Raw genomic sequence first — 288,358 nt, forward strand, 5'->3', positions numbered from 1 at the left:
TCCTGCTCTGGCTAAACCAGAAGCAGGAAACCTGAATATTTTGGGGTTGCACACCCCTAGTCCTTAACATGAGCCCCTGCTGGACACAATTTTAATCTAAATGCTAAATATTCAGCTATAGAAATTCTAACATTTGTACTGCTGAAACCTGGCCTAATTATTCCAGCCACCTAAAGCTTATCTTGAAGCTGGTTTCTGGCTATGAAGAAAGATGAACCATACAAAGACTGTTTTTCCTATTTAGAAAATTGAGATTTAACATCCTGCCAGATGACTGAGTAGGCGATCTGCCTGCTTAATTGATACAAGAAGCAATATATTCATACAATTAAGCCTGTAGAAGAAGGAAAGATGAGAGAACAAACAATTGAGGGGTGTGTGTGATAGTTTAAAATGAGCATTTGAAATATTATTTAAAATTTTATCTTAATGAAAATGTCTAATGTGTTGTGGTTGTGAAATAGCACAAAGCTTTAAGAGAATGCTGCCCTGTTATTTAAATTATTTTAACAGATTGGCATTAATTAATGAATTTGTCATGTTTCTATAGAGGAAGGTAGATTGTTGTTGAACACTAAAAAACTTCCTAATGGTAAGAGTAGTTGGGGGGGGGGGCACTCCCACAATGGTGGACTTCAGGTTTGAAAATCTGCTTGTAGGGGATACTCTGAGATGAGATTTGGCCTAGGCAGAATATTAGGTTCCTTCTAACTCTGGGTTACACAAATCAATATCAGATGTGCTCTAAAGGGTGCTATTGTGCATGTGCATTAGTTCTTGTGGGGATGGAAGTGTAATCTTAAGCAAAGTTACATCCTTCTAAGTCCATTAGTTTCAATGGCACTTAGGATGGCATCTTATCAGATGATCCACACTTTGAAAGCAATAGCTGCCTGCTTTGGGGTGGGAAGACTGAATTTATAGTTTTAAAATACTTTCACTCTAAAATGCTCTTTATTTTTGTTGTGTGATGAATTCCTGAGATTTATTTAAAAATCTGTGAGTTGCATTCGTAGAATCATAGGGTTGGGAGGGATCTCCAGGGTCATCTAGTCTGATTCCCTGCACAATGCAGGAAATTCACAACTACCTTCCCCCCACCACACCTCCAGTGACCAGAAGATAGAAAAACACCATCAGGATCCCTAGTCAAACTGGCCTGGGGAAAATTGCTTCCTGCCCCCAAAGTGGCAATTGGCATTACCCTGGACTATTAAGAAGGGGCCATGAGAACTAAGCACTGATGTAACCCTTCCTGCCCTCCGTCTCATGATCTGCCTAGGTTCATGGAATTAGCATTGCTGTCAGATGGCCATCTAGCCTCTGCTTAAAAACCTCCGAAGAAGGAGAGCCCACCACCTCCCGAGGAAGCCTGTTCCACTGAGAGACTACTCTGTCAAGAAGTTCTTCCTAATGTTTAGCCCAAAATTCTTGATTTAATTTCAGCCCATTGATTCTGGTTTGACCTTCTTGGGCAATGGAAAACAGCTCTGCGCCATCCTCTATATGACAGCCCTTCAAGTACTTGAAGATGGTTATCATATCACCTCTCAGTCATCTCCTCTCCAGGCTAAACATACCGAGCTCCTTCAACCTTTCCTCATAGAACTTTGTCTCTAGACCCCTCACCATCTTTGCTGCCCTCCCCTGGACATGTTCTGGTTTCTCTATATCCTTCATAAATTGTGGTGCCCAAAACTGAATATAATACTCTAGGAGAGGTCTAACTAGAGCTGAGTAGAGTGAGACCATCACTTTGTGTGATCTGGACACTATACTTCTGTAGATACAGCCCACGATAGCATTTGCCTTTTTAGCTACCTCATCACATTACTGACTCATGTTCAGTGTATGGTCTACTAAGATCCCTAGAGCCTTTTTGCACATACTACTACCAAGACAAGTCTCCCCCATCATATAAGTATGCATTTGATTTTTCCTGCCTAAATGCAGAACTTTATCTCTGTTGAAATTCATTTTATTTGTTTTATCCCAGCTTTCCAGCCTGTCAAGATCATTCTGTATCCTCACTCTGTCTTCTAATGTATTTGCTACCCCTCCCAATTTAGTATCATCTGTAAATTAGATAAGCATTCGCTCTATTCCTTCCTTCATACAAATCATTTATAAAAATGTTGAACAGAAAAGTCCCAGGACCAATCCCTGAGGCACTCCCTTGTGACCCTTTGAGTGCAATCTGTCAACCAGTTACAGATCCACCTAACAGAAATAGGATCCATACCACATTTTACCAACTTGTCAACAAGGATATTATGTGGAACATTATCAAAAGCCTTACTGAAATCAAGATAAACTATGTCTACAGTATTCCCCTGATCCATCAAGGTAGTAACTTTCTCAAAAAAAGAGATAGGGTTAGTCTGACATAACTTGTTCTTGAGAAACCCATGCTGGCTCTTAGTAATCACAGTCATCCTTTCTAAATGTTCAAGGACTGACTGATGATTTGTTCCAAAACTTTTCCAGGTATAGACATCAAACTGACGGGTTGGTAGTAACCCGGATCCTCCTTTTTCCCTATCTTGAAGATGGGGATAACATTTGCCCACCTCCAATCTTCTGGCACCTCACCCATTCTCCAAGAATTCTCAAAAATAATGGAAAGAGGCTCAGAAATTACACCCACAAGTTCTTTTAGTACCCTTGGGTGCAATTCATCTGGGCCTGAGGACTTAGTTCTATTTAAAGAAACTAGGTGTTTACATACTACTCCTATGCTGATCCTAGGCTGTCACTCCCTTTTCTCATCATGTGTTCTGTTGTTGCCATGTTGAGCACCATTTCCCTCACAGGAGAAGACTGAGGGAAAGTAGGAATTGAGCAGTTCTGCCTTCTCTTCATTGTCGGTTACATTTTTACTTTCCTGAACCTGCAATGGGCCTACCATGACAGCATAGAACAATGACACCATAATTTACAACAATTTGCTATTAAAATGTCTAAAAACTTTATCATTTCTATTTTGTAAATTTCAGAATTTACAGAATACAGAAATTTCAGAATTTCAGAACACCAGAATTTAGCATTAAATATTATTTCTTATTTTCCATTCTTATCTTATCTTCACTTTTTTACCCTTCAACACAATCCTTGCTATTTCAAATCACCATAATAATGCTTCCTAATTCAAAACCAACAATATTATAAAGGAATTCATATCCTCTTTAAAAAGCCTCTTGATATAACTCAGTGGAAAAACTCAGTGGCTCAATCATTTAGACTAGGAGAAGAACTAATGTTTGATGCTGTTTTTGGTTAAGAGCAAAATCAGCTGCCCCAGAGCCTTACTTGTCTCCCCACCCACACCCCCAAAAAGAACAGCATGCATTTGCTGATGTGTTGCCAACATGCGTGCAATGGACCAAAACAAAAAACACCACATGGATCAGTTCTGAGCTGGGATGAGCCAACCTAGAACAAACAAGTGATGAAACAGGATTATTCTGGAACCCCCAGAATCAAAACTGCACATTCCTAATAGCATATCTTTTTCTGATGCCTAAAAGAAATACAGAAAATCCCTTATACAGGAATAAAAGATATCATAATATTTCCCTTAACTTTCAATGATACTCCCCCAGTATCAATTTTTTGGAGATGGGAGGAATGATTAGTAAGTTTCAGCTCCTTGTAAGCTTATTCACGCCCCCCCCCCAACACACATATACACAAATGATTTACAGGTCCATAACTTATCTGTTCTTGGCAGTTTATTCAAAGTAGTCCAAGCCTTTAAATTTGCAAAGATAAAATCAACCACGTTCAATCTTACTTTTCAATATTTCATGGGTTACTACAATCCTAAAATGTCTGAAGTTTTCCAACCTTGAAATTAAACAAAGTATTGATTTTGCTCATTATTTTGACCGATAATGAATCTGCAATTCATCAAACTGAGACTTAAGTTAAAAAGGGGAAAAAATCAATGTTAATATTCCAGTGGCCTGAACACTTTACAGATCACAACTGGTTGCAGAGTTGCATGGCTGGTTTCACATTATACTGATTCTGAGCAGAATTTTATGAGCTAGTGTTGGGGCAGTCTGGGAGCTATTTTTATTTTGTCCTTCAGATTTACACTATTCTCATTAACCATCATGACAGAAAATAAAAAGGCAGAATATGATTAACTTCCAGGGCTGTCATCTTCACAAACTCCAGATTTAGTTCTCTAATGACTTATCAATACCGTGCTGTCTAATAGCTGGATCCAGCTACTCAGCCAAAAAATGGTGCTTGGTTAACATTTAGGTGCAAACATTAAGGTACGAGGAAAAAAAGACTGAAGTTTTTTTTTGGCAGGGGGGGATACTTTTACCTCCCCCACCTTTCAGTGATTTTTTTCATAGTGATGAAATTGAAAATATTTTCCTGCTTAGAAAGAAAGCTTTGCTCTTACCTTCAGCTGGCTTTATATGACCTTGATGATGTCATGTAGCCAAATCCAACAGACTATGCAGTAACGTGTGCACTGTTCAAAGGCTTCCCCTCCCCATATGCTAGCAGGGCCAACTCTGAACTGCTCAAACAACAACACAAGCAGTTGTTTGAATGATAACATAGCCAGTGGCAGCCTATGGGAGGAACAGACAGGCCTGTTTTGCCACTCAGACCCCTCTGCTGCCAGGTCTAGGTCCAAGATAGCTGCAAAGTTGTCATGGGAGGAGGCACATTTCCCTTGCACTCTTGCTGCCACTATCTAATAGCACCACTGCAACCCTCTTTGGAGCTGTGAGGCCAACGCAAGAGGAAACAATTCCCCTAGAGTTGCCAGGCACATGTCTGTAACCCCCAGGAGATTTGGGGGGTGGTGAATGGGGAAAAGGATGCTGTTGATGCATCAGTGTCATTCCTGACTAAAACCCAGAAATGACATCACTGGCACTCTAGTATTTTGTCAATCTCTATGTTAAAACTGGCTTTTAGCCAGAAGTGACATTGCCTACTTCCCTCTTCCCATTTTCTACAGCTACTCATTTGAGCACTGGCAGGGAACAGAAGTGCTTCAGCAGGGAGTTATGTGCCCCCTAGTGTCCCCTTTGCACTCATGCCTTCTTGGAGTGGGAAGGAATGGCAAGGAAGGTGAGGATCCTTGGGGCAGCAACATATGTTGAGCTGTCCCACTCTAAGAGCTACTGTTGTTTTAATACAGGTGGTAGGGTACCAGCTGAACAGAGGTGTCTCTTTGTGCTGGTGCTAGGATATGAGATTCTAGTCTTATGTTCCACATCTTCTGCATGCTGTGATATTAGACAGAGTTATTAGAAAGATTTAAATGTGTGTGGGTACAAGATTGATCTAGCCCCCAAAAGTAGTGAAACATTTCCAGAAAGACTACTTTACACTAGATTAGAGCCATGTCCATTCTTCCTCACTAGATGGCACTGCTGCACTCCTAAGTGGGGCTTCAAATGAATTGATGATTTTCTCCATTCTGGATGACTGGGTCAGCAAGCTGAGTCCCAGTCTGTCTCAACATTCTTCCTAGAAATGTCTCCTGGATCAGGATCATGTCTTACAGTCTCTCTGAACTGTCAACACTAAATCAAACGTACAAGCTAAAACAGTTGTTATGCCACATATTTAAAAGACTGCCTCCACAAATTTAGCACTGTAGGTGGAATGGTACTCCAGTGGGTACCTCTCTGGCTATGGGCCTGTGCAGGTATCCTATTTGAATGTGTGAGGATATGTGAATTTTTATGCTTCACACAAGTTCTGAATTTCCAATGTTGTCTGGAGTGTGTTTGTTAAACAGGTCCCAGAGAGGAGATTTACAATGCAATCCTAAACAGTTAGTTCTAAGCCCATTGTCATTAGTGAACATAGAAGGGGGTGACTCTGTTCAGACTGAACATTCTATGAATAAAAAACTGCTTGCACAATCTGTTTCCACTTGTTTTTTTTTTAAAGACTTACTTTGAAATTTGCTTTCTGCCTGGCGAACTTAATGCCATCAAGTGGCTAGCTAGGAAAGCTAGCATAATGTAGTGGTTAGAATGTTGGACAAGGATCTGGGTTCACGTCCCCACTCTGTCATGGAAGCTTGCTCAGTATAAAGAAGTATTTTGATCTGGCACTCAGAAGAGAGCAGGGTAGTGTTAGCGGTCAGAACCACCCCCATAATATTAGAAGGCGTATGGTTATGGATATACCAAGATTACTTTCTCTAAATATGCTTCCAGCATTAAAAATTTTGCTAGGACTCCCTCTTCAACCCTCGGACCTAACTCACCATAGACTCCCAACTCCTACCTCTGAGCCATGTCAGCTGAGGGAGGCAAGGAGACTGGTGCAGTGGAACCAGTTGAGGGAAGCCTTAAAGACCCCATGAAGGAGCATGGGCCCAACATGGGAGCATTGGCTGAAGCTGGAGCTGGCACAAGACCCTGCACAGGTATTTCCTGGCAGTCTATTGACTACAGAGCTTGGGTGGAGGGGACCCTAGTGGAGTGGACCCCCTGAGCGGTGTTGACCAGGAGGGAGCTGGGGATGAGAGATCACCAGAGGGCTCAGCTCCATAGTCCATGCCTGATCCAATGGGATGATTTCCCCAAAGAAGGAGGGGGAAATGATGAGGAATCAGGAGGGAGGGGAATGCTGGAAGCACCCTCCACTGATGAAGTGAAAGAGATCCGAGCCAAGATAGGGGAGATGAGATGTGAACTGTATGCTTTCATGGAAAATATCCAACAAATGATGCGAATGGTCTTCCAACCTAGTCCACCAGGAGGCCAAGGCATCCAGCTGGGTCAAGCTGCTCAAGTGCCACAAGGCCAGCTGCCCATCCTTCTCCCAGACAGGCAAGGGGCCCAAGTGCCGGTTGGCCCACCAGCCCAACCCTTGCACCCAGCAGGAGTCCCAGCTGGGTCAGTTCCTAGACCGCCACTGCAGCTGCCTTGGGGGCTACAGAAACTAGAAGCCCATGTTGAAGGGGACTCAGAAGAGTTGGGGTACTTCCTAGTACAAGTGGCAGAATTCTTGAGAGAATGAGGCCACACCCTCCCTGATGAAGCCAGCTGGGTGAACTACTTGGGCTCCTGGTTGGGGGAAATAGCAGCCAAATGGTATGTGAATCTCTACACAGCTCGGGCTCTGGAACTTCAAAGTGTGAGAGCCTTCAAGCACGCAATGTGGGCACACTATGGAGATCCCCTTGATGAGGAGAAAGCAAGAACTAAACTGAAGTGCATGTGGCAGGGGAAGTGCCTGGTGCACAAGTTTGCAGCCGAGTTCACAGCGTGCGATGCCAAAGTTCAGGATTGGACTGAATCAGTGAAGGTGCAGTTTTTCTGTGCTGGTTTGAATCCAGACTTAGTGGCCAAGGCCATGGCTCAAGATGGCCCAATTGGCATGTGAGATTGAAAACAGGGAGGAGGTTGTAAAGCTACTTCGCTTACAACACCAAGCCAGCCAACTGTGGGAAGCTGCTGAGAGGAGAAGCAGAGATAAGCCTCGTGCAAAAAGATCGAGCCCATCGGGTGAGATGGAGGAGGAATCAAGGTTTGTGCCTAAAATGTGGTGAGGCAGGCCACTTTGCTGCAGAATGCCAGGGGGTGAGAAGAAGTTCTTCCGAGAAAACGTCAAGACCCCAGAGCAGCCTGGCCAGGAGATCAAGGTGGGAAGGAGCAGCAGCTCAAGCTGACCTGAAACAGAGCGGAGCAGGATCCCAAGCATGTGAGAAAGCAGCAGTGGCAGGGAGGGGAGAAGCACCTGAGAGGCCGGGAAAGGGATCTCCTTCTAGCAACGAGGAGGAAAAGCCAAGAGTAAACGGTGCAGACCTGCTGTGGTAGGCACCCATCAGCAGGTCAAAGAAGAGCCAGTGCCAAGCATGGTGAGAGAAAAAGGAACCTTATTTTTCCTCCACATTACAATAATACACCCTAGAAGGGGGACACATATTAGGGTGAGAGCTCTGATCAATTCAGGATGCAGCAGGGACCTAATTGCCCCAGCCATAGTCACCGGTCTGGGACTGAAACTGGTGAAATTAACAGAGCCTATTAGATTTTAGCAAATGGATGGCTCTCTTATGAAAGGGGCTCCCCACACTTATGAGACTGAACTGACCCAAGTTGGAATGGAGAGCCATTGGAAGGAAAGAGCTTTTGTAGTAAGCCCAAAATGTCCAGCAGTTTTAGGGGTCAGATAGCTATATGATCACGACCCATACATACAGTGGAAGATGAGACAATTATGTTTCCCAGCTGAGAATTGCCAGAAACATGCGTGGAATTCCCAATAGTGTGCCACACACACACCCCAATGCCTGAAACTATATGCCTAACAAGAGAAGAAAATGATGTAATCCCCTCTGAGTACCAAGACTTAAGTCAAGTCTTTGAGGAAGAAGAGGCAAATGAATTGCCCCCTCACAGGGCAACAGATTGTACTATTGAACCAATCCCTAGGCAGAACCTTCTAAGGGGACGATGTATTCCATGAGCCCAGCTGAGCGAACTGGGTTTTGCAAGTTCATTGACAAAAACCTGGAAAGGGGTATTATTCATTCCACAAGTTCCCCTCATGCTGCCCCAGTGTTGTTTTGCAAAAAGAAGGATGGGGGCTTACGTTTGTGCATGGATTATCAGGGGACTAATGCAGTGTCAATGTCAAATGCATACCTGCATTTCATTAGAGATCTGCTGGGAGTGGTGGCCAAGGGAAAGATTGTCACCAAACTGGACTTAAGAGATGCTTACTTCAGAGTGCACATCCGGGAGAGGAATGAGTGGAAAATGGCCTTTAATACCCCCCTGGGACAGTTTGAGTACTTGGTTATGCCATTCAGAATTCAAGGAGCACCTGGAGTCTTCATGAATCTGAATGTGTTGCATACATATCTATATAAAGGGGTGGTTGTTTATTTAGATGACATTCTAAATTATTCTAATGATTATGACTCACATGTGAAGCTGGTACGAGAAGTTCTGAGTAGACATGGGCATGAACAGCATTACGAACAGAAAAAACCCACAAACAGCCTAATCTGCTGTTCTCGAACAAGCTGTTCATGAGGCCCCATCCTAAACAAACAGGTGGTCATTAAAAGCCTCGTTCATTGCCTTCAGCAGCCCTTTGGCAAGCCAGATAGTCTGGCACCTGCTGCAATCAATCCCCTTGGCAACTGGAGACAGGGAAGGACTGAACTCTGTCTGAACTCCTTCTGGCTTTCCTTCTGGCTTTAACTCTTCAAAGTACTTCCAGCAGAGAGTCCCGTTTTTGCCACTGTGAAGAGAAAATGACAGCCAACGGGGACACCCGTGGATCATGCCTTTCCCAGCATACAATCTCTCTGAAACTTGGGGGGGTCTTCAGAGGACAGTGAGGACTATGTCCCCTGCAAATTTAGTGGGTATTGGACATTGGGAAGGTCAGTTTGTGGGGTGTTTAAAGGGCCCTGCCCCTCACATGTGGCGGGAAAGGGCCCTTTAAACTATCAGCTGGCAGGCGGCTGAGGGGAATCCCCCCGCCACCTTCCAGCTGATAGTTTAAAGGGATCTTTAAAGGGCCAGGTAAGTGGGTTTGAGGGGAGGGGGGTTCTGGCCCCCATGAACAACGAACATGTCCAGGAACAGTACATGTTTGTCCATATTCATTGTTTGTTGTTCGTGGATGGCACCGAATGACAACAGGGTGTTCAGGAGTTTTTTTATTCATGCCCATGTTTAGTTCTGAGCACCCATTATAAGAACAATGTATGCAAAGTGGTCAAAGTGCGAGTTTCATAAAACTGAGCTATGCTGCAGAATGTCCAAGGAGGGGCTTGGGATGGACTCCACCAAAGTCAGAGATGTGCTGGGATGGAAGGCTCCTAAAACAAGATCCAAGACCCAATATAAGTCACAAGCTTGCAACAGTAGAGTGAGATATTTCAGTAAAGTGCTAACTGCTAATAACAATAAATAACAATAAATAGCAAGAAAGTGACAGTGCCTCAAGTCATAAAATTGTTACAAGAGTACAAATTAGTCATAAATACATAACTCAATAGGAAATGTCCATTTAGTCCAAAAAAGGAGATATTACTCCAAGTATGAAAGGTAACTACTGAGTGTCCAAGAGGGGGCTTGGGATGGATCCCGCCAAAGGTGGAGATGTGCTGGGATGGAAGGCTCCTAAAACGAGACAGCAATTACAATCCTTTCTGGGCTTTGCAAATTTTTACAGACCATTCATTAAAAACGTTGCCCTTTAATGCCCTTTAATGGATTTGTTAAAAACGAAGGGGAAAAGGCTGGGCGGAATAAAACCAAGTGCTAAGCTGGAGTGGACCAATGAATGCCAGCAGGCATTTGAAAGATTAAAAACTTTTACTCATGGAGTGAAGTCTCTTGAGAGTTCCCTGGCATCATTACAATACTGCCATAAAGTCCATTCTCCCAAACAGCCTTTTTATCCATGGAATTGATCTCTGTAGTCTGAATATCAGTTGTAATTCCAGGAGATCTGCAGGCCCCACATGGAAGTTGACAGCCATATGGCCTCCCAGATTAGGATCTGGGACTCCCAGTTTCAAATCCCCACTCTACCCTGGAGGCTTGCTGAATGATCTTCAGCCAGTTGCACATACTCAGCCTAATCTACCTCACAGAGTTGTTGTGAGGATAAAATGGAGGAGAGAAAAATAATATTACTTCTGGTCTCCATTGAGGAGAAAAGTGAGGTATAAATGAAGTAAAACAAAAATAAAATAAAAATTAATGTCTCGTTTCATTATTACAACAGAAATTCTTACAGACTCTTTTCTGTTGTTGCTGCTGATAATGTTTAGTTTAGACAAGTTATTAAGCCAAAATTAGGCCTCGTAAGTCTAAAAATTGAAAGCCTTTAACTCTCAAAGGTTTTGTGGCTTGATAAATTAAATAAGCAGAACAGCATAGAACCGAGAATACTCTTTTTGATAAAAGCACAAACATGAATTTCCTTCCAAAAAAAGTCACATAATTAATATGCTGATGAACAAACTGGATGAACCAGCAGTGGATTTATGCAGATGTCACTATGATTTGCTCATTTCTTTACTGTGAATTTCATCCTTCTGTTTACACACCCCACTCACATGCTTTAGTGCTTCTTTAAATTATCTAGGGCACATCACATTGCACTTAAGTGTAAAGCAAGCATTTTCTTTCCTGCACCATTATTTTCAGTTTAAAAACACTAATTTACAGCAAATGGCATGAGTAAAAAGGATGCTGTTTAGCATCATAAGGTTTCAGCTCAGGCATTTTAATTTGGAAACCAAGTTGAAAATAATGCTTAATGGGTTCACATCATCCAGAGTGCTACTTGGGGCTTTGCAATGAAGAATACTTAAAATGTCTAAATCTGAAAATAATGAGATATGTGTAATCTGTCCAGAGGATGTTTGTTTTTCATGTAGTCCTAATTATTGCAAAGCCACCATTAACCTAAAAGAAATTCTTGTTGATGGTATTCTTCATTTCTTAGCAAATGGGAGAAAATATGCATACAAAATTTTATGAAAATAAATGCCAGGTAGACAGGTGTTTACCTGTAAATAATAACAATAAATGAAAGTGCACCATGACATACACAAAAATAAAAACAAGGCCTAAACATCTGAAGGATATATTACTATGATTTTGTGAAGACTACACAGAGGGAGGCAAAAAAGAGAGGTGAGGGATGGTAGTACATATGTGGTGGGGAGAATACTAAATCACCTCCAGAAATGCAAAAAAGCAAAGGATATCATTATTTGTTTATTTAATAATGGGGAATTCAGGGGACGACACTACAGTGGCTGGTCTCCTTTCTTTACGGTCGGGGACAGAGGGTGGTGCTAGGTGAGAAGTTATCGTCCCATATGTGGTGTGCCGCAAGGGACGATACTCTCCCCATTATTGTTTAACATCTATATGCACCCCCTCGCCCAGTTGGTGCGAAGTTTCGGGCTTGGGTGTCACCAATATGCGGATGACACCCAGCTATACCTGTTGATGGATGGCTAGCCTGGATTGGACCCAGATGTCCTGGAGTGTGCTTTTGAAGCCGTGGCTGGATGGTTGAGGCAAACTCAGCTGAAACTAAACCCTGTGAAGATGGAGATCCTGTACTTGAGTTGCAGAAACATGGATTCAGGACCTCGGCTTCCTATACTCGATGGGGCAGTACTTACACTGGCCCTGAGATCCTGGAGGCCCAGGTCACCATAGTTGCCAGGTCATCTTTTTTCTACCTTCGACAGAGCAGGCAGCTTGCCCCTTATCTTTCATCCCACGACTTGACTACAGTGGTCCAGGCAATGGTCACCTCTAGGTTAGACTACTGTAACACGCTCTATGCTGGGCTTCCCTTAAACCTGATCTGGTGGTTACACCTGGTGCAGAATGCAGCGGCACGGGTCATCACCGGAATGCCAAGGTGTGCACATATAACACCAGTATTGCGTCAGCTGCACTGTTTACCAGTAGAGTACTGAATTAGGTTCAAGATTTTGGTGTTAACCTATAAAGCCCTATGTGGACTGGGACCGGCATATCTGCAGGACCACCTCTCCCCATATGAACCCTGGAAAACTCTTCACTCTAATGGTAAACATCTGTTGAAGGTCCCTGGCCCCAGGGAGGCCCACCTTGCATCGACCAGGGCCGGGGCTTTTTTGTTCCTCATCCCAGTCTGGCGGAATGCTCTGTCTAATGAGACCAGGGCCTGGCAGGACTTATTATCTTTCCACCAGGCCTGTAAGACAGAGCTGTTCTGCCAGGCCTATGGTTGATGCTAGGAAGAGCTCTCCCTGTCTGGTTAAGTACGGGTTGTGCTCTCCCCACTGGTAACATCCTCTATCTGTTGAATATTCCCTAACGCTCTGGTGCTGACTAAAGGGTGTGTGTATATATAATTATTTCATCATGCTGCTGTGTATATATGTGTGTGTGTGTGTATTTTAACCTTTGGATGTTTATAATTTGTAGCTTTAAATTATATGAATTATATGAATTATCTGATGTAATTTAAAATTTGTGTGTAAATTGTGATCCACCCTGAGTCTGCTGGTGTAGGGAGGGCGGAATATAAATGGCGGCACTGCAGGTGCGGGTCTGGAGATCAGGGCCGGGGTTGGATCCCAGACTGATGAGGGTGGTTCCATCAGTACTGTAGGTGGGAGGGGCAGATATGGTGGCGGCAGGGGGCCATATCATGTTTTGGGAGCGCGCGGCCGCTGTCTGCGAGAGGTTGCGCGCTCCGGCCCCCAATGTTTTTCTCGTTCCCTAGGTTGCACAGACTCTTGGCGCCTGGGCCCTCAACTGATGCTATGCAATGCAAGGTCCGTGGTAAATAAAGCTCCCCTCATTCATGATCTTGTTCAGGAGGGGGGAGTGGACCTGGCGGGTATTACGGAGACCTGGCTGGGCCGGGAGGGGGGGGCTCCCCTCATTGAAATGTGCCCGCCAGGCTTCCGTGCATTCCATCAGCCAAGGGCTCCGGGTAGGGGCGGGGGAGTGGCGGTTGTTATAAGGGAAAGTCTTTGTCCAAGGGAGACCGATGTGTCTCAGATAGCCGGATGTGAGTCCCTACTTGTGAAGTGGGGCCGTGGGGTGCAGATGGGCCTGCTAATTGTGTACCTGGCTCCCTGCCGCATAGCGGCGGCCATGCCTGAGCTGCTTGATGTGATAGCCGGGGTGGCGGTTGATACCCCTAGGCTGGTGGTCATGGGGGATTTCAACCTGCCATCTGTTGGCGAAGCGTCGGAGGTGGCTCGGGAGTTCATGGCCTCTATGACAGCCATGGACCTGGCCCAATTAGTTCAGGGCCCTACGCACACTGGGGGGCACACTTTGGATTTGATTTTTGTCTCTGGCCAGTGGTTGAATGACCTAGGAACAGGGGAGTTAGTCATTGAACCCTTGTCACGGTCAGATCATTCACTCCTTCGACTGGACTGCCGTTTAGCTACCCCCCACCGCAGGGAGGCGGAGCCGACCAGGTGGTTCCGCCCCAGGCGCCTAATGGACATCACATTAAAGGCATCATTGGGGTGATCCAGGGTAGAGATGTACAACTGAGTATCATCAGCATATTGATGGTACTTTACCCCGGATAGGTTCCTGACGGAGCTTGAGCCATTACCCGAGGCGCAGTGGGGGGCACTGTGTTGCGATGGTTCTCCTCCTTCCTCTCCGACCGCTCACAGTTTGTGCTGACAGGGGGGCAGAGGTCGACCCAGTGGCACCTCACTTGTGGGGTGCCACAGGGGTCGGTCATCTCGCCCCTTCTATTTAACATCTATGTGAAGCCACTGGGTGAGATCATCCATGGTTTTGGGGTAAAGTACCATCAATATGCTGATGATACTCAGTTGTACATCTCTACCCTGGATCACCCCAATGATGCCTTTAATGTGATGTCCCGGTGCCTGGAGGCTGTGCGGATCTGGATGGGGAGAAGCAGGCTCAGACTCAACCCTTCGAAGACTGAGTGGCTGTGGTTTCCGGCGCCCCGTTATAGCCAGCTGGTTCCATTGCTGTCTATCGGGGGCGAGATTTTGGCCCCCACAGAGAGGGTTCGCAACTTGGGCGTCCTCCTGGATGCACGGCTGTCATTAGAAGATCATGTGTCGGCCGTGGCCAGAAGGGCTTTTATCAGGTTCGCCTGGTTCACCAGTTGTGTGCCTTTCTGGATCGGGACGCCTTGCGCACAGTCACCCATGCCCTCGTTTCCTCCCGTCTGGACTACTGTAACGCTCTCTATATGGGGCTCCCCTTGAGGACCTCCCGGAGGCTGCAATTAGTGCAGAATGCGGCCGCGCGGGTGATTATGGGAGTGACACGGCGCGCCCATGTAACACCTCTCCTGCGTGAGCTACATTGGCTTCCGGTGGTCTTCCGGGTGCGCTTCAAGGTGCTGGTTACCATCTTTAGAGCATTCCATGGCTTAGGGCCTAGGTATTTACAAGACCGCCTGCTGCTACCGATAGTCTCCCACAGGCTGGTACGCTCCTACAGAGAGGGCCTCCTCAGGGTGCCGTCGGTCAAACAATGTCAGCTGGTGACCCCCAGGGGGAGAGCCTTCTCTGTCAGGGCACCTGCCCTCTAGAATGAATTGCCCCCGGAGATCCATATGGTCCCTGACCTACACACCTTTCGCTGTGCCCTTAAGACGTTATTATTCCAACAAGTGTGGCTGGCCTAAATGTGTTTTAATTGAGTTGTCCTGTTTCTGAGTTAAACTATTTAATATGTTTATATTTTATATTCTTATTGTTTTATATTTGTATGTTTTGTGTTTGCTGTACACCGCTCTGGGTCCTTCGGGAGATGGGCGGTATAAAAATTCAATTAAAGTTAAAGTTAAGTTAAATTAATATATTTATGTATCACCTGTAAGGTTACTATTTTAATCTTCTAGTGGGGCCTGCAGGTCTCCAGGAATTACAACTGTTCTTGAGATTACATAGATCAGTTCCCATGGACCAAATGACAGCTTTGCAGGGCAGAGTGTATAGCATCATATCCCTGCTGGGCTTCTTCCCTTCCCCAAACTCCACCCTCCCCCAGCACTGCCCACAAATCTCCAGGAATTTCCCAAGCTAATTGTGTATAAATGGTTTATAAAGTATAAATGTTGTAAAAATGGCCTGGAAACTTCATATATGAAAGAAAGATACAAAATAATCATCAGTGGCAGCAGCAAAAATTAGGCACATTAAAATAAATGGCAAGAACATCACACAAAATTTAAAAACATCAAAAATGTCTGTTTCAGCTTCTCCCTATTTATCAGCCTTTATAGTGACTGTTCAATATAGGATTGCCAGGAACCCACTGGGAGACTAGGGTTGCCAGGTGTCTGGTTTTCACTCTGACAGTCCAGTTTTTTTTTTTTCACTTTCCAGGGCAAACGCAATTAAAAAACCAGACACCTTGCCTGTCCAACCCACCTGCCAGTATGCCTCCTGCTTGTGTGCCACAGCTGGTGGGGGAGTGCATAGCCAGCCAGTCTGCCCAGACTCCTGCGTGCAAGCTTCCCAAGAGTAGCTGGCCAGCCCACCTGCCCTGGAAGTGGGGCAGCACAATGACATCACTTTGGTAGTGATGTCATTGTTCCAAGGGCCAGAAACACACATACACTTCATGTGCATGCAATGAAGAATCCTAAAATGAATGCTGGCCCCCTCTCCCCAGGGTCTGGTATTTTTCCAGACCCTGTCTGGCAACCGTGTGGGAGACTGGGTGGGCTGTGGACATGGGAATGGTCAGACATCAGTGACCACATGAAATTGTGATATCATGACTTTCTAGTAATCAATGAAAACTCTATGGTAAAACCACTTCTTGAAGGGAAATCCAGGATATCTGCCCTCTCTAGGAACAGCCAAAAACTCTATAGTAAAATTATAGTTTCCATTTATTTCTAGAGAGGCACTTCTGAGTTTTCACAGGGGTGTCATCATGCCATCACTGATGGAAGTTTAAAAAATTTATTTCAGCCTCTGGAGTGCCAATGGGCATGTGGCACGTTGGCAACCCTAGTCTATTACCAATGTGGATCTGCATTTGTTTTATATAGACCTTTCCTGCTATAAGCTCTTATGCAATTACTGTGCGTTTTATAATTAGATTTCATCTGGGGTTTGAGATCTGGGTCATATTAGCAACTGTTTCAACAGGCAACATAGAAGGAGCAAGCAGTGGTGTAGCTGCAACATATGGATGAATTAATTCACTGTGAGAAAGCCTGGAATCAATACTATCAGACAAAAACATGTTATGTCCTGCACTTCTTTCATTTTCTCCAAATTGTGCTTTATGGATCCTTGGTGGCAAAATGAGAGGTCTAGTGCAATGCAGGGCAATCATTTTGAGGAGACAAAGAACAGAACAAAGCATTCTTTCAATATCTGTTTCAAAGAGCTGGAAACAGCCTTTTTAAAAATGAATTTTGTTGATATTCATGAAGGAGCCTATCTGGCACTGTAATTAATAGTATATCATCATCTGCTTTGTATGAGATGAAAGAAAAATGTTAGATAAAATCTATTTCTAACCAACCTACAAACCAGTATCACAAACTATCTGCATGTAATGTAACAGTTGCCAGAACGTACCAACTATTTCCCCTTAATCTGTAGGATTGTTTAATTGTTTCCACCCTCGCTGTAAACATTGCTGGTGATTTAAATGCTGTTTAAATGAAAACAGTGGGGGCACTGAGTAACCTGTTGCAGCAGAAAAAGTAGTTTTGTGCCATCTTAAAGACTAACAAATGTATTGAAACATAAGCTTTCATGGGGTAAAGTCTTCTATATCAGATACATAAAACAAAAGTGGCTTTAAAACAACACTCTCAGAAACTCTCTCCTCTACTTGAGATACAATGATGACATTTTTATTATTTAGACTTATGCAAAGAAAGCTCTTAAGAGATTTAATCAGATCAGAACTTCAACAACTTCAACCTTCCTGCTTCTCATCAATTTAAATGGTCCTGAACCAGTCAAAATAGTATTCTCACTTTCTGGACACCATTATACAGTTCTGCAAAAGATACACAAACACCAGTTTATATTGGAAGCCTACTGACCACTATATAGCTTTTCATGCTTCTAGCTACAATGAAGTGAAGAACCAGACTGAAAAGTCCAGACTGGTAAAGAATTAGACTGAAAGACTACTATGGGCCTAATTACGGAATACACATTCTCTGGGTATGTCCTCAGGCTGGGTTGAGAATTGCATTCTGGGATTTCGGTGGTTCCCAAATGCATAGAACTGTGATTTGGACTGGGACCATGACATCCAGGGAGAGGGGGCTTAAGAACCCTCTCATATGACTTTCCCATTCTTAATCAACCTTACGGAACGACTATTTGCCCCATTGGGGAAATTTAATATCTACTAAAGGATGCATGTTGTGCATATAGTGTCTGTTTTGATGTAAACTGCTTTGGGTCTTATGGGGAAGAAAATATATGAAAAAATACATTCCCAACTGCAACCAGTATGAATGGTTATGCATACTTCTGAGTTTTTCATAGAAATGCCACAAGCTGCATTTCATATTTTTATTTTTCTTCATCATCAATATATCTAATTCTCAACCCAGCTAAATCTGAGGATACTTAAAATTAGAGTCATAAACAGACAAGATAGATCTTTCTACAAACCTGAAAACTGTCTTAGGTTTGCAGAAAAATCTGAAATCTTAAAAAAAAAATGGGAGGAGGGCTGTGAAAAAAACCAAAATGATGGAGCACCTGTAGCTTTAAAGAATTGATGCCCCTCAAAGGCAACAAGAAGAGTTTAGTTAGCATTTCAGACTTGGTTTCTGTGAGTAAAAGCAGAGGATATGACCTTTTCCAGAGCTGTTTTGGACTATGAGGGAGAACTCATTGGTGCCAGGCCTGGCAGCACCCACCAGGCAACTTGCTATCACCTGACTTGCATGACTCATCAGGCCTGGCTGCAACAGCAGCCACCCAACAAAAGTCAGTGTGGTGTAGTGGCTAGAGTTTTAGACTAGGATCTAAGACACCCAGGTCTGAATCCCCACTCTGCCATGGAAGCTCATTGTGTGATGTAGGGCTGCCAGACCCCCGGTGGGGGTGGGGGATCCCCTTCCCCCACCCTGCCACCCCCGCCCCTCCCTACCTGGCCGGCGGGGGGCGCGCACCTTCCATGCGACCCCCCCTGCAGTGCTGCGCGCCCCTGCACACAGCAACCACCAGGATCAGACCTGTTTTGGCCTGGATTGGGGCCCCTGTAGAGCGCGGGAGCATTCCTGCGCTCCTCAGGAGCCCACAACAGGCCCGGTCTGTGCCCAAACGGGGCCAATCCGTGCCCATTTTGGCACAGATAGGGTCCGTTTTGGTGCTGAGCACGCCCGTTTCAGCGCGGATCAGGCCCGTTGTGGGCCCCTGCGGAGCGCAGGAATGCTCCTGCGCTCCACAGGGGCCTAAAACGGGCCCAATCCACACCGAAACGGACCCAATCTGAGCCAAAATGGGAGCGGATAGTGCCCATTTGGGCGCGGATCGGGCCCGTTGTGGACCCCTGCGGAGAGCAGGAATGCTCCTGTGCTCCACAAGGGCCCACAACGGGCCTGATCCATGCCCAAACAGGCTGCATGGTGACGTCACTGACGTCATCACGCTTGCAGGAGCGCACGCTCCGCGCGCATGCACCCTCCCCTCTCCAGGTAAGACCCAGGCCCCAATCTCCCACTGGGAGATCAAAGGGGTCTGGCAACCCTAGTGTGATGTTGGGTCACTAACATATTCCCAGCCTAATCTATCTGACAGAGTTGTTGTGAAGATAAAATGGAAGAGAGGAGACTGAGTAAGCTGCTTTAAGTCCCCATTAGGGATGTGCACTTGAAAAAAATGGGAGGGGGGAAGGGAGTGCATTCAGATTCCGTAATGGACTTACATACATTCAGTGGTATTCTGGACCATTGGGATTTTTTCTGGGATTTCAGAATTATTCAGGTTCCATTATTCCCTATGGGGGAGAGGGGGATTATTTCAAGAAGGCTCAAGAGCAGATGCTTTTCAATTAAATGACACCAGATTGCAGGGGAACTAGTGTTACCTGCACTAAATACCCCCAATAAATTCGACCAAGTTTCCAATTTTGTGGGCCCCTGAACAAATTGCTCTGAACCAGCTATGGCGGGGGAGGAAAAAACAGCACTGAAAAAGGGCCCACCCCCACAAATGAGGGAAAGAAGGAGAAACACACTTCCACTATTATTTGGGTGGAGGTGTTAAATAGTTTTGTTATGAGTGTAAGTTTCAAGCACAAGGCATTCCTTTATTATTTTGACCATAAAATAGCTAAATGTGATTTATTTTAGCAATTTGGAAGGGAAACTACAACGAAGTCGACAAAACTAATACAAAGCTGTGACAGACTGAACTTTTTAAAATCTTAGAAGTGCTTTAAAACAGCCGAAGGACTGTGAAGGGTTAAGTCTTCACAAAAACAGAGTCATGAGTGACAGGCTACTCCAAGGAATCTGATTGGGTAGCATGAGTTGAACAGAGAAAGACTTCTGAACTGGATGCTGGGTAGGGGGAGTCTGATTTCAGTCATAGGTGAGAAGAGTTGAGTACTAACAGTTCCAAGATTCAGCTGTAACTGAGAGCTGTTGAAGACAGACAGGAAAACAGGGGGAAAGTTGGCAAAGAAGTTTGGGAAGTAAGCAAAGACTCCTGTTTGGCCCAAAGAAAATGAACAGATCATTTAGTGAGAAGAGAATTTCTCTACCCAGTCAGTTAGCTCTAAAGCGTGAAGAGATCTCTGGTCGGTTTCATTAGAAATTGCCTTTGGAGACCTTAAGGATCAGTTAAAAACTCAAGATGAGTACTAGGGTTTCAAGAGAAGGGGTTTGGGGACTGGAAAGAGAGTACCAGCCTTCTGGAAACTAAAAAGAGTAAGAAAATACTCAAAGAAAGTGTACTAGAGTGTTTGGGAAAACACTGAAACAACAGCCTCCCAATCTAACGATGTAAATAATTGTGAGGAGATTAAGAAATTCTCATTAGTTTGAAACATAAGAACTAAAGTCTGTGCATGTACTGATTTTACCTCAGAGTTATTGATCTTGAGTTACCTCAGAAATATTTTGTTATTTTTGAATTTAAGAATGCCTGTAGTGCCATTTAAGTTAAGTTAAAAGGAGGGGTGTCATAAAATCCCCCCAAACTGTGAAAGAATGCACATGTATGAACAGCTCTCAGTCTAAACAATTTGGCAGCCATGAATGTTTACGGTGTCAGACACACCTCAACCAATAAGAAAAACAGTTATTCCATATCATTTTTATATGACCTTAATAATACTTTAAAATAAAATATCTTATAGTGGCATGTGTGGTATTGGGGGAATATTAATGTGGTTAATGCTTTTCTGTACATGTGTGGACAGGAGAATTAACACGTGGGGATAGGTTTGAGCTGCTTGCTCGTGAGACAAATTGCAAACGTTCGACTCTACTGATTGCAATATATAATCATGACTAGAGATGGGCATGAACAGAAAAAAAATGGACATGATGTTCGTTGTTCATTGCCATCCACAAACATGGACGCATGAACAACCACGAACATGGTCCTGTTCACGAACATGTTTGTGGTTGGCTGTTCGTGGGGGCCAGCAGGCTCTCCTCCAGCCATCATCCAAATCAAGATCCCTACTGCACCACTCCCAGAAACCTGACCTGAGCAGGCACCAGGAAAGGTACCAATAATAAATAATAGCTTGGCCCCAGAACCTAATAGCAATACAAGAGAGGCGGTCCCCAACGATACACGGAACAACAACAAGAACTGTTACTAGCAGGGAAACCAATACAAATCAAGGTGACTCAAATTATGAAAGCTTAAATATATTTCAATGCAATCCTCAATAACACTCTATGAATAACATCAACACTATAAATGACATTTTGTGTAACTGTATCAAAAACACTTCAATATAATACTCTGTTCCAGCGCATTTCATTTCATACACATTTCAGCGCATATACAGGAACGGTCATGAATCATGACTGTTCCTGTATATGCGCTGAAATGTATGCATAAAAGTTTTCTTCGTTGAGAGTCGGAAAAGTTTTTTACAGAGGTGGATTATAAGCCATCCCCTGAGGAAGACTGCTTGAAACAAGCCGAATTACCGGTCGCTTGTAGGAGGGGGGGCCTTCCGGGTCCTCTGTTCTTCTCTGCACTCCACCTGCATTTGAAATTTAAAACATGGGGATTTACACCCTTCGGGGGTGTCGTTACCTCTTCTCTCTCCACCATTTGGACCCTCATCCAGTCCCATTGTGGTGGGGTTTTCAGTGTGGGGGACATACCTACCTTCGAATTATACTTTTTGAAAAAACAGCATTGTACCTGACCTGACCTAAGCAGGCACTAGGAAAGGTACCAATAATAAATAATAGCTTGGCCCCAGAGCCTGGCAGCAGTCCTGGAACTTGAAGGGGTAGATCCCTACTGCACCACTCCCAGAAACCTTACCTGAGCAGGCAGCAGGAAAGGTACCAATAATAAATAATAGTTTGGCCCAGAGCCTGGCAGCAGGCTCTGGAACTTGAAGGGGTAGATCCATATCCCACCACACACAAAGAAAATTCAAGCTCCAATGCACTCTCTCTATCAAAATGCCAACAGCAACTGTCTCTCCACTGTCTGCAAAGTCAGAGCTGGGAGCCCCCCTCCCCGCTGCTCTTTGCTCCCTTGTTGTAACAAATTTGAAGGTCCACACTTGAAAGGAAGACCTGCCTATCAAACTAAATTGGGCTTAGATTGGGGTTTCCAGGGCAACAGCAGGAGTTCAGACAGAGTTCAGACAATCCCTGCCTAAGTTGCCAAGGGAATTGATTGCAGGTGCCAGACTGTCTAGCTTGACGAACAGCAACAAACAGCAATGAATGAGGCTTACAACGACCACTTGTTCGTTTAGAATGGGGCCTCACGAACAGCTTGTTCGCGAACAGCAGATTGCACTGTTCGTGACTTTTTTTTGTTCGTATTTCTGTTCGTGCCCATCTCTAATCATGACATGAGCCGAACAGGTGGGCACTAGATCATAACTAATTGTGACAAAGACTGAAATTTTGAAATGATCATTATAGCACCTGAAGATGGAAGAAAAAAAACAACCATTCCCCAAGTACTATAGATCCGTTGAAAAGTGGATTTGTGCTCCGACAATTTTTGCTGTTATCAGAAATTGTGTTTCTGCCTCTGTATTTTGAAGATTTGTGAATTGTCTTAATTAGTTTTAGCAGCTAAATGTCAGTGAAGCACATCATTCCGGAACTAACTCATGTTTGATTTATTTATTTTATTGTCATTCTTCAACAGCACATGGCAAGAACAAATCAGAAAATTCTGTAATTGAATGACATAGATCATTCTATATTAAGCAAGCCAGTGACCCCATTGTGCTGTCTTCTTTCAGGCAAGCTTGTTCTCCATGTTGTTAGATCGGCGTATGCTCTCTTGTGAGGATAAAAGGTGACAGCTGAAGTCTACATGTGGTATTTAGGAAGAGTGCAATTAGGTTTCAGGAAATGGCTCTCTCTCCTCACCAAAATAGCAGGCCCACATCTTCTACCAGGATAAAACTGATAGATGAGTACCTTTGTGTGGCATTTAGAAAATAAAAAAAATCTTTTCAGGTAAAGAAAAGGGCTTTTTCCTCCACACCAAACAACTAACTTGCTTGTGCTAAATAGAGCACAAACTTCAAATGAAATATTATGAAGGGTATTTCAGGAAATGATGTAGATGAGTTTGCCTGCAGTTGTGGTTGCTTAGTTACATATGCCCATTTCCTACCAACAGTATTTGTTTCTTCTCCTTGGGTGTCAGGTTTTAGATTTATTAATACCTAATCCCATCTTGTTCCCCACAGCCTTGATTGCTCTTATCTCCTCAAGCCAATCTGCAAGGGGCTTTTTTTCTGTCATTGTTATGTTTGCTAGCTCTTCAATTGACAAAGCCTTTCAGATACCTTCTCTGCTGAATTTGTAATCTTGCTGTCTAAACAGTCTTGCAGGATATTAGAACCATTAGACTATTAAATAGTCCATACATGATTTACAGTGCAATCCTAAACCCTGGTCTCTGTCTTAAAATAGCAACTAAATCCTATGCTGGCATATCCTGAATATAAGACAGTATTCTATAGTAGCCAAAGAAAGTGAAAAAGTAACTCTGATCTCCCACCCTACCCCAGCCAATCACAATCCTCTAATAAACACTAAGTCCCAGCCAGGAAACGTGTAATTCAGAAGATTGGTGCAACACATAGGACTATACCTCTCTGAGGTATGTCAAAAACATTTAGAGTATAGATCAGGAAACTTTGTGGTAGCAACCCCAGAAAGAGACCACTTTGCACAACAAGGGGGCACTGAGAACAATCAGCCAAGAGAGAAAACAAGACAGTTGTAGATAATAGTATCTAATAGTGCTCTACTCAGAGAACCATCACAGGTACACCATCTCAGGACACAGACTCCAAAGGGAGACAATTAGGGTGGCAAGGAGCTAATTGATTGATTGATTGATTTGATTTGATTTATACCCCGCCCTCCCCACAAATGGGCTACAATGCCCTGCAGGGGGCGTAATGGAAGAGGTGGTCTCGCAGGTATGCAGGTTCCAGTCCATGAAGGACTTTAAACACCCAAGTCAACACCTTGTACCGGATCCGGAACTCCACTGGGAGCCAGTGCAGCTGGCACAGCACTGGATGAATGTGCACTTGGATTGGCATTCCAGTAAGGACGTGTGCCGCTGCATTCTGGACCAGCTGTAACTTCTGGGTCAGGCCCAAGGGCAGCCCAGCATAGAGTGAGTTGCAGTAGTCTAGCCTGGAGGTGACCATTGCATGGATTACTGTGGCCAGGTCCCGGGGCAAAAGATAGGGCACCAGTTGCCTGGCCTGTCAAAGATGAAAAAAGGCAGACCTGGCAACGGTCACGACCTGGGCCTCCATTGAAAGTGTGGCATCCAAGATCACACCCAGGCTCCTCACCATCGGCGAAGGTTTCAATTGTATCCCATCAAGGGTTGGGAGCCTGGTCCCCAAGTCGATTGCCCCACGACCCAGACACAGAACCTCCATCTTCAGGAGATTCAATTTCAGGCTACTCTGATGTAACCATACCATCACAGCCTCAAGACCCTTGGCCAAGGAATCCAGAGTGAGATCAGACTGGCTGTCCATCTGCAGACTGGCTGGGTGTCATCCGCATACTGGGGATGCATATAGATGTTAAATAGCAGGTGAATGCTGTGGCAGACTGGCCATGTTTCTTTCCTTGTGTGTATACCTAGTAAAAGGGAAGTTGGTTGCAGACAGGGACTTTACCTAACATCTGCAGAGGTCCCTGGAGTATATTAATTTGAGAGTTCCTTCAGTGTTGAATTCCATCTCGTATACGGACTCCCAATATTTGTTTAAATAGCCTACTCCATTTTAATGACTTAAAAAAAATTATTATTGATTTTGTTTTTGTGACTTTTAATGTATTTTTTGAATGTTGTTAGCTGCCCTGAGCTCATCTGTGGGGAGGACGGGGTATAAATCAAATAAAGACTGTGGACTGGACTATAGGACAGTTTGGTGGATAGGGAACTGGTGAGAGGACTGCACCCAAAGAGTGGTGGTCAACGGCATTTCATCAGATTGGAGGGAGGTGTCCAGAGGGGTGCCGCGGGGCTCGGCTTTGGGCCCAGTACTTTTCAATATTTTTATCAATGATCTGGATGAAGGAGTGGAAGGGCTGCTCATTAAATTTGCTGATGATACCAAATTGGGAGGAGTAGCAAACACCCAAGAAGATAGAATTAAAATTCAACAAGACCTGAATACTCTGGAGAAGTGGGCAGCTGTGAATAGAATGCAATTCAACAAAGACAAGTGCATAGTATTACATCTGGGCCACAAAAATGGGAAGCACAAATACTGGATGGGGGATACACTTCTGGGTAGTAGTATATATGAAAGAGATCTTGGGGTAAGAGTGGACTGTAAACTAAATATGAGCAGTCAGTGTGATGCAGTGGCAAAAAAGGCCAATTCAGTCCTGGGTTGTATCAAAGGGGCCATAGCGTCGAAATCGCAAGAGGTCATAGCCCCTCTCTATACTGCCTTGGTCAGGCTGCACCTGGAGTATTGTGTGCAGTTCTGGAGGCCTCACTTCAAAAAGGATGTGGACAAAATCGAGAGGGTGCAGAGGAGAGCAATGAGGATGATCAGGGGTCTGGAGACTGAGCCCTACAAGGAAAGGCTGGGGGCTTTGGGAATGTTTAGTTTGGAGAAGAGGAGATTGAGGGGGGACATGATTGCTCTCTTTAAGTATTTGAAAGGCTGTCATTGGGAGGAGGGCAGGGAGCTGTTCCAGTTGGCAGCAGACGGTAGGACCCAAAACAATGGGCTTAAATTACATGCACAAAGGTACCGGCTAGATATTAGGAAGAACTTTTTCACAAGTAGTTCAAAAGTGGAATCAGCTGCCTAGGGAGGTGGTGAGCTCCCCTTCACTGGCAGTTTTCAAGAAGAGGCTGGATGAATATTTGTCATATGTTTTAGGCTGATCCTGCACTGGGCAGGGGGTTGGACTAGATAGTCTGTATGGCCCCTTCCAACTCTATGATTCTATGAAATCAAATAAATAAATAAATAAAATAAGTCTGTTCCTGCCATTTTTAGTCTCTCTTTGTGTGTTCTGCATAAGGGCAGCAATAACCTGATACCAGTGAGGCATGACCACATCAATATAATGTCTACCTAGCACAGACATGTCACAGCACAGCATTCTGATTGGTGGCTTGAGACTTTTGTGCAATTCCTATGCCCTCTGCAGCTTATTGGGAGCATTTTTGTCACACAGTTCCCCTTTGCAAAGCAGGCTTAGGATACTGACTACCTGAAGTATGCCACTGTTGGCCATGCATTGGGTCTCATAACTGGGCTATACAACTTCAGGACCTGCTACTCAGACTGAGGTGGAAAATAGGTAGATCGTGTTGCCCATGTTCCATAAGGCAACTCTAAGTACACAGTGATTTGATTTGCCTCTAATGGTTATGAAGGACACTAACATCTGAAGAAATTGGAGGGGAAGAAATTCATAATGACACTCGGCCAAGTGTTTGACTGGTGGCTCATTAGGGAGTCTGTTTTCCATGTAGCAATACAGGAAGTTTTAAAGTGATGAGAATGAAAAGATGGGAACTTGCTTCCTCCACCACCCAAACATTTCCTGGGAAAATAGTTACAAACTTTACATCAACATCATTTCTGTGGTATTTGAAGTGTTGAGGCTTTTTATATATTGTATGTTTAAAATTTTGGATGGCTCATTTTATTGCAAGCTGCCTTCAGTCATTTCAGAAAGCAGAAATTAATTAATAAAACTATAAACTAAAGTGTAATGAATTTAATTTAAATGTAAATGCATTGCAAACTCTTAATAAAGTTACCTTTTGAAGGAAGAGGATAGTTTTCATTTATGTATGCAGAAAGTCATGATAGTTTTATCAGCCAGTTATGGAGAGACACTGAAAGAGCTTTCAAGAGCTCCTTCTCAGACCTTTAGTGTTGGCATGCCAACAGGTTAATCACATGGGCAAATTAGTCTGAGATTAAATCTATCTAATTAGCCACCCAAATTAATTGACCAAAATTCGCACTCTTAGTTTCTTTGTTAGTTTGGTGTGTTACTTTAAAGATTAAAATGTAAGCCCTCTTCTTATTGTATTTCACTCTCAGTGAGAGAAATGATTAACATCATTGCCAAACAAATTTGGAAACCATTGTGACAGGAAATTCACTCACTTGTGTCAAATACGTTGACAGTATTACCCTCTCAATGAACAGTGACATGTTTAAATTGAAATGGACAAAAGTGCTTGTGGGGGGAGGGGGCCCTTAGAGTGGCTAAAAGCCCACAGCACAATTGTGCTTGTCTGTATCCTTCAGTCACATCACTCATTCTTAAAGAAAATAGATATTAGTTATTTCTTTATTCATTGCCAGATTTGAGACAATATGTAGAAACTAGAAACTATTGCCATTGATAATCTTGTGCATTTAATCCCTATGCCTTTAAGACAATTCATAAACAATAACTGGAAATCTAATTAAGTTCATGATATTAGAGCTTCATTATCATATGGTACGGCACTCTATGACGCTGTCTTATACCAACGCAGATCATTGGTCCATCTAGCTCAGCATAATCATATTCAGTCCTCCTTAACTACAACATGACTCGCTAACTTCAACATGAAGTATGTTCCATATATGCAAATTATAATTTTACTTGAGGTGTGTTTTTTCTGAAAAGCAGGTGGGCCATACCATCTTGAAGTTCTACACGTGTAGTCTGGTTGTTACAGTTTCATGATGATTTTTTTCCAAGTCATTGCACTCATATTCCTATCCTAAAATTCTTGGAATGCTGTATCCCAACATTAAAGTATATCCATTGCATATTAGTAACATGAATAGTACTAGCATGAGACATTTCAGGTTAGAAAATGAAGTCAAAACTGGCTATTTTTTGCCTGAAAGACTTCCTGTCTTTTGCCCATTTCTTTAAGATCATGAATGTGATCTAAAAGCTGCTTCAGCCCATACACTGAATTTTCTTTTAATTTGAACATCTCTTATACTCAATTGTGGTCTCTTTGCCTTCATCAATCAATCCATTAGCCCAGGCAACTTCCTTTGGCTCCAGAAGATATCCCTGGATTATGTCATGATTCAATTCCCTGCAGTCCTTACTGAGGTAATGTGTTTTCACATGTGAGAAGGATCACTTACACAGAGGAGTGAGAGTTTGTTTGGAAGATATGGCTTCCATCTGCCATACGGCTGACTCCATTTTCAGAAATCAATCTTCTGCTGAATGGTTTTCAAGCCGCAGTGCATGTGATAGCTGGAGCAAAGCAGCATACAGGGATTTTCTGTCAGGATAAAAAGAGAAAACAAATTTCTCCTTGCCCTTAGAAAGTAAAGGTGACTTTTTGATGGTGCATAATCTTTAGGAGTGACAGAGGTAGCATTCAAGGGCTTTATTGCGTATGATAAAGTATATCCTGACAAAGTATATTGATACTGCTACCATGTTCTTGTTGAAACTGAATTCAGAGAAGTCAGAGTTGATACTGAATGGAAAGGCCAAGGTCCTGAAAGGTATTGACCTGTCAGTGCTATATGGTGTATGTGTTTGTCTTTGGTATATCATACAAAGAGATTGAAGGTGCTCCTTCTCTTATGTTTGCCCTTCACTATCAGTCAACATTCCCTTTCCTCAAAAATATTACGTTGGATCCAGTCTTTCTTTGAGCACAGCTTGTGGAAGGGCTCTTTATATTCTATTTATTTATTAAAATGTGTATGCCCTGCCCTTCCTTTATGGTTCATGGTGCATTGCAATTCCAAATTTTAAAACTTAGAAAGTATAATAAAGTCACAAGTAAACTAATCTTCCCCAAAATTCTGCAGCTTACACCCCCTTCAAAGTCCTGGCAAATAAAGTGCCCTTAAAATACCTCTTTAAAACATCTTTAGATTTCCAACCCCCCACCCTTGGAAATAGTTATATTTTTGGTTAGTAGCAGAGTTACTTAGTCAGAACTGTTTTATGCAATATGCAGTAATTAATCCTCAGTAGAAAGCTAGAACTTACAGTTTATTGAGGTAGATTCCATTCATGGAAATATCTTGGAGTAGAAAGAAACAGTCCTAAAGAGACCCTTTATCTATACCCTTTATCTTCTGAAACACTGATACATAGGACTGCCAATCCCTGCTGGGGAAGGGGGATTCCCCACCCTCCGCTGCTGCCCCCCCCCCACACACTTGGGCAGCAGAGGAGAAGGGTATGGAGATAGGCTGCAGGCTCTTGGTGAACTGGGCATGTGTGTGCTTTGCAGTGAGTCCCAATGACATTATTTCCATCAAGAAATTGTGATGTTTTCAGCCTGATGAGGCCCCATTGCTTGCAGTATTTTACAAAAAATCAAAAACAACCCCCAGAACTATTTAAGCAGAACATCCCTTGAATATATACTCCAGCCTCCCTTCAAATTGTACTGTATATCCATTGTTCATTACCAATCATAGAATGATAAAATCATAGGGTTGGAAGGAATCTCCAGAGTCATCTAGTCCAACTCCTTGCACACTACAGGAAATTCACAACGACCTCCCCCTCACACCCCCAGTGACCCCTACTCTGTGCCCAGAAGATGGCAAAACACTTCCAGGATCTCTATCCAAACTGACCTGGGGAAAATTGCTTCCTGACCCCAAAGCGGCAATTGGCATTACCCTGGCCGTGTAAGAAGAGACCACAATAACTAAGCACTGATATAACCCTTCCTGCCCTCCCTCTCATGATCTGCCTAGGTACACAGAATAAGCATTGCTGTCAGATGGCCATCTAGCCTCTGCTTAAAAAACTCCTAAGAAGGAGAACTCACCACCTCCTGAGGAAGCCTGTTCCACTGAGATACCACTTTGTCAGGAAGTTCTTCCTAATATTTAGCTAAAAACTCTTGATTTAATTTCAACCCATTGTTTCTGGTCCAACCTTCTGGAAAACAACTCTGCACCATCCTCTATATGACAGCCCTTTAAATACTTGAAGATGGTTATCATATCACTTCTCAGAGCTAAACTAGACGAGACAAATTACATGAGGCTATGTGAGTGTCTACAATCATGTCTGTTCCTACCTGCCCGTGTCCATTTTACCCTATGTGAAAACATGTCCAGTAGCCCTAGTCCATGCATGTGTCAGGAAACTGGTGTAGTCGTGTTTGCAAGTGGCCATGGTCATAATCAGTGAGTTGCCATTGCACAGCGCCAAATTTAGGTGGTTTCTGCTTTTGTCTCCCCTCTTTTTGCCCTTAGATACAGCTTGCACCAAACTGTTTTGCCTTTAATCTGGCATGTTTTAAATTCCTCCATTTTCTAGTTGATACCACCACTTCCCTGTAAGTGCATTCATGTGTTGTATGCATGTAATTCGTCTTATGTAGTTGGCTCCCAGTCATCTTCTCTCCAGGCTAAACATACCCAGCTCCTTCAACGTTTCCTCATAGGACTTTGTTTCCAGACTTCTCCTCATCTTTGTAGCCCTCCTCTGGACATGCTATTTATTACTTATTTTATTTAATTCAATTTATATTCCACCCTCCCCACATCAGCAGGCTCAGGGCTGATTACAATAGGTGTAGTAATTTAAAATACATATAGCTTTAAAACCAATAAAACCATATAAATATTTAAAACATACAACAGCAGACTTTTCAAAAAACCACCACCCAACCATCTCCAAAAGTATTTAACAGGCTGGGTGGTAGATAGTTCTGGTAGGGAGGAAATATTTTCCTCTAGTCGGCCGGTGGGGAGGCCCAACCAGCGTCAACCATATGCCTGGTAGAACAGCTCCATCTTGCAGGTCCAGTGGAAGGATAACAAATCTGGCAGGGCCCTGGTCTCTTTAGACAGAGTGTTCCACCAGATTGGAGTCAGGACCGAAAAGGCCTTGGCTCTGGTCGATGCTAGGCGGGTCCTCTGGGGCTCATATAGGGAGAGGTGATCCCGCGGATATGCTGGTTCCAGTCGCATAGGTCTTTATAGCTTAATACCAAAACCTTGAATCTGATCCATTACTCCACCAATAACCAGTGCAGCTAGCACAATGCTGGTGTTATGTGTGCATTAGAAGGCCCTCCGGTGATGACACGTGCCGCTGCATTTTGGAGCAGTTCTAACTACCGGATCAAGTTCAAGGGAAGCCCTGCATACAGCAGATTACAGGAGTCTAGCTGAGAGGTGACCATTGCCTGGACCACTGTAGTTAAGTTGCAGGTTGAAAGACAGGGGGTGAGCTATCTGGTTTGTCAGAGATGGAAGAACAATGACCTGGCAACCGCCATGACCTCGGCCTCCATTTTCAAGGAGGCATCCAGGATCCCCCCAGGCTCCTAACTCTCGGAGTCTGTGTAAGCACCACACCATCGAGTGTAGTAAGCCTGGGCCCCAAGTCCATGCTCCCACGACTCAAGTACAGGATCTCCATCTTCAAGGGGTTTAACTTCAGCCGCCTCTGCCTCAACTATCCAGCCACAACTTCAAAAGCATGCTCCAGGACATCTGGGGCTGATCCAGGCCGGCCGTCCATCAACAGATATAGCTTTAAACTTCGCACCAGCTGAGTGAAGGGGTGCATATAGATGTTGAACAATAGCGGAGAGAGTATTGCCCCCTGCAGCACACCACACACTAGTGGATAGCGGGATGACAACTTCTCCCCTAGCGCCACCCTCTGTCCCCAACTGTGGAGAAAGAAGACAAGCCACTGTAATGCCGTCCCTTGAACTCCCATGCTGGTGAGACAGTGGGTCAGAAGATCATAATCGACCATATCGAACGCTACCGAAAGATCTAGTAAAATCAGCAGCACCATTTGATCCAGGTGTCTGTGAAGATCGTCCATGAGGGCAACCAGCAGTGTCTCAGTCCCATGGCCTGGGCGGAAGCTGGACTGGAAGGGATCCAGTCCCGAGGTCTCCTTCAGGAAACTCTGCAGCTGTTTCTCCGCTGCCTGCTCAATCACTTTACCCAGAAATGGGAGGTTCAAGACTGGGCGGTAACTGAGTGGGTCAACGGGATCCAGTGATGGTTTCTTTAACAGGGGCCTCACCACAGCCTCCTTTAGTGCCCCAGGAAAAACACTGGAGCCCAAGGATGTGTTGATAATAGCCTCCAAGGAATCCCATAGTCTACCGACACTGGCTTTCACCAGCCACGATGGACATGGGTCCAGGAGGCAAGTGGTAGGCATCACCATCTGCAGGAGCCTGTCCACCTTCTTCCCCAGAGAGAGGGCTGAAATGATCGAATACTGACCCCAAAGATGGCCAAGGGGCCCCTAGTTCACATACCATGTCAGCTGTGGCCGGCAGATTGGAGAGACAGGATTTTATCAGCAAAAGAGCTCGCAAAAGCCTCACAGCTAATGGCTGAATACAAATTTTGATGGTCTTCACCTGATAAGGAGACCAATGAACATACCACATTAAACAATCTGGCTGTGTGTGAGCTAGCTGATGCAATGGAAGCTGTGTAGAATTCCGTCTTCACAGCTTTCACTGCCACCTCATAGGATTTCATAAACGACTTATAAGATGTTCTTGCCATTTCATCCTGAGATTGCCACCACATGTGCTTAAGCTGTCTTAGCTCCCACTTCCTCTGCCGAAGCTCCTCCGTATACCAGGGAGCTCGGTGACTGTGAAGGTGAAGAGGATGATGGGGGCGATTTCGTCGATGGCTTCAGAGAGCCAGATTTGCCAGTCCTTCACCAGCTCATCCAACGAACCACTACGGAGCATTAGTTCCCGCAGAGCATTCTGGAAACCAGTCGTATACATGAGTCTCCGTGGGTGAGCATAAATTAGCTCCCCACCTAGAGCAGAGTAGAGCAATACCATCACTTTGTGTGATCTGGACACTATTCTTCTGTTGATAAAGCCCAAAATTGCATTTGCCTTTTTAGCTACCACATCACACTGCTGACTCATATTCAGTGTATGGTCCACTAAGACCCGTAGATCTTTTTTGCACATACTACTGCCAAGACAAGTCTCCCCCATCCTATAATTATGCATTTGATTTTTTCCTACCTATATGCAGATTTATCTCTGTTGAAATTCATTTTATTTGTTTTAGCCCAGTTTTCCGGCCTGTCGAGATCATCCTGTATCCTCTGTCTTCTACTTGATTTGATACCCTTCCCAATTTAGTATCATCTGCAAATTAAATAAGCATTCACTCTATCTCTTCATCCAAATCTTTTATGAAAATGTTGAAATGTTGAAAACAAGTCCCAGGACCGATCCCTGAGGCACTCCAGTTGTCACTCTTCTCCAAGAGGATGAGGAACCATTAATGAGAACTCTTTGGGTACGATTGGTCAACCAGTTACAGATCCACCTAATAGTAATAGGCTCCAAACCACATTTTACCGACTTGTCAAGAAGAATATTATGTAGAATCTTATCAAAATTTTCTTAAGACTTTAAGAACCTTATCTTAAGTTACAAATGGATCTATTTAACAACTTAAGATTCTCTGAAAAGACGAATTATTATAGCAAGCATCTTTGGTTGATAACATTTCTTTTATAAAGGTATTTTTTGTTTTTTAAATATGTACATTTTCTGGGGACCGGATCTGAAGTAAGTGAGAATGAAAACCTAAATTGAACTGATAGAACCTAATTAAGAACAACATTACTCAACAAAACCTATCCTGAATCAATTCGTCACAGTGTATCATTACTTTAATTTTCGGATAGTGCTACAATCAAAAGAGCAGCCATTTGCATAGCTCTTTATATTAATAAATGCAAGTACATTTGTTTATAGCTGTTGAAATATATAATTTTAGGCACGTTAATTAAATCTATTCAGTCACTCTTTTCAAACACTAAACAGAAAACTAAAGCTGCCAAAATTGGAAGAGCACAACAACAAAACCAGTTTTGTCTTTTAATCTTTTTAATTCCCTTGGTTTAAAAAAAATGAAGGCAGCAAAGGAAGCAAGACATTGTATACAAGAACAATGTTATTAGCAATAAATATTCATGTTTTGAAATAGAACATAATGCCACATTTTCAGTATAAACCAAATAGTCACTCAACATAAGGTCAAGAGAAAGACACCTGTTGCTAGTGCATCAGCTTCATTCCATTCCTATTCACTGATATCAAAGAAAGAACACTGCTGTGTTCCATGCTGGGACTGGTCTCTGTAGACCAATCAATGCTGTTCCAGCATTAGTCGCGTGCAGAATTACAACAGAGGGTCCACTCCACACATTCAGGGATATTGCACCATAGAAATCATTAATCTCCTGGATTTCTCCATCTGGACAGTGAAGAAAAATCTGTTTTTACCTACTGTTCACTGACATCAGTAGAGGTATCTTGCAAGCCAATTTGTACTATTACTTCATGATATCATAGCATTACTCCCAGGATTACCAAGAGGGTTTAAGTGGCCTGGGCAGATACATGCAGAGGCTGCTCCTACTCTCCCTTCAATGAGCAGAAGTTATACACTTACCATGTTCCAAACTGTATGGACACCAAAATGTTAAAACACAAGATAGTTGCATGTTTCATACAACTATCGGTGCCATTTTGTAAAAACTACATATTGAGAATCAGTGTCATCTTTTACTGTAATCAGGGCTTTTTTTCTGGGAAAAGAGGTGGTGGAACTCAGTGGGTTGCCCTTGGAGAAAATGGTCACATGGCTGGTGGCCCTGCCCCCTGATCTCCAGACAGAGGGGAGTTTAGATTGCCCTCCACACCACATGGCGCGGAGGGCAATCTAAACTCCCCTCTGTCTGGAGATCAGGGGGCGGGGCCACCAGCCATGTGACCATTTTCAAGAGGTTCCGGGACTCCGTTCCACCACGTTCCCGCTGAAAAAAAGACCTGACTGTAATACAGCATTTCCTCTTTTCTTGATGAAAACAAAATACCAACAATTCTGGTGAGCAATGTGGTGGGGCAAAGGCCACTATTGCACACATGAGCTGATGCAGGGAGCCCCTTGCTTTGCGAAAAATGTGGATCCATATGCATGGTTACAGAGAATCAGGATAACCGTATGGTTAGAAATTACAGGGGCAAAGGAAACATGAAAACCCCAGTGTAAACTGCTGTAGTAATAATGAAGTATGGCCATCACAACAAATGAACAAACCACATTTTCAAGAACAAAGCACTATTTCAAGAAGTTATTGTAACAAACAGACTTAAATGATTTTGTAATAGTGAGGTGATTGCCAAATAAATGCTTTGCAACTTAAATAGAAATTTGTTGTCTCAATGACCTAAATGTATCTTGTTCTGAATAGGTGTACTGTGAACTTTTACATGAAAATAATCACAAGGCAAACTTATGTTGTCTGAAGTTCCTCAATTATTTATGAGGAAGGATCTTGATCAGATTGCCTCGGTGTTCTCTGGCAAAGCAGTTATTCAGTATGGCACCATGCCAAGCAGCTTTGGACTTAAGCTGCTGCCAAATGGTGGTTGCAGCTCTCAGCTGTTTTTGACCAGTCTAAGAACTGGCAGTGCAATCCTAAGCAAAGTTACACTGTAGTAAATTCATTCGATCTATTGAAGGCTTAGAAGTGTGCAACTCTACTTAGGATTGCACTGCCAATCATCTCATTTACCAGAGAAGAAGCAGTGTCCCCAGGGTTCATGGTCTTTTGTGTCATTCAGTTAGATGACATATAAAGCATGGACTTCCTTGCAGCTCACCTGCTGTTTGTAGCTGTGCTGTTGGAGTCATCCTTCAAATTACTGACATCAGAGAGACTGCATTGCCTGATTTTTATGCCTCTGTGCAGTCAAAAATACTCAAAAATGATCATAAGAACAGATTACAAGATGAGCTGAGTTCATGGGCAGGCACCCAAAGCATACAGAGACACCTAGGTAGGAAGTCTCAATTAAAACAGGTAAATTCAACTAAAAAAACTATTTTTTTTAAAAAAAATTGCAACGTCTAAAACTGGAGGAGGCAGCAAGTAAGCAAGTTATCTATTTGTTCATGTAATGAGTTTAATTATCCAAGTCAGAGGTATCCAAATTCACTCAAAGATAGGTGGTTGTTGTGGGTTTTCCGGGCTGTATTGCCGTGGTCTTGGCATTGTAGTTCCTGACGTTTCGCCAGCAGCTGTGGCTGGCATCTTCAGAGGTGTAGCACCAAAAGACAGAGATCTCTCAGTGTCCTGAGAGATCCCGGAAAAACCCACAACAACCATTGTTCTCCGGCCGTGAAAGCCTTCGACAATACATCACTCAGATACTTGAGCAGTTCACTGAATCAGCTCATCTCTCAAGACTGGCAAACAGGGTAATGAGTTGATTTGGCAGGTGGTCAAATATAACTAGTTCTTAACGTAGAGTTCTGAACATAGCTACTAAAACACAACTGATTCACTGAATACGTTAAAAAAATGTTTATGGTGCCCACAGACAATGGAGTCAGGGCTCCTGTTTCTTTATTGTGTAGAAGAAAGAAGTTAACAGATGTAGCATTTCTCACTCCTGCATGAATTGGCACCAGCCAAAATTTTCTGAACAAGAACTGAAAGTATGGGAGTTCTAGCCTCTATTGTTGTAGGATAATGGTTAAGTAGTTGGGCTGCAAATCAGCACTCTGCTGATTTGTACCAAGAAAATTTCCAGTTCAGTTTCTGTTTCAAGGTATTCCAAAATAATTACATTACATTACTGTTTGTTCCAAGTGGGCTGGTGCCAACTTGGAACTGCCCCCCCCCATGGAGTTTTGGTCCATTGTACGTATATTTGGACACACATGAGTAGATACACACATGAGTAGATATACACAGATATACACATGAGAAGAATAACAGATCCTGCCAGGCCCTGGTCTTATTGGACAGAAGTTACACTAGGTTGAAGCCAGGACTGAAAAGGCCGGCCTCCCTGGGGCCAGGTACTGTTAGTAGATGTTTGTCACTTGATTGGAGCATCCTCTGAGGCACATATAGGGAGAGGTGGTCCCACAGATATGCTGGTCCCAGTCCACATAGGGATTTATAGGGAAGTAGCAAAACCCTGAATCTGATTCAGTACTCCACTGGCAGCCAATGCAGCTGGCACAATATCGGTGTTATATGTGCACTTCTAGGCACTCCGATGATGACACGTGCCACTGCATTTTGAACCAGCTGCAACCGCCGGATCTGGCTCAAGGGAAGCCCCATGTAGACCATGTTACAGTAGTCTACCCTAGAGGTGACCATTGACTGGATCACTGTCATTAAGCCGCAGGTAGAGAGATAAGGGGCAAGCTGCCTGGCCTGTTGAAGATGGAAAAAAGACCTGGCAACCACTGCAACCTGAGCATCCATTTTCAAGGAGGCATCTAGGATCACCCCCAGGCTCCTGACCCTTGGAACTGGCATGAGCAACACCTCATCAAGGTCTGGGAGCCAGAGCTCAGAATCCACGCACCCACAGCTCAAGTACAGGATCTCTGTCTTCATGGGGTTTAATTTAAGCCGACTTTGCTTCAACCATCCAGTCACTGCTTCACAAGCATGCTCCAGAACATCCAGGACTGAGCCAGGCTGGCCATCTATCAGCAGATATAACTGGGTGTCATCAGCATACTGGTGACATCCAAGTCTAAAACTCCACACCAGCTGGGCGAGGGAACGCATATAGATGTTAAACAATAATTGGGAGAGTATTGCTCCCTGCGGCATACCACATATCAACAGGTGGCAGGATGACAACTTCTCTCCCAGTGCCACCATCTATCCCCAACCATGGAGAAAAGAGACAAGCCTCTGTAGTGCTGTCCCTTGTATTCCCACATCAGCAAGGGGGTGGGTCAAAAGATCATAGTTGACCATGTCGAACGCTGCCGAAAGATCTAATAATATCAGCATTGCCAATCCGCCTCGGTCCAGGCGTCTGTGGAGATCATCTGTGAGGGCGACCAGCAATGTCTTCATCTCATGTCCCAGGTGGAAGCCAGACTGGAAAGGATCCAGGGCCAAGGTATCCTTCAGGAACCTCTGCAGTTGTTTCTCTGCCACCTGCTCAATCACCTTATGCAGAAACTGGAGTTTCGAGACTGCGTGGTAATTGACCGGGTCAGTGGGATCCAATGATGGTTTCTTTAAAGGAGGCCTCATCACAGCCTCCTTTAGCACCCTGGGAAAATCTCCAGAGCCCAAGGAGAAGTTGATAATAGCCTCCAGGAAACCCCATATTCCATCAACACTGGCATGAGTTTTTTTGTCTTGTTTGTCTTGGTTTGTTTTGCTGTGCTACCTGGCACTGGTCTGTCTCCCATCCCCATCAGGGCACTTGGACGCGAGGCAAAATGCCACTGAGGGGACCCTACATTTTCTCTTTAGGCATGAGACCCCTTACTCTTGAAAGACAGCCAAGCAGTCAGTGCAGGCTGTGCTGTCCTTGGTTCCATGATTAGAACATCAGCAAGGTAATGTGTGACATGCAGGCACCCCATGTGTACCTTAACAGCCCACTTTAAGAAGTTACTGAATGTTTTTTTAAATATTTTTTATTGTTTTCCAACACACACATACAAACATGAGACAGTTATCATTTTACTTGTCGATATCTATTATCTATTTCTTTTACCCCTTATATTCCACCTTATTACATCAATTGCGAGCTCTATTATATCATTATACAGTTAATCTTAGTATCATATTTATGTTTACTGGTTATTGTTGTTTGTCATCCATTTGTAGAAGGGTTCCCATGGTACAGAAAAATCTTTTTCCACTTGCCCTTTCATTAACAATGTTAATTTATCCATTTCCGCTGTCTCCATTACCGTCGTTAGTAATTCTTGTTGGGGGACTCTTTGTTGTTTCCAATAGGTTGCTAATAAGATTCTAGCCGCTGTTACTATATGAATTACTAAGTGTTCTTGCTCTCTCTTCATATCCAACATACAGTTTAATAAAAAAATCTCTGGTTTCAAAGGAATTATCTGTAGGATATTTTGTAATAACTTATGTACCATTACCCAATATCTATATACTTCTTTGCAGGACCACCACATATGGAAAAATGTCCCTATACCTCCTTTACATTTCCAACACTTATTTGACATATTTCTATACATTTTTGCCAGTCTAACTGGCGTTAGATGCCATCTATGGAACATCTTATATAAATTCTCTTTAAACACAGCAGATTTAGTTATTTTAACATTTACTTTCCATCTTATCCCACTGTACTTGGTCAATATCATTACCTAAATTCTGTATCCATAGTCTTTTACATTTCTCCACCCCATCATTTTCTTTCATTTCCATTAGGAAGATATATATCTTCTTTATCAACTTTTCATCTGAGTCACGTAACAGTTTTTCAAACTCTTTTTGTTCTAGATAAAAGCCCCTCATTTTTTTATCTTTATTGTATCTGGATTCAATCTGAACTCTTGACCACCAGTCTAAATTAACATCTTGGTTTTGTAGTTCTTCTTTCGTTTTTAGTAGTCCTTTATCATCTAGCAACTCTTTATATCTAATAATTTTACTTGCCGAACATACATTTGGTTGAGTGAATGCTTCTAATGGGTAGAAAGAAGTTACTGAATGTTTTGAAGGCCACACATGCAATAGAGCATCCTATGGGCACAGCCTTGTCAACATATCAGGATTTGTTGAATTTAAAGCTCAGCAAACAAAAATCTAGGAGGTGCACAGGATGGTTTCGCACTCTTTGGGGATTTTTGTGGACACAATCTCGGGCAAGTCCATGATGGATTTAAGATTGCCAGAGACTAGAGACCTGAGGGCCAGTGAAAGGTATGTAGAACTGCTACTAAACCCAGCCCAATGATAACTGGCAGCAGCTGTGTTAGGGTAGTGGACCAGAAGGGGACAAAGCGGCTCCTTCTTGATGTGGGGGTGTGGGCCAACCCCAGCCTCAAGCTAGGGGTTCTACTTTGTTGGGGTGGAGGACTGCATGGGGGCAAAATTGGCCCCTCCCTCCTCATGGAAGTTGTGGGGGGAGGCTGCCTGCCTGAAAGGGCTGCTGGCCACCAAAGTTGTGAGGGCCTGGGGCCTGGGATGGTCAAACTTATTTCCCTTGATCGTATTCCCAACATACACCTCTGCTGGGACCCAGTTTTTTACTCCATTTTCGCACCCTGGAAGGGACAAGCATAAAAATATTAAAAAGAAAATTAAAACACATATAAATATAAACAATTAAAAACAATTAGAACAGAACACAAACAATTAAACACATGTCAATAAGCAGCAGTAAAAGAATGCCAGGCAAAAGAAAAAATTCTTCACATCTTGGTGGAAGACAATGATAGAAGGGGATTAGACAAATCTCCTTTGGAAGAGAATTACATGATTTTGGTACCACAGCCATCTCATAGTTCCTTCAACACAGGTTTTGGTTAAGCTTGCCAGGCCTCCTGCTATGGTTGGAGGCCTCCTACTGGCAGGAGCTGTTGCCTACTGCCCCTCCAAGCAACAGGAAGAGAAAAAATTAAAAACAACATCATCACTGTGTCACTTCTGGGTACAACCCAGAAGTGACAAAGGCTCTTAGAATCACTGGAAACTCTATGGTTTTACCATGTAGTTCCCAGTAATTCCTAAAGCTACCTTTTGTCACTTCCGAGTTATGTCCAGAACTGAAGTAGTGATGTTGTTGATGTTAATGACATCATATTCATGCCCTTCCTCCTCAGCCCTCCCTCTGGTTGCCAGGCTTAGCCTGGTAATCCTATTTTTGGTCATTCTTGAATAACAGAAACCATACAAGGTTTTTAAGATATCTTAATCTTTTGCTACTCATTTCAGTGAGATTTTTGCAGAACATCTTGGTGGGTAGAACCCCTGTCTTTTTATATTGGCTGTGAGAGGACCATGGAGCTAAGGAATCCAAAGTCAAGGAAAGGATTACATTTCAAATATTCATTTGAAATAACAAAGAAGTTGTTTAATTTTGAACTGCATCTTTAGGGAGCTTGGGGAAAGGTATTGTTGGAAATCTATAGTAGCTTCAGCTTCATAAACACACACACAATACAGAAAGAGAGAGTTTTTTTCAGTCTCAGGTAGTCTTCTGATGGGTCAGTGCATATTAAAAGAAAAACAAATAAAGAGGAACTACAGAAAAAAATTCAATGCCACAGCAAACTTTTTTTGCCAAATTATTATTTGTATACAGAAGAAGGTTGCTCCAAAACAGGACAACATATAGATTCCTGCAATACTGAATAAACTCAGAGAGTTTGCTGCAGTGCTGCATTTTTTCTGGGTCAGTGCACATGGCACTTTCTTTGGCAGGTTGCAACTTAAGCTGGGAGGTTAAACCTTATTATTGTTTATCGGCAAAATAATTTACGCAACATGATAATTCATCTTGCTTAGCTTATAAAGCATACATAAAGCATAAATTTACATAAAACATATATTGCTAATCGAGTGCATATATAAATGCAGAATGTTTTCCATTTCAGACAACTGATTAACTGTTTGGCAGTTCCCACAAAATTTATTACAGTTCCCCTGTAATTTTATTTATTTATTTAAATCTTTTATATGTAATGGGGTAAATGTTGTCCTTCATTTGGTCTCTAGTATTAAAATACGGCGATTGACTCATTCCTCACCCCTGAAGACATTGATAAATAGTAACAGCTTCTCTTATTTCTGTGTGTTACATAAGTACAGAAATCAGAGAGTTTCATATTATTTTTAATATAATATTTTTTATTTTATTGCTTGTGGGCAAATAAACATATTATTTGCTTAAGAAGACACAGAACATATGAGAATATATTCTCAGGCATCATCTTTTATAGCCACTTTTCCAAAAGAAAACAGACAATTGCCACTAATATGTATACTTAAAAGGGGATTTGAATTTGTATATCTATGTGCAGCTCTCCAGCTCCTGTGTCAGTTCTCGACCCTGTGACCTCCAGCCTAATTTTGCTTCAGACTGAAACATTTATAGAACCACATGTACTTTTCTGTTTTTGTCTTATGGCAGAGAATCATGGAAGGAATTGCTACTTAAAATATTTTTAGTTGTGGTATGTTGTTCTCTGTAGGACTGCACAGTTTAGAGTGTTTGGAGACTATCCCTCTCATAAAAGGAAAATATAGTATCTTGTTATCTTAAAGTCTATGACAGAGTTCCCATGAGATTTTTAGAGACTGTGCATCAGGAAAGGAACATCAATTAGCAGTAAGTGTGTTATATAGACACACTTCAGACTTTCTGTCTGAATTCCTCCTACGTGATTAGAGAAATGCCCCAATCAATTGGCAAAAGCAGATGGGATGGCCTATTTCCAGAGAACTAGCAGTGGCTCATAGAATAGAAAGACTCATGCAATTTGCCCCTACCCATTTGTGTAATTCCGAGCCAAACTAGAAGTGACAGTGGCTGTTCCACATTTAAACATGGAATTCCCCCTGTCATGTAGAAAGAATAATGTTGTGACTTTCAAAGTAAAATGAGTACATGCATACTATGAAGATAACTAAACCTTCTGTTTTTGCCTGTTGCTTCCCTCCTTAAATCCCACTTCCCATGTACTATTTTCATTCTGTCAGGCTCAATTCCAATGTCAGCACAGAAAAAAAGTACCTATGAATATATAAATTACAGGCAGAGGGAGATTTCTGCTTTCCTAACCTGCATGCATTTCAAATCCAGGGTTACCAGCCTTAGGAGTGGACTTCACATGAAATTACAACAGGATGAAATGACATCTTCATAGGGCAGACTCTATGGCATCATATCCTCACTAAGCTCCCTTCCCAAGGCACTGCCCTCAGATTTCCAGGTCTGGGATTGGCAACCCTATTCAAATCAGATTCCAAGTTCACCTGTTTAAGTTCATGGAACTCCTGCTGTCACACCAAGCTTTGCTCTTAAATATTCATAGAGCTTCAGAGAGGCTGCTCATGGATCAGGCATGCCAACAAGTTTCTAAAAATATCTAAAGGGCATGAAATTAAAAGGGCAATACAAATATACAAATTATAGCTCCCTCAAATCAATCCATGAAGATAGTTTCATATGGATAACCATGTAGGTCTGCTGTAGAAGAGCAAGATTCAAGTCCAGTAGCATCTTACAGAGCAGCAAGATTTCCATGGTATAATCTTTTGAGAATCAAGCTCCCTTCATCAGATACTGCCAAGGGGAGCTTGACACTCAAAAGCCTACAATTCACTTTCAGAAGGTAAATCCAGTTTTAGAAAGGAAGTGCCTTGTCAATGTCTAGCTTTAAAATGTATTCTTAAACAATGGGCAGAGTCATCTTTATAATCTTGGCACCATAGCAATCCACAGATGTCATCATTAACTAGCTATGGCAGGGATAGGTGGGTAGGTGAGGTGGATAGAGCCCCCCCCCACACACACACCTCAGACAGACACCCAAGTAATTCACACTTCTGCCACTCGGACAGGTAAAGGCTGAGAGTCCACCACATGCCACATGCCAGCTGTTTAACCTCCACTACAGCCGGCAGAGAGTCTGACCCAAATCCTCACAGGCCCTTTTCTTCTCCTCTTGCAGAGGCTTCACCAGACAGGCAGCAAGTTCCTTGTATTTGCTTCTCCTCACCCAGCTACAGCCCAGGGCTAATGGGGAAAAAGAGAACTCAGAGGTTATCATTTAATTCCACCATTTAATGCACCACTTAATGCATTAGGTCCTTTCCATGTGACGAGAGCATTTGTGTGTGTCTTAATTCCACTAAGCTAACAACTTTAGTCCAGCCAAGGTTAAACAAAAAAAAAACTTTATTTACACAAAGAAACGTAAAAGTGAACATGTTTTAAGCTAACAACATACTGGGGTTAAACAGAAAAGGATTCAAAATAAAAGAACAGATTAACAGCCAGCTTACTTTCCACTGACTGTCTGAGCAGTGTCTCAAACCCTTCTCTCCCTCAGTCTCTCCCTAAAGCCTTAGTTTCCCTCCAACGGACTCTAACTCTGGCCCAGCATTTCACCCACTCCCTTGGCTGTCTCTCAGGAGAGGCAGAACTGGAGCCAGTCCATCACACTAGCATTATCTGAAGAAAGCTATGGCTCTCAAAAGCTTATACCTTGAAAATCTTATTAGTCTCTAAGGTCCCACTGGACTCAAATTCTGCTGTTCTACTGCAGATCAACATGGCTACACACCTGAAACTAGCATAACTGTGGAGTCACTGATACTACTCTGATGTATATTCAGCATACATGCATGTAGGGCTTTAGTATCCTAAGGCTCTCCAAACAGTGAAACCGGAGCATGGAATTGCATCTTTGAGAAATATATTAATAAACACATTAACTGTCCAGGCATTTTAATGCTTCCAGAAATTCTACACAGAAATACGTCAAAAATTCTGTTAAATAATAGATAGAGGTGCCAAATTGAATGGCTACTGCTTCAAGTGATGAGTTGTCCTGTGTGAAACATTACCAATGTGGACTTGGCTGAGTTCAACCATATGAAGTCAGATGAAAATCAAATGTTTTGCTTATGTAGTTAATCTTTATCTTGCCTAGACAATGTCAGTTTGCTAGAAGAAAAAGCATGGATTGGGTCCCAGCCAAAGAATAAATCGACAGAGTGGCTTATCCCAAAGAAAGTAAGTGAATGTGCCATCCATGTATATTTTTTACTGAATATGCCTCTGTTTGGTATAAATCCCAGTGCAGTTTACAATAAGATCAAATTAAAATTACAACTGTATGATACAAAATGATATAAACCATCCAAACAACCACCAGGGAAAAAAGAGTAAACCAGAAATGCATATAAATTAAATCAGAAAAGCAAATACATATAAATTAAGAGCCTAAATATCAAGAGTAGACATGGGCACAAAACGGAAAAAACCCGAAATGAAAGTTTCTTGTTTTGTCATGATCCACAAATCGCAAATCATGGAACTTCACGAAATTGACACGTTCACTGAAATGAGTTGTTAGTTTCATGATTCGTCAGAACCTGGGACATTTCAACAGCCTCCTTCATACTCAGAGGTGCCAAACTCACAGGTAGACTTCAGCAGACTCTCCTCCAGCCATCCTCCCCGTTTGCAATATGTTGATTGGGAAGGGTAGGAAGTGCAGCCAGAGTGCATGACTGAGATGGGGACCGGGAGTTGCTGGATCAGAGGAGGACGAAGAACCAGCCGTGGTGGAACTGGGCCGGGAAGACAGAGTGAGGGGTGGGGTGGGGTGGAGGAAAAAAGGCACCCTCAACCAAAGACCTTCCCACAGCAAGGCCAAGAGCTGGAAATAAGAGGCTTCTTTCAGTCTCTTTAAAACAGCAGCAGCCAAAAACACAATCCCAAATTCTTCCACATACTCTCCCACTCCAATCACAGCAAAATGCTGACATAGATCAGAACAGGAGGTCTGTGGTTGGCTGACAGACCTGCCTAACAGGGTTTGGAGGAGTGAGATTGGTGTGCCCATGGTTACAGAAGGCCCACCTCCTTGGTTGCCTAGGGGATTGAACCCTCAGCTCCTGGCTGTATAGGGCAGAATGGAAGCTCTCCAGATGGCTAGGAGAGCTGCCAATCAAGGGTAAGTGGGCTATGATTGGGGTTTCCAATGGCATCAAAAGGTATGGGCCCATTGTTGCCTAGGAAATCAATGGATCGATGCCAGTCTGTCTGCAATTATGAATTGTTCACGAAGCTAACAGGCCAAAAAGTCATGAATTTCGTGAAAATTTCATGATAACTGCGGCCCCACAAAATGTTTCGTGACACACAAAAGGGCGTGTTTTGTAGTGAAATTTGCTTCGTATTTCAATTCGTGCCCATGTCTAATCAAGAGAATATATTTATCACCAATCTCTGTGTGGATGACATCCTCCACCCCCACCCCCACCACCCCCCAATTCCAGAAAATTTAATTTGGTGGCCTCTTGTAAATATTGAAGAGCATGGGTGACAAAATATGATAGATTCCAACCCATTCATTCTGCTACTCCAGATGGAAACTCTTTGTTTCAGACAGAAAAGACCAAAAACATTGAAGAGTTACCCTTCCAATACCAACTCCATATTGGAACTGATGTATTAGGAAGGTCAACTGAATCAAAAGCTGCTGATAGGTAATGTAAATCACTGTGCAGGGCAGATATAGACAATTTTGAAGATGGATCACACTTTCAAGTCTGTATCCTGGAGATAGGTCCAGCTGCTACAGCCAGCATAAATACTCCTTGGACTCTCAACAGAACCCTTTGTGGTTGTATCTGGGTATTCACCAGCACTTCTGTCCATATTGTGCTGCTGGTGGACTTACTAGTAAGAAATGTTTGTGTGCATCATTCTGTACGTACACTAGATTTTTTCTTTTAAAAAATCTGCTTTTTGTTCAAATTCCTATTGATGGAAGATATCTCATTCAAATAATTTCAAGAGTAGACTACTTGTGGCGGGAACTACACAAAAAATAAGGATTTTTTAAATTCCACTTTTTAAAACTGCCCTCTTAATTACAATTAATGGACTACTTAAATGTGGAATCAAAAAACTTTTTCTATTGTAACCAAGCCCATTCATTTTTCATTCATATGGAAACATGGCCAAGGTCCATCCAGTAAAATGAAAATGCAGTGATGTGAAATCAGTAGAATCCCTTGCTTGAGCACTCTCCTCTAAGCTGATTGAAGCACCTAGAGAAAGCACAAAGAGAGGCAGGGCATTAGACTGTAATCAAGATATGCAAATACATCCCTAAATGTAATTTGCTTGGAAAGAGAAATTAATCTAGGCATGGTCAAATAACCAGTGTCTAATATGGATAATTAATGACCAAATTAGAAGTTGTAAACTCATGCAAAGCTTATGCAAATTACAAGGTCCCTCATCTACAGGCACAATTCGGCCACCTCGTAGCAAAATTTGAAAAGATACATAACCCTTGGGAAGCATCACAGAAAAACACATGGAGACAATTTTTATGGGTTGTACTCCAAGTTTATCAATAATATGCTTATAGCATACTTGCTGGAGTGCAAGAAAATTGCTCTGTTTGTCTATACTGATCATTGGTTTATTGTATAATATGAAATCCTGGAATGGTACCAGATTTGTTTTTGTGCCAGACTAGCCTAATTAATATTGAAATCCAGCAAATCATGCATCCAACTAACTTAAAAAGGCAGAATAAACTCATCCTAGTGCACATAGCAAGTGACAATACTGTGGAAAGGAATTAAGGCTGAAATCTTAAGTAAACTTCCAAGGTAATGAATGACACTTATTTCTAGGTACAGAGGTTTAAAAATCAGGTGGTAAATTCATGTTGTCACAATTTTTGAAAATAATAAGCCTGTGATATGAATTTCCCCTGCTGGTAATATTCCTTTTTATTATGGAGTGAATCCATTGGCCTCAAAATTATTACTTCATTCACAATTAAAAATGGGATGCAGTTTGATCATATGTGCCTCTGTGATTGGCATGTGTAAAACTAGGTGGCCAAGGCGATGTGGGCAACTTGCTTAGAAGTGAATTATGCTGAACCTCTCTGAATGTAAGTGTCCCAATTGCTGAAGTTCACCTGCGTTTTTTGTAAATGTCCGTGTTGCTGGAGTTCCTGTTGCCTCCTGCTCCACTGTATTTATTATTTACCTGATTTATACCATGTCTTTCTACTCAATGGGGACCCAAAGCAGCTTACATTTTATCCTCACAGCAATCCTGTGAGGTAGATTAGGCTGAGAGTATGCAATTGACCCTAGGTTACACAGCAAACCTCCTTGGTAGAGCAAGGAATTGAACTTAGGTCTCTCAGATCCTAGTCGGAAATACTAACCATGACACCATACTAGAAAAATATATTTTGTGACTGTGGTGTGGAGGGAGGGGAGGTTTAAGCATTCCATTTGTGCCCTCTTTCCAATCTTTTACACCTTGTTATTGCCTTACAGGTCTAACAGTGTGCTAGAACCTTCTTAGCGAGTCAGTCTAGCTGTTTTCAGGAGATCCCTGAGTGATGGCAGCATTTATGTTTCTTTCTAGGGAACCCTGGTTGGGAAACTCCCAATAAGGAAAGGCACCTTTCCCCCTTACACCAATTTACACATTTGCCATTCTTCCTTTGTCCAATAAAAATGCACCAGATTGGTGTCTCTTGTTCTCTGGGAACAACACAACTACACATTCTCTGTGTCATCACAGAGAATCATTATGACATTTCTAAAATTAATAAGTTTTCATGCATATTCATATTTCTAGCTGCTAAAAAGGAATATCTGAGGAAGCCAAGCTACAACTGGGTATCCCAACACAATTTTTTAAATGCTTTATTTGAGAGCCAGAGTGGTGTAGTAGTTTGAGTGTCAGACTATGGTTGCTGTGTGATGTATACCCTGAATACATCTACTGCAATGTTCTTGACATAGGGCTACCCTTGAAAAGTGTTTGGAAATGTCAATTGGTACAGAATGCTGCAGCCAAGGTGTTGACTGGAGTGGGTTGTGGGGAGCATATCACTCCAGTCTTGGCTCATCTACACTGGCACCCAATCTGTCTCCAGGAACAATTCAAGATGCTTCTCTTGACCTTTAAAGCCCTGTATTTAAGTAGTAAGAAGGTCAGGGGTAGGCTTGCCCACCCCCACCCCCACCTAGGGCTGCCGTTCCCCCATCTGGGGTGGGGGATCTCCTGCTCCCACCTCCTCCCCCCTGACCCCACTTACCTGGCCAGTGGGGGGTGCGCCCCCCTGGGGCACCCCTCAGTGGCACAGCACACCCCTGCACCCCACTGGAGCACATTCCTGTGCCCCCGCGCCCCACTGCAGTGCACTCCCATGCCCCCGCGCTCTGTCCTGCCGCAGTACGCTCCCATACCCCTGTGCCCTGCTGAAGCATGCCCCCACGCCCCATAACAGGCCTGTTTCAGGCCAAATGGGGCTTGCGGGGGGGGGGGAAGTTCAGCCCTTGGGTGAGTGCAGGAGTGCACACCGGGCCGCCCTTTGACCTGCATGATGATGTCACTTCTGGGAAGTGACATCATCATGCACACCGGGAACATGCGCACATGCAAAGGGCAGACTAAGAAGACTGCAGAGGGTGAATTCGAGGTTCCCAGTCTCCTGCCGGGGCTACCTGGGTTCTAAGACCTGAAAGAGGGTGCCTGGGAGTGATTGTGTCAGCCACCAGGGTTAACCACAGCATCGATAGGAGCACTGACCATATCAATAAGAAACCCCCTTAGATCCATCAGAAAGCCATTTAGATCCCTCCGGCTCCATCAGGTATTCAGAAGATCCCAGGTTCAGTCCTGGCATTTCCAGTTAAAAGGACCATATAGCAGGTAGTGTGAATTCTTTGGCGTCTTTCCAATGTTGGATCAACCTCTCTCATTTGCTGCTGGCAGTAGCACTAGAAAGCGGGAATGGAGTATTTATATGCTAAGTCTTTCCTTGGGTGCCTTCTCTAGCAAGAAAGCTGGAGAAAATGGAGCGTGATTTTTTCTCCTTTCCAGCACTGGAAACATTAAAGGTAACACAAAAGAGTCATGCTCTGTTCCCTGCTTAAGGAAGGTATGTAAATGTATATCCATGTGAGTGTACATGCACAAAGAGGTAATAAGCTTAGTAGACGGCATCTCAACTAAAGCTCTCCAAAAGCAAGAGCTAGTCATGAAAGTTAGGCAAGAACTGAATCTTAATATGGCAGCCGCTGGATTAAGATTCTTCTGAATCCATAGAAAGAAGAGATTCAAAAAGACCTGGAAGGCATCTGTTATCCAGTCACTGCATCATAGCCTCTCAGCTGCCATAGTCAAAGTGACCATATTTCTATAATGTTAAAACTTACTTACATGCACATTATACAATTCATTCCCAGACTTGAATGCAATAGTCTGTAAATCACTGGGCACATGAGCCATTTGGGAGTAGAAAAGGCTTTGCAAGACTGGGTGTCAGATGAGCAGTTACTTCTGCTTCATCAAGAATGGTTCACAATTATGCATCAAGAGGAGAGATGCAGGCTTGGAGAAGGGGGAGTAGAGAAGAATTGGCATCACTCCGAGAAGGTCATCTAAATAAATCATCACTAATGAGGCATCTGCCATTTAAAATAAAGCATCATTGCCTGTCAGTGTGCAATTTCTCACTAAATTAGTTTCTACATATGGCATCAGGTCCAATCTCTTTTTACTATGAGGGATGCTTTGTGAACTGGGCCACAAAAACACTACAAGCATCACTAATTAGATAAGAGCTCTATTTAATAATAACAATAAATATGCTTTGGAAAAAAAACATTCACCTTTGTGCTTTGTTTCCATCATATCTGACTCTTTTCCATCTAAAGATTCAAACATCTGCACCTTCAGCTCAGCTTCTCTGGGGTGCATTGGGGAACAGAGGGATGCATTAGCTCTTGCTGCCTTGCCCCATTAACAGGATAAAAGAGATGTTCATGTTGATGACAACATTCTAAGTTCCCGTAATTCTCTTTATCTGCTACCCCTTGCTCTTTCAGATGTCATTCTGCATATGTGAGCTACGCAGCTGCTGCACAAGTGTTGCAATAGGAAGGTGGCATTCATTGAAGGTTTGAACCAGATTTTGGGGTGCTCTTGGGTAACATGGCCAAGCTGGAGAGCTCTAATTTTCTTTGGATAGAATAAGCAGAGTCACAATGGTGTAGAAGTGCTAATTGTACTACTCCAGAGATTTTGGCAACATCAGAAGGGACTCAGATGCTCAATGTTGGTCAAGGATCTGGCTAGGTTGCAGAGGGTATGTAGAAAACTAATTTAATTCAACAAGAAAGTTCTCAGTGAAATGCTTTTCTACAAGACTACAAAGAAGTTGAGTTGAACAAAGCAAAGCACCATAGGGGCTGCTCAGCTCTGATCCCAGGGGCAACAGCACAAGAGAAGCATTGGTTCACCTGCCACCTATGCCACAGAGGTTGCTTAGTTTGGGCTGCCTGGTGCCTTTTCTTTCAATGCCCTAACTGGATCTGAACCAGGCAGGCTGCCCTTTGAACAGAGGTGATGGGCACTTAACCTATTGTCTCTGCCACTGGACCAAGCCACAGCCATGGATCCGGCCCCTGGCAATTGCCCAACTATGCCAACCTATGACATTTTTAACCATACCAACATCTGATGCTGTTTTTAAAGGATAAACAATGATTTTTTAAAGTCTTCAAATAGTAAGAAAAATACAGTCTTAAAAAACAATTGTGCAGAAATGTTACAGATGTTCCAAGAAGAAACCAGAAGGGGTGCTGTTGCCCACAAAAATGAATCCCCCAAGAAGGGGAAGTGTAGACGTCCCCTTAAGGGTAAAGGATCCCATCCTATCTCAGAGTTGTGGGAAATGCACAAGTAATACATTTATTTACTTAAAACATTTTAATGCCACCTGTCCAGAAACCTGCCTGAGGTGGATTCAGAAATAAAAATAATAAAAATGAAATATTAAAAGATAGCATTAAAAATCATTGATAAAGCCCCAGCTCAGCATAAAATTATAGCTCATAAAAACAAATCACAGACAGCTTAAAGTAACAGTTTCCAGGCTAAAGTAGTGTTTTTTAAAAAATCAACCACTTAAAACCTGGGTAAAAAATATTCTGGCCGGGTCCCTAAAAGAAAATACCTGGTGAGCCACATGGGGAAGGGCATTTCTCAAGTGAGGTGATACTACTGAAAAACTCCTGCCTCTGATTACCACCGACCTCACCTTTGTGGGCAGAGGGCACAGAGACCACATATTGTGTGACAGATCTTAACTGGTGAGCTAGACAATATGGGAGGAGGTGGAGCTTCAAGCACCATGGCCCCAAGCCATTAAAAGTAAGAACCAGATTGTGCCTGGAAAAAAATGGGCAGTCGTTGCAGACCTTTCACTGGCTGCAGATATGATCCCTGTATTCTGCCCCATCAGTAGGTGACTGCTGCATTTTGGACAAGCTGGATGGCACATTACAGTAATGTAACCTAGATGTAACTAGACCATGTATAACCACAGCCTGACCATGCTTTTTGAGGAGAACCTTAGCTGGCCTATCAGCTGAAACTGATATATGGTGTGATATGCCACAGAGGAGAGCTGGGCCTCCAGTCATATTCCAGAATCTAGCAGCATGCTGGAACTATGACCCTCTCTTCCATTGGGAGTGCAGCCCCCTCCAAAACAGGCTGACTCCTCAATCCTCAAGTAACTTTTTCATTGACCCACAGCACTTCAGTCTTGTCTGGACTGATCTGCAATCCCTCAACCATCCCACCACCACTGTCAGGACTTCTACAGACCCACCTGAATCAGCTCTTAAGGAAGAGTAGAGCTGGGTCTCATCCATATATTGGTGGCACCTTTCTTCACATCACCTGATGATTCCTCCCAGTGGTTTCACGTAGATATTAAAAAGTAACTCCCCCACACCACACACAAAGCAAACTGAAGCTTTAGCCCATGCGAGACACAGGTGGAAAGAGTTCACAGCTTCATCCAATGGCCAAAGGTAGAGGTGGCCACAGTTTGGAAAACAGACCTAACTTTGATAAGGTCCAGTGTGGTTCGTGGTTCACAAACACATGGTTTGTGGGACTCACCTTTTTCATGAACTTTGCCAATTTGGGACAGTCCATTGGTCCATGCTCCATGAGTCCAGACATTCTGGTTCTGATCTATCATTTCCCTAGGCAATGTCCACAGCCCTTGAAATCATGACAGGCAGCTCTAACAGAGAGCACCCATTCTGCTCTATGCGAGCAAGGAGGAAGAATTAATTCCCTAGGCAACAGAGGGGTGGACGGTCTGCAGCCATGGGAACACCAATCTTAGCCCTCAAAACTTTGATAGGCAGCTCTGCCTGCCAACCAGAGAGCTCCCATTCTGTTCTATGCAAGCAAGGAGCAAGAATTAATTTCCTAGGCAACTGATGGGAAGATGTCTGTGTGGTGAGTAAGGGGGCTCTTCCCCCACCCTTTTCTGTTTGATTTTTCTTCATTGCAACTTTTTGGTGCTGCAAGCCAATGCAAGTCAATTTCCTGGGGTGGCCACTTTGGGGGTCTGTAACCCAGACCTCCCAAATGCAATCTTGGCCAAACTTGGAGGGTGGCTGGAGGAGAGCCTGCTGAAGCCTTGCTGCAAGTTTGGCATCTCTGGCTGTGAAGGGAGAAGTCCTACAGCCCCCAGAAGTGACGGACCATGGACCAATGAAAAGTTCGTGGTCCGTGGTCCATGAAAATCAACAGACCACGGGCCAGATGTCTGTGGCATTTTCCTGATCCATGTCCACCTCTAACCAAAAGATTCACAGCTTCCAAGCTTCAAAGCAGCTGGTTGAGGCTGCTAATTCACTTTTAATAAACCATGAATGAATGAATGAATGAATTTATTTGCGGTCAGAGACCATTACAATGGCAATACATCCTTAACAGTCAATAGAATAATTAATTCCAGCATAAAAGTGTAGAAGGACAAAGAAAAATACATTTAGCATTTAAAATTTTAGAAGACACATTAAAATGTATATAGTTCTCTAAGAACAGAAATGACTCTAATATTTAAAATATTGACATTAAAATAGTTAAAATCGTAAAAAGAGCAGGACAGACTATGTATGGCCATACTTCTTATTATGGAATTTAACCAAATGGAGACAGAATTTGGCTATTTGCTTGGAGATAGTTGGATTTTCATCAATTAGGAGTTTCTCTAGGCAGGCCTTATTTGCCTCTGCAATTGGTCTGTCTAAGAGTGGGGAAATGAACTTGTCCCTATAGACCTGATGGAAAGGACAGAGAAAAAACACATGAATAAGTGATTCCTCTTCACCAATGGAACAATGGCAGTGTCTGTCCTCATATGGGATCTTCCTATATTTCCCTTCGATGACCATTGAGGGAATAATTTCACATCGGGACAGCATGAAAGCTCTTCTATAAGATGGGACATCCAAGTGAGTAAGATATCTGGCCGTACCCATAACATACCTAGATTCCCTAGAGGCCATAAAATGAGGAGATTGAGCTAAATCTCGTTGGTGATCTATGTCTCTCACCCTTTGTTTAATAATACCTTTTGCCTGGGCACTGCCCTGAGTCAGTAGGTCATCAAGGTGAGAGTCCCATTCTTTCTAGGTTGCTCTTAACCATCCACATCCACTTAGGCTGGTAAGGATCTTGGTTTATTAAAGGGAGAAGGCCTTTTTGGTTGTTATGTTGAGCCACTGATAAACAAGAGGATAGCAATATTCTGGCTTCAATTCTCATTTGACCTGTTTTTAGCCATAAGAGGGTATTTGGCGCTCCTGGGGGTATCTGTAAGATGGCACAGATAAATTTAGATTGAATCTTCTTGAGAACTCGCAAGTTATCAGCGGAGATGCCCAAATTAATACCATATAGGAGTTGCACGAGGGCTTAAGCTTGATACAGCTTCAGTGCTGCCAGGACGTATAAGACCCCCTTAGATTGAAAAAATCTCAAAATAGCATGCACTTTCAGCTCTCTCTGCCATCAAATTGCAGGGTGCTGTATTAGCCCCAGAATCCTGTATAACCACCCCCAGGCAGATAAACCATGAAAGATCCTGATCACAGATCTTTCCTGTCATGTTTGTTTTGGGCAGCCAGGCTACCATACAGAACATTAAATGCTTCAAATAGGGCCCATAGTGATAAGTTATGAGAAGATAGAAACTGCATTCCCCCTCAGTGAATGGCTGGTCCGATGCATAATCAGCCCTCACAGGAGTAAATGCGCATATTTGAATGTGTTGTTGTTTTTTTACATTTCAGAGACTGGAAATCTCAGCCTCTGTTCTGCAGAGTATGAATGCTGATGAGGTAAAGGGACAGAGTGAATGAAGATGATGCTGTGTGTCAAAAACATAGGCTAATTATCCTGGTTGGCTAGTGTGTCTATCTGTCTGATGAGTCACTGAATCTCCTTTCTGTCCCCACCCTACACTTGCTGATCCCAAAAAACAAACACATAAGGCCAGGAAAAAAAGAGAGTCAAATTTAGTGTACTTAATTTGAGTCTGAAGGTCACAGGAAATTTCATTCAAACTATTTAGTTATTCTTACAAAGTTAATGAATAGGGATAATGGGATCAAATTTGGATTAGCTATGTTTTCAGTGCCCCACTCTAATGACATGTTTACAATGCACAGCTTGAAGTAGCTTCCAGACACATGTTTTAATGTACACTTGTGTGCATGGATTTTCTTACATCTTTCTAAATAGCATCACAGCACAATTGAAGAGATAGCCAGTGACAATTCACCTTGTTTATTGAAGACCTACCAAAGCATTCTTTTTTTAGACCAAAGATAAGATGATCCGAGACTCTCTGAGATAGGGCTTTTTCAGTAGTGGCACATTACATGCGGAATGCCCTCAGGCTAACTTTGCATCTACAGTCATCTATCTATACAGACTCCTTATCTGTATCTTGGCATAATTTGAAGTACATCAACATCTTTAAAGACCTATAAGGCATGGAACCATACCTGAAGGACTACTTACTCACTTATGTGACCACTGTGGTCATCTTCCGAGGCCATGCTTCAGGTGCTCCCACCTGCTCAGATTAGAGAAGTGGCAGCCCAGGAGAGGGCCATCTTGGTAGTGGCGTCAAACTTTAACTCTGTCCTCAAGGAGACTCATCTGTTCTGTTGCCATCTTCTGCCAGAGAGTAAGGACTTTTTTGTTTAATTTGGCATTTCCTCAGTGATCTCTCCTTCCTGCTCAATGTTTTAATTGGTGTTTTGATATTTTTATATGTATATTTTGCCCTGATCTGGATAGCCCAGCCAAGCCTGATCTCATCAGATCTTGGAAGCTAAGTAGGGTCAGCCTCCAAAGAAGACCAGGGTTGCACAGGCAGGCAATGACAAACCACCTCTGTTAATCTCTTGCCTTGAAAACTGTCTCCAACGTGAGACAATAAGCCAGTAAAATATCTCCAGGGTGTAACAAAGGACTTTGATTAAGTCTTCCTAGGTCGAACTAAAGTTATCAACTTATGATTGACAACCTACAAGGTGGATGGGTGAGGCTATCAGTTCTCTGAACTGCTTAAGAGTAGGAAAGTGGTTCATTCATGTTCCAGGCTGACTGAAGAGTCTGGAATGAGCAAGTTGGCTTATATAGTTCTACTACCCCTCTCCATGTGCTGTTCAAGTGCTACCTGGATTTCATAAGTTTGGTGTTTGTGTATGTTGGGGGCGGGGGGAAGAGTCTTTAATGATTAAGTATTTTAAACATACTGAAATAACATTTCTAACTTCCTTGCATCTGTAGAACATAATTCTTCACAATGTGCAGAATAAAAGCAAAAAAAGAGAATTTAACAAAAAAAGAATAGGAAAGTGGTCAAAGTAAGTTCACTGGGCGGGGGTGGTTTGTGTTGATTAATTCAGGAACTTCGGGAAGGCCCTACTGGATCCTTAGTGTGCTTCTGGAGTGAGAGAGGGGGTCGAGCTGGCCTCGCCTGTTTCTCCCCATGTTTGCACATTCCATCTTCTGAGGGAGATCGGGCTTGCCTGCTTGGGCAGCAGCGTCCATGTTTTCTGCCTGCTTGGGAAGTAATTTTCTCTAAGGATGCCAGGCAACTCTCAAGAGACTTTACTTCATGAGTAAAAGTGCCTTATTGATAAGGTGCCAGTATGACACACTTATGCCATCTTTGCTAGGACTGGCAGCTATCGACAAGTATCAAGCAGATATAGGTTCCTCAAGGCTACTCCTAATCCTCCCCTTTCTCTTAACTGTTCTCTAACTTTGCAAGCAGGAAAACAGGCTGCATAATTCATGGACTTCTCAAGGTCAGGCAGGCTCCCAGACCTGGGAGAGATTACAACAGGAGCAAATACCTCCCATTCTCAGTTTCCCACCCCAAGATCAAATAAAGGAACCACTCCAATAGCATCAACTTCAGCTGCAGAGGGTATTGAATGTGATAGGTGATCCTGAGCACCTGACAATTATACCCTGCTGATGTTCCAAGTGAGAAGCAGAGGTAGTTTGCCATTGCATTCCTCTGCAGAATCTTCCTTCGTGGTCCTCTGTCCATGTCCTAAACCTACTTAGCTTCCAAGAACTGACTAGATCAGGCAGGCTATATCACATTCCAGCCAAGCCAGTACCAGGGGTATAAAACATCAGAGCCGTCACATGTATTTATTCATGTGCCTGACCCATTCAGGAATACAGTAGGGTGTGGGGGCTACCTTTGTCATGAGAAGCTTTCTATTGAGGGAGCTGAAACCTTCTCTCCATCACCTAACCTAATAAGCAAATTTCTTCCAGCTCAGCTCACCTTTACTATTGGAGATGTTCTGTGATAAAAATGCTTCAATCAAAGGAGTTCAATGAGATAAAGTGGGAAAGAGAAGAGATTATAGAGGCTCACTACTCCACCTGATATACTGCCATATGTTATTTAAGATTTTCTCTTTTTAAAAACTAGACTTTTAAATTTGTGGCATAAAAGTTTTCATTAGTGAATGAAAGCATATTTTTCCAGTTTGAAAATATCTGATTAAAAAGTAGTGGGAGGTATCAGCTGCTTCCTTGTCCAGCCAAGACTTATTGGTGGATTTTCCAAGGACAGCCTTGTCATTATAAAGGGATCCCAAACATCCCTGTTTAGTTTTATAGCTATGACTTACTTTACAGGCTGCTTAAAGCAGAGAAGGGGTAACAGGGTGACAAACATCAATTATAAGGTTATTAAAGTTCCAAACAGAAAACCCCGTTCTTTTTCATTGCATATATTTCTGCACTAATAATCCACAAAGCCATGAACACTTGCAAAAAATTGCAACTGAAATTTTCTGTTGATTTAGCATATTTATCCCACTTGTCCAAACAAGTTATCTATACCAAAATTATTTTTATAATTGTAAATAACAATCAAACCCCCATCACAATTAAAATTCCAATGTATGGGGAAAATCACAGATTTTAATTCATTCCTTTGAAGCTGCACCTGGTGGTATAAAAATTCCCATAAAGCAGAACTCTTTTTAATGATTCAAAGACTTCCCCCCCTTTCCTAAGCAGACTTGCAAATAAAATGTCTTTTCCCCTGTCAACATGTTTCCTGCAAATGTATTCCACTATCAGTGCTTTCAGCATCTTTGCTCTAAAGTTTTTAAAAGCTGTGTTAATAAGATGTCTTGCAGTCACTGAAGTGTGAGAATGCATTCTGGGGAAAGAATGTATAATCACCTTGAGACTTTAGCTAAGGTCTGAAGCTACCTGGAAAGGAAGAAATTACTAAAGCAGATATTAGGATCTGCTTTATGGTGACAGCAAAGGCTAGGTCAACTAAGTGGTTTATCTGAGTGTATCTGACATCATGTGTCATTCTAGAAAAAATTGTAAATTTTAATGGGTATATTGATTTCAACAACATTTGATTGCTCCAATGTTAAGCAGTATTTTACCTGGTATTGTTATAGAATACAAGATCACCACTGGTAGCTTAATCCTCAGGGTCTGCCACTGGAGAATATCCATGCCCTAGTGCTGCTTGCACACAGGATGGTTTGTGTTCAGTGCTAGGGATGCTTGAACATTCCCTGCCAAACAGTTGTGAACAGGAAACTGACCCTCCATTGGCTGTTTGGTTGCTTGTGAGTGATTCAGTTCTATCTGTTGGTATTCTCTTCTTACACAGTATGGTACAGAGCAGTGCAATATCTCCAACTGGTCTGTAGCTAATCACCTGGCCTGCTCACCTGATGAACCACCAGCCATGAAGTTCACAACATCCCTGCTCACTGCTATGGATAGGTTACAGAGTGTAGAGGTAATGTTACCAAGTAAGGCCTGGAGTTCTCCCAAACTTACAGCTGATTTCCAGACTACAGGGATCAGTTTCTCTGGAGGAAATGGCAGCCTCACACAGCCTGGTAGACTGTGGAATCACACCCTTGCTGAGTTCACTTCCCTTCTCAAACTCTGTCCTCTCCAGGATCCATCCCAAAATCTCTAGGACTTTTCCAGTCCAGAGCTGATAACCCTATGCAGGGCAGCACATCCCCATACTGCAGCCTATCACTGATAGTCTGTGTGACATGTATTCTGAAGTAAGGGTGCAGAAATTAATTTGGTTCCATTTGTTTGTTAATAAACATATTTGTTTCTTTTATTAGAGCTGTAACGTGTCCAGATTCCTTATTCTATTCTTTATTAATTTTCTTTGGAACTATATTTCCAGTTGTAACTTTTTGGTTTTCCACTCCACTATGACTGAACTTTGCTCTGGTCTTCTCACTCACAGGAGCTTCCCTGCCAAATTTCAGGCAGATAGGACAAAGTGTCCCTCCTTCGGATGCCATTAAATGCAGAACACATTTCTGGCTTTGATTGTATATCCCTCTCCAACTGGGATAAGGTTCTCAGAGACTGTATTGCTGATGTAAAGTATTTGCTTTACCACATTTCAGAAAGATGGGAGAATAGATTCCCGTTTTATAGGCATAGACTACATATCTTCAGAAAAATCCGGCGGAATTATTCAAAAGATATAGAGGCTTACGTCTTTCCCCTCATCCTTCAATAAAACTTAGGTACTATCTCACACTCTTATATGCAGTTAAATTAGGAAACGCAAGCAACATTGTAGCTGAGAACCCATTAACACAAGTCTCTCTGTGAGAATTTAAACTGTACAGGTACTCTGGAGGGCTGATTCAGTGCCTAGGAGCCAACATGGCATAGGGGTTAGAGTGTTGAACTAGGATCTGGGAGGCCCAGGTTCAAATTCCCAGCTCTGCCATAAAAGCCCATCACACCCTCTCAGCCTAACCTCCATCACAGGGTTGTTGTGAAGATAAATGGAGGAGAAGAGAATGATGTAAGAAGCTTTGTTTTCCCATTGGGGAGAAAGACAGGGTGTAAACCAAGTAAATAAATATATAGAGTGCCATGGCAAGAGGAGGGCCACCAGGCAGCAGTGCCAACAATAGGGATGCCAAGTCCCCTTATCCTCCTGGTGGGAGGGGGGAACCAGGGCTTACCTTGTTTGCATTCCCTGCTGCTCTTTGCACATGTGCAAAGCACATGCACACTCTCACACCTACATGACGATGTCACTTCTGGAAAGTGACATCATTGAACAGCAGTGGGAACTCACATGCACTTCTCAGTGGGCTGACTTGGGCTACAAACAGGCCCAATTCGGCCCATTTGGGGACAAAATTGGCCCACTGAGAAGCACAGGAGCACTCTCAGTGGTGGCGCAATGACATGACTCCTGGAGGTGACAACGTTGGGCTGCCCTGGGAGCACACGCAGGAACCCCATTCCCCCACTTTTCCTCTCCCACTGACTAGGTGAGTAGAGGTGGGAGGTGGAGGGTGGGAGCTCCCCTGCCCCCAGCAGGGGAATGGCATCTGTAGCCAACTTCTGATTTTCTGATCATCATGCCTGATTCCTGTTCCCCCTCCTCTTATGAAATGCCTATCTGGGCAGTTGGAGAGGACTCCTCTATGACTTAAAATGAAATCAAGAGCCTCAGAAATAAGATAGTTGCCAGTCTGTACATATTCTTCTCCAATTTGAACTCTTCATGATTATATCAGCACGACCTCCTCCCCCCCATATAACTGTTCATCACTTAAGTTATGTGTCAATCCTTGGCAGGTAGAATCCCCAGGTTCTCGACAGCAAACACACAGGTGTATTGGTTGAAGTAACTTTATTAGAGATCCATCAAGTTCAAGGTGCTCAGACAGCTGAACTGGCAGAAGTGACATAAATGGAATTGGTGATGTTAGTTATAGGGGAAGTTCCCACCATCAGGATAAGGACCTTTGAAGTTTTGGGCACGAAAGAGCCAGGGGGGGGTGAAAGACAGAAGCTAGGTATAGGCTAGATAGAACAAAGAATGAAATCATCTCAGTTCCCAAGAAGGATACATTTCGAGCTGGCCACAGCCAGCCTTCAAGGACACTTGCTGGAGGTACTGGGAAAGAGAAAGTAAATACTTGTGAGATAACCTACTGTCTTAACATCAAGAAGAAACTTCTCATGCCCTCAGAGGGCCAGCACACAACACAGAATACATTCATGGCAGATATGCAGACAGGCATATATGACATTATGGAGGTATGCAATGAAACTTGCATGAATTGGTAAGGAGAATAGCTAGTATACAAATATTTTAAATAACTTTTAAAAATATTTTTACATGCATTAGTTGACTTTCCCCCTCTGAACTTTCCTCCTCAAACCATCAAATGAAAATTAGATGTTTTTTCTGGTTTCTACTTCTAAACCTAGTCAATCTCAGCCCAAAAGTCAGCCAAGGGTCTGTAAGGGAAGCTCCTGGGGATAAAAAGGAAAGAGAGAGTTTGGAGTAAGAAAATAGCTTTTTAAAACCCTCTAAACACACTTTAATTTATCAAGAAAACAACAAAACTAACATTTTCCACTGCCAAATACATGCTTTTGTTTTTTATCAAGCTGGCAGTCGTAGTGGAGAAAAAGAATTGTGAGTTGATTTTTTTCCTGAGGGAAAAGCATTTGTGAGCTGACAAATTATTGGAAAATCCTGTTGAAGGCTCTGATGAGAGGAAACCAGCTTATTTATTAATTATGTGGGAAGGCAGAAAACTTCATTTATTCAGTTGTTAGAGGAAAACACTCTGTGTATGATCAGAGGTCCCTTTGCTTTAAGTACTTAGCACTTGGGCTCAGTGCTGTTAAATCTCATATTTAATTAATTCCAGAGCAGTAGCCATATAAAATTTGTTGCAGCAAAACCAAAAGGAATCTGTGCAGTGTTTAAAAATAACAGATTGACTGTAGCACAAGTCTTCATGACTAGAACCTATTTCAGGGATGCAAGAAATATATGGTTGACAGTTACCCAATTCCACCCCCCCCCCCAAGTTTCCTGGACATTGCCAAAGTAGGACTGGAAAAGGTAGGACTACACAAAAGGATGTAGAGGGGATAAATTGTGAACTGTGAGGTTAAAGACTTGTGCAAGATCAAAAGTAAAAGATAAGTATGCACTCTGATCATTCATAAAAGCTGTAACTGTGTGTGAAGAAAAGCTGTGGGCCTCCCCCCCCCCCCCGCCCCGCAATTCGGAATGAAGAGACAGACACAAGGCTTGGGTATAAATCTGGGCCATTTATTGACAAACTTAATAATGGCAAGGGCACCACTAGTGGTACAGGTCAGGACCAAGGGATCACCCCGGACCTCAGGTGCGAGCCATCCTTGCGAATAGTCCCCCCCTTAAAGCTCCATACACCCCAGCCGTGAAGCCTGAGAGAAGGACTTGTACAGGGGGTCCAACAGGCAGTCTGCCCTCTCAGCTGGCAGCCATACAGCCTGCCAGTCAATCCCTGACAGACCTCTATTCCCCACCAATGGGGAGGTGCCACTGGGTGCTCACCGGCCTGCTCTGTCTACCCATATCTATCCTGCCAGGGACCTAGGTTACAGTTCCACCAAATACCACTCCTACAAGACAGTACAAGGTAGGCGAAAAACACCTCTTCCCTGTGCCAATTTGGGAAAAGGAGAAAAAATTCCTATGTGGCCCTGGTAACCAGCAACCAGCTAATCTTGTACTGCCATAGGGCGCGGTGGGTGGGCTGACCTTTCAAAGCTGACTGAGCCCTACAGAGGTGGAGCCTGGATTCCCAGGAATGTAAGGTTGCCTCTCCCTCCATTCAGTGAGGCAAAAAGTGGCCCCCAGCCTAAGCATGTTTCACATGCAGCCAGGTGTGCCATCTTCCTCACACTCATCTTACTCCTTGTTTTCTTAGCAGTCACCAAGCATTGGAGTCGGTTTGGTAATGGCTCTTCTGCATGTCTCCCCTCCCTTTGCATATTTACAGTTGTGGAGTTAGTTTATTTTTTTGCATGTGTCTTCAATAACCAGGATGCCCAAGTAAGGGTGCTATTGTACTTGGTGGTATCATCAGTAAAATCACAGCACACACATCCCATATTGTTTGTGCATGCTTACAATGCTATATTGAAAAAGGTTTGGGTTTTTTTAAAAAAAATATTGAAAATGAACATATGGAGAAGTCTTTGCATGGGGAAGTCTAAAAGAGGAGCAACTTCAACCTCATGCCTAAGCCTTCCCATGGTTCAAACCAGAGAGCTCTCCTTGGACTGACCCAGAGCCAGGAGGCAGAAGCTGGTACCAGTGGAGCAAACCGACCTCTGTTGAAAAGGAGCCCAGAGCAGCAGTGGCTTTTCAAACTATGCTGTTTTTTCTGGTGCCAGATGTGGCCTCCCTCTCTCCCTGGCCCCCAGGGCTTTTGCATTTTTTAAAAAAAAATTATCATTCTTGGAGCGTTATATTGACCAGATGTGTGTTAGAGGTGGATGGGAGTGGATAGGGCAATCAAAACTGAAAGAAACATTATGCTCAAGGAAAAATCAACTCAAAATCGGGTTCTTGAAAAAGATTGTAGCAAAAGTGGTCTCAAAAGGACTGAAATAAAGTGTGTGTGTGTGGGGGGGAACTAAAGGCAAAAAAATACATGTAGAAAACGGAATAAATCAAAGCAATATGGGCTAGAACCAATGGAAAAAAACTGTGAGGAAAACCCAAGTGTCAGTTTAAGCCCTGGTTAGTCCAATTAAATCTAGCAGTGATAACTTCTAATTCAGCCATTATTTATATTACAATGATAGTGTGTTCATAAGCAGTTATGCCCTTCTGTGCTAGGGTTCAAATACCCTGTTCCCAGCCACTTCAGATCGCCACCCATGTTACTGCTTACCTGGCCAGCAAGTGAACCACCCAATTGCTTGCACTGTGACTGAAAGGCACAAGGATGAAATAGATATGCATGCATTGCCAGTAAATTTTGTCATTTTGTCATTCTGGCACAAACCAGAAGTGACAAACCAGAAGTGACAGGTAGTTGTGACAGGGGCTGATTCTCTAAAAATCAATCTGAGCGTAAGCTAAGTTTTTGGGAAATAGATACTGGTTATCCCAGTAACTTATTTATTCATTAAAAACCTTTCTATGCTGCCTTTCCACCCAATTCAGGGCCCCTAAGGGGGCAAACATTAAAATATTTCAAGCATTAAAAAGCATTTAAAACACAAATATATAAAGGTATTTTAAACCTTTAAATAAAACATATGAACACATACAAACACACAGACTGGGAAGAGGGCTATTAAGAGTTAGTGAGCGAATGCCAAACAAAAAAAATAACTTCACCCTCTGACAGAAAACAGCAATAGAAGAGGAAAGATAAATCTCACTTGAGAGGGACTTCCAAAGTTTTGGTGACATGATCGAGAAGGCCCTTTTTATGATTGCCACTTATCCATCCTCAGAGGACATGCAGTGGCTTCAGGTTGTAGCAAATGAATCTGTGACAATTGGTTGCCAAACCATCCCAAAACTACAAAACAAAAATTATCATCTGTATAATCCTTCTGTAAATTCAAGAATAATAGATTTTCATCTTTTTTACTAGGTGTGAGTCAAACAGGCAGACACGCCACAGTTAATTTATTAAAGTAAAATTGCCATATTCAAATGAAAGAATAACACCATATGGAACAATATGCTAATGTGTTTCACACTAATTACTTCTTATATTGCTCACCCTTCAGAATTAAAAAATACAAATACAACCTGCTTACCTTAAAAAGTACTTGAAAAGAGTTTGTTATTTTGAACAATGTATCAATATCTAAAGCATCTAGGAGGAAATGATTTTTTTAAACAGCATTTACAGAGTGCAAATAGATGTGTTAATTTACTAATTCTAAAAGCCTGAAATCTGGATTGGGAGAATTGCTGTTGTTGTATCATCTGATACTAAAGAGAATATAAATATAGTGAGCATTTCAGAAATCTGATAACATGCTGAAAATCAATGGGCATAGAATCACCATCTGACCACCAATAGCAGACCAACTCCCAGCCCTGGCCTTGACCACTCACGTGATTAGTGGAGCAGCAGGAGAAAAAAATTAGTAGATGATATCACAGATGTTCTTATGTCACTTCTGTGTGAGCACCTGGAAGTGCTGTCACAGCAACACTTTAGGAATCTTATATACCAATAGCCAAGCAGCAGGTGATCTGAGGATAATTTAATCTGGAGATTTGATCCATGAATGGACAAGACAGATTTTCCTACACACCTGAAAAATGCCCCAGATTTGCAGACAAATTTGAAATCTAAAAAAAATTACATTGGGGAGTTATTATAAAGGAGCTTCCCTGAACTGAGGTAGAAACACCATATCTGTTACTGGGATTTCTGCATACATAAGACCCCCTCCATTCCTTTACTGTTATTACTCTGCCTCTCCATTACCCTCACTTCTTCTCTCCCGCCTGAACAATACTGGCTCCTGCCTGAGCAATTATTCCCTCCCCTGTGCCTGCTTCTGTAGCATAATTGTCAAATAATGTACTATGATGAGGTAAATACCAATAAAGTCCATTCAAATTAAACATTCACCAAGCCTGCACAATCTGTGATTCACCAAGCTTAACACCACCTGGCTGAAAAATAAAGGCCCACCAGGGATTCAATACACTTCCTCTTTTTCTAACTTTCTGAAAGTGTAACCTCTGAAGATGAACTGTACCTAACTGGCGACAATGCACGACTGGTGGGCTGTGTTCTACTTGGAGTCCTGCAATACTAAAATTGGGGAGATTGTCTTATGAGAGACATTTCATGAGCTTATGGAAACAGCCCCAATTTCGATTAAGCTCTGTATTGAGCTCTCTTATTATATGGCCCAATCCAAATTACTTGGTGTTAAGATGTTATATTATATGGAATTCTATGTTCTCCTGTTCTTAAAAAAATCTATATTGCAGTTACCTAGCAACTAGAGGTGGGATGTACCGAAAAACGGACCAAAAATTTACACAGACCGGGCTGGTTCGGCATTCATGAGCCGGCGGGTTGTGGGACATGCCTTTTTTCATGAATCTGATGAACTTTGGCTGGTTTGTCAGTCCGTTGGTCCATGAAACCAGACATCCTGGCGCCGAGCGATCAATTCCCTGGGCAACGTAGGAGTCATTTGGAGACCTTCTGCTGCTCTTGAAACACACCAATCTCACCCTGAAAACCTTGATAGGCAGCTCTGGCTGCCAACCAGAGAGCTCCCTTTATTCTCTATGTGAGCGTTTAGTATATAAGCCACAGTTTCACATTCCAGCTGGTTACTGGCTCAGCTTGTTGCAGGAGCTTTTTTTAGATTGCGCCAGAGAGAGGCTTGGGGCTTCTGTTGCAGCAAGGCTCTGAGTGGGAGCAAGCTTACAAGGTTTCCTTGGATGAGGGCTCATTCTTGTTTCTCCCTTTTTCCCCTTTCAATTCTTATTTGCTTGTGGGGCGGTGGGCTAACTTAGGGCTGTGCCACATCCCAGTTTCAGAGCTGCAGTCAGGCTCTGGGGGCAAGCTTATTGGGTTTTCTTGGCTGAGGGCTCATTCTTGTTTCTCCTTTTTTCCTTTCAGTTCTCATTTGCTTGTGGGGCGGTGGGGCTAGCCTAGGGCTGTGCCCCAACCCAGTCTCAGAGCTGCAGTCAGGCTCTGGATGAAAGCTAATTGGTCTCCTTGAGGGCTCACTCTTCTGTCTCATTTTTTCCCCTTTCAATTCTGATTTGATTGTGGGGTGTTGGGCTAACCTAGGGCTCTGCCAATTGCTGCAAGCCAATGCACGTCAATTGGTGTTTGCAGTTCCTATTTATATACTGGAAGTTTCCTGAGGTGGCCGTTTTGGGGGGTCTGTAACAGAGATCTGAAATGCAATCTTGACCAAACTTGGAGGGTGGCTGGAGGAGAGTCTGCTGAAGACACTCTGTGAGTTTGATATCTCTGAGTGTAAAGGGAATGGTGCTAGGCTCCCCAGAAACCAGTCTGCAAACTGGGGTGGGTCCATGAATGGTCCATGGTCTGTGGTCCATGAAATGTGACAGACCATGGACCAACAGTTTGTGGCTTTTCCCCATTCTGTTTCCATGTCTACTAGCAACCTTATATTGGAGTGTCCATCTGTACTGGAAAGATAATTATGAATATTCTTCTCACATTCTAATCATGCCCTGTGAGCCAAAACACAAAGTTCAGGTTATTTGCATTTCAAAATGGTTCTCTTGGTATATGGTTCTTCTTGGAACTAGAAGCAAGTGGTATTCTTATCCTACATTGCGAGTTGCTAGCCGCTCTTTGTAGTTAGCTGCTAGCCCTTCTTTGAATACAAGTTTACAAATTACAATACATAATTAAGCACAAAATACAAGAAATGTGTGAATGGTATGGTTTCCGCTAAGTTTATAAACTTACAAAAAGTTTATGTATAAAATAATGGGAGAAATGTGAGGATACCAAGGATTAAGTTCTGCCTTATTTAATTTCAACATTTTTGACACTAACAATTTATATACATAAAATATACATTCTTGGGCTTGGTGACAGAGGTTTAAAATTCATTTTTGTTCTCTTGTGCCTATGTATATTACAGACAGTCTGAATCTGATTTGTAGGGTAGCACTTTTTTTATCAGGCTGTATCATGTGACAAGCTGTTATAAATATGGCAATCTGCACCTGGTCACTGAAATAAAATGTAGTAATTGAGAAGAAAAATACATATTTTAAACAATCTTAGTTAGTGTGCTATGACAGCGATGTCTTTTTTCTCTAAATTAATACTGCATATTTATGTCAAATGTTGAATGTATAAATTTCCTTGGGCTCTGGCAGCAGTTTTTCTCCCAGTCTCAAATAATAATTTAGTTAGTGAAAAGATATGTATTAAATCTTGTTACATTTCTTCATTTGTTTTCCCCATCCTTTTTGACATTTTATTGTGTTTTTGTCATTTATCTATATGTACATGACATTGTATTAAGCAACAGATTCAATCTGGCATTCAAATTTAACTGAGTTGCCTGCATAAATAATATATTATGTATTATGTATATCCATTCTAATAGAAAGGAAGAAAGATATCCAGGTTTCACACAACTTATAATTGTCATAGTTACTAAACCAAGGTTAAAGATACAGTCTTTGCATATCAGAATTTAATTTTTGGATATGCTTTTATATGTATGTATGGGATTATAAATGCAAATTCAAAATTGCCCACAGAATAGTGGTGGTATAGGACCATCGATAAGGCATGTCACCATCTAGTGGGAAAAGGTAAATAAAAAGTTATTTCAGATGAGGGATTTAGCATGGATTAAATGAGGTGAATTGTATCAATCAGAGATGCTCACTAATCTAGTCATTTGGCTTGCATCCTGCTCACCATTCACACAAATTCATATGTGACAATTTGCACAATTACAGACTGCTTTTTTGCTGCCATCTCCAGTTGTTTAAAGACACACAGTTAAGTGAAGAGAAAGATTCAAATCCAGTAGCACCTTAAGGATCAACAAGATTCCCAGGGTATTAGGATTTCAAGAGTCAAACAAGTAGGAATGGAAATCCTTGATTCCATCAGGAGGCAGGAGAGGTGTTCCAAGGAAGGGAGTCAGGATGCAAAGGTAGAATGCAAAATGTAATCAACTGGATTAGAGCAGGGGAGAAATACTTGGGGGTAGGAAATGCAGGTGAAAAGCATCTGTGGTAAGATAAGAATCCTATGTCCCTAGTCAGCCCTGGGGTTCCATTGTTCTGAATTTGTGAATGAAAAGTTAGCAATTTTGCGTTGTAATCTCCCCTTTTTTTAAAAAATAATTTTTTATTTTTCAATATCTAACATACAAAACTACAATGACAGTAACTACAAAAGACTACAATAGCACAAGGGAAGGGAAAGAAGGGAGAAAAAAGAGAAAGGGAAGGGGGGGGTGGAAAAAAAAAAGGAAAGGTAACCTACAAACACTAAACGCTACATTTCAATGCTTTCCCTTCATACTGCCATAGTAAAAAAAATAGCTTAATAAAGTAGTGACAGAGTGGTTGATCATACAAATTACAAATTACAGTTCAAATTAAATCTTTTTCCCTCCCCTGGGCCTCGGACGCAATTCCCTCTGCGCAGCTACCGCCACAGCGCTCATTGCCTCCCCCCTCCCTTCAGGCTTCGGATCCTCTTCTTTTTGCTTGGTGTCTGGTCCAAATTCTGGATTTTTATCCACAAAATCCCTTAGCTGATCTTCCGAATTAATCTTGTGAGCTTGATCTTTATAACTAAATCCGATTCCTTCCGGGAGTAGCCATTTGTACTTTATGTCACGTTCCCTCAAAAGAGCTGCCAACTTCTTGTACTTAAATCTTCGCTTCCGAACTAAAAATGGAACGTCCTTCAATATCTTGACTTTATTTCCCAGAAAGTTCAATTCCGCATTGTATGAATTATATAGGATACTGTCCCGGACCCTCTTAGATGAAAACTCGATAACAATCTCGTGAGGCAGCTGCCGCTTCATTGCATATTTTGAAGATGCCCGACGGACTCCCAAAATGGCGCTTTTCACTTCTTCTTTAGTTGCCCTCGTGGGTGTCGCTAAAAGTTCCGAGGCGAGATCCCACAAATCCTCATTTTCCTCCTCTTTAACATTCTGGAGACGCAAAATGGTTTGTGTTTGCTCCACTTGCAGTCCGATCAGCTGGTTTTCCACCAACTTTAATTCCCTGTTCGTTGCTCTCGTAAGTGACGCACTTTCCTGGGCAGACTTCTCTGCCCCCCCCCGCTGCTTCTTTAATGGCTTTCACATCGCTTTCAATTAAGCCCACCCTTTGATCTGTTTCATTCAGCTTGTCAACAAAGGGTTTTATGGCTTCCATAACCGCTCTTTTAACCAGTTCCTCAAGCGTCTCGCCCCTCTGCAAGGCAGCTGTAACTGACTTGCCAAGAGCAGGACTCTGCTTTTTCGCTGCCATTTTAGGGGGGGGGGGAACCACCAATCTTCCGAGACTCTATGAGGGGGGAGAAATCCGAGTCTTCTAACCTTCAGACCCCCCCCCACTCCTCACATACGCTTGTAGTAACAGAAGGGATTCGCTTACTTGCAGGCTTTCGCCTAATCCTGTTCCTTGCCGTTTTCCATAGCCCGGCAGCACACTAGGTGCCGCGCTCTTCTGCCGGCCTCCATAGGGACAAACGGGCAATTTACCCCCCTGCCTCGATCTGTCAGAGGGCTCTTCCCACCGCGCCCCGGACTCAGACTCCCTGCCTGAGAGTCTGGGGGCTAACCTTTGCAGATCAGCCGCCCGGCCAGGCAGCTCGGCCGCTTCTTCTCGGACCTGCCGAGAGGAGCATCCGACATGGCTGCGAAAACGAAACCGAATCGCGTTGTAATCTCCCCTTGAAGCTTCTCTGTTTGAGGACTGCTGCACTTATGGAATGTCCTGAAAGATTAAAATGTTTCCTCATTTTTTTTCAAGCGTGACAGAACTAGAAGACAACTTTCCAGTGCTGTTTGCTGCAAACATTTTACACAGCTTTTACAGAGATGAGAGCTCTTGTTTACTTTACCCAGAGAAATTTCACCACAAAAGACCCTTTAAAAAAAAGAAAAGAAATGCACAATAGACAGGGCCCAAAACCAAGTGAAGGAAAGGCAGCTATTTGTGTCACTTTAAAAAAAATCAGGTCTAAAGAGATGGGATGTTAAGGGACAATTATGGTCTTTTGAAGGGTTTTAAAGATATTAAGTAAGATAAGATATAGTTAAGATCTTTATCCATAATGAGACAAGAACAACTATAGTATAGAAATAATGTGATAATAATAATGGGGGGTTGGGGTGCTGTTGGAAGTCAACATGGAAAAGGGGGAGGGGAGGGGTGGGGAAATATAGCTGTGGGAAATTAAATGAATTGTACATGTATTTTAATTTGATTGTATTGACCCATCCAATAAAAATTATTAACCAAAAAAAATCATGTCAATAGGCATGGTTTCACTAAACCTTCTAATCAGCAAGGCTAGGTGACTCATTCTTTTGAAATAAGACAAAATTACCGTGGGAAATATGAGTTAAATCCAATGTGTTCATGTGCATGCTCCCAGCATGCATGTGGTGTAATGAGGATGCACATATTATATTATATGCACAGTGGTGGACATGGAAGCAAACCTGGAGTTTAGGTTGGTATGAAAATTCTGAATCTTGCGCTGGATGTAGCGATTCCAGTTTACCTTACTCTGATCAAGGAATATCATCAAATTAGTTTTCCTTCCTTGTTTTTCCAGATGTTGATTGCTGAAATTTGTAACAATGATTTTTTTTAAAATGGTTTGGATCCAGTGATACATAAGCAGAAACATAAATGGACTTAGCACAGTTCTGCTTGTGCAAGATCTTGTACTGCAGCCTAACACTTTCCTCCATACATATTATACTGCTGGGTTGCCATCCTCCATTCAGGGTTTGGAGATCTCCCAGAATTACAACTGATCTCCAGACTATAGAGGTGAGTTCAACTGGAGAAAATAGCAGCTCTGGAGGGTGCATTCTCTGGTATCACATCCCTGTTGAGCTATTTCCCTCTCCAAACTCCGCTCTTCCTAGGCTCAACCTGGGAATTTCCCATTCTGGAGTGTGTGTGTGTGTGTGTGTGTGTGTGAAGTTATAGCCGAACCCGTAGAGGTGGGTATCCAAAAAGGTTAGGACCAAAGACAAAAATTAAATATTGCTCAAAGCATAATACAAATAAAGTATCAGTCCAACAATTTAATTAAATAGCAAATAATACAAAAATAATACAATGCAAATAATAATACAAGTAATACAAAAATGTGGTTAAAAGCAATCACAGTGGGCTTCATTATATTAGTACAGTACTATTGTATATTCATAGGGTTTTTTTACTGGGGACCAAACAGGAAGATTGTCAGAAGGAGTAGTTAAAACTGAAGACCAAAGAGAGCTGAAATAGTTAACCGAAGTAGACGATGAGATACAAAAAGGGATATTGTGATAAAGGTTCATTCCTGAGTTCACAATTAACCAAAATATAGAGGAATTCTTATCTTTAGCAGTAGCAATTGTTTCCAGCCCTTATGGATATAGTTGTGTTTCTGATGTGCCAACAGGGATTTATAATACCTTTTTATAGTTTCCAAATATACAGGTATTACAGTACATTTATCACCATATGTGTAGAATCAGACATGTGTCCCATGCTTAACTTCCGAGATCTAACAAGATCAGGCTAACCAGGGCCATCAAGGATAGGGTGGCTGGCCACGCCATGTAGTACCCAGAAATTAGTTGCATAAGATCTTGTGCAAGCGGAAACACAAATGACTATAAAAGCATAAGAAGAACTGTACTAGATCAGACCAGTGGTTCATCTTGCCCAGCATCCTTGTAAGCTCTCAGAATGGATGTTCCCTTTATTCATCTTGACTAGTTATCATTAATGTACCTATTCTCCATTAATCTTTCTAACTCTCTTTCAGAGCCATCTATGCTTGTGGCTATCACCACCTTCACTGGCAGTGAATTCCACAATTTAATTACTTCCTTTTGTCCATCCAGTAACTATTGCCATTCAGCATCATTGGGTGCCTCTGAGTTTAAGTATTATGTGAGAGGGAGAAAAAGCTCTCTCTATCCACTTTCTCCACCCCATGTATAATTGTGCACTGGATTCAACTCAGTATCTAGTGCAGGACCAAATCATATACAGCACTTCCAGGTGCATATGTTCACTAATATAAACAACATTAGCAGCATTGCTTATATTCTGTTCTTCTAGACAATTATGAAAAGGATAGGATATGCAGTTGTAATGTAAATCTAATCATTGGTCTACTTCTATCCCTGCCATCTCGGCCCTCAAAACACACTGTGACTGCATGTTACATCAACCTCCAGAAAGTTAGGAATTAGAGAAGGGGAGACATTAATACAATTTCCCTTAAGGATGCTGAGAAGTTTTCAACAAACGTGATTGCCATTTTAACTTAGGGCCAAGCTACACATGACGAATGACACTTGAACAGCAAGTGTATTTCTCCCTGTTCACTTGCCCTCCAATCAATCCACTTGCCGTTCAAGTGTCATTCGTCATGTGTAGCTTGGCCCTTAGTGTTCACAAATAATTGACCTCTGGATTTAATCACCTCCCTGTTTCGCTCAGAGTCAAAACTGGATCCTTTTGTGACTGCTCAATAGCTGCTTACAAAGTTTTCTTGCATAGGTTTGTCATGAGCAGGGTAAATATTGGAAAAGAGGCTATGTCTGTATCTTATGAACTGCAGCTTATGATGACTTTTGTACCTATGCTGTCAGCATATAGATAATTTTTGATAGCCAGTTAAGGTGCACACATCATATTTGGGTCATTTTTCAAGCTAGACAATGTGGCACTCCCAGCTAGCTGCTAGGCTGCTTAACGCCGGGGGATGTGTTTTGCCGCTTCGCTGGCAGAAGAGCAGCAGACGCTTCCCTGGATACGGGGAATGAGGCAGGGGCAGAGCCAGAGGGCTTTTAAGGCAGCTCCGCTCATTCAGCCTCTGGCAGATGCTGTTTTGCTCAGAGGGGAAAGGAACGCTTTCTCCCTGAGCGAGGCAGGAGAACTGCTGCTGCTTGCAGTTCTCTGGTTTTCTGCCCTGCTGCAAGGAGCGTGGGAGCGACAAGGCGGGCAGTCAGCGTTGGGGAGGCAGGACTGGTTTGGCAACTGCCTGCTGCATCGGCCGTGCTGCTGCTGCACAGCTGTTTTGGGCGCCAGGCGTGTAGAACAGCCCAATTGTCCTTTTGGGCTGCTGGGTTGTTCCGCGTCAGTGTTGTGTGGGAACAAAGGCTTGTCACCGGGGGGAAGGCCTTTATACGGCCTGGTTAGGGGCATTTTCAAGGCCGTTTCTTGTATATGCCGTTGAAGGCCTTTTCCATGACAGTTTGATTTAGGTGGGAGAGGGGGGGTATTTGACCATTACGTCCCCCCCTGCAGCTTATTTAAAATTGGGCTTTGACTGAGGAATTTATTGTTGGGGCTATTGGGGCAGGGTAATTTCTTGTAAACCTCCCCCCCCCTCTGTTTTTATAGCTGCAGGGGTTGTAGTTATTTGCTGGCTGCACCTGTGGCAGTTGGTTGGTGGCCATTTTACTTGAGGGCAGTACTTGAGGCCTAGGTTGCCCAGGGCAGTTTCTAGCAGGCCCTGTTGGCCATCTTTGTTGTGGGGTGGTGGCCATTTTTTGTTTAAGGCCCGATGGCTATTTTATTATTGGCTCTGACACTACTTTAGCAGGAGACAGGAGGGGTCATTTTTGGGAGAGCATTTGATCAGTGGCTTGAGTTGTGGGCTAATTATCACCCATTTTAATAAAGCTTTAATATTGGAGCCCATTTTCCTTGATTGTATAGTTGTTAGCCATATCACTTTGTGGGCTGTGGAACAATGCCACCCCAAAAAGGAGGAGGTTGTTCCAAGGGCAAGCAGCCAGTTAAACGGTCAGCACCAAAAAGGCTATGTCTGTATCTTATGATCTGCAGCTTATGATGACTTTTGTACCTATGCTGTCAGCATATAGATAATTTTTGATTGCCAGTTAAGGCACACACATCATATTTGGGTCATTCATAGTTCATCCATGCTTTATGTCATAAGAAACAGCTCAGAGAGATGCCTTGGTAGGGATGGGGACTAAACACTGGGTTATTGAGTGCCGTTTGTTGATGTAGATATGTGTCTACTAGGGAGTTTCCACACTGCTAAACAACAACAACAACAACAACATTCAATTTATATACCACCCTTCAGGATGACTTAACACCCACTAAGAGCGGTTTACAAAGTATGCCATTACTATCCCCACAACAAAACACCCTGTGAGGTGGGTGGGACTGAGACAGCTAGAAGCTGTTACTGACCCAAGGTCACCCAGCTGGCTTCAAGAGGAGGAGTGAGGAATCAAACCTGGTTCTCCAGATTAGAGTCCTGCGCTCTTAACTACTACACCAAACTGGCTTTCAAACATGTCATAGAAATTGGGGAAACGCTGGGGAAAGGCCAATTCTGCATCTCTTGCCTCCTTTTCTCATGTGGAACTCTGGAGATCAAAAGAAGCAGAATGAAATCTTAATTGCTATAAATTGACCATGTGGAATGGGGCTTTGTACATTCAACTATTATCTGGGCTGGATTTCCTTGGACTGCAGCAGCAAGGGTTAAAATAAATAGGTATAGCATAAGCTGACACTTTAGCCCCACAAATACCCAAAGTAAGTAGCACTTCATTTCCCATTATAATGCTGAGTTATTCCTGTTTCCACCTCTCTGCCCAAATGAGGGCGGTTCTAGGCAAAGATGTTAAGAACATTTGCTGGTGTGCTTAGAATCTTCCTGGGCACATTGAAAAAGGATGGATAAAGAGTCAATTTCCTTTCCTTTGTAATAAATGTTTATGGCAATACCTGTCTTGAGGTTGGAGGCAAGAGTAAGGAGCAGTTTCAGTGTTAAAGCATGCGGAAAGTCCCAGTGTGAAAGATCTCAACCTGAGACCCCAGGAAGCCACTGCCAGTTAGAGTGGACTATACTGACTTTGATAGACCGATGGTCTGGCTCGGTATAAGGCAGCTTCATGAGCTTAAATGCACATCTTTTGTGTTTCACCTTTCAAGAAAGATGGATGGTCAAGCCACTATGAGCACATGCTAAAAAACTTATTACAATGGTTGTTGTGGGTTTTCCAGGCTGTATTGCCGTGGTCTTGGCATTGTAGTTCCTGACATTTTGCCAGCAGCTGTGGCTGGCATCTTCAGAGGTGTAGCACCAAAAGACAGAGATCTCTCAGTGTCACAGTGTGGAAAAGATGTTGGCAGGTCATTCGTATCTACTCAGGGAGGGGTGGGGTCGAGCTGAGTCATCCTGTAAGAGTTTCCCAGGGTGTGGAATGCTAATGCTAACAAAAACTCCAATCACCACCCCCGACAGAAAAGAGGCATAATGAAAACATTAGTGGATCGTGCAAGACGGATATGTGAGCCGCACTTTCTCAATGAGGAAATTAATCATTAAACCATGCACTTCAGGCAAATGGCTAACAAAACACTCTATACTCAACAATAGCCCTGCAGAGAAGATTAGCACATCAAGCCCCAATCCATATGCAAAAGAACCTCCTCAGGATACAGTGAAGCCTCCCGCCATTCCACACCCTGGGAAACTCTTACAGGATGACTCAGCTCAACCCCACTCCTCCTGAGTAGATACAAATGACCTGCAAACATCTTTTCCACACTGTGACACTGAGAGATCTCTGTCTTTTGGTGCTACACCTCTGAAGATGCCAGCCACAGCTGCTGGCAAAACGTCAGGAACTACAATGCCAAGACCACGGCAATACAGCCCGGAAAACCCACAACAACCATCGTTCTCCGGCCGTGAAAGCCTTCGACAAAACTTATTAAAATATTTTTGTATTTTTAAAATATTTTTATTTTATTAATAGAAATAAAAGCCCATAGAAAGGGCAGAAAACAAGAATAAAGAAAAAGTAAAAAAAATAGTGAAGAAAGTTTACAAGCAAGAGTAGAAAAAAAAGAAGAGAAAAAGAAAACAGAACTTGCAACTTAGAAAAGAAAAAGAACACTAATATATATTTCAATTCTATTCTTCTCTACAACACTTGTCTTATTTTAACAAAGTTACAATCTCTCCAAAATTTTCTTTTCCACTGCTGCCTCCCTTCTGTTTTATATAATTTACCTTGGGTGGCCCGTTCAGGCTTATGGCGGTGTCAACAATCAAGCGAGTGCGAGTAATCCCCAGTTCACTTGGGGGGTCAGTGAGGGACAGTATCCAGGGGCCCAGGCTGCTATTGGACAGTTTCCACCCGGTCCTTCTTGGGGGTTTCCGCCTTACGGCATGTCTCCTTATGGAATGGTGCCGTACCGTGCTCTGCCGTTTGGTGACACGGCACTCCCCCTTGGTGATCATCTGACCCAGGCCACCGGGATAAGATAGTTAGAGGGGAGTACATTGATGTCTTCAGCCTTCTCTTCAGGGAACTGGAGAAGAAGGACAAGGAAGACTTGGACGACCGGGATAAAGAAAAAATTAAGAGGAGGAAAGTGGACCACAACTGGCACAATTGGCTGCCGGGATTTTTAATTTATGCTGGAGTGCTTGGGAGGGCCCAGCCTTTATGGGCGGTTGCCCTTTTCTAGTAACTCAACATAATTTACCGGGGGTATACTGACTTCATTGGTGCTGCATGGTTGCAGTACGACGAAGGATTTAGGATGCGTGCTGCACTTCGTCCTCAGTTGCTGTGGGATCAGATTCACCAGCAGCTTTGGCTGCAAGTCATGTCCCCGGCAAAGCCAAACTCCGGCGATAGGGCGGATAGCGGCCATTTGATTCATCTCCCTCAGGCGACGTCTCTGACCCGCTCCCAGGCGGGGCAGCCGATTCAACCCCGGTTGCTCTGCTGGGACTTTACGTCTAAGGGAGTGTGTAATAGTAGGTCATGCAAGTACAAGCATGAATGTCCCTCGTGCTCAGAGCCTCATCCCTATACAGCCTGCCCCAGAATTAAACCAGGGGGAGGAGGGAGAAGGTCTGGTGGCAGTGGGCCCCAGCATTCTGCTGGAAAAGGGCCCCAGCCCGGTAAGAGTGAGAGTTCTTGAGAGATTATTGAAGGTTTATCCCAAGTGCCAGGATGCCTTGTATTTGTTGAATGGTTTTCAGTATGGTTTTAGGATACCATTTCAAGGAGTTAGGGCCCCTTTCATGTCTGACAAGCTGCATTCTGTTGTTGGCATGGAGGGGATTGTTATGGAAAAAATTGCGTCGCCGTATGCGATGCCGCGACACGGTGCATTATCTTGATGATTTTTTGTTCGTGGGGCCAGCGGGCACTGCCCAGTTCACCAGGCTGTTAGCGGGTTTTCAATCCCTTGCAGTTGAGCTGGGCGTTCCTTTGGCAGGGGAAAAAACTGAGGGCCCTGCCCAGGTTTTAACTTTCTTGGGCATTGAGCTTGACTCAGTTTGTCAGACCTTTTGTCTCCCGCCCGATACGGTTGATAAACTCAAGGAGCGCCTGTCAGAGATCAGGGGCAAAAAGCAGGTCTCCCTGCTGGAAATGCAGCAGCTGGTAGGTCATCTGAACTTTGCGTGCAAGGCTGTTGCTCCAGGTTGCCCCTTCTTGTGCAGGTTATGTGATGCTATGGCATCGCTTCGTGCACCCCATCATCATCTGCAGCTCAATAAGGGCATGCAAGCTAATATTGAGACCTGGCATGAGTTTCAGTGGTCTTTCAATGGAGTTACTTTCTGGAGGGAGGACCTGTTGATGGGGGATGGTTTGCAGGTTTCCTCTGATTCGGCGGGAACCATTGGTTTTGGAGTTTATTTTCGGGGTCATTGGTGTGCCGACCAATGGCTACGTGAATGGAAGGTTATGGGACTATGCAGGGATCTTACGTTCCTTGAGTTTTTCCCCATCTTAGTAGCAGTTTATGTCTGGGATCAGGAGTTGTCCAACCATGTGGTGCACTTTTGGTACGATAACATGGCAGTGGTCCAAGTAGTGAATTCTCTCACCTCTAAATCAGTTCGGGTGATGCAGCTTGTGAGGGCGTTCACTTTGAAGTGCCTCCAGCTGAACATTTTATTTAGGGCCAGACATGTCCCTGGCGTTGACAACGGATTGGCGGATGCTTTGTCTTGCCAACAGATGGACCGCTTCTGGCAGCTAACCCCCGATGCAGACAAGTGTCCTTCCAGGATGCCCCCAGAACTGTGGCAACTTGGGAATCTGAGGTGAACAGAGCTATTCTGTTGGCTATTGCCCCCAGCACTCGAAAGGCATACGAACGTGCGATAGGACAGCTCGGTGAATTTTGTGTTCGTTCCGGGTTGCAGCAACAGTGGCCCATCCCTATCGAGCACTTGTTGCAATTTTGTGTTGCTCAACGGGAACGTGGAATGGCAGTTAAGTCTATTAGGGGGCAACTCGCAGCTTTAGCATTTGTTAGCAAGGGTCGGGGAGTACCTGACTTTACTGGTGACTTCCGGCTGCGTAAAATGCTTGAGGGCTGGGCTAGGGAGTCTTTAGCCCCTAGAGACCCTAGGCAGCCTATTTCCCCTGCAATTCTTAGGGAACTATGCTCAATATGGGGATCGGTTTGCAGCGCTGATTTTGAAATAAGGCCTTTGCACACGGCTGCGCTGACTGCATTTTTGGGGGCCCTCCGAGTAAGTGAGCTGGTTGTCCAATCGCAGGGTGATGATTCTGTCCGGGCTCTGTGGTAGCAGGATGTGAGGTTTCTTGATGAGAAGGTGTCCATCCTGATCAGGCACTCCAAGACAGATCAGAAGCGGGCGGGGTCTGAACTTCTCTTGGGTCCCTGTTCAGAAAAGGGTTTGTGCCCCGTTAAGGCCCTCCGGCATTATGTTGCTGTTAGGGGCAATGGTCCTGGGGCATTCTTCCGTCATGGTGATCTATCCCCGCTGACGCGTTATCAATTCTGGACTGTAACTTGTAGGGCCTTACAGCGCTTAGGCTTGTCGGGGGTCAAATTTGGCACCCATTCTTTTCGAATTGGGGCTGCCTCCACTGCGGCTATAATGGGGTATCCCCGTGATGCTATTCAGAGGGTGGGCAGATGGCGGTCTTCTGCTTATCGGTCTTATGTTCGGCCCTTGCCAGTTTTGGGATTTTCTACTGATTGGTTTTTTCCTTAGGTGCGGCAGGTCGCTCTGAGAGGAAGCAGTTCCTCATTGCAGGACACAGTATGGTGTTCTGGGCGGCCGTCCAAGCCAGGAAGTTCCCGGTTGGATCTCAGCTGGGGCTGAGCGACAGTGCCACTATCGAATGGTGTAGCCAGCGGGGGCTTCGGTGGTCAGGGTTACTGCCTCTTTTATTTAGGGGACGGAAGAGTCCTCCCACGCATGTCGTTGTCATCCATCTGGGTGGCAATTACCTGGGCTTGATGAAGGGCAGGGCCCTATCTCTGCAAGTGATTGCTGATTTTAGGGTGATCAAAGTACGATGGCCAGGGACCTATATATTTTGGTCCGCAATGCTCCCTCGACGGGTGTAGAGGGAGACGCTCAAGCCTAGAGGAATGGCACGGGCCTTGCGCAGGGCCAATAGAGCCACCCAGAAGGCTTTAGCTGGGGGGTTGGGTATTTTTCTTCCACACCCTAGGATTAAGGCCGCTTCTGCCAACCTTTACAGGAATGACGGGGTACACCTGTCTCCGGCAGGTAATGATATCTTTTTAGATGACCTGCAGCAGGGCCTCAGGTTGGCACTAGGCCACCTGTGGGGCACAGGGGCCTAAGCAGAGGCTTGGCCTTCACATTGGCAGGAGAAAGTAGGGGAGTAGGGAGCGGGCCGGTGAGCACCCCTTTGGCAATTCCCCATAGGTGGGGAAAGGGGTCTGTCAGGAAGGAGGGTATGCTTCATGGCTACCACCACCTGTCTAGACCGCCTCCAGGGAACCCCGGGTACAAGTCCTTCCCTCATGCTGTATGGCTGAGGCTTTAGGAGCTTGATGAGGGGGAACCCTTTGCCTGGCTGGCTGGGTCCAGACCATTCTTGGAATGGCTCAAGACCGGGGCAGTGGGGCTCGCCCAGGCAGGTCAAGGCAGAGGTCCTGGTTGGACCCTGTGGCTTGACCTGTACCGCCAGTTGGCCTTGCCACAGTTAACTGTTGTTGTTTGTTTAATAAAGCGGCCTTTAGTTCCAAATATTGTGTCTGTCTCTTCCTTCTGACTGTGAGGGGCAATGCGGCACTTACCCAGCAGCTGCATCGCAGCTTGGCTGGGTGCCGGAATTTGCCCCCACGGATGGAGGAGGAGGCAGACCTTTTCTTCCCAGGCATCCGGGTCTTCAGCTGGGGGCGGGGACAGCGGCCTTAGCAGGCGTCCCTGTCCTCCAGCTTCAGTCTCTCCGCGTGATCAGCCCACCCGCCTCGCCCTGTTTCAGTGCAGGATTAGCCAGCTGCTGTTTTGAGCCAGGTAGGATTTTTTTCCCATTCCCTAATTGGCCAGATGGGTTTGGGTTTTTCGTCTGCCTTGTACTGTAGCAGGGAGAGAGGCCTTTGTGGGGTGGTGCTTAGTAGGTGTCACTGGCAGGAGAAAGTAGGGGAGTAGGGAGCGGGCCGGTGAGCATCCTTTTGGCAATTCCCCATAGGTGGGGAAAGGGGTCTGTCAGGAAGGAGGCTATGCTTCATGGCTACCACCACCTGTCTAGACTGCCTCCAGGGAACCCTGGGTGCAAGTCCTTCCCTCATGCTGTATGGCTGAGGCTTTAGGAGCTTGATGAGGGGGAACCCTTTGCCTGGCTGTCCGGGTCCAGGCCATTCTTGGAATGGCTCAAGCCCGGGGCAGTGGGGCTTGCCCAGGCAGGTCAAGGTGGAGGTCCTGGTTGGACCCCGTGGCTTGACCTGTACCGCCAGTTGGCCTTGCCACAGTTTACTGTTGTTGTTTGTTTAATAAAGCAACCTTTAGTTCCAAATATTGTGTCTGTCTCTTCCTTCTGACTGTGGGGGGCAAATGTTGAAATATCCTTTTTCACCATTTAAATGGTACATCTGAAGTTAACAAAGGTCTTGTCTGGAAGAGGAGTAACATCCTAGGTAAAACATTCATCTTAATAACTGATATTCTTCCCAACAAGGACAACTGCGCTCTTAACATATCTTTTTAAATTTCTTTCCATGTTGTAACATAATTGTTTTGAAATAGCATACAATTCATCCCCGTCAGCATAATATCTATATATTTTACCTTTTTTAACCTTAAAACCTGTAATTTCCCTCAATTCTTCCTGATATTTAATTTCCATATTTTTTGCCAACATTTTTGTTTTTTGATCATTTTTTTTAAAACCTGCCAGAGCACCAAACTCTCTCAGTCTCTCTATCAGTATTTCAGTTCCATCTAATGGGTCCTCCAGAATCAAAACTAGGTCTTCTGCGAAGGCTCTTAATTTATATGACTCTTTTTAATTTTAACACCCTTGATCCTTTCATCCTGTCTAATGTCTCTATTCAAAACCTCCAACACCAAAATAAAAAGGAACAGTGACAACGGACAACCTTGACGTGTTCCTTTCTGAATTTCGTATGGTTTAGTTAATTCTCCATTAACAATAATTTTGACATTCTGTGATGCATAAATTGGTTTCACCCATTTTATAAATGTCTTCCCCAAAATAATCTTTTCTAAGACTTCAAACAGGAAAACCCAGTTCAAATTGTCAAAGGCCTTTTCAGCACCCAAAAAAATAAGAGCCGCTTGTTTTTCATTAAGTTTATCCAAATGTTCCACTATATCCAACACAATTCTGACATTGTCTTTCAACTGTCGTTTGGGTAGAAAGCAGCTTAATCCTTGTGGATAAAGTCTTTAAGAACATACTTAAGTCTTTCTGCTAAGATTGAGGTAAATAATTTATAATCATTATTCAGCAGTGATATAGGTCTATAGTATTTTGCTAATGTCAAATCTTGCCCTTCTTTAGGGCTCAATGTAATATTTGCGTCTTTCCAGGTCTTTGGCATCTTGCCTCCCAATAAAATTGAATTCATTGTATTTTGCAAGGGTATCAAAATCTCATCTTCAAAGCATTTATAATACCGACTTGGCAGTCCATCTGGGGTGTCTTCCCCATTTTCATCTTCTTAATTGGTTCTACCACCTCTTCAAGAAAGGTGGATGGTCAAGCCACTATGAGCACATGCTAAAAAACTGATTTCAATTTAATTCTCAGACTCTAGTGATAATATGCTTATGCTGTCGCAAAAAGTCTACGTTTGGAAACTCATCACATCATAAAAAGAATGTTTGGTTGTCTTCTTAATACATAAACTTCTGGCTTGGTTTTTCCTCCTGGCCCTTTGCTGGACATGGGGAGAAAATCAATAACCATGCCCATGACCTGCATTGGACAATCTCCAAGGAGTCCTTTAGGGTTTGTGAGTTGCTTACATAGGTTAGAGTTTTAGTAAGCAGAACTGTTGTTCTGTTTAGTTCTTATCTTTATTCTGAACCTTAATAAAGCTATCCTTATTTATTAGTATATGGGGCAGGATCCGAAGAACCAGAAGCAGAAGTCTGTCATTTGGAACAGATCTTGCCTACTTTCTTTTTATTGTTGTTGTTGCAGTCCCCTGCTCTTCTCAAAACAACTCCCAAGGATAAGAGGAGTTCTTCACTCTTCAGTGGTGTACAATGGAGCTTGGAGAGCTGAAACTGCAGGATAGAATCCATAAAAGCCACTAGTATGCAAGCAGAACTGTCTTCCTTTTCCATCAGGTGGACCTGAGTACGGCTCCAACATCTCTGTGTTTTGTCAAAGGCTTTCACGGCCGGAGAACGATGATTGTTGTGGGTTTTCCGGGCTGTATTGCTGTGGTCTTGGCATTGTAGTTCTCACTGTGACACTGAGAGATCTCTGTCTTTTGGTGCTACACCTCTGAAGGTGCCAGCCACAGCTGCTGGTGAAACGTCAGGAACTACAATGCCAAGACCACGGCAATACAGCCCGGAAAACCCACAACAACCATCTATGTGTTTACTTTTTTTTTTTTGCCCAGGGTATTAAAATGATTTGAGACTCACTATTTAAGTTCAAGATCAGAAGGAAGGAAGGGCTAGTAAAATGTACCATAAGGCAGCCATGCAATGCTGATAGTTAACTCTGATATGTATATTTTGGCTTTGAGATAAAAAAAACAGCAGTGTTGTATGAATATTACATTTTTCCATTTCTTTAATTTAGCAAGAGAGTATTACCACTAGAATGTTTATCTTGTCTAGTTTCTTATTTCTCTCCCCTGTTTATTTCTTTTATGGCACAGTGCCATTTTTAGAAATGCCATTTTTATGATGTTTTTAACACCTGTGCCATTTTAACATCACTTTTTTTTACTCCATTTCATTATTTTGGTCAGTAAAAATGGCTTTCAAATTTCATCCCAAATGTCAATTAATTGTAAAAATAAACTCAAACTTTGGAATCAAACCAGAATAGTCACAAAATTCAGTAACGTTCCCTCTCCCCAAAATGGGAACCCCATCTTATTTTGCAGGGGTTACACAGGGTACGCCAGATTACAAACAATACCAAATTGGATTTCTAAATGCATTTTTTTTCTTTAGTGCTCAGAATAGTCTGTGTTTTGCTAAATAACTAAACTGAGTATTTCTGATTAACAATGCAATTTGAAAGTTGTGTGGGACTCTAAATTATCTGCTGGAAAGGACTACATCATTAAGCCTAGCAGTCACTGCTAAGGAGGCATCTAGCCTATGTATTATACCAATAAACAATGTCATGTATCTTCACTGACACACATACAAATGGAGCTTATTTTGTTTACTAATGCTATTTCTCTGCTGTTCAAAGTTTCTCTGAGTACTGAAAAATGGAATGTGCTAGGAATGTTTTTTTTAAAATAGAATGGATCCCTGATCTATACTGCTAATGTATAAAAATCTTGAGGTAAATGAAAGTTGGTAGCATTTATACATTTACTGTTGGGGCAAAGCCTTAGTCTCAGGCTGCCCTGCTTTGATGTTGGTAGGTAAGTGGCGGAGATTAAAGCAAACAAGCAGGAATGAGTTAGGTCAGGCATGAGGCAGGCAGGAATCAAGGCACTAAGAGCAAGCCTTATGGAAGCTGTTGAACCCGCAAAGCTTGCAAACTTTTACAGGTTTATATAAGAGGCTGGGATCCCCACCCTTTCTGATGACTTGGCTTAATCACAGCTCCTGTCAGTAACTATGAGGGGTGTCCAGGGAACAAAAGTTTCGGTTTTCCCACTTTGGAATTTCCAAGGTGAGAAAAAGAATAGGAATTAAGCAATTTCTGACGCAGGAAGCTACTTGGGAAACCACTTATTTCCCTGCTTCAGTATGCCCCGTGAAGATTTAGACCACGCTGAAACTTCCTGCCCCACTGCTTATTTCACTTGATGGGAAGGGGAAGAGGGGGTTCCCTCCTCCCCCTCCTATCAGGTGAAATAACTGGGGTGAGGCTTCCCCCAATTCAGATGGCCTGCAAGGGGGGGATTTCTCCTGCCGGCCATCTGAAGTTTAAAGAGCCCTTTCCATGCCACTTGCAAGCAGCATGGAAAGGGCCCTTCCCTCACTTCTGTTGACCCATGGGGGGGATTTCCTCTGCTGGCCCACTGAAGTTTAAAGAGCCCTTTCAGTGACCCTTGAAAGAGGCATGGGAAGGGCCCTTCCCACCTTTCAGCTGGCATGGGAGGATTCCCCCCACCAGTCAGGGGAAGTTCAAAGAAACCTTTCTGTGCCATTTGGCCCTTTAAACTTCAGCTGGCTGGCAGGGAGATCCTCCTGCAGGGCAGCTGGAGCCAGCCATGAGGTTTAAAAATGCCCCAAAGCTTCCTGAATCTCTTCGGGAAGCTTTGATTCAGCATTTCTGAATCGGGGCCAGTATGCTGGGCCCAGTTCAGAAATCCCAAATCTTTACAAATTGGGACCAATGTGGGTATTTATCCTGAATTGGAAACCCAAATTGCACACCCCTAGTAACTACCACACCTCATCTCCTTCATGAGAGAGACTAGAGAGGAAGACCCTGGGCTGCTCAATGTGTCTTCTTTCACTGGGTCTCTGTTTCCACCACGGCCTTCCTTCATTGTGAAGCACGGGTTGGCTCTGTGGAGAACTTGTGAAAGAAGTAACATATAAAGTGATGTAAATCAAGAAAACCCTCTGTAAGCTGCTAGTACAGAAATTGTTGGAGAGTGGACAAATTGCACAGAAACTCCAGTCAAGATGATCCTCTTTGTTAAGAACATGTACTTAAGGAAGACAGGGAGATGGCAGAGAAATTGAAATAATTCTTTGCATCTGTGTTCTGGGGTTGTTAAGTGGAATTCTCTTAATTCCTCTTTGCCAAATTTCTCCCTGCAATCCAGAAATCTGCTAATATCCCTTTTTTTAGGAATTCGAGTCAGTTTTGAATCAGTTTCTCTTTTATGAAGAGGAAAATTTGATTTAGATGTCTAAAAAAGGTTAATATACAAGCATGGTTGAAAATTAAGAATAAAGTGGGCCGTTAAAAACAATTAAACACAAGCCAGGACTTGCCTGAACGTATCTTTGATGCATCAAATTTCTTTTTACTCTTTGTATCATATTATAGTGACTGAACAACAGGCAGGACTCCACAGGTAACAAAATTGAAACTATCACTGGTTTAAAAAGCTCAAATATAAATGAATGAAAAATCAAAGAGAATCCCACTTTTGAAAGAGGAAAAGAGAATAAGAGGAACCAATTGCTATTATCTAAAAAAGAAAATTTTAGAAACAGAAATTCCATCCCCCAGTAACAACCCTACTGTTTTCACTGTGGAAAATATGGGATATGTACTCATGTAAGAGCTGCTGTTTTGGGGAAGGGTTTCTGAAAAAATGAGTCAAATTGAAGTGACAAGATGAAATTCTAGGATTTTTAGGCAAACTGAAGACTAATAAGTCTCTGGGGCCAACAGTGAAATTGTAGCTCTACCAACCTGTATATGTAACTTGTCACTAAAATTAGCCTCCATACTGGAGGACTGGAAAGTAGCAAATGTTAAAGCACTTTTTAAAAAGGGCTCCAGTCCAGAGGAGTTCCAGGCTGCCTAAATCTGTTGTGGGTAAATTAGTAGAAATTGCCATTAAATATAGAATTATTATGTACACAGAGGAACAAAGCGTATTGAGGGGAAATCACCATGGCTTCTGTAAAGGTGTGTCTTGCCTCACCAACTTTTCAGAGTTCTTTGAGAAGCAAGTGGGTAAGTGTAATTTGGGAAGTGTTGTATGCCTAGTCTTCCAAGAGGCTTTTGACAAAGTACTTTACCAATGACTCCAGTGTAAATTTAGGATAAAAGGATGTGTCCTGTTATGGATTAAAATTGGTTAAACAACAGGAAGCACAGAGTAGATATAAATGGACAGTTCTTACAATGAAAGGAAGTGAACTGTACTGTTACTGTGCAGCTGTGGTGAAAAAAAATATGGAAAAGGTTTGAAAAGAAGCTAAACCCCAGCCTCATGTGGAGAATATCATGTACAGTTCAGGTTGCTGTATCTCAAAAAGGATATTGCAGAGCTGCAAAAGTGCAGAAAAGACCAATCAAGATGTTTAAGGGGTTGGAGCACCTTTTCTATAAGGAAAGTCTAAAGAGTCTGGAACTTTTCAGTAAAAAAAAAGGTGCCCGGGGTGTGTGTGTGTGTGTGCGTGCAAGATGAAGGTTTATGAAAGTACACATGGGTTGAAGAAAGTGCAGAGAGTGAAATTTTTCTCCCAGGTGCCCAATTAAGTTGATGAGCAATAGATTCAGTATGGGCAGAAGGAGACACTACTGAGTAATTAAATTGCACAATTCACTGCCAGTAGATGTAGCAATGGCTGAAAGCATAGGTGACCTGGTAGTTCCAAAAGTGGCTACTAGCTGGGTGACCCCATGGAATGTCACCAGAGGCAATGAGTATTTGAATATCAATGCTAGGAGGCAACATCAGAAAGCGTCATTGGCCTCTACACCTTGTTATTGGTTCTCCAGGGCAACTGGTTTGCAGCTGTGTGAAATAGGATTCAGGACTAAATGGACCACTGGTCTGATCCAACAAGGTTCTCCTTATGTTCCAATCTTCTTTTATTTTATAAACTATATCCAATAGTTCATTCGTTCATTCATTTAATTTATAGTCCATTCTCCCTGTAGGCAGGCTTAGAGCAAATTTACATTATTATCTTGGAAGTTTAATTTTTTTCCCAAGTTGCCCCAACTTAAAGATATCTCTATGTAGGCAGAGTGTCTCTTGTTGATTAGTGTTTTCCTGTTTAGTGATTAGGTTAAAGCTCCACAGGGTCTTCTTGTCTTATGTGTGTATCTCAGCTTTTATAATGAGAGATCAGTTTTATTGATGGGCTATAGGAGAAAGTCAGGTCCTCATTTAGCCTTTCATACTAGTCTTTACTTAGAAGTCAAGTGATTACACCTCCTTTGCATGGTTAGGACATCACGACCATTGAATTTTTATCACTGGGCAGGCAAGACCTTTAATACTTATGTCCGGGGACGGGCATCCCCTCCCTCACTCCCGGCACCCCCCGGTGCACCGAAGAGCCCCTGACTCACCTGGAGGCCACATGGGGCCACCGACGAGGCGGCAGCAAGGGGGAAACAGCTGCAGCCAGTGCCGGGCGGCCCGAAGCCTTGACGGCCGCCGCAGCAGCCGGGCCGACGCCGACCGTGCCGCCCGGGGCAGGAGGAGCGCAAGTGGCCCACCAGGTGCTGCCGCTTCGAACACGACGGACCAGCCCGGCAGCCACCCTGCCAGCGAGCCTCATCATAACTTAGTAGGCTAAAAATGATGTTTTGGTAAACAGTTGGGACATGTTAGCCGAGTTCCTTATATGGCTTTTGATTTGTCTTTGGGTACTCATGTGTTGGTGTTACAGTCTGGTTGCTAAAGTAGCCTGTGAAGGTTTATGGTGCTTTGTGGTAGTCTGATTAATTGTCAGTAGTTTATCAATATCTGATGAAAGAATGTGCCAAGAGAAGTTAGTTCTCATTACTAGTTTTAGCCGTTCTTCTTCTATTTGATAGGATGGCTCAGGAGGTTAGTTTGGTGTTTGAGATTTCTTAATTTTGTGTTTTGACATGATTTTTTTGGTGGCTGGTTTATAGCCTACTGGTTAGTTTTGGCAGGTTTGCTCACTAATTTCGGTTGTATCCAATTACAATAAGACTGTACCCTCGTATATCTTCTAGGCTTGTAGGCAGGGTCTTATTGTTTAGTATGGGCTTGTGACCTAGAGTTGAACTTAAATTCATCTAAATGAGCAACCAGCTATTTCCAGACTCGGTTGGCTTTTCACCTCTTACCTCAAGGTCTTCACACCCATTTGACACAGAAGTGGGTTGGCCTATGGAATGTAGGCTGTCCTAAGGTAAATCGACTGGATTCGGGAGTTCAGGTTGTAAATTCATTTAATCTGATGTTACTTGCTAAACCATGATGCAGGAGGTACGGGGACTAATCCTTGCTTCATTTTGATTAATTTTTCTCTTTTCTTTCAGGTTTCCCTTGTGGTACTGTTCCCTATTGTGCCTGTTGAGTTGTTTTCTATCTTATATACTTACGTTAGTAAAATGATTTATTTTAATAAAGTCAGCTTAATTAGAGTGTGTGGGTGAGCTAGCGTTGGCTTGAGGAGATTGTTATAGTGAACATGGTTTAATTGTAAGTTAAAAGCTTTCGGGTGAAGCTACTCCTTGAAGTCCAAGCACACTTTCTAGTACACTTACCATGTTACGACTTGCCTCATCTCGTTGTTTGTTGTTGGTTTATTTAGGTTAATTGGTGTTAGTGTGATGAAGGTCACAGGTGGTGTGTACGTGTCCCAGAGAGTGGTTCAATTAGGCTTTCTTGCTTGATTTTCTTCTAAATCCACCTTGTGGGCAGAATTTCATGTTGCTTGTTGTGGTTCTCTATCCTGGAGAATGTAGCCCATCTCATAATAGTGGTTGTGATTCAATTCAGATCTTGATTAGTTGTAATCTCACTCCACAGTCTTATTGATTTTTACAATGTAGAACACTGTTGTTATTAGAAACTTGTAGCTACCAAAGCAAACAGTCATGGGAGACATAATCTGTCTTTTATCACTATTGTTATCCTTCTGTCTAGGCATTTAGCTTTCTCTGTTTACAGTGCCATTCTTGTGTAATTGTTTTATTTCCCCATGCCAGATTACAGCTCACAAGTTGTGGAAAAGACTCTTTTATTTTACAAAATCAAAAAGAGTCCAGTAGCACCTTTAAGACTAACCAATTTTATTGTAGCGTAAGCTTTCGAGAATCACAGTTCTCTTCGTCAGATGCATGGACGGCCAACAGAAAGTTATAAAACAACATTGATATAATTGCATAAAATATTAGAGACTGTCACCAGAATCCAGAGACTACGCTCCTACAGCATTCAGTGGGCCACTTCAATTTTTTTTAAAAAATGCAGAGGTAGTCTGATCCTTTAATCCTGTGTCCTGTTCAACAGTCCCTGGAGTGGAGCCAACCAGCTTCCAAGGAGCCTTCCTCCAGCCTAAGGTACCTTCCTCTAACTTAAAGGAATCATCCTGCAACAGAAGAGCCACTTAAGCTGGAGGAAGTCTCCTTAGGCTAGAGGAATGCTTCAAACTTTGCTAAGTGGAGTAGTAGGATAGAAGCAGGATCCACCCCACTATGAATAACTTCAGTAAGCATATGCACAAACACAAGAAGAGTGGCTTTCAGTACATCCACAGTGAATGTGTACATAACAGAGGACTGCTTACATTTTGGGGCTGAAGCAGAAAAGAACTGGCCAAGCCAGCTGTATAAGTAGCTCTGAACTTCTTCAACCACGCATTTGTGGATTAACCCTGAATGGCTGATATGTGCCAGGATCTCCAGTCGGTTAAGCCTGTAGACACTGTTAGCATTTTGAGAAAGTGGCTGCCACAGGGGTGCAGCCATTCGCAAAAGGCTGAATGCGCCCGAATACTCTCCCAGGGTCTGCTAGATATCTAGCCTGCCAGTTGTAGTCCTCCCCACATGACCCTGCTATCTGTGCTGTACCTGTAGATGCGATGAGGTTGATGACAGGGTTTTCAGTAATGCAGAATATCCATGGAATACCCTCATACATGAGGCTCACCTAGTGCCTACCCTACTCTCTTTTAGGTGCCATCATTGATCCCCCAGCTACCCACCCCCTGCAAAACAAATGGTTTGATTTTTTAAACTGCTTAATCTGCTTCTAGCTTGTAGATTGTTATGAGGATTATTTTGACTGCCAAATGTTTTATGCTTCTGGGCTTTTATGTGCCTTTATCCTCCTGCACTTTATTTTCTCATTTTTAATTGTTAATTTTAATCATTTTATGTTTTATAATGTTATTTTTTACTTTGTTAGCTACCTCAAAGAAGTCTCTGAAGAGGCAGCATATAAATACTTTACATATCTAGATATACATAAATAAATATAGCAATAAAAGCTATCATATAGTATATTGCTTGGGGGAAAAGATACTGTTTGGTTCCAGTTTCCAAAGAAAGGGAAAGACACAGAGACAGGTATAAGAAAGTCTCTGTCTATGGCCAAATGAGGGAGCAAGGCTGTCATGTAACTTCCTGGGAAGCTCCCAGGGAGTTGTTAATCAGTCAGGTGATAGAGAGTGAGTCAGGACATCCTTTTCCTGTCCCATTCAAAGGCCTTTGGATTTTAAGGAAACATATAGGTGTGCATCATAGCGCCCCTTGGTGCTATGCTGAGGATTACTGGTTTATGTTATTCTAGCCATCCTCAGTGCTGATTCATGAATACAGGAACCCCAGGAGGTACTGCAACCTTCTGTGCCTTGGAATTCCCCATTACCCCATAGGCTAAACTGGCATGGGGCCAACACACAGCTGTAGTATTTTGGTTCTGAAGATCCAATCATGCCCCATGTGAAGACATTTGTAAGAACTGAAAAGCAATGAGCCATTCATCTTGTCCATCTGCATTTAGTTATCCTAATTATAGGACAAGGGAGACATGATGGAGTGGGCTTTGCTGTCTTGTGCTGAGTTTTCTACTCTTCTGTCCGACTCCTAACTCATCTTCTCCACGTGCCATCAAGATTAATGTTTTGAGTTACAAAAAGCACAATCTTCCAATCTCATACAGATGGCAACTACAGATGAAATTTCCCACTATTGATTTTTCCCTTTTCTCTTTCCAACGTCTAAATCATATCTGTTTGAATTATGAGCCAAGGCACTCACTTCTTATTTCTAGAGTTTCTATTAGAACCACACAGTACCCAGCTTTATGTTATTGATCAGTAGCAGTCTGATGCCTGCTCCACCAACTGCATGTTTTTCTCCTTAGAGAGATGTTTCCTAGGGGTGTGAACTGAGAAAAAATTCCATTTCAGTTTTGAAACTGATGTTTCCATTCAAACTATATACCGTTACTGGTTTTTTTTTCCCTGATGGATCATTGCCGGTTAGGATTTAATCCATTTGGGTTTTTTTCATTACCATGAGTTTTAGACCCATTCTTCACAATGAGGTCTTCTAGGCTCTGGGGGCACCTGTTTTTGCACTTAACAGTACGAAACTTGCAAAACACAATCCTTCCTCTAAAACATTGACCCTCTGAGTATGAGCACACACAACAACAGGGTTTTGGTTTGCAGACCCCGAAGAATGCTTTGGAAGGCATCATGGCAAATGTTGCTGGCTGTGCACATTCATACCGTTCTTTTCAAGAAGGGGTTGGGTAAACAAGGCTCTGTGGCAGAAATTTTCACACTTAACCAAAAACTGTATCAACCATTAGTTCCCTTCCTTGCTAAACCATCAGTCCACCAAGTTTTCCCTCAAGCACAAGAGTCTAATCCAAATATTTCCTTTTGATGCTCAGCATTCTGCTGAAAAACAGGGTGTTATTCCATTAATCACCATCAATCTCCATCACTCAAATGCATTTTTTCATAAGTTTCCCTTTTGCTGGGGGCAAGAAGGAAGCTGGAGGGGCTTACAGTAGTTTGGAAACTTGAAAAGTACCCAATTACTTTGATGGGGATGGCAAAGACAGACCAGTGCCTGGTTAGTGCTGCAAAAAATAATGTACTCATGTACATTCCTCCTTCCCTCCAATAGAGTTATGTAAGGGCTCTCTCCCCTTGGATGGAATGCCATTAAGGAAAACAAGATGCTGTCTGCCTGCCTTCTGCCACCACTGCTTGGTAAGAACTGAAACAAAACACACAAACTTTTTGGTGGAAGCATGCCTGTGATGGACTGCACTTTTTAAAAGCTTAGAAGTGCTATAAAAACAACTGAAGTACTGTAAAGGGTTAATTCTTCACAGAAACAGAGAGTCTTGAGTGACAGGCTACTCCAAGGAATGTGATTGGGTAGCATGAGTTGAACAGAGAAAGATTTCTGAACTGGATGCTGGGGAGAAGAGAGTGTGATTTCAGCCCTAGCTGAGAGAAGTTGAATACTGACAGTTTCAAGATTCATCCCTGACTGAGAGCAGTTTAACACAGACAGGAGAACTGGGGGGAAATTGGCAAGGAAGTTTGGGAAGTCAGTGAAGACTCCCAGTTTGTTGAGTGTCAGGACTCTAATCTGGAGAACTGAGTTTGATTCCCCACTCCTCTGTTTGAAGCCAGCTGGGTGACCTTGTGTCAGTCACAGCTCTTCCAGAGCTCTCTCGGCTCCACCCACTTCACAGGGTGATTATTGTGGGGATAATAATAACATACTTTGTAAAACTCTGTGAGTGGGTGTTAAGTTGTCCTGAAGGGCAGTATATAAATCAAATGTTATTATATTATTATTATTTGGGCTAAAGAAAGGGGATCATCTTCTGAGAGCAGAATTTCCCTACCCAGTCAAATAGGGAATTAGCTCTGAAGAGTGAAGAGACCTCTGGTCTAGTGTGGCTAAAAACTGCCTTAAAAACTCAAGACAAGTACTGGGGTTTCAAGAGATGGGGCTTGGGGTACTGGAAAGAGGGTACCAGCCTTCTGGAAACCAAAAAGGGTAAGAGAATACTCAAAGAAAGTATACTAGTTTGGGAAAACACTGGAACAAAAGCCTCTCAACCTAAAGATTTAAGTAACTGTGAAGAGCTCAAGAAACTCTCATTAGTCTGAAACATTAGACCTTAAGTCTGTGCATGTACTGTTTTTACCTCAGAGTTACCTATACTGAATTCAGAAATTTTCAATCCCTAATTTAATATGACCTTCCCCCTCTATGTTAAATAAAATATTTTGTTATTTCTGAATTTAAGAATGCCTGTACTGCCATTTAAGTTGTTTAATTCAAAAGGGGGGATCATAGTGCCATTATAATTTTGTTTCCTGGATTTAGTACAGTGTTCCAGAAGCTGCTTTAATGAAATGAAACGGAGATTTCAGAGTGTGTTTTCTGTTAGTTTGATTCATTTTAAACACCCTTATACTGCCAATCCTGCTTGGGGCCTGCCCCACCTTTAAGCAGGTGGCAGTCATTTGCCCCACTGCTGGGATGGAGGCAGACAACTTAGCCTTATTTGGGGATCTCAGCCTGGGGGCGGAGTTTCGCGGCGTCTTTCTGCCTCTCCGCCCCCGTGGCTTCAGTCTTGCCTCGTGCTCGGTGGAGGCAACACGTTGCTGTTCGCTCCCCGGCACGAGGCCTTGGCCGAAGCAGGACCCGACGTCTATTTCCCGGCTGGGCGAACGGTTTGCTGAGGCGTAGGGGCGGAATTTGTTCTCCCCCTCCGTCTGCGCGGCGGCTAGCCGCGTGGCCTACTGCTGCCCGGTGCGGGGTCGTTGGGGTGGCAGCTTTAGAGGGCTTGTGCAGCCGCTGCCTTTTCTGCGCTTTGGGCCCCGGTGGGCGGTCGCGGCGGGCGGCTTTCCTTCCCCCCGCCCAGGTAGCCGGGGCTGCATTCGCGTTGGCCCGTGTGTCGTTCCCCCCCCCGCCCGCTGTTTAGCCATTAGCGGGGCGAGGGGCCGTGGTGAAGGAGCGCTCTTGCCTGGCGCTCGGCGCGGCCGCGCCCCGACTCCTTTTATGTGAGCGGCGCTTCGCGAGGCGCCCGTTCGGCCTCTCTGGGCAGCCGGGCGCTTCTCCGCCGCGCACCGGGCTTCTCAGAGCGCGGGGGTGGGGTGCACTTCTCCTGCTGCTGCTTCCACTGCGCGCCGTCGCTTGCGAGCCGGTGTGCCGTTTGCTGAGCCCTCCCCCCTCAACCCGGTCTACGGCGGGCGCGCGTTTGGTGGCCAGCCTCCCGGCACGGTATCTGCCGGCTCTAATTTCCCCCGGCTGCGCGGCGGCCATTTTGTTCAGCCGTTGTCGGCCATTTTGGGTGCGGTTCCTCAAACGGACATTCTGGGCCCTTTAGGTGCCATGGGTACTGGGGAGTTCATTGCAGGGCCTGACCTGTGTTATCTCCCCTGAGGCTGTGGGCTGGATTTGGGCTGATTTCCCGGGTCTGGGCCTTGTGGGGCAGTGGGGCATAGTGGTTAAGTGGCTGGCTGCGAACCCGTTTTCTTGGCCAAATCTCACTACAGTGTTGAGGCTTTGAAGGCGGCCTACTGAGCCTCCCTCCCAGCTCCAGCTTTTCAGCTGTTTCTGCAGGGGGTGGGGTCAACCCCCCCTGCTAGAACTGCTGTAGCGCAGTGGTTAAGTGGCTTAGCTGTGAATCAGGGTTATTGTCTTTAACAGCCACTTCTTTTGCTTGATTTAGGATGCCGCCCAAGAAGGGTACAGGCGTGGCTAAGGGAAAACAGCCTGCAAAGCGCCCACCCAAACGCGTGGCTGCTGCCTTATCATCTGACGAGGAGGATGATGTTCCCGCAAGACGCGATATCTTAGCCAGGATTGCTGCTTTAGAGCAAGCACGAGCATCTTCAGCTCCGTCAGCGGAGCCGGCGAGTAAGAGGCCAGTGAGGGTTGCATCTAAGACCGCGTCGCTTAACGATATTCTTTCTCGTTTAGCGGCTTTAGAGGGGGCATCCTCGGGTGTTTCTGCGGCTCCATCGACTTCTACGGCTGGTAATATCGTTGAGGACGAGGTGGCGGAGTCGGCTGCCACGGATGTAGAGGGGAATTGGACCCAGGATGCTGGCCAAGTGGCGCTGGTGGTGCAACCGCCCGAGGCTGACGGTAAGTGTCCTTGGCCACAGCAGCCGGGAGCTTGGCCTTGGGGGCAGGCACAGCAAAATGCACCACATGTGGCGGGTACTCACTCCGGTTCCTCGGGGGGTTCATCTAGTTCCGGTTTGTTTCCGGATTGGGGCAACTGGTGCCAGCCGGCTGTCCCTGGGCAGCCGCCTGGGGCTGCTAGTTGGGCGCCCCCCCCTGCACAGTTTCAAGGCATGGGCATGGTTCCACCATGGGGCTCTTATTATGGAGTTCCCTGGTCCAATTATGGTTCGGTGCCTTATAGGGCCCTCCCAGTTGGGGACACGGCCATGCCGTTAGGAGATCATCTTACCCCGGCTACTAGGGAGAAGATCCTGCTCGGGGATTATGTAGATGTCTTTACCCTTCTCTTCAGAGATCTGGAGAAGAAGGATAAAGAAGACCTTGAGGACCGCGACAAAGAACGCATCAAGAGGCGCAAAATAGATAGGACTTGGCACAATTGGCTCCCCGGTTTTCTCATTTATGCGGGAGTCATAGCCAGGGCACAGCCCTGGAGGGCGGCGCCACTGTTCCAGTACATGGACATTATTTATAGGGCTCATACGGAATTCTTAGGAGCAGCCTGGCTGCAATACGATGAAGAATTCCGGATGCGGGCGGCCTTGAACCCATCGCTGCCTTGGGATCAGGTGCACCAGCACCTGTGGTTGCAGCTGATGACCCCGGCTAAGTCTTCAGTCGGGGATAGGTCAGATAGCGGTCATATAGTGCAGCGTTCTTCACAGGCTTCTGGGGGGTTTGCCCAGGGTTCTTACGGTTCCCGCGCCTCGGCGGGGCAGTCGGTTCAGCCCCGGCTGCTTTGCTTTGAGTTTACCTCAAAAGGGGTCTGCAACCGTAAAAACTGTCGGTTTGGACATGAGTGCCCGACCTGCCGAGGCCCGCACGCTCTCAATGCCTGTAAGAGGCAGCGGCCGTTCGGAAAGAAAGGGGGTGGCCCCTCAGGGCAACAGGGGCCTGGTAAAGGGCCCCAGCCCAGTAAAAGTGAAGGTCCTTGAGGCCATGTTGGCTGACTACCCCAACAAAGTGGATGCCCAGTTTTTGTTGCAAGGTTTTTTGTTTGGTTTCCGTATTCCTTATCAAGGCCCCAGAACCGCCTTCATGTCAGCCAATTTGCGTTCCGTTATTGGCATGGAGGATGTTGTGCGGGCAAAGATCCAGAAGGAATGTGCCGAGGGCAGGGTTTTAGGCCCTTTTCCCTCCCCTCCAGTTCCTTGTCTGCGGGTTTCCCCATTGGGGGTAGTGCCTAAGAAGGCAGTAGGTGAATTCCGGCTGATTCACCACCTGTCTTACCCTAGGGGCGGTTCGGTTAACGACGCAATTCCAGAGCATTTTTGCTCGGTGCGTTACACTTCCTTTGACCAGGCGGTCAAAGTGGTTAGACGTTGCGGTCGGGGTGCAGAGATGGCGAAATGCGACATCAAGTCCGCATTTCGCCTTCTCCCTGTGCACCCAGACAACTTTGAACTGTTGGGGTTTGCCTTTGAGGGCAAATTTTACATGGATAGAGCCCTTCCCATGGGATGCTCCGTTTCCTGCGCAGTGTTTGAGCGTTTTAGTACGTTCTTGGAGTGGGCACTACGTCACAGGCAACGCTGCCGTGACTCCGCCCACTATTTGGATGATTTTATCTTGGTTGGGCCCCCACACACGGGTCAGTGTGCTCGTCTGCTGGACGGTTTCGTACGTTTAGCCGACGAGTTGGGTGTTCCCTTAGCACACGAAAAGACAGAGGGTCCCACGACGGTTTTAACCTTCCTAGGGATAGAATTGGATACCGAGCAGCAGACTTCGCGGCTCCCCTTGGTAAAGCTCCAGGAGTTGCGGTCCCGATTGCAGACCCTCTTAGGCAAGCGGAAAGTTTCCCTAGTGGAGCTACAACAGGTCGTAGGCCATCTTAACTTTGCATGCAAGGTGGTGGCGCCAGGTAGAGCCTTTTTGAGGCGCCTTTGTGATGCAATGAGGCCACTGCGGCTTCCGCATCACAGGGTTCGGGTTTCTCCAGGTATGAGACAGGACTTGGAAGTTTGGTCCCAATTTTTGGGCAATTTCAATGGAGTTTCTTTTTGGAGACAAGAGCTGTTGTTGGAGGGCGACCTTCAGGTTGCATCTGATGCAGCGGGCTCCGTTGGGTTGGGAATTTATTTCAGGGGGCACTGGTGCGCCGAGCCATGGCCCGCCGGCTGGATAGATGCTGGCCTCTGTAGGGACCTTACGTTCCTTGAGTTCTTCCCGATTCTAGGGGCAGTTCACTTATGGGGTGAGGAAATGGCCAACCACTCCGTGCACTTTTGGTGCGATAACATGGCAGTGGTGCAGGTCGTGAATTCCCTCTCTTCTAGATCCCCCAGGGTAATGAAACTGGTCCGAGCCTTCACCTTAAGGTGTCTCCACCTTAATATTCTGTTCTTAGCCAGACACGTACCCGGGTTGAATAATGAAGTGGCAGACGCCTTATCTCGTCTGCAGATGGACCGGTTTCGTCAGCTTGCCCCAGAGGCGGATTTGCTGCCCGCCCAGGTTCCTTTGGAGCTATGGAGGATTGGGAATCCGAGGCACTCAGGGCTATCCAGTTAGCTCTGGCCCCTAGTACCAGGAAAGCCTACGACAGGGCGGTGAGGTACTTTGCGGAGTTCAGGCGGGAGTCTGGCCTTCCGCAGATTTGGCCAATACCAGTTGAGCATGCAGCCCAATTTTGTGTTGCTCAGAAAGGTAAGGGGCATACGGTTAAGTATATTCGGAGTCAGCTGGCGGCTTTGGGCTTTGCTTCAAAGGCTCGGGGCCTGGTTGACCCCACGGGTGACTTCCGCATTAGGAAAATGTTGGAGGGCTGGTCCAAGGAGGCCGTCGTTACAAGGGACGCCAGGCAGCCTATCTCCCCTAGTATTCTCCAAGGTTTGAGGGCCATGTGGCCGGTGGTCTGCTGTTCCCCTTTTGAGGAGCTGTTATTCCATGCCGCTTCTTTGGTTGCATTTTTTGGAGCTCTTAGGGTCAGCGAGCTCGTTCCCCAGTCCCTTAGGGACGTTTATGGTCGCGCCGTCTCCCTTTCTGATGTTAAAATTCAGGGAGACCAGGTGACGGTTCGCATTAGGCGTTCTAAGACCTATCAAATGCACAAAGGGGTAGAATTGTCAATTGGGCGATGCGCAATTAAGGATTTGTGCCCGGTGGCGGCTTTAGAAAAGTATTTGGGAGCGCGGGGCTCAGCGCCGGGGGCACTGTTTTGCCATGAGAATAGCTCCCCGCTTACGAAATATCAGTTCTGGACTGTCACGGGCAGGGCTCTCGCAAAGTTAGGGCTAGAAGGGGTCAAGTTTGGGACCCACTCCTTTCGTATAGGCGCGGCTTCCACGGCCTCAGCTATGGGTTACTCAGGAGCTGAGATTCGGAAGGTGGGGCGGTGGCGCTCCTCCGCTTACAAGGCTTATGTGAGGCCCCTAGTTGGTGGGCAGTCATGCTGACATTGTTTTTCTTCCAGGTGCTGTAACGTGGCGCGATAGGATACGCATTCTCATATGTGGCCATAGCATGGTCTTTTGGGCGGCGCACCAAGCGAAGAGGACGCGGATCGGGTCCCAGCTTGGACTCAGCCGTTGGGCCACAGTGGAATGGCAGGGCAGAAGAGGCCTGCGGTGGGCAGGTTTGATGCCGCTGTTGTTCGAGGGTCGGAGTCTCCATCCCCCACAGATTCTTGTTGTCCATTTGGGAGGCAACGATTTGGGTCTCATGAAGGGCGTGGCCCTGTCTTGCCAGGCACGAGACGACTTCCGGGAGATTATGCGAAGATGGCCCGGTGTTTTGATCTTCTGGTCGGCGATGCTTCCGCGCCGGGTATGGCGGGAAGCGTTGGACCATAGGGCTGTGGAAAGGGCGAGGCGGATGGCCAATAGAGCCCTGTTTAGAGCAATGTCGGAGGGTCTTGGGATCTATTTGCCCCATCCGCAGATAAGGGCCGAGTCTGCAGACCTCTACCGAGGGGATGGGGTACATTTATCGAACGGTGGTAATGCCATTTTCTTGAACGACCTGCGGCAAGGGCTACGCCTGGCCTTAAGCCATTTGTGGGGCACCGAGGCCTAAGCAGAGGCTTGGCCTCTGCGGTGGCAGGGTGTTAGTTAGGGAAGAATCTGTAGCGGGCCGGTGAGCACCCTTGGCACCTCCCCATTGGTGGGGAATTGGGGTCTGCCAGATGTGGCTGGCTGCCGTACGGCCCAGCTGCGTGGTTAGACGCCCTGGTGGGGAACCCCTGGACAAGCCAGTCTCCCCCCGCTGCCGTACGGCCGGGTGGGGGAGCTTTACAGGGGTGAACCACTTCGCCTGGCCAGGCCGGGTCCCAGCCATTGTCTGATGGCTCGCACCTGGGGCAGCGGGTGTCTCGCCCAGACAGGTCAGGGCGGGGTACGGAGCGACCCCAGGGCCTGACCTGTACCGCTAGTTAGGCCCTTGCCGTAGTTAATATTTATGGTTGTTGTTTATTAATAAAGCGGCCCATTTTTATAATCCAAATACTCTGTCTGTCTCTTATTCCTAATAGTGGGGCAATACTGCCAATCCTGCTTGGGGCCTGCCCCACCTTTAAGCAGGTGGCAGTCATTTGCCCCACTGCTGGGATGGAGGCAGACAACTTAGCCTTATTTGGGGATCTCAGCCTGGGGGCGGAGTTTCGCGGCGTCTTTCTGCCTCTCCGCCCCCGTGGCTTCAGTCTTGCCTCGTGCTCGGCCCACCCACCTCTCCCTATTTCAGTGCGGGACTAGCCGGTTGCCTATTTGGAGCCAGGTAGGAATTTTTTATCTCACAGTCCCCGATTGGCTTTGGGGCTGGAGTTTTTTCGCCTACCTCGTACTGTTTTGCGGATGGGGGTTAATTGATTTGGTGGGTCTGAGTTATGCCACGGCTGGCAGGGTGTTAGGGAAGAATCTGTAGCGGGCCGGTGAGCACCCTTGGCACCTCCCCATTGGTGGGGAATTGGGGTCTGCCAGATGTGGCTGGCTGCCGTACGGCCCAGCTGCGTGGTTAGACGCCCTGGTGGGGAACCCCTGGACAAGCCAGTCTCCCCCCGCTGCCATACGGCCGGGTGGGGGAGCTTTACAGGGGTGAACCACTTCGCCTGGCCAGGCCGGGTCCCAGCCATTGTCTGATGGCTCGCACCTGGGGCAGCGGGTGTCTCGCCCAGACAGGTCAGGGCGGGGTACGGAGCGACCCCAGGGCCTGACCTGTACTGCTAGTTAGGCCCTTGCCGTAGTTAATATTTATGGTTGTTGTTTATTAATAAAGCGGCCCATTTTTATAATCCAAATACTCTGTCTGTCTCTTATTCCTAATAGTGGGGCAAATGTTTCTATTCACAAATGGCTACTGTTGCTGCTGGGCAAACACTGCAGAATATGCTCTTCTGGGGTAGTGATGGCGGCATATTTTGCCATGTTCATAAAAAAACCCCACCAGTCTCCTAAAGAAAAATGGTTTTCTTCTCTTTCTTTTTATTACCTCAAAAAACAATAAGAGAACTGAAGGGATCACATGCTGCCATAAGTGTGAAAAAGCAGAATCTCGCCACTTGTACGTGTATAGATAAGAAATGAAAGTATTCCTCACATCCTCCTTAGCTGTTTCCCAGTTTGACAACCCAAGAAAACTGGAAGAAGGAAATGAAATTAGAAGAAAATACTTGACAGCTTAAGATCAAAGGCTACATTTTGGCCTGGCCCTTTTGGAATTACATGTTAAGATATTACTTCTGCCTCTTACACTGCAATATCAAAAAGAGTCCAGTAGCACCTTTAAGACTAACCAATTTTATTTTATTGTAGCATAAGCTTTCGAGAATCAAGTTCTCTTCATCAGATGCCTGATCCGAACTGATGAAGAGAACTTGATTCTCGAAAGCTTATGCTACAATAAAATAAAATTGGTTAGTCTTAAAGGTGCTACTGGACTCTTTTTGTTTTTGCTACTACAGACTAACACGGCTAACTCCTCTGGATCTATTACACTGCAATATATCTCAGCTTTACAAACACTGGACTTCGTGATGTATAGTTACTATATCTTGTTCCCACTCAATATTGAACAACAGTTTGGTGTAGTGGTTAAGAGCATGGGACTCTAATCTGGAGAGCTGGGTTTGATTCCCCACTCCTCCACAAAGCCAGCTGGGTGACCTTGGGCGAGTCACAGTTCTCTTGAGCTCTCTTAGCCCCACCCACCTCACAGGGTGATTGTTGTGGGGTAATAATAACACTTTGTAAACCGCTCTGAGTGGGCATTAAGTTGTCCTGAAGGGCGGTATATAAATCGAATGTTATTATTATTATTATTATTATATACAAAGGAAGCAAGAATCATCACAGTCCAAGTATATTTGGCTGCCAAAATGTGTTTACCTAATCAAAAGGTCTAGGAGAACATTCTGCATGTACTCAAAATCATACAAAATATTTAATCCAGAATTATATCCCAGGAATTAATTGTTGAGGCTGAGCCTGGCTCAGATTCAGGCTGTTTCCCCACAATCTAAAAATAGCGAGTTATTCATGGAAGGCTGCTAGCTTCCTTGCATGATTTTTGATGCCATCCTTTTACAAAATGCCATGAAAGCACCATTATCACTGCCTGCCTCCATTTTGTAAATGGATGGTGTCAAAAATAGTGCAAAGAAGCCAGCAGCCTTCTATGAGTATCACATTATTTTTAGATCATGGGGAAATGGCCTCAGTTTTTGGTGTTTTACACAGTGGAGACTCAATAAACTGTAGTACTTAACATGAGTGGAGGCAGGAAGAAGGCGGTGGAATCCGGTGACTCCCAGAAATACAATAGTCCTTTTTGTTACTCTGTACTATGTTGGGTTTAGGTTTGCAAATGTCCATTGTGTTCCAGTGTATGAGTAGAGGGATAGCATGGATGACATAGAATGAAAATAAACAGAAATCCTGCCTTTTGCTGGGGCAGATCTGCACAGCATTCAACTGCAGTAGAGATGGGCATGAACTGGAAAAAATGAACCATATGGTTCATGGTTCATCACCTTTCATGAACCATGAACCACGAACTTTCATGAACCTCCCCCAGTTCACAAACCAGTTCGTTTGATTTGTGAAAACATCACATCCGGCTCAGCAAATTATCACTTCCAGGCCAGCAGAAGGTTTGCAGAAAGTCCATCCCATTATCTAGGAAACTGATTTATTGCTGCCAGGCTGTCTGCAGTGACAAACCAAAAAATGAACCAAACGAACCAGCCTAAAATTCGTGGCAGTTCGTCAGAAATGGGCTCTGACAACCTGCTGGTTCACAAACCACAAACCAGCCTGGTTCATGCTGAATTTTGGTTCGTATCTCGGTTCGTGCCCATCTCTAATTTGCAGTCTCCCTGAGGCAGAACTGACCTTTTCCTCCAGCTAGTCTGCTTGATCCTGAAAGGCAGACAGGTTCTGAGACTTCCAAAGCCTCCTGAGTCAGATTCTCCCGCAACTAAACTCTGGAGAAAACAAACCGTATCTGCTCACATTCATTTATTCAGCCTACTTACACACTACACAGACTGTGAGATAGGATCCTTCCAGTCTCTATTTCTCTGAAGGTCAGACCCTAGCTGATGTGAGTTCAGAGTGTAACAGCTTTTTCTCTCACCCCACCCCCTTCTCATCTAGCTCCTCCAGCCCTTTCAGGGATCCTGATTGGTTACTAGCTACACTGTTTACGCACCAAACAGAATTTTAAAAGATTGGTGTTTTACGTCTCCAGGGCAGGACAGCCTCATATTCATCACACCTGCACAGTCCCAATAAATATGTACAAGAGACCAGCTGGTTGTCACTGGGCTCACTATATATGTTTGAATTTGCAGACATCAGGGATATGGCTACGGAATACATTCCTGCTCTCCTTCCCATTTTACACTCGTCACTACATGAGTCTATGAAGTTATCACATTTCTTTACTTCTACCAATGATGCAGAAAGGTGGCAGGGATTACATTCTTTGCTTTACGTTATAAATATTAAAGGGGCAGAGGAGGAGGAGACATGGGGCTGCTGCTTTTGCTGCTGTTTGGCAGATAGTTCCAGCCTCTGGTTTATCTAGCAGGCAGGTCTCTTAAATCATCTTTACATACGTATGTGCCCTCAGGTTGAAACCAAAATATGGAGACCCCAGCAAGGATCTTTCAGTGCAAATAAGCAGCAGAGGTAGCTAGCACTGCCTGCCTCTATAGAGTTTTCCTTGTTGGTTCCCTCATTCAAGTATTGACCCTGCTTAGTTTCCAAGTTCTGACGAGATGGAACTATACTATGCTGCCTTCCCTCCCTAAATCATTTTTACTTTTGTAGAAAAAGTCACTGTGTACTTCAAAAGTTCACAATAATGTGGGATAGGATCCAATGGAAATTTTGAATATGTTCCCTACAACTCAACTGCTGATTATATTTTATCAAAATTGCATTTATGTTCATTATCTATCTCTTTTGAATGTTTGCAAAGGGCAAGCTGGGTAATCTGATTAAGTGGCTGAGCTCAATAAAGGTTCTGAGAACTGGGTCATTATTGCGATTAACTACTGGATTAAAAGGATTCAGGAAAGTGGTAGGATTTGATTTGCATATTGCTCTAAAGACCTTTGACTTATGTTAAGTCTTCCTCTTAAACACTATCTCACAGAAGTATTGCATCAAGCAATTTAGCAAGTTGTGTTTTACTCTTGTCTTTTTTGACCTTCTGTAGTGCAGCACTAATATTTTTAAAACGCAGTTATTTTCTGTCATTTGTAATAGGTAGTGATGCATGGTAGAACAATGTAAATGAAAGGGGGCTATGAACAAGAAAGACTCATATTGTAGAATAATTAACCTTACAAAGCTGCAAGGATATTTTTTGGGTTTCATTTGAATACCTTTAAAAACCTGCACTTTAAATATCTGTGTAAATGTGTGTCATTTGCTTCTGTTTGCCTCAGAGGGTACTGTCCCAGCCTTGCCAAGCGCTATTTTTTGCCCCTTTAAGGGATACAGAAGTAATGAACTCATAAATGGTGAACATGCAAATAATTAATTTTATTAAGAGCTTAAGTTGTCTACAGAAGAAAATGACATCTACAGAATAATCAGTGCAAGAAAATAATATGCTTACATCCCTTCCCTGGAGAATGACAATGGATGGACACCTAGAACTGGCCAGCTGCACAGTACTATTACAGTTTCTATCTGCACTAAGGTTCCAGTCTCAGGACTATGCCAAGGCTTTATATACTGTAATTTCAACAATGCTTGTAATAATATATAACTGACCTTGACAGGAGTGATACCTCTCAGACCCCCCAAGGCCAACTGCTTAGCAGTGGTGTTTGGCAAGCTTCCAATATGATAACTGTGCTATATTCTCACTACTCTCTTAAGCAGGTGCATTAGTTATTGATTAACATACTCCCTAGCTCAGTACATCAACTAGAGCAGAGACAAGTGTTTGGGTCTGCAAGGCTTCCTATCTGCAAGGTAATACAGTCACAAGTGGAGAGATTGTGGCACACCATCTGACTCCTTGAGATGACAGTGTTCTTCTGCCATTTCACTATATGTAGAAGCCTCTCCATTGGTCACCCAAGCCCCACCTCACATAGCATGGGGATTTTACTTTGTCATTAAGCCTATTGTCCTCTCACACTGAATGGCCGAGTGCCCAACAGTCTGTCTCTTATCATGTTACCTCACATCTTAATGAACTATTGAGAAGCTCCTTTACTGCTTCTCAACTTCTGTCCCCTTCCAACAGTTTCCTCCATTTTAAAGAGGCAGTTGCTCTCCCATAGACGCTGTGGCAGAGGAAAGCCCCTTGTCCCCATACTGCTCCCTTCCTGGTCTATATTTTCCAGAGAGCAGCCCTGATAGGTCTTACATTACAATGATTTCACTTCTAATTTCACTGTGGCTAACTTCAGTCAGGGCAGCAAAGATGCTGCTGCCACTACATGTTCTCAAGTGGATGGCTTCAGACAACTTTTTTTTGAAAGAAATCTTTTAATAACAACAACAATAACAACAACAACATTTGATTCATATCCCACCCTTCAGGACAACTTAACACCCACTCAGAGCAGTTTACAAAGTATGCCATTATTATCCCCACATCAGCAATCACCCTGTGAGGTGGGTGGGGCTGAGAGAGCTCCAAGAAGCACTGACTGACCCAAGGTCACCAAGCTGTCTTCAAGTGGAGGAGTGGGGAATCAAACCCGGTTCACCAGATTAGAGTCCTGCCTCTCTTAACCACTCTTAAACACTACATCAAATTGCTAAATATAAAAGGTTAGTAAAACTCAGGTGTCATTTCAAAACTTTAAATATTTCCTTTCCTAATTTTTGCTGCATTAAGAGTAGAGATGGGCACGAACCTGAATATGAACCAAAAAACCCATGAACTAGCCTGGTTCGTGGTTTGCGAACCAGTGGTTCGTGGAAGCTCATTTCCACGAATTTCCACAAACTGGTCTACTGGTTTGTTTGGTTCATTTTAAAACAGCAATGCTCCTTTCCCTGCCACTGCAAAGTGCCAGGGAAAGGGGCATTTAAACCCGTAGATCAGCTGCTTGTTGGGAAGATCCCTGAGAAGCAGCTGATCATTTAAACAGGGGGGGTTGGCTGCCCGGCCAGGAGTTTCCGGCTGGCCAGCCAAGCCCCACCCACACTTTAAATGGCCATTTCCCTGCTGCTGGGAGTGACCATTTAAATAGCCCCTGTTTAAATGATCAGCTGCTTGTTGGGGATCTCCCTGACAAGCAGCTGATCCGGGGTTTAAATGCCCATTTCCCTGCCACTGCTAAACAGCCTGAAAGGGGCATTTAAACTCAGTGAACCACGAACTGGTTCATGAACTTGCCCCATTTCATGGGAGTTCGTGGTTCCTGGTTCATGAAAATGCCATGAACCGCGAACCGCACGGTTCGGGTTTTTTTGTGGTTCGTGCCCATGTCTAATTAAGAGACCACTAGATGTATTTCCTTGTATATACAGGTCCATACTATATAGGTAGCTGTTTCCAGCTGTTTCCTGTTTCCAGGAAGCAGTTCTAAGCCCCTTCCTACTTTTTCTATGCAGTGTCCTGTACAATAAAATGTGTGGGATGGTAGCATTGTGCTCTGATTTCTCCCATTCCTACTCATCATTCACTGGCAGCCACTTGTAGGGGTGCTGAACTTATAATTCAGTGATGTCATAGCATGCAAATTGTAGAATACAGAACAGATAAGTGAGGCTGCAAGTTTCAGACAGAGCTATACTATTCCCATAATACCTGGTTCAGCCAAAAAGTCAGATTCTATTAACTAGAAATTCACTGGAATTTTGTCGATTTGAATTCCATAAATGACGACACTGAATTTAAATAAATAAGTTTTCTTATCAGGAAATAGGGTATGGGGGATCCCTTTGGTAGAAAAAACTTTACTTTTGAAACTTTACTTTTGAAGCTCTATGAATATTTTCATGCAGTTTGCAAAGCTGCCTCTAGGAATCACCATTTCAAGAATTTGTGCTCTTTTTAATCGGTTTTAACTATTGGATCTCAAAGGTCTGTTGACCATATAATAAACTTATTGCTGTTAATAGCAACCTGATAGTCAAAATAACATAAAAATCTGCCTGTGTTCTAGAGCTGATGAACAGCAGTGCTGATTTTTCATGTTGAGAAAATAGCTCTCTGTGGGCTTTGCATTTAAAAAAGGTGGACAAATTTGTAAGGTAGGAATAAGGGTCTTAATAAAGGACCCCATTCTTTATTACTGAGTACAATGCATCATCCCAGCCAGCTTAGGGTCAGTCACCATTAGCTTGATAGAAAAATGAAAGAGGAGACAGTCCTTTTTAGTTCCCCAAATCACGTACTTACTCACATTGACCAATCACTCATACCTCAATTGCAGTCTATTTCCTGCCATCACCATTAACCTGACTTAGACTCTTGTCGCTCTAGTGCATACCCTCTATTACTTTAAAATACCAGGCTCAGCTGGCTAGCCATTTTACCTCAGTGCTTTATATTACATTCCTACTTTATAATAAAGAAGCTAGATTAAGTCATTTCAAATTATTCTCCTGTCACCCTCAGGTTCAAATACACATGCCTCACTCAGGCTGCTAAAACTCCATCCCTGCTGACATATAGTTTAGAACGCTAAATTCAGAAGAGCAGCTCATGAAAGTAAATGAGCTTGTACATAAGCATTTTCCTGGAGAAGGGGAAAAGGCCCAATCTATCTCCTCCTGCTGTCACTGTTAAAGAAGTCATTGTATTGCTACTGAAAGGATTTATGGGCCCTGTTGGGGCCCTTACATGAGTAAGTCTCCAGCATGTTAAGGATGACCAGTATTTGGCAGATCTACAACAGTTATTTGGATCTATCTATCTATCTATCTATCTATCTATCTATCTATCTATCTATCTATCTATCTATCTATCTATCTATCTATCTATCTATCTATCTATCTATCTATCTATCTATCTATCTATCTATCTATCTATCTATCTATCTATCTAAAACATTTATAAGGTGCCTTTCCACCCACATAGAGTCCCCAAGATGGCAAACATCAAGGTACTAAAAACATTTAAAACATTAAAACACTATTTAAAATGTATATATAAATATTTAACAATAAAGGGAAAACATAGACATACAAACAAACACAGCTAGGGAAGAGGGCCAATAAGAGTACCTCAAATGAAACAGAAAAGTCTCCACCCACTGGCAGAAGACAGTTACAGAGGGAGACAGATGAATTTCCCTGGGGAAAGAGTTTCAAAGTGTCAGTGCCACAGCTGATAAGACCCTTTCTTAGGTTACCTTCCATTTATTGTCAAATAGTACAAGGTCTCTGAAAATGACTGGTGTGGACAGATAGTTGGCAGCTACAAGCCATACAGGGTTTTAAAGGTCAATAGCAGAGCCTTGAATTAGGTACCAAAACCAATTGGGAGCCAATATAGATGGAACAAAACTGAAGTGATATGGTGCCTGCAATCTACTCTAGTTAACATTGCGGCTGTAACATTAATATGAACTAGTATTCTGGCTTCAGGCTTAGTACAATTACCATGACAGAGGTTAAAGGAAGAGGGAAAAAATCAGTAGTCACATGGAGCATGTATCCTCATAAATCTAAACATTGCTCATACCTTCAACATTCACAGAGAGAGAGAGAGAGAGAGGTATTGAAGTACATGGAAGGACTATTACTTAATTAAGTCATCATGTGTCATCTTTACAAAGCTTTCCAACTTTCTCTTTCTCATTGTCCCAGGGTTCTAGAGGGTATGGTACTAGAGTTAGTCAGATGAGACTTGTGAAAACTGGTAAATGTCTATTGCTAGCCCTTTAACACTCAAGATATATGGAAAAGCTGGACACAAATTTACAAGTTGAGACATTTCCCCAGATCCCACTTGCTAAATCTGTTGGACATAGTGACTGCATATGGCTTTAGTAAAAGTCTTCATGAAGATTTGCACAGAATAAATAATTTAAAATATTTAATGCTGGAGGCAATCACCAGTGTTGCCTCAATGGAGAAATACAAGGGAAAGGAACTGCTCCTTACATCCAAATGAGCTTACTATCTAAATTTTGATTCAAGGAGGAGAACAGAGAAAGGAGAAAGTAAAGGCAAGGGTAGAAAAACAATGAGAGGGAGGAATGGAGCGAGTAAGTATCATTGAACATAGTGGGACTTAAGTTCTGACTAAACATGAATACCATTGTACTGACAGAATAGCATTCTATATATCTTTTCTTTCCACAAAATAATTTAGAATTTAGAAGAGTTCTTTTTGTCTGCTTCTTAGATATGAATCTCTTTAAAGTTAATGGTAATTTATAGCAGTATGTCTATTCACACACACACGTAGAACTGCAGCTAGCCTGTGGGTTCTTGTTCACACTAAAGATTAAAGAAGTCTTTGCACGGCTTATACAATCAACACACTTATTTTTAAATGCATGTGCTAAACAGCAGTTTTTCTTGTCTAAATTTTCTTTCCTAAAATTTTCATTCCTAAAATTTCCAAGGCAAGATATCTAGCAAGAACATTTTAAATAATGCTCCTAGTGGAGAAAGCAATGGTAAGAGATAAGCACCATGATAAGAATTTCCAAACTGACATGTTTCAGAGAGGGACAATAACACATGTGTTTGTTTGTTTGTTTGTACATACCCAAAGCAGCTTATGTCCTCCTTATTTTCTCCATTTTATCTTCAAGATTCTGTGAGGTGGGTTAGGTCAAGAATATGTTACTGGCCCAAGGTCACCCAGCAAACTTCCATGGCAGAGTGGGGATTTGAAGCTGGGTCTCCCAGATACTGGCCCAATACTTGTAACCACTACAATGCAATGGCTACTTAGATTACAAATGACAATCTGTTTTCTTGATTCCTTTTCATGCTACTAATTGTAAACATGCCTTCAAAATCACCATAATTTATTGTCATTCATATTGTAAAGTTGAGAAAGCTTTACACTAGTTAGTCAGAGTTCTGGAGACTATGCCTTGCCGACAGGGCCTCATCTAGTAGCAATGGGAGTGCAGACTTTTTCTGATGTCATTTGATAAGCACTCAATCTCCAGGCCAGATGTGGTGGCATTGCACAGCAAGAATTTTGGGGAAGGCAGCTCGACCCTTTGAGTGGGAAGTCTGTAGAGTGTTGGTCAAGGCTTTGCAGTACTATACAACAGAAGAATATGACATGGCTAGAGAGGAAGGCCGTGGGGTGCCCCATGATTAGTTCATGGGGCTTAGATGATAGTCTTTGTTGGGGATGGCCCTTCATGATCAAGAGAGCCTACAGAAACACTTCTGGTCATTTCAGCCCTGTTTGATCACAGTTTTGCAAGTCTATTTTTTCAGCATCCCATTTCTTCTTTCTACTGCTCATGACAATGGGAGGTGGTAAGGAGTATGCCATTTCTGTTGGATGCCCAGTACTTTTAGTACTTGTTGCATTGCTGTCCCAGTGAGATATGCTCAGAATCTATGGATTGTGAGACACCCCAGCAAAGTATAAAATCATGGAGAAGTCACATAGCCACTGTCATAACATCTGGCTTTCTTCAAGAGAATGCTTCAATCCACCCATCAAACAGAATACAATTACAAGGCAGTATTCATATGACATGGCTTTGGGTAATTGAATAAAATCCATTTCTGAGTTCAGAAAATGGCCACTTGCTGCAAATCTAACAGCTCTGCCCGTCTTTACAGGTTTACCTGGATTGTATTGTTGACAAATCAAGTAAGCTGCACTAGTAAAAGCAAATGTGAAGCAACCCAAGTTTGATTCACCAGGATTATAATACCCCTTTTGGCTATGTGTCTGATGAAGTGGAAAATGCAGACAATGTGGTGGAAGCAGATTTGTAGCGTGACAGAGCAGTCAGAGCTATTTCACCACAAATCCATCGACATGCAAGAGGCATGAAGCCTTACTTCAAAAGGTTTTTTCCAAATCAGAAGCAGTGTCCTAAATGATTGCCACCTCCTAAAGGAAGGCACTGGAGCAGGCACAGTAGAAATCTGAAGGGGGAACATGGCAGCAGCCTGAGGAGGAGATAACACAGCTGCTCTAGTGGCATTTCTTTTAACACCTTCAGAATCAAGGGGACCATGAGCTTTACACTCTACAGAAGGCAAAAGGAAGGCATATAGAAGAGCATGACCTAAGGACCATATTGCATAGAAGCACTGGCAGAAGCAAGAAACCCATGTTGTTTCCATAATATCCCAAATTCTTGCATGCAACCAAAATCATGGCTTTGGGATTTTTTTTTAAACCTATTTTGCAAGTGCCAAAGCAGCAACCCAGCTGCTTTAAAACCCCACAATTCCCCAAATCAAATCAAAACAAAAAAAACTGCACAGAAAATCTGCTCTCTTTTTCAGCTAATTGTGGTGCCTTGTTACAGACAGATCACTGAGCAAAACCTATGACTTTCAGAGACTTTGATCAGAGTTGTGTGTACCCTTTAGGGGGAAAAAATCTCTTCTTCTTCAAGAGGCTGCTTTCCCCTCCCCCACTGAAAACCTATGTGGCAGCTATGACAGTTTTCTCCAAAATGAAAAAAATAATAATGAATGGCAAATCCATCTAGTCTCTGCACTCCCTCATTTCAAAAGCCAGCTTCTTACAGAGGGAGGGCAACTGTTCTCAGCTCTTTACTCCCAAAGGAGTTTGTGTGGCAGGGTGGGAGGACTGGAAGAAAACAGCTAGGAAGATACTCAGCCTTAAGCAGGCTGCTTATACAAAATCCACATAGTGAGACTCAAGACCAAGCTATGGGGCAGGGATGGCTCTGGTGGCATTAATTGATAATCTCCACCAGAATGCAGACAAGGACCATGCTTCTTTGTTGCTTCTACTGGATATCGCTGCAGCCTTTAGTACAGTAGACCACGCCATCTTGTTGAGGCATGTGGAGGAACAAGTGGGTTTCAAGGGATATGCCCTGGACTTGTATAAATCGTTTCTCATGGAATGGCCTCAATGGGTTGCTGTTGGAGAACAGCTATCTCCAGAATGGGAATTATCTTGCAGAGTTCCATGTGGTGCAATCTTATCCCCCATCTTAATCAACCTCTATGTAAAATCTTTAGGAGAACTCATTTTTAGCCATGGAATTGAATCGCATCAATATGCAGATGACATCCAGCTATATCTCAGTATCCACCTCTCCCTTACACTCAGGTGGCAGAAGTGCTGAGTTCCAAACATGAGCCCCAGAATTGTAGTGGTAGTTTTAACTCGGAAACCTGTATGGAGTGATCTGTGAAAAAAACCCTTTTATTTGAGAAGAGGAGCATGTTCAGAATAACCAAAAATTCACAAAGAGACAGAGATACATAGAGACAAAAGTTACACAACTTGTGGACCTACAACAGCTATTAGTATGGAGTAGCTGATGAGTGTAGGTCCTGTACACAGTTTCAGCACACATTATATACTTTTACAGACCAACGATCTTTAACTGATCCTTGGTCTGATATAAGGGCAGAGATAACCCTCTCAATTCTCTATCTCCTGAGCCATAAATCATGAAATTCCAGTTCTTAGTTCCTGTCCACCAGACCAAATTGTCCTTTTGATTTATCAGTAACTTTGTTCCGTATTTTCATCCAAACCGTTATCAGAACTGCAGCCTTTAATGTCATAATTTTGAGTTGTGACTAGAGATGGGCACGAACAGAAAAAAACGAACATGATGTTAATTGTTCATTGCCATTCACGAACAGGGACTCACGAACAACCACAAACATGGCCCTGTTCATGAATATGTTTGTGGTTGGCTGTTCGTGGGGGCCAGCAGGCTCTCCTCCAGCCATCATCCAAGTTTGGTCAAGATCCCTACTGCACCACTCCCAGAAACCTGACCTGAGCAGGCACCAGGAAAGGTACCCATAATAAATAATAGCTTGGCCCCAGAGCCTGGCAGCAGCCCTGGAACTTGAAGGGGTCGATCCCTATCCCACCACACACAAAGAAAATTCAAGCTCCAATGCACTCTCTCTATCAAAATGCCAACAGCAACTGTCTCTCCACTGTCTGTAAAGTCAGAACTGGGAACCCCCTCCCCCTGCTCTTTGCTCCCTTGTTGTAACAAATTTGGAGCTCCACCCTTGAAAGGAAGTGCCTATCAAGCTAAATTGGTCTTAGATTGGGGTTTCCAGGGCAACAGCAGGAGTTCAGACAGAGTTCAGACAATCTCTGCCTAAGTTGCCAAGGGAATTGATTGCAGGTGCCAGACTGTCTGGCTTGATGAACAGCAATGAACAAGGCTTGCAACTACCACCTGTTCATTTAGAATGGGGCCTCGTGAACCACTGGTTCATGAACAGCAGATTGCGCTGTTCGTGCCTTATTTTGTTCGTATTGCTGTTCGTGCCCATCTCTAGTCGTGACTATATCTTAATTGGAAATAGTTTCAACAAGTCAAGGTTTTACAGAATAAAGAACATGATACAAAGAAAGAGAAATAGTTAATAAAATACATCATTGGGAAGCTGGAGACATCAACATTTAAAGCTTGAATGATTGTGTTTGTGATGTCTTATATTGGGTCTGTCTACAGAAGGTATTTGTTTAATCCTGCAACATAAATCGACAGAGTTCCAAATATATTCTTTATCAAGATAAATCACTTTTTGAAAACAATGAAATCAGCTTGTACAATTGCCTCTTTTAACAATACTTAAGAATTAATGGTTACCATGCCCACTAATAAATTTTATTTAATTCAGTATTAGCACACAGGGAAGCAACAGATCATTGTGTTTTCATATCAGACAGACCATTTAGTAAAGTTTAACAGTATTTAGAATGTATTAGTAATATGTGAGGGAAGGGAAGATTGTACACTAAAGGTCTACCATATGATGGAAAGAGAAGGAATTTTAAATAGATAATGACTCTCAGATTAATTGGGTTGATTTGTTGCTTGAATTGGTACTCAGGTTGCTTTGAGGTGGGACTGGTTTGGTTAAAAGGAGGCTTAGAATTGTTGCATTGTCACATATCCTTGATTACTAGGTAAAGTTTGCTATTCCAGCATATTCCCACACTTGAAGTGGTAGAAGACCCAGTTTATATAACCCGCCCCAGCAGCTGATCAAACCTACTTTTCCCCAGAGTCTCTTTTAATTGTTTTTGTTTAGATTTGCTGGCAATTATTTTACCCCTACTGTCAATCACTGGAATTCAGAATGGAGTCAGGTACCTGATACGATCACTCCTAGACACATTCTTAAACTAACCAGAGCCAGATAGATCCTTGATATAATGAAGAAATTCAGGCAATAGTAGAGTTTGCAGCCAGAGTGTAAGTGTAAGACAAAGTATAGGGTATAGATCAGAGCTTGTTTTAGAGCTGAGTACATGGCAGCAATCATGATAATTATTATATTAATATTAATAGAGATAAGATATGAATTGTCAGCTCCTGCTTTCAGCCCCTGCCCGCAAGATTACACTGTTAGTCACTTAAGTTTATATGTTTCTTTTTGTTTTCATATGCTGTTGATGTGAACCTTTTCATTTTGCCTGTTTTAATTGCTAGTATTCTGGATTTACACTGTGATTCTATTAACTTCAATGGACTTAGAAGAGTATAACTTTGTTAGGATTGCACTGTTAATGTCATTTTATACCACGTGTATATTCTATGCCATTCTGTATGTAATTAATATGTAAATAACATTCAACATAGCATACTTATCTATCTATCTATCTATCTATCTATCTATCTATCTATCTATCTATCTATCTATCTATCTATCTATCTATCTATCTATCTATCTATCTATCTATCTATCTATCTATCTATCTATCTATCTATCTATCTATCTATCTATCTATCTATCTATCTATCTATCTATCTATCTATCTATCATATTTATTCCTCACTTTTCTCCCCAGAGAGGAGCCAAACTGGCTTACAACTAGACATGGGCACGAACCAGAAAAAAACCTAACCATGGGTTTGTGGTTCGTGGGGTTTCCACGAACCATGAACCATGAACTGGCATGGAACTGGCCCAGTTACAAACCAGGTTGCATATATCATCTGCCCCGGCTGCCATTTGAGGGGTGGAAAGGCTGTTTTTGGCCTTCTCTGCTGTCCTGCGCACCCACAGGGCAGCAGGGGAGGAGGAAAAGGGCCCTCCTGCCATTTGAAGGGCAGAAAGACCGTTTTTGGCTTCCATCTGATGCTGGGGTGGTGAAGGCCTCCTCTGCTGCCCTGCAGGCGTGCAGGGCAGCAGAGGAGGCCAAAAAGGGCCTTCCTGCCCCTCAAATGGCAGCCATGCCATGCCCCCAGGGAAATGGCCATTTAAACTGGCCCTTTAATACAAACCAAATGAACCAGTAGTCCAGTTCTTGGAAGTTCATAGAAACAAGCTTCCACAAACCCTGGTTTGCAAACCCCGAACCAGGCTGTTTTGTAGGGTTTTTTTGGTTCGTATTTAGGTTTGTGCCCATCTCTACTTACAACATTCTCCCTATCTCCATTTTACTCTCACTAGAACTCTGCAAGGTGTGTTAGGCTAAGAGTATGTGACTGGTCCAAGGTCACCTAGAAACCTTCCTTGGCAGCGTGAGGATTTAAACCAGGGTCTCTCAGATCCTAGTCTGATATATTGTCGAAGGCTTTCACGGCCGGAGAACGATGGTTGTTGGGGGTTTTCCGGGCTGTATTGCCGTGGTCTTGGCATTGTAGTTCCTGACGTTTTGCCAGCAGCTGTGGCTGGCATCTTCAGAGGTGTAGCACCAAAAGACAGAGATCTCTCAGTGTCACAGTGTGGAAAAGATGTAGGTCATTTGTATCTACTCAGGAGGGGTGGGGTTGAGCTGAGTCATTCTGTAAGAGTTTCCCAGGGTGTGGAATGCTAATGGCGGGAGGCTTCACTGTAACCTGAGGAGGTTCTTTTGCATATGGATTGGTGCTTGATGTGCTAATCTTCTCTGCAGGGCTATTGTCGGGTGTGGAGTGTTTTGTTGGCCTGGTGTTTTTCAGAACTGGAGCCCATGCTCTGTTCATTCTTAAGGTTTCTTCTTTCCTGTTGAAGTTTTGCTTATGCTTGTGAATTTCAATGGCTTCCCTGTGCAGTCTGACAAAGAACAACCACCTAGTCTGATACTTTAACCACTACGTCACAGATTAATTGGGAATCAAAAGGAACAGAAAAATGTAACAACAATGATGCAAAATAAGGACTTATAGGTTCAGTTCATGTTAAAAAAAATGTATACAATGTGGTGGTGTTGCAAAATTTGGTAGCATCCCTAATTAAAGTCAAGAGGAATGTCTAAAAGTCTCCCCTGCTGCCAGATCTCATTGGTGTGTTAAGCTGTCAGCATGGCTTCCAGACCTTATGTTTTAAAAATGTGGGATATAAATAATCGATCACTCATTCCCAACCCTGAGACAGTCTCTGTAAATTCAACACAAAGTAGTTTTGTTAAAACCACCCCTTGACATAATTAAGAGGCTTTTCACACTGCCGATGTAAAGCATTTGGGATGTTGGTTGATAGTGCATTGAATAGAACATCTCACATAAAACCAATTTGCTAGCGGGTTGAAAGCAGGGTTGTGTTGGTTTTATTTTTAACTTTCAGACGAAGCTGATCACATCCTGTTATTGATGTAGCGTTGTGCTGGCTTTTTAAAAAACCCTGCCATCCTGTTTTCACTTTCTTAAAACAATTCCCAGTCAGATCAGTTTGCCATTTGAAATATTCGTCCACATTCCATTTCTGTTTTCCTGCCCCACTTTTTTCTTCCTTTTTTTTCTTTTTTACAGATTATGAGAGAAGCTGGTTGTTCCTTGTTTAAAGAGTGTTCCTATTTATCGTCTGTGTTTTATTTGAACCTTCCTTGTAAAATAAACCATATCTGTATGATGAATTAGAATTTTTCAGTCACTCAGATTTTAGAGCCATTCTAGCATGAAAGTAGCAAACTATAATAACATGCTCAAGATCCTTTAAGAAAAGATATTTGGCAGCTGATTTCTTGTATAGACAGTTGTGAAGGCCTTGGGCATTTACTCTAATTTTAATTGCCCCATTACGTCTTTGCCTTTTAAACAACATTCTGTGGGCAATGGTACAAGCACCCTAACAAGTGTCTTTTAAATTATCACTTTCTCACTTGGGTAATTAAAAACACAGATAGAATGCCATAGGGTCATTTAGCATCATCTTTATATTTTTGCCTGAGACTTGGCTCATCCTATTGTGTGAAACCTCATCATGGCTTTAGGGTGCTTTATCTGCAGTTTTGTAAGTCCAACATGTTTTTAATTCACCTATTGAAAGGTATTCTGTGGGAGCAATTGTGGTCATTTGGCAATTGCATACATTGCTGATAGGATGGACTGTGTAAACATGAAGCTGGTGTTTGGAACATCAGAGCTCCAGAATTTTTGAACTCTCATAGAATTAATAGCAACATGCGTATCATTATGACAGACATGGTGTGACAGAAAGGTTGGTATACGGCATGCACTACAACTACAAGGAGTACTCTACTATATGATTATGTGTGCTCTGCATAAAGCAAACATTCGGTTGAGCACATACAGAGAGTTGTGCACATGATCTAATCAGTGAGAGTCTAACCTCTCAGTATGTGAGAGCAAACTAGACTAGAGATGGGCATGATTCGAATTATGACCCAAAAAACCGCACAAACCAGGTCGGTTTGTAGTTCACGAACCAGTGGTTTGTGGAAGCTCATTTCCACAGACTTCCATGAACTGGTCTACTGGTTTGTTTGGGTCATAAAGGGGCAATTTAACTCCCCCCCCCTGCCGCATGCCAGCTGACAGGTTAAAGGGACCTGCCGCTTGCAAACTGCAGGGCTCTTTAAACTGCCCAAACCCCACCCCCACCACTCCAGCCCGAGCCCTAGCCCCACACTTACCTTGGCCTGCGGGTCCGCGGTGTCCTCCCATTCCTCCCGCAAGGGGTGGGAAGGCTGTTTTTGACCTCTTCTGCTGCTGCGTGGGCCTGCAGGGAGGTGGAGGAGGCCAAAAACGGACTTCCCACCCCTCAAATGGAGCCGCAGTGGCCATTTGAGGGCCGGGGAGGCCATTTTGGCTTCCTTTGCTGCTACGCGGGCCCACAGGGCAGTGGAGGAGGCAAAAAATGGCAACCATTTGAGGGGCGGGAAGGCTGTTTTCGGCCTCCTCCACTGCCCTGTGGGCACACAGCAGCGTAAGAGGCCAAAAATGGCCTTCCCATTGTTCAAGGGAGGAGAGGGAGGACGCCACGGGCCCATAGGGCAAGGTAAGTGTGGGGCTGGGGCGGGGGTGGGGGCGGGGGTGGGGGCTGGAGTTTGGGCAGTTTAAAGGGCCCTGCTGCTTGCAAGTGGCAGGTCCCTTTAAACTATCAGCTGGCAGGCGGCGAGGGGGGGGGACCTGCCACTTGCAAGGCAGGAAAGGGCCCTTTAAACTGTCAAAAGCCCCTTTCCCTGCTGCTACTAAGTGGCCGAAAAGGGGCATTTAAACTCCATGAACCATGAACTGGTTCATAAACTGGCCCCAGTTCATGCCAGTTCATGGTTCCTGGTTCGTGAAAATCCACGAACCACAAATCTCATGGTTTGTTTTTTTGTGCTTTGTGTCCATCTCTAGACTAGACAGGTCTGGAGAGGTCCTGTAATTCTCACTTTAATTTTGATAATTTCTTTACATAATAACTTTTAGGCATCGACTTCAATTGGGAAACATTTCATCTGAATGCATTATTTATCACATTTCAGAGAAATGCCTGTTACTAGATTTGGTACATTTTAGGTTACAATTTTAGAGTTGTATTCAGTTGTAATGAGCAAACTCCAATAAGCCTGCTTTGTTTTGCAGCTCATATGATCTCTCCTCCTCTTGTGTGCAGAGGTAAGATTGAAGACTTCTTGCTTTAGAAAGTCTTCATCTAACCATAATTTGCTGTGACATATGTAGCAGGGTGCGTTAAAAAAATGGAAATAATTTCTCATTCACAAAACCAGTGTTCTATCCAACCCCAATTTGTTAAAGTGATCTGAATTCAGATGTTACAATATAGCAACCTACGGTCGGATCTAAGGTGACCTAAAGCAGGAAGTCCTCCATCTCAGCTCCATGCAGAAGGGAAGGAAGAAGCAGTGTGTAAACCCAAGAATAAACCAGGATTATTTTCATCATGAATAAGGAGTTTTTTAAATATGTTTGAATATAAGCTAGGATATACTCAGGGGAAAAAGTTACCATATAAAAAGGCCTAGTCAAGCAACATTGTAGTGCCTATTCTATGTAAAAAATGAACATGCAATGATTCATTTTCTTTAAACTCTTTAACTGTAGAAATTTAAACTCATTCCGTATCATGTTGACCATTATTGATTTTACAGTTAGAACAGATTTGCAGTTTCAAACTATGACATCATCTGGGGGGGGGGCGAAGCTTAAGAAATCTATTAACATGTCCTTCAGTATGAAGGGTGATCCAGATTTTGCATCTAGTGTTTGTTTAAAGCCATGCTCTAGTTTAAAAATAATTTTATGCATTGGTTGGTAAGGAATCAACAAGCACCTAAGGCTAACAAAATGGTAAATAAGCTGCTTTCCTGGATGGGTTCTGATGTACATTCAAATAATACGAGAAGTATAGTGTTAAACCAGAATATGAACAGAAGGGAAAGCAAAAAAAGTGCCCCCCCCAAAAAGCCACAGTGTTTCAGAAACATTTTAAAGCCCCATTATCAATTACAGAGACACAATATAAATACTGGGAAACTTTTGCATGCAAGAGTCACTTTGGTGATTTGAAAAAAAAGATGTTTGCAGAGCAGAGTTGGCACTGGAGTTGGCAGGCAGAGTTGGCACCAGAGGCAAGGTTGTAGTGGAGGCATGACCGAGCATGAAGAGGAGGGGTGTCCATCTTCCTCTTGCCCAGCGGTGTGGCCAGAGCCATTCTCCATTGTCCACGGAAGGAGTAGAAAGTTCTCTGAGGTGAGTCGGAGGGCTTCTGCTGGGACACGAACTCGCTCCCGGCCAGGGTCTGACCAGGGAGGGGCTGGGGAAGGGGATACCATGGGAGGGGGGCCATGCCTGGGTGGGCCCCTGGGGGCTCCTTCCCCCTGATTTGTCATGCTCCGCAGTGCTGGGGTGCCTGGCGGGGCCTGGCCTCGCCTGGCTCCTACCAGGCCGCAGGCCTGTGTGGTTTGGCCTGACTGGTCCGCTGGGCCTTGCCTGGCACCATGCATTTGGGTGGGCAGCGTGTGGCCTGGCTGGGCGGTGTGGCCCACATAGGTGCACACAGAGCATGCTGGGATACCTGGGGCTGGCTCGGCACAGCCGGGCTGGGCAGCACAACCCAGGCAGGTGTGCATGGAGGCCCAGCGGGGCTTTGCTTGACCTATGGGGGCCTTGCCTAACTCCGGCATGCTTGGGGCAGCCTGACATGGCCTAGCTATGTGCCGTGGCCTGCGTGGGCCCTCAAGGCGGCCCAGCGAGGTCCTGGCTGGCCCGTAAGGGCCTTTGATCGGTGTGGTCACTCCTGGGCCTGCCTTGCACAGCCAGGCCGGGTGGTGCTGGTGACCTGGTGGGCCTGGCTGGGCGGCACGACTTGAGAGGCCTTACACAGCTCAGGTGCGCTGAGATAGTCCTGGCGCAGCCTGGCTGGGTGGCGCAGCCTGGGTGGGGGTGTGCGGCTGCCCAGCAGGGGTTCTGGCTGGCCTGGAGGGCCTTGTCCAGCTCCGTCATGCCCCGGGGTGGGCTGGCCACAGCCTGGTTGGGCAGCCTGGCCATGAGGGTATGCCCGGGGTCTCTCAGTTTGCCTGCCCAGCCCCCAGTCTGGTGGTCTGCCTGGTTGGGCATGGCGTCACTGGCTGGGCGGTGTGATCTGTGGCAGCGTACACCATGGCCCATTGGGCCCTGGACAGTCCAGTGCCCCCCCTGGCCCCCAACCTGACAGTTTCCTGGGTAGCATGGCGGGGGAGCTGGGCTCGGCCACACCAAGTGGCGAGCACCTGCTCCACTGCCCTCCGGGGCTGAGGACTGCGTGGGCAGATTGGGCTGCCTGTTGAGCCAGGTTGTGCCCCCCCCTGCAGGGGGAGGAGGGCATGGAGCTGCCACCCTCCTGACTCTCTGTTAATGAGCTGAAGCTGATTAGCCAATAGCTTTTGTGGCAGGAAGGGTTCTCTGTTCTTCACTTATGTATTCCGGACCTTAGATGTCTCCACAATGTGATATTAACATACTCCCGGCTGCCTGGCATGTGCTCCAATGGGCTACTGGTGCTTCAGATGGCCTGGGGCCACTCTGAAACTGTGCAGGTCCTGTTCAGCATTCCCTCAACTCGCTATGTCTGGGAGAGTTGTGTTTATTTGCCTCTTGGCATTGTGCCTGGAAATGGCCTTGAAATGATTGTGCTAATTTCTCATTGTGCAATCCATCCTGAGTCTCAGTGAGAAAGACAGAATACAGGACAAAACATCCCCAATCATAATGATAAATAGTACATAGATTGGACAGTGTGGGGCATGTTGACTGGCCCATCGGGCTGGGTCAAGTCTCCCTTGTGCTCCCCGGCTGGGGAGTAGAGGGAACGGTGCCAAACAGAGGTGATGAGCATCCTCCTCAGGAGCCCAGGGCTGGATGCCATGTGCTAGCCAACAGTGGGTGCCAGGGGGCAGTGGGAGATCCATGGGCATTGCTTCTCCAAGTGCCAACCCCAGTGGGTTGCCAGGCTCCAGGCTGCAGCCGGATGCCCCCATCACATCACAGCTTCACCGCTTGGAGGGCAACCCCCTGTGTGGGGATCAGCTCAGGTGGCCAATTTCCAGTTACTGGTTGCCAACCCTCAAGGGAGGCAGGAGGGCTTCTGGAACCACAACCGGCTGCCAACCTCCAGGCGATGGCGGGACATCAACTGGAGACCACACCCGAGGTGGTGATGGGCAATCTCCAAGCATTTCAACTGAACCCTCTGGATGCCCCCACCCCCTTGCCAACTGCCAAGGATGCCCCATCCCTTTGCCAACTGCCCAATTTCCCTTCCACCCCCACATGGGCAACTGCAGGTGAACAGGGCTTGATTCTTGTCCCCCCTCTGGGGGTTGCACAGGGGCCTGGGGTGTTTTGTGCAGGCCTGCCATGGTGGTCATTGGCCAGGGTTGCTACATGACAGTTGGAGGAGCAGTTTGGAGAAGGGGTCCATAGCAGGGCCTGCCTGGCTATGGGCATCAAGTGGATTGGCTTGCAGAACTGTTGGGGTGGCTAGGGAGGCCATAGTGCAGCGGGCCAGACGGGACAAGTGTGGTCAGTTCCACCATGTGTTGCTTGGTGCAACAGGGGCACATGTCCACCCAGCGCAGCAGGTGAGGTGCCAGTCAGGTGGGCTGGCATGCTGCCACTACAGCAGCAAAATTCTTTGGGGGTTAGGAACACTATTGGAAGCACAAAGCAGTGGAGGCCCAGACTCCAAAGGATACCCAGTGGCCACACGGGGTGCCCGAGGCCTTTTCACCCAGAATTGCCAGATGCCACACAGGGTGCCCATGGCATTTCACCCAGAATTGTAGGCAAAACTCTGGCAGGACAACCTTATGCATGATCACCGCACTACTGCCCAATGGACCCAGGGCTGCAGTGTACTGAACCTACAAGCCAGCAGATAGAGGGGCAGCTGCGCTACCACTGCTGTGCCTCCCAGTGGTCCCCAGGGGGCACTGTCATCCTGCTGGTTTGCCAACGGTAGCTGAACTGCCCTGTGGACCCATATGTTACTGCAAGTGGAAAATCATTCCCACCCGGGTGGCACGAGAGGAGTGGGAGGCAGGGCCTGCTCAGGGTTCTAGTGACCAGGTCTGGCGGCCAGGGTGTGGCCCCTCTTTTGCTGAGCAGGAGGGCAGAAATGCAGCAGAGGGCAAGGCAGACTGGGAGCGAGCCACAGAAGGTTGGGGGGACAGCACAGCCAGGGTAATGCATGGATGACAGGTGTAGCCTGTGGGCACACCTTGTCCAGTGAGCAGAGTGCTGTATGTCCCACACAGGTGCCTGGGGAATGCCAGTAAGCAAGCAGATATGGAAGAGGCGATTGATTTCCATAGTTAGTTATAAACATATTTACTGCTCTTCTAAGAATATTTATTGTCACAGGATTTTTAAATTAATATAGTGAGCCCCCTTCTTCAAAAAAATTCCTGTTCATTTTCAACAGAAGGAAACTATCCACAAAGACGTTTGTCACCGATTATTTATTTTATTTTATTCGATTTATATTCCGCCCTCCCCACATCAACAAGCTCAGGGCGGATGTGCTATGTGCTATGTCAGTCTGAGTCCCAGCAATAACACACACAGACACCACCGTTTGGTTGGAATGGCCACAACTTTATTGATTCCAGCAAGATGGAGCATTGGCCTGGCCTATGGGCAATGGATCCTTGCTGGCATCGGCAGGCCCACTCGCTGATTGATGCATATCACTCCAGCCCCATGCTAGTGCACCACAGCAATCGTTCTACCGTCGCCAGCCATGCTGGTCAGCTGTTGACTTCAGATCTGTCGGGGTGAGCTGCCCAAATGCTTTACTCACCCTTTGAGGATCCAGCCCAATGCCCCAAAACTGCCAAACCCATAAAGTTGTGACAACCCCCACTGCTGCCCTGAGAGCAGCGGTTGGGTGGGGTACTTGCTGCTCCTGCTGTGGACAATGGAGAATGGCTTTGGCCACAACGCTGGGCAGGAGGAGGATGGACACCCATTCTCCTCAGGCTTGGTCACACCTCCACTACATCCTTGCCTCTGGTGCCAACTCTGCCTGCTGATGAGTCTGTAAGCATCTTTTGTCACCTATGTGCTACATCAATCTGAGTTCTGGCAATAACACACACAGATACCACCGTTTGGTTGGAATGGCCACAACTTTATTGATTACAGCAAGATGGAGCATTGGCCAGGCATATGGGCAACAGATCCTTGCTGGCATTGGCAGGCCCACTCTCAGTCCACTTTTTCCTTACAGTGCATATGAGTGAAACCTTTGCCACTGTTTAGCAGGTGCAGGAACACCCCCAGTTAATATAATCGTTTACGGAAACAGTGTCCATACAAATATAGAATCAGTAAGTCCTCCTCTGGTCAGTGAGGGTCTAAGGATTAGCAGAATGTGAAAATACTGCACACAGAATTGCTAACTGCATAATCCTGGTTGATGAGAAGGTTGGCTAATTTTTTGTTTGGATAATATCCCTGTCAAGCACATACATGCTGAGTCACTTTCTCCTTTCCCCTTCCAGCAAAGTGGCCAAAGAACTCTTATATGGGAAGGCATTCAATCATTCCTGGGTTTCAGAAAAAATTATATTCAGGGCCTTTTTTCTGGGAAAAGAGGTGGTGGAACTCTCTATTACCACATGCGCACATGCAAAGTGCACACATGATCCCAGAAATGCATGATGACACCATTCCCAGAAGTGACGCTGCTCCCAGAAGTGATGCCGCTTCCCAGAACCCAGCGCAATGCATTATGATGAGATAAATGTTAGTAAGCTTGGAAAATTATCCTCTACAAAAAGTGAAATCTTCCATTCCCTTTCCCAAACATTTAATTTCTTTAGAATCATATTTTAAAATATGCTAGAATTTACATATGTATATTTTTACACACAGACACACATATATGTATAAGGAGCAATTTTGTATGTAGATTGTGACACGCACATGAGGATATGTACTGTTTCCTTCTGAGAAAGAGGTTTATCCTATGCATTGCAGACCCTAATCTCAGGCATGTTTTCATATGACTTATTTGCTGAAAGGGATATCTCTTCTTAAAGATAAATCTATATATCTATATCAAAGATGGAGCCTGAAGAACCAAAGCTTGCCTAAAGTAAATACATGTGTGGAACAAGATCTGAAACATCCTATTCTCATAATTCCTGCTCACTTGCAGGGATGATGGAAAACTAAAAATGCTTGTATACATACATGTACATCTATATCTGTGCTCACACAAACACAAATTCTCCTTAGGATATATGAACTTTCTCTTGGCACTACTAGTCACAGCTATTGTAAATGAAAGAATCAATTTGAGATTTCTAGTCCTTCTCTCCCCAGCTGTTCTCTATTAATGGGCATGATGTGTGGCCACTTTTTTAAAAGCATAGTGAAATCTGTTGTTGCTTTCTTGTGGCTAGAAATCCCTCTGATGTCTCCTTTATGTGCTTCCATGTGTGTTTTCTTTATAAAGGATCTAAGGCTGAGCATTGTTGAAATATTACTTCCTGTTGTAATTTGTGCATGGATGGAAGTTTTTCATGCTGCTGTTCCACAAGGTTTTCAAAATGACAGATAGAAACAGTCAATCCCAATGAGTGCCAGAAGTTGTTGTAATGTCATCATCATTTCTTAAGCAAATCGGACACTGGCAGTCTCAGGCGATGTGTGAAACCCAGTTCATTTATCAATTGGCCATCATGCATTGCTTTCATTGTCGGTGGGATAATAAAACTGGGGGACAGTCTTTCGGACAAATACCAGGCATCAATTTGCTCTTGATCTTTTGACAGCACATTGGCTGGGTTGTGATCTCTTGGTTTTACATAGATGGAGTGCATATTGCTTTTGAAAATCATTGCCATAGGCTCTTTTCAGGAGAATGGAAATTGCCAATGTGCAGTAACTGTCAATTAACACAACAGGGTTTATAGTGTGTACTAGTAAAAATTAGGTTAACATGCCATGGAAAAGGTTGCTTCAATTTGATTAATACTATATTGCCTTTTTCAAATGTATCTTTCCTTTACATAATGAGCTGATGCAAATTTAGCAACACCACTATTTCTTCATCTGACATAAGTGGCTTTCCCAAAATTGGGTTTATTCAAGCAATTAAAAACATAGTAGTAGAAAGGGTACAAGATCCACAGTGATTATGTAAGAATGTTAAACCTTGTTTGTTGTGAACCCCTTGAGTCCATTATAGGGGGACAGATAGGAGAGAGAGAGAGAGAAAGCATGCATTGCTCTTGGTTGAGCTCCAAACTAGGAAACTGGAGGCAGGCTACTCTTTCTCTGGGTTTTGTCCTTTGGGATTATATGTGATTTATTTCATTGGGTTGTTTTGAGGGCAAACAAAATCAACACCATAAGGCATTTCACAAACCTATATTGCAAACCATCACTATTATCATTGCTTTACAGAATGGATAATGATAAGGGGAAAGTTGGCCTGTAGACCCAGATTTCACAGTGCAGTCCTAAGTACAGTTACACCCGTCTAAGTTCATTGAAAACAATGGGCTTAAAAGGGTATAATTCTGATTAGGATGTCATTGTAAGTCTACTAAGATAGAATAGCTCTCTCTCTCTCTCTCTCTCTCTCTCTCTCTCTCTGTCCCTCTGGTAACTGTTAATGTAACCTGAATTAGAGAGGTCATGGACAGTTGAGTTCCAGTTAAGCAGGAGGCAAAAAGATGGGTGTGTCTGTATAGCCTAGATTTAAATATAATATTAGCAATATCATTTCGTCACTCCCATTCAACAGATAAACAAAAGGCAATTAATAGGCTGTGAAAACCCACTCTGTTTAGAACTTAAATAAGGTTCCACATATCCCTGTTCTTTTTAATTCCTTGAGAATGTGCGTGTAAGTGAATGCATTCTGTGCTGGTGCATTACAGTTACATGTTTAAAAGTGTTATAAATACATGTGTGACTTGTTATTGTGAGGCTGTGTAAAAGCCCCAGCTTTGCCAGGATGCATGTTTCTGGACTTCCTGAAATCAAAGGCTTTACTTTGAACTATTTCTCATCTTTGTCACAATATGAATGAGTTAACACTGAGCCATCTTCCAGTTTCCATTGCCATCTGAAGCAATGGATTTATTTTATGCCATTGTCTGTTCTCATTTCTGTCTTTGTCAGAAGAATGAATTATAGCAGCACCATAATGTCAGTTCCTCTTGTTAGAGACTTTTATGTGTGTTGTGGAGATGGTAATCAGAACAGAACATTGTGTAAAAAAAATATAGACCATTCTGATGATAATGTTAAAGGTGTGAAGAAAATGAGAATATCTGGGGCAAGGAAAGGAGACAATATTAATCAATTTCCCTTGCACCATTTATCCTGACAATTAAACAAGCCAGCTCATCAAAAATGTTCATTATGGCAGCATCACTGTCATATTCGTGCAAAGAAGAAGGCTGATATTTGTTGATAAATGCAATAGATCACTATAGCCAAGACTAAAGCATCTTATACAATTGTAATATTCTCTCTCTCTCTCTCTCTCACACACACACACACACACACACACACACACACACACACACACACACACACACACACACACACACACTACATGTGCGTGTGTGTGTTTGTATATATATCTCCTAGGAGGATGGCTGCACCTGGCACAGTACAAGTGACTCAAAAAGGGAATAAGGTTCTGGCAAAGACAAGATTCTCTTGGCTGTTTCCACACTGTCTCCCCCTCCCAAAAAATAGTGCAAAACTTACGGAACGACGTGCCTTCATGGCACAATTTTCCATCATGACTTTGCTTCGTGGCACATTTTCTGATGTCATCACGCCACAAAACAAAGTCATGTCAGGAAATTGCGCCATGAAGGTGTGTCGTTCAGTAAGTTTTGTGCTATTTTTCGGGAGGGAGAGAAGACGTGTGAAAATGGTTGAATTTTCTTCATGACATACCCTGAGGTCACCAAGTATGGACTAAACTAAAAAAGATGTGGGATATTTATGACTGGCTTACCTATTCCTTTACATTTTGACAAACAGCAGCTGTGAGAAAAGGCCTTAATGGCATCAGGACTATAGCAATGGCCAAAGTGCAGGGGGAGATTGACCCTGCCATTTGTGCTGTTTTCCTTTTGCATCCTGGAACTGCCATTGATAGGCAGAACATAGTTTGTTTTCCACAGTCTGGGACAAGTAACATTTTGGGGGGGACTTTATTAGGAAAACCATTATAAGGAGAAGAGTTGACACTCATCCATTCAGTGCTTCAGATCTCATCCAATAGGAGAAGGGAAAGAGTCATTATTCATATACATTTAAACAGATGGGAGATCTAATCACAGTACTAGTATCTCCTCTAGTCACATCCTAAACTTGTCTCAGGAGGCACTTCTATATACTGCACATTTTAATTCACCCTTTCCTTCAGGAAATAAGGGGGGGATACATAGTTCTCCTTTCCCTATTATATTCTCACAAAGATCCTATGGCTGAGAGACAGTGACTGGACTAAGGCCATCCAGTGAGCTTCCTAGCAGAACTGGGGTTTAAACCTGTGTATTCCAGATCTTAGTCCAACACTCTTGCTAATGTGCTGCAGGGGTTAGAGTGTTGTACTAGGATTTGGGAGACCCAGGTTCAAATCCTCAATCTCCCAGGAAAGCTTGTTGGGTCACCCTGGATTAATCACATACGTACCTCAAAGGGTTGTAATAAAGACAAAATGGAGGACAGAAGAATGATGTAAGCCATTTCTCCCCTTTGGGGGTATAAATGAGGTAAGTAAATAACCACTACTTTACATGTTTGTTACTGGGCTGGAACCCAGTTCTCCCCAGTCTAGCTCCCTAGAACAGTTTTAATATAATTGGAAGAAAAATGCAGTTCCCACAGCAGTCAATCGGTAATTTTCTGATGTGAACCTCATCTTCCATCAGGGTGCTAAAAACCATAAGTTTTGCAACTCTGTACAAGAGCCTGACCTTTGTTCCCCATGATGCGCACTGATGCACAGTACTTATCTGAAAACAGAAAATGTCTTAACATCAATAGGATGGATAAAGACCATGTCAAAAAACCTGAGAAAAGTAACATGCACTGCAGAGTCAGAGATCCACTTGGGCACACTGGGATTAGACAAAACTCCAGTCTATGAAACTGAAATGAAATTTAGAAAGGGCTCTTTTTCATCCCAGGTCTCTGCTACAGCTTTAAAAATGCCAGTCAGTGAATTCTCATCTCTTAGATGTAGACATGCTTTGGTTTTGAGCAATTTTACAACAGTGTGTTTTAAGTGGTTAACATACCTTTGTTTTGCTTTAAGGAAAAAAAGCAAAATAATACCAATCAACCTTGAATAGTAATAATTCCAGTCTTCTGCCACTTTCCAAGTACAATAGCATTACGCAATTGTCTCATTTATATCCACGTTCTAATGATTGCTGAGAAAAAGTTTGTGATTCAATAAGCTTTAGACACAATGTTTCCTTTATTCTAATTTTTGGATACAATGTTGCTAACTGACATTATGTATATTTTCCCCTCCTCTACCAACAAGTAGTAAAGTTACTATGGATATGACTTTTGTCTGAGAATTCCTAAAAAGGACACTGGTAAATACTTTGCATTCAGCATGCCTGAGCAAATGACTGGGTCCTGGCTTATTAAATCCTTGGATATTGCACAAATGACAAAAATTACAGAGATCTTCCAAAGGATAAATAATACAAAGAAACATATAATTCACTAGCAACCTTTTGTTCAGTTCATGGTTCACCTTTATATAATATGTCTAAAACCAATATCTGTATTTGTTTTGTTCTGATGTAATCTGAATATGGAAGAGTCTCTGAATACCTTTTTGAATGATTTGGTATTGATGTGGAGGTACCTTGAAAACCTAGTGTATGATGAACTCTCTTTCTTTTCTGTTATTCTTCACAGAAATAAAATCTGTTTTTTAAAAGACCAAAATAGGATTATTGAATCAAGAAAAATCAAGAAAATATTGGTTCTATTTTTTATATAACTATTGATACAGATTCCTGTGCTTCTTGTGCAGCTTGAAAATTGCAAGTATTTGGTAAATAATGACTTATGTTAAGATTTAGAGCAGTAAATTGACAACTTTGGTCCATGTTACCAATTTACTGTTTTTAACAGTAACTGGTAAGATGCTACTGGAACTTGAAAAACAGGGCATGACATTGGCAGTCATCCTTTGTTATGGGTTCCAGTGGCCAGCGTTCTAAGTTACATAGCTGTTGTGCATAAAGGTACCAAGCAGCTATGATGATTCCTTTTATTTCTGTAATTCATAAAGTCATCTGATCTCGTGCCCATAAGTGTAATAGCAATGCCATCTGTAGCTGTGTGACAGTCGGATGAGATTATTACTAGTGTAGTCACAATAATTCTTTATTATCTGATATTCTAGAAGAATAAGGAGTAAGGTTTGTTAATTTTTTACAGACAGAGGTGGGAAGCCAAATTATATGGTCTTGTATAAATTACTATTTTTGCTTTCATTCTTAGTCTGTAGAATCAAAATCACTGTGGATTATCTGTTTATTATGTTGTGAAGTTAAGTCTATAAAGCATTTTACACTTTGCAATTTATAAAGGACTTTTAAAATTAATAATCAAAATATCTAAGAGCCTTCTTACATTATTACTATTACAAAAATTCAGAACTGAGTTTCTGCTTATGTGCATGTTTGTATGTTTGTGTATAAAATTATGAACCTAGTGAAGCCTTTATAAAATGTGAATGAACCATAGGTATTAAGACAGCAATGTGAAATATGCTTTTAAAATATCTACATCTTATAAGATATTTCATACCATATGAATTTTAGCCATTATATTACTGTTAAGCTGATTAGAAGCCAGCAGGTGATGTTTCTTTTACTTGCATTTTAAAGGTTTGCTGGTTAAAGAAGAGTTTCCTTTTGTTCTGTGTTCCAGCCATATTGAAGAATAGATACTTTCTAAACAAATTTTATTGAAATACATGCTGTAACCAAGTTCCTAATTAACCTTTTCATAGCATTGCTGCCACTGATCTATAGGAGAGTTGTGGCAACATTTCTTGAAAGCATTAATATTTTTTTTAAAGTTTTGAAAAATTATTGTGAGCTTCCTCCATGTATATTATTCTTTATCCTAATGGTTGTAACATGAATCTCTGGATTATTCAGGACTGTCCTTGTAATTCTCAAATTCCAGGTTCCACAAAATAAAATATTCTTCCAGTGGTAAGAAAATTACATCAAACCTGGGTAGAGTTTTGAAATTGCTTCTGGCCAAAGTTGAATAGCTGTTACTATTGGGAAAATAACAAGAACAAATAAATTCCTGGTAATACTTGTTTATATTCATTCATGGGCTGTGGCTGGGTTTACCTAAATACTTCAAATCCTTGGCTATCAGCAGTGTCCATGTGCATTTAGAACTCTGCTTCTAACAATTCCTTTCTCCAAAAGGAAGACTCCATTGCAATCCTTCAAAACTCATGTCCATGTTGCCAAGTCAGCCCTCCAGGCACTTGTATCTTTAATTTTATGATGTTGAATTCATAGCTCCAACATAATTTTATGTAACTCTGGTAAAAAGCCCGTTAGGAAACATGACAGAACCAGTAGAGTTCAGGTACCAGCCAGTGCCTGTATCTCACACAATAACCTTTTTGCTCTTTTTAATCTCTTCCACTAACTCCTCTAGGGCAAGCAGTTTATCCTCAGGCAGCTGTTCTGTATCCAGCTCTGTCTCTAGAATATCAACCTGTTAACTTTTATCTTGTTAACTAGGCCTTTACTTCTTCTATTATCATAATAAATGTTAGCCTCAACCAAGTGAAATGTTTAGTGTTTTCTTGGCTAGTAAAAACAAAATTGTCCAGATAATGTGCTGTGATAGAAAGTTGAGCATGTTCCCTGATTTCCCATTCCTACATGGTGTTGAACTTCTCAATCACTGTGTAAGAAAATGATATCTTTACATTACATTTTCTCATCAAGACTCCCTTAACAAAGATCTGGATCCAGATGGTACTATCAAAGGTGGTATACTTGATTGACTGGAACTCTGATGGGATTGCATCTTAGAATGGTTTGCCCTCTGGGTAAGAAAGATAGTGGATTAACCAGATTGCCCAGGGATCTTCTGGGTCACAGCACCAGTGGTGAAACATGCATGTTTTTGATGTGCAATACACAACATGGATCTATCTTTCTACCCTCACTTATCATTTTTTTGCCTGACAACCCTTTTGAGGCTTGCTACTGACTTGAGCAGGGCAGGGAGGGTCAGGAGGACTTGGAGCAGTGTTCTTCTAGTTCTTGTGGCTGTATAGTTCAGTTTGCAGATCTGATTGCAACAGATAAAGGACAAAGGATAAAACAAGAAATTAAATAAAAAGTCCAGATTCAACTCTAATTAATAGAGTTCATAAACATAATATACAGAATATAGAGGCAAAAATTAGGCAAAATGAAAAAGATTGGTCATAATAGTTAAAAGAACCGGAACAAAATCTCTGTTTTTATGGTTAAGAATCCTAGTTTGTACTAAAGCAAAGACTTGTGTGAGTAGATATCTGTGACATTTCTCCTCCAGGTTTTGCTCCTTCTCTACAAACTGAGAAATAACAGAAAGAGAAAAGCTCTACAGAATTCTGTAGATTATTTATCCTCGATTTGGCAATCTTATATTTATGAAACATCTGAATTCCCAGCTGAATACTGCACAAATGAAAGGGATTCAAACAGAATCTGTAGATCTCCCCAATGTTCTGGGCCTTCTTCAAGGTCAGTGATGCCTAAAGGCCTCTGAACAAGGGGAGCCATGTGGTTTGCAGATTGCACTGCAATGGAGTCATCTGGCAGAGCTGGCAGAGAGTGCCTAAGCTGTGCTACAGATGCTGCAGCTTGTGCAAAGGCCCTGGAGACTCCTGTGTGTAGGAGTCATGATGACTGACCCACATTAGCCCACGCCCAGTAAGAATGAGCACAACAAAAGGACTCTGATGGAATCATTAAAAAGTGAAGACTTGTTTACCTCTGTTTGAGCAGAGGGGAGACATTCTTTGGAATGCAGCAGAAGTTTTTCCTAAAGACAAGCAGTATGTACTTTAAAACACCCCCATCCTCCCTCAAAATTCAGATAACTGCAGTAAAAAGGGACAGATATACTTGTTTAGATTGAAATTCACCTCATAACTATGATTTAACTGAAGGAGGGTTTTCAGCAGCAACAACGCTATCACAGCTCACAGCAGACCCTCCTTAAGGACATACCCACCTTGATGCCAGAGTTCTCTGAAATTCCTTCATTTAAACCACCAAAAAGGATGAGCTGCGGGTTGTGGTACTGGCATGGAAAAACTGAGGAATGGAGTCTGCTGTGAGGTAGGGAATTGGATAAAACTGAAGAGAAAAACTGGTAGGCTCAAGCCTAAGCCAATTTAACACACACCTAGCAAAGTCTAACTGGAAAGTTTCTTTAACCAGTATACATAGAATTTAAGGCAGCTGTGACACTTGGGGTCTGACAGGAGACACTTATTAACATGAGAACATATGTAGCTAATCAAAATAAATCCAAGTAGAGAAGAAAGGTAGCCAGCTAACTTGTATGATCTACCTGGGGAACATAGCATAGGACTATCTGGATTGATAACTTGAGCAAGCAAAGCAGTGTAGAGCTGGAGACAATATGCTGGAAACTGAAAAAAACACACATATTTTAATCTCAAAGCAATTATGTCCTACACAAAAATCAGAAATCATGGTAAAAATATCCCCTTCTTTGAATCCTGTGTTACCCAAAGAGATCTCCTCATGAGCTGGGGGAATTAGCAACAAGGAGAAGCAGCGAGAGGAGGGGTAACATAAGGATCTTTCACACCTATGTAGAGAACTCTTTCAATAAATAAGCAGGTGTTCAATCAAAAAGGAGTTTTTATTTAAAATAATAAAGATCAATTGCACACAAAACACACAGCACACACACACACAGCTAATTAGAAAAACAGGGAGGAAAATTGGAGAGAGTTGCAGAGTTGGGTTATAATTGTCAGTCCAGAAGATAGAGGGTGTCCAAAGAAGACCAGCTTCAGTGACCTGCACTTTGCAGCAAAAAGAGGGAAAGGGGCTCTGATACACAGTCCAAAAGTGCATGAGTGGGCTCCAAGCACGCACACTGAATGAGGCACTGGGTAGTCCAATTGTACTGTGGCGCATACCTGGGCTGGGATTGCATCTTCTGGTTTGATATGAAACTAAACTAATGATTAACAACCCATGATGGCTGGATAGGTAAGGCTATCACCGCTCTGAATAGCCCAAATGGGAGAACAGATAAGGAAATATCAGAAAAGTGTGTGAAGGGATTAATTCAAGTACTTCTGGAGACTTCCATTGTTCTATGGTTTTACACAGGGCTTTTTTCTGGGAAAAGAGGTGGTGGAATTCAGTGGTGGAACTCAGGACTGCACAGTGACGTCACTTTGGGTCAGCTGGAACAAGGGGGGAGTTTTTAAAAGTTTAAATCGCCCTCAGCAAAAATGGTCACATGGCCGGTGGCCCCGCCTCCTGATCTCCAGACAGAGGGGAGTTTAGGTCACCCTCTACGTGGAGGGCGACCTAAACTCCCCTCTGTCTGGAGATCAGGGGGTGGGGCCACCGGTAATGTGACCAATTTCAAGAGGTGCTGGAACTCCGTTCCACCATGTTCCTGCTGAAAAAAAGCCCTGGTTTTGCACATCTCCAGGGCATGGAGCTGAGAGCTAGTCTTACCTCACTACTCACATTCCAGTACTTTTCCATCTCCCGTCTGGGAGCTGACATGTCTGTGTTTTAAACACATGACGAGAGGGCTCATGCTATTCCATAATCATAAATTGCCCTATTTTCCTGAGAGTGGATAGGATGACTAACACCTGGATCCAAAGTTAAAACATTCTCAGAGCACACACCTATTGGGGAGAGCCCATGAATGTCATTCACCCTCTTGCCACTTCTCTGAAATCAGTGACTTCTGAAAACAACCTCCCTTCATTGGATAAATTGAATTGCATTGTTGCAAACTGCATAGACTATACAGTTTTTCAGTTAAAAGCAGCAAACTATGGATCAAAAGTGCACAGTTGCTAAAGCCAATGACATTACTTAAAGTTGGCACTTGTAATAGGAGCTCTTGGTGTGGCAGAAAGTGGTGAGGTCAGATATAATCACTTAGAGATATCAATAGCTGGACTCAATCCAAGTGTTATCTTCATCAAACATGCCTGCTCACTACCGTGAAAATGATAGCCTCCTTTTGAGGAGACAAAGTCCTGATCAATAATGAATCTCATATTGTCTATTGGACAGGTTTAAATTATTTGTGACATGATTGCAGAGTTCTGGCAATAAGAATTGTTTAATGAGGAATAAATAGAAAAACTGTATGTTAAAAATGCTAATGCAGAATTTGATGCATGCTTTACCAAAAGAGAAAGTTATAGTTATTAGACTACTGAGGAAATTTGGAGTGGTATTCGTTTTAGATTTGATATCTACCCTGAAATATAGCTGAACATTTTTAATAGTCTTATTTCCTAGAGATTTGCACAGCACTTTTTCCTACCTCATTGTTTAAACAGTAAAATTTCAGCCTCAATATATGTGCTGAATGTAGCGTCAGATGCATAAGCATCCTTATACATATTTGGAATATTTTTGATCCATTCTTCAATTTATAAAATATTTAGAGGTGGCAAAGCAAAAATGTTTTACATAGCATGAACTATTTCTAGAGCAAAGTTCAAAAACCATTTGTTACTTTGAACTGTCCTTATTTAGATTAATATTCAATTAATATTTTAGATTAATAGTACATTGCATTCCTTCATTTATATAATATTTAGATAAAGTAAAGCAAGAATTCTTTTAAATAACAACCATTTCTAAAAAATGTCAAAGGTTTTAACTTTCTTTATTTAGACTAAGATTTGTAGATTAGCATTCTGGAAATGAAGAGCAGCTTGATGTGATTGTTTAAACAATAATCCTTACTTTGTAAAATCCAGTTGATATAGATCTTCCTAGAAGGTGGTTTACAAAACTCCATTTAAAATTAAGAGGAACAGTTTGTGTGAGGGATTAACATGGCAGTTATACCTTACATATCAATGCATACTTAGACCAATGAAAACATGCAGTTATTTGTTCTGTTAATACTATGAAACTGAGTATGGGTCAGATCAGTCCGTAGGATATACGAGTATGCAGCTTTAATTTCTTCTTGTGGCCAATTTCCTCATGAACATAGGTGTATCTTACTTGCCTGTAGCACGAGGCTCACATAGGCCAATAGTGCAACTATATGCGATAGGGCCTGGGACTTTATTCTCCTTCCCTCATTTAGTGATGTTTCTGGTATTCTAAGAGGCTCCTTTTACTCATGTTCCTGCAGAGATATTGGAAATTCCGTCAACTTATAAAAAGTGAGAGGTGGCTGTGGGCAGTGGGCAGGAAGTAATACTCTTACATGATGTGTATGCTGTGTGAAGAGGAAAAATACTTTTCAAGGATTTTTAGCAAGTCTCTTCTTGTGTCTATTAAACAGATGTGCCTACAAGTATGTTCAGTGTTTTACACACACACACACACACACACATAAACACCTAAATAGTTCATCAGCTAAAGCCTAACATTTTAAACATGAAGACAATATTAGTTCTCATCCTGTTTCTATTTTTTGTTTTACATGTGTACTGCATCCAAAGATTGTTTACGTTGTTCACTTTTTCTAGTACATTTTATTTTAATGATTACTTTTCCATCATATTTCAGCTGTTGCATTTTTTCAAGTTATAATTACCACTATATAGAATGAAAATGAAAAGCACTTAATTAGGCAATTGTTTCAGAGACAACTAGATAATTAAGGCCCTGAGCAAAGCAGACTAGGAGCAAAAAAGGCTTAACTAAAAGGTAGAGGAAAGATCATACAGTTTTTTAAAAAGGAATAACTACCTCTGTGTAAGAAAGAAAATGGGTACTTTGGAAAATATGCCTTTATCTAACCTTTGAGCATGTATTCCAATAAAACTACAAGTGCAGAAGTGGAGACAAAGTCCTGCATACTCCAATGACAGTGTGGGGAATTCAGACCTAGATCTCCCAGATCCTGGTCTATCAACTACGCCATACTGTCACTCAAAATCTTAAAATGAATCTCTTTTTTAAAAAATTATTTTATTGATTTCAAAAAGAATACATACATATACACATAAACATCACATCAGGGGATATCAAGCACAACTTCGTAAGAAATCAACGGCGATGATAACAACAAACTATGTATTATACTCATTTTCCATCTCTACAGTTCCTTCTTCTTTATATTTTGTTTTCCTTATCCAAAACCTAATTTTCCTATAAGTCTACTCTGCTTATTTCCTGTAAGTATTATCTCCTATCTTCATATCTTATACTTAATTTCTTAAAACGAATCTCCTGAAGAGATAACAATGATTATGGCTAAAGATTAACCATGGAAATCTTTTAAACCTAATCTTATGGGCTTTATGCTGCTAACAGTATACTGATTTTTTACTGTTGCTATTATGAGCAGAATGTTTTTTACTTTTTCTGTTTTGGGTTTTGTCACGTATAGTGTTGCTAATACGTTCTGAATTATTGTGCCCCCTCCCCCATTTTATGTTATCTCACGTTGCCTTCATATTTTTATCAACTGCTTTGATTTCTTTTGAACTCGTTTTAACCTGATCATTTACATAGAAACATAGAGCTGGAAGGTACCCTAAGGATCATCTAGTCCAATCCCCTACACAATGCAGGAAATCCACGTCTACATCCCCCTTCATTCCTCCAGTGGCCATTGCTCTATGCCCAGAGGAAGCCTAAAAACCTCCATGATCCCTGGCCAATCGGGCCTGGAGGAGAATTCCTTCCTGACCCAAACATGATCAGCATTATCCTGGACATATAAGAAAGGACCCCAAGAGCCTAGCTCCACCTCATTCCTTCATGTCTTCCTTCTCCCAATCTGCCCAAATTCATATTGAATCACAAAATCATCACTGTGGTCAGATAGCCATCTAGCCTCTTCTTTAAAACCTCTAAAGAAGGAGAGCCCATCACCTCTCAAGGAAGCCTGTCCCACTGAGGAGCCTCTCTAATGGTCAGGAAGTTCTTCATAATATTTAGCTCCAAACTCTTTTGATTTAATTTTAACCCATTGGTTCTGGTCCAACCCTATGGGCAACAGAAAACAACTCTGCTCCATCCCCTATGTGACAGCCCTTCAAATACTTGAAGAGGGCTATCATGTCACCTCTCAGTCGCCTCTTCTCCAGGTTAAGCATACCAAGTTCTTTCAACCTTTTCTCATAGGACTTGGTCTCCAGTCCCCTCACCATCTTTGCTGCCCTCCTTTGAACACATTCCAGCTTTTCAACATTCTTCTTAAACTCTGGTGCCCAAACTGAATGTAGTACTCTGAGTTCTAACGAGAGCAGAGTAGAGTGGTACCATTACCTCATGTGATCTGAACACATTACTTCTGTTGATACAGCCTAAAATCAGTCTAAAATTTTTAGCTACCACATCACACTGCTGACTCATGTTTCGTGTATGATCTACTAAGACTCCTAGATCCTTTTCACATGTATCATTGCCAAAACATGTGTTTTAATACTGTGATTTTATGTTTATAATATGATATATTTATTCTTTTTATTTATTTATTTTATTTATTCCTTACCTTAATTTTTTCTAGATATACACACAAATAACAAATGAAAGACTGATCCTGGAGAAGACAAAACAAGGCATTACTAGAGTCTAGAGCACACATTCACCCAATCCATTGTGATTTGCCTTTTTAACAGTGAATGATAAATATTGATATGCTACCACCAGTCCTAAGGCACAACTCACAACCATTTGTGTGGCTGTTTGCAAAGAAATGGTTTACTATGACTACACCCTTAACAGTGCCATCTTAAACACAGTTACATCATTCTAAATCTATTGGTTTGAATTTAAAAGTATATAACTCTGGCTTAGGATTGCACTGCAAGGCTCTTAGGAAGCAATCCTGCACAGGCTTACTCAGAAATATGTTTCATGTTTCACGAGACTTACTCCCAGAAAGTGTTCTTAGGATTTGCAGCTTTACATTACTTCTGAAAAGACTTGAATAATGATACTGGCCCTGTTTATTGCCTGACAGACAAAAATTAGACAACTGTAAATTTTCCTTCCATGATTTTAGTCCAGTAGAACTATAGAGACCAAAAAGATTTTCAGGGTATAAGCTTTTGAGAGTCAAAGCACCTTTCTTCAGATTCTGAAGAAAGGAGCTTTGACTCTGGAAAGCTTACACCATGAAGATCATGCTGGTCTCTAAAGTGCCACTGGACTCAAATCATGCTATTTTACTGCAGACCAACATGACTACCTATCTGAAACTATTTTCCTACCATGAAAATGTGGTGAGGGAAACTTGGTTTCAAGTTAGGGTTGCCAACTCTGTGTTTGGAAATGTCTGGAGAATTGGGGGTAAAGCTAGGTTTGGGGAGGGAACTTAGGTATAATGCCAAAGTGTCCACCCTCCAAAGCAGCCATTTCCTCCAGGGGAACTGATCTCTGTAGTCTGAATATTAACATAATTTTGGGAGATCTCCATGCATCAGCTGGGGGTTGACAACCCTACCTCAAGCTCATGGAGTTATTTACAAGTTACTCTGAAGTAAATCCAGTTTAATTTAAAGACCACTTTCAGTTCAATCAATCAGAGTTCAACAAATTATAATTGGCTAATTGTATTATACCTAATGCAGACTTTTTAAAACTCTCTCTCTCTCTCAAACAAAGGAGATTTAGAACACAAATTGCCTAAAATGTTTTTGTACCTGAAATGCATCTGTGAGTCTTTATTTCCCTCTACTTTCTGCTAATTCTCTGTCTATGGGTGGATTCTCCATCTATGAAACCACTGGATTTTGGTTTTGGTTTTGCCATTCATCCTGCCTCAGAAAAGCCACCAGTCTAGTAATGTGGCAGGTATGGTGGCCATGGTTGATAAGATTCTGATCTTCCACCCTCTGCTGCTGAGCTCTGTTCTCTCTCTTTCTCAGTCTGTATATATAAAATGTAAAATGGAACATTTTTACTTCACATTTCTCTTCCATGATTTTATTTTCATAATAAATAAACCTGATGTTGCCAACAATTCAATGAGAATTTGGCAAGCATAAGGAGGAACACACTTCATTATTATTAGTTTTACAATAATTATTGTGGAACATATTCAGGCCATTGCAACAATAGTCTTGCAGCTATAGTATTTCACTTCAGGCTCAGGATAACAGAATCAAGGCTTTGGGGCTATGTAACAGTGGCCTCTAGTGGAACACTTTCAGCAATGCAGCTTATGTTTATTCTAACTGCTAATACAATATTCTCTTCCACTAGGTCTTCAGATTGTTATGGCACCCATTTATTCACTTTTAATTTTGTTATAATTGTATTTGCTATGCAATACAATTCATGGTGTATCACAAAGATACCAATATTATAAGATATTGTTCTGTTGATGATATTTCATCTGATGAAATCAGCTCTTATTCATAAAAGCTTATGCTGGAATATATTTTGTCAAGTTCTAAAATGTCACTGGACTTTGTAGCTACTGACTAATGCAGCAACCTGTCTAGAAATACAGATAGATAACACTAATAGGTTTAAGAATTTTTTAAAAAAGTGATCTTAAGAATATCTGAGAAAAACAATGCTATGAAGTTTACAGGATCCTTGTGTTTATTATTGTGTTTTGTAAAAGCCATCATTTGAAAAAAGGAGAAACAAAAAAGGTGGAGGATTTGATGCTCCATAGGCAAACATTTGTATTTTTGTAGATGCCAGTATGTCCTTTGTTTTGTCCTCAGTCTACTTAGAGGACTGAACTGAACTGCTTTATTGCATTGCAAAACCACAACCAAAATAATTTCTACAGCCTGAAGCCGTTTGACATGGATAAAGCGCTTCACACTTACACAGACTGAATTGCTTTTGTTCTCAATTACTCCCATAGGCTAGGCAGATTGGTGCTGTGAGCCAATCAGAAGCCAGTTGTTAGGCTGCACATTCTATTTTTAGCATGCCTAAACACACATGCCCAGAGGCGCAGACAGTTTCACAATGAAAGATCAAAAATGACTGTCAGCAGAATAAAGCTAATACTTCCGTGTGTTGCGTAAAAGCATCTTAGCTCTTGAATATAATCTGAAGAAATAATCAGAGAAACCTTGTTGTTCGGTTTTAATAGAGGAAAACAGTCAGGCTGATTCTGTTTCAGACTTTTCTTTCAAGGAAATATAATTACTGAAAATTATGAAATAAGCTGGATATCCATAGTAAACAGTCTTCTCCACAGGCACTTATAAATAATGGTGAATTTGTATTTTGATTATTTTTCTAATATCTGTGTACAAGGTGCTTCTGAAATCTTAAAATACAAGATGAAGCTGAAGTTGGTTCCCAATTCCCTATTCCCAGTTCCTAGTTCCTTATTCACAAAGCAAACACAAATATTAGGAGAACTTAAAAAGCACTGTACCCCAAATGAAGTTTGCACAGAAACACATATCACACACCTTCATATTCAGCAGACTCTGTCCTCTAAGTAGACCTATACTGGGTCATCCTACGAAGCCCAGTTCTTGAGTTAACAGCTTCAAAGTAGGCTGCCCCCTGAACAAGGCAATAAGAAAAAAAGGGGGCAGCTGCAGCTGAAAAAAAACTCTGGATCACCCCAAATCACGCAGCCCTTAATTCCACAGACTGTCCTCTACAAGAGGACATGTGCTGGTGCTGATCCAAATACTATGTTATCTGGAATAGGGCTCCTTGCGAGTAAGTGGGAGAATTAGCAGCAAGGAGTATGGCTATGCGGGAGGGGTAACAATGGGATATTTCTGCAAGTATTTATAGGGTCCCTTCCCCAAGGAGGCAAAAGAGACTGGTGATCTTTAATAAAAGAGTATCTTTATTGAAGGGGGAAAGCTCTCTCTGTCTCTGTCTCTGTCTCTGTCTCTGTCTCTGTCTCTGTCTCTGTCTCTGTCTCTGTCTCTGTCTCTGTCTCTCTCTCACACACACACACACACACACACACACACACACACACACAAGAGATTGTTCGCAAACACACAAGATGCCTAGGAAAAACAATGGTGAAAGTGGAATAAATCTGAGGGATTTCAGGGTGATAATTACCTATCCAAAGAGCAGAGTAGTCTACGGAGGAAGAGCTTCAAATGTCCAGTGTTCTTGGCCAGGAGAGAGAGAGAGAGTCTTAGGGAAAGTGACTCCAAGGGAGCAACACTTGGATCCAGAAGGTATGCACAGTTTGAATGGGGCAGATCCCTGGTTCTTATAGAGCAAAATGTGTCCTAAGGCTGGGGAGCCCCCCTCAGCCACTGGATTAAAGAGCCTAAAGGTCAGTTCCTGGGAACTGCAAAGGTTTGATTACTTTGATTACTTACTGCTGGGGTGTGTGAAAGGAAATGCAAAGTCTCTCCTGCTGCCTCACAAAGGGGCAGTTTTGCTAATGAATCTCCCCAGAGCTGAGTTGATGAATTTAGATAGGGATGGCATCATCCCAGGAACAAATTATAAATTTATTAGTGCTGATTGATTGCTCCTCGATCTTGCGGTGGGGATTTCATCACAGAAGGAGGGTATCGGAATGTACTAAGAGGGGTGACTCAATGAGACCTGGTCTTATCACAGCTCATGTCCATAGCTGGGAAGGCCGGAAATACAATCACTGCAGTCACTCTGCATTTGCATGAAAGTCCTATTCCTGCTTGATCTCCTGAGCAGGATTCAGCAACGCTTGTTGCCCAGCCAGCTGGAATCCCCCCTGATGCAGATCAGGCTGCATTAATCCAGGGGCCTTGCTATTTTTATATCACAGACAGTTATCAAACAGTTATTAAATATGGTGGAGGCCATATTTGCAAATGATGCAAAACCAAATTATTCAAAAAGGCTTTTGTATTGTTGAGATGGGCTCTCAGATGCTTTGCTAATAAGTTGATCATAGACTTCACCACTATGTTGACTTACATACTACCTGTTGTCTAAAATATATACTCCTATGAATTACTTGTGCTTCATGTGATCTAATGTCAGCCCTAGATTTGCTTATGTTCTGTTTCAACTCTGTATGTCTTTGTAAAATTGTGTTTATTTACCCTATGACATTGTTTATGGAAACGTCTTTGAAATTGACTGTACTAATCTCACACTGTGTAATCTGCTTTGAGTCTCATTGAGAAAAGCAGACTATAAATGAGATAAATAAAAATAAAATAAAGTAGCTTTAAACTGTATAGACAATTTAAAGGTACTTTATTTATATATATATAAAGCTAAAATGTTGGACATATCATTCATTCTATACCATTCATTTCTTATTTTTAACCACTTAGGAAAGTGACAAATGTTCCAGTTCTATCTGGCTTCCATTGAACAATATTATGCTGTAATAGTTGAATTGTTATAAATAATACATTCAGTGGACTGGTTTGCTTTTAAAATTATGCATCTTTTAGATATTTTGAATGGAAGCAGGATAGCTTAATCAAAATGTCAGATGCAAAGCATCTGTGACTATCTGATAAGGAATGTACATTATGTTGCAGGGCAAGAATAGTTGAGTATAAGAAAAAATCTTCTGCAGGATACTTAGTATCCCAGAATAATAGGAAAATCATACCGTTATTAGGTAAGAGTTCTAGTCTAACAGAAAAAGCTAGACTTGATTACCTTCTGTCTGATAAGAATGTCAAGATTAGACATGGGCGCGAACCAAAAAAATTTAATGAACCAGTGGTTCACGGTTTGGTGCTGACAACAATCCCGTGATTGTGAACCACAACGAACATTTTCCGTTGCCAAACGAGTTCACAGTTCACGGTTCGTGGGGCGTGGAACAGCCCCCGTGGCACTTACAGAGCCCATATTCCCGGGGAGTCTTTTGCAGGCTCTCTCCTACAGCCATCACCCAAGTTTGGACAAGATTGCAAAAGGGATCTTGGAGTTATACCCTCTCCAATCCAAGGCCCCCAGGAAACTCCCACTTGACACAATTAGAGCCTCCAGTTGACATTGGCCCAGTGTACAGAAGGTGGGTGCTGACGGTGGCCCCCGAGCCTGGCAGGCACGGGGAGGCAGCAACAAGCAACCTCCCCTTTAGGGTGCGGAGGGTCTGGCTGCTCACTGGTGGCACCCCCCATGTGCCCGCCCGCCAGGCCAAAGAGGAGCGCTCTGGTATTCCTGGTGTGGGTGGGAGAAGACATGTCATTCAGACAGGGGCCTGATCCCCCAGCAAGCGAGCGTCCTCACCCGAGGGTCCCACTGAGGAACAGTGCAGCAGCAGCTGACAGCACCCACCTTCCTGCCTTGCTAGAAAGGACGGAAGGAAGAGGAGATGCCATTTGGAGGGGAAGTGGGAAGATCCACCAACAGCCGCGAGGCCTCCTCCAAAGCTCCCACTGAGCTACTCTGTGGCGGCAGCTGACAGTACCCACCTTCCTGCCTTGCCAGAAAGGACGGGAGGGAGAGGAGATGTCGTTTGGAGGGGTTGGAGTGCTCTAGAGAGGGACAGGCCGAAAGAGGGTCTGTGAAGTCAGAAGACCCCAACAGCCGCGAGGCTTCCTCCGAGGATCCCACTGAGGAACTCTGTGGAAGCAGCCAGCATCAACCACCTTCTTGCCTTTGCGGAAAGGATGGAATAGGACAGGACCAGAGAGGTCTTTGAGAGGGGACACAGTGTTCTGCAGAGGGTGAGGTGAGAAGAGGGACCGTGTACTTGTGTGAGAGAAGAGGGCCGAGCCCGAGGCTTCCTGGCTGCATTGCGCAGCAGGACCGGGACGGAGGGATCCCACATCCACCCTGAAGGAGTGCACAGACTGCTGTGGCAAAGCCTTGTTTGCTCCCCCTGTGTCACAGTGGAGGCTGTTGCCAGCATCACTCACCTTCCTGCTTTCATGGAAAGGATGTGACTGGTCGTGATGGCATTACCCATTCACCCCTGCCCAGAGGGGACCGCCGCTGCTGTTGGCAGGGGCCACCGTGACGTGCAATTTTATGCACAACAGCAGTTGATCTGTCCCTTGTGGCCCAAAGCTGAAGCATCATACAGCACCCACCGTCCAGCCTTCATGGAAAGGGTGTGAGGATGAAGGACCAATTCCCCCTTGCTCAGAGGGGGCAGCAGGTGCCCATGGAAAGGGGGGATCCATGCGGCACCACACTAATACCAGCAACAGCTCCTGAGCTGCCCCTCGTGCCCAAAAGCAGCAGCAGCAGACCTCAACCACCTTCCTGCCTTCGCAGAAAGGACATGTGACTGGTCGTGGGTCCCATTCCCCCCATGCACAGAGAGGACAGCAGGTACACATTGATAGGAGTGCACCGTTGAGGGAACAGATCAGGCACTAATGTGAGCCCTCACCTGAGGTACCCACCGAACTTGGCCCCAAGGCCTGGCAGCAGCCCTGGCACCAGAGGGAGGGAGGGACTAGAGCCCTAGCCCACCACTCCCACCGACCTGAATAGATCAAGTTACGTTACACCATTTTACCTTAACTGCATGCTGAAAGACCACAGCAAAAATTTTTATAGGCACCATTGAGGTATCTAGCCTTATTTTGCTAGAATTGAAATAAAATCCAGGTTTTAAAAGCTTCCCCCCCCCAAGCAGGTTTTACTTTGACTCTTTCCATTAAAGTATATTTTATCATTGTTACCAAATGACCAGACTTACTAATCACCTGTCCACTAATAAAGTATCCAAAGCAATGTACAATAAAAACACCAAGAATAGAACCGAGAAAGTTTGTAATCTGTTTAGAGTTGCTGTTCCCCTGAGTGGGGGCAGGTGATCCCCCACTCCCACCCTCTGTCCCCTTCTAGCACTCACCTGACTGGCAGAGTGGGGGGAGGCAGAGGAACCGGCCTCTAGAGTGTGTTACCACGGTGGCTCAATGACATCACTCCTGGAAAGAATAAGGAGATGGCCAGGTCCTCTCCCTCCCTCCCTCCCTCCCTCCCTCCCTCTGGGAGGGTAAGAGGACCTTGTAACCCTAAATCTGTTCCATTTTCTTTAAGATTTTTTGCTGCTGTCTCCAAGCAGGTTATCTTGTCTGTCCTCCCCTTGGGGCCAGACTGCCATGTGGTCACAGTTCAGAAGGGCAGGACTATTATTTCCTTGCTTTAAAAGTTATTGGCTCACACCCTGTTTTTCTGAGAGCTAAATGTAGATGAACCTTACCATTAAATGAATGCCCACATACAGTCAGTCATGACTGATGCTCTGTCCAAAATGAGCAATCTTACAGAACTGAATACATCACTGAGTTATGCATCTTTAAGCCCACTGACTTCAATGGACTTTGAAGGGTATAATTCTGCTTAGGAATTAAACTGTGAGAGAGGTCACCCTCTGGATCATTCTATTATGTTTTACTATGGGGAAAATATGATGTTTCCTACAGTAGTGAGAACACTGTTGTTTGGAATGCTATCTGATTATGTAATTATTATCATGCCTAACATCACTGATGAACAATGACATTATTTTCCTTGATGCGCCTTCCATTTTATAACCCTGGGTGCAGGACATTGTTAGAAAATAAAAGTGCCTTAAAGCAAAGTATGAAGAAGTGCTTTGGAATGTTCAGACTTAATCAGGGCTTCTTGCAGAGGTCAAGCTGAATATACACCCTCCAGTTGTTAAATAAGCACAAGAGAAAGAAGTGCATCTATTCTGTTCCTCCACCAAGGCCACCAACTTGCTTTATGAATGTATTATTAATCACACCATGGAATTACAATTTGCAGAATTATTGCATCAGGGATATAATGTGGAAAGAACATGCTTTGCGTTTATCATCTGGATATGCCTGGAATGTACAGACTTTGTTATCTGCTTGTGCTATCCAGGAAAAAGTAGAAGATAGTTCTATACAAAGATTTTAACCTTTGGTGTTTTCAGCAGAACTTGGGCTTTCTGGCGATTCGTTTCTCTCACACGGAGCAGCTGCACCCTTTCTCAGGCTTGAACTTGCCCTTCACTCCTATCAGTGCAGCTCCTGCTCAGAGGCACAGCATTTCCTTCTCTATAAGAATGCTTAAAATAGCTGCCAATAACATACTTCACACAAATACCTAAAAAGCTCACAGAAAAACTTCAGATCATCAGTTATTATTTTTTAATTAAATTTCCTTAGCTTCAAACCTATGCACATCTCCCCCTCCTGCCCTTTACCTATCAAGAAATTGAGTATGTTTCAAAGCTGGTAACTTTAATAAATATTTTACACACTGTTGAATGCTTTCTCTTTTCAATGGGTTGTCAGCCTAATGTACAGAATAAACTAAATTTTCTCCAAGATAGGTCACTCAACATAGATTCTGTTAGCTTTTGCTGATCCCATTATATGCCATGATGTGAAAGTGAAGATGGTGCTGCATAAATATCAATCTAGCATTTTTGGAGATTTCACTCCTCATTCATTTGCTGCCTGACCCCCTTTGCCATTTCCTTTCTGCCTAATCATCACTGCTGAACAAACCAGATTGGGGGAGGGGGGAGAATTTGCAAGATTAAAACATCAGTTTAAAATAATGAATAGTCTCGAGGGCAAGAAGGAATCTATGTAGGATTATTCGCTTTAGGGTTTAAAAGTGTGATTTGGAATACCTTGCCTTTTATTCTGTTCAGTGCTGGTAGAGATGAATATAGTAGATCTTTGTTCAAAAACTTTAGTAGACAAAAACTAATACCAGTTCTGATGGCAGAATGCACCAATTTAGGGCATAAAGAACCTTCCCTCTTGTAGATGCAGAGCCTCATGCAGAAGCACCATGTGCACCATGTATTTCTGTTCCCATTCTGTTGTTACATTGATTTGCCACCATTCCTCCAAGGAGCCCAGAGCAATTTATGTGTTTCCCTTAGGGTTACCAGTAGAGATGGGCACGATCCCAAAAAAATTAACAATCCAGCTGATCATGGATCAGCGCCGGCAATGATCCCGAATTAACAATCCACACCGATCATCTCCCGTTCCCGAACCGTGGATTGTGGATCGTGGAGGCCAAAGCAGGGCATGCAGCAGCCCTGGCACCAGAGGAGATAGATCCCTATCCACTAAAGCCAAGCACAATTGTACTCTCTCAGTCTCTCTCTCTCTCTCCAAAGGCTGGCAAGTAGCAAGCAAGAGCTCTGTCCCACTCCACTGCTCGCTGAAAGTGAAACCCAGCCTGGGAGCCCATGGCATGGGTCCCATTCAGCAACACAGGAGGTCTGTGTCTGGCCATCAGAGCTGCCTATCAGGGTTTGCAGGGATGAGATTGGAGTGTCCATGGCTACAGAACACTCCCTTCCCCCTCCCTCCCCTGGGTGTCTTCTTCCAACTTGTGACTGCTTTGCTGCTCCGTGGTTGGAAGGAAGCCCTGCTGATCAAGGAAAGCTGGGCTTCCATTCGGGTTTCCAGGGTGACAGAAGGAGGGCAAACAGAGCTCAGGCATTCCCCTAGCTCCGTTGCCAGGGGAATAGATTGCTGGCGCCTGAGTGTCTGGATCCCCAATCTGAGCCCGATCGCCCCGATCTAGGCCCCTTCCGATCGCTGGATCATTGGCCATGGACGATCACGATCCGTCAGGTCACGATCATGCGATCGCCATTATCGTGGGGTTTTTTCGATCGTAATGTGGATCGTGCCCATCTCTAGTTAACAGCCTCCAGGTGTGGACCAGAGCTATCTCAGAATTACAACTGATCTCTACACTACAGAGATCAGATTCCCTAAAGGAAATGGCACAGTTGGAACGGAAGGCAGACACATCCCTGGGAAGTTCCCAACCTTCCCTAAACTCCTTTCTCCCTAGACACCACCACAAACCTCCAGGAATTTGCCAAGTTGGAGTTGGGAACCTTGATTTCCCCATGCTATTTTCCAGTTAGAATAGCCTGAGAGACAGTAACTTGCCTATAGTAAAGCATCCGTTTTTCTCTCTCCTCAGTAAAGATGCTATTGAATTTCTAACCAGACACCAACAGCATCTTGCCCAGTTCTTGTACCTCTTGACCAGGGCCCTGGGAATTTTCTCCCCCTAGCACCCTTCTTTTGCTGCAGTCTTGCTTGCTGGCCAGGAAAAACAAGCCATAAAGCTAGCTTTTACTTGTTTGCTTTGCTGTTGGGGGAGTAAAAGGTTGTAATTGTGTTAAAGTTTATCATAATGCAGCCAGTTACCAACATTATGGGACCATAGACTTGGCCAGCCAAAGACCTAATATTTCTGATTAAACTGTTTTATGAAATAGATTACAGCATGAGAGTCTTTACAGATGTGTCACTTCTGAGCACATCAGTCACAATGGATTACATGCTGTTCAGTCAATCAGCCGTATGAGTGGTGCCATACGCAGATGTGTTGGGGATGCTTCAGGCTTACAGACCTCTCAGCTGTAGCTCACAAATTCTTGATGTCATGCAGGGTATAGGTCACAGAAACTGAAACACCACATGGCTTTCCTGGATGCTGCAAGCAATGGTGAATATTAAACACAAACAGGGGACCTACAAGGACTTGCAGGGGGATATCTCATTTCCTCAGTTATTTCCTATTTCTCTTCCCTGAAAGGATCTCCACTTTTCCTGCTTCCTTCTCTCCTTCCCACCCATCAGCCAACCTTTTTCTTTCTTTCTTTCTTTCTTTCTCTTTCTTTCTTTCTTTCTTTCTTTCTTTCTTTCTTTCTTTCTTTCTTTCTTTCTTTCTTTCTTTCTTTCTTTCTTTCGTCTGTCTGTCTGTCTGTCTGTCTGTCTAGTCCACCTTTCTCACTTAATGACTTAAGGTATAAGTCAATAAGTGTAAATCAATATAATAATATAACAATAAGTATAAGTCAATATAAGCAAGAGGATGAGACATCCAATAAATAAAGCAACAAGATTTAGATTGCAGAAATCTGAAACCACTGGAACAAAGTATAAACATTAACATGACATATTAAACAATGCAGAAATTATATAGTAGGATCTTATTTATATTGGAAATTTTTATATTTAGGTTTCTTGGTTTAAAACTATAGTTATCTGAAGCCTTTATAGTAACACAGCAGAGTTATTTAGGCAGAAGCGTTTAAACCCTTAAAACGTGCTTTAATTAGTCTTCAGACAAAATCATAGGAAGATACAACTTACAGTTTTATTGAAGTAGATTCCTTCCATATCAATATCTTGCAGTAAAAAGGGAAAGATCCTAATCTAAAGAGTTACATTCCCTAATTCTAAACCACAGCCTGAAAACTAGGCAGCGAGGCTGAAAGTGTAGGTCTGAGGATGAGGCCTTCATGGCAGAGCACGCAGGGTTACATCCTTCTCCTTAGAAGACCATGAGGCAAGAGAGAGATTCTCCCAAGAGGCATAGAGACAAGAAGGAAGAGTCAGGATGGAGGCGTTCCCACCTTAGACAAAAGAGTGACAGTTTGCTAGACCTACATATATGTTCAGAGAGACATGCAGCACTCCCCAATGTCCAAGGCAAGCTGAGTCACCTATTCCAACAATTTAGAGCAACAGGCAGTAGGTACTACACAGAGTAGTATAGTCCACATTCTCTATCCCTTCACCAAAGCATCTTCCGGAACCATTTTGTTACAGTACAGCTCTATTAACTTCTCCTCTTTAAGCCCATGAAGCTGTATACTGAGCTGGGAAGCCTCTGGTAGCGTGGTTGATATTAAGCTTCAACTTTCCTTCTTGTCCCACCCTTAGGAAATATTAAAAAATGGTTACCCAGCCAAGTCTTAGTAGGGGACAGATCAGGGGTTTGTGCTTCCCTTTAGCAGAAACTGGCACACAAGGCTTGGGGAGGTTCAAAATATAACAGAAGGTTTATTTACAGAAGGTTAAAATCAAAAGGCTGGTAGGCAGATGTTTGAACTTAAGTAACAGAAAGGTTTTTATACAGCAACTTCTCTGGTGTGAGGCACAAAACACTTGGTTTAACACTAGGTTGCTGGCTTCTTTCAGAGGTTGACACTGCTTCACAGATGTTACACTTTATATACTTAAACACAAACACAGCATGACTTTCCCTCCTCTCCAGACCTTAGGGCGCTCCACTGAGACAAACCCTTCCTAAATACTGGGTAGGCATTATTGTTATGAGCTATAACCCTGTTCCTGGCACTGAAGAGGAGACTCCTCTCTACCCACTTCTTTGGCCCACTATAATTCCCAGATCTCTCAAGTCAAGCAGGAGTTAGTGCTGGTTTTTCCCACTTTAGTCCTAGGACTAAAAGTGTTTCCCAAACATTATTTCCTCTCACAGAGGATTCTCTGGCTGATCCTCTCTGGTCAAAAGCCAGACTCCACCTCTCCCACTCTCTTGATTACTCTCCAACTCCAACTGACAGCTTCCCCAACATTCCATCCCCAACTGCCATTTCAGGCTAGCCACATGGGGTGGGGGGGGGGGGGAGAAACATGTCAATCATAGCTCACTGACTGGAAATCTCAGAATCTGAAGCTGAGTCTGTCACACCTGTGTAAAAAAGCCACCTGAATCATTCAGTTTTTCATAGTTTGCAAAAAGCAAGGAGAGCGAGAGTCTTCCAGACCTCATCAGGCAGACCATTCCAGAAGCTGGATTTTGCCCATTTGCAGGGTGGCACTTGCAGAAGGCCCTGCTCAGATGAGTGAAGCTGTCATGGTGGAGCACAGGAGTAGATGCTGTCCTGCAGATAAGATGTTTTTTTTTTTTGCTTTCTGGAACTGTTTTTTTTTTAAAGTTTTTACAGAAATAGGAAAAGTCCACAAGTTCACAAAACTGTGGGGGAAATATCACTTCTTCCCTCCTCAGAGAGATCATATGCCTCAAAGTTCAACCAGCAGAGCTTTTGTGGGTAACAAAATACTATATTTATTTATTTAGAATATTTCTATTCCACCTCTTCAGAGTCCTGATTGATGCAGCTTGCAATTAAAACAATGTAACACTATAAAAACAAGCCATTAAAAACAAGTCATTGGGCATAAGCAGCATAAAAACTGTCCATAAAACAGAAACCATCATTTAAAAAGCTGATAAGACAAAAACCCTCTGATTAATAGCCTGGGTAAAAACATGTAGTTTGACATGGAGAATAAAAGAAAATAAAGTAGGGACTAACCAAGACTCAGTGGGAAGGGTATTCCAGAAAAGGCCATGCCCTTAGTCACCACCCATTTCACATCTGAAGGCAGAAGCATAGAAAGCTGATCTGTGAGGGAGATCTTAACTAATGGGCTGGATAATACAGGAGAAGATGGTGCTAAAGGTACCCTGGCCCCAAGCTGTTTAGGGCCTTAAAAGTACGAACTAGTACTTTGAATTAGTTTTAGGTGGGTAGCCAAGTTGGTCTGCAGTGGAACAGCAGGTTCCTTAGAGACCAACAAGATTTTCAGGGTGTAAGCTTTTGAGAGTCAGAGCTCCCTTCTTCAGACACCCAGAAGGGAGCTCTGTCTCTTAAAAGCTTACACCCTGAAAATCTTGTTGGTCTCTAAGGTGCCACTGGACTCAAATCCTGCAGCACATTGAACTGAGCCCAGAAAAAGATGGGTAACTAGTGCATATCTTTCAGCACTGTCACCAACCCTGACAATAGCCTAGCTACCATGTTCTGGACCAATTGAAATTTCTGAACCATTTTGAAAAGGCAGCCCCACATACAGTACATTGCAGTAATCTAACTGGAATGTGATCAGGGCATAGATCTCCGTGGCCAAATCATACTTTTCAAGGAATATATGTGGCTTGGGAAACAGCTTGAACTGCTAAAATATGCTACATGGCATGGTTGAGACCTGAGCATCCAACCATAGCCCAGGATATAGTAGCATCTCCAAGCTATGAACCCAGTCCTTCAGGTAGAGTTCAACCCTCTCTAGGACAGGTTGATTCTGTAGTCCCAAGCAGCTTCTCCATTGACCATCAGCACCTCAGTCTTGACAGGACTGAGATTCAGTATATCATCCCATTACCTTCTCCAGGCACCTATTCAGGAGGACTTCCACAGATCCACTAAGTTTAGTTGTTAAAGAGAATTAGAACTGGATGTCATCTGCATATTGGTGACCTAACTCCAAATCTCTGGATGAATTCACCCAGAAATTTCATGTAGAAGTTAAATAACATAGGGGATAAGTTGGAAACCCTGTAGGACCTCATAGTATAAATGCTATGGGGCCGAGTAGAAGTCCTCCAACATTACTTTCTGGAATTGGTTGGTCATGTACGAGTGGAACCACCAAAGTGTAGTGCCCCCTTCTCCCAACCCAGCCAGCTTCTTCAGAATGATGCCATGATCAATGATATCCTATGCTGCTGAGAGGTCCAGGAGATTTAATGGGCCTTATAGAGATGGTGTCCTCCTCAGAGATCCCGTTTCATAAAGTGGAAGATACTACAAAAAAAGAATGGGTTCTGGTCAATTACAACTGGGCTATCTTAGGCAGGGAATGAAGATTGTAGATGGCACAAGGGGACATTAATAGGCTGAATACGCACAGTGGGGTGAGTCCAGCATCAGCAGGAATTTATCCAGGATACAAACTCTATGATCAGAGCCTATGCATGGAAAGACTGAGGTGTGAATAGGGGTTAGGGGAGAGACCAGAGGCTTCTTTTCTTACCCCTCTTTTCAAGTATTCATTCACCTTACATAGCTGTCTACACAGAATTCTTACAAAGCCTCCAAGAGCATTTGTTCTTTCAGCTGAACTGTTCAAGAAGCAACATTTACGTGGAGTCCTGAAGTGCTTCTTGTGATTGGAAACAAGTCACATTAATTCAAAGTAGCAGCTCTGCCGGAACATTTCACTTTTCTAGTATCCTTTTTGTTAATTTACCTGGTTCATAGGCTAAAAGGGACATTAGGGAGAGAAAGCACAGCATGTTCTTAATATGCAGAGCCAGTCTGTAGTTCAAGAAAACAAAAGATCACCTTAAGCTGTTTCTTTGAAGTTTCACTGATGTTTTTATACTCATTTCCTCCCACATGGAAAAAGTCTGCCTGGAGCAGGAGAGAGAGAGAGAGAGGGAGAGAGAAAAATACAATTAGACTACCAGAGGTTTTGTATGATTCTTGTAGATTGCCAGTAGGTTAAACAACTAGAAGAGGCAGAGTGTTTTTCCATAAAGATTTTACTTTAAATAGCCCCATTTTTATTCCTCATAATTATGCTATTCACTTATCAGTACAAATATCAAGGAGGAAGTGCTGGTGTATCTTACAGATTCCGTGTAGTTCCCATGAGATATTAGATTATTTACTTTATTTTAGAAAATTATAGTATCCTGTGGTATTTCAGCTAAGTAGATTTTTTTCATCCATTGATTACATTTTATTTGATCCTTCTTCTTGACATAAACCATCCTCCTTTCCATTATTTTATAATATAAAACAACATAATATGAAATAATCCTCTGAGGTAAGAATTTATTCTTCCCACATTAAAGAGTGTACAGATTGGGTCTGGGAGAGCCATCTTGTATAACAGACAATTCCTTCAACACATTCCATTTTCCTGACTAGAAATGATTGGGGGGCACTATTTGACCTGTTGGAGAAACCCATGACTGAACTTGTAGTTTCCTCAGTGGGCCAACTAACAAACCTCAGGGACCATTGTAGGTGGAAAACCAGTACAGGCAGGAAGGCTGAAACTTCTCCACACACACCACTAGAGATGGGCACAAACCATAAGATGAACTAAAGTTGGTCACGAAATGGGCCAGTTTGTGCTTCGCAAACCAGCGGTTGGTGGAAGCCTGTTTTCCATGAACTTCCATGAACTGGTCGGCTGGTTCATTTGATTCGTATTAAACCCCAATACCCCTTTTCCTGAGGCTGCTAAGCTGCAGGGAAAGGGGCATTTCCACCCCCAGATCAGCTGCTTGTCGGGATCTCCCTGACAAGCAGCTGATCCAAGCCTGCAGGGGTGAAATGCAAATTAATACTAATTTAACAAATTAGGTTTTTTTAAAAAAGAAAATTAATAACAAATTTTGACTCATTACAAAAACAACTGCCCATACACACAGACACACACATTAAGAGTATGGAATATAAAATTACACAACTAGAGAATACAATATATCAAACCAGAATTTTTCCTCTAAGACAACCCTTTCTGGTCACTAGTCAGATGCTCAGACCCCTCGAGATCTAACTCCCACTCCATCCCACCTCGTGTAGTGCTGGTCATTCCACTAGGCATTCTGCTCCTCACTGCCAAATCTCTGCGTCTCAATGGACAGGTAACGTATCGCTCCCCAATTATCTTTCCTGCTAATGCAACCTCTCTACACCCTTTCCACCCTTTGATTTCCTAGTTCTGTATTGAATGTGTTTGTGATTCTTAGACCCTGTAAGCTTAGAGGTTCTTAAGTAAAAGCCATGATTCATTTTAAAGTATTAGTCTCCTTCTTCATTGTGCGCGCTCTGGAAACTCTGACCCTGGTATACAGAGATTATGATCCCATAATATATGCCCATTGCCTATTAATTCCCCCATCTTTGAGGCAATTCTGCCAACACTTTTCAGCATAATTATAGGCATAAAGACATGGCTTTTATGTGTTCCAGAAAATTTTACCTTGCTGTTCTAAATAATTCAGAATAGGATATTTGCCACTTTAACCTGAATTCCCTCCTACACTACAATTTAAGCAGGGTCAGGCATAATCAGTAATTGGATGGGAAGGCTGGTTGCTATGCGGAGGAAGGCAATGGTAAACCACCTCTACTCATCTCTTGCCTGGAGCATCCTGTAGATAGGATTGCCATTAGTTGGTGTAACTCAATCAACAGCACATTCTCCTTCTTCTGCCTCTCTATCTCATTCTTCTTCTTGCCTCCATTGGTGGTGTTCATGCACTACAAAGCCAGGAACAGATCCTCAGTAAACAGAGAGATTGTACTCTGCTTTAAGAGAGAATTTCAATTCTACCTTACCAGTAAAGATGGTGGAATAATCAGAAGCAACTCTGTGCTGTTCCAATCTCTTTTGTGTGTTATGCATTGAATTGGACCTGGATGCAGTGGTAATTTGCCTTTATTTACTGTTTTGTATTTTCTCTTGCTATTAGTTTGAGATACGTGGGCATATAACTTTCAACTATGAGTCATAAGAGGAAAGATACAAAGATGGCCCCTCCTTCCTCCCCTAGAGCTGGTGTGGAAGTTCAGGGAGAAGTAATTTTTTTGATTGAAGAATGTGAGGGTTCAGCTGGAAAAATAATCTGAGCAACTAAAAGAACTTTGCACTAATGATAAGGCAATTGATAAGTCGATTCAACAACTCCAGGAGTCGCCTGAGGCTACTGGTATGTGAGTTCAACAGATGAAGACTAAAATTGCTGCCTTGGAAGACAAAACCATTGCTCATGAGACAGTTGTTTTAGCTTCACTTAATGTTCTCTCTTACCAAATCTTTCATCTAGAGACTTATATCAAGCATCTAAACATTCGTGTTCTTGGATTATCAGAAGAGTCTGGAAAGACAGAACAGAAGAGGCTGACTGAACTCACAGAGTCATTACTTTGCAAGGTCTTGCAGCTTTCTGCTGATTATCGGTTGCAAATTGAGCTTACCGGATTCCTTGGACACCAGGCAGTGTAAACAAACCAGCTCGTGTAAACATCCAGTTTCTACCAGTGGGAGCGAAAGATTACCTTTTACGTTTGACATGTGACAGGACTTATATTGGGGTTCTAATAAACAGCGGGTCATGCTTTCCACAGATTATACTGAAGAAGTGTCAATATTACATCATCAATTTACAAAAGAAAAAACTCTTGCAAGAGAGCTGAATTAGCAATACTACATCAAGTATCCTGCCATCTTTTGTGATCAAATTAAGCAGTGTTACAATGCTCAGTCAGTAGAAACTTACCTCATCAATTTTTTAAAACATGTTTGTACTGACCATGTGAAGAAATATTAAAGTATTTGACTATGCGATCTGGGCATAATGCCAGCTAGAAATAAGGCCTTTGTGTGTGTGTGTGTGACTACATGTTTATCCCCACCACCACCAAGTATCTCTAAGCTTTAGACAGATATATGGTCCATCAATAGTTATATTTATCTATATAACTATAAAGGAGTGAGTGGCTGGTATTGTGGGGATCTCTGGCATCTTATCCAGGAGCAAAGATTTCCCCCCCTGTTTTTTATTCTTTTTTCCCCTTCAGTTTTGGTATGGGGTAAGAGCTCTTATTGTGGACAGCTGCTGGCTGGTTAAAAGAATTATGATTCAACTTATTTTGTTTAAATTAGTATTTGCCATGTGTACCTTTTTGCTTTTTTAAAAATAAGTATCTTGCTTATAATAAGGTTCTATATAAGATATCCTGCATTTATTCAATGATAAGGGAAGAGGGCTTTATTGGTGGGATATACTATTTTATGGGTCTATGTTCCATGATATCATGGAATGTTAAGGGCATGAGAGATGCTACCAAATGTGAATTATCTCCAAATTCAAAAATCTTAATGCTGACATGGTTTTTTTTTAAAAAAACCCTCATATAATGGCACATGATAAAAACAAGTTGTATGGAGACTGGGTTGGAGAGGTATATGTTACAGGCACATCTACTCAATTTAAGGGTGAGGCTATATCTATATATATAAAAACAAGTGTCCTGACTGACTCATCAATGCCCAGCCCAAACTCCTGGACGTAGAAGCGTGAACTTTGGGAAGGACGTTCCATTTGTGGTGTAGAGGCTCACTAAGAAGGGATTTTAAGAAATTCGCCCCCCTAAGGGAGTAAAAAGGGGTAAAATGTGTTTTCCCATAGGGATACAGCTTCCCTGTGTGGCTGGCAGGCTGCTCACCCCCTCCCCCTCGTCAATTGCCAACTCAGCCACTCTGCCCTGAGATGATTTGCATATGTGACCTTGATTGGCTATCATCCCAAAATTCTAAACAGTAGGCAGGACACATGCAGTACTCAGGACACATTCAATGATTCCCAGTCATTGAACATGTCCTGAGGCAAAAATACACCTCCCCTCTAGGGTTGTCAATCTCCCTGTGGGGCTTGGCTTTCCTCTGTGGCTGGCAGGCTGATGGGCCAGCTGTGGAACTCTGTGTTCTGAGGTAAAAACCAGGTAAAGGAAACTGCAGACAGTTGAAGAAAGACAGTACAAGACTCCTGAAAAGGGATTTTATATAAAAGTCAGTATGGCAACTGAGTTTTTAAATGTTCATGGTGCACGACATTTCTAGAGGCCATTTCAATATGAACCTCTCACATGAACCTGCTGAAGGGCCCACCCTCAGTCCAAATCCACCTCATACCTCTTGTAGCCATCACCTCTTACTGCCCCCAAGAAGCCTCCTGGCAGACGTTGTACAAGATATACAAATACTAAAATGAGGAAGCAACTTAGAGATGCGGCAAAGAAATATGCACATTGTACTCCTGCAGTGCACAGAGCAGCAGTGCCCAAGTACCAGCAAGTCTTGTGTTCAAGGGAAATCCATGCAGAAATGTCGCTGTTCAGCATCTCAAAACAAAGCAACATGGCCCAAGTGCTGCAGAACTGTAAGCTCATTGTTTGGGATGAGAGCACCATGGTGCACAAGAGGTGTTTTGAGGCACTGAGCATAACCTTAAAAGATGTCAGGAGCAACAAGGGAGTGATGGGGGGAGTCACTGTGCTGTTGACTGGAGACTTCCAGCAGACTCTGCCAGTAGTCCCAAGGAGAACTTGAGCTGACGAGGTTACCATGTGTGTCAAGGCATCATATCTGTGGCCCCTCATCAGGAAACTTTCACCAAGGAAGAACATGAGGGTCCACTTGAGAGGTGAGGGGTCTGCTGGGGAATTCTCTGAACTCCTACTAAAAATAGAGGATGAAGAGTCCAAAGGAAAGGTGACCATCCCTGCAGGCCTGGGCACAATAGTGATGACCCTAGCAGACCTAACAGCCATGATATACCCTGATATCGCCACTATCAGGGAGTAGTCCATGGATGGGCTGTGCAAGCGTGCCATTCTGACCCCCAAGATTGACAAGGCTGCCATCATTAATGAAACACAACTTAACTCCCTCGAAGGGGCAGAAATGGAGTACAGATCTGTGGACTCAGTGGTGCAAATGGATGATGTGGTCCACTATCCTGTGGAGTTCCTCAACATGCTCAACCCTCCTGGCTTCCCAGCCCACAAGCTTCTCCTCAAAGTGGGGGCTCTAGTGATGCTGGTCCAGAACCGCAGCTCACTCAAACTCTGCAATGGCACCAGACTACGAGTGAAAGCCCTCCACAGGAACATCATTGAGGCCACATTGTTCATCAGCAGGGCTCGGGGGGGGGAGTCGGTGTTCATACCATGCATACCATTCATACCATCAGATAACCTCTTCGAGTTCAAGAGTAGACATGGGCATGATCTGAATTATGATTTCAACCCCCCCCCCCAATTTTGGTGTTTGCGCCATCGTGACTCAGCTAATCGGTTCCATCCATGGCAACCTATCCAGCAGTCGGGGGTTTGCTTGTTCGGGACTTGATCGGATATATCAGTTTCTGTTCGGAATTGCAGACACTCTGGCACCAGTAATTTATTCCCGGGGCAACGGAACCAGGGGAATGAGCTGTGTTTGCCCTCCTTCTGTCGCCCTCGAAACACGAATGGAAGTCCAGCTTTCCTTGATTAGCAGGTTTCCTTCCAACCACGGAGCAGCAACCCAGGGGAGGGAGGGGGAAGAGGATGTTCTGAAGCCATGGGCACAAAGGAAAGGCAAAAGGCAGCGCGGGAGGCTGGGAGGCCGCCCGCGCCATTCGTCTTTCCCCAGGACAAGGGGAGTGTGAGCAAGCCAGCCGCCCCTTGTCTTGGGGAAAGGCAAAAGGCAGTGCGGGAGGCTGGGAGGCTGCCCGTGCTGTTCGTCTTTCCCCAGGACAAGGGGCGCGTGGGCAAGCCAGCCGCCCCTTGTCCTGGGGAAAGGCAAAAGGCAGTGCGGGAGGCTGGGAGGCCGCCTGCGCCGTTCACCTTTCCCCAGGACAAGGGGCGTGCAGGCAAGCCAGCCGCCTCTTGTCTTGCGGGGCAGGTGAATGGCGTGGGCAGCTGCCGAGCCACTCACGCTGCCGCCAGCTCCGCAGCGCACCGGGACAGCCGGCTTGCTGCGTGGGGAGGGGGGCGACCCAGGAGCGCGCACGCGTGCGCAAGAGCTTGACTACAGTTGCCCTGGGCGCTGGCAACCATAGATCCGGCCCTGGGAATGTCCCCTCCCTGAGGGGAGGCGGCTCGTTGCTGGGTTAAAAACTCCCCCCCTCTACTCTAAGTGTGTGTGTGTGTGAGTGTGTGTGTGTGTGTATAAATGTCCCCTCCCTTGCCCGCCAGGCCTGGCGGCCGCTGCCACCACCCACCGTTCCTATATCGCTGGAAACAGCAGGGCGCCCTCCCACTTTGGCCTTCCCGATTCCGGATCAGAAATGGGACTTGATCGGTTAGAAATAGAGCAGAACCACAAGTGACAAAAGGCACAGATTGGACACTTGTCAGCTTCCCTCAAGTTTTGATGGGAAATGTAGGCAACTTGGCGGAATGTTGGACAAGTGACAGTTGAAAAGTCCATTGGACAGCAGGCGGAGAGCCAAGCTGCAAGACCAGGATGCCTACATTTCCCATCAAAACTTGAGGGAAGCTGACAAATGTCCAATCTGTGCCTTTTGTCACTTGTGGTTCTGCTCTCAGTGGCCTGGGTTTGGCAGCGGCCCGGATCCACGAACGGCTTAATCGGTATTTTTTTTTAGATTGTGACCGTCTCTCTTCAAGAGATTGCAGTTCCCCCTCATCTGCTTTGCTATGACGATCAACAAGTTCCTGTGGCAGATACTGAAGGTGGCAGAAATTGATTTGAGAGAGGACTGCTTCTCCCATGGGCAGTTCTATGTGGCCTGCTCCAGAGTGAGCTCACCCAGCAGCCTGCTGATCCTGAGGTGAAAACCGCCCATGAGGTCTACAAAGAGGTCCTTCAGTAGAAAAAAAAAAGGTTGTACGTATTTTTCACTTTATTTACTGCACTACAATCTTTTCCTTTTAAAAATCTCTTCAATAAATGTTACATTTCGAAATTCATTTCATCTCTTTTAGGCATCAACATGCTTCACTTTATTCAAACACTTTTGTGAAGCTTGGGTACTATGCTATTATACTACAAAAACAACTCAACACGCCCCCTCCCCCAAAACCAAAAACGTTACTTACCCATAAATATTATAACTGAATTTAAAGCAGTTAAATACCATAGCAAAGCAGGGGCATCAAGCTAGTTAATACATAAACATGTCTCTTTTCAGGTTCAAGAAGTATTAACAGACCCAAATGGCCACTTTATTATTTTGGTAGTGAAAAGCTTTGATTCTGTTATGGTTATTATGATTAATGTATTCAGTCCAAATACAGATTCTCCAGATGTTTCATCAATGTTTCAGTAACTTGGTAGATCTTAGATATGGTTATTTGTTAGTGAGGAGAGATTTAATGAAATACTAAATGCAACTTTAGATCGAAGCACACTTTCACATAAGGAACTTTCATTGGGGAGATCTACAATTAAAGCCTATGTGGTTGAACTAGATTTGATGCATGTTATACCCAAAGGACAGAGACTATACATTTATTTCTTCTTTACATCATAATTGTTTTTGTTTTAGATTATTTCTATTTCAGCTGTGCTGATGCCTCAGATCAAAGCATGTGATATAGATGTAACTGTTATTTCTGAACATACCCCTATTTCATTAGGTCTCCAGTTTCCTGATTTAGTAAAACCACCAAATTTATGGTATCTTAAAGCCTTTATCAGATGAAGGATTATTGCATATGTGTCTCACAAGAAGAAGCTTAGAGAAAGGGAAGAAATGAACATGAAAAATAAGTTGAAAGTATTTGTTCATTCAGTTTGCTACATCTCCAAATCCAGATCTCTATCGAGAGCTGCAAAAGGTTAAATATGAGTTGAATAATATATTGTCAATGAAAGCAGAACATGCTTTGATATGCTTGTGCCAGTCATATTGGGAAAGAGGAGAGTGAGCTAACAGATTATTGGCCCGTTGTTTAAGGCAGTGAAAAAACAAGAATTATATTTCTATGATTGATGAGGAGAATGTAATGCATGCTAAACTCAACTGAAATAAATTTGCAGTTTCAACTCTAAATTGTTTAGTAAGGGCAAAGAACTATCAGGAGAAGGCTTGGAAACATTTTTCTCTCACCTTGATTGTTCATATTTAGATGTGGCTCAACAACAGCTACTGGCTGAACCTTTGCATATGGATGAAATTAAGGCTGTGATAATGAATATAATCACTGGTGGTAAATCTCCAGGACCAGATGGGTTCCCCATTGAATGGTATAAAACCTTTTCAGATTTTTAAATTCCAAATTTATGTCAATTGTACGATGAGATTTTTGAATCTAGTATATTGCCAGCATCACTGTCATTCCAGTGCTAGGCAAAGGCCACAATCAGTGTGCAAATTTTCAACTTTTGATGAATGTGGAGGTTAAGATATTAACTGCCATTCTTGTTAACAGACTTCAACAGGTTATTAGAACTTTGGTACATGTAGACCAGGTAGGAATTATATGAACTAGGCAAGGATCTGATACTTTTAGATAGGTTGCTGATCTGATTGCATTAAGTAGAAAGATCAAGTTGCTATTCGTTCACCTGATGCTGAAAAACATTTAACAAAATACGCTGGAGATTTATTTTCTCTGCATTGATTAAATTTGGCTACCCTCATGAATTTTCAAAATGGATTAGAATTTTGTATTCATCCCCTAGATCTAGGCATAGGTGTAAACTACGGGGGGGCTGAGGGGCTCGAGCCCCCCCAAATTTGGCCAGGGGGGCTGAGCCCCCCCCGGGCAGCCAGTGAACTACATGGGGGCTAAGGGGCTCAAGCCCCCTCAGATCTCACATGAGGGTCTCAGTTACAATAGCTGATGAAGCACAGGATTGTCCCCCCCTTCCTGTTATATTATAATTTCTATAATTCTTTGGGGCTTTGTTCCTGTTTTTTGCTTGTATGTATTAGTGTGTTTATTAAGAATTTATCATTTTTAAAGGTATTCCAGTTTGTCTAAACAATTTACAAATAAATGTTACAGAAGAATTAAGAGACTCTGGTAGAAGATATTTGATTGTGAAAATCAGGTTCCTGGAAGGCAAGATTTACACACTAGCAACAATATATGCACCAAACAATGCAAGAGAAAGTTTTTATGAAAATGTTTTCCAATCCATTTTCGATTTTCAAGAAGATAATGATCTTTGGTCCCTTTAAAGTATCAGCTGGCAGGCTGTGGAGGGGGGGATCCCCCTGCTGCCTGCCAGCTGATTAGTTTAAAGGGACCTGCCACTTGCAAGGCAGGAAAGGGCCCTTTAAACTGTTAAATGCCCCTTTCCCTGCGTTGTTAAGGCCAGAAAGGGGCATTTAAACCCCATGAACTGGTTTGTAACTGGTCCAGTTCTGTGGTTCGTGAAACCCACGAATCACGAACCTGCTGGTTCGTTGTTGTTTTTTTGTTCCATGTCCATGTCTACTCATGAGGACTTCTTCCTCAGAACAGATCTGTAGGTAGGAAGCTCTCTTCACTTTCCTATCAAAGTATGGAGTTTCTATAATAAAGAACTCTGACTTCTTTTTTAAAACTAATTTTTTTCTAAAACTGCTTCCCTTTTAAAACGTATACACTCACACCAGCCAGCACGCTCCAGCCACCCATCATCACATTTTCTCTGCAGTCAATGCTACTCTGTTAAGGACCAGTTTCTATTCCTTTTAACAGGGAAAAAGGTGAGCATCTATTTTACTTTCCAATAACCTTATCATTACATTGTACTTTGGAAATGGAACACTGGGAAAGGGTAGGCCTTATGTTTCCTTTTTGAAATAGCTTTGTTTGTTTGTTTGTGGCTTTTTTTTTTGCTGGGTGTGGGAGAACAGTTAGTTTTTTTCATGGTAATGTATGGGGGGGCTGCTTCAGCCACTCCTAAACTCCTCTTTCAATTTCCATTCCATGTTTAAATGGAGAGGTGGTATCTATTGCAGAAAAGGACAATTCCTAAAAATCAGTGCTGTCTCTCTGAAGCAATGAGAAGCCCTATCTGCATGAACAAGATTGGAAGAGGGGAGGGGGTGCAGATCAGTGGCCTTTTAAAAATGTCCTTTTGCCCTGTATCCAGGCTCTGATTTGGTTAATAATGTCTTTTAAGGTGGAGTTCAAGCAGTGTGCTAAGAAAACAAGGTATATAAAATCCTAGGTAGTATAACTGCGAGTTTTCTTTGGGGTCATGACTAGAGATGGGCACGATCCAAAAAAAATTAATGGTCCAGCTGATCGTGGATCGGCGCCAGCGACGATCCCGAATTAACGATCCACATCAATCATCTCCTGTTCCCGAGCCATGGATCGTGGATCGTGGAGGCCAAAGCGGGGCACGCTGTATTCCCAGCTATGTGGGAAGGTGGGTTGTGGCAGCGGCTGACTCTCTCAGTCTCTCTCTCTCTCTCCAAAGGCTAGCAAGCAAGAGCTCTGTCCCATTCCACTCCTCACAGAAAGTGAAACCCAGCCTGGGAGCCCATGGCATGGGTCCCATTCAGCAACACAGGAGTTCTGTGTTTGGCAGTCAGAGCTGCCTATCAGGGTTTGCAGGGATGAGATTGGAGTGCCCATGGCTACAGAACACCCCCTTCCCCCTCCCTCCCCTGGGTGTCTTCTCCCAACTGGTGACTGCTTTGCTGCTTTGTGGTTGGAAGGAAGCCCTGCTGATCAAGGAAAGCTGGGCTTCCATTCGGGTTTCCAGGGTGACAGAAGGAGTTCAAACAGAGCTCAGGCATTCCCCTGGCCCCGTAGCCCAATTGCCCCAATCCAGGCCTCTCCCGATCGCTGGATCATTGGCCGTGGATGATCACGATCGCGCTATCACCATTATCGTGGGGGTTTTCCTATTGTAATGCGGATTGTGCCTATCTCTAGTCATGACTAGCACTGTTCTGAATTGCCTCAAAATGTGCTTGTATTCACTTATAGGATATGAGTTTGAAGTGAGAAGATGGTAGTTTGCTACTACTTTGCACTCTATACACTGCTCAGAAATCGAGTGCACAGCAACTGTTTTGTATTCTGCCCTGGTTCAGACTTCAACCATGCATTTACCAAACGAAGGCATCTGCAATGCCGTAATTTAGTAAATTTCAGTACTAAGTCACCCTTATTTATAAGGCAGAATCAAGACTCCTGTAAATGAATGTCCAGGAAAACTTTAAAAATGTTCCCTTACAGGCTTTCTGTGTTGCCTTTCTTAGTGTCAAATTTGTGACCATTAGTTTGTCCTATACACATGGTATATATAATTATAGATCATAAAGTGACTATCCTAAAAGTGAATTTCAAAAACAGGACACAGCAAGAGATCGCTGAGATAGCACTATAACCACTGACCAACTCCCGCGTTTTCCTAGGTTTGGCCCAGCTCAGGGGCATTGTTAGGGGGTCCCTATGGGTGCCTGGGTCCCCCTAAATTTGTGCAGAGCCCCTCCCTAAATCTCCTGTGGCCCCGCCTCCATAGATGGTAGCAATGGAAGCCCCTCCCTGTGATGTCATTGGCTCCTCCCTGTGATGTCACTGGCACAGCAATACCTCTGCCCTGGCCTCAGCTCCCCCCCAGGAAATTGGAAAGTCTACACCCCTGGATCTAGGATACAGACCAATAGTATTCTGTACCATTTCTTCTAGGCAAGGTTGTCCTCCTTCTCCTCTCATTTTTTATTTATGTTTGGAACCTCTGGCTTTTGCTGTTAGACAAAGTAATAATATACATGGCTTTATACATAATTCTTTAGAATTTAAAATTATTTTATATGCAGATGATATTTTATTATTTATTTCAGAATCTCAGTCTTCTATTCTTGAATTAATGAGTTTGATTAATAATTTTGGTCATCTGACTGCTTATTCAGTTAATTGGACAAAACTTGAATTGATCCCATTGGGAGACAATATATCACAGAGTGTAATTAATGAGGGATATTTTTGATGGTGCCCAGATGCTGTTAATTATCTTTGAATATTGATCCCGAAGAATATTAAGGACATGATTTCATTAAATTTTAATAAACTTATCTCAGATATATCCAAGACATATAGCAGCCTGGCCACCCAATCTGTGACACTACTGAGTGCCGTGGGGTCCCAGCCCAATTCCCAGCATCAGTGTCAGGCCCTTGCCCTACCTCCCAGCACCACCACCAGTCCATTGCCACCTCCTTGTTCACCTGCAGGCATACTACTGAGGCTGCTCCGCTGTCATCTCATCTGCCTGAGGACAAACACAGGTCACCAGGCTGAGGCTGGTGCATGTTGCTCGCTTGTGCAAGAGCCGACATGCAAGAGCTGAGGCCAACACTCTCACTTGCTTGTGTGAGGCTAGGGTTAGTGCCTGTTGGTTTACAGCCAAGGCTGGGGCCAGCACCCTGCCACTCATGACAAGGCTGAGGCTGATGCCCACTCACTCTTGTGATGCTGGAGCCAAGGCCAGTGTCTGTTAGCTCATGTGAGGCTGGGGCTGGAACCAGTACCTGCTCACTCATACAAAGCTGGAACTGGGACTGGCACCCACTCATTTGTGCGAGGCCAGGGCTTGAACTCGCACCTGCCTGATCACATGAGGTCAGGGATGGGGCCAGTGCCTGCCTGCTCACTCACATGAAGCTAGTGTCCCCCTGCTCACAGCTAGGGACAAGGCTGCACGAAGGACCCCTAACAATGCCTCCCCGGATCTTTTGCTCAAGCTGATTGGCGGTATCAGTGCGTGGGGCCCAGGAGGCTCAGAAATTTAAGCCCTGCCTGCGGACTGGACTGAAACTTGCCTGTTCCAAATTCACACTGAGCAACAATACCAGAGGTACCTCCCAGTAATATAACCAAGTAACTCAGTGGTAAAACCACAACGGGAGGTGAAAACAATAACACTGTAAATAATTTATAAGTGTATTCAAATGAAAAGTGACTCGTGCTTCTAATAAATACTTACAAATATTTAAAAATCCAATAACCAGAAATATATGTTGTTCCAAAAATACAAGTCAACAACTGTGTCAGCCGAATTCAAAAGGTAAGTAACAGTCTCTTTGGGTATAATAATCCACTGATGTTTTTTTCTTCTCTTTTTAACAAATGGTAATGCCGAAGAAGGATGCTCAAATGAAGACTGAAATTCAACAGGTGAGTATTTCACCTGTTGAACTATTGGCATACTCACCTGAGACTGTTACTTACCTTTTGAATTTGGCCGACACCATCGTTGACTTGTATTTCTGGAACGACATACGTTTATGGTTACTAGATTTTTAAATATTTATAAGTATTTATTAGAAGCACTAGTCACTTTTCACTTTAAGACACTTATAAATTGTTTACAGTGTTATTGTTTTCACCTCCAGTTATGGTTTTACCACTGAGTTACATGTTCCAAATCCACAGGCAGCTCCCTCCATCCCATGCATGGTGTCTGCTTTTGCTCCATGCCCAGCATCCCACGGCTTAACAAAGTGGCACCCCAGGTTAGTCAAGGGCTGGGCTTTCATGGGCAATCCTAAACCTGTCATTATGGGGTAAAGTAAACACACTCAAACTGAATATTATACCTCAAATTATATATGTTATGCATGCAGTTCCTTTTTATACACCTTGTAGATATATTCTAATCCAAAACTCTGGAAGCATATAGCATATGTCCCACAAATCAAGTGATAAATACCTTGATTGCCACAGGAACATACTGGCCCCAAGAAGAGGCTAGATAGATATAATATATGATTATAGTATGGTAGATAAATATATGCCCTGGCCTGGATAGCCCATGTGAGCCTGATTTCATCAGATCTCAGAAGCTAAGCAGGGCCAGCCTTGGTTAGTAATTGAATGGGAGACCTCCAAGAAAGACCAAGGTTACAGAGGCAGGCAATGGCAAACCACTCTGTTAGTCTCTTGCCATGAAAACTCTGCCAGGGGTTGCCATAAGTCAGCTATGACTTGAGGGCACTCTCTACCACCACCAGATAGGTGAGTAGATATGTATGTCTGTATATATGCCCATGCTGTAATTTTGTGACGTGAAACAAAGACATTTTCCTGAGAGCAGAAATGCAATGCATACCCTAATTAGGTAAAATCAAAGATTACTGAAGATCTTAAAATTCTACTGGGACCCAGGCATGCTTAACCCTTCCTAGGTTATAGTCAGCCAGTAGACAGACACTGGAACATAAAAGCATGGATGTTTAGCAACAGATGCAACATCATAAGGGGCATGTAATATCACATGATTATTACATTTGTACTGAAATCTGCCATATTTACTTAGATAAAGTAATTCAACATCTTTTATGTTGGCCAAGGTACATCAGCTTTTTGTGCTTTCTGTTTGCTTTGTTGCCGTTAAGTTCATATTTTGGCTCTATTACACATTCTAATGTAATCAGTTTGGAATAATAAGCTTCTTTATTCTGTTCAGTGTTGTATTTGTAGTCCAGTTACTTCATTCTTTATAGAGACACTTCCATTGTTTTCTGAGACTAGAAGGATCTGAAGGCCTCTGTAAGTGCAAAGACTCTGTGCCCATATACCCCCCAGCTCTGTAACACTAAATTTCTAGGCCCCAAGAAGCTGTTCAGCTTTACAGAGATGAGGGATGGCCTTAACCTCCTAGATACAGAGCTCCAAGAATATTTGATCCCCAGATCCCCAGAAAGCATGCCTTAAACTGCCCTGATTGCCTTCAGTGCCTATCTGCTACAGTACTTAACTACATGGCAGTTCCCAAATATTATCACCAGCCTGTTTTGCCCACAGAAAGCATATTTGAAATCTGCACATATGCATAGCAGAAAGAAATGGATTGGTTGGTCTGTTGGGTACATCAATAGCAGCAAAGATTCCAGGAGTTCAGTTATAGAAAATGAGCTTTCCCAAATATCAGCAAAAAGGCCAAAAGTTACTACATTTGAGGGTGGGAGAGGGGTACAAAAGATTGCACATTAACCTTTTTAATTCTCAAGAAAGCTTTCTTGGCTTCTGTGATGCTTATAACTTTTCTAAAAATGCCATTTTTAGTTCCATTTGGCAGATAATCTCTCTGGCCACTTGATGTCACTATTGCTACCTTCAGTTCTGAGCACACAAATACCCTGTTTTTTATGTATGGCTGTTTGTCCCATGTGGACTAGCTAACTAAAGAAACTCATTAAAATATCTTGAGACAGTATACTTAGTTTGAAAAACACATAAATAGCTACATATAAAATATGTCAAAATCCATCTTGTATCAATTATCAAGATACACATAGGCACACAATGTTTTCTTAAAGGTATAGTTTCTTCATATTGCACTCTAAATATACAATAAATACCATGTTGCTGTGATAATAGGCAGCTCTCATTAGTCAGTGGCAGAGTGCTTTCCTGTTGTAAGTTGTAAGCATCAATTTCTGACATTTCCAAATAAAGAATCACAGGCAGTGGACTTCAGAAAATCTCTACCTTAGATCCCTAGAGAGTTGCTCTCAAGTTAGAATAGATGTTGAATTATGTGGACTGGAGGTGTGATTTAATATAAGATTGGTTGATATGTTTGTATAAGCTCTAAACTGAAATTCTTTTTAAAAAGAGAGTTCTGTTCAAAGTACCTAAATTCAGATTCAAAAAGAGTCCAGTAGCACCTTTAAGACTAACCAATTTTATTTTATTGTAGCATAAGCTTTCGAGAATCAAGTTCTCTTCGTCAGATGCCTGACGAAGTCTCTGTATCAGGCATCTGACGAAGAGAACTTGATTCTCGAAAGCTTATGCTACAATAAAATAAAATTGGTTAGTCTTAAAGGTGCTACTGGACTCTTTTTGATTTTGCTACTACAGACTAACACGGCTAACTCCTCTGGATCTAAATTCAGATTCTCTCTCTGACCACCAGATGGTAGTGCAAGCTTTAGATGAAATGTTTCTTATGCTTGTTGAAACCATTGAAGCATTTTTTCCCAATTTCCTCTCATAGCTAATAGCAGAACAGAAACAATTTTTAAAAATACAAGCATAAGCATAGTTCTTCATCATTTAAGCAGACTAAAACTGTGTGGATTTAATTCTTTTAGATCCAGTTGAAGTCAATGGAAGTTTGACAAAAACTTAGGAACTTCAGCCTAACCTACTTAGAGATGAGGTTGTAAGTAATAGTGGAGCATCTGCCAGTAAGAGTGCAGCATCTAGAATCTGGCCAACTGTGAATGCGCACTGTTACTTGAATGCACACTGTTACCTGAATGACTACTCAAGTTTGTCCCTTGGCCTCCGGAGGAATCCCTCTGAGCACATCCAAAGTGCAAACCAAACCAAAAACAAAATATAAACATTATATCAGGACATTTCCTGTGTATACTAGAGTCCTGTGGAAAAGGCTCTCCCTCACTATTAGGGGGAAACACCACTTAAAAGTAAGAGAAAGATTCTATAACTCACTAATGTGGGGAATTAACGACACCTTACTAACTTGAAAGGAACAACACAGACAACTCATGGCTTTCTGATATAAAAATATTTACTAGGGGCGTGCATACTGGAAAAAAACCCAGACAAAATATATACAGAACTCACTAGTTCAGCTTGTTAAAGTGGCTTCTGAAATGGTGAACCAGATCCAGGAAACTAAGTTGTCACGATTTCCTCCCACGAAAAACTTTGTGTGCCTTATTTCGTACCTTCCATCTGCAGGGAGGCACTGGGCTTGCCTCGCAGGGCAGCAGCTTGTTTTCCTGAACAGCTCACCAATGAGATCCCAAGAGGAGAAAGATCTTACCTTATTCATTAACTCTGTTGGTGGGAAGGGGGAATGAGTCCAACCTGCGTGAGTGCAACTCTCCACCTCCTCCATCGCTACCTGGGAAATGGTCTGGTCTTCCTCTCTGCCAATCAGTTCATCACAAAAGGACAGCCCTCCCGTCCTATCTGTTTTGGACATTTGGAATGGAGACTTCAATCATAGGCTGCAATTCAAAAGGCACTTCCCTGGGAGTATGTACTAGGGGTGTCCGCTTCGGGTTTCTGATTTGGGTTTTTAACCCAAATTGGCCCGATTTGTAAAGATTCAGGATTCACGAATCAGCCTCAGCACTGCTAAGCTGATTTGGGAATCCTGAAGCAAAGCTTCCTGAAGTGATTCATATCTTGCCACTTGCAAATGCTTTCAAATGCCCACCATTTTTCAGCTGTTGGGAGCAGGATCCCTCATTAGCTGAAAAAAGCTGCCAGTGTTTGGAAGCCGCAATTCTTTTCTTGCCGCACAAGAAAAGTATTGCTGCTTTCAAACACTGGCAACATTTTTCAGTTGAAAGGAGGGGGTGGAGGGACTCCTTTGAGCTTCAGTGAACTCCGTAAAGATTCCTGCATCTTTGCGAAGCATACTGAAGCATTTAAATACCCGAATCATTTTCCCACATCAGGTAAACCCAAAGTGGGAAACCCAAATATTTTTGGGGGACACTCCTCTAGTAAGTACTATTGAATAACATGGGGCTTACATCTGAGTAGAGCTGTTTAGGATTGCTTCCGTAGTCTTTCAGGGCTCTCCCCCGTTTTCGGAGTCAAATGGCAAACATATCCTGCTCCGCCCTTTCAAAACCAATCCTGCCTGCCCCAACGGCAAATGGAAAACTTATGGGGAACACATAGGTCTGTTTGAGCTGGGGGGATTCAGACCATCATTCTGCTTGCCTTCCCGCCTGAAGAAGATTGTCACTGATCGCAGTACTTTCCTGGTTGGGAACTCCCCACTGTCACTGCCCCACCCACTGCCACTCTCCTGCCACGAGTCCATTGTTCTGTGTGTGTGTGTTACTGTGCTTGAGGAAAAATTCAACGGATCAATGGCTTAGACTAGGAGAGGGACTAATGGTTGAAGTGTTTTTTGGTTACGTGCAAAAATATCTGCCCCAAAGCCTCATTTCCCTACCCATGAAAAGAACATTGTGCACCTGCAGCCAATGTGAATACAATGGGCTCAAACTCATGAAAATGAAAAAAAATCCCAAACATGTCAGTTCTGAGCTGGCACTAGCCCACCTGGAACAAACTAGTAAAGGAATGGAATTTTTCCAGAACTCAGCACCTAAATTGAAATGGAAATTTTCTTGGTACACACCTCTAATGTTTACTAACGCAGTATAGAAATATACAGGAATAATAGCAAATGTGATAATCAAAATCCATACCTGTATAGCAACAAGACCAGTCAGGAGTACAATTTCTCATTCATTAGGCAGATGCTAGTCCCACTCTCTAGCTCTAAGATCTAACACGAGGCTTGGTTAGAAATACATATAGCATTAAAAGGAATAGTGAGGCAAGACGTTCCTCTGCAGAAGCCATGCTGATTTTCCCTCAGCAGACATTGTTCCTTTCTCTTTAATATCAGTTTCTACTAATTTAATCAGAACAGATATTAGGCTAATGATCCTGTAATTTCCTAGATCCCCTCCTGCCCTCTTTTAAAAAATTAAGGTGACATTTGCTATTTTCCAGTCATCTGGCATGGAGGCCAGTTCTAGCAACAAGTTACTCGTGCTTATTAGTAGAGCAACAGTTTCACATTTGAGTGAAGGTAAATGCCATCTGGACCTGCAGACTTCTTCAGATCCAGTTTGTCTAGTAGCTCTAGAACTTCATCTCTTGTCATTTCAATTTGACTCAGTTTTTCTGACATCTGTTCTAAAAACAGTAGCTCAGGTCTGGATGCGTGCCCCACATTTTCCATAGTGAAAACAGCTGCAAAGAATTCATTCAGTTGTTTTGCCATCTTCCCATCTTCCTTAAGCATCTTTCAACTACTCAGGATGAAACATGCCACACAGATGGAAGTATTTTCTAGCAGATTCCAGTTCTTTACATATCCTTTTGATAGCATAGCATCTGAAGGCTTAGCCAATACAAAGCATGATTTATCTGGAACAAGATTTTATGTTCTGAGCCTAGCCAATGCCTCCTTTGTCACAGAAAGTCTTACTTGGATTCTATTTTGATCTCCCTGTACAAACATTTTAGATGCCTCTTTATACTTTAACACACTTTAAATTTCAACCATGATCAAAGTAGCCAACTATTCAAAGTTCTAACATGCACAGTGAAAAACATGTACAAGCCTATAAATTATCAATTTTCTTAATATGATCACATTTCAAATGGTTAAAATCGAGCAAACCTAAAAACTGGAGACAAACCAAAAACTTGTATTTGATTTATTACTCTACCATGCTCCCATATAAACAAAAGAAAATGAAAAATATATTTCTGGAAGATGTTCTTTTGTTTTTCATAAGCTATTAGTTACATAGTTATTCTGCAACTTTCCAATGCTTTGTTTCAGGTATACAAGGCATAACAAAGCTAGTCGAGTACTTTGAAGTCTCTTCAATATGTTAATGGGAGAAATTTAAGCACGTGTTTCCTTCTCTTATTGAAATGAGCAAAACTTCAAAGCATTTAACTTTGGCTAGATTATGTCCACAGCCAGGGCTTTTTTTTAAAGGGGGTATGCGCTGGTGAAGAGTACCAGTACCTCCTAATGAAGTGCTGGCACCTCTTGGGCATTTAGGATTTGGAATGAGAAGAGAAAATATCATAAGTATTGGCACCTCTTTTTTAAAGGAAAGAAGCACTGCCCACACTGTTCCTAAAGCAACCAGTTTTATTTTAAAAGTAACATGCTCACTATTTAGAGAGCTACTATTTTGCTTTCTGCGACAAAGCAGCTATTGTCTCCAGAGGAACTGATCTCTGTAGTCTGTAGATCAGTTGTAATTCCAAGCATTGGATTTGGGAGGTAGTTCTATCAAACTGACCCAGGGTCCCCACGCCCCATCCATTTCATAATGTTGGAAATTGCAATGTCTGGTGTACAGCAGCAACAAGGAAGGAAGAAGGAAAAAGAGACTTCTACACAGGGGGTAGCAAGGATCATTTAATTAGAACAGTGAGAAGAGCTTCTCTCTTGTCTCCTATTGGGCTAAACAGGGCAATATCCTGCTTCTTCTCTCTCCTGCCACACATTCTTCTCATAGTGAGGAGGACCTCTCTCTCTTCTCTTTACTCTCAAGCATGTAGTTCCCAAATAAACCTTTTAGCCTCTTTAATCAGCACAGCGTGACTTCTCTGCATTTATTTGCACTCTGGTATTTGCACTACTGTATTTATTTGCACTCTGGTATTTGCACTACTGTCCTAGCTGTTTTTTGTTAAGAAAGCCTAGTTTGATGATTGGCGAAGTTCTAACTAGATTGTCAGGAAATCTGTGGGCATTGTAAGCAGAAAATTTGATAAGCATCCTGAAGCATTGAATGATTAAAGGAATTAATCCAGCTCAGCTACTTATCAGATGTCAGGGCCAGAGGAGAAGAAGGGGCTACAAAGCTGTAATATACTTGCAGTGCAATCCTAAGTATTTCAATCGTCTAATATTGGAATAATTCTTCTTAGGATTGCACTGTTTGTGTGTCTGTGTTGCATTTGTTCATTATTTTCTGTGCACATAATTCAGTTGTTTATAGTAGGAAATGCATTTTTATTATCTACTAGCTTGATACCCATGCTTCGCTATGGTATTTAACTACCTTAAATCCAATTATAATACGTATGGGTATGTACCAGCCACACAGGCAAGGCAGGCCCCACAGGGAGACTTGACAACCCTAGTGAACTTTTAGGGGAAGACTAAGAGGCGCATTTGACCTCAGGACACATTCAATGACACCCAATAACAACTGCAGACTGTTTAGAATGTGTGTGGTGGGGTGAGGACCAATCAGGATGCATATGCAAATGACCTCTGGAATGGTGTAAGCCCAAAACAGCCTGCATATACAAATGACCTTGAAAGGCTGGCCCAATCAGGGAAGAGTGGCCAAGCTGGCAGTGGGCAGGGGTGCAAGCAGGCAGCAGCCTGCCAGCCACACAGGGAAGCTGTATCCATTTGTTAACAAAGCCCCTTTGTCTTTCATTAACTTCTTTAGTAGATGTCAAGGAATGAGTTTCTGGGAACTAATTCCTCCAAGTTGAAGGAATGCACATTGTTACATAAAAGGCCTGTTATATTAGAAAGATAGTTGGAAGAGATATAGGCAGACTTCAGCCAAATAAAATAGTATGAATCTCAAGATTGTTCCAGGCTGAGAATTCATTTCCAAACAGCTTTGTGGGGGGTATCATAACTTTTCAGAACAGGAGGAAAGGACTTTTAGTATTAGTAGTTATCAGGTTATGTTGAATAATCTTCTCTCTATTGAAACAAACAGTGAAGAAGCCATGTTGGGAAGATGGGAAGGCACTATCAAACTGTTATCCCATCCTTTCCTCCAAGGAGCACCTCCTCCTTCCTTAATTCTCTCCTCCATTTATTCACATAACAACTCTGTGAGATAGATTAGGCTGAGAAAAAGTGACAGGACCAAGGCTAGGTAGAGAATGTAATTCAGGTCTGATACACTAACCACGATACTGCTATGGATTTCAGTATGAAACAATTAGAACAAAAAACTTCCATGCATCAGTGTAGAAAATAAAAACTCTTATTTTCTTTTTGATGAGACTCTAGAAATTTGTTCACAATTGGCATAAACCTGGGGATCTCCAATTCAAAATCTGATACATGTCTCCTTAAAAATTAGTTTGGAAACAAAACTCATGAACACAAAAGGCTTATACTGAGCCAAACCATTGATAGCTGTTCTCCAGTGTCTCATGCAGGACTCTCTCATATTACCTAAGCCTTTTAGTATGAGATAACGGGGACAGAGCTTGGAGCCTTCTGGACGCAAAGCAGATGCTGTACCAGAATGCCACAGACCTTCCTCTAAAGGATGAACCATTATTGGGATTTTGGTTTTTACTTTAAATATATAGTTTATAGGAAGTTAAAAATTAATCTCTATACTATAAGATTTTAATATATTGTAACAAAGGGGAGGGGCCAAAAGAGGAAGCCAGAATTATTTGGGAGGGGGGGAGTGTCTGCAGTCCCTTACTACCTCATAGAGTAGGGTAGTCAGGCCTGGACTGGCAGTATGTGTGAGATTAGGGGAGGGGAAGTGGAAGGATACTATCAGTGACAGCATGATGTCACTTTCAGGAAAACCAGTAAGTGAATTCACACTTATCTAAGAATTGCCAAAAACTACATAGATTTAAAAAAACAGAGTCTTCAGCAATTGCAAGAGACGTATGGCATCACTTCTGGGTTTCCGTAAAAGTGATGTCATGCTGTTGACAGCTAGGTTTTTTTTAAAAAAAAAATCTGTTGCCAGCTGCTGGAATGCTGACAGGCAAGGACCACTGGGGGTGGGAAATTTCCCACCCACAGCAGGCACATGTCAAACCTACCATAGTACTATCCTTGACATCATCACAAATAGATGCAACCGAGTGGCAAATTTGAGGTTTGGATGTTCAGAATATTTCTTTATAAGTACAACTGGAATAATGGAGAGTAGTAATTCCCAGTGTAGTAAATGGTTCCATAGAATTGCTACCAAACAGACAGCTAAAGCCATATGTACTGAGAAAACTCCTACTTCTAGATTTTCTACTGTTGTTAGATTTGAATGTAGATGTTACTGCTCAAAAGTTACTAGCTAAATAACTATGCAGATATTAATACTATTATATTATATTATTATTTATTAATATTATAGTCTAAACATTGGTTGTTTCCTTTGAGCATTACCTGGCTGTAATGATCCAGAGGAGTTAGCCGTGTTAGTCTGTAGTAGCAAAATCAAAAAGAGTCCAGTAGCACCTTTAAGACTAACCAATTTTATTGTAGCATAAACTTTCGAGAATCAAGTTCTCTTCGTCAGATGCATGATACAAACTGGTCAAATACAGAAGAGGAGGAGGGAGAGGGGAGAGAAGGGCCTATAGCTCCCAGCTCAAACCCATCCAACGTATCATCAGTGAGCTACAACCCATCCTGGAAAATGATGCCTCTCTCTCAGAAGCCCTGGGTGGAAGACCTTTCCTTGCCTACAGACAGCCCCCCAACCTTAAACGACTTCTCACTTACAATCATGAATCAGCCAGCAGAGTCACCAGCACAGGTACCAGGCCCTGCAACAGACCCAGATGCCAGCTCTGCCCCTATATCTACCCAGGGAATACAATTACAGGACCCAATGGCATCAACTACACTGTCTCTGGCTCTTACAGCTGCTCATCCTCCAATCTGATATATGCCCTCATGTGCCAACAATGTCCTTCTGCTCTGTACATTGGAAACCAGCCAACCTCTACGCAAAAGAATAAATGGACACAAATCTGACATTAGAAATGGAAACGTCCAAAAACCAGTGGGAGAACACTTCAATCTACCAGGACATTCCATCAAAGACTTAAAGGTCGCTGTGGTTCAATAGAAACCTTTCAAAATCAAAATCCAACGGGAGGCTGCTGAATTGGAATTCATATGCAAATTTGATTCTGTCAAGCTGGGACTGAATAGAGACTATGAATGGTTATCACATTATCACAGGTAACAGATTTCCTTTGAAGCAGCGTGGTCTGGGGGAGCCCAGTGGCGCCTGGTATGGGCTTTTGGGGACCACAGTTCTCTTTGTCAGATGCATCTGGCAGGGAGAGCTGTGGTTATCGAAGGCTTATACTACATAGGAATTGGATGCTTTTACTGCTGCAAACTAACACGGCAAACTGACTCCACACCAAAAGGAGATGTTTACATTTACTAGCAAAGGAATGTTTTGGTTGCCTCCCCGCTAATTGCATCTTGTCCACTTCTGATATATGTCCCCTTCTCTCCCCTCTCCCTCCTCCTCTTCTGTATTTGACCAGTTTGTATCATGCATCTGACAAAGAGAACTTGATTCTCGAAAGCTTATGCTACAATAAAATTGGTTAGTCTTAAAGGTGCTACTGGACTCTGGCTGTACTGAGGTGCTGTACAAAAACAACAAGGAGAGGCGCAAGATTCTAACAGTGAAATCCTAAGCAGAAATCCTGGCCTTAGACTGGAGTAACTCTGCTTAGGATTTTACTGTAAGAATGCAATCCTAAACAGAGTTACACCTTTGTAAGTGCATTGAAATCAATGGGCAGTGTAACTCAGTTTAGGATTGTACTGCAAAGCATTTATTGTGGCATAGGTTTCATACACTAGGTGATTATTGCTGGAGAAGCGACAGCCTGCTAAGTGTCTAATTACTGTAAATTCTGCTGAAAAAGTAGTTTAGTCCACTTGTACCCTAGGGGGAGTTGTGGAGCATTCTCTAGTGTTTAGGGTTTATTGATTGTTTTCTCTTGCAGTTCAAGCTACCTCTTGTTGTTCTCGTTCTCTGCTGTGCATCAGTATGTGTTAATGCTTGTGCTCTGAAGACCTCTCCGTTGCATTAATGGCCTGCAGTCAGTTATTGTCTTTCGCAAAAATCCTGTTGCAGTAAATTCAATGAAAGCAAATTTTAAATCATGGCTTGGATTATTTCCTGAATTCTGCCAACAACAGCTATCAAATGTACATAGTGGTCTTTTTGTATATATTAATAGAGCTGAAGGTGAAAGAACTGTTATACCATGAGACTAAAGGAGTATGTGTGTAAGAAGTACTTAATCCAGTCAAAGGTATATTCTACCAGAGGAGAGCCAAATCAGCTCATGCTCAGTTCAGCTCATTCAGCTTGTATATATGGGAAGAATGTAGACATGATCCCCTTACATGTAAGCACTGGTGATTTCAGTGGGCTGTAATCACACTGCTAGCATTCATCTGAAGACTACGAATATACGTTATTTTATATATATATATATATATATAATGTATTTTTGTGTAAGTTGTGATGTTCTGACCTCTGCTTTCTGCTGCTCATTTCTCACAGCAGTCCAGTCCCTTTTCTTGTAGTCCATATTGTCTTTGTTCCATATTGTCATTGTTCCTGTAAGGCTGTCTGCTTGGTTTATTTTGGAAATATATCTCTGACCTGTACTCAAATAAGCTTGAACAATATGGGTGTATTTGAAATTGTTTTTAGTTCATTTTGTTTTTTAATCATTTCTTTTATTTTCATTATTCTATTATCTATTCATTTCCTTGAGTTGCAATTTAATTCAATAGTTTACAGAGATCGAAGGGCTATTTCACCACTGAATTTCAGTCAGGAATCATTCAGGGACTTCTATGTGAGTAAATTAATTTCTGTCACACTCCTGCAACATTGACAAACAGTTTACAGCCGGTGTCCTCCTTTCTGAAGGATTTACTTGAACCAGAGCAGACCCTCTTATACACAGGGTTCCAATCTACCCAGTCTGCTCCACCTTAAGGCAGACTCTTTCTATAATTCATCTGCTCTCATCAAGAGTCAGAAGACAAACTCACACCTGCTCACTCCTAGGTACAGACCCAGGGGCGGTGCCAGGGTTTTTGGCGCTAGCGGCCGACTGGCCGCCCCCCCCCCAGCGCGCACTGGCCTGCGTGATGACATCGTGCGTGCCCCGCCAGCCCAATCGCTGCAGCAGGTGGCTTGGACTGTGCGCGGGTGGCCTCCGAGCTCTCCCACTCGGTTGCCTTCGCCACTGCAGGCGCCTGCCCACGGCTGCTGCGGCCAGCCAGGGGCGTGTGCTGGCGGTGGTGGCGGCGCAGGAGGGATAGGAGGCTGCAGCTCTGTGGCATGCGCTCCCACCCCCCACGCCTCCTCCGGCGCTTCCTCCGGCACCCCGTGCCTGAGACCACCGCCTACCTGGCCTCAATGGGCGCGCCGGCCCTGTACAGACCTCTCCACTGTCAACTGCCTGCACTTTCCCAAACATTGTCAGCTCTCTGAAGGCTAATTAGATGCCTTCAGATCAGTTCACAATTCACAGAGAGCAACGTGGTAAAGAGTACCAACTATACAAGGATATAATTGCCCACGTTGTAACTTATGTCTACAAATTTATTCCTAATTACATACACTTATATGAATCAATTAATGAATATCATAAAAAGGAAACCACATGCAAGAAAACAACAAGTCAGAAATTACATTTGCTCAGGTGTCTATTATCTTCTTTACATTAATAACAATAAAGTGCTGTGTGCTCAAAGTGCTTCTTATAATTCCAATTGCACATATGAATAAAGTGCAAATGCTCATTAGCACCATACAAACACCAGTCCTTGTAATGCCATTCAATCTTCAAGACACACGATATTCCAACCATGTGGTAATACAAAGTCAATGAAACATAACAGTTGACCGTAGAATTCACAGAATGAAAGGTCCTTGGTCATCTCTTGTGTAATAAATCAGTTCTTCTGTGATAATAACTCCTCTAACGGGTGGTCTAGATCCTTATCACGCCCGTTTCAAAAACCTCTTTTTCAAAGACTACAGTCAATACAAATTCTTCAATCATCTCTTCAATAGCCACTAATACAATCATTCCTGTGACACAGGAAATGATTTCAAAATATTTTGAAATGTTTTTTATTGAAACCAATTGGAAACAAAAAAAATCAAGTTAATGCAAAAATGAACGATACAAAAAAGGATGAACTTTATAAATAACAATTGAACAGAAATGCAAACAAGAAAAGCACACACCCCGTTCCCATTTTCTACATTGCTCCCAACAGCTGTTAACATCTTTCTTGCCTGCTTATGAATTTGTAGAGCACACAACAGACACAGACTCACAATCTTTCTCTACTAAAGTTCCTGGGAAATGGCTTTAGCCTGGGATTGTTACAAGAATGAAAACAGGCAAGGAAGCTTTTCAGAAAGTGGGCAAAGTCATTATAAGGCAGGGATTGCTAGTGGCTGCTCTTGTTCAAATGAACGGGGGGTTCTATTGAAGGATGAGGAGGAATGGTAAACACCTGGGCTTTCTTTAGTCAATGTAGGGTTCCATTTCCCCCTCAAGATTTTTTTCTTCCCAGAAGATATGAGGAGAGAAGTATTCCATTTAGATCCACCTTTTGAGGCAGCCATTTGGGGTTGGGCTCGACCTTAGTGACAGTTATTTTGGGGTGGTGCTTACCCTCCCTCATAATCCCAAAGGTTCCTGCAGGCTCAAAAAGATTTAGGGCCCCTACAATAGAAAAAAAAATCACTATCTTATTTACGTGTTCAAGTTATCCTATAAGCCTATTTGTACAAATACTAGAAACAAACAGATAAATTCAGAATTAACTTGATTCTTGTCACTCTAGGGGGCCTTCCACACATGTTATCTGTCTTGAGCTCAATGTTTTTTGGAAGCAGGTTTTTTTTTCCCTGCTTTCCCACAGCATCATGGTGCATTTGTGGAATTTTTCTTTATTTAAACTATAAACAATAACATAAAAGCTATAGACAACAAACATAGAAGATAAACAAAACATTCTAAAAAGAAGACACACTAATAATGCATAAACAAGTGAAAAAAAAACCTCTTTCTTTGCCAGTTTTCAGAAAGACAAAAGAATTCCTACTTCAAAGACAAAGTGTTTTTTCCATATATCAAAGGAATTACTGATCAGATGGGAAAGCTTATGAAAAAGCATAACCTTCAAGCAGTATTCAGACCCACCCGAAAAATACAACAGATGCTACGATCAGCAAAAGACAGTAGAGACCCCCTCACCTCTGCAGGAGTATACCGTATACCCTGCAGCTGTGGACAAGTTTACATCGGGACCACAAAGCGTAGCATCCAGACAAGAATAAAAGAAAAGAAAAACACCTAAAACTAAACTACAGATTGAGTTCTGATCTTCTCTGCCACAAATACGGGTCATTTTTAGTGTCTTACTTATTCTAAGTTAAACATAAGAGCCCTCTTTTTTCTATTGGTCATGATTCTTAATCCATAAATCCAGATGTCATCAAGTCTTTATTATCCATTTCATGTAAAAAGTCTATAAATGGTTTCCATTCAGTAAAAAATGTAACTAATGTATTTTCCCTAAACAGTGAAGTAAGTTTTGCTATTGACACAAACTCCAAAACTTTTATCCACCATTCCTCTACTGTAGGCAATGTTAGAGTTTTATACTTTTGTGCATAGAATACTCTTGCTGCTGTAATCAAATATAAAAACAAAGTTCCAAAGCTTCTTTCCAAGTGGCTGTCCATTATTCCCAACAAAAAAGTCTGGTTTCAACTGGATTTTAATTTCCAGAATCTTCTGAATCGATGATAGCAGCGAAGCGTGGTGATATCGAATGCCTGCACTAGACACACAGAGTGACAGTTGAGGTTCAGGATAGGAATGCCATGCGTGCCTCATGGCAGGGGAAGCCTGCTTAAGTACCCCAAAACATATCCTGAGGCGGGTGCCATCCATGCGATTCTCAAAAGGGGAACAAAGGTTTAATGGGTCTACAACTATCCCTAATGATAGTTACACCTCGGGAAGGGGGGACAAAGGAGGGGAGGGGAGTACCAGGCGGTTTGATTGAATCTGCTAGGAAGCTGGAGTTGTCTTGATGGCATCAGCTCTGGAATGCGGTGGTTGTATTGAGATGCGTCCATTAGGTGTTCTGGACAGCCGGCACGTAGCTTCCATTCCGGGGCAGCTTCCAAGATATGCATAGCAGGGCAAGGTTGGCCGCTGCGGACGTGACAGGCATGCATTCACAAAATGGCAACCTCAGAGTAAACTGTCCAAGCTGGTTCTTTGCTGCCTGGGAACATGGCTTCTTCCTTGGTATGGCTTGGGCTTGCTAGCAGGCTGCCCAGTGGTGAGGGCAGACCCAGTGACCATCCTGCAAGGGGCTCCCTGCAGGAACTGACCAGGGGGTGCCTGGCCAGGCTCGTGGAGATTCACCCTGGCTGGCACTGTGCTGCTGGCAGCATGGCTCTGGGCCCAGGTGAGGTAGGTGCCCAAGGAGGCAGGAAACAGGCATAGGTGGCACAGTCTATTACAGCAGAGAGAACAGGAAAAACAGTCTCCTACAGGAAAAGAGTCTAACAAGTAAAAATTGCACTTTGGCTGAGTATGAAACAAAAAAATTACATACCAAAATGTGTCACCCATTGAAACCAATGCTAATTAATAAAGAATTGAATAAAGAAATATTTTTGGTTACTATGCCTGTGATGTTCTTGGAATTTCCCATAGAGATTGGGGAATTTCCTAGACCATTGTTCACACAGTAATGTCACTTCCAGATGATAGCCCTAAGTGACATTGCTGTATCATTAATACTGTCCCTCCCTATGTTATGCTCTCCCAAAAGCTTTGTGGGATTACCAGCACAGGTCTGACAACTCCAGCAACAATAAACAAAGAGAAGAGAATTGAGACCCCCAAACAGGTGATTTAGAGAACAGTTCAGGCTGACAGCAGCCTCCATATTAACAAGGAAAATTTGTCCAGCAAAATGTCATACTCTAATGAAGCTAATAGTATGTGAAGAGAGAGTTCTTTCAGCTCTGGAAATACAGATATATATATGGCAAATACATTTCTGGGAATAGAGATATAAGGCTGAGGATTTTAAATGTCATTAAAACTTCATTTGAGTAATAGGAAAGGCATGTCATTTTGGAACCTGGACCTTTTACTCCTTTTACGGAACTCTTCTAGGATTTACAGATTGCAGTACAATGCTGTCTCGCTGGCAAGCAGGATGGAAATTCTGAAAGCACTTTTGAGTAGAAAAGCTTTTTCGTGCTAGGTTACTGTATTTTAGTTAACCCTAGGAAATTGAAGTATCTTTTGAGTTATGCAATGTTGAGTCATAAGATGAAAACCAAGAAGTGATTCAGTTTGTTTTGAGCTCCAGCTCCAGCTTAACTTTTTGTTTTCATGATTAATTGTAAAAAAAACAAACCCACTTGTGACTCTGGAATGACTTTTACATGTTTGTAAATCTGCACTCGAGTATCAAAAATATTCTTTGCTAATCTTTCCTGACCAATATAGAACCTAAACTCTGTTATAACTTTTGAATATGAAGTGGCACATTTCTCTTTGGATCTAAATGCGATAAGTTTTCTTATTTTCATTAACTAAGGTGAATAGTTCCCTCCCTCTTCTTCCTTTTATAGTCAGTAAGAGCACTTAGCATGAGATGACACTACATTTAACAGAATTCAATGATGTCTCTGTGTGTGTGGAATGAGGATGAAACTAGTACAGAAACTGAACTGATACGTAAGATATTTTGGAAAAAGCATACCTTATCCATTTGGATTCTTTTTAAAGCCTTCAGCTATATATTTCTGTCAGCAAGCTTGTTCTCTGTCAGATTATGTATGTATTTTATTCTGTAAACATAAATAATTATTATTGAGTCTATTGGTAGTATATTAAGGAGCAACAAAGTGGCTGCCAATGGCACTAACAAGTGCTTAAGGATAAAACCTAGGGCGGTATATATAGGGCCTTTCCCTGAAGAGTTCACGATGTCTTACCACATGCCAATAAGCATGAACGACTGCATTAAAAATGATAGTTAAATATTGATAGTTAAAACTAGAGGTAAGCACGGATTGGAAAATGGACCAAAATTTGAAACAGACTGGCCCAGTTTGGCATGTGTGAACTGGAGGGTCGTGGGATGTGCATTTTCCATGGACCCAACAACTTTTGGGCCAGTCCATCGGTCCATTGGTCCATGACTTCCCTGGGACTTCCCCTTCTGCCAGTTGAAGCAAGGTGTGGGTTTAAAGCATCCATTTCTGTGCCCCTTGCTTGCAAGCCACACAGAACCGGGCGCTCCCCATGGGGCTGGCTTCAGCTGATAGGTGGGGACTTCCCTGCCTGCCAGCTGAAGCAAGGCATGCCGGGTTGCAAAGCACCCCATTCTGTGTGGCTTGCAAGCTGTGGAGAAAGGGGCACTTTAACATTTAAACCCCCTCAGCTTGCTTCAGCTGACCCATGGGGACTCCAGCTGACCCATGAGGAGTCCCCAAGGGTCAGCTGGAGCAAGCTGAGGGGGGGTTGTAAAGCACTCCTTTCCATGCAGCTTGCAAGCTGTGGGGAAAGGGAAAGGGCTTTAACTTTAACTCGGGGAGTCCCCATGGGTTAGCTAGAACAAGCCGAAGGTGGTTGCAAAGCACCCCTTTCTGCATGGCTTTCAAGCATGGGGAAATGGGTGTTTAACATTTAACCTCCCCTGGCTTGTTCTGCTAACCTGTGGGGACTTGCCCACCCGCCAGCTGAAGCAAGGTGTGGGGTTTAAATCACCTGTTTCTGTGCCTCTCGCTTGCAAGCAGCATGGAAACTAATGCTCACCCGCAGGGCTGCCTTCAGCTGACAGGCCCCCAAAAGTGATGGACCATGGACCAACAGACCGGTCAATGGACTGGCACAGTCCATAAAAAGTTCATGGTCTGTGGTCCGTAAAACGTGATGGACCATGGCCCGACAGCCCATTTTTTTCCCCAATCCATGCCCACCTCTAGTTAAAACTATCAACAACAAACAGAATAAAACACTCCGCCTGACAAAAATTGACTACAGACAGAATCATGAGGGGGATAAGGAGTGTATTCTGGAATAGGATGTCCCTACATTTCTTTTTAAAAGCCAGTAAGAATGGCACACTCCTAGCCTTCTCAGGCAGACAGTTCCGCAGAACTGGGACCCAGCATTCATCAAATAAGTTGAATGCTTTTGGAGAGGCATATAAACAAGAGTTGCTAAGGGAAGCACAACTGGTGCATGGGCTTTTCTCTTTGGCTTGTAAAATATTGCTGTAAGCATATTGTATTTATTTAGAGTAGTTTAGGCCACCCTTCCTCCAAGGAGTTTAGAGCCTCATACATTGTTCTCTCCTTCTCACAATGACCCCGCAATGTAAGTTAGGTGATTAGAGAATGACTGGCCCAAAGTCATTCAAGTAAGTTTCATGGTAAAAGGAGGATATGAACTGGGGTTTCCTGGTTATAGTGCAGTACTCTAACCACTACATGACTCTGATTATTTTGATACCATGCAAGGATCTCTAGAGGGTTAGAAAGGTTAGAAAATTGAGTGCATTTAGAAGTGGCTTGAGCTCAGAACAATGAAGAAACTCTATACTATATATCTTTGCTTTTTGAATTGTTTTCATAATGAGTAAGGTGAGCTATAAATGAATAACAACAGCAACAACAAATTTTTTATGCTATCAAGAGCTCTTTACCCACTTCTACATATTCAGCTTTCATTGAAGGACTCCACTTTTCCACCCAACTTCATGATCACTGTGAAGAGACATCCTAAAGATTCCTTAGCCTTTTACACACTGCCTGCACTTATTTAAGCTTTCTCAACACTTATGAGCACAACCAACTTCCTTTATTGAACTGAAAGCTGAGCCTCTTGAAAATATAAGAAGTGCTCATGAAAAGCCATACTTTGTCTGGCCATAAATTAGTTCAAATGTATTTGGCTGAGATATATCTCATTGTTAATTCCATTTTTATCTCCAAAATCCTATAATCACATTCGGTATCATTATCTTTTCCAGGTGGATGTTTCTGGCACATAAAACTGAAAAATAACAGCAGTAATAACAGAAGAATTTTGCCTACAGTGCAATGAAAGCTTCAAAATGTGCCGAGGCATAGAGCAAAATGTATAAATGTCAGCAGTCAGCAATTGGAATGAATATTTAAAAATGATACATGGGGAAATAATAAAAATATGAGCCCTGGAGGCGATCTTAGATGTTTCAAATATTCAGAAGGAAGTTACTAGTAATAAATGTTAAGTTTAACAACTGCAATCAAACCAATTGGAAAAGAGATATAATTATTTGTTGTTTGAAGTAAATCGGTCTAACTCATATGCCAATGAGTAGTGTGTCTTTTGCTATGCCACAATAATCTATGCTTTAATAGGTAACAGCAATACAGGTGACACCAAAATAACAATAACAATAACAACAACAACAACATTCAATTTATATACCGCCCTTCAGGACAACTTAATGCCGACTCCGAGTGGTTTACAGAGTATGCCATTATTATCCCCCACAACAAACACCCTGTGAGGTGGGTGGGGCTGAGAGAGCTCCAGAGAACTTTGACTGACCCAAGGTCACCCAGCTGGCTTCAAGTGGAGGAATGGGGAATCAAACCTGGTTCTCCAGATTATAGTCCTGTGTTCTTAACCACTACACCAAACTGGATATTATAATAAATTAATCAATTACTAAGCACAACATACTTGAAACAGAGGCACGTAGTGTATTCTTTATGAGCTGGATCAAATGCAACTTGATAGTCTCACAAGCCTGCACAGCCCTGTCCTGCCACTATAAGAGAACTCATCCATGGGTCAATTGTCCCCAAAATGAAGAAACTAGACAGTCATATGTGGATTTAACTAGTTTAAATGATTGATGATTTATGACTTGATGATGCAAGGCCCCCTATTTCCCCCACCTCTTAGCAAATACTAATGTAATACTAGTTTAGTGAGGCACAAAACTGTACTCCTTGACAGCATATTGTAGGAAGAGGAAACTGATGTGGTTTGCATAACAGAGACATGGTTGGAGGATAAGGACATTGTGTGTCTGTCCCAATTAATACTGCCTGGTAGAGATGGGCACGAACCAAAATACGAACTAAAATTCATGACAAACCAGGCCAGTTCGTGGTTTGCAAACCAGCAGTTCATCAGATGATTCAGATCCCATTTCTGACGAACCACCATGAACTTTAGGCTGGTTTGTTTGTTTTGTTTTTGGGTTCATCACTGCAGACAACCTGGTGTCAATAATCAGTTTCCTAGGCAAAAGGGGATGGACTTCTTGCAGACCTTCTGCTGACCCAGAAGTGACCTTCTGCTGGCCCAGAAGTGACCATTTTCTGACCTGGATGTGATGTTTTCACGAACCAAAACAGGTTTGTGAACTGGGGACAGGTTTGTGAAAGTTCGTGGTTCGTGAAATTTGACAAACCATGAAGCACATGGTTCATTTCCCCCTTGGTTTGTGCCCATCTCTACTGCCTGGTTATACAAAGCCCTTCATGGCTTTAATCCTTCGTATCTACGGAATTGCCTTTCTCCCTATGTTCCGCCATAGCAGCTTTGTTCATCTGAACAGGGCCTTCTGAAGATGCGACCTTGCACATGGGAAAAATCAATGGCTGCCCGTACATACACATTCTCTGTGGTGTCCCCTACCTTATGGAATGACCTACCTGAATAGGTCAGGAAAGCTCCTACTCTTCTGGCTTTCCACAAACTATGCAAAACTGAATTATTTGGAAGGGCTTTTTGCACAGGTAATAGGACTGAGCTATAAAGAAAAAGTTCAGAGAGATGTTTTGTTAAAGTGATAGGGACTGTGGGCTATACTACTGTGCACTGTCTGTCACTGTAATTACATTCCCATCGGATAGTTTCTCTGTGTCATTTAATGTCATGTCAGTTTGTGTATGTTTTGTTTCAGCATTGTTTCAGCTCTGTTTTGGATTCCTACTTGTTTTCCAAATTTCTATTACGTTGTTCATTGAATGTTTTGTTTATTGAATCGTCAAGCCATAACTCTCAGAGCTAGCAGAATAGGTGCAAGAAACAGCAATACAGTCAAAATATACTACATATCTAAATGAGATTTATAGTCATACAATTTCCCTATGAAAATCTGGAAACTGTATAATGCAATCCTAAGAACACTTTCCTGAGAGTAAGTGCCATTGAATAAAATGGGACTTACGACTGAATAGACTGTCTTAGGATTGCTCCTGTAGTTCTGTGTATGTGCTAGCAGTGAAAACCTAAATAAAATTTCCAGGATTTTCTGAACTATAATTTAGCCAGCATATGACTGAAGGCTAGGTTTGCCACTATGACACAAATTGATGGACAGTAGTCAAGTGAAACCATTTTCCTTCTGATTTTCCTAAGAAATATTAAAGCAAGTACTGTACTTTCAAAGCAGTTCAAAAATTAAACATGCAGCACACAAATCCCTCAAGTACACAAAGCCCATCACGTAAATAAACGGTAAGAAAAATTATAGAATGACTTGCATTAATTCAGTACTTCAAATATGTATGAGTAAATTTTAGTTCACCATAGAAACCAAGCATTATATCATGTTGTTATAAGAGAATTTCTTATACTCATATTGTAGTCATTTGACCCAACAAAAGAGAATATTGCAACTGATACAATTAAAGAAAGCTACATTGCAGCACAGATTCCCCCTTCTTTGGACTATAAGTGAATTCAAATGGGCATGGAACATGGTATACTTCATTGTGATGTAAGTCTATGGGCTTAAACTTAGGTTCATGGACTTAAACTCATTTAATTTGTTTAAAAGATCAAGGTCTAAAGCTTTTAGAAACTATGCTATACTTTCTAATGGGTGCCACTAGTTTAGCTTGGAAAGTTCTGTATAGAGATGGGCACGATCCAAAAAAAATTGCTGATCCAGCTGATTGTGGATTGGCGCTGGTGATGATCCCAACTAAACAATCCACAACGATCATCTCCCGTTCCTGATCCGTGGATCGTGGATCATGGAGGCCAAAGCGGGGTGCACTGCTATTCCCAGCTATGTAGGAAGGTGGGTGTTGGCGGCGGCCACCGGGCCCAGTGGGCACGGGGAGATGGCGACGAGCCGTCTCCCATCAGGGGGCAGGGGGTATGGCTGCTCGCCGGCGGCACCCCCCATGTGCCCGCCCGCCAGGCCAAAAAGGAGCACGCTGGAAAGAAAAGAACGGTGGGTGATGCCAGCGGCATCTGTGTTTGTGTTTGGCTGTCTGTGTTTGGCCATCAGAGCTGCCTATCAGGGTTTGCAGGGATGAGATTGGAGTGCCCATGGCTACAGAACACCCCTTTCCCGCTCCCTCCCCTGCGTGTCTTCTCCCAGCTGGTGACTGCTTTGCTGCTCCGTGGTTGGAAGGGAGCCCTGCTGATCAAGGAAAGCTGGGCTTCCATTCGGGTTTCTAGGGCGACAGAAGGAGGGGAAACACAGCTCAGGCATTCCCCTGGCTCCGTTGCCCTGGGAATAGACTACTGGCACCTGCGTGTCTGGCTTCCGGATCCGAGCATGATCCAGCCCCGATCCAGCCCCCTCCCAATCTCTGGATCGTTGGCCGTGGCCGATCACGATCCGCTAAGTCACGGTCGCGCGATTGCCATTATCGTGGGGATTTTTGGATCGTAATGCAGATCGTGCCCATCTCTAGTTCTGTATGCTATTCCTGGTTCATTTCTCTAAACCAGTGGTTCCCAACCCAGTGGACGGGGACCTCTGGGGTCGAGTCATTACAAGGAGCCTGCAAATCCATCAAGCTTGGGAAGTTTTCTGCCTTCCCCCATCTATGCCTCCGCCTTGCACTGGCCATCCACCCCAAATCTGTGTCAGTCCAGCTGTTGGTTGGGCTTCACCCACCAGCTTGCTGCAGAACAGCCATGCCTCCTCACTGGGCCCCTGTCCAGGCAGGCAGCATATGCTTTTTGCATAGGAAAGCTGTTGTAACATGGCTGGGATGTGAATGTGGCTGGGATGTGGCTGGGATGTGAATCAGCACTCTGCTAGTTCGATTCCCACTACTTCCATGAACTCTGCAGGTGAACTTGGATAAACCACTTTTCTCAGCTCCTGCTCTCCCTCTGTATTGTGGAAATAATAATAACACTGATCTTGTTCTGTTCTCTGAGTATGGCACTAATCTCTTCAGAAGGGCTGTATATAAGCACACTGTCATTGTTTTTATTGTTATCATTATTATCATCCTTAGCTGGAGGTCCCCAAGAGTGCACTGGCTCAGGCAGGGCTGCTGAAAGAAGACTCTTCCCTCGTGAGAGGCTTGGATGGGGCATATTGGCTCCCATTGCCAACCCCTTCCCATCTCCAGTGACAGCTGGAAATTCCTGCACCTTACATGGAGGTATGTGCTGTGGCCCTTTAAGGAGCTGCTGTTCAGCTGGCTGCTTCCTTGTGGGCCTTTTAGTTGTCTTCTTTGGCATCTTCCATATCTTTGGAAGCTTGGAAGGCTGAGACTGCATCAGTCAGCATCAGCAGAAAACAGCGTCTCCATCTTAATCACACCTAGGCTTGCCGTCCTCCCACCCCCAGCCCCACACACTGGCTGGCAGGGGGAGGGAAGGCATGGGGGTGGGGAGAAGCATGTGAACACATTTCTATGCTCTTCCATCACACTGGAGCATTTAAATGTGAAGAAGGAAGGAGTCACAGTGCATGTGCACTGAAGACAGCTGAGTGAAAACTTCCTTCAAAGATGCGTTTTTCACTCAGCTCTGTTTCAGCGCACAACAGGATTGGGGGAGCGCAGGAGCGTGCACGCTCATAGTGCACACACAGTAGGTTATTATCCTACTGTTTTCTTCCCACAAGTCCTCTACACACACACCTTGGGCCCCTGGGACCCTTGGCAATCCTAATACACCAGGGTAGCCCGCTAAGTGCCGTGGAGGAGGGGTCATAGTTCATGCATATGAAGGGAGAAGGAGGATGGACTTGGGGGTTGTAATTTTATTTTGGTTTTCATTGTAACGTTTTTTAATCTACTATTGTAAGATGCTTTGAACTAAAAGGAAAATGTTTAAACAAACAAATAAATAAACTCTGATTCCAGAAATGTTATGCTGGATTAATTTTTGTTAATTGTGGTGCCACTCGAATTCTCATTGGTTTTGCCACCTAGATTAATAATTGTTCGGTTATCAGCTGTGGGAAAGAATTGTAGCTCAACACATGTGCCCAAAGATCTGATAGCATATTCTGGAGATGAGATCCTCCTTCCTCCAACCCAAGTGCCAACTATTGCTAAGTTCATGGGGTGGGGTGGGGAGGGGGAGCAGCCAGGCCTCCATACCTGGATCCAGCACAAAAGAGAATTATTTCTACAAAGAACATTTTATATTGGACTTTAATCTTTAGGGAGCTGGAAATTGTGAACAAATACCTTGAGGCAATTTTGGGATGGATGGGGGCTAACAAGCTGAAACTTAATCCTGACAACACAGAAGTGCTACTGTTGGGCAAAAGATATGACCCAGAAATGGGGCATTTTCTATTTTGTATGAGGTTGCAGTCCCCCTAAAGGAGCAAATTCATAGCCTCCTACTGGGCCTTTTTGCTGGATAAACAAGTGGCAGCAGTGGCCAGGAGTGCCTTTCACCAGCAGGAAAGATCCTGCCACTATATTGCATGCCCTGGTAACATCCAGATTAGATTACTGCAATGCATTTTATTTTGGGGCTGCCCTTCAAGACTCCCTGAAGCTGCAAGTGGTACAGAATGCTGTGGCCAGAGTGTTGGTTGGAGTGGATCATAGGGATCATATAGTTTGAGTCTTGTTCCATCTACAGTTGGCTTCTGGGCCTAGTTTAAGATTCTTTAATCCTTAATAGAAAAGAGTCCAGTAGCACCTTTAAGACTAATCAACTTTACTGTAGCATAAGATTTTGAGAATCACAGTTCTCTTCGTCAGATGCAATCCTTATTATTAATCCTTAAAAGCCCTATACGGCTTGGAACCAGCGTATGTTAGTAAAACAGAATATACTCTCAGGTCTAAGAAGTTCTCAGGTTGTCTGCTTCTGTTAAGGAAACGGAGCAAATCAGGATAGGCTTTTGTTTTGTATAGCAGAAAAAGGAATTTAATTAGGAAGGAATGTTAACCCTAGCATAACCTTTCACTCCTACATCAATTTAGCCTGTTTGACCTTTTCACCCATGATAGAAATACTTCATAGAGTTGAGATTATAAAATTCCAAAGACCCTTTTGGAAATAACAGCTGTACTTTTAAAATATTTACTACAGTAATATACATACCAAATTTTAAAAATTAAACCTAATAATTGGTGTGCTCTGTGTTTTTATCCAGCACACTAGCAATATAATCCTAAACAGAATTATATACTCCAAAGTCCATTGACTTCATTGGATGTAGAAGAATGTAACTTTGTTCAGGAGATACTGTAAAATATATTTATCCAGCCACTCCTTAAACACTGCCAGTGAAGGGGAATCCACCACATCACTGGGCAGCCGATTCCTGCTGAATTACTCTTAACATGAAGAAGTTTTTCCTAATAATAATAACATAAAAATAATAACATTCAATTTATATACTGCCCACTCAGAGTGGTTTACAAAGTATGTTATGATTATCCCCACAACAAACACCCTGTGAGGTGGATGGTGCTGAGAGTGCTCCAGAGAGCTGTGACTAGCCCAAGGTCACCCATCTGGCTTCAAGTGGAGGAGTGGGGAATCAAACTTGGCTCTCCTGATTAGAGTCCTGCGCTCTTAACCACTACACCAAACTGGCTGTCAGCTGGTGCAGTTTAAATCCATTGTTTTGAGTCCTATCCTCTGTTGCCAACAGGAACAGTTCCCTTCCCTAAGTGACAGCCATTTAAATACTTAAAGAGATTGATAATGTCTCCCCTCAACCTCTCTTCTCCAAACTGAACATTCCCAGGTTCCTCAGTCTTTCTGAGCCTGATCAATGCACTATATAGTGGGACAGTGTGGGGTTGCCAGCTCTGGACTAGGAAATTCCTGGAGATTTTGGTGGTGGACCCTGGAGAGGGTGGGGTTTGGGGAGGGGCCTTAGCAGGGTATAATGCCATAGAATTCATCCTCCAAAGCAGCCATTTTCTTCAGGGGAAGTGATCCCTGTTGGCTGGAGATCTGTTGTAATTCCAGGAGATCTCCAGCCACCACCTGGAAGCTGGCAAACCTAACATCCAGTGATTTGGATGTTATGTCTTTGTTGATACACCCCAATATTGCATTCACCTTTTTTGCTGCTGATTCACACTGACTGCTCATATTTGGCTTCCTATCTACCTGTACCCCAAGATCTTGTTCACATACACTGTCACCCAGAAGTGTATCCCTCACGCAGTATACATGCTTTGTATTTTTCTTACCCAGGTGGAGAACCCCACACTTATCTACATTAAATTGCATTTTATTTAAATCTGCCCATTTTTCAGTGAAATGAAACAGAAACATGTTTCTGTTATTAGAAGGAGTGTCCTGACGTATTGAGACCTAATTAGTGACATTGCAGGGTGTGAAATTTGTCCCTTTATAACTAAGGAGGACTAGAAATGTTAAGGACCTGGTAATACAGTCAGACATCAGCACCCAATTAGTACTGGCGTGACAAACCCTACCTGTTGGACATTATCATTGTGGTAGATATGTCCCCTTGCATTAGAGGAAAATGAATTCCTATTGCCTGGGTCCCAGCAGAGTATACCTTTAAAGGCCTTCTCCTCATTCAGTACACCTAATGTGGTCTATGTGGTAATCTGCAGCTGCCAACAATTATATAGTGGAAGCACAAGCAGACCTGTGAGAGTAAGATTAATGGAACATCAATTCAGATTCAGAATAAAGAATAGGGTCATGGAAGTGGCTATGGTCTCACATTTTGCAGAAGCAAAACATCATGAGAATGATTTCAAGTTCTTAGTGCTGTGTGTGGGGACACAGTTTTGTGATATACAAAAAGAACTTTGTAGACAAGAGGCATACTGGATTTTTAGATTAGACACCATGGCCTCAACAGGAATATTGATTTCTCTGTCTTTCTTCAATTGAACAGCTCGGAGAGTCGGTTATGTGCGTGGTTCTTTAAATAGTAAGTCTCTACTGGGGTTAGGAGTAGAGATGGACACGAACAGAAAAAAAACCAAAAATGATGTTCATTGTTCGTTGCCATTCATGAACAGGGACTCACGAACAACCACGGACATGACCCTGTTCATGAACATGTTCGTGGTTGGCTGTTTGTGGGGGCCAGCAGGTTCTCCTCCAGCCATCATCCAAGTCAAGATCCCTACTGCACCACTCCCAGAAACCTGACCTGAGCAGGCACCAGAAAAGGTACCAATAATAAATAATAGCTTGGCCCAGAGCCTGACAGCAGCCCTGGAACTTGAAGGGGTAGATCCCTATCCCACCACACACAAAGAAAATTCAAGCTCCAATGCACTCACTCTATCCAGATGCTAACAGCAGCTGTCTCTCCCTCTCCAAAGCCAGAGCTGGGAGCCCCCCTCCCCCCTGGTCTTTGTTCCCTCGTAACAAATTTGGAGCTCCACACACTTGAAAGGAAGACCTGCCTATCAAGCTAAATTGGGCTTAGATTGGGGTTTCCAGGGCAACAGCAGGAGTTCAGACAGAGTTCAGACAATCCCTGCCTCCAGTTGCCAAGGGAATTGATTGCACGTGCCAGATTGTCTGGCTTGATGAACAGCAATGAACGAGGCTTGCAACAACCACCTGTTCATTTAGAATGGGGCCTCATGAACAGCTTGTTCACAAACAGCAGATTGGGCTGTTCCTGAATTTTTTGTTCATATTGCTGTTCATGCCCATCTCTAGTTAAGAGGAAGTGCCTACCTATTAAAGGAAATTAGCTTTCTGGAATTTGTCAGCTAGCCGGTTGAATGTAACTGACATAGGAAGTACACAGAAAAAATTACTGATGGCTGTGAGTATTTATTGTCATTTAGCCTGTAAGATGGAATCGTTTATTGATTTTTAACTTTGAACTATTTATTTAAGTGGCAAATTCCTTGAGAAAGATATCGACTGAAACAGACTCACTAGCCGGCTACCTGTAGGACCACAGAGCCACCCTGCATTCCAGCTACAGCTTTTCTCCAGTCTCCCATTCTTAATTTTGGTGGACTTTAATTTTGGTGGACTTTATATCTAAGTATTTACTGACACAGTACAGATGGACTAGTTTAATTTTGGTTACATTGTTATCAACTGTGGATTTAAAGGAGCTGTATATATAACAACCTATCATGAGATTGGGAGTCTCTGTAATTGTTTGAGCCGGAAATGTTCTATGCATTTTTGGACATTGTTGCACTTTATGCATTCCTGATTTTGCACCGAAAAATACTTAAAAAAATATATTTTTGATACATAGTTGTTCATAATTATTTATTATATAGTACAGGTTAGGAAGGGTTTGTATAGTTAGTTATTCTGTATAATTAGTTATTCACAACACAGTTTTCTGTTTCATCTCTTCCCGTGAATCTCTCTTTGCTTCACTTTTTCAGTGGGCTCAGATCTTGTTAAATTCTATTCTTATCTTTAAGGGTGTTCACTCTCCCAGTTTGGTATCACCTGTAGATTTAATGAGTAATCCCTTCACACCCTCATTCAGATCATTTATAAAAATATTGAAAAGCTCTGGGCCCAGATCTGAGCCCTATAGCACTCTACTGGACACCTCCCTTCAATCAGTTATGATGTCATTGACAGGTACTCTTTGGGTATGGTTATCTAGTCAGTTCCCTATCCAGCTAAGCATCCTAGAGTCCAGCCTACAATCCTCCAGTTTACCCATCAGAACATCATGAGGATAAGGAACCTTTTCAAAGACTTTCCCACAATCTAGTAAGCTTGTCACTTGGTCATAGTAGGAGATGTGGTTGGTCTGGCAGGACCTGTTAGGGATAAATCCATGCTGACCTCCATATCACCTTGTTGCCCATCAGATGCTTGCAGATTGGTGCCTTTAATATCTGCTCCAGTATCTTCCCTGGGATAAAGATCAGGCTGACTGGCCTGTAGTTCCCAGGATTGTCCTTTCCCCCCTTCTTGAAGATTGGGATGGCATTTGCTCTCCTCCAGTCTTCTGGCACATCACCTGTCCCCCAAGAGGACTGGAAGATGATTGAGAAAAGGTCTGCAAGCTCTTTTAAAAGTTCTTTAAGCACTCTCGGGTGCACTTCATCTGGCCCAGGGGATTTGTACACATCCAGTGCAGCAAGGTGCTTTTCCACAATGTCTCTACCCATTTCAACCACCAGCCCCAAAGCCATGCCTTGCCAACTACCATCTTTAGGTTGGCCTAAAGTCATTTATCAATACATATATAATGAAATAAATGGCTAAACCAAGATTGTTTTTGATAAGTATACTAAATGTTGCAGCATTCATTATGGGTTTGCAGATTATCGAAGTTTGTAATCAACCACTCTCATAATTACTGTCCTATGCATACACAGATAACAACTACACACATTTCTTTTTAAAGTTTGTGGAATGTGAAAAGCAATATATATTTGAAATATCAGTCGAACTGATTTTTCAAGGACTTTTTATTTTAGAGTTCTTTTCCAGTTTGTATAGTGCCCTGATAATGTCCTTATTTACTAATCATAGTAATTTGAATTCCACTGTGGTATAGTGGTTACACTATGAAGATTTATATTCAAATCCCCTCGGAAAATATGTGGGTGGCCTTGGGCCAATCACTCTTCTTCAACCTGACAAAGTTATTATAAGAATAAAATGGAAGATCTGAGTATTTTATTTATTTATTTATTTATTTATTTACTTAGATTTACAGTCCGCCCTCCCCAACCAAGTGGGCTCAGGGTGGATTACAACAATTTAAAACACAGTACACAATACATCAGGAATAGCCATTTAAAATATAAATAATACAAATCATTCATTTAAAACATTGGCACCATATAAATACAGCTATCAAAATTGCAAACATAGCAGCACGTTATACATTCACCTATAGACGATCATATAACAATGTGAGATGACTTTGGGCGGGAGGGCACAGAAACTCACCTCCCCCCACTGGAGGGAGGGGCACCGCCCAGCATCACCCATATGCCTGGCAGAACAGCTCCATCTTGCAGGCCCGGCGAAATGATAACAAGTCCTGCCGGGCCCTGGTCTCACAAGACAGAGCGTTCCACCAGGTTGGGGCCAGGGCTGAAAATGCCCTGGCCCTGGTCGATGCTTGGTGGGCCTCCCTAGGGCCAGGGATCTTTAACAGATGTTTATCGCTCGAGCGAAGAGTCCGCTGGGGATCATATGGGGAGAGGCGGTCCCGCAGGTACGATGGTCCCAGTCTACTTAGGGCTTTATAGGTTAGTACCAAAACCTTGAACCTGATTTGGTCCTCCATGGGTAGCCAATGCAGCTGGCGCAGTACCGGTGTTATATGCTCCCATATTGGTGTTCTGGTGATAACTCGTGCCGCTGCATTTTGCACCAGTTGTAACTGCTGGATCAGGCTCGAGGGAAGCCCAGCGTAGAGTGCATTACAGTAGTCCAGTCTAGAGGTGACCATTGCTTGGACCACTGTAGTCAAGTCGCGAGATGACAGATAGGGGGCAAGCTGCCTGGCCTGACAAAGATAGTAAAAAGAGGACCTGGCAACCGCCGAGACCTGAACCTCTATTTTTAAGGAGGAATCAAGAATCACCCCCAGGCTCCTAACTCTCGGAGCCAGTGTAAGCACTGGCCCATCGAGCACAGGAAGCTGGGGTCCTGAATCCACATTTCTATGACTCAAGTACATGATCTCCGTCTTCGTAGGGTTCAGTTTCAGTTGGCTGTATCTCAACCATCCAGCCACAGCCTCAAAAACACGCTCCAGGACATCTGGGGCCAATCCGGGCCGTCCGTCCATCAACAGATAAAGTTGGGTGTCATCTGCATATTGGTGACACCCAAGCCTGAAACTCCACACCAGCTGGGCGAGGGGGCGCATATAGATATTGAACAATAACGGGGAGAGTATTTCTCCTTGTGGCACACCGCATTCTAGTGGCCTACAAGACAATAGCCTCTCCCCTAGCACCACCCTCTGTCCCCGACCATGGAGAAAGGAGACTAGCCACTGTAGTGCTGTCCCCCGTATCCCCACATCGGCGAGGCGGTGGGTCAGAAGGTCATGGTCGACCGTATCGAACGCTGCTGACAGATCCAATAAAATCAGCAGCACTGATCTGCCCCGATCTAGCTGCCTGAGAAGATCGTCTGTGAGGGCGACCAGCAGCGTCTCCACCCCATGTCCTGAGCGGAAACCAGACTGGAAGGGGTCTAGGGCTGAGGTCTCCTTCAGGAAGTTCTGCAGTTGTCTCTCCACTGCCCGCTCAACCACCTTACCCAGAAATGGCAAATTTGAGACTGGGTGGTAGCTGACCAGATAGGCAGAATCCAAAGATGGTTTCTTCAGGAGAGGCCATACCACAGCTTCCTTTAGTGCCTTAGGAAAAACTCCAGAGCTTAAGGATAAGTTAACAATCTCCTCCATGGAATCCCGTAGTCCGCTGGCACTGGCTTTTACCAGCCATGACAGACACAGGTCCAAGGGGCATGTGGTAGGTCGCACCACCTGCAGAACCCTGTCCACCTCCTCCCCGAAAAGTGGGCTGAAACGATCAAATATCTGCCCCGAAGACGGCCAAAGGGCCTCTAGTTCACATACTGTATCAACTGTGGCTGGTAAGTCGCGATGGAGAGACAAGATCTTATCAGCAAAAAAACTCGCAAAGTACTCACAGCTTAATTCCAAATCCAAATTTTGATGGTCTTGGCCTGATGAGGCAACCAATGAACGAACCACATTAAACAATTTAGCCGGGCATGAGCTAGCTGATGCAATGGAAGCTGCATAGTATTCCTTCTTCACAGCCTTCACTGGCATCTCATAGGATCTTATAAACAACCTATAGGATGTTCTTGTCTCCTCATCACGAGAACGCCGCCACATGCGCTCAATTCGTCTTAGTTCCCGTTTTTGTCGCCGTAGCTCCTCTGTATACTAGGGACCTCAGTGAGTACGGCAACGAAGAGGATGACGGGGAGTGATTTCATCAATGGCCTCAGAGAGCTGGACCTGCAAGTCCTCCACCAGCTCATCCAATGAACCGCCATGGAGCATCGGTTCCCGTAGAGCATTCTGGAAGTTGGATCCATAAGTCTCCATGGGCGAGCATAAATTTGCTCACCGCCCTTGCAGGGGGTGTGTGGCCTCCAGAACCACGTGGTCTGACCATGGCACTGACTCTATTATATCCAGAACCACATGTAGTCCCATCCCAAAAATTAAGTCCAGCGTGTGGCCCGCTTTATATGTGGGTGCCGATACAAACTGGGAAAGTCCCAGGGTTGCCATGGCTGATACCAGGTCCGCAACCTGCCCAGAGGTGGCATCATCAGCATGGATGTTGAAATCCCCCAGCACCATCAACCTGGGGTACACCAAGGCCCACCCCGCAACCACCTCCAGCAGGTGCGGCAGGGCATCTGCTGGTGCGCTAGGCAGTCGGTACACCAGACAGACAGCCAAACTTTCTTCAGCACTCCACACCAGTCCCACACAATCAATGCCAGGGATTTTTGGGATGAGAAGCGGCTTGAAGGAGAATCCCTCTTGGGTGAGGATTGCCACACACCCCTGACCTCCTGTTTGCGACTGATGAAGGACCGAGTATCCTGGAGGGGTCAGTTCACCTAAAGCGACTCCTTCGCCCTCCCTAACCCAAGTCTCGGTCACGCATACCAGGTCCACATTAGCTGCCGCAGAGGTATCGCACAGTGTCATGGTCTTATTATTTATGGACCTGGCATTAAACAACATCAGTGTCAAAGGGGAGTTTCTCCTAGCTCCAACACCAGAGTGTCTTGGGATGGGATGTAGGTTAGAAGGGCACTGAGCCTTCCCATATCTCCGTGACCTTCTCTTCTTTAACCAAGTCCCACCACCATACCTCCCTTGTCCCCAGAGAGCTGGGATCCCTGGCCCTATCTCAACTGCCCTCCCTACTTCTATCATCATCACTTTATTGTGCCCAGTTTTTTCTATTTGCAGCAGGAGAAACCATTAACAATGGTCAATACCCAGTTTTTCCTGTTTGCAGCAGAAGACAGCGTGCCCAGTTTTTCTATTTGCAGCAGGAGACAGCATTAACAATGGTCAATACCCAGTTTTTTCTTTTTGCTGCAGGAGAACAGCGTTAACAATGATCATATTGAAGGTAGCATCAACTCTGCTCCAACCTATTAGTATGCCCCTCTGTACTCCTTAGCTGGAAGGTAAGGAGATGTCTTGAGCAACAGTAGAATAAATCTTGCAATTAGGGATTCATAAATATTAACCACTTCAATTCATTTCCTGTTCACTAGTTGCAGCAAGGGAGCTGATTTTATGACCTGTTCATGGTGGTTTGGCTGGTAGCTTTATTGTATTTCTTCTTAACAGAGAAGTACAGTACAATTGGATATGCTTGTAGCCATGGCTGCCATTTTTCCTGCTTTGGTGCTGGACGCCTTTTTGAAGATTTTTAAATGGTAGTTGTTACTGTAAAGAGTGCTCTAACATTCTATCTATAGCCATGACTTCTGATTTCTAAGTTTTCTTTTTTTAAAAAAGTAAATGCATAGCCTTTTCTTTGCTGAGTTATTAAAGGAAAGACATAGTGGATGTATGATTGAAAGTACACACCCTCAGCTTTGAGACTTGGTTCATTTGTGAAATGCTGAGATGTGGTCACTCAACTCCCTTTCACTCAACTCCCTTTCCAGTCCCCCATGCCACCTTAAAAACTTGGGCTCTTCCACACTAATCAGGCCAGTTTGATGTAGTTGTTAAGAGCACGGGACTCTAATCTGGAGAGCCGGGTTTGATTCCCCACTCCTCCACTTGAAGCCAGCTGGGTGACCTTGGGCTAGTCACTGTTCCCTGGAGCTCTCTCAGCCCCACCCACCTCACAGGGTGTTTTGCTGTTGGGATAATAATGACATACTTTGTAAACCGCTCTGAGTGGACATTACGTTGTCCTGAAGGGCAGTATATAAATCAAATGTTGTTGTTGTTGTTTTTATTATAGTATAAAATTCCTTTATGGCCCCAACACTTGGTGACCAGTTGGGGTCTCCAACAAGGAGATCAGTTGATAATGCTAGAATAGAAGAAGGGCAGGAAAATTAGCACTGGAAGTAGTTCCTGGATTCAACTTCCTTTAATTTAACAAAGTATCCCATTTGATCCAACCCTCAATTCAACAACTTGTGTGCTGAATCACCTGTGTGGGAGCCTATTGACATGGACATAAGAGAAGAATTGCTGTTCTTGACTGAAAGGATTGAGGATGATGCTTTTGCAGGCTGGAATCATGACAGGCCTGGTATCCCAGCTAATTATGCAAACAGGAAGTCCAGAAACCCATAACAGAACAGCCTTGAAGAAGGGTAAAGAACGGAAGAACATCAAATTGGCCTCTAGTAGATTAGAAACAGAATAATTACTATTAATATATGTAATATGTGTCTGGGCCCAGGAGAAAAGTATCTGAGAATGGCAAAAATGCCCAACTAAATACAGAAGTGAAGAGCCTGTCTCTTCCAGGTGGGTTTTTTCTCTCCAAGAGATAATGAATTCTAATCTTATTCTTAACCCATTCATTGGATATGGGGCTCCTTTGTGCAGTGACAGAGATGCTTCTCAGCTGCAGTGCAATAGAACTAGCATGGGATGGGGGCCTCCATCTATTGGCATACTTCCTATAATTTGCAACAAGGACTTGGCAGAGGGTGAGGGTTTTTTCCCCCTGCCTTAAACCTAGTATGTAGAAGAGAATAATGTAGGGTTCTAAATATGAGCAGAGGCAGAAGCATGAATGGCTTAAGGTGTGTGCGGTTCAGGTTGCTGAAGCTGGCAGTATGCCAAGCTCTTGGTACTGGTGGTGGTGGGCGACCAGCACATTTGCCACTGTGCAAGTTGGATGCTCGACTTTGAGCTGATGTAGGAGAATTACTCATTCCAGTCACTTAACCAGCTCACTCCCTGTTAGGCCACTAGCTAATTCTGCTGGTGCATGGATGAATGTTCTCTGTGTGTATTAAACAAAAGAGCGAAAGAATTTACCTTAGAGGCTTTTGTAAGGATGGCAATGGCAGGTGTATGAATGTGGAGTACAGTAAGTCCTGTGCAAACGTTATGCAAATAGGGGCTGCCAGGATGACAGCAATAAAGTGGACAGGGGGTGTAAGACTTAAACGGTTGCAGCTATTTTTAAATGTTATTCCTTAGCGTTCTATAAGCAATGTGTATCACAAGGACTAAAGGATACTGCTGATAACACATGAATTTGGTTTGTTTTTTTTTGCAGTTTAGCAAGAGTGCGAAAAAATCTGAAAGATGTTATGTACAGTTTCTGTGAACAAACTACAAAATGTATACAGCCTTATTAGTGTTCCCCACTGCACCAATGTATCCTTATGGTCCTTTAGGACCCTCCTATCACCAGAAAATCTAATTACCAAAACTATGCAATAACTACTCATAAAACATGCAAAAGAAACATGTGTCAGGATTAAAATTGCTAATGGAACATCCATTTACGAAGCTTATTTTCTCATCTGAGCAACAAAAGCTGGTTTTGAATTGCTTTCCATTTCCTCAGGTGTCTTCTATAAGACCTGGTGTTTCAATTTACACAATGGATGGCACATTTGAACAGCACTGGCTAAGTTTTATCTGACCTGAAGCCAAGGGGATTTCTTCAGTGCAGAAGCATGTGTGATCTGACCAATGCTTTCCCCCCCCCTTGTTGTTCATTGCCTTAGGGGCCCAAGCCTGCTGGCCAAAAGAGGTGATGGTATTGTGGAAAGAGGTGCCAGTACTCTTTATTGTAGCATATCATCAGAAAAAAAGAAGACCTGGGTCTGACTGCCCTAAGAACAACACATCTCAAAAATATACATCTGTTGGATTGTTTCAAACGAATTCACACATCTAGCTTTTGGAACTGAGAAAATCTATTTTCAGAACCAGCCCCAATTGGCAGACCTGGAAAAGAAATTCTCAGCTTTGTTGGTTTGATTTAAAACATGCTGTTTGTGTCGGTTATTTCTATCCTCAGGGAAGATTCTCGACTATCAACTTGTTGGATTTCTAAATGGAGATCAAGAGAGAAAACAGGTATCTTTTATGCCTTTCTCAGGCACTTGCAATCAGATCAGTTTATTTTTATTTTTAAAAAATTTATGCCACCTTCCACCCAACTAGGGACCCCAAGGCAGTGATTAACCAAACATTAAAAAATGTAAAACATAAAAGCAGAAAGTAAAATATTTATACAATTCAATAAAAGCATATAAACATCCAAAAATGACACAATGGGGTGGGGAGCAATACAAGTTACAAGGGGTACACTAAAAAGAAAAAAAATCACCCACTGGTGGAAGACAAGGACAGAGGGAGACAGATGAATCATCCTAGACAGGGAATAGGGATGCCCATCGGGGGCAGGAATCCTCTGCTCCCACCCTCCACCCCTGCCCCCCTTCCCTGACTGGCAAGAAGGATGGGCCTCCCAAGGTACAGCACAGGATGGCACGGCACACAGGAGCGCACTGCAGCGGCCTGATAGGAGCCAAATTTGGCCCAAATCAGGCTGCTATGGGATGCAGGAGCACTCCTGCGCTCCACAGCAGCCAGATTCAGGCTGACTTGGGTCCAATTCAGCCTGAGTTGGCCTGTACTTGGGCAGAATTGGGCCACTGTGTAGTGCAGGAGCACTGCCGTGCTCTGCAGTAGCCGGATCCAGGTCGATTTGGGGCCGATTTGGCCCAGATTGGCCCACAGCATAGCACCGGAGCGCTGCTGTGCTCCTTAGCAGCTTGATTCGGCCTGATTCAGGCCTGAATCAGGCCAAATCTGGCCCAATTCATCCCCCTCGTGAGCATGGGAATGTTCCCAGGATGGCCTGTGACCTGCACTTCTAGGATGTGACATCATTGCACAAGCTGGGAGTGTGCACTCGCTGTGCATGTGCACAAAGAGGAAAAACCCCAAGGTAGGAGCCAGGCCCCAGATCTCCTTTTGGGGGTGGGTGTCAGGGGATCTGGCAACCCTAGCAGGGAATTCCAAAATTTCGGCACCACAATCAAGAAGGCTCTTTCTCAGGTTGCCACCCATATAGTCTCAGTTGGTAAGGGCCTCCAAAGCAGGGCCCCCAAAGATGACTTGAGTGAATGAGTCATATGAGAGAAGATGGGTCCTTGAAGCATTCTGGCCCCAGCTGTACAGAACTTTAAAGGTCAATACCAGAACTTTGAACTAGGTCCAGAAGGAAATTGGGAGCCATTGTAGATGGAAAAAACATAGATGGATAGATATATTCCTTTTAACCTCCTCCAGTCAAAATTTTGACCACAACATTCTGTACCAACTGTAGCTTCTGGACAGTCTTCAAGGGCAGCTCCACATAAAGGGCACTGCAGTAACCTAATCAGATGTTACCAGATCATGCAGCACAATGGTAAGAAATTTCCTGCCCTGGAATGGCTACAGCTGGTTCACCAGCTGAAACTGGTAAAAAGCACCCTTGTCCACCACTGCCACCTGTTTATCCAACAGGAGGCTGGCTTTAGGAACAACCACCCCAGTATAAACTTGCTTCTTCAGGGGAAATGCAACCCTATCCAGAACAGGAGATATCTCATTTCCTGGGTCAAACCTTTCCCCAACCAGTAGTACTTCTGTTTCTTTGGGTGTAAGTTTTGGTTTTTTTAGCTCCCATCCATTTCAAAACTGCCTCCAAAAACCTGTTCACAGTTTCCATAGCCTCCCTGGGATCAGCTGGAAATGCAAGATAAAGTTATGTGTCATCTGCATATTGGTGGCAACTCAGCCCAAATTCTCCCAGTAGCTTTACATAGTTATTGAAAAGCATGGGTGATTAGATGGAGCTTTGTGGAACCCTGTAGGCCAAAAGCCAAGGGCCAGAGCAGCTGTCATCCAGCATGACTTTCTGAAATCTACCTTCACAGAAGGACTGAAACCACTACAGGACAGTACTTCTCAGTCCCAACCCTGAAAGGTGGTCCAGAAGGATACCATGATTGATGGCACCAAAAGCTGCCAAGAGGTCCAGGAGAATTACCCCCACCCCCTGTTCATTTCCCAGCGCATGTAATTTACCAGAGTGACCAAGGCTGCTACATGGAAATGAATATATTGAGGGAAATTATATATATATATATATATATATATAGAGAGAGAGAGAGAGAGAGAGAGAGAGAGAGAGAGATGATATTTTATAGATATAGATATATAGATACAGATTAGAGATGGGCACGAAACAAAATTCATGATGAACCAGGCCGGTTCATGGTTTGTGAACCAGTGGTTCGTCAGATCCCATTTCTGACAAACTGCCACGAACTTTACGTGGGTTCATTTAGTTTCTTTTTTGGTTCGTCACTGCAGACAGCCTGGTGCCAATCAATAATAACAATAATAACATTCGATTTATATACCATTCTTCAGGACAACTTAATACCCACTCCGAGTGGTTTACAAAGTATGCCATTATTATCCCCACAACAAACACCCTGTGAGGTGGGTGGGGCTGAGAGAGCTCCAGAGAACTGTGACTAGCCCAAGGCCGCCCATCTGGCTTCAAGTGGAGGATTGGGGAATCAAACCTGGCTCTACAGATTAGAGTCCCATGCTCTTAACCACTACACCAAACTGGCTCTCAGTCCTAGGCAATAGGGGATCCGTCCTAGGCAATAGGGGATGGACTTCCTGCAGACCTTTTGCTGACCCGGAAGTGATGATTTTCTGACTGAATGTGACGTTTTCACAAACCAAACAAACCAGTTTGCGAACCAGGGGCAGGTTCGTAAAAGTTCGTAGTTTATGATTCGTGAAATTTGATGAACCACGAACCACACGGTTCATTTTTTTTCCTGTTTCATGCCCATCTCTAATACAGATACAGATATTTCCTCAATACATTTCCTCAATATATCCTCCTCTTCAATATTTTATTTACTTTATTGAATGATCATTCTTCAAAGTTGGTGAAAGAGAATTGCCTCAGCTTGTCATTAATCACACGCAAGCTATCGCCATCATCATCCTTCTCTTCCTCTGGTGAACTAGCCATCTAGCCAGGTTACCCCACCAATTCAAAGTGGTGTACAAAGTCATGTAAGAATTCAGGTCCTATATCAGGTCCTATATCAAAGTGCAATTGCTTGCACTTTATTAAGCTGCGATGCATCCTAGACACATGCACAACCTGCAGGACCCCCTTTAGAAGGAGTGTTACACCATTGTGGGGGTTAGCGGGGAAAGCCAGTTATTTCCTGGGGGTTCCTACACATATGTAGAACCTTTTCCTGCCTATCATGTCAGGCTGTCTTGCTACCTCGAGTGTTTCTTTAGAAGAAGAAAAGTGCCATAAAGGTTTATTTCCTGACTAATAAATACCTAACCAGCTGATCACGTTCTCACATATGACCCAGGCTAGGTCCTTAGATTGTCAGCTGGATTTTTTATTTTTGTCACGGCACCCCAAATACGGAGCACTCTCTCCAAACATATTCACCTGGCAAACACGTTTTTTTATCACATCAAGTGTCCAGTGAAAGCAGTTTGATTCTCCCAAGCTTTTTAAAGATGATATTACTGTGGATTATTTAGGTGTTTTATTGGCTGCTTAGAATGATGCTGATTTTAGTCTATCCCAACTGTTTTCTTTTTTAATGTTTTTTCCCATATATAAGTTGTCTTGGTGGTTTCTGGGTTGAAAGATGGACATTTTATATATCATTTGGCCTGGCAAACACGTAATTCAGAAACAAGTGTTTATCAACTAGTTTATGCCTCTGAGCCCATTTAGGGATCCAGGTATCCATCTGGTGTTGCAAGTTCATTGAGCAGAGGGCTGGTTGCAGTGCAGACTCTTTTCAACCCATTTTTATTCATGTTTTTTTCAATTATTGATGATATGGTATTTATTGTTAGATGCTTTTAATTTCGAAATGTAGTTATCATCAGCTGTTATCCACCTTGGACCACACACTTGAAGAAAGCAAGATGACAATTTCTAAATAAATAAATAATAATAAAAGTGAGGGATTATTTACATATGAGCAAATATTTTTATAAATGGGATGTTTTCATGGAGCTCATTGATAGCTGCTTTTAGACAAGAAATTTCTACTTGAATTTTCAGATAAAGATTATTGTATTTCCCCCAGCTTTAGAAAAACATGCCAGCACCTTTCTGTTGATTCTTTGGAACAATGGTGATCAGAAACGTAGGCAGCATCTTTCCAATTCCACATGTGATTTGCAAGGGATGCTCATCAGATGCACTATTTGAACTGTGCAGATTTCTTAAGATGGTAGTAACTCTCTACCAAGTGCTTGTTTAAATAATCTAGTTTTATGTTTTCAAAAAGATGTGTATAATAATAATATTTACAAATCCACACCAAAGAGAGATTGAAGACAAAGCATTGCTGCCTCTTAAAGTCCAGTCATGCCTTTTCTTCTCTCTTTCCCTCTCCCTAGTTTATCAAAAGCAAGATTGCAAGCAAACTTTAATTGAAACAAAATATTTTCCAAGTATATATACATTTTTGTGTGTGTTTACTATTTCTTGAACACAAGCAGGTGCACTGAGATAGCCAATACGCAGAAGAAAGATTTGTTGAAACAATTCTGGGCCAATGGGAAATGCAAGGGCTGTTAAAGACAGGGTGCTCCTCCAGGTTGTGTCCTGGCCACTCAACTCAGATAGAAAATAGGACCTGCTTTTCCATAGTTTTTTCCTGCTATGCTACTGAAACTTTTCAAAGCCTGCAGCTATAGGGATGGACTAGAGTGTGGCAGCCTTTTTCATGGAATCTGCACCCTTGGGAAATAACCAGGACTCGATCAGATATGCTCTAAACTTGTGCATGATTAGAGGAAAACCCAACTCTACTTGAGCTTAATGTGTGATCCCATTCAGAATGGTTTTGGGGAAGGAAAAAGCACTCCTATGTGTGCTTGCAGAGTAGGGCTGCCAGACCCCCGGTGGGGGAGGGGATCCCCCACCCCCACCTACCTGGCCAGCGGGGGGGGGCGCACTTTCAATGCACACAGCAGGCCTGTTTTGGCCTGGATTGGGGCCCCTGTGGAGCGCGGGAGCATTCCTGCGCTCTGCAGGGGCCCACAACGGGCCCAATCCATGCCAAAATGGGCCCAATCCGAGCCCATTTTAGCACAGATCGGGTCCGTTTTGGAGCAGATCGGGCCCATTTTGGTGCAGATTGGGCCCGTTGTGGACCCCTGCAGAGTGCAGGAGTGCTCCCATGCTCCACAGGAGCCTAAAACTGGCCCGATCCGTGCCAAAACGGACCCGATCCACGCTAAAATGGGTGTGGATTGGGCTCGTTTTGGCATGGATTGGGCCCGTTGTGGGCTCCTGCAGAGTGCAGGAACGCTCCTGCTCTCCGCAGGGGCCCACACCAGGCCCAATCCACACCCAAAACAGGCTGTGTGGTGACATCACTAAGTGCCGTCATCATGCTTGCAGGAGCACGTGTGCGCGCTCTGCGCGCGCACCCCCCCCACACACTCAGGTAAGAGCCAGGCCCCAATCTCCCGCTGGGAGATCGAGGGGGCCTGGCAACCCTATTGCAGAGACAGGATTGGCTTAATCTGTCCCAGCATTTCACCTAGCGCACTTTTGCAGATAGAAAAGAGTCGTGGAGGGGCAGGCACTTCCCTTTTTCTCCTGTTCCATGTGTTTCCTGGTCAAATGTGATAAAAACAAGAAGAGCCCCCTCATAGCTGTTTTCTATATGCAAACACATGCTGGGTTTAAAGCACTGCCAGTCGAAGCTGCTTCTGCCTCTATGCACTCTTCCCCCATACTATTTTGAAGGTGAGTTTCCCCCAATCACACACGAGTTTAGAGCACATCTCACCAGGCCCCTAAATTATCTGTCCTATGTAAGTAATTTCAGGCGGGTAGCAACTTTGGTCTGCAGTAGAACAGCAGGATCTGACTCCAGTAGCACTTTAGAGACTGCAAGAGCTCTGACTCTTGAAAGCTTACATCCTGAAAATCTTTTCAGTCTCTAAGGTGCCACTGGACTCATGCCCTGCGTAAGTGGTTACAGGCCTCTGTACTATCATGAACAGAGTTATACCTTTGGTGTGGGATGAACCTGTGGAAAAGCAGTTCCTACAGCAGTGATGTGATATAGAAAAGGCAACTTTGACACTCTGGGGCCATCACCAGATGGTGTAACAAAGATGGGGCTACCTCTAAAAGTCATGTTTTTGCTCTCCCTTGTAATATTTAGAAATACAAAACGTGTGATGGGAATGTCATTTGTTGCATCATGAGTCCCATCTCCCCCTACCCTGCTCCCAAAACAAGTGGCAGCTAATGAAGCAGGGAATCAAAGCTATTATAAAAACAATGGTGATGACAATGAGGTTGGGTGGAAAAACAGCTCCTCAGGACTTGAACAGTATATGCATGTTTAGGGGATTTTTTTCTAAAAGATCTGAGCTTGACCACTTTGTCCCTTCCAAAAGCATTAACAAATTCTCCAGTGCAAGAGCTATACTGCCAATGCTTGCCCATATTGATAATAAAATGCTTTCTTTGAATGCCTGGTGTGGTAAGCAAATATGTTTGAAATTCCTGTATGCTGCTATTATCCTTTTGGAAGTGAGGTGGCGCTTGTGTAGTCTGTCTTTCTCTCACACACACTCTGTCCCAGAGCCAGGGGAGCCAGGCGGACCCACCATCTGATTCTGTCTACATTTCCACAGACCAGAGTACGGCTGTAAACATCAGCAGGGACACTGCTGAGTCTTACATTACTGTACATGTTTCTGCAGGACAGCGATAGCTGTTTATGTTGGGCTGAAAACGGATCTCTTCTGTTTGTAGTAAAACAACATTCCTTATGTATTTTGTGCAGGCCTTGTTTCTAATTTGCTCATTAAAAGTGAGCAGGCCTGGTTTTTGTCTGGGAAATTAAAAAGCCTCTTCCCATCTTCCTCATCTAATTAATACAAAATTCTGACAGGCCTATCAGCCAGCTGGTCTATGTCGGGAAGTTGGTGTGGATCTTTCATCCCAAGGTTCAGATATAGTCAGTTGTTTGTGTTTTGCTTCAGCAGGCTACTACTGCTGAGCTGTAAAGAAAAAGGAATCTTGCCATTTCCCCATCAGGTATAATTGAAAACTGGTTGGAACATACACGCACATTTACAAAGTGAATGAAACATGGCCATCTGTGGAAATTCTAGTAGTGTTCTGTATATTTCCAGATTGGGAAGGAGGATGGGACAGCTGTCTTACTTTCAAGGGAAGGACTATAACTCATCTCATTGCTTGCTATTGACACAAAAATCCTTAAAAATGGGTATTTGTTAGTACTCCTTAATAGCACAAAGCAGCCACCAGTCTAATCTTATTTGTATTTTTCTCCAGTATAAACAGTAATTCTAGTGATGGGGAGAATCATTGTCTCCTAATATAATGGTCCAAAGGAGTGATAGAAGCATAATGATCCCAGATGGGAAGTGCAATCAAGTCCATCCCTCTCCCCATACTGAAGCTTGGAGTCTCTACACACATTAGCCTCCCACTGTGTAATCCTCACTGAATCAAGTTAGTTTTGCTTTTCAACAGAACTGGGTCAGATTGTGGTTTTGAATTTTAATAACATAAAATGTGTTAGGAAGTTGGCTGAAAAATCTTTGAATGCTTGCTGACTGCTTTTAATGATAAATTTGAAGGATGTGAGCAAATTGCAAAAGAAAGCTGAGGGGAAGTCAGGCAACAGAGCCACGAAGAGGAGCACACAGAGACCAGCAGGAAACCACGTGAAGCAAAATGGCTATAAACTGTAAAGCCTGGTTTTGGAACACCCATATTTTGCAATTCATTGCAACATCAGATTGCATCCAAGGGGAACCACTTAGGAGGCCAGATGAGTCAGGGGAATCATAATGTCTGTGCAGACAGTGGGTTACTGGCTAAAGTATAACTGTGTCAAAAGTATATGAGAGCAGTTCTCATACAGTTATTGCTCAGCAGCCTACGAAACAAACCGCTAGTCTGTCTCTCATCTGGTTTCTCTGAAAGGAAAATGTACATCTTTACGAACCTGTAAGAATGAAGTTCCTCACTGAGTGGCCTCAGCAGACAGAGGAACAATGGAGCAGCTGTAGATGCTGACCAACGTGTATCCCTCAGTTTAGCCAGGATGGAGCAGCGGTTTCTTATTCTCAATCTTCTTGAGAACTTATTGATACGACCTTAAAGCAACAGTCACTTGAATCAGCTCAGATCTTCCTGTGTAATAAAGGGGAACCACATCAAAGGTTGAATGAATGAGGAAAAGAATTGCTCTAGAATGTGCCTCTGTTTCATCTTCAGATGACATACCTTAAGAACGTTAGAGTAATGCAATAGCTCTGCTCTTCACCAGATTTTTTCCATTGTACTGCTGCAACACTTGAAGGCCCTCACTCATGTGTACATAACAGCTCAGCACAAAAGTATCTCAAACAGCTCAGGAGGAATGCTGAAGACCTACCAGTGCTCCAGAAATATTATGGCTTTAATCCACAAAGTAGACACTCCTGTTTTGAAGAAAGGGTTAAAATTGGCAGCCAAGTGTGATTTTCTGTCACCAAGATAGCTTTTGTCCCCTTGAGTCTACTTTTCAGAAGGGAAAAGTAAAGTCTCTGTTGTAAGTACAGGCTTAGTTTAACATTACACCTTTCTGTTATTTTGCTCACTGTTCTGATCCTACAAACTGTCTTCTGAGAATTTTCCAGTTTTGTGTTTGTGTTTTGTAGAATTTTATGCTTAGCAATTACAGATGCATTTTCCTTAATTGCACTGAGGCTTGACTGGACTGTTGTAGAGAATCTCACTCATGCAAAGGCTCCTTGCATCATTCAACTTGGAACCAATGCTGACCAGACATCACAGAGCTAGTAACACAAAACAGGAGAGCTCAGGAAACGTGGGGAGGAAAACTCAATTCTGGATCTGTATCTTTGCCTCTCTCACACACACACTGATTTTCTGGGGGACTAAGAACACCCAGGATACTCAGAGGGGTATAAGGACCCAGCCTCTTGGTGGTGCTAGGCACTCTACCAAAGGATTAGGTTTCAAATTAAGGGACGGAAGAAAGGTTTTCCCCCCCTATAGCTTGGGGTTGGAGGGGGGGGGTTCAAGGAGAACACAGGCCAGTCCCTCTTGGTCTGCCTGAAGCAAGAAGACAGTACTGACTGAAGAAGGCTCCCACGGGTATGCAACCACCCCATATTAGACCAAAGGTCCCCATGAGAAACAATACAAATAATAATCTATATAATTATTTTCTATTTAAAGTGCAAAGTGCTCATACTTAAAATGTGATTGGCTATAACTGCCCCAGTATACCATAAACAGTAACAATTACAACCATTCATAAATACAATACAATTAATTATGTTAGTTACAGCAGAGCAATCATAAATTGTATTGTCGAAGGCTTTCATGGCCGGAGAACGATGGTTGTTGTGGGTTTTCCAGGGTTTTCACGGCAATACAGCCCAGAAAACCCACAACAACCATCAATCATAAATTCATTATTTACTAGTCATAAATTAAGTTAGAATCATGAAGACCACGATCAAGTAATAATCAATAATCCAATAATTATGCCACCAAATATAATAAATATAGCCTTCGACAATACATAATAAATATTACAATAAATAACAATCAGCTATTGTTGATGAAACTAGAGTTCAAGCTCTTATAATAATCCTAACCAATAGAGTAGAATTATTTAGGAAGGCAGGTAGGATCTGTCTCTTTAATGTCTCTGTTTATAATCCTTAGGTTCCAGTGAAGAAAAAGAGAACTCTGTTCATAAGATATATTCACAATCCCATGCAAGTCCACCTGTACTGGAGAGTGCAGATTGATCTTCCCCAACAGGATGCTCGCTTGTTTCCTGTTTCGTTAATGTCTTTATCAAGGGACAATCAATATCCACATCCTAAAGTATACAAACACAATACTAATGTCCATAATACACAAATATATTAAATCAATACAATGTCCAATAAAGTCATTACTTACAAATCATGGTCATTCACTCTGTGTGGATGGCTCCCTCTGCATTTTCCAGGAGCACGTGAATGTGTTAGCATTAACTGGTTATTTAAAGGGTCCATGCCCTCATCGCTTGTGAGGGATTGGTTGATGTAGTAAGGCAATAAGTGGATTTGGCAGAGGTGTATAACTTTAAGAATTTGTGATGAGGCCAGGGATGAGCTGGCAGGCTGCAGCTTGCTGTTAAAGGAGCTGCTCCTACTCTGAGGCCACTGGGGCAATTGTTACACTGAGAAAAGCCCCATGTTTGCACAAAAATCTAAGATCTAAAAACAAAAAAATTACATTCCAAAATAATAGAAGTACTCGATGGCCATTGTTAGGCAACCATAACAGTATTGCCAGTTTTCAAGCCTTTTTTATTAGCCGGGGGAGGGGCAGGGCCTTTTCCATGCCTGTTTTGGCCCTTGAGGGAGGACACATCACAGCCAGGTCTGGCTGCAACCACTGGGCAACTTGTTACCACTTAAATTTCATGACTCACCCAGGCTTATATGCTTGCTATTGTTTAACAGCAGTCACACCATGAAAGTCAATGTGCCTTAGTAGTTAGAGTTTCAAACTAGGTTCCGGGAGACCCAGGTTTGATTCCCCTCTCTGCCATGAAAGCACACTGGGCAAGCACCTTGGGCAAGTCACATTCTCTCATCCTAACTTACCTCCCAGAGCTGGTGTGAGGATAAAATGGAGGAGAGGGGAATGATGTTATCCACTTTGGGTTCCTACTGTGGAGAACTATGGGGTATAAATGAAATAAATAAATAATAAATATAGCTGAGGGGGGCAGATAAAACTTGGTTGGTTTGTGGGTGAGAAGGAGAAGCATGGAAAAGTGAGGATATGGGGTTGCCAGGAGGTGGAAAGAGGAAATTTTATGGGGCAAGAGAAACAAGGGAAAGTGAAGTTCCCCCTGAATGTCCTTGCAGGTTTCTCACTAAGCAAAACCACAGTTAAGATTACCTGTGGTCAATCAAGCAGCTTCAGTCCATGGTTTCAGATACTGGTTTGATAGTGGAGTGGCCCACTAACCATAGTTAGTTTAATTAAACCATTGGTTTTATACTGTGTCTGAAGTTAGCCAGTATATTAAAGTTGGCCCATGTTACAAACCCAAATCAGCTGGCAGACCAAAATGGAGATAAAAATAATTAGTGAACTACAAAATAATATGATCCAAAAAATAGTCATTGGCACTGATAACATATACATAACTAAATTTCTATGTGCAACTGTAGGCTACTAGTGCACTTAAGAACTGAGGTTTCTTGGTCTTGTAATTATCTTCTTTTTTCTTTCCTGTGGCTGAAGAGAATTGTTAAAGATTCACATACGTACAAGGATTACTTTAGCCAAGTCACCACTAAATACGTAGCACTGGCACTTTTCAGCAAAATAGAGTGGAAAGTTGGGATAAACCATCCTGTGAAAGGAATTAAGTTATATTTTTTACCAGTTGCTGTTTGGAAGCCAAAGAGTAGTAGAGTTTTAACTTAAGATGGGTGTTTGTCATGTCTGGTTTTATCTAGGAGTTGGGAAGTGGAAGCTCAATGCTTTGAGAAGGGTATTTAGTCAGAGGCAGACATTTCCAAATTTCCATCTCTGCCACAATTTACCGGCCACAGTTGACACAGTATGTGAACTATAGCCCCCTTGGCCGTCTTCGGGGGTGATATTTGATCACTTCAGCCCCCTTTCTGGAGAAGAGATGGACAGGATTCTGAGGGGAATGAGGCCTACCACATGCCTCCTGGACCCATGTCTGTCATGGCTGGTGAAAGCCAGTGTTGATGGATTACGGGACTCCTTGGAGGCCATTGTCAACTTGTCCCTGGGCTCTGGGGGTTTTCCCAGAGCACTTAATGAGGCTGTGGTGATGACTCTTTTAAAGAAACCATCATTGGATCCAGCTGACCCGCTCAGTTACCACCTGGTCTCAAACCTCCCATTTCTGGGTAAGGTGATTGAGCAGGCGGTGGAGAACCAACTGCAGAATTTCCTGAAGAAGACCTTGGCCCTAGATCCTTTCCAGTCTGGGCTTCGGCTGGAGCATGGGGTGGAGACATTGCTGGTCACCCTCACAGACAATCTCCGCAGACACCTGGATCGAGGTGGATCAGCGCTGCTGATTTTATTAGACCTTTCAGCGGTGTTGGATACAGTCGATTATGGTCTTCTGACCCACCGCCTCACCAATGTGGGAATTCAGGGGACAGCACTATAGTGGCTTGTCTCCTTTCTTCACAGTTGGGGACAGAGGGTGGCTCTAGGAGATAAGTTATCGTCCCATTAGCATTAGTATGTGGTGTGCTGCAGGGGTCGATACTATCCTCATTACTGTTTAACATCTATATGCGCCCCCTCACCCAGTTGGTGCAGAGTTTCGGGCTTGAGTGCCACCAATATGTGGATGACACTCAGCTATATCTGCTGATGGACTGCCAGCCTGGATCTGCCCCAGATGTCCTGGGCATGCCTTTGAAGCCATGGCTGGATGGTTGAGACAAAGCCAGCTGAGGTTAAACCCTGCGAAGATGGAGATCCTGTACTTGAGTTACGGAAACATGGATTTGGGACCCTGGCTTCCTGCACTCGATGGGGTGGTGCTTATGTCAGCCCCAAGTGTCAGAGGCCTCGGGGTGATCTTGGATGCCTCCTTGATAATGGAGGCCCAGATCATGGCGGTTTCCAGTTCTTCTATCTCCGGGAGGCCAGGCAGCTTGCCCCCTCTCTTTCATCCCACAACTTGACTACAGTGATCCAGGCAACGGTCACCTCTAGGTTAGACTACTGTAATGCGCTCTATGCAGGGCTTCCCTTGAACCTGATCCGGCAGTTACAGCTGGTGCAGAATGCAGCGGCGAGTGTTATCACGGGGTTGCCGCTGCATGAGCATATAACACCAGCACTGCATCAGCTGCACTGGCTACCGGTGGAGTACCGAATCAAGTTCAAGGTTTTGGTATTAACCTATAAAGCCCTATGCAGACTGGGACTGGCATATCTGCGGGACTGCCTCTCCACATATGAACCCCAGAGGAATCTCCATTCTAGTGAGAAACATCTGCTAAAGGTCCCTGACCCTAGGGAGGCTTGCCTGGCATCAACCAGGGCCAGGGCCTTTTCAATCCTGGCCCCAGCCTGGTGGAAAGCTCTGTCTAATGAGACCAAGTCATGGCAAGATTGTTAACTTTTCACCAGGCCTGCAAGACAGAGCTATTCTGCCAAGCATATGGGCAGTACTAGGCAGAGCCCCCCTGGCCAGTTGATGATGGATTAGGCCCTCCCCACCACCAACACCCCCGTTCAAAAATCTTTTACTGCAAAGATGCTCTGACAATTATTTAAATCTGGTCAGTGGAATCTTGTGCTGCTATGTTGATGTTTATATATGTATTTTAATCTGTGTAAATTTGGATGCTCATAGGATTGTTAATTTACAATAATTGTTTTTTATATATTTTAACTTCTATGTGTCTGTAATCTGCCCTGAGCCTGCTGGAAATGTGGGGAGGGTGGAATAAAAGTCGAAATAAATAAATAAATAAATAAATATCACCCAGTCGTTCAAAACTCTGCCATGTTGGCATGCTGATATTCTGTTAGTCTAGCAATTAGGGTTCCCAGGTGCTTGCCAGCAGCAGGCAAACTCCCAGTGGTTTGCCCACATGACTGCCAATTACTGGTGACTGATGGGAGGTAGCAAGCCACTTGGCAATTGCCCACCACTGGCATGCAATCTGGGCAAATTTATGGTGCACACACTCTCAGCAGAGTGGAACGACATCACAGTTTTTATTTATTTATTTATTCATTTAATTGTATTTTATTTTCAATTTCTATTCTGCCCTCCCCGCACCAGCAGGCTCAGGGCAAAAGCCTCACAGCTGATATTCAAATTCAATTTTTGACGATCTCCCCCCCCCCCCCCCGATAGAGAGACCAATGAACGTACTACATTAAATAATTTTGCTTGGCGTGAGCTAGCTGACGCAATGGAAGCTGCGTAAAATTCCTTCTTTACCGCTTTCACTGCCACCTCATAGGATTTCATAAACGACCTATAAGATGTTCTTGCCTCATCCTGAGATTGCCGCCACAGTGCTCAAACCATCTTAGCTCCCATTTCTTCTGCCTCAGCTCCTCTGTATACCAAGGAGTTCGGTGGCTATGGGGGCAAAGGGCAATGGGGTTTGATTTTGTCGATGGCTTCAGAGAGCCAGAATTGCCAGTTTTCCACCAGCTCATCCAACAAACCACCATGGAGCATTGGTTCCCACAGAGCATTCGGAAAACCAATTGGATCCATAAGTCTCCGAGGGCAAGCATAAATTTTCTCGCCACCCTTGCAGCGGGGTGGTGAACCAAGCCTTCAGGACTGCGTGGTCTGACCATGGCACTGGCTCTATTGTATTCAGAACCACAACAAACCCCACCCCAAAGATCAGATCCAGCATGTGGCCTGCTTTATGTGTGGGGCTGATACAAATTGGGCAAGTCCTAGTGCTGCCATGGCCGACACCAGGCCTGCAGCCAAACAGAGGTGTTAACAGAGTTCTGAAAAACACCAGGCTAACAAAACATTCTATCCCCGACAATAGCCCTGCAGAGAAGATTAGCACATCAAGTACCAATCCATATGCAAAAGAACCTCCTCAGGATACAGTGAAGCCTCCTGCCATTAGCATTCCACACCCTGGGAAACTCTTACAGGATGACTCAGCTCAACCCCACCCCTCCTGAGTAAATACAAATGACCTACATCTTTTCCACACTGTGACACTGAGAGATCTCTGTCTTTTGGTGCTACACCTCTGAAGATGCCAGCCACAGCTGCTGGCGAAACGTCAGGAACTACAATGCCAAGACCACGGCAATACAGCCCGGAAAACCCACAACAACCAGAGGTGTTATCGTCAACTTGGACATTGAAGTCCCCCAGCACAAGCAACTTGAGATACTCCAAAGCCCATTCTGCCACCACCTTGAGCAGGTGTGACAGAATATCTGCTGGTGCACTTGACGGTCGGTACACCAGACAGATAGCCAAACTTTTCTTGGCACTCCACACTAGTCCCACACAATCAATGCCAGTGATCTCAGGGATGGGGAGAAAGCCTCTTGAATAAGGATTGCCACCCATCCCCCCCCGACCTCCTTTCAAGACAGGTGGAGGACCGATTACCCCGGGGTAGGGGGTCAGTTCTCCCAGAGCAACCATTTCAGAGTTTGCCACAGTTCTTAAAGTTCATTTTCATGTCTTCATAAATGTAGGACTTTTATCATTCCAGTTGAATTTTGTTTTGCCTCATAATGATACAGATACCCATCTCAGTCCCCAGTCATGTATCTTTTCTACCTGCTGCATCTATCAACCTTGTCCCCCTGTATGTACTCCATTGCTACTGCCATCTGAGACATGTTCTCCGAACCAAACAACAGTAGAGAGGGAAAGGGGGTATCAATGAGCAGATAGGTTCTAACTGCCTTGATAGTACTCTCAGCTTCAGGGCTTTCCCCAAACATCAGAGAAAGAGGGGGGGGGAACCAGGGAAATTGTAATGGAGCACAATATGCAAGTCTTTAGAATTTCTTCACCGCTTACATGGGATGAGGTGGAAGTATTAAATGATAGTTACCCTAGTTTTCAGTATATGAATCAGGTATGCTTGATCACCTTCTGGTTTGGTTCACATGTGATCATCATGGATGAATCTTCAAAAGAAAAGGAGGTGGGGGTCACCTTTGTTCACAAATGTTTTGCAAAACAGGTGGTTGTTTGTGTACTTTCAAACCATTGTGGCTCCAGCCCCCACCTCCTGTTTCCTTCAATCTTTATGTACACAAAACATAATGAATTCACAGTTTGTGGCTTACAGATGAAAGGAATCTCTCTCTTTCCCTTAGGGCTGCTTGGCTCTGTTATTGGCATATCTGGAACAATTCATGCATCTCATGCACCCAAACACAATTGTAACAACTCTGACTCTTCTACAGCTGCAGAATAGCATAAAAATTTCTTTCTGGCCCCCTTCTCAGAGAGAAAAAGTTATCCCTGTATTGTTGCATGAATAAAGGACTTGAATTTTTTCCCCCTTAGTTGAAGTATGCATTTCCACAAAAGCACATTCCTAACTTTTGAGACCATAAAATATTGGATGATAAATGTTTATCCAAAGAACCACAAAAATGTTCAAAAGATTACTTAAATATTCTTTGTGACAAAATGAATAGGAAATTATACTAAGTCTATGCATATGGATAAAAAAAAGAGCATGTTTCTTACTTTCAAAAAATCCACATATGCTTGTTATATTCATTAACAAAAAGACATGCCCCCCTTCAGCAAAGCAGAAAACATGCTGACTATGAGCCTGGATTATGTTTGGAGATGGGGGGTCCCATCTTAGTTCAGAGAAATTAAGGCTTTTAAATGCTCAAAAAGCTGAAATCCAAGTTCTTGGAAAACTTGGAGTACCATTGTACACCATTAAGAGTATCAAGGAGTTCTAGATGCTATCCCCAAATTGTCGCCTCTTCCCTTTTGCTCTTCTGCCCCAGCCCAACTTAACTGTTGTATGGATGAGGAAACAGTGGCCTGGCAAGACAAAGCAAGTGAGAGGAAAAAATGTGTTTTTAGTATAATTCTGTGTTCCTTTTTCTTTCTTTTCCTTTTCTTTACTGCATTCTGGGAATTGAAGTTCCAAAAATGCCTGCTAGCTAATACTAGGAGTCCTAGGAGTTACAAGAGATTTTTTTTAAAGGAGATGCTGGGCAATTACTTTACCTGCTTTACCCTTGGGAGAGAAACCAGGGCAGGTAGAAAATATGAGTGGGGAGAATTCTTTGGCTAAGGCTGACCATGCAAGCCAGAGAGAAATGAGGTTCACTTAACTTTGATAGAGGGTTTTTTGAGCAGCTCAGACTCCAAGCCAAAAGATCCAAACTTTGACAGCATCTCCAATTATGTTACTATCTTCTGAGATCAAAGAATGGATTTGTACAATTAATTTCCCAAAGTTTATAAAGTATTCAAAATGTTTGTAGAACTGAATGTTGATAGTTTCAGAACTGAAAGGCACTAAATTTTCCACTGAAAGAACTATGATTGTATTATAGCAAGCCCTGAATGTGTGAAATAAAGATTTTAAAAATTAAAAAAATGTGTCCACATAGAGAATAAGACAGATACTTGGGACTAAATTAGCATTTAAAATGATGAATTCAAACATGCATGCTCATCATTCAGCTGGGAAGTGACCATTCTGCTTCTCTCCACTTCCATGTTGATCCCAATATCAACTGGAGAAGGGCTGAGCCTGTGTGAAGATAGAGATAGCTGCAATACTAGTGTACCCAGAACTGTAAAAGGGCTCGTTGACTCACTGGAGGGCAACGTTGCAGCCAGGGGGTGAAGCTGAGAGTTGGGGCAAAGGGCTATGTTTGGGGATGCGTGGGGAGGAGCACAGGCATGGCTGGGCTCCTCTCCAGCAGCCTGTGTGGTCACCGGCATTGTCCAGGTGGCAGTGGAGGAGAAGGAAAAATTTCCCCTCCCTCTCCTGGGGTGCCGTGGCACTAGGGAGGGGGCTTGTCACAACTTTAGGCAGTTTGGAGGGCTCTGGGGTGAAGACTGGGCTAGTCATTGCAGACTTTGCCCTAAGTGGCAGAAGCCGCCTGGCCAAGCCAGAACTGTAGTACATCACCTGCTATCCTGCAGTTGTAAGCGGTCAGAACTGCCCCCATGATATTAAAAGGTGTGTGGTTATGGACATGCCATGAACCCCTTCTCTAAGTATATTTCCAGCATTAAAATTACTGCCCAAGAAGGCAAACAACATGGAAGCCACTGATCAAGAAGGTAGACAAAATGGAAGCTGCTGCTCAAGCAGGCAAGTCAGATCCCACCCAGCAGATGGAATGTGCAAACATGGGAAGAAACAGGCAAGGCCAGCTCGACCCCCTCCCTTCCCCCAGAGGCACACTAAGAATCTAATACAGTAGGGCCTTCCCGGAGTTCCTGAATTAATCAACGCAACTCACCCTAGTGATCTCACCTTAACCACTTTCCTATTCTTAAGCAATTCAGAGACATGATAATTTCACCCATCCACCGCGCAAGTCATCAGTCATAATTTCATAACTTTAGTTCCACCCAGGAAGACTTAATCAAACTTTCCTAATTCTTTGCTACATCTTGGAAATTGTTTACTGGCTTATTATCCCATCTTGGGAACAGTTCACCAGCTCTTTGTCTCATCTCGGAGACGACTTTGCAATCGTTTGTCCCATCCCGGGACCAACCACTCAAGCCTTTGTTTTGGGGGTAGAAGATGCAATACTGCCCCAAGGTAGGATCCATGGTATAAAGTGGGCTGCCTCTCAGCCCCGAACTGTGTGAATGCTTGGATCCAAAATTCCACCCTCGAACACCATTCAAGCCCTCCCACCTTGAAGCGCAGGCCAATCATCTCTCCCTCGGACGTCTGGATGGTAACTATCCCCTGACTTTTACTCTCTTTCCTAGTTAGCCTTGAATGTGTGTAGCCTGTTCTGTGAATGTGTTTTTTTTTAATATTTTTTTTCTAACATAAAAAACTACAAAAGACTACAAAAGTATAAGGGGGAAAAAAAGGAAGGGGGAACTGGGAAAAAGGGAAGAGCAACATACAAACAACAAACGCTACACTACATGTCTTGTATTCCCTTCATGCTGCAATTTTTCTTAAAAGTTAACTTTCTAATATGCTATCAGATTGGTAGATCTTATACAATACAGACTATATTCAGGATCAGGTTTTCCTTCCCCCCCCTACGTCTCGGTCTCAGTTCTCTCTGCGCAGCTGGAGCAGCTGCGCCCGCTCTCTCCTCCCCCTCCCCCCACTTTCCCCTTCAGACTTTGGACTTTCTTCTTGCTGGAACTCCTGATGGTTGAACAAACAGTCTGTCAGCTGCGCTTCCGATGTAATCTTGTAGGTTTGATCCTTATATCTAAACCAGACACCTTCTGGAAACAACCATTTATATTTTACATCACATTTCCTCAAGAAAGCCGCAAGTCCTTTATACTTAAATCTTCTTTTACGAGCCAAAAATGGAACATCCTTCAATATTTTAACCTTATTGCCCAAATAATCCAAGTCCACATTGTACGAATTATATAAAATGGTGTCCCGAGTCTTCTTAGATGAAAAGTCAATAATAATCTCGCGAGGCAGCTGACGCTTCATTACATACTTTGAAGATGTCCACCGGACTTCCAAAATATCGCTTTTTAACTCTTCTTTAGTTGCCTTTGCGAATGGTGCCAAAAGTCCAGACACCAAATCTTTTAGATTTTCACTTTGCTCCTCTTTTACATTCTGAAGACGCAGTACCGTTTGGGCACGGTCCACTTGCAATCCTATTATTTGATTCTCCAAAAGCTTCACTTCCTTACTTGTTGCTTTCATGAGTACTACGTTCTCGTGTGCAGACTGCTCTGCTCCGGTCGCTGTTTCTTTAATGGTTTTCACTTCGCTTTCCACTGAATCAACCTTTTGCCCCATTTCATTCAGTTTCGCTACAAAGGGCTGCACAGCATCAAAGACTGCTCGTCTCACCATCTCTTCCAAAGTTTCCCCCTTCCCCTGTAATGTCGCCATCACCGATTTACTCATTGCTGGGCTCTGCTTTTTCATTGCCATCTTAGGGGGGGGGGGCGCCAGCTAAGTTCCGAAACTCCGTGAAGGGGAAGAAATCCGCACCTTCTTAGCTTCAGCTCCCACCAATCCTTCGGATACGCTTTGTTCTGTGAATGTGTTGAGTACTTCTGATTTTTTTTTATTTTTAATAAAGGTTCCCTGTTTGTATGAAACATCTGTCTGTTTATTGAAAGGTGTTCTCTAGCTGGGACAATCCCTGTGTACATAGACGAAAAGATCCCTAAGTTACCCCTCCTCTCACAAGTTTCTTCTTGTTGCTAATTCCCCACAACTCACAAGGAGACCTCATTTGGGTAGCACAGTGCTCAGAAGGTGGGCTCAGGAAGCAACCATCAAACGGCGGCAGACTGGTTTTTTTGTTTGTTTGTTTTGTTAATAATTTTTATTGGATGGGTCAATACAATCAAATTAAAATACATGCACAATTTATTTAATTTCCCACAGCTATATTTCCCCACCCCTCCCCTCCCTCTTTTCCATGTTGACTTCCAACAGCACTCCAACCCCCCATTATTATTATCACATTATTTTTATACTATAGTTGTTCTTGTCTCGTTATTGGTAAAGATCTTAACTATATCTTATCTTACTTAATATCTTTAAAACCCTTCAAAAGACCATAATTGTCCCTTAACATCCCATCTCTTTTCCATATATATTTTTTAGTTTTTTCCAATCTTCCAAAAACCTTTTCGGATCTTGATCTTCCAAATTTCTTGTTAACTTGTCCATTTCAGCCATGTACAACAATTTCCTTGTCCATTCTTCAATTTCAGGTATTTCTTCTTTCTTCCAGTATTGAGCATATAACATTCTTGCTGCTGTTATCATATAATATAACAATGTCTTATCATTTCTATTAACATCTTCTAAACGCAAAGATAATAACAACATTTCTGGGTTTTTAACAACATTATACTGGAGTATCAAAGACATCTCAACACAAATTTTAGTCCAAAAGTCTCTAGCCTTTCGGCAAGTCCACCACATATGAAATAGAGAGCCCTCATGCTCCTTACATTTCCAACACTTATTGGATAGCTGTTTATTGGCTATGGCTAATTTTTTCGGTGTTAAATACCATCTATATATCATTTTATAGCCATTCTCTCTTATACTGGTACATGTTGATATTTTTAACGTGTTTTTCCACAATTGTTCCCACGCTTCCATCGTTATTTTATTATTACAATTTATTGCCCACTTTACCATCTGTACCTTGCCTGTCTCATCTTCTGTGAACCACTTCAATAACAATTTATACATTTTTGAAATTGCTTTAGTATTATCTCCTAACAAAAATTCTTCAAATTCTGAGTTTTTAATTCTAAAACCTGTTTTCCTTTGGTCTGAGTCAAATAAATCTTTTATCTGTCTGTATTGTAACCAACCATACTTAAAAGGCAACTCCTCATTTGGTTTAAGCTTCAGCTCCTTATCTGCTACTTCTGTTAAGTCCTTGAGGGTAAGCCATTCTTTTCCCTTATACTCTAGATTTGGGTTGATCATCTCAGCTGGTATAATCCACAGTGGTTTCTTCTGATCTATATATTTTTTGTACTTTAGCTAAGTCAACAATAAATTCCTTCTCAAATAGTGGTGCTGGAACATTGCATTCATTTTATACTTATCGTACCACATATATGCATGCCATCCAAAAAGCTTATTATAGCCTTCCAAGATTAACAAATTATGATTGGTTAAAGACACCCATTCTTTTAACCAGACTAGGCATATTGCTTCATGGTAAAGTCGAAGATCAGGTAACTGCATTCCACCTCTTTCCTTCGCATCACAAAGTACTTTCATCTTTACTCTGGGTTTCTTTCCTGCCCACACAAACTCCGATATTTTCTTCTGCCATTTTTCCAATTGCTTTTTGTCTTTAATGATTGGTATTGTTTGCATTAAGAACATAATTCTAGGGAGCACATTCATTTTAACTGTGGCAATCTGACCAAACCACGTTAAGTTTAATTTATTCAATTTTACCATGTTTCTTTCAATTTGTGACCAGAGCTTTTCATAATTATTCTTAAATAAATCAATGTTTTTAGCTGTCAGCTCTATTCCCAAATATTTAGTCTTGTGTACCACTTCACAGTTTGTCAGTTCACACAATTCCTGTTGCTTCTTCTTGGTCATGTTCTTAGTTATTATTTTTGATTTCCTTTATAAAAAATCCTGCTAAGTCTCCACATTCTTTAATTTTATCCAGTAATCTTGGCAAGGTTTGTATCAGGTCTTCTACTATAAACATCACATCATCTGCAAAAGCTCTTAACTTATAAGAAGATCCCTTTATTTTTTATCCCTTTTATGTTGTCATCTTCTCTAATCTGCCTTAGTAATATTTCTAAGACCATAACGAAGAGCAAAGGTGATAGTGGACATCCTTGTCTTGTACCTTTCCTTATTTCAAACTTCTCTGTCAGGTCGTCATTGACACAGATTGTCGATCTTTGTTCTTTATATATTGTTCTCACTGCTTCTATAAATTCTTTACCTAAATCCATCTTTTCCATTAATGCAAACATAAAATCCCAGTTCAAATTGTCAAAGGCCTTCTCTGCATCTGCAAAGAAAAAGCCAACTTCTTTGTCTGGTCGTTTATCAAAATATTCAGTAGCATTTATAACCACTCTCAAGTTGTCTTTTAATTGTCTGTTTGGTAGGAATCCAGCCTGATCCTCTCCTATAAAATCCATTAGCCATATCTTTAGCCTGTCTGCTAATATTCTTGCCATTATTTTATACTCATTGTTTATCAGTGAAATTGGTCTGTAGTTTTTCACATCTGACAAGTCTTGTGATTCTTTCGGGATCAGAGCAATGCTCGCTTCATTCCATGTGTTTGGAAGTCCTTTTCCTTGAAGTATATCATTCATTATAATTTTTTAGTATCGGTACAAGGTCCTCCTTCATTACTTTATAAAATTTAGCTGTGATCCCGTCCGGTCCTGATGCTTTTCCAATCTTTGTTGCTTCTATTGCTTGTATAATTTCTTCCTCTGTTATTGGAGCATTTAGTCTCTGCTTCATATTTTCTGATATCTTTGGTAAATCTGTTTTTTGCATATATTGATCTATTTCTTGCAAGTCTACTGCCTTCTTTTGAAATAGTTTCGCATAATATTTGTAAAAGGCACGTTTGATTGTTTTTGTTTTTTTAAAAAAAAATTTGTTGAAAATTTTTATTTTTTAATGTCTAACATAGAAAACTACAAAAAACTACAAAAATACAAGGGAAAGAAAAAGGGGGAAAAGGGGAGGGGGGCTGGGAAAAGGGGAAGAGCAACATACAAACAATAAACACTACACTACATCTCTTGTATTCCCTTCATGCTGCAATTTTTCTTAAAAGTTAACTTTCTAACATGCGATCAGATTAGTAGATCTTATACAGTACAAGCCATATTCAGGATCAGATCTTCTCCCCCCCCCTTGCGTCTCGGTCTCAATTCTCTCTGCGCAGCTGGAGCAGCTGTGCCCGCTCTCTCCTCCCCCCCACCGTCCCCTTCAGACTTTGGACGTTCGTCTTGATGGAACTCCTGATGCTTGAACAAAAAGTCTGTCAGCTGGGCTTCCGATGTAATCTTATAAGTTTGATCCTTATAACTAAACAAAACGCCTTCTGGAAACAACCATTTATATTTCACATCACATTTCCTCAAGAAAGCCGCAAGTCCTTTATACTTGAATCTTCTTTTACAAGCCAAAAATGGAACATCCTTCAAAATTTTAACCTTGTTGCCCAAATAATCCAAGTCCACATTGTACGAATTATATAAAATGGTGTCCCGAGTCTTCCTAGATGAAAAGTCAATACTAATCTCGCGAGGCAGCTGCCGCTTCATTACATACTTTGAAGACGTCCGCCGGACCTCCAAGATGTCGCTTTTTACCTCTTCTTTAGTTGCCTCTGCGAATGTCGCCAAAAGTCCAGACACCACATCTTTTAAATTTTCATTTTCCTCCTCTTTTACATTCTGAAGACGCAGTACCGTTTGGGCACGGTCCACTTGCAATCCTATTAATTGATTCTCCAAAAGCTTCACTTCCTTACTTGTTGCTTTCATGAGTACTGCGTTCTTGTGCGCAGACTGCTCTGCTCCGGTCGCTGTTTCTTTAATGGCTTTCACCTCGCTCTCCACTGAATCAACCTTTTGCCCCATTTCATTCAGTTTCTCTACAAAGGGCTGCACAGCATCGAAAACTGCTCGTCTCACCATCTCTTCCAAAGTTTCCCCCTTCCCCTGTAGCGTCGCCATCACCAATTTACTCATTGCTGGGCTCTGCTTTTCCATCGCCTTCTAGGGGCAGGGGGGGACGCCAACTGAGTTCCGAAACTCGGTAAAGGGGGAAGAAATCCGCGCCTTCTTAGCTTCAGCTCCCACCAATCCTTCGCATACGCTTAAGAATCAGAAGGGATTCACTTACTTACAGGCTTTCACCTTAAATCTGCTTATTGCCATTCTCCATGGCCCGGCAGCACACGCGGTGCTGCGCAAGTCTGCCGGCCTCCGTTGGAGCAAGCGGGCAATTTACCCCCTGCATTACTTCCAGAGGGTTCTTCCCGCGGCGCCCCGGATCCAGGCTCCCTCACTGGGAGTCCTGGAGGTTAACCCTCGCTGGTCAACCGCCCAGTCAGGCTGCTCAGACAGTTCCCCCTGGACCTGCGGAGAGGAACGTCCGACATGGCCGGGCAAACGAAACCGAATCACGTTTGATTGTTTGTTGATCTTTCAATTCTTTTCCTTCTTTTATTATCTTGTTAATAATTTTCTTCTCCTTTTTCTTCTTCAGTTGCCAGGCTAGGTACTTTCCTGGTTTGTTTGCTCCTTCAAATGACTTCTGTTTTAATACCTTTAATTTCCATTCTAGTTCCTTGTTATTGATGGCTCTTATTTGTTCCTTCAGTATTTTAATCTCTTGTCTTATTGATTTTTTCCCAGGTTTTTTCTTTAGTTCCTGTTCTTTTTTATACAATTTCTCCTGTATTTCATGCCATTTCTCTTGCTTTCTTTTCTTGTCCCTGTTATTTAGTGAAATTAAATTTCCTCTTATTACTGCCTTATATGTATCCCATACCATCTGGATTGAAACTTCATTGTTATTATTTATTCGAAAAAATTGCTTTGTCTCCTCTCTCAAATACTTCAAATTTTCTTGATTTTGTAATAGATATTCGTTTATTCTCCATCTTACTTTTCTCTGACCCATTATCGCTTTCCATAGTATTGGATTGTGGTCTGAACTCACCCTTGGCAAAATTTCCACTTTTTTTGTCCATAGAACTAGTTCTTTTGATGTCCAAATCATGTCCATTCTTGAAAATGATGAATGCCTCACAGAGTAGTATGTAAAATCTTTGCCTTTAGGATTTTCTTTTCTCCACACATCCTCAAGTTGTTCTTGCTGGACTAATTCAAAAATATTTTTGGTAATTTTCCAGATTTCTTGTTACCTCCCTTTATATTCCTGTCTATTTGTAAGTCCATGACACCATTGAAGTCTCCAGCCATTATCATCTGGTCATATGATGATAATCCAATTTATCCATTATTGATCCAATTTATCCATTATTTCTCTGAAAAACTGGTCCTTTGCACCATTGGGTGCATAAAGACCTATTATCAATGTTTTTTTAGCATTTACATTAATTTCCACAGCCACATACCTTCCATTCTGATCTTGAAAAATTAATTTAGTCTCTATACCCTCTTTATTGTAGATCACTACTCCTTTTTTCTTTTGCTTGGACGATGTTATATATTCTTTTACTAATTGTTTGTTTTTTAAATATTTAATGTCTTGATCCTTGATATGTGTCTCTTGTAAACAAATTATATTGCAATTTTGTTTTTTTAGCCAATGAAATATTGTTTTTCTCTTTTGGGCTGAGTTAAGTCCATTTACATTCCACGATAGTAGTTTGTATTCCATTATGTTACATTCTTAATGGTCTGGGAAAATCCTCCTCATTTTCCTCAAAAAACTTTTCCATCTGCTCTCTTGTCTTGATGATGACTCTTAAAGCTTTATAGTAAAAACTTAGTCCTTCTGGTATCTCCCATCTGTATCTGATGTCCCTTTCTCTTAGTTTCTGGGTCAACTCTCTATATTTTTTCCTTTCTTGGAGAATCCTTTTTGGCATCTCTCTCATTATCTTGATTCTGTTTCCCTCCACTGTTAAGGGATTTTCAAAATGCCTTTTAATAATTTCCTCTTTCATTCTTTTTGTTACTAATTGCACAATAATATCTCTTGGTATCTTCTTTTGTTATGCATAAGCTGAATTAATTCTGTATACCAGATCCATATTTGCTGTTATTTCCTCTGTTTCTTTATCTAGGAATTCTGCCAGAATTTCTGACATTTGTTCCTGTACAGTTTGTGTATCTGATTCCTGCACGCCCCGAAATCTAAGTTGCCTCTCCGTCACCTTACATTCCATCATTGCCATTCTTTCTTGCATCACTTGGTTTTCCTGCTTCATATTCACCACTATATCCTTAGTCTTTTGCTCTACCTTTTCAACTTTGTTGTTAGTTGCTTGCAATTCCTTTTTTATTCCATCAATATTTTTTGCCAGTCTCACTACTTCCGCCTTAATAGTATCTTTCGTATCTTTTAAATCTTTTGCAAGCTTTTCCTGCATTTTTTGCAGCAGCTCTTTATGATTCTCCATGACTTTTTTCTCTAATCCTTCAACCGCTGCATCTACTGAGGCTTGCCATTCTTTATCTGCTTTTTTTCCAGCCATCGTGGGACTCGGCTTCGTGCCTCCCCAAGTATCTGCTCTTTTCCTTAAATCTGTTTTGACTTCTTTTATTCTTCTCTTCTTTCAATGTATTTAAATGTCTCTTATTTGGCAATTAAAAATAGTTTCTCTTAATTCCAAAATGTCAGGCGTTTTTTCTCTATGGCTTTTCTGCCACTTCTCTATGGTTACTGGCTTTGCTTCATACCTCACTTAAAATGGCGTGCTTCCTGTTCCTGTAATCCTTGTAGCCTCTCCAGTGTTTCCTTTGTTTTGCTTCCAGGTCTTCCTTCTTCCAGTCGGTCTTCTTACTTCCTGCCCTCTCCTGTCCTCTCTAGGCACCAAGTTGTCTCCTCGCCTGTTTACTTCCCGTCTCGCGATGTTTCCCCTAGTCCACACCTCCTCTCTCACACTGGCTATCTCTCTTCTAACCGCAAGTATGTATAAACAATATTTCTTTTCAATTTTTTTAGTCCTTAAAACTTCACCAGCTCCCAAAAATTTTACTCAACAATTGTTCCTTGTCATTTACTCTGTTAAATTCTGTCCTTTTGAAATTTTTATCTTGGGTTTTTCACTGCCATTTTAATTTACAAAGTTCGATAATGATCTTTACCTTGCGACGATTCTGCGGCTTGTCTATGCTGTTTCCTTCACTTATAGTTGGTTAAAGCTGTTACTGAAGCTTGGTTTCTGATGATCTTAAGCCAATTAAATGACTCCTGGGGTTCTGCAGAGATAGTAGCTCGCTCTTCTCCGAGGGGACCTCAAGGTGGTGGGAGAATCCTTGATTCAGAACCCCCCCCCCCCACCGAGATCACACTGTCTCGGGGATGTGTAGCGTTCAAGCCCAACTTCTCCCTGAAGTTGGGTTGGTAGCAGGCGTTCGGCACCTCGCTTTCCAGAAAAACAGTGCCTCGGATAGCCCAGATCTCTAGGCTCCTCAGATCACCATTAATCCCAAACCAGAAGTCCCCAAACGGTGGCAGACTGTTTGATGAGATTGATTCATTGCCCTATGCCTGGTCAATGATCCAATAGCTGTAATCAATAAAGTTGTGGCCTATTACATCCAACAATGTTTTGTGTCATGACTCATGTTTTCTTTGCCTAAAGTGCAAGCCTCACCGTCGCCCATATGGATGTAATACAGAGTTCTACAACCCCCTGAAGATTAATAATAATAACATCTGTACATGTCACAAGAACAACCCAACATTTGAGCAGCACTTTAGGCTGATGTAGCATCCCCACATGCCATGTGAACATGGCCACTTGGAGCAGGTGAAGAGGGCTTGCCTCCTTCCACCCACATGTTCCCCCTCCCTCTAGCTGCACCAATGGGGTAAAGAGGCAGGCAGGCTGAGGCATGGATGGAAACTGAAGCATGCAAGTGAAGTAGTGGGTAGCCAGAGGGAAGCCTAAGCAGATGGATGGGGGAGCATTTCCCCTAGTTTTTCTTAATATTCTAAAAACTAGGTAAATGCAGGCATGTCCACTGTTCAGCTCTTTAAAAAGGAAGATGCAAGCATGTAAAGCTGCCTGCCCAAATAGAATGCCTGCCATTCAAATAGAACCACTCCTCTCTCACTGACATTGAGATGAAATACATAAATTCACATTTTGCACATTCTCACATTTCCGTTCATGCTCACACATTCTCTTATTCCGAAGCTGTGCGAATGCAGGAAGAAGCAGGAAAGCCACAGGAATGGGTGGGACAATGATATTTATTTTTTAAAAGAGCTGACTTTTTTCTAATCTCAACACATCTCTAAAAAATCTTGATTAACCTTCAAGGTGGAAGAATGGAAGGAATAAGCAATCTTTCATTTGTTTCCAAAACTAACAGAAATGTTCTGTGTTGAAATTTCTTTCACTTACCAACACAGACTGGCTCTTACTCACATGGTGCAAAGATAGAATTACTTCCAATGGAATGCATTCCTTCACAGATTTTTGCCTCCAAGGCACACTCACTATGCCACGTAAATTCAGACAATGTTAAAACTCTGAAAATTCATGTGTCTATAAAATAGAATCATAGGCGAGGAGGCAACAAATATATTGACTGAGATATTGGAAGAAAGTCTGATTAGAGGTGTGCATTCTCTGTGAATAACTCACATTTCAGTGGGGGGAATCTTCTTTTTCTCTTCAAAACGTTTTAAATTATTCCAATTTCTTTTCATTATTTCCCCTTTCTCACTTCCTGTGCAGGTTGAGCTAGTGAAGAGGCTGGGACCTGGAGTACTGCTACTAACCCATCTAGTCCAGACTGGAGGCCAATGATTTCTAAGAGTCTGTCTCTTTCTGTTGGCCTGTCCTGGCAACTTGGCATATAATTAATGTGCCCAAGATGCAGTATCTGAATGCACACTGTGAAATGTAGTCCTAGGCTGTCTGACAATAATAAAGAAGAGCTCTTCTTCAAGAAGGAGAAAAAGGAGGATCCAGGTAACTACCAACTCATCAGCTTGATGTCTATACCTGGAATTCTTTTAGAACAAAATATCCAATAGTCAGTCCTTGAGCATTTAGAAAGGATGACTGTGATTACTAAGAGCCAGCATGAGTTTCTCAAGGAGAAGTCATGTCAGACTAACCTTATCTCTCTTTTTTTGAGGAAGTTACTTACTACCTTGCTTATCCTCTTGGAGAAGAGTTACAAGTGGCATAGCTCAAGGATCAGTTCTGGGACCTGTTCTGTTCAACATTTTTATAAATGATTGGGATGGAGGAATAGAGGGACTGCTTATTAAATTTGTAGATGCTACTAAATTGGGAGGGGAAGCAAATCCAATAGAAGACAGTGTCAGGATACAGGATGATCTTGACAGGCTGGAAAACTGGGCTAAAACAAATAAAATGAATTTCAACTGAGATAAATGCGAAGTTCTGCATTTAAGTAGGAAAAATCAAATCCATAATTATAGGATGGGAGAGACTTGTCTTGGCAGTAGTTTGAGCAAAAAGGATCTGGATGTCTTAGTAGATCCTCTAGATCCTTAGTAAATCCTCTAGATCCTTAGTAGATCCTCTAGATCCTTAGTAGCCAAGGAGGAGGGGTTGCTATTCTCCGTGAGTCCTTCAATTTCTGTAGATCTCCAATAAAAGCGATAGTTGGTATTGACTGCTTATACCTGTCTCTGGGAATTAAAGATAGATTGGTTATCCTTCTTGTGTATAGACCTCCTAGCTCCCCCATAAGCACCCTTTATGAGTTGGCAGAGTTGCTAGCAAACATGGTGTTGGAGACACCTAGACTTATTGTTCTGGGAGACTTCAACATCCATGCTGAGTGTTCAAAGTCAGGCTCAGCTCAGGAATTTATAGCTTCCCTGGCAACCCTGGGCCTCTCACAAATTGTGACAGGCCCTATACATGAAAGAGGCCACACCTTAGACTTAATATTTTGCACTGAGCCTTTAAGAGAAAACCTTGTCTCAGCATTGGAGGTTTGGCCTGAACCATGGTCAGACCACCATCTGCTGAAGGCAAAAGTTAATATAGCCCCAATTCCCCACAAAATTGGGGGTCCAGTTAAAATGATTTGCCCACAAAAGCTCATGGATCCATCTAGATTCCAAAATGCCTTAGGGGATTTTAGAATTCCAGACACATGCCCCATGGTAGCTGCTGTAGGAGTGTGGAACACAAAGCTCATTGAAGCTATTGACACCATTGCTCTTTATTGACTGCTCCGGCCCTTGGTACAGACACCTGTCCCATAGTTTACCATGGAGCTGACTGACTTAAAAAGGGTTGGAAGACGTCTAAAAAGGCACTGGTGAAAACTCGCATGGAAGCAGATAGAACATGCTACAGAACCGACTGGAGGACCTATGAAGTGGAAATTACAGTGGCAAAGAAACATTATTTTTTGGCAACTATTGCGTCAGCTAGTTCATGACCATCTCAATTGCTTAAGATATCCAGACTGCTCCTAATGCCTAAATCGGAACCTTTACAGTCCCAAGAACAGACAATTAAATGTGAGGCCATTGCTAAGTTTTTTGCTGATAAAATAGCACAAATACGCTCTGATCTAGCTGCTAGCTGCAATGCAAGCAAGACAGAAGAAATGATGAATGCACCATCCAGCTTACATTTGGATTACTTTGAACCAATCACAATGACAGATCTTAACAGGATCTTGATGTCTATGAATACCACTACTTGTGCGCTCAATTCTTGCCCATCCTGGCTGTTAAAATCAAGTAAGGACTACATAAGTGAACCACTGAGGTCCATTGTAAATCAATCAGTAACTCAGGGCAGCTTTCCCTGGCAGCTCAAACAGGCGATTATCCATCTGCTACTTAAAAAACCATCCCTAGACAAAAATGATGTTGCCAATTATCGCCCAGTCTCTAATCTGCCATTTCTGGACAAAGTGATTGAGAGAGCAGTAGCTGACCAACTCCAGACCTTCTTGGATAACTCTATCACTCTGGACTCTTTCCAGTCAGGTTTCAGACCAGGGCATGGGACAGAGACAGCACTAGTAGTGTTAGTGGATAATCTCCATCTGAATATAGACAAAAGCCATGCCTCCTTATTGCTTCTATTGGATCTATCGGCAACCTTTGACACAGTAGACCATGCCATCCTGTTGAGGCATTTAGAAACAGAAGTGGGCATCAAAGGATGGGCCCTGGATTTGTTTAAATTGTTTCTCTTGGGGCAGACTCAAAGGTTGGCCATTGGAGATCAACTATCTCCAGAATGGGAACTATCTTGCAGGGTTCTGCAGGGCACAATCTTATCTTCCATGTTATTCAACCTCTACATAAAACCTTTAGGAGAACTCATTCACAGCTATGGAGTAGGATGTCATCAATATGCAAATGACACCCTACTCTATATCTCGCTATTCAAGTCCCCACAGGATGCAGTAGAAATCTTAGGTCACTGCCTGACATCCATGGTGAAATGGTTGAAAAACAACAAATTGAAATTGAACCCAGACAAGACTTAAGTGATGCTTGTTGGGAAAGCAGAGATCTTGAAAAACATTGTACTCCCCACTTTTGATAGGGGTTGTCTGACCCTTGCAGACTCAGTTAAGAGCCTAGGGGTTATACTGGATCCAGCATTATTACTAGAAAAACAAGTTAAGGCAGCGGCAAAAAATGCTTACTATAACCTCACAACCTGGAAGATGGCTTCTTATCTTGTCACGGATCACCTGGCCACTTGGACCCATGCTATGGTAACATCAAGGCTTGACTATTGTAATGCTCTATACATAGGTCTCCCATCTAAGTTAACTAGCAGGCTCCAATTAGTGCAAAATGCTGCAGCTCGACTGTTATCAGGAGCGAGCAGGAGCAGGAGCATCACTCCTATTCTACAGTTGCTCCATTGGCTACCCATCAGTTACCGTGCTCAGTTCAAGTTATTAGTCATTACATACAAAGTTCTTCATGGCTTTGATCTGGCATACCTACGGGACTGCCTCCCTCCCTGTGTTCCTCCATGGCAGCTTCACTCATCTGAACTGGGTCTCCTGCCTCTGGCTTGGGAATCATGGTGGTCTGATGCAGTTTGGGGAGCTGAGCTGTCCAAGTTGCTCTTTGTCAGGGCTGGTGGGGTGCTAGATCACCCACGGCCCCCTGCTCTCAGGTGGAGAGCAGGCAAGAATGCTTGAGACCCTGAGGGAGTGTAGATCTTGGCTGAGGGGGGTTCTATGCAAAGGATTCCCTCCCAGCCTTGAGGTCCCACTCTAAGAAGGGTGACAGAAATCTCTGCAGCAGCTTTGGAGTCATTGAGTTGGCATAGGATCACCGTACCCAAGCTTCAGTAACTAATTTGGACTAATTTGAACATCTGAAACAGTGATTACAACCCAGAAAAGACCCGGCAAGGTAAAGATCGCTATCTCTTCTATGAGTTTGAAATTGGACTAGAGGATTTAAATTCAAGCAGAAAGCTGAAGTAGAAAGTTTAAAAGGACTAATTAAGTTCACCCCGGTAAAAGAATTGTATGAAAAGAAGCTTTTAGAAAAGAATTAGAGGCAAAGGAAGGATTATTATTTACATACCTGTGGTTTAAAGAGATAGCGAACTGTGGGATCAGAGAAACATCGTGAGAGAAAGTAGCGGTGCGACGATGGGGAAGGAACAGGAAGTGCATCATAAACATCAAGATGTGAGGCTAGAGCGGAAAAGGAAAAGGCGGAAGCGGAAGTGCGCCATTTTGAAAGAGGGCAAGGGCAAGCCCTCATTGCAACCAGAAGTGGGCCATCTTGGAGAAGGGTAAGGGCAAAGCTTTGATATAAAACCATAGAGAAAAGACACCCACCATTTTGGACAGTTAAAGCGCCAACTTTTGGACAAAATACTAGTAAAACAAGAAATTTAATTTGGGAACTTAAATATTTAAGCCACGGAATTGCGAAAGAGAGCAGACTCATGGGAGCGGAGCAAATTGAGCCCCACGATGTCGAAAAAGGACTGGCAGTCGGCATTTGATAATTTGGGTAAGAAAGTGGCTGAAGGCAACAAAGAACTAAAAGATGTAATGCAAGAGATGATGAAGGATCTTAAGGAGACAATTAAATCTGAAGTGGCGGAGTTAACAAAGAGTATCGACGAGGTCAAGAAGGAACTACAGACGATGCAGCAAAAAGTTAATGAGGTGGAAGAAAATATGGAGAAGCTAACCACTACATTTAAAGCAGAAACCACAGGCTTGAATGAAAGAGTGGCGGTGATGGAATGTAAATATATGGAGAGACAACTTAGATTTCGTGGCATTCCAGAGAAGGAGGTGAAGGTAGCCCAAGAACAGATATCGGAAATATTAGCAGAATTCTTGAATAAAACCATGGAAGAGATCGTAAGACATGTGGACGTGGCATACAGAATTAATTCAAGATATGCAGCTGCCTAGAGATATGATTGTGCAGTTTACTACCAAAAAATGAAAGAAGACATTGTGAGCAAGCAATTTCAAAACCCACCGGTAATGAAAGGAAAAAAGGTGAGAATAATGGAGTTACCTAAAAAAATCCTAATAGAAAGGAAAAAAATATAGAGATCTGACTCAGATTTTGAAAGAGTTGAATATAAGACATAGATGGGAGATTCCAGAGGGTCTGAGTTTTGAATTTCAAGCAATTAGGAGAACTATCAGATCGCGGCATGAGATGGAGATGTTCTTGTTGGACAATGATAAAGACTTACCTAAAAGACCCAGAATTTGATTATGGAGTGTAAAGTAATATCATGGAATGTAAACGGACTTAACTCACCTTCCAAGCGTAAAACTATTTTTCATTGGCTATCCAAGCAACGTTGTAATATAATTTGTTTACAAGAGACCCATGTTAAAAAACAAGATCAAAAGTACTTAAAAAATTACAAATTAGGAAAAGAATTTGTCGCTGCAGCAAAACAGAAAAAAAGGGGAGTTGTGTTATATATCAAGGAGGAGCTGCAACCTAAAATGATATTTAGTGACTCTGAAGCCAGATATCTTGCGGTGGAAATTATTTGGAACTCCCAAAAGACACTAATAGTAGGGATTTATGCACCAAATGGAGCTAAAGACAATTTTTTTAAAGAATTACAGAAGCAACTAGACGGAGTGACTTATTCACAAATAATCCTGGCAGGGGACTTTAATGGAGTGGTAAACTTACAGGAAGACAAGAAAACAAAGGGGACTCAAAAGAAACTGGGATTATTGCCAAAATCTTTTTTTGAAATACAAAAACAAGAAAATTTGGAGGATGTGTGGAGAAGAAATAACTCCAAAGCCAAGCAATTTACCTATTATTCGGCAAGGCACTCATCGCTATTAAGAATTGATATGATCTGGGCCTCTAAGGAATTGGAAGTATGGACTAAAGAGGTTAAAATTATGCCCAAAGTAAGCTCAGATCACAATCCAGTTATGTGGAGATTTGGGAAATGTATTAAAAAATTTAGATGGAGAATTAACGAAGATTTACTGCAACAGGAGGGCAATCTAGATTTGTTACAGAAAGAAACCAGATTTTTTATACAATATAATTTGGATAAATCTGTACCAATGTATAAAGTATGGGATATGTACAAAGCTGTAATGAGAGGTGTCTTAATGGACTTAAATGCGAGAGACAAAAAAAGAAAAGAAGAAAAAAGGAAAGAAATTCAGGAAAAGATAAAAATCAAAGAGACTCAATTAAAGAAAAGACCGGGGGGGAAGAAAGTACACCTGGAGATAAAGATTCTGCAAGAACAATTAAAAGCAATGGACAACAAAGAATTGCAATGGGAATTGAAGAAACTAAAACAAAAAACATTTGAGGGTGCCAACAAGCCGAGGAAATATTTAACTTGGCAATTAAAGAAGAGGAGGGAAAAAAGAGTGATAACTAAGATTATAGAAGAAGATAAGACGTTAATGGATTAATCAGCCATAAGTAGAGTATTTTATAAATTTTATGCCAAATTATATCAGAGTAAAGTGGTAAAGGAGGATAGTATTGATCAATATTTGAGCAAAATTGACTTACCAAAGCTATCTGAGAAGTGGAAGCAAAAACTAAATGCTGAAATAACAGAAACAGAAATTATGGATGCAATACAGTCGACTAAATTGGGGAAGGCACCAGGACCTGATGGAATAACGGCTAAATTTTATAAAGTAATGGCAAAAGAGGTGGTGCCTTTCCTGAAAAAAGTGATGAATGGGATCTTAAAGGGACAAAAGATTCCGGAAACCTGGAATGAGGCTAATATATCACTGATTCCAAAAGAAGAACAGGACCTGTGTAATGTAAAAAATTATCGACCTATATTACAATCTAAGGACTGTAATAAATGCAATAGAATACTATGACAGACACTGTGAAAAGGAAGTTGGTGTCTTTTTTGTGGATGCAGAGAAGGCTTTTGACAATTTAAATTGGAATTTTATGTTCGCCACAATGGAGAAGTTACAGATGGGAAAAGAGTTCATCCAAGCGGTAAGAACTATATATAAAGACCAGTGTGCAGCAATCGTAGTAAATGACGAATTAACTAAGAGACTGGAAATACGGAAGGGTACAAGGCAAGGTTGCCCTTTGTCTTCACTGTTGTTTGTCTTGATATTGGAAATTTTACTGATGCAGATACGAGAAGACGACGCCATAAGAGGTTTGAAGATTAAGGGATTTACATACAAAGTCAGAGCTTTTGCGGATGATGTGATGGTTATTGTAGAGGATCCAATCCAAAATATGCCAAGATTGTTGGATAAGATAAAAGAATTTGGTGATTTGGCTGGATCTCATGTTAAGAAAAGAAAATCTAAGATATTATGTAAGAATATGGTGAAACAAAGACGACAAGAATTAACGGAAATTACCAACTGTGAGGCAACACATAAAGTAAAATATTTAAGAATAGAGCTTACTGCTAAAAATATTGACTTATTCAAGAACAATCATGAAAAGCTGTGGTAACAAACTGATAAAGACTTAATCAAATGGAATAAGTTGAATTTGTCGTGGCTAGGAAGAATAGCAGTAATTAAAATGAATGTACTTCCACGAATTATGTTTTTACTGCAAACAATACCAATAATAAGAGACAACAAGCAATTTGACAAGTGGCAAAGGAAAATATTGGACTTTGTATGGGCAGGGAAGAAGCCTCGAGTGAAGATGAAAGTCTTATGTGATGCCAAAGAAAGAGGGGGATTACAATTACCAAATATAAGACTATACCATGAAGCAATATGTTTGGTGTGGCTTAAAGAATGGATGTTGTTAGAGAATCTTAAACTCTTAACTCTCGAAGGATATAAAAAAATTTTTGGTTGGCATGCGTACTTATGGTACGATAAAATTAAAGCGGACTCTATGTTTCTGTATCATTATATTAGGCAGAGTCTCTTCACCGTCTGGCAAAAATATAAAAAATATTTGGATGAAGGTATCCCGACGTGGGTGGTGCCAATGGAAGCCATTGACCCGAGGATAATTTATAATAGGAAACAATGTGTGTCATATAAAGAGGTGTTGAAAATGGAGCAGAATATGATTAAGCTTAAAACAGAAGATGAAGTATCTTATTACGGATGGTTCCAATATAGGCAGATTAAAGACTTATATGATTCGGATCGTATAAAATGGGGATTTAAATGGAAAAATTCGGAATTGGAAGACTGTATACTACAAGAAGGCAAGAAAAAGATTTCTAAAGTTTATAAGATCTTGTTAAAATGGTATACAGAAGATGAAACTGTTAAAATCCAGATGGTGAAGTGGGCTATAAACTGCAATAGAGGCATAACAATGGAGACATGGGAATAATTATGGAAAAATACATTGAAGATATCGACTTGTACTAATATTAAAGAAAATGTTTACAAGATGATATATAGATGGTACCTAATGCCGAAGAAAATAGCACATGGGAATAACAAAATGTCAGATAAGTGCTGGAAATGTAAAAACCACGAAGGTTCATTATATCATATGTGGTGGATCTGTGAGGTAGCAAAGCAGTTCTGGGGAGATATTATAGAAGCTATGACTGCAATTTTACAAATTCAAATAAATAAGAACCCAGAACTGTTGTTGTTGAACTTGAATATGGAGGGGATTCCCAGGCAATATAGAACATTACTATTTTACATGACAACAGTGGCGAGAATTTTATATGCCCAGAAGTGGAAGACAAAAGAAGTACCATCTATTGAAAATTGAATACAAAAATTGCTGTACATGGCAGAAATGGACAAAATGACAAGAAAGCTGAGAGAACAGAGTCCAGAGGAATTCTTTAATGATTGGGGGAAACTAAAACAGTATTTGGAAAAGAAGTGGGACATAAAGGGAGAAATGTGGGTGCTAGATAACTATTAATTTGGCAGAAGGGAAGAGCGGGCGATCTTTACAAGAGGAGAAGAGATAAGTTAAAAACGTTGTAATTGTTAATTTGATATTAGGTTTTTTATAGTTTAACATATAATATCTATTTTAGTAGTATATTAGAATGAAGAAAAAGAAATATAAGCAGTAGATTTAGACAGCGGGTTGGAAAACTGTTGGAAGTCTGAGATAAAGGGGGGAGGGGAAAGGGTGGGGGAATATGGAAATGAGGGTATTAATCAAAAAATTTGTAATATTAAATTTTACTCGCCCAATAAAAATCTTAAAAAAAAAATGAACTGGGTCTCCTGCAGGTGCCAAGCTGCACACAGGTGAAGTCAGCAGCAGCCTGTACACAGGCTTTCTCTGTGGTGGCCCCTATCCTGTGGAACGACCTGCCTGAGGAAGTTTGAAGAGCCCCCATTCTCCTGGCTTTTCATAAACGATGCAAAACCGAACTATTCAAAAAGGCTTTTTACTCAAATGGGAGGGCTGTATTGTAGGGAAGGGGTCTCAGATGCTTCACTAATGAGTTAGGGACCATAGACTTCATCACTATATTACCTTACATGATGGCTGCTTCCACACATGTTGGATAATGCACTTTCAATGCTCTTTAGTGATCATTTGGTACTGGGTTTTTGTGTGTGGAACACAAAATCCACTTCTAAAGGATAACTGAAGTGCATTGAAAGTGCATTATTCAACGTGTGTGGAGACGGCCATTGTCTGCAGCTTTAAATATGTACTCCTATGTACCACCAGTGCTCCACATTGTCTAATGTTAGTCCTAGAACTGATTATGTTCTGCTTCAATATTTTTTTCTACTCTGTATTGGATTCTTGCTAATACCATGTCTTTTAAACTTGTATCTATTTACCCTATGGTATTGTTTATGAAATGTCCTTGATACTGTATTGAAATGTACTTGATACTGATTGCACTAATCTCATACTGTGTAATCCACGAGTCTCAGTGAGAAAGGCGGACTATAAATAAACAAACAAACAAACAAACAAACAAATAAATAAATAAATAAATAAATAAATAAATAAAACAGACCATACACTGAACATGTGTCATCAGTGTCATGTGGTAGATAAAAGGCAAATGTGATTTGGGGCTGTATCAACAGAAACATAGTGTCCAAATCACACAAAGTGATAATATCGCTCTACTCTGTTCTTGTTATACCTCAGCCAGAGTACTGTGTTTATTTTGGGGCGCCACAATTTCAGAAGGATATAAAGAAGCTGGAAAGTGTCCAGAGGAGGGCAACAAAGATGGTAAGGGGTCTGGAGACCAAGTTTTATGAGGAAAGGTTGAAGGAGTTTTTTTCACTGACAAATAACATACATAAGAGTGATTTATGTTTTAACTCATACTGAATATTATATAGTTATAGATTATTTTTTATTAAAAGCCTTATTCTCACATCTTTCCTTCTTTAATGTCACCCTCTTTTTTGGTATGTTACAAAATTCCACAGCTTTGCTTACAGGATATTGAAAGCATGTTTTCTGTCAGATCACTCCTCTGACACATTCAACCCACATATTGTTCTTTTCCTGCCAATAACCCTTTTAGTGATTTAGAACTGTATGTTTGTTTAGCTGTCAGAGATCTATAGGACTTGAGCTTCAGTAAAATATTTTTAAATTGGTTTAGAATGTTGAAGAGATTACAAAATTAGTATTGGACTGTTTAGCCTATGGATTTCATACATATTATAATCTGAGTTTATTCAGGACAAGCTGCTGATCTTAAATATGTTTACTCACAGTTAGGGATGTGCGTTTCGGCATTCAGAATGCCGAAAGAATGCCGAAACAAAAGTGTTTCGGCTTCTTTCGGGGAATGCCGAAACGTTTCGGGGAATGCCAAAACGTTTCGGGTAGCCGAAAGAAAAAAGCAGAAACGTTTCGGGATTCTTTCGGCTTTCTTTCGGCTTTTCAATGGGAAAATGCCTCCGTCTTCCCGGACGTCTGGGGGAGGCATTTTCCCACCGAATAAGCCCAAAATTGGTGGGGACCTTCCTCTAACCCTTCTCTAACAACCACCCAAGTTTCAGACAGATTGGACTTTGGGGGGCCATGTTATGGCCCCCCAAAGCAGGTCCCCCCATCCTCCCATAAGAAAGCGAAGGAGCAGCATATTGTTAGCATGCTGCTACTCATCTTCTTCATTATTTCCTATGGGGAAAAAATGAAGAAGCAGGCTTCCTTTGCCAGGAGTGGCATTTTGCATGCAAAATGCCCCCTCACCCTCAGGGGCCCTTCTCCCACCCCTCCTCCCACCCCCCACCAAGGCTCAGACTGCTCCCACTTGGGGGGGCCATTTCATGGCCTCCCCAAGTAGGTGCTCTAATCTCTACCACTGACAGCTGGGGAAGGCTTGTCTTGCCAGGGGTGGCATTTTGCATGCAAAATGCCCCCCAGCCCTCTGGGGCCCTTCTCCCACCCTTCCTCCCACCCCCCACCAAGGCTCAGACTGCTCCCACTTGGGGGGGCCATTTCATGGCCTCCCCAAGTAGGTCCTCTCAGCCCCTAAAGTCCACCCCTTACAGCCCCACACAAACCCAATTCCCCCCCAGCTGCCACACACAGACCCAAATCCCCACATTAGCCCCTCACAGACCCAAATCCACCCCCACCTGCCCCACACCCATAACCCCAGGAACAGGCTGGCAAAGGCCAGCCCTCTCCCTTTGTTCCCTATGCTGGGAACTTCTAAACTCTCTTTCCCTGGGCAATTCTGCACAGCCCAGGGGTGCCACGATGGTGGGCACACTTCTGAGTGCCAGCTGGTCCCTGTGAAAGAGCACCTGAACCACAGACACCCTCCCTCAAATTCCCCCACCACCTACAGAGATGGCTGGCCAGCCAGCCCCATTGTTCCCTATGATGGGAACCAACTGCACAACAAAGAATAAAACAAGAACAACACAAAATAAAGTTTTAAATTTTTTTTCTCCCTTCCAAAGTACAAGTAGGCAAAGCATTATGACACATTACACCAGCAGTCCCCCACACAGAAAAATAACACAACTCACTTAACATCAGAGAATCACAAAGCAGGATTCCTGTCAAAAACACTTTATTTCTTGAACAGCTTTAGGTTACACAGCAGGGGGGGACACCAAAGGGCATGGCAGCAGTATCTTACACAAAAATAACACAACTCACTTAACATCAGAGAATCACAAAAGCACAATTCCTGTCAAAAACACTTTATTTCTTGAACAGCTTTAGGTTACACAGCAGGGGGGAACACCAAAGGGCATGGCAGCACTATCTTACACAAAAATAACACAACTCACTTAACATCAGAGAATCACAAAAACACAATTCCTGGCAAAAACACTTTACTTCTTGAACAGCTTTAGGTTACACAGTAGGAGGGCACAACAGGGCATGATAGCAATGTAGTACAAAAAATAATACAACCCACTTCACCGTTTTTGACAGCAATTGTGTTTGTGTGATTCTCTGATGTGAAGTGAGTTGTGTTATTTTTGTGTAGTACACTGCTTTCCTGCTCTGTGGTGCCTTCCTACTGTGAAAAAAGAAAAAAGCCGAAAGAATCCCGAAAGCCAGGGACCAGGAGGAGCCGTAGAGCGCCAGCTGCCACTCCAGCAGCACTCCTGCTCGCAGCGCCTCGTCCCCTGGAAGAGAGAGCCGTTGAGAAGAGCAGGCCCTAAGGGGACGCCGAGGAACTGCCCAGGAGCAGTGCTTGCACGTCGGGGGGACCCGGCAGCCCCAGGGTGAGCCGGGCGTTGGCGGGCCAGGAGGGAGGGCTGGGAAAGGCAGCCAGGGCAGGGCCCAGAGAGAGTTCCAGCAGGGCGACCTCCAAGCGGTGGCTGCTGCCCGAGGTGGGAGCACTCACCGACATCATGGATCACCAGCCGGTAGGTACCCTGTGCCTCCTCGCCCCAGCAGCGCACCGTGGAGAAGGTCCAGTCCACAAAGCCATTGGGGTCTCTAGGAAAGAGCAGAGGACGGAGCCAGTGAGGAGAGGCGGCGGTCTGCAGGGAAGTTAGACTCGCCTGCAGACGGTGAGTCAAGAGACAAGGAGTCTTCTCTCTCGCTCTCTCTCCCTGTTTTCATTTTGCCTGTCCTCTAAGCAGCTCAGGCGGATAGGCATTTATTCATCGGGAACGTTTATATGCTGATACTTGCTCAAGGTGGCTTAGAACAAAGCCCTGACAAATCAGGCAGGACATAAAAACAGCACAAGACATGGAGCAGCTCAAAAGGATATTGAGAAGACAGTCTCTGGGCCAGAAGCAGGCCATCAAACAGCTAGAAAGTACAGCAAAGCCGAAAGAAATGCCGAAATAATGCTGAAAGAATCCCGAAAGCCGAAAGCCGAAAGAGATTCTTGTTTCGGCTTTCGGCTTTAACGATAGAGAATCTTCTTTCGGCTTTCTACTTTCGGCTATAGCCGAAAATTTTTGGCTTGCACACCCCTACTCACAGTTTAATAGCACTTACTCCCCAGTGGGCTACACATTTGAGTAAGAACTTTTATTCACACAATGTGGATACTGGGATTTCCATGGATTTCTCTCTCAAGCCACTACCTCCCATACAGTATTCCACACCTTTCCTGAAGGTTCCCCATTGACATACCCATGTTTTAAAATCTGAGTAACCTGTTTTGCATATTATGCAAATAAAGCACGTCAATAGTTGTGTTATTCTGGTTGCTTTGCATTTCTTCCTGTCAATTAACACAAAAAGATGGGAAAGGAGCCTATAAAATACATCTTTATCTGATGTCAGGCTCCACGCTGAGGTTGTCGGAGCCTGGGGAGGGGCATGTCATCCATGTTGGCCTCCCCTACCAACTGGGCTTTGGGTAGGCCTCAGAAGTGGGGGGAGGAGGGGGTTTACACTACAGCACCCTCAACCTTCTCTCCCTCCAGTAGGCAGACAGCTTGCTTGAGCTCTCTATGTTACTTCTCTCGCTCTTTCTCTCATCTCCACTTTGAGCCCGCCTTTCTGGTGGGTAATCACTGATCCCACCAAGTTTCACCCTGTCATTGGCTGACCCACCCCCTTTCCAGGGTGATTGCCAGCCGAGCTAGCCTATCCCTCTGACTTCTGCCTGCCCTTGGCTCCTCCCTAGGTGTTTGCTGTCTCTCTGCAGGGTGGGGCTGGTTGGGCCTCACCAGGCCCTGTAGCTCTGCAGCTGCCTGTGTGTGGCCAGCTTTACTCCCACTCTGGAGGAACTCCCAGATCTCCTGGCTGGCCCTGTTACTTCTCCTGGGGTGCCCCATCCCTGGTGGCTGAGGTGATGTCTCTCAGTCCTCCTGTGGATTGTGCCACTGTCCTGGCAGCCCCTATGGGCCACGTTGCTGCTCCTAAAGCCTCCTTGGGATGCACTGCCGCTCCTGCAGCCTCCTCAGGCCCTGCCACCACTCCTGCAACCTCTGCAGGCCACACCACCACTCCTGTGACCTCCTTGGGCCTTGTCACCACTCCTGCAGCCTTTGTGGGCCTTGCTGCCACCCCTGCAGCCTGCTCAGGCCTTAAAAGTAAGTCTGGGGGAGGGCAGGCAGTCATCCCTGGACACCTGACTAGACATGGGCATGAACCGCATTACGAACCAAAAAAACCCATGAACCGCCTGATTGTCTGTTCGCGATCTAGCATTTCATGAGGGTCCATGGCCAACAAACCAGCATTCGTTGGAAGCCCTTGGTTTATGAAGCCAGACAGTCAGGCACCATCAATCAATTCCCTTGGAAATGGAGCTGGGGGAATGCCTAAACTCTGTCTGCACTCCTTCTATCGCCCTGGAAACTTGAATCAAAGCCCAGCTTCCCTTGATTGGCAGGTCTTCCTTCCAACCATGGAGCTGCAAATTGGTTACATGGGAGAAGACACCCGGGGGGAGGGAGGAGGAAGGGGATGTTCTGTAGCCATGGGCACTCCAATCTGATCCCTGCAAACTCTGATAGGCAGTTCTGACGGCCAACCCCTTGTACACTGGGCCAACGTCAACTGGTGGCTCTAATTGTATCAAGTGGGAGTTTCCTGGGGGCCTCGGATTGGAGAGGGTATAACTCCAAGATCCCTATTGCAATCTTGACCAAATTTGGATGCTGGCTGGAGGGGAGCCTGCTAAACACTCCCTGTGAATATGGGCTCTCTAAGTGCAACAGGGGCCATTCCAACACTCATGAACTATGAACCATGAACTGGTTTGGAAACGGGAAATGTTCATTATGGTTCGTTTGTTCGGGTTTGTCGTCGGCACTGAACCACGAACCACAGGTTCGTTAATTTTTTTGGTTCATGCCCATGTCTACACCTGACCCTTTCCTCATGCTAAGATTTACTTAAGCTCTCTTGTGAGACAACAGCAAAGTTTGTCTGAGAGAAAAAAAGATGGAGTAAGGTATTGTGCTCTATCATTGGTTTCTGGTTTTGTTGTTCTCACAGTACATGGCTCTGCTTTTGCTCAATTAATCTGCAAGTAGACTTTCCCATGCAGGAGATTCTTATTAAGTCTTGATCCCTTGACAGTTAAATATAAACACATACACATCAGCTTATAGCATTTAGCCTTAGTTAGTAGAAATGGAAAATCCTCATAGTCAGTGGAAGTACAATTTGGGCTGTTGTTGTGTATGTGTCTACTTCCAATTAGTTTTAGTGGTGTTCTGAGTAGAAGTAGATCTAGCAGAATATTTACAGAACCTTAAGATTGTTAATGGGATATAGGTTCCTCCCAAATCCTCAAAAACAGAAGGCCAAGGCCCAGGTCCACCATACCTACAATATTGCGAACGTCTGATCCATTTCTATGAACTGCACAGTGACAAATATGATGAAATTGGTCTTAAAGAGGAGAGCAATCTGGGGTTAGGAGGAAGGGGGAAGGGAAGGTTGGTGTCTTCAGGCTGAGCTCTTGTACATGTATTTTGTAAAATAAAATTTTGCAATCAGTTCCAAATGACTCCACAAAGTGACTCAAGTCAGTAATCCTTAAAAACAAAAGGAGAAGCATTCTTTCATAATGCCAAATAAGATACTTACTCGTACATAACCATGAACCAAAATGTATCACAATAGTGGAAAATAACATAGGAGTCATCTATGCCATTCTATTTTCTGTCCCTACTTTGATCTGATTCTTGCTTCTGTTAGTCCATAGGGTTGCTAGTTCCAGGTTGGGAAATTCCTGGAGATTTTGTGGGTGGAGCCTGGAGAGGACAGGGTTTGGAGTAGGGTTGCCAAGTTCCCTTACCCTCCTGGCAGGAGGGGAGGACCTGGCACTCACCTTCTTCAGTGGGAAATGACATCATCATGCAGGAGCTAGGCATGTTCCCATGCTTTGCAGTGGAGCAATTTAGGCCCCAAATGGGCTCAATTCAACCCATTTGGGGCCCAAATTGGGCTGTAGTGAAGCGCAGAAATGCTCCTGGGACACTATGATGACATCACTTCCATGAGTGATGTCATCATGCTGCCTGGGAGTGTGCCTAGGAGGCTTCTCCCCTGCTTCCATCCCCCCAGCAAGGAGAGTGGTGACGCGGGTGGAGGGTGGGAAAGGGGGATACCCTGCCCCCACTGGGTGACCTGGGATCCCTAGTTTGAGGACAGGAGGATCCTTAGCAGGGTTAATGACATACTGTCCTCTCTCCAAAGCAGCCAATTTTACCAAGGGAACTAATGTATGTAGCCTGGAGATAAGTTGTAATTTTGGGAGATCTCCAGGCTCCACATGGAAGCTGGCAACTCTTGTCCCAAACATTACATGTTATAGGGCATAGCTTCCTCCTTCCTTAACACCAGGATATTATTTATGGAATTTTAAGACTATACTCAATCCCCCCTGAAATTTCTTTCTTTAAAGATATAATGCCTTTCCTTCTCTCATGCACTCTTCTTAAACAATAGGGTGACTGCACCCAATTACAAAAAAAGACTGCAGCCAAATAGCTTGAGCAGTGTGCACTTATTTCAACTTGACCTCCTAGAAGCTGGTGTGCCTAAGGAAATTCCAGCTTATGTCTCTTATTTTTCTGTCCAGACAATTATTACTCATGGCCACCATTCTTATTATATATGTAATATTTATTGAATGTCAACAGCATGTTGGAAGAAACAAGGTCTAACAGATATATGAGCAAAGTTTATAAACAATTAAAAAATAGTCAAAAAAGGATCAGGAGCATTGAGAGGTAGATGGTTACAAAACAAACACATTCATGATGTGTAGGCTGACTCTCTCAGAAGCTTGCCTCTCTAGCATTAACCAAAGGAGTTAAACCTGAGGGCAGATCAAAAAAGAGAAGAAAGAATGTTAGCAGTTTTATCAGCATTGCTTACAGCTTTGAGCACCAGAGAATAAGGGCTAGACATGGGCATGAACCAAAAAAAGTTAACGATTCTGCTGTTCGTGGTTCAGTGTCGACGACGATCCTGAGGTCGCGAACTGCAACAAACATTTCCTGTTGCCGAACTGGTTTGAGGTTCGTGGTTTGTGGGCGTCAGAACAGCCCCCGTTGGAATTAGAGAGCCCATATTCCCAGGGAGTGTTTAACAAGCTCTCCTCCAGCCATTATCCAAGTTTAGTCAAGATTGCAAAAGGGATCCAAGCTCCAATTAAACTCTCTGTCTCTCTCCCCAAAGGCTAGCAAGTAGCAAGCAATAGCTCTGTCACACTCCACTGCTCGCTGAAAGTGAAACCCAGCCTGGGAGCCCACTGCTATTTATAAGCACAGATCCCATTGAGCAACGCAGGAGGTCTGTGTTTGGCCATCAAAGCTGCCTATCAGGGTTTGCAGGGATGAGATTGGAGTGCCCATCGCTACAGAACACCCCCTTCCACCTCCATCCCCTGGGTGTCTTCTCCCAACTTGTAACCGCTTTGCAGCTCCGTGGTTGGAAGGAAGACCTGCCAATCACGGTAAGCTGGGCTTCCATTTGGGTTTCCAGGGTGACAGAAGGAGTGCAGACAGAGTTCAGGCATTCCCCGGCTCCATTTCCAGGGGAACTGATCGCTGGCGTCTGACTGTCTGGCTTCCTGAACCATGGTCGAACGCACTGAACCAGGCTTCTTCCAAACGCTGGTTCATTGAACAAGGATAATCACGAACCGCCGGATCGCGATTGCACGATCGCCAATTTCGTGGTTTTTTTAAGTTCATAATGCGGTTCGTGCCCATCTCTAATAAGGATATCATGAGTAAACTCATTCAGGGCACCTAGCAAACTATACGTTTGGCAGTGTAAGACACATTGTGGCAGAGGAAAAAGAATTGAAAACTCCATAAATCCAGGCACCTGGGAAGTCCATGTTAAGCCCAACCCAAGCCAATCCACTGGACTGGCTAAGCATGTGGTTTTCAGATTTCATACACTTGAACATCTCTCTTTACTCTCCATTTACATGGAGACTTACTTTCTACAGAAAGATGAATTGCTTGCTTTTTGGAGGCCAGCACCAGCAGCTGTTTTCTTCATCCATTTGAACTTTACATAACCTATTTCATAATGTTCTAAGGAGCTTATTTTTCCTTTGTATTAAAAGGGAAAATCAAAACTGCAATGCAAGAACGTGAGCAACACAAGCAGTTAGAACTGCCTAGTTCTTTTTGTGCTCGGTGCAGTTGAATTTGTAATAAGAGCTTCACCAGATGTTTTCAAATGCTCAAAAATGATGGTAGGAAGGAAAAAAAAATGAGAGATGAGGCTATGCAGGGTCTGTACTTAAGGGATTTGCTTCTCTGCAAGAAGCCTTTGCAGGAATGTCTCAAATTGACAACTCTTCTGTAGCATTTTGACATGGCTAGTGAAGCTCTTTTCACTCCCTGCATGCAACCCACATTATTTAACGAGCCTGTGATAAATGGTGCAACTTCTGAAAGACTTTGAATGAGCCTGAAAAGAACACAGGCTCATTCTTATGGTTTATTCACACTAGAATTTTTTACACAAACATCACTGCTGTGTAGGTCATCATATGTACCACACATGTACACTGTCATATAATTATTGCAAATGTCTCTATTTTACAGTGTGTACTTGTGACAGGAAGTCATCATTGGAGTCAGATTCTTGTGGCAAGTATGTATTCACTCTTGTCTGATGGTCAATTTCCAGGGCCGGATCGAGTGGGGGGCAGGGGGGGTAGCCTGCCCCCAGCGCCTCCAAAGAGGGGGCGCCAGGCGTGGCTGCCAGCTGCCTGGGAGGCTGAGCGCAGGGTTGGGAGACCCTCGCCAGCCCCGCCGATGGGGCGGCTGGCTGGCTTGCCAAGCAGGACCTCCCAGCCCTGCGCTCAGCCACTAGTGCGGCAAGCCAGCTACCCCAGCACATGCCCTTGCCACCGCCAGCTCCGTGGCTCACCATGTGCTGGGGCGGCTGGCTTGCCGCATGGGCAGCACAGGGCAGCGGGGCACACTAACTGCATGGAGGGCCTCCTAGCCCTGCGCTCAGCTGGCCATGTGGCAAGCCCGGCACCCCAGCACCTGGTGAGCCGCGGAGCTGTCGGCAGCGAGAGCGTGCGCTGGGGTAGCTGGCTTGCCGCGCGGGGTGGCTGAGCACAGGGCTGGGAGGTCGTGTGTGCGTGGCAAGCCAGCCAGCTGCCACAGCGCACGCCCACACCGCCGCCAGTTTCATGGCTCACCGGGTGCTGGAGCGGCCGGCTTGCCATGCATGGCTCCCGCCCTGTGTGATGACGTCACAAAAGTGACATCATCACGCAGCACCAGGAGCGCGCGTGCGCAGAGTGCGTATGGAGCGCCCGGGCAAGGTTTGCCCCGGGAGTCCGTGCGCCTGGATCCGGCACTGTCAATTTCCTACCATTTTTTCATGCCTCCTACATAAAAGATACCCTAACTGCACCTTAAGAAGTGTGTACTAGTCCATGAAAGCTCATGCTGGAATAAAACTACTACATTTAAGCAGTCAGCTTCCACAGACTACATAACAACTAGAACATAGAACCAACCCAAACACTCAGATGTGAAATAGCAACTAGGGGTGTGTGGAAACAAAATCCTGACCCATAAAAATTGAGAGGGAAAAAAACTGATTTTGACCCTTACTTGCAACCCTCTGGAATGCAGATGCTGGTCTGGACTGCTTGGTAGTCATGGAAATTCTTCCTCCAAATATTCTGTGATATATTTCAACTTTGTGTACTTCGACTAGTGCCACATCATCATGGCAGCGCACAGGCACATCTCAGTTATTGCATTTTTTTCTAATCCACGCCCCACCCCCCACCCCAACCACCAACCACATTTCTTCCTTCCAATCTGAGAAATCAGGGCAGGAGCTGTGCCAGCCAATCAGCTTAATCTTGGATGGCAGGGCACATCTTGTTTTTCTTTTCTGAATTCCTGGGCCACTAGCTGCATTTCTCTCTTCTAATCAGATCAATGATCATAGAGCTATACTAGCCAATCATCATTTGGTGCAGAATGTTGAGCATCAAAAGTTACTGGGTATTATGCTTAATCACATGCAAGAACTGCACACTGGAACGTTTTGCCTGTCCTCTTAAAAGGACCTCAATAACAGAACACTACTAATTAATAATTTTATTGCCTCTATCACAGTACAAGAACAACAAAAAAGGAAACGAAAAGCAGGATTTCTTGTCCAAATGTCATTGGCTAGCACAAGTGGTTGGTGCTCTGCTCTTCTGCTTGGGTGCTGGCCTGCTGCTAATGGTCTACTTGCAGTTTCCACCATAGGAGTCAGTAAAATGACGAGCCTGAGCCACCATCACTCACTTCAGGATTGGTTAACACTAACCCCCTTGTTTTTGTGTGTGGGAAACTGAATGAGTTGATGGTTTAGGGGGAGGACTATATTCTGTGCAATTTTGGTGCCATTGAGTGAAATAACAGCATCCCCAGAGATTCCGATTGTTCCCACTCCCTTTTGAAAAGTGTGGCACAAAAATCACGAGAAAGGGGAGGCGAACTAATGTATCAACCAGGACCAGGGCCTTTTCGGTCCTGGCCCCAACCTGGTGGAACTCTCTGTCTAAGGACACCCAGGCCTGCCAAGATCTTGTTTCCTTCAGGTGGGCCTGTAAGAAGGAGATGTTTCACCAGGTGTATGGTTGAGGCCATCAGGGATTCCATCAAATAAGCCTCTCTCCCCATCTCCCTTATGTCTGTGGAGGGTGGTATTGACCATCTACCCCCCATATATAAGCGACCGTGCATGGTAAGCTGCACCTCCACCTCCCTCAGATGCTATATGATTTTTATATGGTGAGCAGGTATGTGAAAAGGCTGTGTTAAATTATTGTGATTTTATCTCTGTATATTATTATTATTGTTGTTGTTGTTGATGATGATGATGATGATGATAATTTTTAGAAATGCACACCCCTAACAGCAACCCCTACTTGTTGGGATGGTTATATAATGATTACAGATTTATCTGTGAGTTGGGTGGGTGCTCTGTTTTTTCTTCCCCTCCCCCAATGATATTGTAAGTTCTGCATTTACAAAGGAAATATAGGTACAAAGCATCCCCTGATATTGGAATGATAGGGACCTCACAAAAGTTTATTTATCACACACCCCTGCACACACATGTACGCACGCACAGACAGGTGAAAAATAAACTTAAATCATAGGTCTTAGTTGGGTTGTAAATTAAATAGTTTTTGACATTACAATTGAAAATGAGTTTGTAATAAAATAAAGATATAAAACCATAAATTAAGGAAGCAAATATTTCCATCAAAATAAGTATTGAAATTGACTTTTTTAGAAATGAGTTAAACAACAACAACACAAGCTTGATGGGACACATGGTCCATTGTATGTGTTCCCCATAATGTAGCTTCATTTCAAACAGTTCTCTGGAACTGCTCTTTCCACTGTGCTTGCTTCCCATGCTAGGAAAAGGATAACCACAACTTTTGTATTTCATTAACAGCTCTTGCCAAGATGCAGTTGGCAAGCAGGCAACAGCCAGCTGTAAGCCTGCTTTTAATTAAGCTCTTGTTCCATAGAATTATGGAAACAAATGTCTTTGTTTCCTGTTGGACAAACATGTTCTGATTCAGCAATAAGTGAAGCCTGAACACTTTGATAAACTCAGCTTCAGTGACAGACTCTAAATATCAACAAAATTAACAGTGACTTTGAGCTGGTTTTGTTAGTTATAAATCACATGGGAAATGAACACATTAAGGGTGGTCATTTGGCAATTCCTACTGGACAGGAATCTTGATAATGTATATTTTCAAACAGTTGCTGTTTTACATGGTGTCCAGGTATCTTCAAAGGCAGCCAAACATTTAATTAGCCAAAGACATGTCTTCTGGCTCCTTGCACAGCTGTTTACAATTTTTGTAAACAAACCAATATGATTTTCAAATTGAATATAAATTAGAATTAATCAAATCTAACTCCTTTCAATAAAAAGACGAATCTCAACTAGAGTACCACATAAGTGATACAGCTAATATTACATCAGTTCTCCCCTTTGGAGCCCTGAAGACACACCTTATGCTTTAATTCTATGATGCTGGGTCCCTGCATGAGGCCATTTTTGAGACTTTAGAAGGACCCAGAGATTAAAGCTTCATTTAGACATGATGCTATTACAACAGATGAACTGACTTACTGCAGATGTTACATATTCCCACTGTCTCATTTAAACTTGAATCTCAGCCTTTATGGCACGTGCAGGTTTAGCACACTAGAGATCTCACTCAGGTGGTCATTACTCTGGCATGGCAACATTATACAGCATCATTGCATTGCATTCTATTTTGGACAACTTTCATATACTAACAATTCACTGGACATATTGGGAGTACATTTCATTGAATCAAAAGCCTCACAGTTCACAATCTTCTTCTGCATCAATTACATGTCTAAAACAGAATAATGACAATAACTCTCCTTCCGAGAGATGGAAAATCTAGACCCCTTGGAGATAAGCTATCCCTTTTTTATGATAGAAGCTCCAAGGACTGTAAAATCAACCAGTCAGGACTGAGGATGTTGAATTTAATATTGGAACACAATTTGGTAGTGATCAATGGGAGAAGGGGAGTGGATAAATTCAGAGAGTACACATTTTTTCCTCTTGAGGGCATACTTGATTGATTATTTTATTTCCCCTGCATTACTTACTTTTGCTGAAAATTTACAGGTGGGTCCTTATCTTGGTAGTGACCACCTGCCGGTTACACTTTCCTTTGGTGGGTTTCTTAGGGGAATCTTTTCCAGAACATCATGCTTCCCTCTTGAGGGTCCAGAATACATTCAGAGTGTGATGAAATGCAGATGTAGAAGGAAAAGTGGTTGCTCTTTTGGACTCTAGATTTTCCAGAATTTACCACATACAAGGATGCTCCCTTGGAATTCCTTCTGGGAATGCTGGACAGGGTTGCGGGACTATTGAAACCAATTCTAGCCAGAGACCAAAGGGTGAACAAGAAACTACCTTTGTTTGGCAGTAATAGCTGGTTTGATAAACAATGCCAGTCTCTCAAATGCCAAATAAGCTCTTTGAAAGCTGAGGAGAACCAGTAGCTCCCAAACATATATCAAGCTGACCCAGCCAAAGAGGAAATTAAACAAGGGGTCAAAGATAAAAAGCATGAAGAAATTAGATAGGGATGGAACTCTCTAATTCTTGCCTCTCAAAGCAATGATTCAAAATTTTCTGGTCCTTGGTCTCCGCTGCTGTTTGGGAAGAATATTATGATAACTTGTTTGTTTGTCTGCCAATGAGCAAATTGCTCCTGTGGGATCAAGTGCCCCTGTAGGAGCAAGAGACACTCCCAGCCTGGCCTAGAGTCTTGCCTGAGGAGATAGAGACCTTAATTAAGAGACTTATGCCAGGGAAGGCCCCCAAAGCCCGACTTGACTATGTCTGAAGTTCTTCATTCTAATACTGGATAGTGGGCCCAATTTTGGTACCTATTTTTATGTTGATTAAAAACACAGGCAATATGCCTAGATCCTGGCACCAATTCATAAAAAAGGGGACAAACTCAGTTCAGCTAACTACCGACTGATTATCCTTTTGTTGGTGCTGGGGAAACTATATGCATTATATTTACACCAGAAACTTGAACACTGGATCTACACAGAGCATGTTATTGGTCCCAAGCTGGCAAGGTTTATGCATGGCTGCTCTACATAAGTGTACAAGTCTTTACAATCTGGCAGAAAAATATATAATATCAAATGGTTTCCTATATGTTGCTTTTCTTGCTCTACAAGCAGGTTTTGATTCTGTACCTAGAACCTAACTATGGACCAAGTTGAGAACCACTTCCATCGATTGCAGACTGTTGTGGTTAATCAAAAGACTATATGAGCCCTCTTATGCACGTGTTCGTTGCAGCAACTTTGGCCATTTGTCTAGATCTTCTCTTTTGCAGAGAGAGGTCCTTCAGGGATGTGTTCTGGATCCTTTATTGTTTACTCTGTATTTGAGGGCCTTGTTTGAAAAGCTAAAATCACTTGACCGTCACTCTCCTTCTCTAGCTAGTGTTGAAATTCCTGTATTGTTATATGTTGATGATACTCCTCTTCTGTACACCTGTTGACCTCCAGCATTTGTCGAAATCTTTTTCTCAATATTGCATTGGGGGGAAACTGGAAATCAATAATTATAAGTCTAAGGTTATGATTTTTATTCAGCGACAGTGACTTTCAACTTATAACTGGGAAATTAATGGGCATAAGTTAGAACAAGTCAAACAATTTTGCTGTTTGGGAATACTCTTTCAATATAAGTTGTCAAGGAAATAACATATTAAGGAGGCCCAATGGTTAGCTGTTTGAACAACCAATGCAATAATTTACTTTTTTCCAAAGGAGGCCAATATATACCTGTTACACCCTCAGTGTAAAACTCTAAGGTTGGGAGCTTAATTGTTATATGGTGCCCCAATCTGGATCTCTGGTTGCCACGGTCAACTTGACACCTTTTTTGCATAGCAGGAGCTATACTGAGATCTGAATTAGGTATGCACTCCCTAGAGGCAAGGGCCAGGGTATCTGCGTTTAAATTTTGGCTCAAGCTAACTTATGCTTCTCCAGGAATAGGTGGGCTCTTTTGAGGATGGATACCTTTAAAACAACTTGGCGGAAACTGGTAACCTCCCACTTGGACTGGTTGGGGATTTCCCCCAATGATATCGACCAATTTTATTTTGAAGCGTCTTTATGCCTTAGATGAGTTCAGTACTAGAACCCAGGCCCATAGAGTTTGCTCCCCTCTACTTGGGATTAGTATATCAAGAATTTAGCCCAGCATGTCTTAATTACTTGATGGTTCCTAAATATTGACAAGTCTTTATGTTGGCTCATTTTAATGCAATCTCAATGGCAGAACTATCTAATCGCTTTGGAAGGATCCCATTAGCTGATAAGGCAGGGAGCCTTGACACCTTGCTCCATTGTTTGTTGGATTGTCCAAGATTCCATAGGTAATGGACTATGTTTGTTTCACCCTTTGTAAAGGATTTGGCCTGTGTCCCAGCCCACCATAAGCTACAGATCCTTTTGGCTGGAAGTGATCATATTACTCTGGCAGTAGCCAAATTCTTCTCCTATGCGATTAAATCTAATAGATAACCAGATCTGGACAACTTTGTGTTCCAGCTGGGTGATGTTGGTTATATCCATCTTTATTATTATAATAGCTTGCTGTTATCATTATAATTGCTTTCTGATCTTCTGTATTGTTGAAGCTCAAGACTGTAATAATTAGAGCAGGGAATAAATAAATAAAAATAATGCTCCTTCCCTGGAAAATGTCAGAACCCTCCTCCCTCTTGCAAGCACACATACTTTCTGGCCGTTTTCACACTGCTTACAGGCCGCAGAACATGGTACAAAGCTCCTGGAATGACAGCGTCTTCCTGGCACAATTTCCCATCATAACTTCAGTTCTCGTGTGAAATCGCACCAGGAAGATGGTGTCATTCCAGGACCTTTGCGCAATATTCCGCAGCCAGTAAGCAGTGTGAAAACGGACACTCAAACACGCATGCACACACATTGGAAGTGTATATATTTTCTTAGCAGGAGAGATCTTTGAGTTTTATTTCAAATGAGATAGATGGGCATGTGGGCAACCAACAAATATTTGTATCCCTTGTGCCTCCTGTAACATGTCACACATGCAACAGTTGTCTGGTTTTCTTCAAAACTGGATCCAATCATAAGAGATCATTCTTCATGCTTGACTAAAAAGCCAATAGATATTTTAATAGTTTTTGTGATGCCAAGGAAATTTTGCACTTAGATGGATATTGGCAGTTTCATAGCAAGCTATTATCCAGGGAAAAATGTGAATAATCTGAATGGGTTCCCTGATCAAGAGTTACACAATAACATCTCCTTAAAAGGGCTCTGGGTATATTTTAATAAATAAGTCTGTGGCATTCCTTAGATACCGTTTCTAGGCAAATGCAGATGAATGCAGTCATGCATCAACAAAGCAGGCCATGTGGCTGGAATATGGGGGAGGAAAGGCTCCTCTAAGTCTCAGTGAATGGATTCTTAACTACATAGGCAAACCCTGTAAAAGTAGCACTGCCCTCTTGGAAAGACGAGAAAAACCAACATCACAGAGCAATAAACTCAATAGCCTTGTCCCTTTTTCTTGCTTAACAAGTAATAGGATTCTTGGAAACATTTATGCTGGTTGTGCAAGCTAGACTTAATAACCTAGAGTTTTTATCTTTTTATCTTAGGTATCATTTGAAAAATTAAACTTTAATGGGTTGCTTTTTTCCTATGAAACAATCAAAATAACATGAACATGTACTGAGCAGACAGATTGGAGATAGGAGACACCCTTGAGGAAAGCAGTGCAAAAATATGTACACACAAACTAGTTGTGATGGAACCAAATGCTCCCACCAATGAACTCTGAAAGTAAGATTGACTGCAGTATTGATACTAGTGCTTAGGTTTATAGGTTAAAAAGTAGCTTTCTCTTTGATGTAGACAGTTTGGTGTAGTTAAGAACAGCAGGACTGTAATCTGGAGAACCAGGTTTGATTCCCTTCTCCTCCACTTGAAGCCAGCTGGGTGACCTTGAGTCAGTCACAGCTCCTCAGAGCTCTCTCAGCCCCACTCATCTCACAGGGTGATTGTCATAAGGATAATAATAACACACTTGGTAAACAGCTCTGAGTGGGCACTGAGCTGGCCTGAAGGGTGGTATATACATTGAATGTTATTGTTATTTCCATGTCATGTTGCTAGTTCAGAATGCTATCCTCCATTGGCACAAACTGTTAGGAAATAGTGCTTGAGAGGTTGGAGAAAGTGATCATTGCCAGCTGAGGAGGGGGGGCAGGTTTTGCTAGAAATAGAAAAAGAGGCCAATGGTAACTGTGTGAGTTGTACTCAATTTGTGTATTTGTAATTAAAGCAAATATTACAAAAATATCATAAGGTCTAGTGCTTTTTCTTCCAAAGCAAACCAAAACCCATGCCCTTAGACACTCAAAAACAAGACATAGGTTTAAAACTATGAACTGATCTTCTAACAGCTGAGGCAACAGCTGAAGTAATTTAGGTGTTTGAACAATAATGGTAATTCGGTAATTTGGTAAGAATAGCTGCAGTAATTCGGTAAGAATAGCCACAGATAAAGAGGCAAATCATTCATCATTCTGTTGATGGACGGCCAGCCAGACACAGCCCTGGACAATCTGGCCAGAGCTCTGGAGGCTGTGACGGCATGGTTGAAACAGAGCAGGCTGCAACTGAACCTGGTGAAGACGGAGGTCCTGCAGCTGGGATGGGGGCTGCCAGACGTTGGAATCCAGCTCCCTGCCCTGGATGGGACACCACTGGCAACTTTGCCAATGGTGAAGATTCTGGGCATGCTCCTGGATGCCTCCTTGTCGATGGAGGCCCAGGTCACAGCGGTTGCCAAGTCTGCATTTTTCCATCTCCGTCAGATTAGGTAACTTGCCCCTTTGTTAGGTCTGTTGCCCAAAGTCCCTCCATCTTCACTAGTTTTGCAATCAATCTATGTGTTTGTGTGTAGATTCTTTTCACAGGCCATCCAGCTCCTGGGAAGACAGCACGCTTATCTCGGATGGCTCACCACAGCGACCTTGGGACGGTTCCTTCCTCTGCTCCCACAGACTATGCCCAGCTGGTTGGGCACTGAGGGTGGGGGGCTTACGGGGAAGGGCTGGAACTGTGTAGCAAACATTCCTTACATCATTCTCAACAAGTGCACTGTGTACAGCCAGACACTATTATTGCTTCTGTATATTCTATGGACATATATACGCTATAATTTGCTTTCTCAATAAAAAACCTTGACTCAAGAGAACTTGGATTTCTTGCTGCAAGGGGGGAAGTCAGATCCCACATATTCTGTTTTCCATAGACTGACACCCTTACCTGATGCCCCAGGACCAGGCTATAGTGATCCATGCAACGGTCACCTCCAGACTAGATTACTGTAACTCACTCTACACTGGGCTACCCCTGGGCCTGATCCAGAAACTACAACTGGTCCAGAATGTGGCAGCGTGGGTCCTGACTGGTATATTCTACCAGTCACATATCACACCTGTCCTGCGCCAGCTGCACTGGCTTCCAGTTGAATTCTGAATCAGGTTCAAGGTGTAGGTTCTTACCTTTAAAGCCCTTAGCAGGTTGGGACCGCCATATCTTCAGGAAAGCCTCTCCCTGTATGTTCCCTGGAGACTGCTTTAATCAGTGGATAAATGTTTACTGGTGGCCCCAGCCCTAAGGAAGCCTGCCTTGCTTCAACCAGGGCCAGGGCCTTTTCAGTCCTGGCCCCAGCCTGGTGGGAGACCTGGGCCCAGCAGGACATATTATCATTCTGCCAGGCCTGTAAGACAGAGCTGTTCCACCAGGCGTTCGGTGGTTGAAGGGGGAGGTGCCACGTTGGCCTCCCACCTTTGGGTGGGGGGCTCTCCCCATCAATGCACTTTAATGTATTTGGCTAATTTATTTTATTGTTGTTTATTGTATGTTGGTTTTAGAATTGTTTTCTTGTTTTTATTGAGTTTAACTGTTGTTCACCGCCCAGAGCCTGAGGATGGGCAGTTTATAAATTAAATAATAAATAAAAATAAAATTTATTACTGAGTAATGAATTTCTCATTAAATTATAGTTGCAAAAGAAACTTCAAAAATGAGAACCAGATGTAAAATTGGTATTAAAAGTCAAAAATGAAATAAGTGAACTTGGAAAATTTGTAAAATAAACTGGTGGTGGTAAGTGCTGTGAAGTCACAGCCAGTTTCTGGCAAGCTCATAGGGTTTTCATGGGAAGAGATGAGCAAAAGTAGTTTGCCATTGCCTACCTGTACATAGTGACTCTGGTCTTCCTTGGTAGTCTCCCATCCAAACACTAACCAGGGCCAACCCTGCTTAGCTTCTGAAATCTGACAAGATTGGGCTTGCCTAGACCATCCAAGTCAAGTTTTTTTTAAAAAAGAGGACTGAATAAACCTCAAAAAAAACTAACACCCCCCTCCCAAAAGATACAAGAAGAATACAAAAGAACCCAAAATGTGCATGTTGGTATAGCCCTAGAGCATATTTATACCATCTGATTAGGAAAGAAACTGTGAGGGACAAAGAGGCAGAAACAGCTACCGTAGCAAGGCAGCAAGATATGGTGGCAAAATGAATGAATAGCTGTAATTAGATGCCAAGATTTCTGTGTGAAATTCACAAGATGTAGACTTTAGTTGTTGTCTCTACAGTAGCAGGTAGTTTTAATTTATAAAAGACAGGTCCATCCTTAGTTACAAAACTGGTAGTGCAATCATAAGCAGAGTTACACCCTTCAGTGAACTTAGAAATATGTAACTCTACTTAGGATATCACTGTATCATCTACACAGTTCTTTACCTGATGTGAATAAATGTAGCACTAGAAACAAAAAGCACAACAGAACCAACATTAGTTGCCAAACTTCCCTGCCTCTAATGTTGCTGCAGAAGTCTATATATGGGAAGTCTATATATGAGTTAGCTTCCACTAAAATCTATAGTATGCTTCCTGTTACATTTTACACTGTACAAAGTACTGTACTTTACAAAATAATGGGTTCTAATAATACTCAAGAAAGTAGTTGAATTGCAAAAAAATACTAGCTAATGACGCCAAGAGGTTAGCCAACACTACAATTGTCTGCAAAACGGATTGCTGCTTCAGTAACCATCAATCATTGTGGACCACATGAGATCCAAAATGAATGCAGCAAGGTTATTTAATACTCTTAGGATGCTGCATACAGGGAAACTTGAAACTATTCTTACCTTTCCAATTAACTAAGCTGGGGCCCATATCTATCTTTTTTCAAACATCTAGGAATGAGGGGCACACATTTCTTATGTTCAAACTTGCATTCATTCTCTTTCTGGAAGCTACTGCATGACTTTCCCAGGCATTCTTGCTGCATTCTCCTTCTGGATGTTCTTTTTCTGAGACATGCCACATATAAACTTTATTTTTTAACTCTTTGTCAAGACCAGACTGCAACAATCAGAGGCTGCAGCTGAGTAAAGCATATGACATGCCAAGGTTAGTGGCATAAGTCAAAGGAGAAGTGGAGGGAACCTGAAGTGTAGAATGCAATATACACTGCTTGAACGACCATTTTATGGAATGGTCTACCTGAAGAGGTCAGGAATAGAGATGGGCATGAACCGGGAAAAAACCAAACCATGTGGTTAGTGGTTCATTAAATTTCATGAACCACGAACTTTCATGAACCTGCCCCTGGTTTGCGAGCCGGTTTGTTTGGTTCGTGAAAATGTCACATCCAGGTCAGAAAATCATCACTTCCAGGTCAGCAGAAGTTCACTTCTGGGCCAGCAGAAGTTCACTTCCAGGTCAGCAGAAGATCTGCAGGAAGTCCATCCCCTGTGCCTAGGAAACTGATTGATTGGTACCAGGCTGTCTGCAGTGACGAACCAAAAAATGAACCAAATGAACCAGCCTAAAAGTTCATGGTGGTTCGTCAGAAATGGGATCTGATGAACTGTGGTTTGTGAACCACGAACTGGCCTGGTTCATGCTTAATTTTGGTTCGTATTTTGGTTCGTGCCCATCTCTAGTCAGGAAAGCTCCCTCTCTCCTCCAAACTATGCAAACACAAATTCTTCAAGATGTTTTTTTTACATAGGTAATAAGGCTGTGCTGTATGAAAATGGTTCAGAGAGATGCTTTGATAAATGGATGGGGATTGTAGGCTATAATATAGTGTACTGTTTGTCTGGGGTCTGAGCCTCAGCCCCCAGCCTTGCCAGGAGGAAGCAACGGAAGGCAGCCCTCCAGGTGGAGCTGCTGAAGGCACTCTACTGGAAAAGCTAGGCAGCCAGCCAAGGGGCCACAGCTGGGCCTGCCTTCAGCAATCAGCTCAGCCAGAGAGGCCTGGCAGCCAGCCAACAAGACACAGCTATTGCTGACCCAGGCAGCCAAGCCACCTACCCCAGCTGCAGCAGCTTGAGACAGCCCAGACCAATGCTGGTAGGCCAAGGAGGGGTGTGGCCTGGCAGGTGGGGCCTGCAAGGAGGGCGGGGTGGTGAGAGAAGGCCCTATAAATGATGGCTCAGCAGAGCACTGGGGGGGGTGAGTAAGGAGCGATGGTGTGGAGTGAAAGAGGAGCAGTGTGAGAGTGGAAGCTTGGAGGAGAGTTCTGGGCGGAGGAGATGACGGAGGTTGCAGGGGGTTTGCAGGCCAGGTTGAGCAGGCCAGCAAGTGGACTGAGAGGGAGTCTGGGTGATGTATACCACCCCTCCTTCCACGGAGCAGGGTCCTGCAGAACCTCTGGCACCCCTCTGACATCAGGGCCGGCCCAGCCGGCGCCCTGCCCAGCAGCAGCGATGGCGAGCCCTGACACTGTTGTTGTAAATATACCAGCTAGTTTCCATGTCATTTAATATGTCATGTTAAATTGCTTATATCTTGTTTCAACTCCCTATCAGATTTCTGCTTGTTTTTTTTCAAATTTCTTCTTCAAGGAGCACTGACTCTCAAAAGCTTACACCCTGAAAATCCTGCTGTTCTACTGCAAACCAACACAGTTATCTACCTGAAACTATTTACATAGGACAGATAATATGGGGACCTGGTCAGATGTACTCTAAACTTGTGTGTGGTTGGGGGAAAACGCCAAGTCTGCTTGAATTTAAGTGTGACCACACTTGCCTTCAAAACAGTTTTGGGGAAGGAAAAGGTGCTCCTCTGTGTGTGTGCATAGAGGCAGAAGCAGCTTTGTCTGTCCCTGGTTTCCACTCAGTCTGCTTTCATAGATAGAAAAGAGAGGCAGGGAGGGGGGGAGGCTCTTTTTCTTTTTTCCTCATGTTTGCCCAGGAGCCACATGAAACATCTGTCCCTGCTTTTCATCCAGCCTGCCCACCCCCACGGCTCTTTTCTATCTGTGAAAGCATGCTGAGTGAAAAGCAGGGAATGATATAGCCACTCCTACTCTGCAAGCACACACGAGAGTGCTTTTTTTCCCCTCCAAACTATTTTGAGTGTGATCACACATTAACTCAAGTAGAGTTGGGTTTCTCCCTAATCACACACTAGTTTAGAGCACATCTGACCTGGCCCTGGTTATTTCCCAAGCGTGCAGATTCCATGGAAAAGGCTGCCACACTCTAGTCCATCCCTATAGCTGCATATTCATATGTCCATCCATATAGCATTGAAATGTTTCAGCCACGCAGAGGGAGAAAAGTAGGCCTCACATTCTCTCTGAGCTGAGTTGCCAGGACATAGCCTGGAGGAGCTGTGTCTTTAACAGCCCTTGCATTTCCAGTTGACCTAAAATTCTTTCAAGAAAATCTTTTTTCTGTGTATTGGCTATCTCACTGCACCTGCTTGTGTTCAAGAAATTACTTTGTACTTATACATGTGTTTGTAAACACACACACAAATGTATATTATTACTTGGAAAATATTTTGTTTCAACCTGAGCTACAATTGGTTAAAGTTTGCTTGTGATCTTGCTTTTGATAAACTAGAGCAAGGGAGAGGGATTCAAACTCTGCTAAAAATGATGCAAAATATCTCTAAAACTAGAAGAATAGTCAGTCTCTCTCATTGTAGCTTCTGTCCTTACATACTGGTGGTATATATGTCCTTACATACTGGTGGTCCCCAGCCCTAAGGAAGCCCGCCTCGCTTCAACCAGGGCCAGGGCCTTTTCAGTCCTGGCCCCAGCCTGGTGGAACACTTTGTCAATGGAGACCCAGGCCCAGCGGGACGTATTATCATTCCGCCGGGCCTGTAAGACAGAGCTGTTCCGCCAGGCGTTTGGTGGTTGAAGGGGGCAGTGCCATTTCGGCCTCCCACCTTTGGTGGTGTGTGTGGTGTGGGGGGGTCTCTCCCCACCATTGCACTTGGTTAATTTAGTTCATTATTGTTTTGTATGTTGATTTTAGTATTGTTGTTTTCTTGTTTTTATTGATTTTAACTTGTTCACCGCCCAGAGCCCCTGAGGATGGGCGGTATATAAATTTGAAATATAAATACAAAATAAAATATTCATACTGGCATGTTCAAAAAAGTGTGCACAGCTGTACATTCTTCCAGTCCAATTGTGTATTGCAGTACTTCTGAACTGGATGCTGGGGAGAAGGGAGTCAGATTTCAGCCCTAGCTGAGAAGAGTAGAGTACTGACAGTTTCAAGATTCAGCCCTGACTGGAAGCAGTTTAACATAGACAGGAGAACTGGGGGAAAGTTGGCAAGGAAGTTTGGGAAGTAGGTGTAGATTCCCATTTGGGCCAAAGAAAGAGGATAGATCTTCTAGTGAGAGAAGAATTTCACTACCCAGTCAAACAGGGAGTTAGTTCTGAAGAGTGAAGAGATCCCTGGTGAGGTGTGGTTAAAAAGTGCCTTTGGAGAACTTAGGAGCCAGTTAAAAACTCAGGACAAGTACAGGTGTTTCAAGAGAAGGGGATTGGGTACTGGAAAGAGGGTACCAACCTTCTTAAAACAAAGAGTAAGAGAATACTCAAAGAAAGTATACTAGAGTGATTGGGAAAACACTGAAACAAAAGCCTCTCAGCAAAGATTTAAGTAACTGTGAAGAGCTTAAGAAACTCTCATTAGTCTGAAACCTAAGAACTGAAGTCTGTGCATTTACTGATTTTACCTCAGCGTTATCTATATTGAGTTATGTCAGAAGTTTTCAACCCCTGAATTCATCTGGCCTTTCCCCTCTATGTTAAATAAAATATTTTGTTATTTTTGAATTTTAAAACTCCTCTAATGCCATTTAAGTTGTTTAAGTCAAAAGGAGAAGGCATCATATTGATACAGAGTAAATGGAGAATTGCTTGAGGATCCCAAGTATAGTAATGCACAAAATCGTCCACATAGAAAGCACTTGGGGAAATCTCTTTCATTCTACATTGTATGGGTCTCTGCCATTTTGCATCTGGAAAACAGGATTTTCTGCTGGGAAAACCAGGAAACAGTGTGACAGTACCTGTATAAAATATTTTTGGAAGGCAACAGTAGTCACTTAATGGGTAGTGGTGTGTGCTGAGAAAGATTTCATTATAAGTTTGGATCTGGGCTTTGGGGGGGGGGGGGAGGTTACTATGATTGCTTATTTCCAGTTAGAACATTAATGGTTCAGAATTCTGATCTGTGTGATTGTTAGGTTCCAGAGTTTGGGACTATTATTTTCAGCTGGTACAGAATGCAGTGGCGCGGGTTATTACTGGGAGCACCGGTGTGGGAGCATATTACGCTGATGCTTCACCAGCTGCATTGGTTACCAGTGGAGTACCAAATCAGGTTCAAGGTTTTGATGTTAACCTATAAAGCCCTAGGCGGACTGGGACCGACGTATCTGCGGGACCGTCTCTCACCATATGAGCCCCAGAGGACTCTTCAATCTGGCGGAAAGCATCATTTAAGGGTCCCCTGGCCCTAGGGAGGCCCGCCTGGCATTGACCAGGGCCAGGGCCTTTTCGGTCCTGGCCCCCGTCTGGTGGAATGCTCTGTCTTATGAGACTAGGGCCTGGCAAGATTTGCTTGCATTTTGCCAGGCCTGCAAGATGGAGCTATACCGCCAGGCATATGGCTGATGCCAGGTGGTGCCCTCCCCCCGTGGAGGGGGGGGATTAAACCACACCCCTATGTGAACATAGATGCTGCTGTCCACGCTTAATTCTGTCCACACTTAATACGGCATACATTTGCTCTGGAAGAATCGTTGTACGGAACACCAAATCTATATTATGTGCTGCTTTTAATTAGTTATATGTAAATATACGACATTTATATATTTGCATAGTTGTAATTTTAACTGATTAGATGTAGTGTGTTAGATGTAATATTTTTAAATTTTTGAATGGCATTTGATATTTGTATTTCTGTTATCCGCCCTGAGCCTGCGAAAGCAGGGAGGGCGGATAATAAAAGTAATAAATTAAATTAAATTAAAATTAATACAGATATATTCGAGGATCTAGGGCAACTTCCAGGAGGGACATCATCACACAGGTCCTGGAATGCTTCCATGATTCGCACTGGGCTGATGCTTAAGAATCGGCCTGTTTGGGAGTGACATCATCACTGTTCCCCTGCTGGCCAGGTAAGGGGGGGGATTGAGGACTGAAAGTGGGGGATCCCTCTCCCCTACTGGGGGATGGGCAACCCCACCCAGCTAGCTGAGAGGACCACAAGAACACAAGGAGAGGGCTGAGTGGAAAAGAAAAAACATCACTCCAGCTAGATTGCTGGCCAGCTGAAGAGGATCTTGAGAGTAACTGGACTCAGTGAGAAGCAGCTAAAATGCTTCTGCTTCTGCTCCACCAGCCTGCTGCCCTTCATGACTAGTAAATAGGAAGCTGCAATGGGAAGGGACACACCACAATGACTACCCTTACTCTTGCTCTTCTGCTCAAAATGTGGCCCCACTCCCAGCCTCTCTTCAGCCTTTTCCTCCTCCTCTGGCTCCAGCCCACCTCCCCTTCAGGTTCACTTTGGGTGCAAGGAAGCAGCTATCCATCTTAAAGGCACAGATGGAAGAAGGCAGGAGCAGCCATTGAGGAGGGCTACTCTGTGCCTACCTTCGGGTCATGAACCGCACTGGGAAATGCTGCTCTAGTTCATATCCTGGCAGTAGGGATGCCAAGCTCCCAATGGCATATACTCCACTGAGGTCCCTCCCTTCTTAAATCCTCCCCTTCCCAGGTTCCACCCCCAAATATCCAGCAATTTCTTGAGCTAGAGCTGGCAATTCTACCTGGCAGGTAAAGCGACTGGTCATACAAACCAAAGGCACAGTCTGCATAGACTCTGCCAGATGTTGTCTTTTGTGACAATTGTGTCATATATTCCTTGCAGCAGGAAAGTAGGACTTGCTCCACCATGTACTGAAAGATCAGTTTGCCCCAATCCCATTTTGGTAGTTAATAACATGGCATGTCAAAATGACTGGTCAAAGGCTCTCTGCGCATCCTCAGAGTTGTCGTTTCCTCTTGTCGTAGCAGCTGTGCAGGACTGAAAGATCTATTTGCTCCCCACTCCAGGTAAACTGGCTACTGACACATAGCAAAGTTGCTCTGCACATGCTCTGTGTCACTGCTTTGTTTCTATAGTTTGCAGTCCCCAATGTGGCACCCACTGGCGCTATGGCATCCACAGGCAACACTCCTGGTGAGTGTCAAGTTTTAGAAAGCAGCCATACCAGATGAGGCTTTATCCATTGGAGATACGATAGTCTGTACAGATTTTGTAAAAGTTGCTTCAGCAACAGCTCTGTCATAGTACAAGAATCTTCACTGTTTGACTGAAGGTAAGCTATATGTATGCAACAAATATTTTCAAATAATATGTTCATTTAAAAAGGCACCCTGCAAAACAGAGCTTCTGCCGAAAGGCTGCAGACATAGTATTAGAGTTATACATGACCTCACTTCTTGGCATTTTGTACTGGGCTCCACCTCTTGTAGCAGCCATTTTATAGTTGCATCCACTACCCTGTGTCAGAATTCTAAATGTGCTTGCAGGCTCAAAAAGGTTGGGTACCCCTGCCATAGTTCATATCCTGGTGGGAGAAGGGACTGATCACATCATTCAAAGCCACTTTTCATGTATTCTTTCCTTATGTTATGGCAGTTGTATAATGTGTACCTTGTCACTGGACAGTACGACTTGCTTCTCAATTTGGTGACAGATCTGATTGCATTCCACCTCAGCCAGGTGAAGTACATACTTTCAGCTGCCCAAAACACTCTGTATGTGATGGGAGGCATTGTTTTCCCATGTCATGGTAGCTGTGTAATATTTGCCATGAGGCAAAATCTGACAAGCAATTGTTTTTCTTGGTCAGACAACAAAATAGCAGATACCTTCCATTTAACAGTTCGATAGGCTATTTTGATTGTCTTGAATAACAGAAAAAGCCTCCATGAGACAAAATCTGACAAGTAGCATTTTCTGAGACTGCAAAAGACCCTGAGATTTCCAGTTCAGTGATTGAATCCATAACATTGTGGTTTTGTAATAGGCAATCTGCAGCTTCAAATTAGCTATTCCAGAAGATGAATAATAATACCTGTAGTTTTCTTCTTCTTGATAAATGTCAGATCTTTAATAGGCACTGCTATAAGATACTGATTAAATTAAATGGGGATGAAGATCTTGCTAACTTCTGTGTATTTTGGATTAATGTCCTGTTTGGGCAGGTGTCTGAAACAGAAGAAAAACAATAGTTTCCACTTTATATAAGGGATGTGGTTGAATTTGTCATTAAAAATTGCACATAAAGAATGATGTTAAACTATCAACTTTTAATACAGCATTTTTTGACAAAAGTAACTTAGTCTGCAATTCCTTTCTTAGCAAAAAAATGTATAGAGCTGTTAGTATATCAGTTTTCCACAAAAAATGACTAAAAATGGTAGTGTGTTTCTTTTGAATGACTCAACAAGAAATTAAATGTAAATGAATGCAAGTCAGGCTAAAAGGCTACAATTTAGATTTGTTTAAATTTTGGAAGAACTAAATCAGCTAAGATTCAATCCCTCAATCTAAATCCAGTTGAAACCAGTGAAACAACTGCATCATGACCGGCTTAGCTCATTCTTTCCTCAACTTTAACTGAGTTGGAATCTAAATATTTTGACCACATTAATTACAGATCATGCTGTAAGTTTAGTATCTGGTTCAAGATATTAAACTCCCAACATGATGAGACACAGTTTTGTGAAAATACTTCGGCTCCAATCCAGCTGAAGTACATCATGACTAATCTATGAAACAAATGAAGTTTACTACAAAGGAAAAAGGAAGAAGAGTGCAGCAATGTGAAGCTTAAGATAAGACTGAACTATCTGAACTACAACCTAGATTTATCCAGAGGCATGTTGGGCCTCCTATTTCCAAAAGCCAACAGGAAAATTCCCTCAAAGCAGGAGTTCAAAAATTATACATAGATCCTCGATATCTAGAGAGTAATGAACAAGATGCCTGGTAAGAGAGATGGCATCATAAGAGAACTTCTCGCTACCTGACTTAGCTTGCTGTTGAACTGAGAATACTGGAGTACAGGGTTGGTTCCCTTCCAGGGCCATTCCCACATGACTTACCTGAACCCGGACCGCTGCACAGCATGCCGAAAAAAATGCGGAAGATCGCGTTTTCTCTCGTGAGTTTTGCGTGATGTTGCGTGACGAGAGAAAACGCGATCTTCCACGGTTTTTTCGGCATGCTGCGCAGCGTTCTGGATTCAGGTAAGCCGTGTGGGAACGGCCCAGGTTTCCCTTCCCTTACCAGGTTTTAGCAATACAGGTCAGGTGTGCCCATTCTTCCAGGATCAAGTCATGGTTTATTGTTTTTCTAGCTTCTGACCAATGTTCCCTTTGAGCTATGCAGTGTTGTGAGCTAAAAATCTACTTCGTGAGCTGAAACAACAACTTTCATTAAAATGTTGAGTCCGCCTCCTTAAAAAAAAATTATTTCAGTCTACAAACATACAAAACATACAAACATAAACTACAAACTAATTTATATTGTTTCTTGCTTAGAAGCAACAATTCAAGCAGTCATTCATACATGGATTCTAAATATCAAACTAAATTACTCTTCAGGTAAAGTTATTAATACTTCTCCTTCCTAACTGTTTGATATATAAATATAAATATATCTGAGAACATGTGCTAGGGTCTGCTGCATCCCATCCTGGGCACATGTTAGCCTTCTCTATTCCAACAAGATTGCAGCAGGTAGGTGGAGAGATTTACAGTATAATCCTGTACAAAGTTACTCCAGTCTAAGCCCATTGATTTCTAGCTTCTGTAGAATCCAAAACCAAAAACCATGTAATACATTTTGATTACAATAAAAATAAATTAACAATAAAAACCAGTTGTCCAAGACCATCTAGTGTCATTAAGTGAAAGGACCACAAAGATAAGAGTATACTTCTGTATAAAAATGGATATGTTCATGCTGATTGCAAAGGGGTAGCTGAGTTAGTCCGTTGCTGCAAAATAAAGCAGACACCCAGTGGCTTAAAGACTAGCACATTTTTTCAAGATGAGCTTTTGTGAATCAGTGCGAACTTCTTCAGATATGTATGGAAATCAACCTGAGAATCATTCTTATGTTTTCTTTTTCCCACATAATGAATCTGCACTTGAAAGACTCATGACAGAATTCATCCTTGCTCTTAATCCCTACCTCACCCAACCTGGCCCCTAAGGATTCTGAGGGCCAAGCTACAAGTGATGAATGACACTTGAACAGCAAGTGTATTTCTCCCTGTTCACTTGCCCTCCACTCAATCCACTTGCTATTCAAGTGTCATTCGTCACTTGTAGCTTGGCCCTAAGTTTGATTTCTGCATCTGAAGAAGTGAGCAGTGACTTGTAAAAGCTCATACTAGAATAAAAGTCTTTAAGGCGCCACTGGACTTCTATTTTACATTCCTGGCTTTCTTGTGGTTCAGGTGCGATTCTGACTGTGGATTTCTCAGCTAGGGCAGTTAGCCACTACCCTGTACAAGAACCTGGAAATCTGACATTTGGGACAATTGTGCTTTAGACAATTACAAAATACATAAAAGCTGTCCAAATGCAGTATCTCTCTCATTGACTTCTATTCTTCTCCGTGTTACAGAGAAAATGTGGCTCATCTACTCCTTTCATTTTAGACAGAAGCTCAGGAATGGCAAAGCTGGCATCTTAGTAACTTTGTGCATGCAACTTCAATAGCCTGAAGTCCATTTGCCAGTTTTCTGGGGCAAATAAACAAGATCTGTACAGTGTTGCTGCTCAGAGAGATAGGATGTGCAAATACAGAACTACAAGCTTTGATTTTTCTTTAGAATATTTATATACCACCTGTACAGATTGCTGCTTGAGGTGGCTCACAAACAGAAAACAACATAATTTTTAAGAAGTCAGGAATGGATGATAGGAGAAAAAAATTCCAGAATGCTTCAATCTATCATCATTAGGCTACTCTAAAACTAGGCCCGTCAGCAGGTTGCTAGCCAGTTAACATGAACAAGATCAAAATCTAAACCTGTAGAGTTGGCCAGTAACCCCTGGTTTTGGACAAAGTGAAAGAGGAGACTTTGAGCAGAACCACAAGAGACAAAAGGCACAGATTGGACACTTGTCTGCTTTCCTCAAGTTTTGATGGGAAATGTAGGCAGCTTGGCGGAATGTTGGACAAGTGACAGTTGAAAAGTCCATTGGACAGCAGTCAGAGAGCGAAGCTGCGAGACCAGGATGCCTACATTTCCCATCAAAACATGAGGGAAGCAGACAAGTTTCCAATCTGTGCCTTTTGTCACTTGTGGTTCTGCTCTTTGTGGCACCAAAAGAGTTTAAACTTGATAGCCATCTTGGTTTGCAGTAGAACAGCTGGATTGGAGTCCAGTAGCACCTTAAAAACCAACAAGATTTTCAGTGTATAAGCTTATGAGAATCAAGGTTCCCTTTTTCTTTATATCTGAAGAAGAGCGCTTTGACTCTGGAAAGCTCATATTCTGAAAATCTTGTTGGTCTTGAAGGTGCCACTGGACTCAAATCCTGCAAAATCTTTAAGGGTTCCTGTTTAATTCTGCACCTACAGACTCCCCTGTGAACAAGGGAGCCTTCCCTTAGCTTCTGCTGCAGGAAAGAAGGCAAGTCACACACAGCTGCCCTTGCAGGCTCACTTTAGCTTCAGATCCAGATTTGGGATGTGGGGCGAAGAAGACCTGTGAACCTGTGATCCTGCAAAGAAGAAGGTGGCTTTAAAAAAGAAAATGAGAGAGCAAAGCTGGAGCCAGCCCCAAAGCAGCCGTGCTAAAATAAACCCCCAACAGCGCAATCCTAAGCAGAGTTACTCTGGTCTTCGTTCATTGATTTCATTTTAGATGGAGACACTCGGCTTGCCGAGACAGGGCAACCAGATCTGTCTCTTGGCTGAGTCTGCATTTCAGGCTGTAAAAGCCACTTTGGAAGAGGCCTCGATAAGGAAGCCTTGTCAACGGCAAAGAACCAGCTTCCTTCAGCACCGCAATGGTCTTCTCCTCCTCATCTGGCCATCGGTGGGCACAATGAGCACCTGGCCCAGCCCTCCACCCTCATTCCCCAGCCAGGAAGGAAGGAGAGAAGCGAGATAGGGCTCCATCCCTGCTCCATCCCTATTGGGCCCGCCTGCTGGCACCGGCTGAGTGGGAGGGCAGGGCCACCTGATTGTTAATACCTGTGAGCTACAGCTGAGAATCTGTGAGCAGTCAGAATCTGTGAGCAATTGCTCACGTGCTCACATTAGTGGGAACACTGCTTCTGACCTAGCATTCAACATCAGAATTTTTTGACCAGAATGCAAGCTGTTAGTGTCTTTACATAGAAGCAAGGTCAATGGGGAGGCAAGTTGTCAGCTGTCTTTGCTCTCCTCTCCTTCTCTGGCTAATCCTAATCCCATGCAGCAACTCCTTCTACACAGGCCAATAGAGATTCCCCCCCCCCCCACACACATCCAATAGAGATCCCCCCCACATCCAAGCAGCCTTCCAACTTAAAGCACATTCGTCCCCCCAAACACATTTCCCCACCATAAAAAGCAGTCCCTTTACCACCTGGTATTGCTTGGAGTAAGACAAGTAGGTACACGATAATTAGCAGCAGTTATTTCTTAGATTTCAGCAGGCCAGAGGGTAGGCCAAGCAGATAGAAAAGGTCAGCCATAGGGGAGAGTTGCCCCCAAGGTTAGCTACACTGAACAAGGCAGAATTTCTTTACTTCAAGCTGGCATTATTGTCATTGATTCAGATCCATTTGGGCCTTGTGACCCAAGCCATGAACCCTATACTAAAAGCCAAATGTCAAGAACACCTGCCAAGAATCTTACCCTTTGGCTCCTACCACATGCCTCTGGGAAACCCCAGACCTTAAGTACCTGGAGACATGGGAACAGAACAAACACTCCATACTTGTTCTGAGATGGCTCCCTTTCCATTTACACATTTTAAGTAATCAGAAACATGGATAGACTTGCTAATATAGATTAGCATATATTCTTCACCCTGAAGTCTTAGTTACATGAGTGGGAAAACACTAACAATCCACACTCTGTATGCAAAAGTATGGATAAGATGTATTAACAGAGAAATAATGTGTGTTTGTGCCAGGACTCCTCTCCAACGATATGAGACTGCAGTTCAAATGTAGGGTTTTTTAAATTAAATGGCTGGCCATCATCACCACACTACTTCCTCAGGTTTTTGAAGGACAAGTTGCAACTATGGCAGCACACCGGCCACCTGCATTTTTATGCAACTCCATATTTGGGTTAACAGTAAGTCCTCTCCCCTGCTGAGGGGCAGTTTATAGATATGAAATCATAAACACTCTTCCTCATATAAAATGAGTACAAGGCAGTGCCTAGACTAAAAGGAAACAAAATGGATGCCAGCCAGGTAAGAGCCTGGGAAATATATAGAGATGCATTGTCATATCCAGTTTTGTCATTTGTTTAATTAGAAAGAAAAATACCAAGCTTGCATCTCTTATTTCATTGTAATTCCTAATATTGGCTTGGGAGATGAGATTTCTAATAGGGAACCAGTGAGGGAGAAGAACTATCTTCTTAGTTCATTCACACAGACTGGCAGTTGTTTATAAAGAAAATAAAAGACATCAAGTTATCTGTCCCTTTCAACATGGATCTCCACATCTTGTCTTGCTTGAGCTGACCTGCCTCTTGTTTTACTGATTGAAGTGCTCACACATTATGGAGAGAATATGGCAGAGGTTTTTTGGTATCTGTGAAAGAAAGTGTAACATTTGCACCTCTTCTCCTTTCCAGGGAGTGGAAGCAAATCATTTATATCACTTGTCAAAATCTCTTTCCTCAACGTTTTTATAGCATAGGTCTTTACTTTTCAAGCATTATCTCTGTCCTTCCAACTGTCTGCATTCTATAAATATTTGAAATAAAAGCATATACAAATTCTGATGTATTTTGCACCTGTCTTCTGAGTCCACACTATTTCCTTTTATGGCCACATGACATAAATGGTGACCAGATGAGTCCTCACCATTTGAAACTAAATCAATAGCAGCTTTTGAAAGGAGGTTTTAATTACAGCAAACTCAGAACTTTTGTAATCCCTAGAAGCCAACTTGTTTTCCTTCTGATATTACAAAGCAATTCAACTCACATTATTATCTAGGAGAGGAAATTATGCTGGATGATGCCTCAATTTTCATGTTTCTTAGAGTCCTCCTGAGGCCTAATGGTCAATTGCTTGTGGAGACATGAAGACTATAAAATATTATGATTGATTCAGAAGAACAGTTGAGTTACCAATCTATCCAAACCAATCAGCACACTGTACATGTCCAGAGAAACAGTGTTCACATTTATTTCTTATATGTGAAATATTTTAATGAACTCTATTAATTTGGGACATTACATGAGCCCCTATAGACGTGTAGATGAGTGTCTATGAAAATGCCACACAAGACATCTGTTTTTGTTTTATATTATTTATTTATTTACCCCTTTCTCATTGAAAACCAAGGCAGATTACAGAATGTGCAACAAAGCATAACTAATTTCCATGACATGTTTAGCAGTGTGGAAACTCCCCAACAGGAGCAGATCTGCATAAGCAGACAGTACGCAATAGCGCAGTGTTGTATAGTCCCCACCTCTAACAAGGCATCTCTCTGAGCTATTTCTTAAAACATAATCCTGTAATCTGGGTAGAAAGCCCTTCTGAATAATTCAGTTTTGCATAGTTTGAGGAAAGCCAGGAGAGTGGGAGCTTTCCTGACCACCTCAGGCAGGCTGTTCCATAAAGTGGGGGCTGTCCCAAATAAAGCATGTTTGTGGGCAGCTGTTGATTTTGCTCAGCTGCAAGGTGGCATCTGCAGAAGACCCTGAGCAGATAAGCAAAGCCGCCATGGCAGAATATGGGAGAGAGGCGGTCACACAGATTTGAGGGTCCAAGGCCAGGAAAAGCTTTCAGTGTGATAGTCGTGACTAGGGGTGTGCAAGCCAAAAAATTTCGGCTAAAGCCGAAAGCTGAAAGAAGAATCTCTTTCGAATAAGCCGAAAGCCGAAACGGCCAGCCGTTTCGGCTTTTGGCTTTCGGCTTTCTTTCGGCTTTCGGCTTTTTCAATGGGAAAATGCCTCCGTCTTCCCGGACGTCTGGGGGAGGCATTTTCCCACCGAATCAGCCCAAAATTGGTGGGGACCTTCCTCTAACCCCTCTCTAAAAACCCCCAAGTTTCAGACCGATTGGACTTTGGGGGGCCATGTTATGGCCCCCCAAAGCAGGTCCCCCTATCCTCCCATAAGAAAGCGAAGGAGCAGCATATTGTTAGCATGCTGCTGCTCATCTTCTTAATTATTTCCTATGGGGAAAAATGAAGACGCAGGCTTCCTTTGCCAGAGGTGGCATTTTGCATGCAAAATGCCCCCTTACCCTCAGGGGCCCTTCTCCCACCCTTCCTCCCACCCCCCACCAAGGCTCAGCCTGCTCCCACTTGGGGGGGGCATTTCATGGCCTCCCCAAGTAGGTGCTCTTTTCTCTACCACTGACAGCTGGGGGAGGCTTGTCTTGCCAGGGGTGGCATTTTGCATGCAAAATGCCCCCCCAGCCCTCAGGGGCCCTTCTCCCACCCCTCCTCCCACCCCCACCAAGGCTCAGCCTGCTCCCACTTGGGGGGGCATTTCATGGCCTCCCCAAGTAGGTGCTCTAATCTCTACCACTGACAGCTGGGGGAGGCTTGTCTTGCCAGGGGTGGCATTTTGCATGCAAAATGCCCCCCAACCCTCTGGGGCCCTTCTCCCACCCTTCCTCCCACCCCCCACCAAGGCTCAGTCTGCTCCCACTTGGGGGGGCCAGCTGGTCCCTGTGAAAGAGCACCTGAACCACAGACACCCTCCCTCAAATTCCCCCACCACCTACAGAGATGCCCCATTGTTCCCTATGATGGGAACCAACTGCACAACAAAGAATAAAACACGAACAACACAAAATAAAGTTTTTTAAAAATTATTTTCTCCCTTTCAAACTACAAGTAGGCAAAGCATTATGACACATTACACCAGCAGTCCCCCACACAGAAAAATAACACAACTCACTTAACATCAGAGAATCACAAAGCACAATTCCTGTCTTTCCCAGCTTTAGGTTACACAGCAGGGGAGCACACCAAAGGGCATGGCAGCAGTATCTTACACAAAAATAACACAACTCACTTAACATCAGAGAATCACCCCAAAATATTGCTGTCAAAAGCACTTTATTTCCTTAACTGCTTTAGGTTACACAGTAGGAAGGCACAACAGGGCATGAAAGCAGTGTACTACATAAAAATGACACAACTCACTTCACATCAGAGAATCACACAAACACAACTGCTGTCAAAAACGGTGAAGTGGGTTGTATTATTTTGTGTAGTACACTTCTATCATGCCCTTTGGTGCGCCCCCTGCTGTGTAGCCTAAAGCTGTTCAAGAAATAAAGTGTTTTTGACAGGAATTGTGCTTTTGTGATTCTCTGATGTTAAGTGAGTTGTGTTATTTTTGTGTAAGATACTGCTGCCATGCCCTTTGGTGTGCCCCCCTGCTGTGTAACCTAAAGCTGTTCAAAAAATAAAGTGTTTTTGACAGGAATAGTGTTTTGTGATTCTCTGATGTTAAGTGAGTTGTGTTATTTTTCTGTGTGGGGGACTGCTGGTGTAATGTGTCATAATGCTTTGCCTACTTGTACTTTGAAAGGGAGAAAATAATTTTTAAAAAACTTTATTTTGTGTTGTTCGTGTTTTATTCTTTGTTGTGCAGTTGGTTCCCATCATAGGGAACAATGGGGCTGGCTGGCCAGCCATCTGTGTAGGTGGTGGGGGAATTTGAGGGAGGGTGTCTGTGGTTCAGGTGCTCTTTCACAGGGACCAGCTGGCACTCAGAAGTGTGCCCACCATTGTGGCACCCCTGGGCTGTGCAGAATTGCCCAGGGAAAGAGAGTTTAGAAGTTCCCAGCATAGGGAACAAAGGGAGAGGGCTGGCCTTTGCCAGCCTGTTCCTGGGGTTATGGGTGTGGGGCAGGTGGGGGTGGATTTGGGTCTGTGAGGGGCTAATGTGGGGATTTGGGTCTGTGTGTGGCAGCTGGGGGGGAATTGGGTTTGTGTGGGGCTGTAAGGGGTGGACATTAGGGGCTGAGAGGACCTACTTGGGGAGGCCATGAAATGCCCCCCCCAAGTGGGAGCAGGCTGAGCCTTGGTGGGGGGTGGGAGGAGGGGTGGGAGAAGGGCCCCTGAGGGCTGGGGGGCATTTTGCATGCAAAATGCCACCCCTGGCAAGACAAGCCTCCCCCAGCTGTCAGTGGTAGAGAAAAGAGCACCTACTTGGGGAGGCCATGAAATGCCCCCCCCAAGTGGGAGCAGTCTGAGCCTTGGTGGGGGGTGGGAGGAAGGGTGGGAGAAGGGCCCCAGAGGGTTGGGGGGCATTTTGCATGCAAAATGCCACCCCTGGCAAGACAAGCCTCCCCCAGCTGTCAGTGGTAGAGAAAAGAGCACCTACTTGGGGAGGCCATGAAATGCCCCCCCCAAAGTGGGAGCAGTCTGAGCCTTGGTGGGGGGTGGGAGGAAGGGTGGGAGAAGGGCCCCAGAGGGTTGGGGGGCATTTTGCATGCAAAATGCCACCCCTGGCAAGACAAGCCTCCCCCAGCTGTCAGTGGTAGAGAAAAGAGCACCTACTTGGGGAGGCCATGAAATGGCCCCCCCAAGTGGGAGCAGGCTGAGCCTTGGTGGGGGTGGGAGGAAGGGTGGGAGAAGGGCCCCTGAGGGTAAGGGGGCATTTTGCATGCAAAATGCCACCTCTGGCAAAGGAAGCCTGCGTCTTCATTTTTCCCCATAGGAAATAATGAAGAAGATGAGCAGCAGCATGCTAACAATATGCTGCTCCGACAATACAATATGCTGCTCCTTCGCTTTCTTATGGGAGGATAGGGGGACCTGCTTTGGGGGGCCATAACTTGGCCCCCCAAAGTCCAATCGGTCTGAACCTTGGGGGTTTCTTAGAGAGGGGTTAGAGGAAGGTCCCCACCAATTTTGGGCTGATTCGGTGGGAAAATTCCTCCCCCAGACGTCCGGGAAGACGCCGGAGGCATTTTCCCATTGAAAAGCTGAAAGAAAGCCGAAAGAAGCCGAAACGTTTCGGCTTTTTTTCTTTCGGCTAGCCAAAACGTTTCGGCTTTCTCCTAAACGTTTCGGCTAACCCGAAAGAAGCCGAAACACTTTTGTTTCGGCTTTCTTTCGGCATTCAGAAAGCCGAAACGCACATCCCTATTCGTGACCTTGAATTCAGCCCAATAACTGATGGGAAGCCAATGAGTGACTGCAGAATGGGAATGATATGCATGATTTCTCAGGCTCCTGAGAGAAAACGAGCTGTATTGTTCTGCAGCAACTGAAGTCCCTAAGCTGACTTTGAGGGGAGACCTATATAGTGTGTATTACAGTAGTCTAGTCTTTTTATATATATATAATGTTTTTTATTTTTAATTTCTAACATAGAAAACTACAAAAAACTACAAAAATATAAAAGAAAAAAGGGGACTGGGGAAGAGGGAAGAGCAACATATAAACAGAAAACACACACTACAGTAGTCTAGTCTTGATGTTACTGTGCCATGAATCCAGGTGGCCGGATTAGCTGTGTCAAGGTAGGAGGCCATCTTCCAAGCTAGTCTGGGTTATGAAAAGGCTTTTTTTTTTTGCAGCTGCATTTACTCACTTCTCTAGCAGCAGTGCTGGTATAGTATAACCCCTAGGCTCTTAAGTGAGTTAGCCAGGGTCAACTGAACCCCATCAAAAGTCAGAAGCACAATGTCCTTTAAGATCTCTGTTTTTCCAATCAGCATCACCTGTATCTTGTCTGGATTCAGTTTCAGTTTGTTTGCTTTCAATCGATTGACAACAGCTGCCAAGCAGTGACTCAGTGCCTCTACTGCATCACCAGGGGATTTAGATAACAAGATACAGAATTGGGCATCATCTGCATATTAATGGCATCCAATACCATAGCTATGAATGGGTTCTCCAAAAGGCTTTACATAGAGATTGAATAACATAAAATAACACCATGTGGAACCACACAAGATAATTCCCACTCTGAGGCTAGCTCAAGTAACAATTAATTATTGAAGACCCATTGCGTCCCCTCCACACTTTTTAAAGTATGATATTTGCTACTGAATATGTTTTGTATGCAAGTGAGGGATAAATATACTTTCACTATTACTATGGTTCAAATGCAGTGAAGTCTTAAATTTTCCAGGCAAATCTAGTTGTGAAGGAAATGAGAAGATGAATGGAGTTATGTGACAATAATCCAGAGTCTGGACTGACTTCAAGGCACAGTTCAAGCCACATGGCTTTATGTCCTATGAATCTCTATGCTATTTAGGCCCTGCGAACCAAATAAAATACTTTTTAAAGGACACTGAAAAATTTCTGCTTTTTTGGACATGAGAAAGTCCTTCAAGTCCTACATTGGTATAGGTAGAGCGATCATTTCTTATTTTGCATCACTGCTGTTTTGACCCTAGAACCTCCTTTGTGAGAATCAAAGCTGTGATTATTTACTTTCATACCATTTTCTGCTTTCTCATGCTGATTTTTTTAAATCAAAGGTATCTTTCAACATTATTTCTGTGTCAATATGTCAGTACTATACATATTTGTATAAATGTACATTGTGTGTATGATATGTGTATAATAATGTGTATAAATATATTGTGAGTCTAAATTTCATATTAAATTATGTATGAAAACTGTACCACCTGCATAGGCAATAGAAACAAACCTACCAAAGCAACTTTGAAAAGTGAACAATCACTGAAAACAATATGAACAAATATAAAAGAAAACAAAACATTTGCTCAGTACTAGAACCTTCTATTCATGACTATGGCAGAAAACTCTCTGAATATCTGTAATAATATGGAGGCAATGTATTTTTAAATTTATTTATATTTTATTTTACTTCATTTATACACAGCATTTCTTCCCAATGGGGACCCAAAACAGCTTAGAGCGTTCTCCTTTCCTCTACTGTTTCCTCACAACAACTCTGAGAGGTAGGTTAGGCTGAGAGTCATCCAATGAGCTTCCATAGCAGAGCAGAGAATCGAATTTGCATCATCCAGATCCTAGTCTGTCACCCTAGCTGCCGCATCACACTGGCCTCCCATAAGAGGAGGGCCTTGCCCTTGACTTCTATGCCCTATTTGTTGACTCTTGTGGGCAACTCATTAGCAAATGCATGAAACAGGTTGCCTGACTGAGTAGACCAGCTGCTTTGATCCAGCAGGGTTCTTATTATATTCCTTTAACATTACATGTGTTGAAATCAACATATATAGAGGAAAAACAAGCACAGGCATGTTGGCTCCATCCCCTGCCTATACACAACTGCTTGGAAATTATGAGTATAGAGTGTACAAACATAAGAAGTGTACATCTAGGCTCCTTCTGGGTGATCAGAAAAAACTACTTCTTTGAATGATGCTGATCATGGGCAGGAAGCATATATACACTTTCTACATGCATAGACTCCATGCTCATGAGTAGAGATGGGCATGAACAGCAATACAAACTTTAAAAAGCCATGAACAACCCAATCAGCTGTTTGCAAACAAGCTATTTGTGAGGCCCCATTCTATTGTTTTTTATAACAGATTTTTATTAGATTTTTTAAAAAGAAAAAAAAACTTTTTAGCATCAGGTTTGTGTACAAGATAGTCATACATCCAAAATTTCAAGAAATTTGCAATACAGACATCAATCCATAAAAAAGAGACTGATTAACTGACTACCCCCGCTTTCCCCGCCCCCATTTATACAATACACTGTCCATTCAGATCTCTCCAAGCACCTTTTAAATTACTTGCTCTTTTACCCAATTACTCAGTTCCTTTTCTCATTTCTTACTATTATTTATGTTCTAAGTGAGCAGATTCTTAAGGTGCACTTCAATCCTTTAATTCTTAAGACTAGGGTATTAAGCGCATAGCCAATCCGGAGACAGAGCTAAAAAAACAACTACAACAAAAAGAGCCACATCTTTGTCACCTAGGTGCTATGCCGGACTGCGTTGCGGCTAAGTAATCACACCAGACACTTGTATGGGTTAGAAATGGCCACATCTTTATTGATTACAGCTGTATGGAGCATTGGCCTGGCATCTGGGCAGGATCCCCATTGGCATCGTAGGCCTGGCTGCCGACCGATGCATCATCCACCAGCCTGCCGCTGGCACCTCGGCACATGTTGTTCCGTCGCCGGCTCTGCTTCCCTTGCTTCCAGATCCGGCGGGGTGAGCAGTCCCGCAGGCCCACTCACCCTGTTGGGATCTGGCCCAATGCCTCAAAAACTACCACAGGAGGCAGGCCAGCGGCCCGGCTCCCGCCAACGCTCCAGCTGCTGCAACCAAAAAAAGATGGAGCCACCCCTTACCCCCAGGGTCCCTGACTTTGATGCCCAGAGGCAGGTGAAAAAACCCCAAGTGGCCTCGGCCAATCTGGCCCCTTGCGGGAAAAATTCCTCCCTGGCCCCCGAAGGCGACTGGCACAACAGCCCTGGTGATCTCCACCAGGGACGTCCAGGGGGCCCACTCTCATCCCCCCTGACTGAGCTGCTCCCGTTGTCATGCCCGTCATCAGCATCCATGCAGTCTCTTCTCGGGGGGTGCCGTGCCTGTAACTGAATCACACAACATTAGTATATTCCTTCCTGACATAACCCAAATAGGCTCTGGAAGTCTACCTGCCCACATTTTTTATCATGTCAGCGGACAATCCCACCTCAGCAGCTGTGGTTGCCGCTCCGATGCAGAATGAGTAGGACCCGTATTCACCTGGTGGGAAGCCCATCGCTCACAGGCTGGCCCTCAGGACAGCTGTGAATTGGTACCTTGTGAGCAGTCCGCCATTGGCGTGCACCAGGAGCTGGCCGGGTATGGCCGGGCGCCTGTCCAGGTATGCCATAACCACCTGCACTGGGCAAGGCCCCCCCCGCCCCACGGCGTGGAGCCGAACCATCACTCCACGCCCCAGCTGGTCGATCTTGGACTGCCGGACCTTGATATTCAACACGCCACCCCTGATCGAAACATCTGCCCCCACCAACGCCCTGTTGGACTGATCCCCTGCTGAGGCTGCCGCCAATTCACTAACGTGAAAAGCCCCATAGAATGCTAGGCTGAAGGCTGCCTCAAATATTGTGCCCTCAAAGGGTGACTGGCATATAGGGCCCAGTTGTTTCAATATGACCTGCAAAATGTCAGCTGTGATGGGCCGCCAGGCGTCCCTGCAAGGAGGCTCCCGGTGGGCCCAGCCCACTATGGCCCTGTGGGCCAGAAAGCTGCCCGTTGGGTCTGCCCGCCCCGTCGCCTTGCAGAAGAACAAGATAGCAGCCACGTGCAGCCTGATGGTCTTGGGTGTATATCCAGCCTCGTCCATATGCGCCAGATATTCCAACAGGGCCTATTCCAGCACGTCCCTTCCCGTCCGGCCAGGCCGTTCAGAGAGGAATGCCATGAAAGCCGTGACCGCTGCCCTGTAAGCCTGCCTGGTCGTAGGTGCCAGTGAATTCAGCACTCACTGCAATATCCGGAGCTCCCAAGCTCCCACAGCTCCTCCAGGAAGGGGTCTGGGTGTTGTTTTGCGTCTGGTGCCATCTCTCGAAACCTGTCTTCCTGAAAGCGAGAAAGGGCATCTGCTATGTTGTTGTCAACCCCGGGTATATGGCGAGCTCCAAACACGATGTTGTGTTGCAAACCCAGTAGGACCAGTCTGCGCACCAGGCGCATGACGCGCTCTGAGCATGATGTCTGCCTGTTCACTACTCGCACCATGGCTTGGTTGTCACACCAAAAGAGAACCTTTTTGTTGCGGAACTGGTCCGTCCAGAGTGCTATTGCCACCAGGATAGGAAAGAGCTCCAAGAACGTGAGGTCCCTGAGGATGCCCTCCCCTAGCCAGGCCGCAGGCCACCTCTGAGTGCACCACTGGCCCTCCCAGTACACTCCAAATCCCATGCCTCCGGCAGCATCGGAGTGCACCTGTAGGGATGCCCCCAGGTTGAGGGGCTCCTGCCACCAGGACACGCCATTGTAGTCCAGCAAGAAGGTGTCCCAGATACGCAGGTCTGCTTTCAGTTGCTTTGTTATCCTAATGTGGTGCTGCGGCGCTGTCACCCCGGCCGTTGCTCTGGCCAGCCATGCACAGAATGGCCTCCCCGGCGCCACTACCCTGCAGGCAAAGTCCAGGCTTCCCAGGAGTGACTGCACCTCCCGCAGTGTTTTCTTCTTGGCCTTAAGCGCCGATGTGACTTTTTCTTGCAGGCCTTTCAACTTCTCGGGGGGCTGTCTGCAGGTTCCCTGCACCAAGTCTATTTCTATCCCCAGGAACGATAAGCAGGTAGAGGAACCTTCGGTCTTCTCTTGGGCCAGCGGGATGCCTAACTCCTTGGCCAACCCTTGAAACAGCCCCAGGAGCCTCTGGCACTCATCACTGCCCGCCGGTACCGACATGAAAAAATCATCCAGGTAATGAGAGATGAATGGGGAGCATGCCAGGTCTTTCAGCGCCCACTCAAGGAATGTGCTGAAGGTCTCAAAGGCCAAGCAGGCCACGGCACAGCCCATAGGCATGGCCTTGTCTATGTACCATTTGTCCTGGAATTTGAACCCCAGGAAGCACCAGTCCTCCGGGTGAACCGGCAGTAGCCGGAAGGCGGATTGAATATCGCACTTGGCCATCAGTGCGCCATGGCCGCAGGTCCGCACCAGGTTAACAGCTTGGTCAAAAGATGCATAGCGCACCGTGCAGAGCTCTGGTGGTATTGCTTCATTCACGGAGGCTCCTTTTGGGTAAGACAGGTGATGAATCAGCCGGAACTCACCCGGCGCCTTTTTCGAGACCACCCCAGTGGGGACACCCTCAAGTTGTTCATGGGGGGCATGTCAAATGGGCCAGCCACTCACCCAGCCTGCACCTCCTTTTGAATCTTGGCTGCCACCACACCCGGCATGTCCCGTGTGGACTTAAGGTTGGGAGCATCTGTAGCAACCCGAGGGCCCACGTAAGGTATCTTGAAGCCCTCTGTAAAACCCTCCCAGAGCATGGTGGCAGCCGCCCGGTTGGTGTATTGCTGCAGCCAAGGCTGGAGCGCAGCCGGGGGAATGGCATACGGGCGAGAGAACACCAGTCCCCCGGGCTGGCTGTCTCACTTCTTTCCTGGGCCTGGGGTAGAGCCCTGAACCCCTGCTGCTGATGCTCTGGCCCCGTCCTCCCCTCTAGCTCCGTTCCCCGCTGGGCCTCCCCGAAAGGGCCGTTGGGATCCGGAGCCTCTGGGGCAGTCACGCCGTGGGTGGTGGCCATGGCAATCCTTGCACATGTGGTCAAAGCGGCACCTTGTCTTGCGGCAACCCCTAGCATTGAACTCCCAGCAGGGTCGCTTGGTGGTGTGTCGCCTGAACCCTGAAGCCTCAGCCCTAGTGCGCTCCCCATTGCCCCTGCTGTTGACCGCCCGTAGCCAACCCATGCTGTCTGGCTGGTCCCAGAGAGTGAGCTCGTTACTGGATGCCTTCTTACGGAAGGTCTCGTCATATTTTAAGGCCACCCGGTCGTCCGATGTGGCTTTGATGTGTGTGATCTCCTTCATATGCATTGTGAGGTGGCAAGTGCGTTCAGGGTATGCCGCCTGCACCACCCCTGGGTACTCGCAGTACCTCAAAAATCCAATTAGTGAATGTGCGCTCAGCCGGCCTCCCCCTGTCCTGTTGCCTGTGCTTTCTTGGGGATCCGCTGTCCCCTACCGGCTCCTCTGATTGCAGCAGGGTGAATACATCCACATAGTACCCATTTAGGATCCGTTCCCTCACCCGGGCAGGCAAATGGTACCCAATGGGGGCCTCCCCCGGACCCACTGGTGGTGGGGAATTCCCCCGCCGAGCTGAGTGGGCCTGCTCCCATGCCGCCTGGGCCCCTGCAGTGGCTCTCCTGCGGTGCCTGTGGCGCCGAGCCCATTCAGCCAGCCCTGGGATGTAGGCTGCTGCCTCCCAATAGTCCCTTGCCTTCCTTTCCCAATCCTCGTCTCCTGACAACTCACCTCTCAACTCTGGACGATAACGTGCTGCGGCTCCAGCTCCTTCGATGGGACTTGCATGTCCATCGGCCTGAGGCCCGGGACCGACCCCTGTTCTGTCCTCGTTCCGTGTCGCTCTCCCATGTGCCCTTGGGGCTCTCCTTGTCCGCCTTGTCTTCATTCTCTGGCCTCTGCCGACGGGCTCCTCGGTGCTAGGTGCCTGGCCTTCTTCCGCCCTGACCCCTGGGGGGGGGTGAGCGGCCACATGCGTGCTTGCCCACTGCCCCCTTTGGGGGACTCTGGCAAGCCGCAGCAGACGGGTGGCTTGTGGTGGACACCCCGCCCCGGCAAAAGTGGTGGAGAGTACTGCCATGCACTCCTGCATGCCTTGCCATGCTGCCTGGATGTCCACCCCTTGTTCGGGGGGGGGGGCGCCTGGCATGCATCTGGCTTCCCATTAGGCCCTGACCACACTCCGCTGGGAGCTTTGCGGGGGGGCCCCGCCCCGCAGGGCACCCAACAGGGTTCCCCCCATGTCTTGCAAGGGGTCCCTGCTGCGCTCCTCGTGACCGGGCCCTGGTGTGTGGCCTTGGCCGCTGCCTTGCCACTAGCACTCGCACGTGGAGACATCCTGCCGTAAAAGAGAGAGAAAGCCCGCCGTGCAAGGCGGTCTGCTGGTCAGCTCATGAGCCACCTTTGGCTTGTGCAGATAGCTGGGGCCGCTTCTACTCTGCTTGGTCTAGGGAAGGGCTGGTGAAGGGTGCCCCCAGGCATCCCCACCCCCGGGCTCCAGCTTCGCTGCATGGGCCCGCCTGGCCATGTACAGCCACCCCGCCCCCGGTGGAAGGCCGCCTGCCCTGGATGGATGGGGGCCACGCAGTCCGGCATCTGCAGGTCATCTGCAGTTGCCACACCATGGCAGCTGCCGGGCGGCCCGCTCGTGCCCTGTCGACGGAAGGCCCCAATGCCGGAGGCCCAGCCCTGCTGCCGGGTGTGCGAGGAGAGTCTCCCTGTCCTTGCTAAGGACCTGGGCTGGCCCTGTTCTGGCCCCAGCGATCAGATGGGTTGGCCACTGCCCGCCCTGCACCGCCGCCGAGGGAAGGCCCTCTGGGCCAAAGGCCACGGCGCAGGCTGGCCGCAGCTGCGCCATCCTGCTCCGGCGGTGGCTGGGCAGCCTGCCCTGTGCCGCTGCTGAGGAAAGGCCCCCTGGGGCCAAAGGCTGCGTGCAGGCTGGCCGTGGCTGCGCCACCCTGCTCCGGCGGCTGCCGAGCAGCCTGCCCTGCGCTGCTGCCAAGGAAAGGCCCTCTGAGGCCAAAGTCCGCAGCGCAGGCCAGCCGCGGCCGTGCCACCCCGCTCTGGTGGCGGCCAGGCAGCCCGCCCTGCGCTGCCGCTGAGGAAAGGCCTGCAGGGGCCGGAGCAGCATGCCCAGCCCTCATGCCTGAAGTGCCTGCCGGGAGGCCGGGGGCTGCAGTAAGGC

Source organism: Eublepharis macularius, chromosome 9 (assembly GCF_028583425.1).
Source record: "Eublepharis macularius isolate TG4126 chromosome 9, MPM_Emac_v1.0, whole genome shotgun sequence".
NCBI lineage: Eukaryota > Metazoa > Chordata > Lepidosauria > Squamata > Eublepharidae > Eublepharis > Eublepharis macularius.